At 33.3% G+C, this 258,018-nt stretch overlaps 18 protein-coding genes, 1 long non-coding RNA gene, 2 other non-coding genes and 2 pseudogenes across 41 annotated transcripts; 12 read left to right on the top strand and 11 right to left on the bottom strand.

The window, feature by feature from the left end:
- Positions 1-3,761: 3,761 nt before the first annotated feature.
- Positions 3,762-4,620, bottom strand: LOC129874090 (uncharacterized). The gene is made up of 2 exons (XM_055949314.1): positions 4,202-4,620; positions 3,762-4,123 (listed from the first exon to the last, which is right to left on the bottom strand). Exons 1-2 carry the CDS (start codon positions 4,258-4,260, stop codon positions 3,952-3,954), a joined length of 231 nt encoding a protein of 76 aa, XP_055805289.1. The 5' UTR covers positions 4,261-4,620; the 3' UTR covers positions 3,762-3,951.
- A 2,400-nt stretch (positions 4,621-7,020) lies between these two features.
- On the top strand, positions 7,021-7,458 carry LOC129872732 (extensin-like). The gene has a single exon (XM_055947648.1). It carries the CDS (start codon positions 7,021-7,023, stop codon positions 7,456-7,458), a length of 438 nt encoding a protein of 145 aa, XP_055803623.1.
- An 826-nt stretch (positions 7,459-8,284) lies between these two features.
- Positions 8,285-29,629, bottom strand: LOC129874360 (protease Do-like 7). Of its 2 annotated transcripts, XM_055949632.1 has the most exons (24): positions 29,095-29,628; positions 28,910-28,980; positions 26,634-26,768; positions 26,039-26,097; positions 25,226-25,262; positions 24,430-24,555; positions 23,392-23,481; positions 22,415-22,480; positions 22,279-22,335; positions 22,132-22,197; positions 21,591-21,698; positions 20,335-20,415; positions 18,893-18,942; positions 18,536-18,701; positions 17,201-17,719; positions 15,765-15,947; positions 15,584-15,689; positions 13,650-13,820; positions 13,470-13,549; positions 13,142-13,369; positions 12,234-12,449; positions 11,932-12,089; positions 11,358-11,469; positions 8,285-8,885 (listed from the first exon to the last, which is right to left on the bottom strand). In XM_055949632.1, the coding sequence occupies exons 1-24, from the start codon at positions 29,381-29,383 to the stop codon at positions 8,709-8,711; spliced, it is 3,351 nt and encodes a 1,116-aa protein (XP_055805607.1). In that variant the 5' UTR covers positions 29,384-29,628; the 3' UTR covers positions 8,285-8,708. The 2 variants fall into 2 exon arrangements, with proteins under 2 accessions (XP_055805607.1, XP_055805608.1); XM_055949633.1 differs by lacking the exons at positions 8,285-8,885; positions 11,358-11,469 and having other exon boundaries at positions 11,946-12,108; positions 29,095-29,629.
- Positions 29,630-31,046: 1,417 nt separating this feature from the next.
- Positions 31,047-32,448, bottom strand: LOC129874592 (probable aquaporin NIP-type; annotated as a pseudogene).
- A 2,251-nt stretch (positions 32,449-34,699) lies between these two features.
- On the bottom strand, positions 34,700-38,025 carry LOC129873325 (U-box domain-containing protein 2). 2 transcript variants are annotated; one of them, XM_055948402.1, is made up of 3 exons: positions 37,579-38,025; positions 35,110-35,902; positions 34,700-34,997 (listed from the first exon to the last, which is right to left on the bottom strand). In XM_055948402.1, exons 1-3 carry the CDS (start codon positions 37,893-37,895, stop codon positions 34,986-34,988), a joined length of 1,122 nt encoding a protein of 373 aa, XP_055804377.1. In that variant the 5' UTR covers positions 37,896-38,025; the 3' UTR covers positions 34,700-34,985. The 2 variants fall into 2 exon arrangements, with proteins under 2 accessions (XP_055804377.1, XP_055804376.1); XM_055948401.1 differs by having other exon boundaries at positions 34,700-35,902.
- A 17,034-nt stretch (positions 38,026-55,059) lies between these two features.
- Positions 55,060-56,974, bottom strand: LOC129874767 (transcription factor RHD6). The gene is made up of 5 exons (XM_055950118.1): positions 56,265-56,974; positions 55,745-55,855; positions 55,588-55,653; positions 55,442-55,507; positions 55,060-55,216 (listed from the first exon to the last, which is right to left on the bottom strand). The coding sequence occupies exons 1-5, from the start codon at positions 56,856-56,858 to the stop codon at positions 55,094-55,096; spliced, it is 960 nt and encodes a 319-aa protein (XP_055806093.1). The 5' UTR covers positions 56,859-56,974; the 3' UTR covers positions 55,060-55,093.
- Positions 56,975-65,619: 8,645 nt separating this feature from the next.
- LOC129872096 (uncharacterized) lies at positions 65,620-69,165 on the top strand. 2 transcript variants are annotated; one of them, XR_008762418.1, is made up of 5 exons: positions 65,620-65,787; positions 66,437-67,720; positions 67,811-67,868; positions 67,951-68,008; positions 68,124-69,165. It is a non-coding gene; the product is annotated as an uncharacterized LOC129872096 (long non-coding RNA). The 2 variants fall into 2 exon arrangements; XR_008762417.1 differs by lacking the exon at positions 68,124-69,165 and having other exon boundaries at positions 67,951-68,117.
- Positions 69,166-69,757: 592 nt separating this feature from the next.
- Positions 69,758-109,444, top strand: LOC129872092 (uncharacterized). 7 transcript variants are annotated; one of them, XR_008762408.1, is made up of 34 exons: positions 86,795-87,068; positions 87,616-87,718; positions 88,468-88,519; positions 88,627-88,847; positions 89,137-89,272; positions 89,376-89,433; positions 89,692-89,770; positions 89,846-90,004; positions 90,083-90,370; positions 91,234-91,535; positions 91,625-91,754; positions 91,850-91,954; positions 92,324-92,908; positions 93,830-94,129; positions 94,219-94,347; positions 94,443-94,547; positions 95,448-95,606; positions 95,696-95,767; positions 96,565-96,636; positions 98,480-98,524; positions 98,707-100,327; positions 100,420-100,545; positions 102,912-102,995; positions 103,720-103,771; positions 103,950-104,007; positions 104,125-104,204; positions 104,280-104,474; positions 104,675-104,726; positions 105,289-105,355; positions 105,654-106,132; positions 106,222-106,286; positions 106,386-106,480; positions 107,725-109,272; positions 109,362-109,444. XR_008762408.1 is itself a non-coding variant. In XM_055946962.1 (24 exons), exons 11-21 carry the CDS (start codon positions 77,935-77,937, stop codon positions 85,294-85,296), a joined length of 762 nt encoding a protein of 253 aa, XP_055802937.1. In that variant the 5' UTR covers positions 69,758-70,353; positions 72,068-72,115; positions 72,631-72,784; positions 72,874-72,931; positions 73,013-73,070; positions 73,187-73,228; positions 73,336-73,501; positions 76,079-76,148; positions 76,470-77,612; positions 77,701-77,829; positions 77,922-77,934; the 3' UTR covers positions 85,297-85,325; positions 87,616-87,718; positions 88,468-88,519; positions 88,627-88,806. The 7 variants fall into 7 exon arrangements, 2 of the variants coding, with proteins under 2 accessions (XP_055802937.1, XP_055802938.1); XR_008762407.1 differs by having other exon boundaries at positions 95,448-95,767; XR_008762409.1 differs by lacking the exons at positions 95,448-95,606; positions 95,696-95,767.
- Positions 109,445-112,055: 2,611 nt separating this feature from the next.
- Positions 112,056-112,925, top strand: LOC129872094 (uncharacterized). Its single transcript, XM_055946965.1, has one exon. It carries the CDS (start codon positions 112,361-112,363, stop codon positions 112,721-112,723), a length of 363 nt encoding a protein of 120 aa, XP_055802940.1. The 5' UTR covers positions 112,056-112,360; the 3' UTR covers positions 112,724-112,925.
- Positions 112,926-116,299: 3,374 nt separating this feature from the next.
- LOC129872091 (uncharacterized) lies at positions 116,300-137,257 on the top strand (annotated as a pseudogene).
- A 1,280-nt stretch (positions 137,258-138,537) lies between these two features.
- LOC129872095 (uncharacterized) lies at positions 138,538-143,756 on the top strand. Of its 7 annotated transcripts, XR_008762414.1 has the most exons (8): positions 138,538-138,872; positions 139,699-139,726; positions 140,265-140,312; positions 140,777-141,077; positions 141,167-141,296; positions 141,396-141,490; positions 142,305-142,430; positions 143,381-143,755. XR_008762414.1 is itself a non-coding variant. In XM_055946967.1 (4 exons), exons 2-4 carry the CDS (start codon positions 140,122-140,124, stop codon positions 140,941-140,943), a joined length of 252 nt encoding a protein of 83 aa, XP_055802942.1. In that variant the 5' UTR covers positions 138,538-138,872; positions 140,103-140,121; the 3' UTR covers positions 140,944-141,077. The 7 variants fall into 7 exon arrangements, 2 of the variants coding, with proteins under 2 accessions (XP_055802942.1, XP_055802941.1); XR_008762416.1 differs by lacking the exon at positions 139,699-139,726 and having other exon boundaries at positions 142,366-142,430; positions 143,381-143,756; XR_008762412.1 differs by lacking the exon at positions 139,699-139,726 and having other exon boundaries at positions 143,381-143,754.
- Positions 143,757-143,800: 44 nt separating this feature from the next.
- Positions 143,801-152,690, top strand: LOC129872093 (uncharacterized). Its single transcript, XM_055946964.1, has 8 exons — positions 143,801-143,861; positions 144,043-144,149; positions 144,284-147,412; positions 148,023-148,122; positions 148,869-148,920; positions 150,078-150,116; positions 152,212-152,263; positions 152,370-152,690. The coding sequence occupies exons 3-8, from the start codon at positions 147,382-147,384 to the stop codon at positions 152,477-152,479; spliced, it is 384 nt and encodes a 127-aa protein (XP_055802939.1). The 5' UTR covers positions 143,801-143,861; positions 144,043-144,149; positions 144,284-147,381; the 3' UTR covers positions 152,480-152,690.
- A 591-nt stretch (positions 152,691-153,281) lies between these two features.
- On the bottom strand, positions 153,282-162,585 carry LOC129872958 (double-stranded RNA-binding protein 4-like). Its single transcript, XM_055947916.1, has 5 exons — positions 162,328-162,585; positions 160,632-160,894; positions 156,096-156,306; positions 155,545-155,953; positions 153,282-153,665 (listed from the first exon to the last, which is right to left on the bottom strand). The coding sequence occupies exons 1-5, from the start codon at positions 162,440-162,442 to the stop codon at positions 153,608-153,610; spliced, it is 1,056 nt and encodes a 351-aa protein (XP_055803891.1). The 5' UTR covers positions 162,443-162,585; the 3' UTR covers positions 153,282-153,607.
- Positions 162,586-164,751: 2,166 nt separating this feature from the next.
- TRNAN-GUU (transfer RNA asparagine (anticodon GUU)) lies at positions 164,752-164,825 on the top strand. Its single transcript has one exon. It is a non-coding gene; the product is annotated as a tRNA-Asn (tRNA).
- A 53-nt stretch (positions 164,826-164,878) lies between these two features.
- Positions 164,879-164,960, bottom strand: TRNAS-AGA (transfer RNA serine (anticodon AGA)). Its single transcript has one exon. It is a non-coding gene; the product is annotated as a tRNA-Ser (tRNA).
- An 11,564-nt stretch (positions 164,961-176,524) lies between these two features.
- On the top strand, positions 176,525-179,892 carry LOC129874694 (probable serine/threonine-protein kinase PBL7). The gene is made up of 6 exons (XM_055950017.1): positions 176,525-177,504; positions 177,723-177,980; positions 178,078-178,253; positions 178,343-178,422; positions 178,535-178,682; positions 179,334-179,892. The coding sequence occupies exons 1-6, from the start codon at positions 177,087-177,089 to the stop codon at positions 179,664-179,666; spliced, it is 1,413 nt and encodes a 470-aa protein (XP_055805992.1). The 5' UTR covers positions 176,525-177,086; the 3' UTR covers positions 179,667-179,892.
- Positions 179,893-181,061: 1,169 nt separating this feature from the next.
- LOC129873371 (polcalcin Nic t 1) lies at positions 181,062-182,113 on the bottom strand. Its single transcript, XM_055948455.1, has one exon. It carries the CDS (start codon positions 181,451-181,453, stop codon positions 181,199-181,201), a length of 255 nt encoding a protein of 84 aa, XP_055804430.1. The 5' UTR covers positions 181,454-182,113; the 3' UTR covers positions 181,062-181,198.
- A 92-nt stretch (positions 182,114-182,205) lies between these two features.
- Positions 182,206-187,747, bottom strand: LOC129873370 (probable fructokinase-6, chloroplastic). Its single transcript, XM_055948454.1, has 7 exons — positions 187,215-187,747; positions 186,894-187,105; positions 185,217-185,429; positions 184,488-184,685; positions 184,211-184,348; positions 183,403-183,519; positions 182,206-182,585 (listed from the first exon to the last, which is right to left on the bottom strand). The coding sequence occupies exons 1-7, from the start codon at positions 187,369-187,371 to the stop codon at positions 182,451-182,453; spliced, it is 1,170 nt and encodes a 389-aa protein (XP_055804429.1). The 5' UTR covers positions 187,372-187,747; the 3' UTR covers positions 182,206-182,450.
- A 6,973-nt stretch (positions 187,748-194,720) lies between these two features.
- On the top strand, positions 194,721-195,585 carry LOC129874857 (probable calcium-binding protein CML18). The gene has a single exon (XM_055950233.1). It carries the CDS (start codon positions 194,811-194,813, stop codon positions 195,279-195,281), a length of 471 nt encoding a protein of 156 aa, XP_055806208.1. The 5' UTR covers positions 194,721-194,810; the 3' UTR covers positions 195,282-195,585.
- An 8,234-nt stretch (positions 195,586-203,819) lies between these two features.
- On the bottom strand, positions 203,820-213,090 carry LOC129874859 (GDP-L-galactose phosphorylase 2-like). 2 transcript variants are annotated; one of them, XM_055950235.1, is made up of 5 exons: positions 212,584-213,090; positions 211,217-211,641; positions 210,955-211,140; positions 210,601-210,867; positions 203,820-204,478 (listed from the first exon to the last, which is right to left on the bottom strand). In XM_055950235.1, exons 1-5 carry the CDS (start codon positions 212,642-212,644, stop codon positions 204,149-204,151), a joined length of 1,269 nt encoding a protein of 422 aa, XP_055806210.1. In that variant the 5' UTR covers positions 212,645-213,090; the 3' UTR covers positions 203,820-204,148. The 2 variants fall into 2 exon arrangements, with proteins under 2 accessions (XP_055806210.1, XP_055806209.1); XM_055950234.1 differs by having other exon boundaries at positions 212,533-213,090.
- Positions 213,091-221,215: 8,125 nt separating this feature from the next.
- LOC129875172 (protein C2-DOMAIN ABA-RELATED 3-like) lies at positions 221,216-223,513 on the bottom strand. Its single transcript, XM_055950613.1, has 3 exons — positions 223,314-223,513; positions 222,146-222,241; positions 221,216-221,720 (listed from the first exon to the last, which is right to left on the bottom strand). Exons 1-3 carry the CDS (start codon positions 223,422-223,424, stop codon positions 221,430-221,432), a joined length of 498 nt encoding a protein of 165 aa, XP_055806588.1. The 5' UTR covers positions 223,425-223,513; the 3' UTR covers positions 221,216-221,429.
- A 13,649-nt stretch (positions 223,514-237,162) lies between these two features.
- LOC129873754 (protein PTST, chloroplastic) lies at positions 237,163-241,955 on the top strand. 5 transcript variants are annotated; one of them, XR_008762771.1, is made up of 10 exons: positions 237,163-237,270; positions 237,449-237,508; positions 238,145-238,409; positions 238,588-238,677; positions 239,004-239,072; positions 239,384-239,489; positions 239,643-239,731; positions 241,176-241,288; positions 241,370-241,587; positions 241,775-241,955. XR_008762771.1 is itself a non-coding variant. In XM_055948922.1 (9 exons), exons 2-9 carry the CDS (start codon positions 237,462-237,464, stop codon positions 241,470-241,472), a joined length of 882 nt encoding a protein of 293 aa, XP_055804897.1. In that variant the 5' UTR covers positions 237,163-237,274; positions 237,449-237,461; the 3' UTR covers positions 241,473-241,955. The 5 variants fall into 5 exon arrangements, 3 of the variants coding, with proteins under 3 accessions (XP_055804897.1, XP_055804895.1, XP_055804898.1); XR_008762772.1 differs by having other exon boundaries at positions 241,794-241,955; XM_055948922.1 differs by having other exon boundaries at positions 237,163-237,274; positions 241,370-241,955.
- Positions 241,956-243,115: 1,160 nt separating this feature from the next.
- On the top strand, positions 243,116-244,608 carry LOC129873755 (uncharacterized protein At4g22758-like). The gene is made up of 2 exons (XM_055948924.1): positions 243,116-243,660; positions 244,320-244,608. Exons 1-2 carry the CDS (start codon positions 243,408-243,410, stop codon positions 244,484-244,486), a joined length of 420 nt encoding a protein of 139 aa, XP_055804899.1. The 5' UTR covers positions 243,116-243,407; the 3' UTR covers positions 244,487-244,608.
- The last annotated feature ends 13,410 nt before the right edge of the window (positions 244,609-258,018 follow it).

The following is a 258,018-nucleotide window of genomic DNA, read 5'->3' on the forward strand; positions in this document are numbered from 1 at the left end:
TTTCGCTTTGGAAGTAAAAGAACTTTTTCTTGATTTACAAATGAAAATTAGTTAGCTGCAATGTAGACCCAAGTGTCAAATATAAAAATTAATTCAATAGAACCCACTAACTCAATGCTTGCTATTTAATGAGGAGTGTTAAATGACATAATTACCCTCAGTTTGGATTTTAAAACCATCAATCAAACATTGATTCCAACGTCAATCACACTTTTAGGTGGTGTTTGTTTACATTGTAGAAGTAGTTTTTCAAATTTTCTTTTCAACCAGACACCAGTGGAAAAATAGAGGAGAGTGTTTTAATTGTTTGTAAAAAACTTTGTGCTTTGGGTTATTAGTAAGATCAAAATGAAACTATCAGTGAATTGTGGTGGGATGGTTGGATCCCTTAACTTTTTATCTTTAATAAGATGTTTTGATTTTTTAACCTTGAGAATGAAAAAAATCTTATTGAGAATTGCTCCTAAAATTTGGAATTATTAGGAATCCTATGCGAAGGACACCAAATGTGTAGAATAAAAAAAAATCTAGAAGATTGAAATGAAAGTGAAGGTGAGATAGGAAAGGAAGAGACGAATTAAAAGATAGGATTTAGGTGGGCACACAAAGGTAGTGAGGCACTAAACAAGTTGTTTGCTAGAGTGGCCAAAAAGTTGGCCTATCCCCATCAGATGTAACATGTAGGGATTTTCATATCTCGCGCAGTTATTAATGTTCCATCATTCATGGTAAGATGACGAATATTTTTCAACTTTTCCGTTTCATCCAAGAAAATAATAATGAAACTTTATGTTTGAGGGAAACAGTTGTTGGTTTGTTATATCATATTATAAGTATTAATATTTTTTTACGTGCTAATTTTTGAGATTGAATTAAGGTTCATTTTTGCATATACGAGAGATTATTAAAAAAGAATTCCGTAAAGTTATTCGTACTTACAATAATTTTTTTTTTCAGGAGCAGCACTTTGAAACTCTCTGTAATGTTAAAATATGCACAAGAATCTTTTGTATACAGCAAATGGAACTGAAAATGATCAAAATATATCTGCAAAATGTAAGCTTTAAGAATATATACTGTATCATTCTGTTTCCTCCATTTAACCCTCTGCTCCAATTTGAGTTATTTTTTCCTTTTCCTTCGGTATATATAACTTAATCCCTAACATAATTACAACCATCAAACATAAATAAATTAATTTTTAAAAAAAGAGAAAAGAAACAAAATAAAAAGAAGGCACAAGTAGTGAAGGATTGATCAATCGAGCACGAGATTTCCATTAGCATCATAAGAAATTTTGCCTGAAAATTCCAATGGGCGACACTTTTCTCCTTTAATAATGGTTCTCTTCCACAGCGCATTTTCGTCTTCCCAATTTACTTGATAATCATCGTCATAATCATCATGTTCCACTTTTTTCTTCCAAGATATCATTTTTACCATCAGTAGAGCTTTACTACTTATGCTGCTCTCTAGCCTTTCTACTGGCTTTTTACCCCCTAATTGGGCACCTGCCTCTTCTTTTCTGTCTTGTGAAAGCCAGCTCGACATAAAAAGGCCATCATGGATACTTTAACCAAATTATTGCTAACAAAATGATCAAAAAGAAATTTATGACAAACAAATTGAAGAGAGTTTGCTATGGATGGTTGCTTCCTATGGTTATGGCTTTATACTATTAAGTAGGAGGAGTATAATTACTCGTTTCTACTATTACATAGAAAAGTCAAAGTCAATACATTTACTAGTTGAACATTCAGGGAAATTCCTTCAAGGTGGATATTGGTACCATTTGCCCGGGATTTTATACCTTAGTTGAGTTCTATTATAATTGTGTTTTATTTCAAAATAGTATACACAATGTAACGCTTTCATTTATATTAGTAATATATTCTCATATATATGCTAATTGACTAAATCAAATTAAAATATATTATGCTCTTTGTTGTCTAATTTTTAGTCGTTAAAAGACTTGTAACAATTATTAGCTTGCAAATTACGTCCTATCCCAACTTATATTAAAGGAATTATTACCAATTTGGTCATTGCACGAAGAAGGTGGCTGAATATTGACTATGACTGAGGACTATACTGATCCTCAAAATGAATGGATGTAGGATTGCCGTGAATTTAGTGCTACATGTACTGTTGACTTGACTCATTGACCTGAGTCGTCTCTGAATAAAGACAAACACTAGAAGCATTTTCCTGTGTTCAAACTTCAAAGTAAACTTTTTACCATCCAAAATTTGAATGAAAAATAAAGAATAAACTTTGAATGCCAATGACCAACATACAGCAGTATCAACAAGTTCGAAAATCTAAAGCCAAATTTTTATAGGGATATTTTTTTTTAGTTGTCATTATTGAATAACTATAACATACTCAATGTAATTCTACAAGTGAAGTCTCGAGAAGGTAGAATGTACGTAGATCTTATTTAAGAATGTTAATAATGAAAATATTTAATGAAGAAATATAATATAAAGTTAGAATAATAGAATTTAACTCAAAATTTAAAAAGTTTATATAATGATACTATTATGAATTTATTGCGGTGCTAAAAATTTTAAAAATACATCAAAAAAAAATTTAAGCTTTTTATAAACACAAAACAGTTTTGCATAATGCAAAAGATTTGACCATTTAGTAGACGTTAGAATATTCAATAATAAAAAAATAAAAATTGATTGAGGAATAAAAAAGGTAAAGGTAAGAATTGTAATATGAGTTCATGATAATCATCAAAATATAAATAAGTTAATAAAATAGGTAGCCACGTAAAATAAAATGCTATAATTAATTAAATACTATTTAATTTCTCAAATTATTACAACCACCTCTCCATTAAATAAAATAATATATATATTCTTTAGAAAAAATTAGGGGTAAAAAATTTGAGGCCCAAAATAATTGCTTTAATGGCCTTATAGTCTCGTTGAGACGGACCTGCCAACATATCATGACCAACGTTGAGTTCATTAATATGCCTAACAGAAATTGCATATAACAACAAATCGATCTAGTTTACTAGAGGCTTTTTAAGGTTTCCAATTGAATCGTTAAATTCTTTCTATCACGCTATTATTCTGTTGGCCCGTCCTTTAAGAAGTTTCTCATCTCACTTCTAAGTATACATTTATATGTATGTGAGCTACAAGTCTATCTATGATCAACAGAATTCAGTAACATTAGATCAGATATGTGCATTTGTTGAAGAGTTTGACTTAATAGGAGGTATAAAATAAACGGAGCTACATCTCGCGTAGACTGAATAATTTAACTGTCTAATCAAATCTGAAGATTGTTGCCTCTAAAGATATCTGATTCAATTTTAATTTGTACATTTCATCAAAATCTACATAAGGACTCATCCTTGCCAATTATGCTTTCACACAACAGAATTGAAGAACACTACAATTCCCAATACTGACAATATAGAAGATCCAATTTATTCCGTTTTTAGTTCGACTTCAAGAATTTTTATTTAGGAAATAAAAACTTGGTCTTCTTAAAACGCGGAAAAAAGTAATGCACATATTTACTCAAATGCTTGGGTTAAGTTTTGAAACTATTAAAACTAATTTTCAATCAACAACCACAAAATTGACTATTTGTCAAAATCGTTCCGCTAAAAGTTCATATTAAAGATTTAACCCCAACAAAACTTCACAAAATTGTCTATTTGTCGAAATCGGTCCGGTAAAATTTCATATTGAAAACTTAACCACAACAAAACTTCGCAATGTAAATTCTCACACAAAATAACTTATGCTTATATATCATAGTGCATTACAATAGCATCATACATTATTATCGCGCTACAAAAAAGCACGTTATCTTTTATTTACTAAGTAAGGTAATTAAAACTGACATACATTTAATGTAAGATTTGAAAGCAACATTAATTCTTACATCATTGAAAATTAAAACAAAACAAAACAAAAAAAGTTAAATAGGAATAGAGTTGGTAACTGAAGGATAAATCACGGTGGCTGGATGACCCATGATCCGGCGTCCCTTGGAGTGACGGAACACATAAACGAGTGCACCAACCGGCCATTCTACAATTGCTGCCGCAGCAAATGCCAAGAAACCAAGTGTAGGCCCCACCACCTTGCACCTACACGTATTTAAAATCTAAAGTCAGTGAATTCAGAATAAGCGTTACATAATTATAGTCGAAAGCAATAATACTAACCTACATGGGTTGCTAGGATTGCCACACTGCACACAGATCGGAACCCCAACGAAACCCATTTTTTTGTTCTTTTTACTAATTAAATAGTAGTTGTGGTATTCGCCAAATAAACAGTCAGAGGACCAGCTTGAGCAAAGAGGAAAAAGAACAAGGCTGCAATTTTTGTAATGTTACACACGAATTTAACCAGAAGGAGCATTTGATACAAAAGTAGAAGTAGAAGATCGGGCTATTTGTGAAAAAAAGTATGGAGAATGGCGGTGATGATCGTGATGTTTATTTTAAATAGGGAATTGGACACGTGTTGGTTTCTGAAGGTGGAAACAGAGGACACGTGTTAATCAACTGTACCCTATTGACACGTGTCCAAACTCCAATATAAACAATATTATCATTTTAAAAATCAAAGAGTTGGGAATGAGTTTAATTTTCTTCTTCACTCGTAATTCCCTTCTTCTTCGTTTTAATTTCCCCTTCTTCTTTTTTTCGATTTTTTGCTCAGTGCCTTTGAGGCCCTACTAATTTGAGTCGAAAGAAAAAAGTGTATCTATGCAATCCTCTAGTATGTAATAATTATTTTAAAGTATTGTAAAATTTAATAATTATATTAGAAATGTTTGCTTATTTATGTAGTTCTTCCTATTAAGAAACTAATATAATTAAGAAAAAATTACTTGATTGGGTGTTTTTTAAAAATTAATTACTGATTTTATCGATATTTTTTATTTATTATTATTTATAGCAATACTATGATAAATTTACACTTGTATTAAAAGTGAATTATGCATACAATATAAATGTATTATAAGTGTTTTAAAATATATATTATGTCTGTGTAGTAAGAAACTAACATAATGTATTATAATCTATTAAAGTATGTGATAAATGTATTATCCATCTATAAAACTTGTATTATATATGTTTTATAAATAATTATCTGTAATATGTATTAAAACTGTATTATAAATGTATTACAAGTGTTCAGTGATTTTTTTTTATTGCTATAGATAGTAAATATTTATATTTATGTAAGTTTTCCTATAATTAATTAAGGAAAGGCCCAAATGAAACAAAGGTTCTAATCCAAGAAGTGGACGAACATAAACAAATGGGCCCAAATTCGAACCCGCTTCATAAGCATTTGTACTCAAATTTATGAGAATACATTCAAGTGAAACAATTTTTGAACGGCCCAAGTATAACAAATATACGATTTCTGAACCACCATCTAAGCAATATCTATGGTGGGTAAGAATTTATATATTTATCCACTTCATATGGCTGAAGTTCAAATACATACGATGAACTTCAATCATTTTTACTTGAACTTCATGAAAAAATATTTATATTTCAATCATTCAAAAAAGGCAGACGTGCAAGAACTGGTTACAAATTAAATAGTGATATCCAAATAAATTATCCCGTGAAATTTTTCACTTTTGAACTAAATTGGATATGTAATGTAAAACCTTTTCTCGTTCTTTTTTCCTCTAGTTTATAATACTAGGCAGAATTACATGTACATTAAATTTGATATAGTAGTGTAGAACTATAGAAGTATAATTTCTGGCTACTTTAGACCTGGAAGTTGACCTTTCACCTAAAGCCACATATAAAGCTAGATTCGATTCTCGTGAACTTAGAAGTATAATTATCTCGTGGCAACTTAGATTTTTGTGATTTCAAGTGACAACTAATTGAGTCAATAATTACTTCTTAATTTACTCCCTCCCTCCGTTCTCTTTTACTTGTCAAATTTTGACTTGACATATATATTAAGAAAACAATGATTGGTATAGTGAATTTATCATTTTACCTCTATTAAATGATAGAGTTACAAACATATTTACTCACTACATTTTTCAAAGACATTAACTCAATTGAGGGTATAATAGGAAGAAAAATATTGTCCTTTCTTGATTTGTCAAAATTAACAAGTAAAAAGGAAAATCAAATTAGGAAATATTTGACAAGTAAATTGGAACGGGGGAGTATTCGTCAACAAGATTAATGCATGGAATAAAAACCTATTAACGCTTTAAGAATGTCCTTTCTCAAAATGAACTCTTAAACAATACAATCATTGTAGCCATGGATTCCAAATGCAGAGTGAGGCAACACAAAACACTTTTCAGCCACATGCTCCCAAGTTGCATTGATGCTCATGAACTTTATATATATGTTATTCCTTTCGTTTTTTTTTTTTTTTTAATTATTCTTTTGAAACCACTATTCTATTCGTCTTGATATAAATTTATGATTATAAATGTATAGGTTATTTATATTTCACGGTATTAAGAAGATTTCTGCTACATATTATTTTTCATGGTTCAATATATTATTTAAATGACGATAACGGAATAGAATAGACTCTAAAGTGTTTTCATTTGGATCAATATAATGAATCATACTCTGGGACATACTTACAAGTGATTTGCTAGGGCAACGTTTGCCATTGTATCAAATATTTGGTTACGTTGTTACATTTGTAAGTGCAACTTATAACTACTATTATGATAGAAGCAGAAAAAACCGCTATGGAAAAGATTTAGTAGTGTTATTTAGCCTGTGGTAGCATAAAAGATTAACATTTTTATCAGATTACCTGTTAATACGATATAATTAGTAAAAATAAAATAAAACAAAATTCGCGGACAATGGGTAAAACTTAAAAGTCAAGAGGGAGCCTTTGATTCCAATTTTACTTAATAAATATTCCATTAGAAAGGCAACCATCAACTAGAATGGATCCTTTCTCCTTTATGTATGTAATATGTATCAACCCAAGTGTCTACTATTACTCCACTTCTGAAAACACCATGGTCACAAAATTCTGCCTTCTTCTTCCACTAATCATCCTAACAATATTAACTTTCAACTCTTCTGCAAATGCTCAAGTGTCTGAGGTAACAAGTTCTAATCAAGCTCTTCTCTATGCTTCACCACCACCACCAAATGGATGTCCCTATTCATGCCTTCCTCCACCCACCCCTACCGACTGCCCACCACCTTCAGGGCCAGTCAACTACCCTCCGCCAATGGGCTATTATTTACCACCTGGTGGTGACATTTTACCTCCACCAGTGTATGTGTATGGCCCTCCACCTCCTAATCCAATTTTACCTTACCTCCCATTTTACTACAAGAATCCACCACCGTCTGATTACTCTTCGGCTGCAAGTCATAATGTGACGAGCAAGCGGATGAAGAGCAAGTTGTTCCTACTACTTACACTACTACTTGTCTGGTGTCAGTAATGCAGAAAACGAAGGAGCCACAATTTCATATCAATATTTTTTTAGCATTTGGCTTTCACCAAGGAAGTTCATGCACAGCGCTATCTATTACAAATATGACTCTTTCTGGGTAATCTTCTTTTACCAAGAGTGCTTCTCTGAGGGCAACAGTACAAGTGATTATCAATTACTATCTTCTTTTTTAATTATTTTTGGAAGGAGTAGGTTGAAAGAAAAAGCATCTCCTTTTTTCCAACTGGGTTCTTCCCCTAAAAAATTGTTCCTCTTCTAAATAGTACGTTAGCCATAATGTACTAATAATTTTCTTTCAACTGCAAATAGTGTACCAGTGTAACATGTGGTAATTAATGTAGGCCACAATCAATTAACTAGTTCAACGATTATTTAGCAGCTCCAAATGCCAAGAATAGTAGTAGCCAAATAGGGTAAAACTTTGTAACACCAACAATGTAACTAACATGTTATAGCTAATTCTTCTCATCCATTCCAAGTGCTTATTAACATGAAATTACCTTATGATTAACCTGACGGTGTAGATATTTCTTACACTACAAGTAAATATAACTTCAACTCATCATAAACCAAAAAACCTAAGGAGAGAGGATTTTGTCAAGTATTGGCAGTTTGTTGCCACACCCAACCTCCCACCCCCGCTTTTCGCTCCTTTTCCTTTTTGCCTTCATTTTAAAGTATTTCATGAAGCACTGGCTGCTACATCTATAAATGCATATAAGTTAAGCACGTAAGCATACACAAGCAATAAACATTTATGTCGATGGGGATTCAACTATCTCTTCTCCTACAACTAACCAAAATTCTGGAGATGTCAGAAAGAAACAGTACAGCTCTAAAATATCATTTACTGGCATAAATAAGTAGGATCTAACACGGTAACATTAGAAAAAAAATACTGTAAGCCTATAGGCTAAAATGGGGAATCACCCCAAATCTGGTGGCTAAAAGTCACCCCTAATTCATCGTTTACATCTACAGATACACAATGACATGTATAGCATTAGAACCTATAACTCATGTCTAAAATACTACAACTTATTATTTCATCAGATAAATAGTAATTTACAACAAATAGGCAATGAAGCCAGATACCTGCTCTATGTGATTTTGCATATAATGATGTATTGAGACTTTCAACTCAAATAAGTTGGAGTAACTACATACAAAGCCGGTGTACTTTCAACACGCTCTTCAATTTTGCACTCCCACGGTAAATCCTAATCAGCCAAGTCAATTCACAAAACACCAGAGTCCAAAGCTTTGATTGTTTTGCGACGCCACATAGCAGTTTCCAGATCAAACCTCAGCTCCCATGTTGGCCAGTAGTGTAAATCCTGCTTCAATGTAAGTACTCGAGGTTTCCCATTCAGGTGGACTGTTCGTACCCGGACAAACTCTCCATGCTCTATTGTCTGTGAAAAGTTAATTAGGCATAAGAACAGGATAATAACAAGAATCAAGTCAGAAACCTTAAGATCAGTAAATTGCCTGCCAAAAGCTCAGGCAAGAGTTCATCCAAAATGTACAAGAGCGTTTACAGGGAGTGTAATGAAAGAAGAAAGTCGAGCATGGTTTTCAGGTAGGGGTGATAAATGGGTGGGTTGGGCTGGATTTGGACGGGTCAAAATGGACTGAGCTGATAAATGTTACTTGGGCTGAAATGGGCTAAAAATGGACTGGGTCATAACCCACCCAACTTGACCCAATTTTTTTGAAGGGTTTTTGAACATTAATCAAGAACAATGCGTTAATTAAAAAGAATATTTTTTGCTTCTAGTAGATGTCTTTTTAAGTAATTATCTTACTCAAATTTGTCCGATATCATTTTGAATAAAGCAATACGACAAATATAAATATTTCTTTTTTTTAGCAAGGAAAATATGAATATTTTTATACAAGAAAATGTCCAAATTTACCTGTTTCTATTGGTAACAAATTAAAAATAAACCCCATTTGTATTTTCAGGCCACTAATATTCTGGTTATTAACATATTGTCTCATATTAGTCCTTAATTAAGGCAAAGCTTCAACATGAATTAGGGAGCTATCAGCTTGGTCAAAATGTTAATACAACGAATTTTACAAATTAAAATATTTCAGAAAGAGATATATTTACCCAGCTACTTTGTTTTTTGTATTACACTTATCCTCCATTATATTTCATTCAAAATCTATTTTTAAGGCTTTTGGAAATATTGAAACTTATTATGTAATTAAATTATCGTTAAACCTAATATTGTGAAAATTGTACAACATCAAACTTATAAGATACATAGTGGTGAATGCAGGACACAAATATCGAGATCATCTAAACCCAATACTTTTAATGTGAGAATAAGTTAATGCATAAAAAATGTTTAAAATGCAACAAATAGTAAGTCTGAACCCATAAATTTATAAATGCAATAGTTAAATACTACAAACTTTATAGGTTGAACCCATGAAACTCAAATTCTGGATCTGCCTACTAAGATACATGGTACAAGAGAAGTGAATACATAGAAAAAATCAAAGTAAATCTCACGCAGTAAACTCAAATTAGAGTAGATCTTAAAGATGAGTTAGAATTGGGCTAGTATTGGCGTAAAATGGAGATCACTTTGAAAAAGAGTTATGTTGGGCTAGTTAAAAATCATATCAATACAAAATTATCTTATCCCTAACCCATAACATTTTGGATAGGCCATCAATTTTTGGGCCATATTTACCACCTCTATTTTCAGGCTCTGGAATATTTGTTGTAACCATATTGCATCAAGAACTAAGCAAGAATATAAGATTGTGTTTGAGATTAAGTACATTATTATTCTTCTCTTCAAGAATCCAAGTTCCTATCTTTCCAAATGACCCAACATATGGCAGAAGGAATGGTATAATATGGAGATCAACAATAAGGATCTTATAGTCTGTTTGGTAAAATTTCTAAAATCAGCATTTGGAAAGTGAGAAAGCAGTTTGTGTTTAGCTAATCAAACACTTTTGAGCAGCAACTAGTGTTTGACCAAGCCTTTAAAAAGGGCTTCAAAATGAATTTTCTCAATAGTGCTTTTCAAAAAAGTACATTCAGAGAGAAGTTACTTTTTCAGCTTCTCAAAAACAGTTTCTGCCTCTACTCAAAAACACTTTTTTTGTCCTATAGCTTGACCAAACACCTTAACTTTTGGGGGAAAAAAACACTTTTGGCCTTTGAGGAATTTGGCCAAACAGGCTTTTATTCATGTGAAAATTTCACAAATAGCTATTATAAAAATCTTAATAGACCGAAATAGCTACAGCTTAGGTAATTACATTCTGTAACTATAGCTATAACAGTTGTTTGTATAATTTGCATACCCATTTGTATAATTCGCTGCGAATATACAAACCGTTTGTATAATTCGCTGACAATATACAAACAGGGTAAGTATATACAAATTCTGTATTTATACATTTTAGGAATTTTTCAGAACTTATACAAACCAAATATATCAATATTATAACTATATACATGCTAGGGTAAGCATATACAAATTCTCGATTTATTCAATTAGGAAATTTTGAATTTATATAATTGGAAGCTTAATTATACAAATTCTGAATAACTATAGCTATGTATATTAATTACTGGAAAAGGTTTGCCGCGAGTGGGGATTAACTTAAACTATAGCTATGTATATTAATTACTGAAAAAGGTTTGCTGCGAGTTGGGATTTTAACTTAAACTATAGCTATGTATATTAATTAACTAGTATATGTTTGCTAATTCGTGTCATTTTCCCTTTATTCATTGACAAGCCTTGCACAAACCAGGTTCAAACGAGAAATAAATCTCAGTTTATGCTGACATTCATAGCTCTTTCCATATACATAATGCATACAAAGCATCTCAGAATAACAAGTCATACCTTCGTGACGTCAACAAAAGCATCCAAAGAGGGAGTTGGTTTTCCGTTGACTTCAACTATCCATTGAAGAGCATAAAGACCATATCGATGTACGGGACTTCCATGACACCACCTGAGATTAATTTAGGCGTTAATAATGATGCCATATAGCTAATAGCCAACTCAACAAAAGATACCAACTGCCCTCTCTTTCTTTTACATTAGATGCATTACAAAATGCATCGAAAATGAGAAAGACTCAATCAGCCCTTCATCAGAACAAAAAGTCCCTAAATACCTGCTGATCAGTGAACACACAGGAAAAATTACAGCAAACTTTTTTTCTTTCAGTTAATAAATTATGAGGAAGCAGGTAAAAGATTCCCACAAGAATATTTCTTTCAAATTAAGTCTTGAAAAAGGTGCAGTAAACTAGGAAGAAAAAAATGTGTCTTTAACATTCTTCTTTTTACAACAAATGCATACAGGAAACTTATTTCCTTTTTCCTTTATTTTGCTGCAATTTTCTCAAGAAACATGCTGCCAACTTTCTTGACATCTAAACAAAGCTTTCCACAGTCTAGCAACTACTCACCTTGCTACATATACTCCATGGCCTTCATCAGGAAGAAATCCAAGTGCGCGTACTGCTGGATGAGGATCTTGGACAATACAGCCACACCAACTTATTGCACGACTTGTTCCATTTCCATCCCTCACATCCGTTCCCACAAGTAGTTCAATTTCATGGCCCTGAGAATTCATCAAATAACTTAAAGAATTTAAGAGAGTGAAGAACTCACTCAAGCTGGACGTATGACAGTAGTAAAGTTCTTTTGGTCATATAGGAGGAAAACAGGGAAGGAAATGTAGACGCGAATTGCCCCAGGGGCTCACCTGACGAAAGATTGTCAAGTTCAGTCTTCCATCGCTATCATTAGACCTGTCTAATGATTGGCATGCATCTTCGACGTCACGAAAGCATGTAACTGGCTCTTTATTAATTGCTAAGACCATATCCCCTTGTTCCAATAAATTTTCAGCTTTGGATCCAGCAAAGCAACCTTTAACTCGCAATACTTGGCGTCTCATGGGATCCTTCTTTACGAGGGCCTAGAAGGTACGACAGGTGTTAAGAAAATACTTGCATCAGATACATGGTGCACCCATTTCAAACATTTTCTGCTGATTATCTTATTTGTTTTGTAAGCTGGCTAGGCATAAAACCTAGTATTGATTATAAGACAGGCAGAAACAGGAACATAAATAGTTGATATTTAAGAAACAAGAAACTAGGGGGCAAATAATTCGAGCAATCAGAGATGCGCATGATCAATGATCAAGTGCATACCATGGATCTCCCATCCAACCAAAATCCGAACATATAAGAAACTAGATCATCATACCATTTTGAATGCACAAGTTTTTTCACATTTAACAAGTGTATGCAAACACTACAATTCCAGAACTGCTCAGGATCACGAACATGGGCCACGTCTATATATAAGCATACACATCTAGAATACACCCGTCACCGTCAAATAATTATCGCTAGTTCTCTACTACTTAAGGATTGATACTAAAGCTTCAAAGAGAGTATGAAACCTAATCTGACAAACAAGACTGGGTTCTTAGAAAGAGATTTAAAGGAAATACATCTAGTTTCTACATGTGTTTTGGCCAGAGTTTTTTAAATTAAAGACAATAAAAAGAAAAAAAAACACTCGGGCTAAGATATGGATAGAAGGAAAAGCAAGAACAGGAAATGACAAACCAAACAGATATCTCCAAAACTAGTAGCTTGCCTGGATCCAAGTATCATTTAGTCCAAAACTTCGAGCTTTGGAAAGCAAAGTTGGGTAAAGTTCAATTTCCAATATTCTTAATCGTGGCATAGGTCTTTGCAAACCATTTATAAGACGAGGAGGTCCGTCAGCACCAGAAATAATCTTGCCAAGAACTTGGCTTATGGTATAAATTGGAATACCCCGGACAAATTGGTGATCTTCTGACGAACTACAACCATACTTGAGCTGAAAAAATGGAAGAAGCAAAACCAGTTAATTTATCAAAAAAGTTCTAAAACTAAGTTGCATCCAATTAACAAGAGAAGCATCAGTTGGGAGTACAAACCTGTGTTGAAAAGCTTCCCCATAGAGCTTGAACCCTGCCACGCTCATCTGTCAGCACACCAGAAAACGTACTTCCAAAATCTGAAATGAGGATCATCACGGCATCAAAGAAATGCCCAAAACAAATGTGAAGCTACTATAGGATTAGAGAATCAAGAAGGCATAAGTGGGAGAGTGTTACCCGTGTCAAGCTCAATCACTTCCATGTTTGTCGCTCTGTAACGTGGACAATCAGCAGAACCAATATTCACAGCAGCAGATGGGTTGGTCACAACCGATTTCCTGGAAGTTGCCTGTAGACTTCTGCTCAATCCCACAAGATACACTGAATTTCCACGACGAAGAGCGGGATCTGGCGGCAACAGAATATTTTAAAATTTAAGCAAACATTAGCAAAAATAGTAACGCATAAGACAGCCATTTTCTGGCAGACATGATAACTAGAGCAATTTAATAGGACATACACGGATGTTCCACTTGCCACAATGGTAATTCAAAGATATCCCATTCATTGTAAGACATTACATAGGGTGAAGGGGATTCGTTTTACATTGTATTGTTCATACAGTCCATTAAGATTAAAACAATCCCAGATCCATTTCGGCAAGAGAATAATCCATAAGGAGTGGGAGACCAGTTTTATAAACTCGGTTACAAGACCATTACCACAATATAATAGTAAAAACAACGATATAGTGAATAAGAGGAGAAAACAGATAGTGCTAAGCTGGATTATGTTCTGAAACAACAAAGTATATTATGATCAGAGCTGGATGTTCAAAACGCCATTCAATAACTAGGAGCTTTTCTAAATGCTCCAGCGCAGGCATCTTCTTGACAAAGGAGTACTTCTAACAGCACACGAGAAGCAATTGGAATGGAGACTGACAAAATAATAAATGAATACATGTCAGGATTCATTGTACTAGAACAAGGAAAATCATATTGAGGTTTCGATAAAATACTTGGGATATTATGTCTTTAATTATAGAATATTTATTTAATTTGAATAGAAAATGATTACCTTCAATATTTATATATAGCCTTAAGATTCCGATATACTAGGAGTAATAGGATCAGGAACGAAACTATCATGGACAAGGTGGGAGTGACCTTCGTGATGGACAAGATGAGGGTGCAGAGGCTGAGATGGTTCGAACATGTGAAGAGAAGATGCACAGATGCCCCAATGAGGTGTGAGAGATTGGCTATAGTAGATATAAGAAGAGGTAAAGGTAGGTTGAAGAAATCTTGGGGGAGGTAATTAGACAGAACATGGCTCACTTACAATTTACCGAGGACATGACCCTAGGAGAATAGGAAGGTCGAGGATTAGGGTAAAAGGTTAGTAGGTTGAGGATTGTCTACTTCTCTTTTCTTCAATTTTAGTATTACGTGTTGTTTCCTTTACTTCAGTTTTTGTATTATTTGTCATTGCTACTGTTCTCTTCTTCATTGTTTTTGCTTCTTCGCTGTATTTGTTTCCCATACTTTTTTTATATGCTTAACTTGAGGCAAGGTCCATCGGAAACATCCTCTCTACTCTCACAAGTTAAATGATAAGGCTGCGTACACACACCCTCACCAGACCTTACTTGTGATGCGACAATACTCCTCTCACTAAAAACTGGTGCCCCTATGTCTGAACAATCAATCAGGTGTCATTCCTCTCTTTAGGATCGTTCAAGCATTATTCATATTTCTAGTGGCCATCAATTGACTCCCGACTCCCACCTCTAAACTTTTGATTTGTTGTCATTGTTCTGCCAATTCAAGTTACACTGATAATGTTCTAGAAATCTGCAATACCAAATATCTTTGTGATGATGAAGAACAAATTCCTTTCCATGTATAATGCAAGAAACACTTTCTTTTATTGTGCACCAGCAGCTTCCACCAGAAAGAATTCCAGAACCTCTTTCCTGTTTGGTGATTGTGCACTAGTGAGATTTTGGTGTCAGCTTTCTACGTTTTCAAAATAAACAAACTCAAGTTGGTTTCAGCACTTTGAGTTTTGAGGGAGACATGTTTTAATAGCAAGTGAATATGTCTATTTTTGTGGTGAAGTAAAAGATAGGCAAGCATAAAGGATCAAAAGAGGAAGTTCCCACTTACCAGGAAGAAGTTCAGCAGCACGAACAGAAGCAGCAGCAGCAGCTCCTAGAGCAGAAGGATCATATGCAACCAGAGCAAAATTATGGACGGGGTGGAGGAAAACTACCTGAAAATATTACCGACCTCCTCAATAAAAATTGTTATTGTAGCAGGTAAGAGTATTGACAAAAATAGTTTTTACCTCTCCATGAATCTCAATAGGAAAAGCAGCAAAAGATAGCATTATATCAGAAACTGATACTGCAACAGTGTTTTTGTCAACTGCAACCAGGCCCATGTTGTGGGAATGGTATACAATAACACCAGTTCCAAAAAAATGCTGTGAGTGAACTCCATCAAGCATGCATAATGATGGTACATGGACCTGCAATTTCGAATCATGAGAGGCACATCAAACCTAGATGATGGAGAAAGGAATAACCACAGAACCATACATGTCTAGATGATAGAGATCAAGTCTCAACAGCAACTATTAGTATTGATTTTTCATATTATATATTTACTAGGAAAACATATGACAATCTTAACCAGCGGTTACCAAAACAAAACCAGGAGTTAGTAACATTATTCAGTATTTTCTATGTTCTACAACAGTGTACAAGAAAAAACAAATTGAATGATTAAGATTTGGACCTGCAAAACAGAAAATGATTTAGATTCAAATATTCATTAAGTGCAAAAACATGAGGCCTTCAGCCACAAACAATACAATAGGTTGGCAATCTCTAAGTTAATAAAGTAACTAAATATTCTAGAATATATATATTTGGTATCTAAAATATTCTATAAGATTTTCCTTATTCAAGTGCAATGACACTAGACATGTATGAATCCACATACATGTTATCTTTGATATTTTCACACAACCTATTGAAAAATTTCGTCCAAAGAAGGAGCCCACCAAAAGGAGCCATTCCTTCCCCCCAAAAAAGTGTTCTACCCTATACACACATACATTTCACTTACTATTGTGCTTAGATGATAAAACCTTCTCCTACACTTGTTCTTTTTGATGAAGTAATTGTTATATTGACTGGCATCAAGAAGATGCTGAAAACAGTACCAAAAAATTAGGGAAAGCTACTAGATACAAAAACCTACGGATAGAGCATTGAACCGTCAACCGTCTTCTCTTTTTCTTTGATAAGTGCTTAGATGATAAAATCTACCCCCAATGAACCACGGAGAGAAAAGGAAGGGGATGTTTGGTTTGCAAACAAGTTGTACATACATTACGATATAGAGATTGTTATACGATCTAGTGCACGAGTAAATCTGTATTTGCTTTCAGATGTTTGATTCGTCATTATCAGAATCTGGATGAGTAATTAAAATCTTGGATATTACATGTTTATTGTAATTGCATGTGGATCAGATAACAATAATACACCCTTGCAGCATTACTAAGGCGGAGATTGATGATACAGAAGCAAAAAAAAAGGAGCCAAACATCGGATACTCAAAGCATGGTTTAATGAAAGGGATTATTTCTAAATACTGGTAGCCCAATAACCCCTATAGACCATTGTTTATTATGTGAAACTGCTTAGGAAATAAGTTCCCACTTCGGTAAAACAAGTAACACAATAAACAAGCATAGATGAGAACTAGAGTTACCTCGAACATCACAAGAGCAGGTTCTATTGCACGCTCAGCAACAGAGGCATTGTTAGACACAGGTGCAGCACCTTGATAATTTCTCACAGCTGCATCCTCCACAGCCCCGGAGTCATCAAACCTTTCCTCTCTATGTCCATTCAAAGAGCGGCCAATTATTACATCACCATCTGCAGATAAGTTTTCTTCCACCCTCCGTTTCTTAGTTCCAGCATCAGAATCATCCTGAATGTTTAGTCCCTCTGTAACATTGTCACAACTAGTCTCCGTATTGGTAACTCCATCCATTGATTCTTGGCTGACTTGTTGAGGCCTAAGACCCATTGCACTAACCTCAGTAGCACAAGAAGAAACACTATGATTTGACAAATCTTGTTTGCCTGGATGAATGCCAGAGAATAGAAGTGGGGACTCAGGTGGCAAGGCAAGTTTCACAGTCCATAAACCAGAGCTGTCATCGCGTTTATATATCTGAGGAGGTGCATACCATTCATGGCGGTCAATTGTGACCAGTACAGACTGCAGCAAAAAGAAGTTTCTATGAGAAAGCCTTGGTACAAGGAGATGATAAAAGTAAAAGAGACTATTCTACATCTACCAACAAGCAGAGTTAAATTAATATCCATAATGTCTGCAAAAACCACAGACTCTTCATTCTTTGGGGAATCTTTTTCTGAATATATGTTTCTGACTACTACACCTTCACAACTCATCGTATTGCCAGGCTTGAAGTTCAAATGGTTGACTACACTAGAAGACTACACTAGAAGACTAAACCACAAGACAGACAATGTTTACATGCAGGTGAAATTTGTGATCATCTATATCATCCACCACGACAAACACCTAAACTGTCAAAGAGGACAAAACACCATTCTTCTCATGTCTCCAGGGGTTCAAAAACCATTTGGATAAAATCCTAAAATCGATGCACATATTCACATTTTCTTGCCATGATCCCAGAACTTTGACAGCACAATTTAACATGTTATTAGTTTTCTTTTTCTTCTGATTGACGCTCTCAAAACAAGATAAACTCCTTCTCTGAGACACAGTAGTAGCCGACTGTTGACCCACTAGGATCCATAGTTTTTAACCTTGGTTTACGCAGAAATAGTAAAGACAACCGAGGTCGGTATTTGTGAATCTGCATAGTAATATAGAAGTATATGGAAACAATTTATCATTATTTGCCAACAAACAGAAGGCAATGACAGTTGAGAGCAGGAACTACAGATGCAGGTGGATGAAAAGAGGCAGCCATTGATTTCTGAAAGATATCAAATCACGAACGAGTACAGAAAATCAACATAAGCAAAGAGGCAGTACTAATACCTTTTTCCGGTGACGATCATTGTAGCTTATATACTCCAATGGTACTCTAGCACTCCTAGACAACTTAGATAAAGCAGCAATTAATTCTTCAACCGTCACTATATCTTTTCCTGCAAATTTTTTAATGATGGCATGGCGGGGAACTCCTGCTCTAAATAGCATATATCTACAATAGCAAAGAAGTTTATAACTGTCAAAAAAATGTTTTTCCAGTAAAATACTCCTAAAGATAGCATCAACAGAATTTTAAACCTATACTAGAAACACTTCCGAATACAAAGTGTTAGGCAAAGCAAACTAACAAAAGCCAATGACTGCAGCAAAGAAATAATCTAAAGGAAATAAGAATGTACAGACCCTGTTTCTGCCACGTAGACAAGACCACATTGAAAGCGGAAATTTCGAGCCTGCAATAAAAGAGGAGAGGGAGAGAGAGAGAGAGAATAAAGCAGAAATGTGAGCTTCAATCACACGTAACAGATAAATAAAGAAATATCAATGAGCCTAAAACAGGTCAAATGTTCAAAAGAAAGGGTCTTCCCTTAGAAGTTCAAATACAAACTACATGACTAGAACTGAAGTACAGGGAAAACCTATTTATTTTCTTAAAAAATACAGGAAGACACCGACTTCTATCCTTCATAAAGTATCTGCATTAATATGGAAAGATAGGAAAATAGTATTTCCTCGTTCGCTGGACATGAACAATCGTATGACACCATCCAAAGGGAATTGCAAGTTGAGAAAAAGACATTTATAAAAAGCTAAACTAGGTAAGAAGTAACTAAAAAAGTTCGCTTGCACTCAAGTTCCTTCAAAATCAATGGAGAAGTTTAAGAACTTTTTAAACCAAATTGCCAACAAAAAGAACCTAACAGATTGCAGAAGCCCTGAACCATCAAAGTCAAATGGTATTCTAGGCACGTGTTACTTTTCAACTATCAGGCGTCTGACAACAAGCCCACACACAGCACATCTGCTTAGAAGTGCATCTTTATGTGGCTGACTGGGAACTTCATTGAGTTTAATGGTCTAAGGAGGCTTCACTCAAAATGGACATGAGTCATGTGCAGAGTAAAAGAATAACAAAAAGAACAACAATTGGTGAAATACCTTCAAAAAAATAAAATAGAGAAAGCAAAGGTACATAAGATCTTCTACTTTCAATTTATAAGAACCAAGATTCATGACATGACAGCTTTTCGGACACCTTCTGAAGAAAATTTGTCTTCACTGGAGTTGTAACCAAGATTAAATGCCAATGGACTGGAATATCAAATTGTGGTTCTCAGAAGTCATAGAGTTCTGTCCTTGGTTCACATAGACAATATGAACACTTGCAAGCCTTAGCGTCTTTTTCTCTTAATGTGTCTCTCCTTACACTACACTTGTTAGCCTAAGCAGCCAAGGATAATATGTACATACCAAAAAAATTATTTACTTCTGATGTGCCTATATTCAAACCCTCCTAAGCTTGTTAAGCTCATATAAGCAGCAACACTAAAGACAACCAAAAAGGCATGTATGAAACAGATAAAATCCACTTTCCAGTTCTACACATAAAGTCTCATTGCCTTCCAGAATGAAAACATTTGAGTATGAGCAATTGGCGAGGTCCAGAATATCTCACATGACCATTAGCAAGACAAACAGGGGAAAGTCACAAAATAGAGCATCTTAACACCAATGCTTCCCTAGTGACTGGTTACAAGTTCATTTTACATAGGAATGAGTATAATGATGAGAACTCATTTTAAAAGGATTTATCGATAACCAATGTCATGCAGAATCTCACAAACCTGTTGATAAGAAAGGGGATGAATAACTGCACCACTGACTTCCAAGAAGCGGTCAGGAGTAATTGAATGCAAATCTTGAACCTGAAGGAAACACAAGCAGACGAGTCATATTGACGGCTCTAACCCTTTCTTCGAATAAAATTAATTTACTCCTTGAAAAAAAGGCGTTAGAGCTCCCAAAAAGAAAACCGCTCGGCAAATACACTGAAGGAAAGAATCAGAATTGATCAAGGATTTCTAAAACCAAACGAAAAGGGAACGAAAGATGAAACATAAATCGTGGATCAACTAAGATCTCCACCATAGCTAGAAGATAATATACCACTTTTGCAATTGAATTTTGTGATAAAGCTAAATTGCCACAGGTAGGAGGTTAAGCGGGACCACATCAATTATCCTGTCACCAAAGTGGGCAAATTTTTGTATCTTCTTCATTTACTATTACTATTTACCAGTTCTTTCCTACTGGCAGTATGGACAAATATGACAAAATAACAAAAGAAGAACAATATCAGAAACAATACCTATAAATATTGTTCTTTCTGTTATTGCTATTCTGGGCTATTGGTAATTCATTTGTCCACAAGTGTCTAGAAAAATTGGATTCTAGTATATTTTTAGTGAGATGCGTATGGGAATGCTCATTCACTAGTAGACACATCATTCATCAAACTTTATAATTATCTCGTGTATAATCAACGATTGGAAATACTATTGGCCATTTCGTTACGCAACACATCACAATAATTATGATTCAACGAAATATTCAGAGATTTCCATTTAAATCACAAATTTGTTGACCCAAATCTCTCCTACATTAAGCATCATAAAAGTTTCTTCTTTTTTAAAAAAGGTAACAGGTTTGTATATAAATCTTCAGCACTAAAGGCTGGGATCCCAAATTTACATCATGGGGCTACATACAGTTGAGTATACTCAATCAGTCTTAAAAAAAACTAGATCCTTCTTCATCTTACAAAGAACCTAGTATATCTATGATAAAAGTTTTTTTGATTGACAGAGTACCAAGTGTTACAAAAGACTGCTGAGAATATTCGTGCAGTCAATTATAACATCTCCCAAGCAAGCATCATAGAAGTATATAGGCACCTGAGTGAATTAACAAATGCTAAAATCGAACCCGAAGGTCAATTGAGATGAACCAAAATCCTCATTATTTTGTTAACTATGACGTAACAGAATATAACCTTTTCCTTTAGAAATCATAGAAATTTCAACATTGAATAAACACTCACCAATAGTTCCACTGTCAAAGGAGTTCCACCCCTTTCAATTTGGAGCTCAACTTTCTGCCCAACACTGTCATCAAGTAAAGTCTCCATCTTCAGGAACTGAGTAATCACCTGAATGAAGCTTACAGGAGGAAATCAGTTCTTCAAACCATCAAAAGAATGATTTTCCAATTATCGAAAGAAGCAATTTCCAACAATATAATATTTATGTATTCATCTTGGTCTGAGGAAAAAAAATTGGAGAACTAGAACTATCTTTTGCCCATGTAATACACTGTCAAGGGGAAGGATTGACAAGTGCAGGACTTCGTTAAATTAGGTCCCTCGTTCAACCTGGTCCAACGGTTGGTTCTTGAAAATTAAAGTAGCTTTGCAGAATCTAGATGCAGTAATAGAGGAAAAGAGAGCGGACAACGAGCCCGAGGTATGAGCCAAATCAATGTATTTAATAAAAGTTCTAATGAGTTATGCAGAGAATCAGAGCACAATGAGGACATCAAAACCATCAATATAAGATTCCTTACAACAACAAAGCCAGACTAACCTCCCCATTCATACGAACAAGCACATCACCAGGCTCTAAATGATTGTGAGCTGGGCCACCAGGCACCTGCAACAGTACCAGAGAAAAATTGAACTGTTGATACACAGAACTATATTGTGTCAGGACACTCGAAAGAAGTGCACTTACCACAGAATCAACGACAAGCATTCCAGTCTCACTGGCTGGAGAGGAATTGCGCACCAACTATTCAAGTAAAATTTCAAAAGATTATTGTATCATTATGTTAATAATAGAGCTTGCAACAAAATATTTTGGTGCTTACCTGCTCTGTGGAACTGAGGAGGCCAAGCCGGCGAGTTTCATCATATCCTTTGTGGAGAAAAGTAACCTATATCAAAAACATATAAACCATTAACCAAGTCCACCTATGAAATTATGGTTTCCTCACTTGACCTATACTGTTTTCTCTTTGATTTGAAACGGCATGTTCCTCAATACACGTAATTGATGTCTGTTTTCAGGGTTAAAGAAGCTTGTGCAAAGAAGATATATACAAGATTAGAGAGAAGTTCATCATCTCTCTTAGACCTTCTGTCTCTTAAAACTACTGTAGTTTTATATTCAAGTAAGCTATATGTCACATGGATGCATACGCAGAATAGCGGTCAGCCAAAGAGAAAGACTAAATCAAAAAGGCCTCACAAACCTTTACAGAATAAAACCCATTAAGATCATCTCAGAGGACTCATGTACAGTTTAACATGTAAATGCAATCTAATGGACTACCATCGACTATGGTGGACAATCTGGAAGGAAAGGAATTCTAGATGTTTTGAGAATTTTGAGAATGGAGTGCAGAAGATTGAGTTGAACTTCATCTAGCTTTTGTGTTTTTGGTGTAATCAGATTTACTCAAATGATACTGCTCTGTTGTTGTTTTTTCAGATGACAAGGGAACCCGCAGCCTCTACCCTTTTGGATGCGCACAGGGTAAACCCTCCTCGTATGCAATAGCTCACATCAAATGATATTATTTCTATTATTGATGTGTTAGATTCAATATAGATACAGGACAGTAGAACTAGAGAGTACTTTTGTAAATACGGTTTCAGTACAACCCATGTACTGCTTTGTTCTTTTGATATATAGATACAGTTACCAGTTTCAAAAAAAAAAAAAAACTAGCTAGTGTTACGCAAAAAACAAAATTGAAAGAGCCACCATTCACAGAAGCAATCACTTCACAAGGAAATAAAGTCTAAAAAGGTGCTTTAATGGAGAGTAGCAGAACTAACAAACCTGAAGCGTACCACGAGGGATAGTTACAGCCTCCCATTTATTTGTGGTAAGATCCACTCCTTCCTGTAAGAATTCCAGTGCCCTGACAACCTATAAACACAATAAAAATTATATAAGTTCAGTTAATTAATAATTCATTTACTTATAACAGAGAAAATTCAGACCTTAACCAGCAATACGGGTTTGGGGGCAAAAGATCCCAGGAAACAGAAAATGTTCATGCCAGCAAATGAGGAACCAACATGACTCATCAAGGCAGTCAAGGAATTGAGAAGGAAAGGCACAATTAAACATAAACTCTTCACTAGGAAAATAAGAAAGACGCAAACACACAGAACATGGAAATCTTGTAACCATCTGAACTCCCAGTTTTTGTAAGAAGTTAATCATAAAAGGAAAAAGACTATTGTCACATAGTAATAGCATATAGAGTACGCCATAAAATAGAATGGAAGTCATGTAAAAAGAAACTTTAGATTTCAAATCCCCTCACAGATATCAACCTACTTCAAGGATGACGAATGAGTAATAACAGGAAAGGACCAAAATAGGAAAAAGAAATAAAATTCAGTGATTTCAATGAAATAAAAACTTTGGATCCTATAACCCATAAGAGTACAAAGAGACAATTAAAAATGATGGAGATACATACTTGCCACCCTGCATATCAGAGACAAGTACACATTGACAACAGAAAACCCAGAAATAGAAAAAGGAAAAAAACTGATCAAATGACGGATATAGTTTCCAATATAAAAGATTTAGAAACAGGGCAGAAAAGAAATCAAAATGCAAATAACCAATTCCAGAGATATATAAAATATTAACTGTTTGCCCATTCAAGAAGTCAATAAAGACTTTTGCAATGCTTATAGTGTGGTTGGAAAACAATAGTCTCTGGCAGTACTTCGCACTATTTAAATTAAGAAAATCCAAGTTTATCTAAGAGCCAAATGTCAAAAGCACACTTCCCACAGCTCAGAAATAGAGCATAGACAGGTCTTTAACAAAACAGAAGATCAAAGAACGTGTACAAACTCGTTCTAATGGCAAGAAAAATGCAGAAGCACTTGATGACTTGCTCCCAGCATTCAAAGCGACAGCTCTCCCTTGCCAATTTATTACAGGGGAGCCACTTGAACCACCTTTCGTTCCGGAAGCAGCCTGTTGGCAAAAAACACAAAGGTAATTCAACAACTACAGTCCTGAAAAGTTGGGGTAGAAATATGTTGATGACCTAAAATAATCCCATGGCACACCCAGAATATGGGGCCAAAAATTGTAGAGGAGCAGGATCCGAAGCAGTGGCTGCTCCAGAAATCAGAGGAAGGCATTCTGTCCGGTAATGAAGTTAGATAATCTCCAATTTCCCACTATAACAGCTTTTAACTTATAGATGAGGTGGTTCACAGAGTAAAGGGTATATTTTTATGTATTCCCTATCTAACCCCCCCCCCCCCACCCCAAATGTTTCCCTTCAGCTCTCCTTCTTGTGCGTTTGAGTATAAATTCATTCCCGCTGATCCCCATAACATCCTAGCCATTATACATTGTGTTGCCTACTTACATTGATTCAAGAAGGTTTATCTTCCTATTAGCGACCACTAGTTGATGAATAACTTTTGTATTTGAATCCCCTTCTTTCAACCATAGTATCATAGATTTTTGTCCATGCATGCTCCTTTAGTGTTCTAACTTCTAAGCCATATTTCTTCTTGGCAAGTTACATGTTTGTCATATAGATGATATAGTGCACTCTGAACAAATCAATGGAGCTAATTTATGAATTATGAGGGCTAAAAGCCCAAAAAATTCTATTACAGGCTCCGCTTACTTGCATGTAGAATGTGTTGAAGTCATTGTATCCATCCCTGCACCAAAAATTGGAGTTATCAGAAGGAATACATTGTACTACCAAACATTTGCAATACGAAAAACAAAGTGGATTGCGGCACAAACACCACAGAGATGACTTCATCAGAAAATCATCTAGAGGACATTCACCATAACATTACAAACATGCCTTCCTATACAAATGACAAATGATAAGTTCATAGTTTAGTTATTTTAAATTATCGCAAGATCATTTTAACATCCTAAAGCTTTAATTTGCTCATTGTATTTGAACAGTAAGGAAGTTCCCCACAAGCAACAGTCTTTATTACATTGACGTGAGCAATGCTAATGCGACATAATCATTGCTTCCAAAACCAATCAGAGGAAAAGGAACACCTTAAACAGGAAGTCTACAATTTATGCTTAGTACTCAAATATGTAAGAATCTAATGCTAATAATCAGCTTCATCATATATCAGAACTAAAAAGCTCATCAATAAGCAAAAATTTTCAATTGGCTGCACAAAGCAAAACCACTCTGATGAAAGAGATAGTAGACCACCAACACCACCAAAAAAGCAGCACAGTTTGTATACAGACATGTTTATAAATTCTTTTGGCTGAAACTATATAAAAGAAATTGTGAAAGAATGTCAAACACTTAATGAGATTCTTGTGGCCCATATCATTCAGGGGAATTCATGAAATATACAGGGTGAATGAACATTTTAGGTAGACCGTGACAACAACAGCAATAACAACATTTTAGGTAGACCACGACATACAACATTTTAGGTAGACCACGACATACTTTTTATAATGAGGAGCATCTCTGTCAAGTCGAGCAAGGGTTCCAGCTAAAATAGACACCTGCATAATCCAGATTAAAGCAAAGAGGAATAGGATATGAAAAATTCTTAAGAAAATATAGCCCCTCAAAAACAATCAAAGGGATGCAACGAAAGAAATGACGGAGCCATATGTCAGCATTCAACAATGAAATGCATAGTTTACAAGCAGATTACACATCAAAGAGTTATGCACCCCCTCTACACGTTTTAAGTGATATCAGGCCTCCAAAGTTTTTCTCGAGTCCTAATGCCTCCATCATGGGCATTTTTCGACAGGTATGCCACCTCCATCAAAGTTACAAAGAGTAGGATCACTCATTCCAGAAAGTTCTAACCCATTTACTGATTCTTTGAAGATGCTATAACGAGTAGGCAAAGTTTCATTTCATTCCCTTCTGATCAATTACAGGAAACATAAGTCATAATGTGACTGAATATGACAAGTTTAGTAGAATAATAATGTAAAAAGGTCCTTTCATGTAAAAAAAGTATTCTGTTTGGATACATCATTCATAAAGCAAGGTAAGGTAATAAAATAAAATCTCACCCACATACCTTCTCTCCACTGTCATTACCAACAACCCTGATTTCTAGTCCTACACAAGCATCCTCCGGAGCAAGAGGAATCTCTTCATAGCTCAAAAATTGTATTGCAGCAGGATCATAACGGAAGAATCCGAAGTCATGAACCTAAAAGACGATCAATAAGGTTCGCTCATGACAAAATAAATAAGTGTGGAATATGATTGTCAAGTATTCTTTGGCAATTCTAATGTCCCAATAAACCTATGTATAACATCACATTGAAGTCAACACAGGTACACTTTCCTTTTTAGAGGCCGTTTGGATTGGCTTATAAGCTGTTTTTCAGCTTTTTTGAGTGTTTGGCTGGCTAACTTAAAATCATTTTGTGCTTAAAATAAGTCCCAATAAATAGTTGGGTTTATTTGGATGAACTTATTTTAAGCAGTTTATAAGTTGAAAACAGCTTATAAGTCAAAAAAAAAATTGGCCTGACTTAAAAATAAGTCAATCCAAACAGGCTCTTACTATGTTTCATAAAGAATGACACATTTTTATATTTGGAAACTCTAACTTTTAAACTTTCCATGTTACCCTTAATGACATGTTCTTATAGTCATAAAAATGTCAAGGCATGTTAGTGACTACAAGTTCCAAAAGGTAATTTTGGTATGTGGTAAAAGTTTTTCTTTCTTCTGTGTCCAGTCAAATACTCAAATATAGCCTTATAAAATGAAACGGCGGGATTATCAGTAAGTTTTTCTATTTGTTATGGAGACCCTTAGTATACTAATGGATTTGGTAGTGGAAGGAGGACTTATGACTTATCATTTGTTACACGGATATGGATGTGGGTGTGAGTACCTGAAATAGGCCTGAACAAGTGTCCTACCCATCATTGCTTTCATAAAAATTCAAGGATACGAATAAAAGTAAGGGTGTGAATGCTTGGATCCGACTAAAAATATATACAGACAGTTACTCAGAATTGTTGAAAATTACCTCATTTTCAGTTAACAACGTGACTTAAATCCATCGTTACTTAATTAAGTTAAATGATAGATGATGATTCCATAATTTGAATTGTGGTCTCCTTTTTTTTAATTATTCTACTTCATGAAATAGTTATGAGTCAATAAATCAAAGTGTGCATAAATTCTTTTTTAACAATCAATTATTTAACCATGAAATGGCAACTGAATAATGCGAAGGAAGATACAAATGATAATTAGCCCCAAAACCATTATCCAAAAAAAAAAAGATAATTACCCCAAGAACTTCACATTTCACTTTTTTCCAAACATAAAGCAGACTAATAGCACCGTTTTGAAATTATGCATATGTTTTCTTTCTTCTTTTATTAGACCCTGGTAGGTGGGAGCAACCAGTAAAGAAGGGAGGAGCACAACCTCAGCCCCACTCTGTCAAACTCACATCAATAGAAATGAAGTTGATCAGTGACGCCAACCTGGTACTTACTTTTTCCTTCTGTTAATAGAACATGAAATCTAAACCTTAAAAGTCAAACCAATAGATGAAGTAGCCAAATTTTTATATACCCTTTTGGAATTTGTCAATTCATGATGAAGTGATATCTAGATAGTGGGGAACATGATTTCGTCTTGTTTAGAGAACTTCCATTGTGATTATAAAACTATTACTCATGTATATTTAACTTATTTTTCACTTTTAGTTATATTTGGTATAACGAGGACATGAGTTGAGCTTAAATGGAGAATTGAGGATTCATATAGCCAACCCCAACTTGTTTGAGATTGAGGCATACTTCTTGTTTTGGAAGCCCTTGTATAATCCATGTAGTATAACATTATACAAGATGTCCTGTACATGTAACCCCAATTTGAGAGTCAAGCATGAACTTCAATTTGGGCTTGCTGAGACTGGGCTTACCAAAGATTGAATCTAATACAATGTGAAAAAAAATGAGCAGGAATAGTAAGGTAGCCAAAGACCTTTTATAAAACCCTTTGAGAGCCTGTATATAACAAACAAGTATGGGACCTTTGTTTTCAAAAGCAAAAAATAAAACTTGATAAATAAAAAAACAATAATAAGACTCTTGGGACTTTAAGCAAGAAGGGGGGAATGCATCTTTCTTCTCATTTTATGTGACATTACTTGACTGTTAAAATGTTAAATAAAAAACTTCTCATCAAAGTTCAAATTCTAAGTAATTCAATAACTGGAATATTGAAAAATATGCAAGTTGTACACAATTATTTAGTTAGTGGAATTAAGAAACGGGAGTGCCACGGAGATAGCAAAGGCGAGATTGAAAATGAACTCACAGGGTCTCTATATATGGGATAGATTGGTATCTCTTCGCGGTTCACAAACATAGCTTCAGCCACCACGGGTCCTACAAAGCAAACAACAATCAGCACTTCCATCAAAGAATTGAACTTGAAAAGATATACATATTTAATTTGCCGACTTCTTAAGTTACTAAAAACAGATTAATGCTTGTTATCACCAGGTTTTACAACATGTCGATTTGTAAGTATAATCCCGCGACGCTTATCAACGACGAAGCCTGTAGCATAACTAGCACCAGCAGCCTCAGTGTCAAATGCTCGGCAAGCATTGGTCCGGAGAACGACGACGGCAGGAACCACCTTGTCAAGCGCCTTGCGCCAATCTTCGGCGGTAGCGACGCTCACCTTGAACGGAGGATCTATATCCATACACAATTCCTCCTTCATTTTACTCGATTCTGGTCCCAATGCTTCCTCGGATCCCAGTCTCTCCAGCGAATCCCCCATTTCAAAACCCTAATTTTTTCTGTCGGAGTATCAAAGACACGCAAGGTCGAAGTCCAAAAAATGCTACTTGTGATGCAAAGATATGTTGCCGACTCCGATGGAAGGAGAGACAATATCCCGGCGAGAATGAAGGATGTTGTCTCGACGAGTATAAGAAGATCGGCGGCGAGAACGTAGTTGAATTGGCCCTGACAATCTGAGAATTGCTTTATTCAGTCATTCGTCGCTTTCATTTCTCCAATTCTCCAATGCTTTATTTATATGTATAGACGATCCAATTACGAAAAAAACCCTGTACTTTTGTTTACTTCACGTGGCTAAAAATCAAGAGACGACAAGGGTCTTGTGTCAAGATACCAATATAGTCCTTTAAACTTGTCGACATATCAATAACCCGTTTGGATGGCATTAAAAAAAAATAACTTTTATGTATGAAGTGTTTATAGAATTTTGAAATTGCTGAAAGTTATTTTTATAAATAATCAGTTGAGTGTTTGGATAAAAGTGCTTAAATGAGGAAAATGATGTGAATTTTAGGGTTAAAAGAATAAAAAAGGTAGTTTGAGAATTTAGTTAAAATATAAGGGATATAAAAGCAATTTTCATGGTCAAAGAAAATGACTTTAAGCACTTAGAAAAAAAAAGTTAGAAATCCTAACTTTTCATTTTTGACTGACTTTAAAAACTTTATGGCTTAAAGTTAGTATTAGACAAACACATCCAAAAACTAAAAAGGATTTTAAGTTGATTTTGACCAACTTAAAATCCATCCAAACGGGCTCATAGTCCTTAAACTTCACGAGATTTATCAAGTAGACCTCTTAATTTTGCGAGTGTAGCCATTTAAACATTTTTTGTTTGCTTGTGGTTTCATTATTCAGTGACAGGATAATCAATCCTGTAATGATTAATAGCTATATTCTTATTTATTTTATGTGCAATTATTCGCTTTTTATATTAATTATCGTTTACAAATTGTTAAGTTACATAATAATACAAGGAAGGGATTTGTACGAGATATTAAATATTTTAACTTTATATAATCCAAATAAAAAAATATTTAATGCACATAATTTGGTTTATTTAAAATTCTTAGATATTTGGAGAAAACATATATGTCAATTTTGTTTCATGTTAAATCTATTTTTCTTAAAGTAGAAAAGGTGGACGATATTTGTAATAAAGCATTATATTTTTATATATGTCAGCTATTGGTAGTTGATTGAATTAATTGTTCATGTTTTACTTATTCATATATTAGTCATTCCACATTTTATTATGGATAAAATAATATATAGATTTTCTCATAATTTATACATGTACTATTAATTATGCAGGCTTAGAAATTGTCAACCAAACGCGTATAAGTTATGTGGAAATTAATAGAACACATAATATAAATTAAAGGACCATTGTCCAGTTGAAGCATTAATAAATTGGAAATACCTACATTTATTCTTCTACGACAATTCAAAAAACATCTACATCTGTTTTTCAACAGTCGCCAACCCTAGCAGATTTACTTATCAATCCGATATACTAATCAAGTAAATGTAATATAGCTGATGAAAAAAAAAGGAAATTTGAGAGAGAAGAGGTACAACTTCGAAGAAATTGCAGCAAAAATTTCTCATAAATGCAAAAATACTTTGTATTTGTGACTTAGTAATCAATGAAATGTCTTTTTTGAGTATCTGAAAAAAGTCGGACGCTAAAAAGTATGTTAAATATATGTGATATGCTCTCAGCTTCGAAGAGACGATACACTTTTGGTTAACTCACTAAGTGGTTTATCGGTGGATCGAATCAAATTGTACACGAATGCTCCGACTAGGGTTCCAATGATTGGACCAACAATATATACCCAAAGACCTTTGTAAACATGCCTCATTAATGCTGGATCAATGCTTCTTGCTGGATTCATTGATGCTCCTGAAACTGGACTGCATTTTAATTTAATTTGATTTAGTTTTTGGCAAAGAAAGGTTAATTTTTTCCATTAATTAGTGAAACAATTAATTAGCATATATACCCTGCTACAAAAACGTTCAAGGTTATGGTCATTCCCACAGGCCACAGCTATTCCAGCAACATGTCCAATTTGCAAGAGTAACACAGAGTATGATTAAATAAAATAATCAATGCACTTAGCCCATAAGGGATAGTTTGGTGCATGAAACATCCCAAACTCACATAGAGTTTGGGAGCGGTTATATGCCAAGAGGGTGTAACATAGACAATCTATCTTGATGTGATTTCACAGTTTGAACACGTAACTTATAGATCACACAAAAGATGAATTGTAAATTAAAAATGCATACCGCTCGATCATTTGTACCAACGCTAGAAATGACAAACATGAGAAGGAAAGAAATGATGATTTCGATAGCAAGTGATTGGCCATTAGATCCAGTTGGAACTGTACCAAAATAAGCTTCCGGAGTTGCGTCAAACATTAGAGACAAAGTTCCACTGGCCAGAATCGAACCCATTAGTTGAGCTATTATGTACAAAGGTACATGCAACACGTTCATTTATATTTTGGCAGTAAGGTTTAGTTCGATTATTATATACTGTCGATATACAAAATTAAATTTACGTTACATACTTCTTTCCATGGGAAGTGACCGAAGACGCTGAAAGTAATAGTGACAGGGGGGATTAAAATGTGCTCCTAATATATGTCCGACAGCGTAAGCCATGACCATAACAATTAATCCCATGTCACACATATTCCTGAAAATGTAACGGTCCCACCATAAAGCTTGTTCACTACAATCGATCCACACCCCGCAAATATTATGTTATATGTCCCTATGACCTCCACAATCAACTGCAAAAATTATCCCATTACGATTCAACTCATCAAATAATAATAAAACTTACACCAATATATATTCAATATTGGGTCAATCAGCATTACAAAATAGTCAAAGTACCTTTTGACCGATGACAACGACCGAAGGCAATGAACAAAATGCAACCTTGGTATTGGAGGCTGCTTGAACATTGCCTTCTTCCATATTCTGGGTGATTTCTTCTTCTTTCTTTGATACCATTATTTTTGTAACTTGATTAAAAAGAGTTGAAAGTAGGATATATTATAAGGTAGTTGTAATATACTTATTATATTATAGGATAAGAGACAGCTTGTTTTTCTGTGGTTTGCTAAGCTGATAATTAGGATAATTGATATCAATTGGAGAGTATTGGAGGCTGGAGTTTAACAAATCCAGTAGTAATTATTTAGTGTTTATAATAAAATAGTGCAAATTAAAAAGAGAGAGATACTAGGGGATTGGAGTTTGCAGATTAATACTGAAACTCCATCCAGCACTATTTATCTATCTCCTCCACTCTCTACTCACTCCTCTTTGCAAACCTTGATATATCTAAAATGATAAAAATAAAGCGATAAGATATACTAGCATCGTTATAGTTTGTTAGGATCGTAGAGAGCGTTTGAATCAGTGTTTATCTCATTTTCCGTGAATATCTGAATTAGTTCATGATTGCATTTTCTTTTTCTTATTCACATTTTAAGATAACAAGGAAGTAAATAACATATGTAATTATCTATGGTCAACCTAAAAGAAAGATATTTACCTTCTCAAACTAATAAATGGGGATGATTTGTATCTTTTTTTTTTTTTTTTTTGAATTATTACTCCACATAGGAGTAGTAGCGGGAGGAGATCACAAGGAGTTGGTCATTCAACTTTGAATAGTTAGAAAATCATGTAACTTTATTTTACAATCCAAATGTCACTCAATTATTGATATTTCACTTTTTTTTTTCTTTTTTAGTGTTTTTCTTTTTGTGATTTCTTTTATATTGACAAATTTCTTTTTCTTTTTTGAAATTTGAATTTGAATCTCATACATTTTTTTTTTAGTATATTACAGATTTGATTGGTGGAGTGAAACATGTCAATAAGATAATTAAAATGAATATCTTATTACTTCTTAAAAAATAATTTAAAATAGAATTACATTTCAATAAAATTTCATAGATAAATCATTTAAATACTTTTAAGTTGAGTGCATTTTGGGTTACTTATAAAACAAAGTTAAAGTAAATTTTAATTCAACTATTCAAAGTTGATCGACCATTCCGGTGAAATTCTACATATGGGATATGAAGAAGATAAATTTGAATTTAAAATTTATAATTTTTATTTATTTAGTAATTTTCTACCACATACAGAATATGCGTCGAAATTATTAAGTCCCACCAAACCTATCATTTGACATTAAGTATGCCCCTGCTTTCGTAATACCAAAATGTCAAAGTCCAAATTTTGGGATCATATACACTTTTACAATATCTTTTTGGAGGATCTCACTTAAATTGTACACAGACCACTAATTCGAATTACAAGATTGAAAAATCAAATAATCAGTGAATATTCATTAATAGTCAACAAACAAACAACCTTATGCATAATTTCTCAAAGTTGCAGCATTTTACTTTGCTTATAAAAAGGCACAAGTTTGGAGGAGGTCTCGTTAATTTCCAAATTAAAATAATAAGATATCTCTTCTACATAACTTAGGATTATGATTTTCTTGGTTCTAATTATTTTGTAAAAGAACATGATTTTTACATCACTCTTGACAATAGTTTTTGAGGCTCTCAACGGTTCAACGTTACTGGGCTCTTCCCAAAATGTGTCTGCTTGTGTGAAATATGGTCTGGTTTCAACGAAACGGCAAAAATGAAATATTTTTTCTTATGTGCACGAGTGTGTGAGCAATTTTGTTTGGTAATTGGATCTTGAGGCAAACATAATTGTCATGTCTCTCTCATAGTTGAGGCAAACATATTCTTAAAATTTCATAGATATTGCAAGCAGGCTGTGTTTTTATAAAAAATATACACTTACCTTTGGACTGTGAGCCCCAACTAACTATCTCATTCCCCACTACACAAAGTAGGTAACAAAGTTAGTGTTTGGTAGAATTTAGTTGTCTAATACTCATCAACTCATACTTGTTGGTAAAGAAGCCGGGTTAGTAAAATGTTTATAAACTCCAAACAGATATGGACACAGAGCCAAACAAGCTTCATTTATAATATACTTGATACAAACTGTCACCATCTAATAAAAGCTAACATAGGAGGTTGAAATGAAGAAAGCAACAGAATTTTGAATTCTAAGCACAAGTTACAAACAATTGGATCGTCACTGTGTAAAATTGAATGCAACATTAGAGCCCTGTTGCTTATCTATACATGCTCAACATGTCTTTTTGATCGAATAAGAATCACTTCAAAGTGTATAAATCTGAAAATAGCAAAAGACAACATCTAAATTCACATATAGAAGAGTAAAATGCTGGAACTTCCTGTACACAATTGTGGTTGCACATAATTACAATCATGAAAACCATGGTTCAAGAAGAAGGGAACTCCAACTAGCTGTATAAACTGCATGGTTGTAATTTATGTTACAAAGGCCAAGTTCATAAACTATACTTCTAAGAACTTATATAATTTTCCAAATTATTGACCGCTAAACAGTCACCTGGCACCTATCTAAGAGCCCGGACTGCCAATTTTCAGTATCTATCCAACTTTTCCAAATACAGAGAACCAATCTCACACAAGCCCCTGTTTCAAGAGGAAAAGGGATACAGGAAGAAACAAACAAAGGAAAAATCTATCATTTTGAAGTAATTTTGGAGACACAACTAGGAACAGACAGATCGGCTGGAGTGCATACCAGCGCCCTTTGTTGTAAATGTCTCAAACTTTGTTCCATGCTAACTTGTACCATCTCAGCGAGCATCTCCTTTGCTTTTCCTGATTGCTCCTCACAATCTATCTGAGATATGAGATTGGATACAATGTTCTCTAATGTGTCGGGCTCAAGCTCAGACCTCGGGTAAGGAGTGTCTCTCAGCAACCTCAAAAGTGTTTGTGCTTTAGTCCGAGACTTGGCTGTTCCTTGAACAGTCAGCTCTAGGAGACCAGGAATGACACCTTCTCTGAGAATTGGTTCTCGGTATTTAGAGCGGTCACTCTGACACATTGTCAGGAGAGCTCCTACAGCATGTTCTCGGCTTTGAGCTGATCCACTTTCAAGCACTTCCACCACTGCAAGTACTCCCCCATCCTCAGATATCAATGAATTCCTACCCTCTTCATAACACATCAAAGATTCTATAAGAGCAGTGCATCTTTCAGTAGTTTTTGAAGACTTTTTACAGGATTTAAGCAGAGAAACTGTAGAAGGAATTGGTTGTGTCCGCATAATCAATAATAGATTGTCTTGATAAGTTGACAGGTTGGAAAGAGCCATCACGGCATCGGCTTTGGCTTGTGTACTACCTTGCCTTATGATTTCCACTAGCAGAGGGAAGACACCAGAAGCACTAATTATGGGTTTAGTGGCAGGAGAAGCAGATAATGTGAGCAAAGAGGCAGTAGCATGATCCTGGAGAGTTGCATTCTCTGATTGAAGAAAGCCAATGATGGGTTCCAGAGCACCAGCATCTATGATATTTATCTTGTTTCTGGAGGTGAAAAATGAAATGAAATAGTCAAACAACTAAGTTTGAAGCTCCAAAGATAAATACTTGCACACTACAATACTGTTTGAAGTTGGCAGATTCACATTTCAATATTATTTTAGATTAGATCGCAGAGATGGTAACTATACTTTCCTATCTGATGAAAAACAAGCAGTCCAGCAGTCACATATAGGAAGAAATCTGGCTCTCATTTCATTAGGTTTATATGGTTTTTGTCGAACTGATTTCCTATTTAAATAAAAATGTAGTTTTTTTTTTCTAATTAAAATGATACTATAATGGATTCGAGTAGCCAAATTATTAAAAACAGCAACCAGAATTTAGCTTCCATGTATAGAAGTCCTTACTAACTAGGGTGCTCTATTATTCTGTCAGATAAGTCTATTAATAAGGAATTAATGGAAGCTAGAAGGAGTGCACAGATAGAACTGGGATACGGAGCGGGAAGCAATGTAAAGGAGGAAAAGACTTGAAATTTTATCTCGACATACAAAGAGGAAAGAATCTGAACATGGTCGTGACTAAAGAATTGAAATGTCAAAAGGGTATATTCCCCCAAGAATTGGATCCAGATCATTTGACACTTTGGAACAATGAACAAATAAGAGTAAGAGCGTTAAACAGTACAGAGCAATCACTGAAATCTAACATAGTTTACAGCATACCGAAGTACTAATTAGTCTAATACCATAAGGGTCGTTCCACTTTAAATTTAGAATTTGATATTCCCCATGCAAGGTTATGGAAAAGAGTAATCCCTTTGAGTGATCAGCAAATCTAAATTGATCGATGCATTATTGCTATTAAAGTAGCAACAACCATCGTACAGTAGAATATTTTTATTAAGAGCAGAATTTCTTTATCAGAGAAAGGAATCCAATCCATGTGACAGCTTCACAAACAAGATAAAATGAAAGGTAAAAGGGAGACAAGCAGATGGGGTAAAGAATTTAAAAGAAGAAAAATAAAAGAAAGCATGTGGATAAAAGAACAGCCCCACCTGCAAATTTAAGCAATTTGATTCTTAATGCATCCCGTGTCAAGGGATCGATCAAAAAGCATTTTCAGTAAATATGCCTCTGACTTTTATTAACTTTAATAAATCTTCAAATAGAGGTAACAACAGTAGTATAATCTTTTAATGAACCAATCAGAAGTTGAAACTACTGCAGTAACTCTGTTCAGTTTAACCAAAAAAATGGAAGGCAATTCTTATCCTTGCGTATTTTGATGCTTCAAGAATCAAAAACAAAGGGGAATATCAATGAAGCCCCACCACAAGAAAACTAGCACTTAGAAATTAAAGTTTCAATCTTTATCACTGAAAGTTGAATTCTTTAAATACAATAACCACCAATTCTAAGGTCACAAATATTTCCACAACCTGAAATAAAAAAATAGGACCATCTCTTACTTTTCCGAGAAACCAAACAAAGCGGGGAAAAAGAAAACAGTAAACTAAACGAAAAAAGGCAAAAACAGAAGAAAAGTATCAACTTCCCTCACTAACACACTGATTCCGAGGAAAGGATGTATAAGTAGAAACGAAAAAACCAAGAAAGTGATGGAAAACTGAAAATTCCAAAAATAATATCAAGAAAAAATCGAAAACTCAGAATTGGAATCAGAATTAAGCAAGTAAATAAAATTAAACGTACCCTTCGTCTTTTACAGCGAGATTAAGGAGTGCAAGAAGAGCAGCTTCTTTGGATTCAAAAGATTCAGAACGTAGCATATCGACTAGGGGTTTAACGGCGTTAGAAAAATGACGTCGGTAACGCTGAGAAGTCTTGGTTAGACGACGGATCTCCTTGGCCGCCTGTATTTTCAAAGTGGGGTCATCGGAATGAATAAGAAAAAGGGTTTGTTGGACTGCAGAGGACGTCGCCGTTCGCCGAATATCTCCGTCGGAAAAGCCGTCGGTGGCACTGGACGGGCTGTTCAATTGGACAGAAATCTCGCCCTCCGAGTCCATATTCTTTTTTATGCGTGAATTATTGGGAGCAATAGATAGGTATTAATGGAAAAGAGAAAAATAAATATCTGAGGTGAGCTTATTCAAAGCTCAGAGGACGAGAGGATATAGAAAGAGGTTAAAAGGAAAGGGACAATATAGTTTATTTATGTAATATACAGTAGATGTATGGTAGTTGCAGTAAACATTTCCCTTTTTTTAAAAAAAAAGTTTTTTGAGAAAGAAAAGAGAAAAACGAAACGTAAGGTTGAGATTTTTAGAGGAAGTAAAGAGAGGTGCCGTGGCGTTAAGCAACAGTTACAAGAACCCACCACCAAAGATTATATTAGCTAAATTATATGAATTCATATAGTTAACTGATAAATTGAATTTAAAATATGTATTGTTTTATGATTGAATTGTATTTATTAAACTGATAAATAAATATAAAAAGATTGAAAGCATGTAAGTTTTCATCATAAAGTAATTCATCGTTCTTAAATTAATACTTTTTATCTGTGATTTGAAAATAAAATGAAAAAATTAATATAAATTCTATTTAGCTTATATTCTCACCACGTTTTTCTATTTTTTGAGTGAATATTGAATATCTGATGAGAAATATATTTAAAAAATTCTGGGACTGAGAGGTTTTTTTATAATTATGTCAATGGCTTTTGGTAGTTGTTTGGTCTTTGGGATTCCTTTTACCATAGAAGCACTTAATCTTATCCATACGAAGGAAAAAATTACTTATACGGCTCCACTTTTCCTCGTTCTTCCTTGCAATAATTTGTGCAGGGAGATCTTATTGTTTCAAGTTCCTCTTTGCATCACATATGACCAAAAAAAAAGGTTGTCCACGCTCCTATTAATAAATGGTATATGTTTGAATTTAAATTTTTATTTATCAATTTTAAAATATAATATGTATACATGAATTTCTCAAAACATTTCCTAGAATTATTTTTCTTGACTTATAATTAAAATTTAGTATCCCTCGCAAATTTTCATTCTCTCATATTATTTACATGCCCGCTTTAATAATGAAAGATTTAAACAAAAAAATAATAATATGATTTAGAAGGACTCTTGGACACTTCTAGAAATAAATTTTGAAAACACGAGTTGTATACTCTTCCTAAATCCTAAATGAATATAAAATATAGTTATTTTCAGCTCTTAATTTGCTGATTTAGCTTTAGCAAAGATCAAGATTTTGAAATTTACACAATTCATTTAATTTATTGAATTTAAAAATTATAATTTTTATTTATTTAATGATTTTTTAACACATACAAAATTTAAATCAAAATTATTAAATTCCGACAAACCTATAATTTGACATTAAGTATGCCCCTGCTTTCATAATACCAAAATGTCATAGTCCAAATTTTAGGATCATATACACTTTTACAATATCTTTTTGGAGGATCTCACCTATATAAAAAAAAAACTTGGTCCTTATTTATTCATCACAAGGAAACCGACAAAAATAGACGTAGTAGTCATATGAAAATGATTTTCACTTTTTCAATAGTAGATGTTAGTTTAGTCATATAGAAATGATTATCACTTGTTCTAATTGTTCATGCACCATATGAACTCTCTGATGGACCTCGTTCAAGTCATTATAAAGCTCAAAACAATAAGAAGTAAGCAATTGTGATCGAGTCAAAAATTTTATTAAAAAGGCTCAAAATTTAAAAAGTAAAGATACAAACTAATCAAAGAAGGTTCAACATCTACTATATATACATAAAAAATTATTTTAATTATATATAGATAATATATTTTTTTGTCGAAGGGTGTTCGGCTGAACCCTTTGAATTCAAGATGGCTCCACTACTAATTGTGACATTTATAGTGCGTAACACTTCCAAGATAGCCATTTACGCTCATTTTAATTATTGAGCTTATTAAAATTAATATATTCTGTTAGAATATATGAAAATATATTCTGACAGGTTGTAACAGATTGTATATATTTAGTTCCTAATAATTAGATATTTAGTTTTCTTAATTATAGCCTAATTATACTCTTGTATTTTGTAAATATAAACTGATAAAAAGGGCAGCCCGGTACACTTAAGCTCCCGCTATGCGCAGGGTCCGGGGAAGGGCCCGACCACAAGGGTCTGTTGTACGCAGCCTTACCTTGCAAATGAGGTTAATGAAATAAATTAAGAGATTAATCTCTTTCATGGTATCAACTATCTAGGGCACGATCCAACCTTCTTTATTCTTCTCGGATTTCCGCTGCCTCCGCCCTTCTCCTCTCCCTCTTTCTCTCTTATCAATTCATGCAAGATCCTATCGGATAATTGATCATATTATTCCTCCGGCAGCGGGCACGGAGAAACGGTCTCAACAAGAGAAGGACAAAGAGCTGTGGTCCACCTTTGACGCCACAATTCTCCAATGGCTCTACGCTACTATCTCTCATGATTTTTTGCATACAATTTTTAAACCCGACACCACGGCAATAAAGGCTTGGAATCGCTTGCATGACATATTCCAGGATAACAAACACTCTCGTGCTGTCACCCTCGAGTACAACTTCACTTATGTAGACATAATAGATTTTCCAAATGTCTGTGCCTATTGTCAACATCTCAAACCTCTGGCGGATCAACTCAAGAATGTCGGCTCCCCGGTCACTAACGATCAACTAGTTCTTCAACTAGTCTCTGGCCTTACCGAGCCCTACCAAGATATGGCCACTCTTATTCGCCAACGTGACCCTTTGCCTCAATTTTATTAATCTCGTTCGATGCTCACTCTTGAGGAGGCTGGTCATGCTAAGAAAGCGTCCCAAAGCTCCTCCGCTGCCTTAGTTGCTTGCTCGTCCGAGGGTCCTCCTGATATTTCTGATAATTCCTCTTCCAACCGCAATACTAATAGTGGGAAGAGGAACCACAACCGAAGCAATAATGGCGGAAAGTATTGCGGAAACAGTGGTGGTCGTGGAGGCGGAAAAAGAGCTGTCAGAATCAGCGGTAATGTAGGCCGTGGTGGTCATCTGGAGAGCAGCAACAGCTTCGGCACTAGGCAGCAGTCAGCGGGGCAGAACCCACCGCCTTATTCTCCATGGACTAGCGGGCAGCAGCGGATGTGGATGGTATCATGTGGTCCTTGGTCTATACCACCATGTTCATATCCTTCAACTTCTTGGTCCCAACCCAATTATAGACAGCAGCAGCCACCATGAGTGGGTGTTCATGACCCCCGACCTCAGCAGGCCTACACGGCAGCCCCTACTCCTACGGATATTGAAGCCTCCATGCATACTCTTGGAATTACTCCTCCCGATGCAAATTAGTACATGGACACCGGTGCCACTTCTCATATGAAATCCACATAAGCTAACCTCACGTCTTATTTTAATAAGAGCAATAAACGTGGTATAATAGTTGGTAAAGGCCAATCTATTCCAATTCATGGCTATGGTCACACGACTTTGTCTTCCCCGTGTCCTCCCTTACACTTAAACAATGTTCTCCATGCCCCTCACCTAGTTAAAAATTTGGTTTTCGTCTGTAAATTTACCACTGATAACTCTGTCTCTGTTAATTTTGATCCCTTTGGATTTTCTGTGGAGGATTTTCAGACGGGAAAGCTGGTAATGAGGTGTAACAGTCGGGAAAAGCTTTATCCAATCACTAATTCAGTCACTTTACCATCTACTTTTGCTGCTTTAGCACCATCTCTTTTGCATATTCGTTTGGGTCACCCGGGAACATTTGTGTTGAATTCTCTTAGGAGGAATAAATTGATTGATTGTAATCAAAGAAGAGATGTTCGTATTTGTCATTTTTGTCCTCTTGGAAAATATGTTAAGTTGCCATTTTATGCTTTGAATTATAGCACTCTTATGCCATTTGATATTATACATAGTGATTTTTGGACATCACCCGTTTTGAGTTCTTCAAGTCATCGATATTATATCTTATTTATGAATGATTATTCTAAATTCTTGTGGACATTTTCTTTATCACAAAAATCACAAATCTTTTTCACATTTTTAACATTCAAGACATTTATTCGAACTCACTTTGAGCAGGACATCAAGAATATTTAATATGGTAATGGCACGGAATTTGATAATGACCTCTTTCGAATGTCATGTCCTCACACATCTCCTCAAAATGGAAAAGCCGAAAGACAAATTGATACGATTAATAATATTGTTCGTATCTTTTGGCCCTTGCTTCCCTTCTCCCTTACGTTTTGCATCATGCTTTGCAAATGAAAACTTACCTTCTCAACATCCTTCCTCATAAACTGGTAAAGTATCAATCCCCTCTGCATATTCTTTATCAGAAGGATCCCTTTTATTGCCATCTTCGTATATTTGGGTATTTATGTTATCTTCTTATTTCCTCCACACTCATAAACAAACTTCAACCCTGGTCAACCCCGTGTATTTTTTGGGGATATCCGTCACATCATCGTGGATATAAATGCTTCAAAAAATCATCATTAGCCGTCATTTAATATTTGATGAGACGCACTTTCCTTTTACCAAGTTACATACTCTTCAAAATCACACGTACAAATTTTTAGACGATGGACCCTCTCTCTATGTGGTTCGTCATCTCACTACCTCTATAAACCCACCGGATCGCCACCTTCCTCCCACACCGCTGCCCATCCCGTCGTGCCCAGCCAGCGAATCTGCCTTCTCACTTAGGCAGATTGCTCCTTTGCTGCCTGTTGGGACGACCCCAGTGTCTTCTCTCGCTTTCCCACCTAGCTCTCTTCCTTCACCCACTCCCGTCTCTCCCTCTAGTCTACACACTGGTCCTGTTACTAGGAGTCATCATGGGATCTATAAGCCTAAGAGGTCCTTTTACCTTTCTACATCCATCTCGAAGTCCCCTCTACCCCATAATCTTGTGTTTGCTCTTCGTGACCTGAATTAGAAAATAGCTATGGATGATAAATAGTACTCTTATTCAAAATAAGACTTGAGAGTTGGTGCCCCATCCTCCAAATATTAATGTTATTCAGTGTATGTGGATTTTTGCTCATAAAAAAAATCTGATGGTTTGTTTGAGCGACATAAAGCTCATCTTGTAGGTGATGGTGAAACCCAACAGATTGGCATGGATTGTGGTGAGATATTTAGTCCAGTTGTCAAACTAGCGACTATTCATACGGTTCTTAGTTTGGCTCTCTCCAGGGCGTGGCTTATTCATCAACTTGACGTCAAAAATACTTTCTTACATAGAGAACTCAAGGAGACTGCTTACATGTATCAACCTTTGGTCTCTCGGGATCCTGATAGACCCAATCATATGTGTTTGATGAAGAAATCTCTTTATAGGCTGAAATAAGCTCTGCGGGCTTGGTATAAGCGCTTTACTTATTATGTCCATACCCTTGGGTTTTCTCATAATAAGACCGATCATTCTTTGTTTGTTTATTGTCGAGGTACTTCTATGACTTATCTTTTATTGTATGTCGATGATATTATTTTAACTGCTTCCTTTGATGGTTTCGTCGGTCTATCATATCGTTTATTAGCTTCGAATTTGCTATAAAGAAGTATGCGGTCGAGATCATTGACCGAGCTGGCATGTCATCGTGTAAGCCATCTCCTACTTCGGTTGCTCCAAAACCTAAGCTCGGGGCTACTATGAGCATATCGTTTGAGGACCCATCTCTTTATTGGAGTCTTGCAGGGGCACTACAATACCTCATGTTCACGAGACTGGATATTACTTATGTTCTGCAACAGGTACGTCTATTCATGCATGACCCACAGGATGAGCACATGCACACTCTCAAGCACATCGTGTGCTACCTACATGGTACTTTGGATTATGGTCTTCTCCTGTATCCCTTTTCTATAACCACTTTTGTCTCGTATACTAATGCTGATTGGGGTGGGTGTCCTGATACACGATGTTTGGCGTTGGGTTATTTTGTCTTTATAGGTGATAACTTGATCTCATGGTCCGCCAAACATCAAGCTACTTTGTCCCGCTCGAGTGCAGAAACAGAATACCGAGGGGTTGCTAATGTGGTTTCTGAGTCATGTTGGTTGCGAAACTTGCTTTTGGAACTTCATTATTCTATTCCACATGCTACTTTGATTTACTCTGATAATGTTAGTACCATATATTTGGCTGATAATCTTGTTCAGCATCAACGCACTAAGTACATTGAGATGACTATATATTTTGTACGAGAAAATGTGGCTCATGGCCAGGTTCGAATTTTACATGTCCCCTCTCGTTATCAGATTGCAGATATCTTCACCAAAGGCCTTCCTTTGGTATTATTTGAGGATTTTTGGGACAGTCTTAGCATTCGGCGACCTCCCGCTTCGACTGCAGGTGTGTGTTAGAATATATGAAAATATATTCTAAAAGATTGTATATATTTAGTTCCTAATATATAGATATTTAGTTTTCTTAATTATAGTCTAATTATACTCTTGTATTTTGTGTATATAAACTGATGAAGTTAATGTAATAAATCAAGGAATTACTCTCTTTCAAATTCAAAATAGTTGATATTTAAAAATTAAATTAAATTAAATTATTAATTTTCATCTGTACTTTTAGTACCGAGAGATCAATATGATTAAAAAAAACAACTGAGATAAAAAATAAGTAAGAATAATTTAATCAAATATAATTATTCTTTTTAGTTAATGCTTTTTTTTTTTAGGACTGTACAAAGAAAAATATGACTAGTAAAATAGATTCATGGGAGTATATTTCTCTCTTTCCGAAATCTTGTCATAGGCATATTTATTGTTGGTTAATTTTTTTTTCATTTCTCTTTCTGGTTTTCCCTTTCATTATCAACTTCATTTTGTAATACTTCCATTGCACACAAAATGAAAGTTTAGGGTACGTGGGTAGAATCGGATAATACTACTATTCAGAGTAATGACACTCTTAAGAATGATGATAATTATAATTCAAGACGAGCTTTGATTTAGTAGCTCTGCGCAACCAAGACATGTAAATACGAAACAAAGATATGAAGCAAATGAGAAAAGAGATTGATAATGATAAAGAAGATGAAAAGACATCTGATGACAAAATATGATAAAGGTGAATAATTGTATCGAAAAATTCTTCAAGATGCTTTATATATATATTATATATTATTACCAACTATAGTTCTTACTTTTGATTGGCTGATTGATCGTATGGATAACTTTTCCGACAACTAAAGCCGACTTGGTTTTATTGGCCGGCGGCAATTGCCGATGTAAGGGGCTGAGAGAGGTGGGGTTCCATAATAGCTACTACTAATATATAGACTCGTAGGTCAAAATTAAGATGCCCTTACATAGTGGCAAATACTTTTCGTCGGTTTAACATATTAATTGTGTGCATTATGTGTTGGTGCCGCGGGATTTTTTTATTCCACTTATTAATATTTTTTTAAAACATAGTTTATTTATATATAATTAAATTAATTTTTATAACGAATTACAAAATAATGAAATACTTGTATTATATTATGGAAGAACCCAATGGATCGTTAATAATTCTTCTATTTGGTGAGCATTGTTTAAAATGAAGATGTATCAGGACGTACGTGATGTATTGAGATATTGAGTGATATATTCGAAACATATATATGATGTATTCGGAATAAAGACTCAATATATCGGGGCGTTTGCAGAATGCATCCACATTCCACCAATTTTTTTTTTTTTTTTTAATTTAGAAAAGAATACGAATTTTGTTTAAATTAAATGTTCTTGGCAGCCGTTTGACTAAACTAGGCTCCTAGTACTAACTTTTCTTTGCCTATCCATTCAACAGTTTTAGATTCCCTTTAGTTAGTCATTATATTCTACACTATTTCTCAAATAACAATATTTAATACAAATTCACTTTAAAAAATATTAATGAGTGTCCTTTTCTGAATTCACGTATAAAACGAGATTAAATTTACTGACTTAAAATCTTGACGGCGAGCAGACATAATTTAGTTTTGCTACATTAATGGGCAACTAAAAAGGAAATATTAAGCTTAAACAAACACCGCACAATTGTTCTTGTAATTAATTATTTTTTTCTAAACGACGTGTAGAGTCATAATTAAACTATATTTGCATTGGCCCAATGGTTATGATGTAGTGTGAATTTAGTAGGTTTAAGTATTAGTAGGCCCTTTAATTTGACTATTTTTTATAAGCCATTTAATGGGGTTCAAGTGATTGAACTCATATTGCTATTGGTTCGAATTAGTGGCTACTAATATTAGTAGGCCATTTGTCATGATTATTACACCATCCGCAGAGATGAATATAGTATGGTAGATATTGAATTTTATATCCGAATTGAATTTTTGATATCATAGTTATGATATTATGGTATTTTATATGTATTTTTTTTATATTTGATATAGTATACGATATTTTTAAATTATTCTTATTAAAATATCGAAAATCGTACATATATGTACAATTATATATAATTGTATAAAATAAAATTCTCATATATTATTATAATATAACAAATACATAACTAATATTCGAACAAAACTAATTGAAATATCTTTTTTTGTGTAATAATGATTAACAATAGAAAATTGCTTGTACTTTTTTTGAATATTTTTTCATGTGTAAGATTATGATATTAAAATGTTTCTTAAGAATTTAAAGTCATATTTTTTTATTATGTGAGTATATATAAGTCAAACAAATATGATTAGTGATTTACTACGCTACAAAGTATCAAACCATACTCATCAAATAATATAAAATTAATTTTATATGATAATAATTTAATATTTTTACAAATCAAAATTCTAAATTATGGAATTGAAATTTTCAATAATGTACTATTTCATACCATGCTTACCCCTACTCCATGTCAAATTATGACTTGTAAACGTAGTTATCTCAACCAATTTGTGTCATGGATTAAAGTTTTCAAAAAGTGGATGCGATTTAAGTAATTAAACTCATATTGTTATTGGTGGGATAAGTTGAAAAGTCAATCCAAGTTGCCACGTGTTTCTGGCATATTCGTAGAGTACACGTTTTCTTTTAAGGCATCCAACATAAAAATTATGTACCCCATGAAAAGGCCCAAAAAAAAAAGAGAAAAAATAGTATTATATTCCTTTCTTGGGTTTCAAGTGATTATTCATTAAGCTAAGTTTCTACCTGCTGTATAAAAGTGTGTAAAGCATGATATATATTAATATAATAATAGGACCCCCAAAGCTTTCTCACTTATATATGATGTTTTTTCACGTTCTTTCTATTATTAAGTATAATTGTTAGGTGATCTTAGTTATTGCTGTAATTAATTTATATTTGGGACGGAAAGATAAAGTACTAATAAGAGTATAATCCCTTTCATTATGAGTTTTATTCATCTAAAAGATTTACGACTGATTTCAATTTCAAATAAAATAAAAACAAAATGTTTCTGAAGCAAAGAAATTCTCCAATGACACAGAGATGCAGAAACGATTATTTGATAATTAGCAAATAACACAATAAGAGAGGAAGTCATACCATGTGGAATTAATATTAATTTTAACAAGCTAATAAGATACATTTTATATCTAGTTTTGTGCTTAGTTGATCTATCGTTTAAGAATAAAAAGAATTATAGGGACGTTAACTGGTAAATATATTTTTGGTTATAACTAGAAAAAATTTATTCCCTAGCATTTATCACTTGATCATATATAGTTAAGTGCCGTATATTGGATTGAGTATAATTTTCTTAAATTTTTAACTCATGAATCTTTAAAAAAAAAATACAATTTTAATAATTTTCATGAAATAAAACCACAATCGGGAAAGTACAAAAATCAAAATATATTCCTAAAATTACACATGTATGATTAATATGTAACTCGATTTGAATAAAATCTTGAGAGAATCCAAATATTCTCAAAATCAAATGCAATATATTGGATCAATTTGGTTTTATCTATAAAGTGTAAAATAGAAATGTTCCCACAGTACATACAACTTTAAATGATTGGTGGATAGAAATCAATATCATTCAAACATGCTTGATATATAGTACGTTCATTTTTCAAATGTGGGATCTTAATATTTGACATGGTATTTATTTGAGCAATTAAATCAAAGCGTTGATTAATGGTCGTTATCATCAGATTAAGACTAGACGTATTCCATTATGGAGACCAATTGTCCTACTACACGTTGTAAGACTGCTGCTACTATCAATCAAATTTGAACACAATGTTAATTGTCTCACTTCTTCCAAAAATTCCATTAAGCTTGCTGGTTCATTGCTTTCTTGTCTTCTATCAAAACAAATAAAAATAAAATTTCATGTTATTATAGACCCCCTATTCCGAATTTATGTACTACATATACTATATATTAATATGACGAATTTTGATTTGACAAAAAATTTGAGAAAAAAAGAAAGACAATCATATAAGTTGAAAATGTTTATAATTAACATACAAATTAAAAACACATTTAAACTAGTGGCTTTGAATATTTCATGACATTTTGTGATTATAAGAGTATGTCTTTAATGATAAAATAGTTAATTAAAATTTAATTAATGAATTATCAAATATAAGAATATAGTACGTTTTGGAATAAACTAAACAAAAAAAAAAGTAGTGTCATATTAAATGGAATATAATATTGTACTATATTTTGATGCTTAGTGGTGAAGGCCACTACTTGAAAATTATTTCGGCAAACAAGTGGGTGATACCAAAAATAATAATTAAAAAACTTACCTAAATAGCTTTAGTTATAGGGTTATTGAATTTGAATAGTTATAAGTATATAATTTATCATAAATATGTATAGTTTATATCAGATTTTTACTATATTATAATATAATTTTTCCTTTTTAAATTTATACAGTAATATATTCGTAAATATAGGATAGTAAATGAGGTAAAAATTTGATACAATAAAATTGACATCCCTTTATTCACTCCCCCAAAACTCTCAGCTTTTCATTATTAAATTAATAATTATTAATTACTTATTTAAGAGGCATGTACAAATGGATTGTTAATAGATTAACCAAAAAGATAGGAATACATCTGTTGTTATATTTTGTCTACATTGTTCTTCTTCAGCTGTAGTAATTGTATGCACTGGGAAAAAAATTTCGTTGTATTTGATTTACGTATTATAATACAGTGTAAATATGTATACAATAATTCAGTGTGCATATTAGTGCCTCTGTTATTAAAGAAGAAATTGATGCATTGAACAAACTAAAAACGGTGAGAAAAAATAGAACATAACATAAAATAATATCAAATTGTATTCAAATATGTTAGCATAATAATACTTACATTTCAAATGAATAAATCATTTATACAACTAATGTATTATATTATCAAGGTATATATGTAGTCTTTAATGTATTAATATATCAAAATAAGATAAAAGTATGACATATTTCTCTGTACCTAATACCCCAGTTATTGGGGAATTGTGCACACGTGTCTTGGATAATGTCTGATAATTGATTAGGAGTGCATTTATTGCTTTTGGGTATTAAATATTTGTTTAATTACGTATAATTTTTTTTTAAAATTATTTATGTATAATTAACTTTGCTATTTAATATATAATCATATTCGTATAATATAATAAATATAAATTGTACCTATTTATATTAAATAAATATTGATTTTTATTATATTCCGTAGATTTTCCATAATATCAACAAGTGGGTTTAAATCATGGACGAAATAGAACACATGCTTTAGCAACAATTGTGTGAACATGGACTGTGATACTCCCACAAGCTAAGATGCATTCATAGGCCCAATAACCGTGAGGCCCATCTGGTTTGAAGGAGAAAATGAAATTAGGAAACAATTTTGATTGGAACAAAATACAGTACATTTTAGAGACAATTATTAGTGACAGATCCATTTTAGATTTAATGATAATTAATTAATGCTAGTAAAAACTCTAGCATTCTTTGTGAATTTGCATATTAAGGTACAAAACGAATATGGCATATATATATATATATATAAAGAGGGGGGGGGGGGGGGGGGAGGGCATATGAATATGATGTGGTTGAGAGATTAATTATAAAGAAAAAGAAAAAAAGTCCTTTATGGGTAAGTTCAATCTACGAAGGTCGAGAAATTCACAATTTAGATCATAAGTTGAACTGTGAATACCTAAAACGTTACTATCAAGTTTGATTTTTTTTGAATGAAATGATACCTCAAATGTTACTGCCAATTATGTTCATACTAATTTTGTAAAATTTCAAAAAATATTATTTTACTAAATTAATTTGAGTAATGATTTACTTCGATCAAAAATTCCGTAAAAGCTACACGAGCGTGCCCATCATTCTCGAGTTTCAGAGTTGCCCATCTCGGGATTTGCAATCAGTTTCAAACGGATTCTTGATCATTAAAAAAAAAAGAAGAGAAAACGAGAAAATATTGAGAGAGATTTCCATATGGTTACTTAGTATTTATTAGAATAGAAATTAAAGGGTCAAGTGCAGGAATACTTGAATAAAATATTATTAATAAGAGACCCATTCAGCATTTAGTGATAAGGTAATAACATCTATATGTAAGTGGATGCCAACGCAACTGCATGCCCATCATGACTCACTTGGAAGACAACTTAGCTAACAGGGTGAAGTATGCCTTTTTCAACTTTATTATTTATGTACATATATAAAATCAACCCACACATGCTGTTGTTGCCTGTTAGTGACAGTGCTCAGAATTTATACTAAAACTATTCAAAATATGAACAAACAAGCATACGACGAAGTTATATAAGGAAATTCAACATTTCGTATAATTTAATTTTGGCTAAATTCATTGATAGCTCTTTAAAGTTGGCACCAAATTTCACTTAGATACCTTAAGTGAGTGATGTTAACTTTAAACACCTTATATAGAATTTCGCTGAGTCATTTTGACATTTTTTGCTGACATGGCAGAGCGAGTGTGATACACTCAACTATAGCTCGTGAAAGACTTTATTTAGCCATTTTTATTTTATTTCTCTTCTTCTTTTCCATTTCTCAAGCCACCACCTCCCACCATTTTTTCAAGCTTAAACTACTTCAATGGAGGTCGAATTTTTTATTCAAATTTATTTTTAAGCTATTTTTCTTCTTCTTCATTGTATTGCTTTTCTAAATCTACCATCACCTCCCTCCACTTTTTTCTATACCAACACCCCTATTTTTTATTTCTTCTCTCTTTATTTCTTGTTCTCACCATCACCATTAATTTTATCACTATCGTAAGAATTTTTTAACTTTAATTTTTTTTCCAGATTTGAAAACCGCACCCACCATCATCTTCTTCTCTTTTCTTTTCTTTAGATCCAACAATTATAATTATGAAAAAAAAGTGAAAATCTAAATCTAATGAAAATCATAAAATGAAAAAAAAGTAGAGAATAAATTGGGGGTTCGGGAGGCGTGATAAAGTTTGGGAAGAAAGGAGGAAGGAGGGGTGGGGTAGTTGTGGTGGGGTTTAAAAATAAGTATTTTTTAATAGTTATTTGTGGCTGAAATTTACTTTTTTTCTTATAATGTATTTTTTAAATATTATCTTGCACTCAAATGCCACATGTTATTTTTTAATAAGTCATAGTGTTAGGTCATTCGCGAGTGTGTTATACACTGTGTAATTTTAGCTGATTGTTAAAAAAATATCAAAATGACACAGCGAGACCCTGCACAAGGTGTCTAAAGTGAACATCGCCTAATTAGAATGTCTGAGTGAAATTTGATGCCAATTTTTAAGAATCAACGATGAATTTGGCCTTTAATTTTTCGTCGAAGCGGCTCCGCCCTCGATGGCTATACATGAATGGGTATACGTATGTAATTTCTATCATAATATAAATGACAATTGACTCTGTTATTGAGTACGTGGACATGAGTTTATTCCAAGTTCCTCCAATTACGGGATATGTACTAAAGATCATGCATGCAACCTATTTTGCCTTTAGCTCTTCAACTCTCCCCCTCTCTCTCTCTCTCTCTCGTCCTCCATTTTATTAAAATACTTAATTATAGCTTTACAAGGATAGTGTAAGTTATTTAACATTACCAAATTAGTAATATTAGTAACTTAGAAAAGGTAAGACAATTAAGTAAGAGTAAATATTTGCACAGATATAGTAGAATTTTTTTTAACGCTACAAGACAAGTCAATAACTTTTAACATTTACGTTCTATTTGATAAAAAAACATGTACTTTCAATATATGAAGAAAAGCTGTAAACTCAACCTACATTACGTACTACTATCTGCACGAATTAGTAGTACTGAATTTTAGTCGTTTAATTAGTTGCCCATACAATCTGTTCCCAACTTGAACATATGCATTAATTAATAGATCCCTAATAAGTCCAAAATAATTCCAATTAATTAATAATATTTTTTTTGCCTTCCCATTCTCTTTAATATTATATTTCATCTACAATTAATTTCTCGAATATAATGATTATGAGAACGTACTTACATATGCACGTGTAGATACTAATATATTATTCTTGCTTCCCGGCCTGCTATATAATGATTGTATTAAAAGAAATACTGATATAATATTAGTGAATTATCAACATTATTGAAAATGCCTATTACAAAATCAAAATAAAACGAGTTAACGTTTTTTTCTTGAAAGTAAACAAAGTATTGTTTACACTGAAAAGTTAAGGGTAAATTAGTAAAAAAATAATCTTATTTATAATTTCTTAAAGAATGTACTACTATTAAAATAAAAAAGAATCCCACTCTGGCATTCTCTAATAATGATGATTGATGAGGGACAACGAAAGTACAAACTCACTCATGTGCTTTAACATGCTTAACAGCTACTCTTAATTCCAAATTATCCCTCACAAAGTACCTAGCTATGTGTGGAGGGAATAAGAAGGATTAGTGAATATATTAATTAAGGTTATCATTCTTTTATTAGTTTTCGCTACAAAAGATATTCTCCCTCCGCCACGAAAGTAAATTAATCTCACTCTTGTGCTTTAACTTGCATAAATGTATCAGTAATATAACTCAAGTACATAGCAATAAAATGATTGTGCATGTAAATTTTAAATATTAATTCTGATCACCAGTTGCTTGTTGAATGATGAAGCGGCATGATGCATGACTAATACAGTACCGAATACCGCGTGGAAACCAAAAAAAATAATCAAAGGTATATATAATTGGTGGCTGGCAAGGCAATTATCAACTGATTGCATGCGCCCAGTGACGGATTCAGAATTTCGATTAAAAAGTGTCAAAATTTAAAGAAGTAAAATCACGTAGAAGTCAAGAAGTGTCAAGTGTATGTGGCTCCTCTACTGGAATGTGGTATATAGATCATTTTGATGCTTTTAATTTATGCATGTTTGTAAAAATAATCAAAATTAGAGACTGAGCTAATCCAGTTCTTTTTAATTTGATGAATCTTGATTTCATGAGACAACTAATTAAATCAATTACATAAAAGAAGTCGACTTTTGGTTCATTTGATTTGGAAATCATTCCATCGATCGATATATATCGTTGGGAATGCATTTACCACTTTTTGTGGCATTGACATGTGATGATCAACCGGCCATGTGAACCTTATTTAACACCACACATGACATTTCTTGTCCCACGTACTTTGTTTCCTAATATATATATATATATATTACAATTAATACTAATATATGGAGTAGTAACTAACTAATTTGGATCTATCTTGTTTTATTTTTTGATAATTACATATAAACAATTTTGTTATAATCACATTAGTAACTTAGAAAATTATGTAACTATCCTACTGTTAGTGTAAATAATATTCTTATATTATCTGTCTGAATTTTAATGAATTTTAGGCGAATTAAACAAAATTCTGGAGATATGAAATTATTATAACATTTCCAATTTTATTGCTCTTTATGTTAACTTTTACTTGTTCCGTATATTAAAAATTGATGTTCACTTTCATTTATTCGATTTTAAAAAATCAAAAAATAATGTATTATTTTATACCTATTTTACCCTTATTATTAAGTATTAATTATTTCTAATCCATCTCTCCTCTAATATTCTTGTCTGACCTTTTTCTATGCTTCTATTGAGTCGAGGGTCTTTCGGAAACAACCATCCTACATTGGTAGGAGTCAGGTCTGCGTACACTTTACCCTCCCTAGACCCCACGATGTGGGATTTCACTGGATTGTTGTTGTTGTTGTAATTATGGATGATATAATTAACTTATTATTTTATTGCTTCTTATTAAAATGACGTGTCAAGTAAAACATGTACCAGTAAACGCATGGACGGAGGGATTATACATAAATCCATTACTTTTATGCAGTCAGTATGTCTGTTTTGTATAGGATCGGTTGGGTTGTAGACTAGATACAAAATTTTGGCAGTTTAGATTATTATTGAATAATTTATTTCATGCTTTCCCACAGTTGCTAATTGTCAAAAGTATAGTATACCACACAAGATGTTCCAATCATATTGACATGGAGTTTGAATTTTTTATGGCTTGTTTGCGTCGATATGCAGGCTATGTGCCATTGTTTCAATACTCTCATATTATATCATTTTAGAAAATATTAGTCCCCCATATCTTGAATTTCGAGTCCGCTTCTGCTCACCTCGAGAAAAAAAAGAAAGAAGAATGGAAAATCGCTAACTTGGATTGGACCACTTAATTTGTCTAACTAAGGATGTGTACTTTGGTTGATGATACTTGACTAACTTCTTTGTTGACATGCATTCAAATATATCTTGGATTTAATTTGTTCAAATTAGTCAATTAATTATTTCCTAATTACTCCTAAGAATTTCTTCATTCTCAATATCAGGAACCTTAAAATTGAAAACTGAAAGACTGTAGCAATAATTGAGATAGCTTCTTCCATAAAACTAAATTTCATTCCTATATTACAAAAAATAAAAATAAAATAAATCCCTATATTACACTGAACTGAGAAAGCATGACAAAAAAGACGAACCTAAACAAAGAAGATTTTTTTTTCCAATTTTTGATAAGATGGTTACACAATCTTGACCTATTTATCTTACTTCTAATTAAAGAAAAACTCCGATAAATAGTACTATGTGGCTCCAATTTTCACCACCATATTAATTAATCCTCCAAAGGGAAATATTATTTCCTTTTGAAGCCATCAATACGATACTTCAATTATTTGTGAAACGTCCTTTTTCATCAATAGAATATAATCTAGCTAAATACTATGATCACTTGGAGGTTGAGTTTCTGTCTCGTTGAGTAGCAAGGATGGCATCAATGGCCTCTTTTACTTGTGAAATGTCTGGAGCTTTTCCACCTTGTGTAGGCCAAAATTCATCTGTTGCCAACACCTATATTCATAATGACGTCATGAGTTTAATTTTTATACGTTGACTCATTGTTCTATATTTTTATTATGTCGGTAATTACTCTTATCAAATAATGAAATTTAGTAACCTGAAAAATAAAAATAACTAACTTTGTACAGTAGGATAGCGTAAAATTGGAACTTAATTCAATAGAACAAAATTCAGACAAAAATATATACTCATGAGACTTAATTTATAAATAGTCACCTTCACTTGCAACTGAAGAAACTTGACGTAACCAATTGCTTTCTCCAACATGGTGACCAAATCAACCTGCATTAATTAATATGTACCATAAATGAAACATTAAAAGGATTTAATTAAGTAATTAATTATATTAACCCTGTACGTACCTTGGAACCATTGGGAACAAGTTCTTGTAGTATCTTCAGACGCTCACTAATCCGTTCTCTACGATTCTACAAACAAACATTCCTTTTTCTTCTTAAAAAACACGCAATAATTCAATTTTTTTACAAATTAATTACTTCAAAAAGAAGCAATTCAAACCTTGGCTGCAATACTCTGTGGATCCTTTGTACCAATTGAATTATTATTATTTGGTTTCCCCTTCTTTGAACCCGCTGTACATTGCTTCTTATTTGTTTGCATGCACTCTTCCTGCATTAAATTAAATTAAATCAAATCTTCAATACCTATAGAATTTAGATGTTGTGAATTCTGAATCGAAAAGGTAGTCTTTTAGAGTTAATATATCTAATTCTATATATACTTTATTTTTCGTACATATAAATAGGTTGTAGCCCTAAACTACTGAATTTTACCTAACTATGAAAACCTATGATTGGATTCGCCACCGGATACTTAATTACAAAAAAAAATGGCATCAAATAATGTATCGAGACATAATATAATTGAATACCAATTAAAATCGTATCTCAAACTTTTAGATTAGATAGTCAAATAATTCAATATTGGATTTCAAATCTCATGACCGCTAGCTATAAAAATTAAAATATTTTTTACGTGTTTGACCCATGAAAAATAATGGGACGTGTGAAGAAATTACCGTGGAGGGGCGCTTATTGAAACGTGATTCCTCAACATGAGTAGCGGTGCTTGCATTAACTTCAGAATTTAGCCATCCAAATGGTATTCCATTATTATTGGAATTCTCATTAATCACTCGAGGACTATTGTTACTACTTCCCTTAGGAGTAACAGAATTCTGGCATTGCAAAATATTATCTTCCCAAACAGAGCCTTCCACTTGATTAATACTACTAATCATTCTTGGATTTGGGCAAAATCTTTCACTATGCTCAAAGCTCAACAAAGATCCATTTGCTGAATGTATAAAATTACCATAACCCCCTTTGAAGTTAATAACAGATTGTCCATTGGAATTGGAACTACTGGGGCTAGAAAGGGAAGAATTAGAACTGCTTAAAGCAAAATTCTTGGCTATTTTTGGAGTTGTTTTTTCTGAATTTTCACATTCTTCAAAAATTGACTTTGGAGGTTCTTCATGGATCCCATATAACTCTGGGGATGAATGATCATTCATCCCAAATTCACCTTCATAATATTGATCATAATTGTCAACCATGCCCATTTTTGTGTCACTCATAATAACATGTTCTTTGGCTAGTGCCATAGACATATTTATGAATTAGAGAATTGTGTATAGACCAAAGAAAAGATCTAGAAGAATATAATAAGAAGCTAGCTAGCTCTAAATTTTGTTTTGTTTGTTTGTGGCTTTTCTAGTGAAAAGGTCCAATTGTCTTATTGGAACAAGTGTGAGACTAAGATACTACAGTATATATAGATTGCAATATACTTCCTCCGTTTATTAAAATAAATATTCATTTTTACTTTTCTACTATACTGAAAAGTAGATTCCACTTTTTTATTTGTCCAATTTAAAAAATTAAAAAAATATTATCATTTTATTTCTATTTTATCTTTATGGTTAACTCTCCTAATTATTTCCCATATATAATAACTAAAGGCGATATAGTAAAAATTACTATTTTATTTTTTATAAATATGTAAGTCAAATATGAACAAATAAACATTTACAGGAGTATTGATTAAAATATTTTGAGATTGATAGTAATTAATTAGCTGTCAGAATTGAAAGAGATAAGTGATTAATGTTAAAATAAAAATAGGAGAAATCAGCAAGACCTTCGGCGTTTCTTACGCAAAACGCACGTCTCAGATTCCCAATTAATACATTGTTAATTAAGAGCCCGTTTGGATTGACTTTAAGTTGGTCAAAACCAATTTAAAGCCCATTTTCAGCTTTTGGACGTGTTTGCCTAATGCTAACTTTAAGCCAGAAAATTCTTAAAGTCAGTCAAAAATGAAAAGTTAGGATTCCTAACTTTTTTTTTCTAAGTGCTTAAAGTCATTTTCTTTGACCATGGAAATTACTTTTATATCCCTTATATTTTAACTAAATTCTCAAACTACCCTTTTTATTCTTTTAACTCTAAAATTCACATAATTTTTCTCATTTAAGCACTTTTATCCAAACACTCAACTCCTTATTTATAAAAATAACTTTCAGCACTTTAAAGTTCTAAAAGCACTTCATACATAAAAGTTACTTTTTTAAGCCCATCCAAACGGGCTCTAAGTCTCATTAATTTCTGGAAAATTAAATGGACTTTGCTTTTCTTGAAGAGTTATTTCCTACCAACTTTCCTAATTCAAACTTGAGAAGCCAAGCTTAGGTAGAGCACGTGGATCTTTCAATTTTTAAATTATATATCACATTCCATGGGACTATACTTACATGCTTTTTCCAGCCTAAATTAGTTTGGAAATTCTTCTAAGATTTTTTTTTTTATGTTTGATTGAGATATACTTAACAGGCTGACAGATTCACTTGGAATTTTTTTTTGGTCTGATCAGTGTGTATTCTTTTTAAGTTTATTATTATGGTTTCAGCTTATATATTACTGATAAGAATTACAAAGTAATTTTTACGCTATACACCATTTACTTGATCTTTTGATGAGCTATATATTGGTCATTATTCTTTCACTCTGAGCTCGAAACAATAAATGAAATCTCACCATCTTTTCATGAGTGCATGTTGTTGACGAGTTCCACATCGAATGAAAAAAAAGAGAGGATAGATGCATATGGTCTCTTAATTGTATAGTCTTACGCAATCCTGATCCTTTCCTGAGTTAGTTTTTTTGGAGTTGAATTATATCCAACATTTATTTTTTACACATGACATCTGAGCAGGCCCATTACGATTATTGTTTATCGATATTGAACTCCTTCGGCTATGCGCACCAATTGGCAATATCCTTTGCCCAAATCTACAACGATTTTCTAAACTATATTTCAAATTGATATTAAATTGTTCAGGCAACAAGTATAGATAGACTTGTACAATAATCTTTAAGATTTTAAAATTTATACGTTCGGGATATATGAATATCTGTACAATTTGGGATCAGTCATGTTGTATTATTGTCAATAGCATGCAACACCCCAATAAAGTTGACGATCAATATTCAAATAATCAAGTGGTTTGCATGGAATTTCTTTCCAATTATTGGCCTGCTTGGCTTGGAAGGAAAGGGTACGTTTTGCCTTAATTAATCTTGGGACACAACTTCAATTTTTGTTGACTAACAGTGGCACTGTTGTTTCAGCTACTTCTAAATAACCACTACTATATATAGTATACTTATCGCTTTTATTAAAAATATTTGTCTCAAAATACTTATTATTTTAGAAGTTTATGACTAAATAAATTACTTTTTTCTCATTTTACACTTAATATTTAATTATTTGTGAAGAATATAAACGCTTCAATTATCATATAAATAAAAATAAAATAGTCAAATATATTTATTAATTTATATTTTCTTAAATGACGTATAAATGAAAACATCAATAATAACATATCTAATAGTATTAAGCGGCGCGTAATTCGTAAATGAAAAACACAACTAATTATTTTTAGATATATAGAGGAGTAAATCGCAGATGTAAACCCGATAATTCTTGAGAAATTAACGTGTGTGAACTAAGAGATTGCTGTAGCAATATATAAAATTACTATTAATAAATTAAGCAATTATTTGAAATTAAATTTGTCAAACCCGATGAAGATAGTTATCCACATGTTTGTGTGTTTTGTCACAGACAAGACTAAATGGGGAATGTGAAAATCAAAGCTGGCATTGAGAGATGAACAGAATTCCATGTCTCAAGGAGATTATGTTTTGTGCATTTAATTCAAGCATTATTTCGTGTCCACTTTATTTGTCATGTTTTTTAAAATTTTTCTTATCCTTACTTACTCTTTCATTTTATTTTTCATCATATTAATCTCTTCCCATATGCATTGAGTAAGGATAAAGATAAAAATAAATAATAAGTTATTTAATTTCTTGATTTTGTAAAATGATTATAATTATTTTAGACCAATTATTTTTAAGGGCTCAAATATGTTATCGAACTTTGAGAAAAGGCTCATCTATGCCATCCGTTAAAAATTTGGTTCATTTATGCCATTGCCGTTTGAGAAAAGGCTCATCCATGCCGTTATTTATTAACTGAAATGGTATAGATGAGACAAACTTTTAACGGATGGCATAGATGAGCCTTTTCACAAAGTTTGATGACATATTTGAACCTTTTCCCTTTGAAATAATAATTTAGTTAATGACGTAGTCGAATCATAATTGACCACGTGTATAAAAAAGTTTTGCTAAACGGAAAATATTTTATTTTTATAAATAATGGTATGGATGAGCCTTTTCTCAGATGAAAATGACATAAATAAGCCAAACTTTTAACGAATGACATAAATAAGCCTTTTCTCAAAGTTTGATGGTATATTTGATCATTTTTTCTATTTTTAATATGCACTAACCACGATAACTAAAATGAATCGGAGGGAGAATACTATATATATATATATGTACTTATGCACTATATTTACTAATTACACCATGTAGTGCCACATGTTAGAATAGTTACAATCCATGTTATGGATACACCTTATCTGGGGCAGATAATATGCATGTAAAAATATCCTTAATAGACAGCTAATTAATCCTCAATAAATTACTTAACTGAGATTTATTGAATTTGATTAATTAGTCTGGATCCCTTTAATCCTGCTCTTTTAACATGGGCTGCTGCTACGTGTCAATGTACCAGCACATGGACAGAGACATCATTAGAGTTGAAATTGTTGTTTAATTATTAGTAGAATAAACTTCCAGATATAAATATATATAGATTACAGTACAAAATATGTCAATTCGTTTAACAAATAGTGTTTGAAGATAGATTAATTTAATTTACTTGAACGTATTTTAATTTTCTTCCATAATATATATTCAATTTGTGTCATATCAATTCCCACATGGTGTAGATAAATGGTCACTATATGAAGTAGCGGATTTATGCGGAGCTCGGGTTCCGAACCCCCTCATAAAATTATATAATATGTATAAAAAATCAAATTTCTTTTTTTATGATTATATAAGATTCGCTCCAAAGTTCTGGGTTCGAATCCATGGGCAGTATGTTTTCCTTCTTTTTTATTTTTGGTAAAACTAAGTTCATGCCTATAAAAGCAAAATAATTACAAACAAATATTCTTTTAGAATTCATACCCCCCAAAGTATGAGATTCGCGAGCAAGATACCGTCGCAGTATCACTATACCGACATGATATCATTAAATCTGGTTCAATCCTTAATGATACCACCACAGTATATCTATATACTGTCATGGTATCATTGTTGTCTACTTCAATCCTTCAGCTACATCTCTATGAAACCATCATATACTCGCATGGTATAATTAAGGATCGTTTCATATAATCATTAAGGATCGTTTCATACAAATATTGAATGATACCATCATAGTATATATATGTTGTGATTGTATCATAAAAGTTTTCCTAAGTGATTCAATATTACATGAATAATACTACCACAGTATATTCATATATTATCATGACATTGAAAATCCTTAATGAGACACTTTTAAAATCCTCAATGATACCATAATAATATCTTGATACCTTATCGGTATCATATAGGACTGAGTTCTTTTTTTACAAAATAAAAATAAAATAATTAAGAGAAAATTATTAAAATCACAATCTTATTTATTAAATTAATTAATAAATATATTATTTGTAATACTCCATCGGTATGTTAATACCATATCGGTATCATATCAGACCTATTCGGCGAATCGCCAAATTGGCTGGTGAGCTCGTAGAATATTTCTGTCCGGACATGCTTCAGTAAAAAGATCATAACTTTTTATTTCGAATTACAAAAAATACAATCTTGGTAGTGTTGGAAAAAAGACTCAAAGACCTATAATTTGATAGTTAATGGGACACCCAATTCGTTATATTCTAGTAGATATGATCATTTGAAGTTGACCCTTATACGAACTCATTCGAAGGCTTAGCCGATAGAAATTCTTTGGACTTGGCTTGGTATTAGAGATCCCTTATGATCCTAAACCACATCTAATATTCTTAAAATACTTAGGAATTGATCCTAATTCATGTATACAATTAGAAGTCATTCAATTCGAGTCTACACGCATATGAAGAATGGTTCGAGTCTTGGTGAAAAAAGAAAAAAAATTTGGGGTGTTACAATTATGATATATCTGTCATGTATTAAAAGTGAATTATGTTTGCAATATAAATGTATTAAAATATATTATACTCGTTTGGTAATAAATCGACATAATATATTATAAGTGTATTAAAGTATGTGATAAATATATTATCCATGAATAAAATTTGTATTATATGAGTTTTATAAATTATTCTCGCTAATATGTATTAAAATTTTATTATAAATATATTATAAGATTCTAGGGGAAAAAATATTATTGCTATAAATAATAAATATTTTCTTAATGTAGTATATTTATGTAAGTTTCACTTTTATTTTTATTTTCATTCTTTTTCATCATTCTTCTATTTTATGCTATTTCTCATTCTCAATTTAACTTTGTTGAAATTTTCCAGGTACGCTTTTTCCCCCCTCTTTTTGTATTTTATTCTTGTTATCTTTATTGCTCGTTTTATTTTCATATAACTCTCTTTTAATTTACTAATTCGAAGAAACCCTTTAAATAAATAATGAATTATTTTTAAACTTGAAATTGAGATAGAAAAAGTAGTTTTAATAAATAATTAAGATAAATTAAATTTAATCGAATAAAGAAATTTAAAAGTCGTGAACATCCTTGCAATAATAACTATTTAATTGAATTTTCTTTCCTTGATTTCATGGTATTTCTTTCTTATTTTTTTTCAATTCTATTCTAGATGGATAATTTGATTTATTAATCACTTATTTTTTTTCATAAATAACAAACCTATTATATTGAACCAAAAAATTGGCGATGCCATTTATTTATCTTTTGAATATGCATTATAATATTAGTAACTCAATCCTTAAACATTTTTAAAGAATCTTTGAGATTTTTAAAGTAATATACAATTGAATGGACACTAATTTAGAATTTTAAAATAAAGGTAAACACTATGAAATAAAAGAAAAAAGAAAGCACAATAAAATTTAAAAGACTTAATGGAGTAGCGTAAAAGTAGGAAGAAACGATAAACGTAACATAACAAGACAAGACAAATACTATTAACCATGTAATATATACTATTAATAATGAGTTTGGATATAGTATTTATTATAGAATAATTGTTTATTCAATTTTAATAAAAGTTTTAATAGATCATATATTCGCTTATGTGTCCATTTACTTATATATTAGATGATTTAGTGTATAGAATTTTACCTTATACACAAATGATTAAATCATCGGTTCTTATAAGTATAAAATATTTTTGTTCACAATCTAAGATGGAAATTGGACAAGTCATCGGTATGATTGTAGCACAAGATTATATATAATTTATCTTGATTATAGGAGTAGTTCTAACTTCTTGTGTTAGTGCATTTTGTATGTATTGAACGGGACCGAGTAAAAATAATTATTTTAGACTGATTGTAGCACTAGATTATATATAATTTATCTTGATTATGGGAGTAGTTTCAACTTCTTGTGTTAGTGCATTTTGTATGTATTGAACGAGACCAAGTAGAAATAATTGTTTTAGACTAACTGACAAAAACATATTCTCTAAACTGTTAAATGAACTTATATTCTTAATCTTGATATAACTATTATGATCCGTATATATTAATTATCATTTTGATTTATTAAAAGGTGAGATTCTGAGATGAGTCAATATGCCTGGTAGATTGGATGATAATAATATATATTGGTGAAATAATAAGTTAGTTGATGGAATCCATGTCTCGATATAGAGATTGGGGATATGCCTTTTTGAGAAGCTTATAAGTTTTTATCGTGTCAAACCTTGCAAGTGAATTTATGAATCCGACACATGAAATAAGTTAAGCAGTGCTCTAAAGGAAATTAATCTTTAAGTTAAATTCGTCAGGAATTTAATTTATTGATTAGTATCTGTAATTTTAACATGGAGAATTACATAAGTGTTTAATGAGAAATTTTGAAATATAAATAGAGGAGTGCAATTACGAATTTCTAGTGGAATGATTTATAATTTATTATGGTAAGAATAATTTAAATTAATTATTTGAATTATTTTCATAATAAAGAGAGCCTCAGTAATTAATTATGTGGTCCCTACAATGCCCATATTTAACTAGAACTCAGAATCCAATTTTCTTCTCCATTTTGGACTAGGAAAAGGTCCGGGGTTCTCCTAACCTAAAAAAAAGGGAAGAGAAAGGTAGAATTTTATATACAATACCTGCCCAAAAAAGTATTGAGAGAGTTCAGCTGTGAACTGCTTGAAAGTATCTGTTCACGCTTTAAGAGGTATTTATCGAATTAAATTTCAAAAAGTTTATGTGTACTAACATGATCGTATGTGTTCTAGCATAAATGTATGTGTTATCTATTATTCATGTAAGCAGTATGATTCTGATATGCTTGCGCTGTGCATATAGTTTTCCAACAATATTATTCTGAAAATGCACTGCAAACAAACATGATTCAAGCCTTAGATCCATGGTCTCAGAGTCAGATCCATCTCAATTCTTAGTTTATTCAATGTTGTGTCTGTATATATCTTCAAGGCCTGGGTGTGTAGAGGTGTAAGTCGTCAACCTCTCATTTCTGTTGTGCTTGATCTACTTAAATGGTACTTCTTGGGTAATTCAGACTGCCTCTCAAAATTTGTGATCATGAGACTCACAAATAACATCTTAGGCTTTTGACATTTTTATTTTGATCAATGTTAACGACTTCAATACAATTAGAGGATTCAGTGTTTCTTATCTCTGGTGTGTGTTTGTGATGCCATCAAGCTGCACCATTTTTATGTTTAATTTCAAGTATGTGATTTCATGTTACAGCTGGAGATTATTTTTGATGTATTTTATAATGTATTCATGTATTTTTGCTAAAAAAAAAGATTTCATGATAAAAGGTATTTTGATTCTAATGGTGTTTAAATGTATCACTTGCATTGTATGAATATGCAAATGAAAAGTTAAGTTTCAAACTTCATGTATACATTTTCTTGAACATTCCAGCACATTTCTTTTGTTTCGTTATTTTCTTATTGTACATGTCCTCACGGTCTTATCTACTCTGTGTTTCTCTGAGTATGTTAGCATGCATCATTTGAATCTCCCAATAAAGAAACTATACCAAAAGGGACATATCTTATGCTAGCATACATCAACTACGTCTCTCTGCCAATGAAGTGCACAATGCAATAATTGTCAACTATGAATTTAAAATACAGTTACTCAGGATAAAAAATTAATAGGAAAACTCAGGATAGAGGTCTCTAAACAATCACTTGATAAAAGGAAAGTGATCGAACAATGACAATTAGGAAGCTGCTTTTATGGTTGAATGTTAGTTATAAAAAGATGCTACAAAAGTTGTAAAATTATAAATATTTAAGTTAAATAAAATAATATTAAATATTATAAAAAAATTAAAATGAAATTATAGTCGTTAGAGATAGATGTACAGTTCAACTATGAATTTAAAATACAGTTACTTTGGGCTAAATTAGATATTTAATTTTTAAGAAATCTATATTGTATTTATAAAATATGAATTTATAATCTCATAACTTAGGATTAAGATTTCGAACCATAAATTTCATATTTTGAATCGCCCTATGAAAATTGTACAAATTAAATAATTTAAATTATATAGGATGATAACAAATTTTACATTATCAATATTCAATGGAATAGACTCTTCTTATTAAAAAATAAATAAGTGCTAGAATAAAAACTTATAAAAAATGATATATTTTGTATTAACGTGTTTTTTTTTTCTTTTTCCGCGTGTATTAATTAATTCGAAAACTATAAAGGAGATACCACCTGCGCATATTAGAACTCAACTGCAAAACCGGAACTTCATACGCTACCGGCGCATCTTAGAGTACTCCACCACTGCTACTCTTTACTTTTCCGGTGACGATGTCCGATCAAAACCCTAAACCCTAAATCAACCCGCCGATCTATCTATTGGTATTCTACTGCTCTTCCCATTATCTTGATATTATTCCATCCATTAAAAAGAAGAAGGAAAATTCAAGAACTCGATATTGCATGCTGAAATTTTAAGAAAAGTTGAAGAACTTGTTGGTATTTTAAATGCATATTTAAGTAATTGTTGTTTTTAAGAATTTATTTTCATGGAATTTATCAAGGAAATTCAAGAAGTCTTTTAAAAAGTAAGTTATGTTGTCATCCTCCCTGTGTATGTTAAAGAATTTGTTGTCCCATTGACGATGTCCGAATCAGATTGCTGCTATTAACTGTCCCATTGACGATGTCCGATCAAAACCCTAAACCCTAAATCAATTTCCCCGCCGTTCTATCTTGATTTTCTTCCATCCATTTAAAAAGAAAGAAGGAAAATTCAAGAACTCTATATTGTCATATTATCTTGGAATTCTTGTATACATTCTTACAAAGAAAAAAAAACCAAGAACCTGTTGGCATGCATTCTCTTTAAGAAAAATTCAAGAACTTGTTGGCTTTTTGAAGAAATTGTAGTTTTACAGAATTTATTGTCATGGAATATATCAAGGAAATTCAAGAAGTCTTTAAAAATATGTTGTCATTCTCGCAGCCTATGTTAAGGATGCTCAAGAATTTGATTTTACTTTTTTAGGGAATGGGGAGCATTAAGCGAATACCTGAGTCTATTTGGAGTTCAATTGGATCAGGGGTTATCTTGTTGTTGAGGAGTTGGTTTTCAACAGCCTTGATGCTGGTGCCACCAAGGTGTACCAATTTACCCTTTCAAAGTTTCAATACTCTTTATGACTTTACTAGGTATTGAATGGAAAGATGTGGAGTTGTTCTTGAAGGACCCATTCGCACAACTTTAAAAAAATTAAGTAGTTTAATTATAAGAAGTTGTGTAGTATTATGAATGAAGATACTCAATTGGCAGACTTTTATAAATGCCCTCAGTGGCCATTTTCCTTTACATGCTCTAGACTTTTTGACTTTGATTGTATCTTAAAAATGGAAAATTGTGCCATGTAAGAGAATGGGGAATTATGGTTCATCTTTTCTGATTTTGTTAATGTTTTGAGGATCAGTAAAGATGGGCTGCTGATAACATCATAGTTAAGTGACTAACAATGCCGTGCTTTCATGCAGTTTTAATCGTTTAGACTAATTGCGCCTGCAAATTTGTGTGTTTCTTACACAAAAGGCAGAGACCGGTGAGGCTCTTCCATGAATTCTTATGTTCCTTTGTTTGCTACTTCTGATGACGTGGGTATATGCTTTATATGAAAATTGATGCTATTTTTTCTCCTCTTAACAAGATGCTCCATTCTAGTATCATATTTTTTTTTCCAAATGAATATTCTTATATCAAAACACTTATTTCTTTTTTTCCCATGAGATTTACTTCCTTGTTGGACTGTTCTTTTTGTGTTTGTTGTTCTTATAAGTCGTGTACTCCTTGGTTGAACTTTAACCCAGTTTCCACTTTCTACACCTAGGGAATTAATATCTTTTTACAGATGTTCTTTTATTTATTATTTTGTGGTTCTACTTGTAACTGGGAGAACTGGTATGGCAGTACACAACACAAAATATTGCTTCTTACATTTTGTTTTTGCTTTTCTTGTAAGATGTTATGTACATCTCAATCTTGGTGCTTCATTTGCAATATATATATGTGTGTATCCCCCTCCTCTTTTTTTTTGGTACTTCATCTTCTGTTGTGCTTCCTTTTTCTCTGGACATTTTAACTATGGTTTTATATGCTTGCTTTACACTAGCGACATCAAAATGCAGCCGTTCAGCTGATATGTCTGCTTTCCCAAAAAGCCTTTGGCTTTAAAGGAGAGGCACTGAGCTCTATTTCTAGTGTTTCTTTGTTCGATATTGTTACCAAAACTCATGGGAGGCCAAATGGATATCGTACGGTTTTGAGGTAAAGTTCGTTTGAGTTTTAGTTGGTAGTATCCATTAAGGATAGGTACCAAATTACTAACCTGGTCTTTGTTCATGCCACTGTGTACAGGACGGCAAGTGTTTGTACCTTGGAGTTGATGGTTGTAGACAAGATGTTGGTACAACAGGTAATTATGTATTTGCCTACCTGATACATGAGTTGATTGCTGTTTTCTAATAAGGAAATTTGTTGGGATTTTTCTTTTGCAGTCATTGTTCGTGATGTATTTTACAACCAACCAGTTCGAAGGAAGCAAATGCACTCCAAGTACTTCTAGTTTTCTCAAAATCAAACAAGTAAAAGATATTGATTTTACATACTTTACTTCTAAAGCTGTACTCTGATCTGATTGTTCTTTTGGCTTGTATATATAATCTTGAAGTCCTAAAAGAGTTTTCATTCTCCAAAAGAGTCTCTGCTAAGAATCGCCCTTGCGCATCCCAGTGTCTCCTTCAAAATTGTTTATATCGAAAGGTCTGTCTTTGATACACTAGCTAACTTAAGGATATTTCCTGTCTGGTTTCTTAGATTTTGTTCATTTGCATGCCGTGAGGATGACTTGCTTTGCATACGTCCTTCTCCTTCTCCTTGCCTTTGTTGTCCAGTAGGTTTGGGATTCATTTGAGTTCCTTTAACAAATTTAATGCAAGCATTGGTGCATTCAAGCTTTCAGGATACATCTCAGGTCCTGATGCTTACACAGTGAAGGTATACAGGTCCAAATTGATGGATAAAGAGATGTGATAAGTCATCTTTTCTACACTTTGTTTCCCTAACAACCACTGTTTAATTTTCAGGTCCTTCAGTATTTCTGTATCCACTTATTTCAGTATGTTGTCTTGACAAAAGAAACAAAAAACTAATTTTTGGTTAACATTTACTATATCGGATGCTTGTTTTTTTACCTTGTTTTTGTTTTCCTTGACCTTCGTAATGCAAATATCAATTCAAGATTTGTTTCCAATGGGCCAATACATAAATTACTTGATAACATAGCTATGAGTTTTAGAAGTAATAGGTTAAAACACCTAATCATTTTTTGAAACTTTAATGTGGGTGAAATAAATAGGTTAAAACTGGCTAAACATCATAATTGATTACTAATCGTATAGGCATTTCAATGTATTAAAAAGGACCCCCTAACAGTTATAAGGCCCTTGCATCACAGCTGTTCCCAGAGAACAAAATACTCTCTCCCATTAATTATGCGAGAACAATGCAACCACGTTCTAGCTTCTTTTGGTTGCAAAACTAAACAGACCAATGTTAACATGGACATGTCATACATATATGTTTTACTAATTGTAGTGTTGTATTTCTCATTACAATGTATTTGCTGCTTTCTAAGACTGACAATTCCTCCATTTTGAACTTAGTTTCCTGATTTTTGCTTACCTAATCATTTTTGTTTCCCTTTAAATGGATTTGCAGGTTTTCTCAAAATTTATGTCAATTTTCATAGATCCAGATATTTGCTACATCAATTTCTTGGAGCCTTGCTATCTTTAGGAGATGGTGACATCCAGCTATATATTGATTTTCTTATTTCTGACCAAGTATATTTTGGAATGATAAGGTTCTTTGTTGTTTCTCTCTGATTTTTTGAAATTCCTAATAGAATTTATTGCATACATTGGTAATGCTTGTTAATAAGTTTGTGATGTTTTTGTCACTGCATCACGAGAAGAATATTTGTCATGGGATGTATAAGCTTATGGCGACTAGTTGGTTCTTAATGTTATTTGTATGATTGGGGCCCCATCCTTCTCTTTATTGAGGATACTGTTGCGAATCTCTGGACTGGAAGTAACTCTCGGTGAGAGCAATTGTATTCGACATTTGCAACATCACTTAGGATACATTTTGTTTCATGTGGCTTTGTCCACTCCAGATTCCCTTCCCTGTACGCTGTAAGTCCCCACCTACCTCCCTAAAAGTAGGGGGGGGGGGAGGGACAAATTGTGGAAGGTTTTGTTAGTGGAAGAAAGTTACTTATGCATCAGATGGTGTAAAGAATTTCAGTGTTATGACATTGTGTAGTTTTATCGCTTTCTTTTCTCTTAAGAATAAAGTTGTTGAAGTATCCTCCTCATCTATTGTTATCCCATTCCCTGCTCCTCTTTTCAGATATACCTGTGAATTATGAGATCAAGAAAATGAGGTGCAGGGCCCAGAGTTGCGAAACTACACTTGAGCTTCCTTCCCGCAGCCAAAGAAACTGACTGGAGAGTGCACTGTCAGGAGAGAGATTCGATCTTTGCTGAATATTTGGTACCCACTTAAATAACACCCCTGTTTTAATGTTACTCCCTTCCTCCAATTAACGTCTCCCTTTAATTTATTCCACCCATCTCATTTTCTTGTGATTATTCATCAACAAAAACCGGAGATGAAGCCGAAGGCTGCCAACGAAATTCTGAAAGCTTGTGCTTGTATATGTTACGTTATCTTTAGACAAACTTCTGTTATTCACTGCTTCTATTAGTTCTCCATTTCAATTTCCCCTTACATCAACAGCTTACTCAAAGATGAAGACAAATGTATAGTTGTTTATACTTCAAGTCACTCTATGAGATCATTGCTATGTGGAATCCATTCAGCGCCAAGTTAAGGTAAACTACTTAGGTGACATTTGTTTGCAGTTTAAAAATTGACTTTTCTAACTTAGTGTTCGACTGTTCGCGTAGTCTGAAAAAGTGATTGTTTTACATTACTTTTCTATTTTCTAATTCTGATAACGTAACATAATAGGAAGTTCCTACAATTGTTTTGACCAAAAAGATAAATTCATTCGTTCAAATTGAAGTAATCCTTACAAAAATGTATGTATAAAGATAAAACAAACGAATAGGGTGATTTTTGATGATGTTGAAAGTTGATATATATGTATCTATTTGGTTTAAATTCAAGAGGTTTTGGAAGTTTGCGAGCTTAAATGCTATTTGCTTTATTAAAAGCTAGCAAAATCTAGCAGTTACTATGCTTTTCATTAGGAGCTTAAAAGGATTTTGTTTTTTTCCTGAAAAAGAAACATCGATGGTCTTACCTTTCTTAGTTTTATTCATAAATATTAGTGTTTTGTAGTGATGAATGTTGAGGTTCAAGAAATAATGTTGTTCCTTCTCTGTTTATCCCGTATTTAAATCACTATATTGCATTCATGATCATTATATTCTTCTCTGTTGAAATGAATCTCCCTTTTATTATGTTATTGTTTAAGTTGGTTTGTGCATGGAGAAATCTTCAACACTTTCTAACATTGAATAAAAGGAGTGAAAACGCACTGGATCAGGTGGTGGAATACTTTCTGATTTAGAGGCCGTTTGGATGGGCTTAAAAAAGTAGCTTTTATGTATGAAGTGCTTTTAGAACTTTGAAGTGCTGAAAGTTATTTTTATAAATAAGCAGTTGGGTGTTTGGATAAAAGTGCTTAAATGAGGAAAATGATGTGAATTTTAGGGTTAAAAGAATAAAAATGGTAGTTTGGGAATTTAGTTAAAATATAAGGGATATAAAAGTAATTTCCATGGTCAAAGAAAATGACTTTAAGCACTTAGAAAAAAAAAGTTAGGAATCCTAACTTTTCATTTTTGACTGACTTTAAGAACTTTATGGCTTAAAGTTAGCATTAGGCAAACACGTCCAAAAGCTAAAAAGGGGCTTTTACTGCCCATCTGTAGCTATTTTAGTAGATTAGTGTAGAGATTCCATACATTAGTGCTTTTATGCAGTTTATGTTGCAATCACATTTCTTTTAATTAATGTACTACTGTTAATTGCAAAAGGATATAGACTCACTTAATCCTGAATACAGATCTGTACATGTATCAATTATAATGCTCACATATCTTCTCTGTTCCTCCAGCATATCACTTTATAGAAGCAAGTCTTTGATTGGTATTTCGTGAACACATTGTTTGGATTAGTTTCTATGTTGAAATAGTTGCTTGAAAATCCAAATAAAATGAACAGACACCTTTATTTATCTGGTAACTCTAGTTATCCCCCTCCCAGCAGTAAGGATTTATAACTTCACAAGTTCTGGGGTTTGATTTTCTTGGTTGCCTTCAAAAGTACGTCCTTAATAGGTTAAGTAAATGACACTCTATCTGAATTATTTCCTTATAGGGCTGTTCTTTTTATGTTTGTTATTCGTATAAGTATTGTGAATCTGTTGCTATTGACATTGGAAACTGCTATGTTAAGGTGGATGACAATGGCAAGTTTTAGTTTCTTTGACATTGATCTAATGCATTTTGATGTGCAAAAAGTTCTACTTAATTTATTATTTTGCTTCATCACCTGAAGTTGTACTTTCTTTTAAAGGATCTAGTGTCTCGCGAGATGGACTAGTGTTGATGGGAGAAAGATATGGTAATCTTTTTGCAAAATTTTGGACTGACATTTTAAAGGACAGTTTGTGTTCATTAATATTTTTTTACAGATGTTCTTTTATTTATTATTTTGGGATTTTACTTGTAATTGGGAAAACTTGTATGGCTGTACAAAACACAAAATATTGATGCTTACATTTTGTTTTTGCTTTTATTGTAAGATGTTCTGATGTTCATGTATATCGCATTCCTGGTGCTTCATTTGTTATAAAAAACTTTATTTACTTGTACCGCGTCCCTAAAAAAAGGGGAGGGGATATATATATATATATATATATATAGAGAGAGAGAGATAGAGAGAGATGAAATTTATTTGTTTTTGATCACTACTGTATGTAGAGATATTTTGATTATTTATTTTAGCTGAAGTTGAGTTGGAACATACATATTGGTGCTTATGGAGATAGTATATGTGCCTGTTTCTTTTATCTTCTGTCTTGCTTCCTTTTTGTCCGGCCATTTTAACTATGGTTTCTTATGCTTCCTTTACTCCAGCGACATCAAAATACAGCCATTCAGACAATATGCATGCTTTCCCAGCAAGCTTTGGCTTTAAAGGAGAGGCTCTGAGCTCTATTTCTGACGTTTCTTTGTTGGAAATTGTTACTAAGCTCACGGGAGGCCAAATGGATATCATAAGGTTTTGAAGGTAAAGTTCTTTTGAGATTTAGTTGGTTGTATCCATTTGGATAGGTATAAAACTACTAACATGTTCTTTGCTCTTGCCATTGTTTACAGGACGACACATGTTTGTACCTTGGAGTTGACGATTGTAAACAAGATGTTGGTACAATAGGTAATTCTGTACAAGCCTACCTGATACATGAATTGACTGTTGTTTCCTAATAAGAAATTGTTGGGATTTTTCTTTTTGCAGTCACTTTTCGTGATGTATTTTACAACCAACCAGTTCGAAGGAAGCAAATGCACTCCAAGTACTTACAGTTTTCTCACAATTCAAACAAATGAAAAGTATTGATTTACATACTTTTACTTCTAAAGCTGTATTCTGACCTGATTGATCTTTTGGTTTGCATATATGATCTGGAAGCCCAAAGAAGGTCTTGCATTCTCTGAAAGAGTCTCTGATCTTGTACATCTTCTCCTTCAAATTATTGATTTCGAAACCGACTAGGTTGAATCAGCTAACTTAAGGATATTTTCTGTCTGGTTTCGTATAATTCGTTCATTTGCATGCAGTGAGGATGACCGGCGTTGCACACATGCTTCTCTTTCTCCATTTCCACTATTGTCCAGTGAGTTTGGGATTCATCGAGTTCCCTTAACAAATTGAATGCAAGTGATGGTTTATTCAAGCTCTCAGGATACATTTCAGGTCCTGATGTAAAACAGTGAAGGTATACAGGTACCATATGAATATGCCCGAGAAAACCCCTGTATAGCTTCTTCAATTTCTCGATAAAGAGCAATATGCCCAACAGTGGTTCGAATGTATATAAAAAGAATTTTTTTTAGACTTCTTACTATTAGATAGTGTCCATAAATCTCATAAAAAGTACCCCTGTATAGCTTCTTCAATTTCTCGATAAAGAGCAATATGCCCAACAGTGGTTCAAATGTATATAAAAAGAATTTTTTTTTTTAGACTTCTTACTATTAGATAGTGTCCATAAATCTCATAAAAAGTACCTAAAGATTCATAGTGAACTTCGATGGGAGTTTCTCTTGAAGCAATAACGCGTTGATCTAGTCGCCACCGGAGCCACAAAGGACTATCTAAATTGATTCGTTTCTGTCGATAAGCCCCAATTGCATCATAGGAATTCGAAAAAAGGGTTCTTTCGTATACTTATAGTAACTATTGTCACTTCTTTTTTTATTTTGATAGTTTATGTGATTACATGGATTATATCTATTTACACAAATACCTAGGCCCAAATTAATGGATAAGAGATGCGATAAGTTATCTTTTCTACCCTCTGTTTCCCTAACAACCACTGTTTGATTTGAAGGTCCTTCAATATTTCTGTATCCACTTATTTCAGTATATTTTCCTGACCAAAGAAAAACGGAAAACTAATCTTTGGTTAACATTTTCTATATCGGATGCTTGTTTTTTACAGTGTTTTCGTTTTCCTTGACCTTCGTAATGCAGATATCAATTCTAGATTTGTTTCCAAAGGACAAAACATAAATTACTTGATAACATTGCGATGAGTTTTGGCAGTGCTTCTGACATTGAGCAACGAAGTAGATCTCACATAAACCACTGTTTTTGTTGAACCTAAGCTGCCCAAGATCTTTATATGATTTGACTTTGGAGCTTTCAAAGACTTCTGGGGTTGGGAAATGAATGTGAGTCCTTGTTTTTTTTTTTTTAGAATTGAGTTTGTGTTAGGTTTTGATTTATGAGATTTTGTTTGGGTTTTTTTCTGTAAAAATCTATTTCAAAACACATAATCATTTTCTTGAAATTTCAATATGGGTGAGATTAATAGGTTAAAACTGGCTAAACATCATTATTTATTACTACGTATAGGATTTCAAAGTATTAAAAAGGACCCCCTAACAGTTATAAGGCCCTTGCGTCACAGCTGTTCCAGGAGAACAAAATAATCTCCCTTTTGTTATGGGAAAACTATGCAAAACCACGTTTCTAGCTTCTTTTGGTTGCAAAACCAAACAGGCCAATGTTAACAAGGACATGTCATACATATTTGTTTTACTGATTGGAGTATTGTATTTCGTATAACAATGTGTTTGCTGTTTTCCAAGACTAACAATTCTTCCGGTTTGAACTTAGTCTCCTGGTTTTTGCTTACCCAATCATTTCTGCGTCCCTTCAAATGGATTTTGCGATTTTCTCAAAATTTACGTTAATTTTCATAAATCTAGATATTTGCTACATCAATCTTCTTGGAGCCTTGATATCTTTAGGAGATGGTGACATCCAGCTGTATATTGATTTTTGAGTGGGATCAGGGTAGAGGGGTGGCTCATATTCTCAGGAGTTTTAAACTTGTAGGTCAACCTGGGCCATCTAATGCACAAAAAAAATTCTGTTATTCAGACAGCCCTAACAAAAAATTTAGGTTATTCTTCATTCTTCAGCTGTGGAGGTTGGAAACGCAACTTTGACCTATTAAATATGCTAACACTGTTGATCTATGTCATCATTCTAGAGACTTAAGAGCTTTCGAGTATACTTTTTTATGTATCCTTTGTTTTCAAAAGGTATCAACTTACCTACTTCAGGTTAGAGTTACTGAGTATCTTTTCTCTTCTTTGAAGTAATAAAAGAGAGAAATATATTAATGACTTGGATCTTAGAGGAAGTAACTTCATTTGAACATTTAACACTACCCTATTGTTCTAACAGTCTTAATAAATACTAGAAATAATTAATTAGAATGAGGGGATTATGGAAAAACTAGAATAGGCTTTGAGGAAGTGACAAATATTTCTTTGATGAGCGGACAAAGTGGGAGCACATGTAACCCAGAGGACTGCGTCTGGTTCCTCTTAATTTTTGACTGCAGACGGATCAAACTTGAGAACTGTTGCACTTAGGATTACTGAATTGTGTTTCAACTGATTACATTGTCTGATTCTGTAGACATTTTGCTATGAAATGGATAGGAAGCTATTGACTTCAATGCCATGTTATTTAGTAAAAGTGCTGGTCATCCCCTCCCCAGAATTTCTACTTTGTATACCATATGTAGGTTAAGCGAGGAATGGTTTGACTTATCGCCACAAAAAAGGAAAAAAAAAAGGGGGGGGGGGGGAGGTGTAGTTCTTGTTTGTCAATTAAAACATGTCACTTGTTCATTTTTGTTCCATGTTAGATGTGCAATCAATTTGCAAGAAATGATGTGCAGCATTTTACTCCCTTTGTTTACTGATTGTGTTAATTTGATTTGTCTAGGTGTTTTACAAGAATCTCTTATGGTAACTAATTGGTTCTTATTGTTACTTGTAGGGTTGGCGCCCCGTCCTTCTCTTTATTGAGGATACTGTCACCAAACTCTGGACTGAATGTAACTCTGCCGGTGAGAGCAATTGCACTATCGACATTTTTGCAACATCAGTTAGTATTCATTGTATTTGATGTTATTTGTACAGGTGGCATTGTCCACTCCACATCCCCTTTCCTGTAGGCTGCAGCCTCCCACATGCTTCCCTAAAAGAGGTTGGGGGGGGGGGGGGTTAGTTACTTATGCATCAGATAGTGCAAAGGATTTCAGTGTTATGCTATCGTGTAGTTTTATCACTTTCTTTTCTCTTAAGCTACTTTTGGAAAATCTAGATAAGAATATAGCTGTTGAAGTGTCCTCATGTGTTGCTATCCCATTCCCTTCTCCTCTTTCCAGAAATGTCTATGAATTATGAGATCAGGAACAAGAAGTGCAGGGCTCAGAGTTGCAAATCTACACTTGAAATTCCTTCTCCGCTACCAAAGAAACTGACTGGAGAGTGCACTGTCAAGAGAGATATTCAGTTTTCACAGAATACTCTGGGGGGAAGTGCTTCTGAAAAGCATGATCCTGGGTCCAGATTCGTCTGTCAGATTGAAAGTTCAAGTCGATCAATTGATGGATCTCTTGCTCATTGCACAGCCAGTGTAAACTGGAAATCCAGAAGCTCTGTTCAGCCCTTTTCATCTAATGTTTTACCTACAGAGGATGGTTTCTTGGATAACAAATTCAATGCTTCAGCTAGCTCCAATTATAAATCAGACTGCCTATTAGGTTCAGGATGGGAGGATAGGTCTCAAACAATTGTAGCTGGCAAATCAACAGAGGTTGCCTCATTTAGGGAGTCTCTTGAACTTGATGACAGTTCAAATGTGATGCATGAGAGTAGGAAACCATTTATGCGGAGCTGTTCTTTGCACAGAAGCCTGATTCATGATGAAACATCTTTGATAGTGATGAAGATATTAAGTTTGAAAAAAGTGATTACAGAACTAAACAAGATCGCCTTGAAGATGATTATAGTGTTGAATTTGAAGTAGTTGACGATGTTAACCAGGTCTTAAATCAAAGGTCTCCTAGAAGCAACAAAATATATTTTGAGAACTTCTCCAGGTGCAAAACTCAGAGTAAGGCATTGCAGAGGTCAGAATTTTTTTCAGGAGATTCAGAAAAATCTTCATTAACCAAGGACATTCTAGATGAAAACGATCATCTTATAGACTTTTTTAAACAGACTGAAAATTACGGTTCTGACCTACCATCTGTCAGTCCAGAACTGTCTCCTCTGCCACCAGATCCTTTTCCAAAGGACTAGATTTCAAGATGTTAATCCTTACATCGCTTAAAATGGGATTGTAACTTCTGTTAAACATGAAGCTGGTGTCACATATCATTTTGGAAACATGGAACATAATCTCATGGTTCAGCTCCTCCATTTTTACCAAGCCAAGAAGAAGTTCTTTGCCACGAGTGAGTCTTCAAGAGCGGCAACAGGAAATAGCATTATCGAAACTGTTCATGATGTGCCACTCATTCCAGGTAATTTGTCCTTGAGTGCTTGTTTGTGTTAATAATAATGATGACAGAAAATGTGTGCAACTAAGTAATGTTCTTGTTCATCGTGCAGAAATTAGAGCTGTAAGGAGACTGCAGCATTCTGCAGTAGCTATCTGCTTGAGCTTCCACAGCAGTCATCCCATCAATGTGATCAATCTTCCACCCCAAGTTTTGGTGATGGTGTATTCTCTGATGAAAGGTGCTTATTTTTGGGGAGGGTTAGGTCTCTTTCCGATATTATCTCAATCAAATATGTTAGTAACTCACACAACCTGATGTTACTCTCTTCAGGTGAAGTGTTAAAATGAAGCTTGTTAACATCTGGAATAGCAAATTACAAACTCAAGAGAGTGCACAAGTACACGTGATGGGGAGTCAAAAGAAGGTAAACGATTCCTGCCATTTGTTCCCATAAAGATATGGCTCTTGGGCCTTCTTAACCCCAAAAGTCAGCTCATGAGTGAAAGATTGCCCAAGTCCATATAAACAGACCACCAGTCCATTCTCTCCCAATGTGGGACTCTAACCTACTCTAATCCCCCATTCACACCTATGGCCCAACTAGAGTGTGGACCGGAAGCCCAATTAGGATGAACCTGACTCTGATACCATATAAAGACATGGCCCTTGGACCTGACTTAACCCTAAAAGCTAGCTCATGAGGGAATATTGTCTAAGTCCATATAAATAGACCACCAATCCATTCTCCAACCAATGTGGGACTCCACACTTTTCCTGAATAAGAGCTTAATTTTTCTAGTTTTGTTTAACCCCAAAAGCTAGCTCATGATGGAGAATTGCCTAAGTCCATATAAATAGACCACCAATCCATTTTCCAACCAGTGTGGGACTCCAACCCACTCTAACAGTTCCTGTCCTCAATAAGAGCTTAATTTTTCTAGTTTATATTTCAATTAATTAGCTTGATTTCTTTCACCCAGTTTTCAAGATTATCTTAGACTGCATCCTTATTAATCATGAAAGCATTTGAGATTACAATGTCTCTTTCTTAGTAACCTAGGCTACATAGTCTCTTTCAAATTCCATCTTGCTTATGTTCTGATCTTTTGATAGAATTGTCATGCCTGACATTTTCGTTCAAATTTTCAGAATTTGCATCAACAAAAACTCAAAGTATATTAGTTTTTTTGGACAAATGGAGGGACTTCTGTCCAGAGTTACAGTTGGGTGCCTTAACTATATCTCAGACGTTTTTGTGACTTCTTCTCTGTTTTGTTAAGATGATGGATTTTCTTTTTCAATATGAGATGCAGAGCGGTACTGGAACAGAGAGTCTTAAGAATCAGGTACTATACTCAATGTCACTTTTGGCATCTTGCATTTTGTTGGTGATTCATTGGTTCCTGATACCATTGATAAAAATTGCCTAGAGGGTGCCAAAGTTCTCCAACAAGTTGATAAAAAGTTTATTCCAATTGTGGGCGGCACAACACTTGCTATAATTGATCAGGTCTATTCTGGCCTTTGTATAGTCCATTATGTCCATTCTTGGTTTCTCATGAATTTCCTTATCAGCATTTACTTTAAAAGTTTGTTTATTTTAGGGATCGTTTGGTTGGACTAGTTAGCAAATATAAATCTCAACGTAAACTTCCGAATAAACAGTATAATATTTGTTGGCCGTGTAAGTAAAAGTGATATCTGCTTAACTATGTATCACTAGGTTATCCACAAGAAAAAATAAGCTCGACATAACTAATGTAGTTTTTGGTTGGCGGTATCTAACCGTTTATTATTAATATCCTCATGACTTATGCGAGAATCTATGTATTATTTTATGCGGGATCGAATATGGAGTAAGAAAACACGTGTCAACAATGCACAAATATGAGTATTTACAGGAAAAAAATTCCTTTAAAGTAGAGAGTCCCTGCATAGCATCACTCGTTTATTATTCACCACATTATTATTTACCACATAACAGTTTTTACATTATTATCATAGCATAAACATTCCCTGTATGACTAATACTTTAACCAAATAATGTCTTACTCTTTTGTATTGCAATTTTGTGATATTACTGAAGAAAATGAGAGTGATATAGGGCGCTTTATCTTTTGTTTCATCACTTTGTGACCGTCTGGTGGAGTATGTGTAGAAACTGAGACCCATGTCAAAATAAATGTGCGTCCCTTTTTACATAGTCAAGGATTGTGATCTTTTGTTTGATTCTAGCATTTATCTTTGTTAAGCATTACACTAATTGTCATGTTCTACAACATGCTGCAAATGAGCGAATTTGTTTGGAAGAACAGCGTGAGAAGGTAATGATTGTCTAAAAACTCATTGATGTTTCATTTCAACTTGGAGTATGTAACTTAGTGAACTATCAGGTCCTATCTGGACAAAAGAGGACAACAACCTATCTTGATTCCAAGCAAGAATTGGTGGTACGTTTATGGTCATCTAATGTGAATTAGAGTTTGTCTTTGCCTTGTGCTGCTTGGCTTGTGGGGAAGTCTTGAAACTCTTTATAATAGGTAACATTGATTTTTTCTTTGACCATGCTTTTGCAGGTCATGCCTGAACTAAATTCAGAACTGGGGTTGGATCTGCAACATCCATTCTCAAGCTTCAGGATCATTTACCATGTAAGTTACGATCTTTGTTTAGATTTTCATCACACAACCAGTCTATGGAACTTGATAAAATTGCCATTAACCAGAAATTCCATTGCACTAAATTATGCAACATTCATTAAAGTTAAACCTAATTCTGAGCATGAAGTTTTATGTTTTGGTTAAAATAGGAACTTAATCCGATTCACAAGCAGCCAACATCTGTCACACTTCTTGCGGTAACATTCTCTAATACTTGTCTCTGTCATATTATACATTCAAAAAGTTAAGTACATGTAAACCATTTGCAAATCAGCCTTTTAGAAGGGAAAAGTATTGTAGTTGTTAATTCAGGATTAGTTGCTCACCTACATTCTCAAACCTTTTACTACACTTTATAGCTTATTCTCTTCAACATTCATATTCCTCCCTCTAAAGGATATATATCTCTCTAAATGTGGAAAACAAAGCATGGCAAGCCCTTCTTCTCAGGCTAGTTATTCCATTCTGAGGTATCAATAGCACAGTTTATATCATTCTGTGCTCCATCTTGTTGAAAGCAAGAATTATTTTTGAGGGTTTAAGCCTTTCAAGTGTCATTTGAGCGCATTGTCTTTGAATAGGTTCATTTTATGTTTTAATTGGGTTTATTATAGCAAGTGAATTATGAATTGTAACTTCTAAGGGAAGAGCTCTTTTGTTCTAATACCATCTGTAACAAGACAATGCTATAGAGGTTCTCTTATTTTGATTTATAAGGCCTTGAAGCTTGAATAGCTTCCAACTTTATTTGGAAAACTATTCATGACATCATTCATGTTTTAGAAAATACTCCATTAGCTAACAAGATTCCCTTTCACGTGTTTCATAAGAAAATGATTGTTTTCTTGATAATACAGGTTCCGTGTATTTTGTCCATTAATCTCTAATTGATGTGGATCTATTATAATTTATTCAACAGGTTAGTCCATTGACACTAACTAGCTCTCAGATATTACTCCTTCATTTAACTCTTAATCTTACTCATGGAATCTTGCTTAAATGCCGTGTCATGTTCTGTGATGGATCATCAATGGAGTACCCCCCATCAGTGAATCTGATCCTGAATAACAAGGCTTGCAGGTGTAAGTTCATATTTAATTTATGAATTTGGAACTACCTTGATGCTCTCTCGCCTCCATTACTGATGTCTTTGTTTTTATTTGTGTTGGAACAATGACTCGGATAGAGTGGAACACTTGCTATGATTGATCAGGACTATTCTGGCCTCTGCATAGTCCATTATGGCCATTCTTGGTTTCTAATGAATTCCTTATAATGCATTTATTTTAAACAATTGTTTCTCTTAGGGATGGTTTGGTTGGACGCATTAGCAAATATAAATCAGCATAAACTTCTGCATAAATAGTATAATATTTGTTGGCCACGTAAGAAAAAGTAATTTCCGCATAACTATGTAGCACTCAGTTATCTGCATTATATAGTCAAGGATTATGATCTTTTGTTTGATTCTAGCATTCATCTTCATTGGACATTACGCTAATTTTAATGTTCTAGAGCATGCTGCAGATGAGCGAATTTGTTTTGAAGAATTGCTTGAGAAGGTAATGATTGTCTAAAAACTCATTGATGTGTTATTTCAACTTGTAGTCTGTAACAACAACAACAATATATAACCCAGTGAAATCCCACAAGTACTTGGAGTCTGTAACTTATTGAATTATCAGGTCCTATCTGGACAAATGAGGACAACAATCCATCTTGATTCCGAGCAAGAATTGCTACATTGATTTTGGTAATAGGTAGCATTGAATTTGAGTCACGTGGGGCTCTTTATAATAGGTAACGTTGACTTTGAGTCTTTGACTATGCTTTTGCAGGTCATGCCTGAAATTGGTTACCAATTACTACACAACTATGCTGACCAAATTCAAAACTGGGGTTGGATTTGCAACATTCATTCACAAGCTTCAAGATCATTTACCAGGTAGTAGGGTACTATCTTTGTTTAGATTTTCATTACACAACCAGTCTATGGAACTTAATAAAATTGCCATCTACCAGAATCCATTGCATTAAATTTCGCAACATTCATTAAAGTTGAACCTAACTCTGAGCATGAAGTCATATGTTTTGGTTAAAGCAGGAACTTGAATTTGATTCACAAGCAACCAACATCTGTCACACTTCTTGTGGTAATATTCTCTAATACTTGTCTCTGTCATATTTTTTTTTTGAGATTGGTAACTGTTTCTATTTCTGTAAATCAGCACATGGGTTGTACTGAAATCCATATTTACATAATGAACTCTAATGGCACTGTCCTATCCCTATAATGTGTCTAAAACCTCAATGATAGAGTCAGTGTCATTAGAGTAAATCTGATTACGCCAAAAACACAGTTTAGAATACATTTCAGTTTTACTTGCTGCATATTACTCTCTCTGTTCTCAAAAACTCTAAGATTTCTCTCTTTCCAAATAGTCCACCAAATAGTAGCAGGAATGATTCTCCAGTTGCTTTTGTTCTTTGCTTGTGATCCTGCATCCTCCCAACTGTGTAAGGCCTCTGAAATTCTACCAGGCATGGCCCATGAGATGTTTTTGAGCCTTAGGAATAGACTCAACAATTGGCCAGTGACCTTAAACCGGATGAACAAGTGATTGACTGTCTCTGTTGTTTCCCCACAAAAAAACATCTAGAACATAGTTGAATCCCCCTCTTCATCAAATTCTCCTGTGTCAACACAGCTTCCTTAGCCAGTAACCACACAAAGCAGGCGACTTTGTGTGGGATCTTGGCCTTCCAGATGTGTTTCCAGGGCCATTTAGGTGCCAGCATAATTGGGTGGTTCAACTTCCTATATGCTGCACTTACTTTGAAAGTCCCTTTACAGTTCCCCAACCACTGCAATATGTCCTTTCCTGTCTTCAAGCCATTAAATTCTTCAATGATGCTGAAGAATTCTGCAACTCTTGGAATTTCCCAATCATTGAGGTGCCTTCTAAATACAAAATTCCACCAATGAGGGGTCCATAGTTCAACTATTGTACTCTGCTGCTGAAAAACCATATTGTGTATATCTGGGAAGAGTGTCTCCGTATTTCCCGCCTCATGCCAGTCCTCCTTCAAGAATCTAGTTTTAGTGCCATCTACCACTTTAATCTTGGTGTTTGGTTCGAATTCATTCCAGAGTGATCTGATGGATTTCCACAAACTAACAGCATAGGGAGTGGTACTTCCTTTGCCATCCAATTGTCACTCTCCTCATATTTTACTTTTATGACTGTGCCCCATAAATTCTGATTATCATTGGAGTACCTCCAAAGCCACTTCATTCTCAAAGCTTTGCTTTGATTCTTCAGGTTCTTTATCCCCAAACCCCCAACTCTCTTATCATTAATCACTTTTTCCCATTTGACTAAGTGATACCCCTTCCTTTCCTTGTTGCCTTACCACAAAAACTTTCTCCTGATGCTGTCCAACCTATTAATGACTCCTGGTGGCTTGTCTCTGTCATATTATTCATTCAAATGGTTAAGTACATGTAAACCATTTGCAAATTAGTTTTAGTATTGTAGTATTGATTGTAGTAGTTAATACAGGATTTAGGAAGTCATGTTAACTATTAGGAAATATGAATTGGGATTTGGAATTATTGGGAATAAAGCTACGGTGAGTAGTATAAATACACAAGGGTTGGGAGAGATTGCTCACCTACATTCTCAAACCTTTTACTACACTTTATAGCTTATTCTCTTCCAACATTTATATTCCTCCGTCTGAAGGATATATGCCTGTCTAAATGTGGAAAACAATGACAAGCCCTTCTTCTCAGGTTAGTTATTCCATTCTGAGGTATCAATAGCACAGTTTATGTCAGTTCTGTGCTCCATCTTGATGAAAGCAAGAAGGATTTTTTAGGGTTTAAGCCTTTCAAGTGTCATTGTGTGCATTGTCTCTTAAGAGGTCCATTTTATGTTTTAATTGGGTTTAGTATAACAAGTGAATTATGAATTGTAACTTCTAAGGGAAGAGCTTTTTTGTTCTAATACCATCTGTAACAAGACAATGCTATAAAGGTTCTCTCTTTTTGATTTATAAGGCCTTGAATCTTGAATAGCTTCCAACTTAATTTGGAAAACTATTCATGACATCATTCATGTTTTAGAAAATACTCAATTAGCTAACAAGATTCTCTTGCACGTGTTTCATAAGAAAATGATTGTTTTCTTGATAATACAGGTTGCATGTATTTTGTGAGTTAATCTATAACTGATGTGGATCTGTTAGAATTTATTCAACAGGTTAGTCCATTGACACTAACTAGCTCTCATATATTACTCCTTCATTTAACTCCTAATCTTACTCATGGAATCTTGCTTAAATGTCGTGTAGGGGGGGATAGGTGTTGTTCTTGTCTGTCTACTAGATGATATCACTTGTTTATTTTTGTTCCATGTTTAATGTGCAATCAAATTGCCAGAAATGATGTGCAACATTATATCTCTTTGTTGGCTCCATTGATACTGATTGTCTTAATCTGATAAAGTTATTTTGTTGTGTTTTTCTAGAATCTCTTATGGTGACTGGTTGGTTCTTAAATTGATATACCTTTTCTCCTCTTAGTATGATGCTCCATTCTAGTATCATTAGTATTTTTTTTTTCAAATGAATATTTTTATATCGCAACTCTATTTCTTTTTTCCATGAGATTTACTTCCTTATAGGACTGTACCTTTTATGTTTGTTATTCTTGTAAGTAGTGTAGTCCTAGTTTGAACTTAAACCAGTTTTCACCAGGTATATGTTGCTATAGGCAGTGGGACTTGCTATGTTAAGGTGGATGACCATGGTAAGTATTAGTTCCCTTGACATTGATCTAATGCACTTTGATGTGCAGAAAGTTTTGCTTAATTTATTATTTTACTTCATCATCTGAAGTTGTACTTTCTTTTGAAGGATCTGGTGTTTCGCGCGATGAACTGGTGTCGATTTTCTGGTGCTTCATTTACAATAAAATACTAACTTGGTCTTTTTTTTTGCCATTGTTTACAGGACGGCAAGTGCTTGTACCTTGGATTTGATGATTGTAGTCAAAATGTCGGTACAACAGGTAATTTTGTATAAGCCTATCTGATACTTGAATGGACTGTTGTTTGCTAATAAGGAGATTTGTTGGGATTTTTCTTGTTGCATTCATTGTTCGTGATGTATTTTATAACCAACCAGTTCGAAATAAGCAAATGCACTCCAAGTACTTTCAGTTTGAATGTAAGTGATGTATTTTATAACCAACTAGTTTTTGAATGCAAGTGATGGTTCATTCAAGCTTTCAGGATACATTTCAGGTCTTGATGTGTACACTATGAAGGTATACAACCCCAAATTGATGGATAAGAGACGTGATAAGTTATCAATAGCAAGTTAAATTATTGTCATTTTCAATAAATATTAAAATATAGCTAGAGAGTTCTATTAAATACTAAAATATTGATATTTTGAAAATTTTCTCTAAATATAATACATAACTTTTTTGTGAAATTTATTTTAGGAGATTATAGGATGTTGATTAGAGGTGTTAATGATTTTTTTTTAAAAAAACCGACTTAATTGATCGATTTGAATAGTAACAAATCAATTTTTTGATTTTTAAAAATAAAACAATGTTTTTTATATAAATTTGTAATCATATGAGTAATTGGATAGGTTTTTTATTTTTTAAAAATTAATCGAAAAACTATTGAACCATACCGAATAATGTGTAAAATATATTTTATATATCAAGATTAAAAATAAATAAATAAAAAAATATTTTAGACCTGAAATAATGAAACTGACCACAAGCCACAATATAATTAACATTCAAAGTCCTAAGGTGAAACCAAATTAATTCTAACATCTCAACTTTCGAGTAGTAACTAGTAAACTACAAGGTATTCCAACGAACTTGGATAACAAGCTACAAGTTATTAGATATTTTTTCTCTCTTATGATTTAAATTTCTCTTATTGGATACATAAATTAAGTAAACTCAGATCTTGACTTTCATGTTGATTGATTTTTTTCCGCTCGTGTGACATAAAATATATTTTATGTCTTTGCTTAATTTTATTTTACACTACCATAATATAATGGGATGAATCTCTAGTCTCAATAGCAAGTTAAATTATTGCCATTTTCAATAAATATTAAAATATAGCTAGAGAGTTCTATTAAATACTAAAATATTGATGTTTTGAAAATTTCCTCTAAATATAATACATAACTTTTTTTGTGAAATTTATTTTAGGAGATTATAGGATGTTGATTAGAGGTGTTAATGATTTAAAAAAAAAGACTTAATTGACCAATTTGAATAGTAACAAATCAATTTTTTGATTTTCAAAAATAAAACAATGGTTTTTATATAAATTTGTAATCATAGGAGTAATTGGATAGATTTTTTATTTTTTAAAAAATTATTGAAAAAATATTGAACCATATCAATAATGTCTAGAGATTTTTTGTCAAATTCATACCAATTATACATGGCAGCGTTCATTATAAGAACAAAGAAAACACTCTAAAAACAAATACATCTAGTGTTCTTATCTTATATACTACTTTATTGGCTTGTTTTCTTGAATACAGCTAATATTCAATAATTATATGACCATATATAATCATGGCGTGTATATATATTAACACCACCTGCGCAGTTAGAACTCACCACCACCATCATATTTTCCCCTGCTTTCCCCCGCTTATCATATACGCTACCGGCGCAATCACCGGATTGCTGTGTTAACTGTTCCGGTGACGATGTCCGATCAAAACCCTAAACCCTAAATCAATTTTCCCGTCGATCTATCTATTGGTATTCTACTGCTTTTCCCATTATCTTGATATTCTTCCATCCATGAAAGGGAAAAAGGAAAATTGAAGAACTTGTTGGCTTTTTGAAGTACATTAGTATTCTCAAATGCAGTGTATGTTAAGGATGTTCAAGAATTTGTTTTCCCGAACTTCATATGCTACCGGCGCATCTTAGATTACTCCACCGGATTAACTGTCCCATTGACGATGTCCGATCAAAACCCTAAATACTACTGCTCTTCCCATTATCTTGGTTTTCTTCCTTCCATTAAAAAAGAAAGACAGAAAATTCGACAACTCATTATTGTCAAATTCTCTTGGAATTCTTGTGTAAGAATAAAACCAAGAACTTGTTGGCATGCATGCATTCTCTTTAAGAAAAATTCAAGAACTTGTTGGTTTTTTGAGGAAATTGTAGTTTTTAAGAATTTATATATTGTCATGGAACATATCAAGGAAATTCAAGAAGTCCTTAAAAAGAAGTAAATTATGTTGTCATTCTCGCAGCCTATCTTAAGGATGTTCAAGAATTTGTTTTACTTTTTTAGGGAAATGGGGAGCATTAAGCGAATACCTGAGGCTATTTGGACAAGGGGTTATCTTGTTGTTGAGGAGTTGGTTTTCAACAGCCTCGAAGCTGGTGCCAACAAGGTATACTAATTTACCCTTTCAAAGTTTCAATACTCTTTATGACTTTACTAGGTGTTGAATAGAAAGATGTGGAGTCCTTCTTGAAGGCCCCACTCGCACAACTCTAAAAAAAATTAAGTAGTTTAATTATAAGAAGTTGTGATTTGTACTATCTTGAATGAAGACACTCAATTGGACAGACTTTCGTAAACGCCCTCACTGGCCATTTTCCTTTACATGGTCTAGACTTTTTGACTTTGATTGTATCTTAAAAATGGAAAATTGTGCCATGTAAGAGAATGGGAAATTTTGGTTCATCCTTTCTGATTTTGTTAATGTTTTGAGGATCAGTAAAGATGGGCTGCTGAGAACATCATAGTTAAGTGACTAACGATGGCAAGTCGTGTTTTCATGTGGTTTTAATCGTTTAGACTAATTGCACCTGCAAATTTTTGTGTTGCTTGCACAAAAGGCAGAGACCAGTGAGGCTCTTGAATAAATTCTTATGTTCCTTTGTTTGCTACTTCTGATGACGTGGGCATATGCCTTACATGAAGATTGATACTATTTTTTTCTCCTCTTAGTATGATGCTCCATTCTAGTATCATAATTTTTTTTCCAAATGAATATTCTTATATCACAACAGTTATTTCTTTTTTCCATGAGATTTACTTCCTTATAGGACTGTTCTTTTTCTGTTAGCTATTCTTATAAGTTGTGTACTCCTAGGTTGAACATTAACCCAGTTTCCACTTTCCACTTTCCACCAGGTATCTGTTGCTATAGGCATTGGGACCTGCTATGTTAAGGTGGTTGACAGTGGTAAGTATTAGTATCTTTTACATTGATCTAATGCATTTTGATGCGCAGAAAGTTCTGCTCAAATTATTATTTACTTCATCACCTGAATTCGGTACTTTCTTTTGAAGGATCTGGTGTCTCACGAGATGGACTGGTGCTGGACTGGTGCTGATGGGAGAAAGATATGGTAATCTTATTGCAAAATGTTGGACTGACATCATCTTTTCTATTGTATTGATGCTGCCGTACATAATTTATTATGCCCGACAATTATGATGTTCATAACTTGGAATGATTGTTATTGTCTATAGGATTGCATGCATTACCTCAACTGATAGGCTGTTTGACGGTTTGTGTTCATTAATATCTTTTTACAGATGTTCTTGTTTTTATTATTTTGTGGTTTACTTGTAATTGAGAAAGCTGGTATGGCTATACACAACACAAAATATTGATGCTTACATTTTGTTTATGCTTTTATTGTAATATGTTCATGCACATCTCAATTCTAGTGCTTCATTTGCAATATATTTACATGTATCCCCCTCCCCCTCTCTTTTTTGGTGCTTCATCTTCTGTTGTGCTTCCTTTTTGTCTGGCCATTTTAACTATGGTTTTGTATGCTTGCTTTACACCAGCGACATCAAAATACAGGCATTCAGATGATATGCATGCTTTCCTAGCAAGCTTTGGATTTAAAGGAGGGGCTCTGAGCTTTATTTCTGACGTTTCTTTTTGGAAATTCCAAAACTCATGGGAGGCCAAATAGATATCGTAAGGTTTTGAAGGCAAAGTTCTTTTGAGTTTTAGTTGGTAGTATCCATTAGGATAGGTATAGCACTACTAACCTGGTCTTTGTTCTTGCCACTGTTTACAGGATGGCAAGTGTTTGTCCCTTGGAATTGATGACTGTATAGAAGATGTTGGTACAATAGGTAATTCAAAATAAGCATACCTGATACATGAGTTGACTGCTGTTTGCTAATAAGGAAATTTGTTGATATTTTTCTTTTTGCAGTCAGTTTTTCGTCATGTATTTTACAACCAACCTTTTTCGAAGGAAGCAAATGCATTCCAAGCATTTCTAGTTTTCTCAAAATCAAACAAGTAAAAAAATATTGATTTACATGCTTTACTTTTAAAGCTGTACTCTGATCTGATTGCTCTTTTGGTTTGCATATATAATCTTGAAGTCCAAAGAGAGTTTTCTTTTAAGAGTTTCCCTTGCGCATCCCAGTGTCTCAGACACTCAAAACTGTTTATATTGAAAGGGTATGTCTTTGATACACTAGCTAACTTAAGGATATTTCCTGTCTGGTTTCTTAGATTTTGTTTATTTGCATGCAGTGAGAACGTCCAGCTTTGCGCACGTGCTTCTCCTTCTCCTTGCCGCTGTTGTCTAGTGGGTTTGGTATTCATCCGAGTTCCCTTAACAAATTGAATAAAAACATTGGTGCATTCAAGCTTTAAGGATACATCTCAGGTCCTGATGTTTACACAGTGAAGGTATACTGGCCCAAATTGATGGATAAAGAGATGTGATGTCATCTTTTTTTTCCCTAACAACCACTGTTTAATGTGCAGGTCCTTCAGTATTTCTGTATGACAAAAGAAACAGAAAACTAATCTTTGGTTAACATTTACTATATCGGATGCTTGTTTTTTACGGTGTTTTTGTTTTCTTTGACCTTCGTATCCAATGGACTACTACATAAATTACTTAATAACATAGCGATGAGTTTTGACAGTGCTTCTGACATTGAGCAGCGAAGTAGATCTCAGATATATCCGCTGTTTTTGTTGAACCTAAACTGCCCAAGATCTTTATATGATTTGACTTTGGAGCCTTCAAAGACCTCTGTGGAATTTAAGGTGTGATTTTTTGTTGGCATTTATGATTTAATTTTGTTGGGGGGTTGGGAAACGAATGTTTGGTTTTACTTTTGTAGAATTGAGTTTGTGTTAATAATTGGTTTAGGTTGTTCTCTGTAAAAATATATTTCAAAATACCTAATCCTTTTTTTTGAGGAAGTGACAAATATTTCTTTGATGAGTGGAGAAGGTGGGAGCACATGTAACCCAGAGGGCTGCGTCTGGTTCCTCTTAGTTTTTGACTGCAGACCATAGACTAGATCAAACTTGAGAACTGTTGCACTTAGGATTACTGAATTTGTTTCAACTGATTACATTGTCTGATTCTGCAGACATTTTGCTATGAACTGGATAGGAAGCTATTGACTTCAATGCCATGTTATTTGTTAAAAGTACTGGTCATCACCTGATGGTTTGACTTATTGCCACAAAAAAAGGAAAAAAAAGGTGGTGTGGGTGTGTGGTTTTTCTCTTTATTGAGGATACTGTCGTGAATCTCTGGATTGAAAGTTACTCTGCTGGTGAGAGCAATTGAGATATCAACATTTTTCTGCAACATCACTTAGGATTCATTTTCTTTGATGTTATTTGTACATGTGGTTTTGTCCACTTCACATTCCCTTCCCTGTAGGCTGTAGTTTCCCCACCTACCTCCCTAAAAGAAGGGGTGGGGGGTGGGGGGGAGGAAACAGATTGTGGAGGGTTTCGCTAGTGGAATAGAGTTACTTATGCATTAGATGGTGCAAAGCATTTCAGTGCTATGACATCATGTAGTTTTTTCTCTTTCTTTTCTCTTAAGAATATAGTTGTTGAAGTTTCCTCTCCTCATCTATTGATATCCCATTCCCTGTTCCTCTTTTCAGATGTACCTTTGAATTATGAGATCAAGAAAAATAGGTGCAGGGCCCAGAGTTGCAAAGCTACGCTTGAGCGTCCTTCCCCGCAGCCAAAGAAACTGAATGGAGAGTGCACTGTCCGGGGAGAGAGATTCGATCTTCGCAGAATATTCTGTTGGGAAGTGCTTCTGAAAAGCACGATCCTGAGTCCAGATTCCTCTTGTCAGAAAGTTCACACTGGTCAATTGAGATGGATCTCTTACTCATTGCACAGTTGGTGTAAACTGGAAATCCAGAAGTTCTGTGCAACCCCTTCCATCCAATGCCAGGTAATTTGTCCTTGAGTGCTTGTTTGTGTTAATAATCAACGATGTTAGAAAATATGTGCAACTAATTAATGTTATTTTCCACCATGCAGACACTAGAGCTGTAAGGAGACTGCAACATTATGCAAAAGCTATCTACTCAGAGCTTCCGCAGCAGTCGTCCCATCAGTGTGATCAATCTTCCACCCAAAGTTTTGGTGATGGTGTATTCTCTGATGACAGGTAATGTTATCAAATTTCTTGGGAGGGTTAGGTCTGTTTCTGATATTATCTCAAATATGTTAGTAACTTACACAACCTGATGTTTCTCTCTTTAGGCCAAGTGTGAAAATGAAACTTGTTAACATCTGGAATAGCAAATTACAAACTCAAAGGGGAGTGCTGGGAGTGCACAAGTACACGTGATGGGGAGTCAAAAGAAGGTAAACCATTCCTGCCATTTGTTCCTGACCTGAATAAGAGGTGAATTTTTCTAGTGCATGTTTCAGTTAATTAGCTTTATTTCTTTCACCCACTTTTCAAGGATTTTCTTAGACTGCATTCTTATTATCATGAAAGCTAGAGACTACAATGTCTCTTTCTAAGTCTCCTAGGCCACAGTCTTTTTCTAATTCCATCTTGCTTATGTTCTGATCTCTTAATAGAATTGTCATGCCTTTCAATTTTTATTCAAAATTTAAGAATTTGCACCAACAAAAACTGTTTATAGTGAAAGGGTATGTCTTTGATACACTAGCTAACTTAAGGATATTTCCTGTCTGGTTTCTTAGATTTTGTTTATTTGCATGCAGTGAGAACGTCCAACTTTGCGCACGTGCTTCTCCTTCTCCTTGCCGCTGTTGACCAGTGGGTTTGGGATTCATCCGAGTTCCCTTAACAAATTGAATAAAAACATTGGTGCATTCATGCTTTAAGGATACATCTCAGGTCCTGATGTTTACACAGTGAAGGTATACTGGCCCAAATTGATGGATAAAGAGATGTGATGTCATCTTTTTTTCTCTTTTTTTCCCTAACAACCACTGTTTAATGTGCAGCTCCTTCAGTATTTCTGTATCCACTTATATCAGTATGTTTTCCTGGCAAAAGAAACAGAAAACTAATCTTTGGTTAACATTTACTATATCGGATGCTTGTTTTTTACGGTGTTTTTGTTTTCTTTGACCCTTCGTAATGCAAATATCAGTTCAAGATTTGTTTCCAATGGACCACTACATAAATTACTTAATAACATAGCGATGAGTTTTGACAGTGTTTCTGACATTGAGCAGCGAAGTAGATCTCAGATATATCCGCTGTTTTTGTTGAACCTAAACTGCCCAAGATCTTTATATGATTTGACTTTGGAGCCTTCAAAGACCTCTGTGGAATTTAAGGTGTGATTTTTTGTTGGCATTTATGATTTAATTTTTTTGGGGGGTTGGGAAACGAATGTTTGGTTTTACTTTTGTATAATTGAGTTTGTGTTAGGTTTTGTTTTGTGATAATTGGTTTAGGTTGTTCTCTGTAAAAATATATTTCAAAACACCTGATCATTTTTTTGAGGAAGTGACAAATATTTCTTTGATGAGTGGAGAAGGTGGGAGCACATTTAACCCAGAGGGCTGCGTCTGGTTCCTCTTAGTTTTTGACTGCAGACCATGGACTAGATCAAACTTGAGAACTGTTGCACTTAGGATTACTGAATTTTGTTTAAACTGATTACATTGTCTGATTCTGCAGACATTTTGCTATGAACTGGATAGGAAGCTATTGACTTCAATGCCATGTTATTTGTTAAAAGTGCTGGTCATCACCTGCTCAGAATTTCTACTTTGTGTACCATATGTAGGTTATGAGAGGAGTGGTTTGACTTATTGCCACAAAAAAAGGAAAAAAAAGGTGGTGTGGGTGTGTGGTTTTTCTCTTTATTGAGGATACTGTCGTGAATCTCTGGATTGAAAGTTACTCTGCTGGTGAGAGCAATTGAGATATCAACATTTTTCTGCAACATCACTTAGGATTCATTTTCTTTGATGTTATTTGTACATGTGGTTTTGTCCACTTCACATTCCCTTCCCTGTAGGCTGTAGTTTCCCCACCTACCTCCCTAAAAGAAGGGGTGGGGGGTGGGGGGGAGGAAACAGATTGTGGAGGGTTTCGCTAGTGGAATAGAGTTACTTATGCATTAGATGGTGCAAAGCATTTCAGTGCTATGACATCATGTAGTTTTTTCTCTTTCTTTTCTCTTAAGAATATAGTTGTTGAAGTTTCCTCTCCTCATATATTGATATCCCATTCCCTGCTCCTCTTTTCAGATGTACCTTTGAATTATGAGATCAAGAAAAATAGGTGCAGGGCCCAGAGTTGCAAAGCTACGCTTGAGCGTCCTTCCCCGCAGCCAAAGAAACTGAATGGAGAGTGCACTGTCCGGAGAGAGATTCGATCTTCACAGAATATTCTGTGGGGAAGTGCTTCTGAAAAGCACGATCCTGAGTCCAGATTCCTCTTGTCAGAAAGTTCACACTGGTCAATTGAGATGGATCTCTTGCTCATTGCACAGTTGGTGTAAACTGGAAATCCAAAAGCTCTGTGCAACCCCTTCCATCCAATGCCAGGTAATTTGTCCTTGAGTGCTTGTTTGTGTTAATAATCAACGATGTCAGAAAATATGTGCAACTAATTAATGTTCTTTTCCACCATGCAGATACTAGAGCTGTAAGGAGACTGCAACATTATGCAAAAGCTATCTACTCAGAGCTTCCGCAGCAGTCGTCCATCAGTGTGATCAATCTTCCACCCAAAGTTTTGGTGACGGTGTATTCTCTGATGAAAGGTAATGTTATCAAATTTCTTGGGAGGGTTAGGTCTGTTTCTGATATTATCTCAAATATGTTAGTAACTTACACAACCTGATGTTTCTCTCTTTAGGCCAAGTGTGAAAATGAAACTTGTTAACATCTGGAATAGCAAATTACAAACTCAAAGGGGAGTGCTGGGAGTGCACAAGTACACGTGATGGGGAGTCAAAAGAAGGTAAACCATTCCTGCCATTTGTTCCTGGCCTGAATAAGAGGTGAATTTTTCTAGTGCATGTTTCAGTTAATTAGCTTTATTTCTTTCACCCACTTTTCAAGGATTTTCTTAGACTGCATTCTTATTATCATGAAAGCATTAGAGACTACAATGTCTCTTTCTAAGTCTCCTAGGCCACAGTCTTTTTCTAATTCCATCTTGCTTATGTTCTGATCTCTTAATAGAATTGTCATGCCTTGCAATTTTTATTCAAAATTTAAGAATTTGCACCAACGAAAACTCAAAATTTCTTAGATTCTGCGATAAAATGAAGGGACTTCCGTCCAGAGATTATAGTTGAGTACCTTAGCTATATCTCTGATGTTTTTGTGACTTCTTCTCTATTTTGTTAAGATGATGGACTTTTACCTTTTCTAATATGAGATGCAGAGCGATACTGGAACAGAGTATCTTAAGATTCAGGATATTATTTTCATTATCACTTCTGGCGTCTTGCATTTTATTGGTGATTCATTAGTTCCTGATACCATTAGTAAAAACTGCCTGGAGGGTGCCAAAGCTCTCCAACAGGTTGACAAGAAGTTTATTCCTATTGTGTGAGCACTATTATTGATTAGGTAGGTCTTTTCTGGCGTTTGCATAATTCATTATGGCCATTCATGGTTTCTCATGAATTTCCTTATAATGCATTTACTTTTAACGTTTGTTTCTCTTAGGGATCGTTTGGTTGGACTCATTAGCAAATATAAATCTCAGCATAAACTTCCACATAAATAGTATAACATTTGTTGGCCGCGTAAGAAAAAGTTATATCTGCATAACTATGTGGCACTTAGTTCTCCGCATAAGAAAAAATAAGCTCGACATAACTAATGCAACATTTTGTTCATTTGCATGCAGTGAGGATGACCTTCTTTGAACACGTGCTTCTCCTTCTCTGTTGCTGCTATTGTCCAGTGGGTTTGGGATTCATCTGAATTCCTTTAACAATTTGAATGCAAGCGATGGTTCATTCAAGCTCTCAGATTCATCTCAGGTCCTGATGTTTACACAGTGAAGGTATACAGGCCCAAATTGATGGGTAAGAGATGTGATAAGTTATCTATTCTACTCTTTGTTTCCGTCACAACCATTGTTTTTTTTTGCAGGTCCTTCAATAGTTCTGTATTCACTTTTTCAGTATATTTTCCTGAACAAAGAAAACTGAAAACTAATCTTTGGTTAGCATTTACTATATCAAATGCTTGGTTTTTACAGTGTTTTTGTTTTCCTTGACCTTCGTAATGCAGATATCAATTCAAAATTTGTTTCCAAAGGACCAATACATGAATTACTTAATAATATAGCGATGACTTCTGAAATTGAGAAGTGAAGTAGATCTCATATATATCCATTGTTTTTGTTGAATCTAAATTGCCCAAAATCTTTATTTGATTTGACTTTGGAGCCTTCAAAGACCTATGGAATTTAAGGTGAGATTTATTGTTGGCATTTATTAATTAATTGTTTTGGGGTTGCGAAATGATTGTGAGTCTTTGGATTTATTTTTGTAGAATTGATTTTGTGTTAGGGCTTGTTTTGTGAGAATTGGCTTGGGTTGTTTTCTTTAAAAAATATCTCTAAACACCTAATTGGTTTTTGAAACTTTAATGTGGATGAAATAAATAGGTTAAAACTGGCTAAACGTCATTATATATTACTAATCGTATAGGATTTCAAAGTATTAAAAAGGAACCCCTGACAGACAAGGCCCATGCGTCCCAACTGTTCCTATAGAACAAAATAATCTCCCATTTTTTATGGGAGAACAATACAAAACCACGTTTTTAGCCTCCTTTGGTTGCAAAACCAAACTGGCCAATGTTATCAAGGATAGGTCATGCATATTTGTTTTACTGATTGGATTGTTGTATTTCTTCATTACAATGTGTTACTGCTTCTAAGGCTGACAATTTGTCCAGTCTTCCTGATTTAGTCTTTTGATTTCTGCGAACCCAATCATTCCTGATCGAATAAGAGCATGGGGAGTCAAGAGAAGTACACACGGTGGGAGTCAAAAGAAGTACACGCGATGGGGAGTCAAAAGAAGGTAAACTAAGCCTGCCATTTGTACCTCACCTGAATGACATCTGAATGTTTGTAGTGCAAGTTTCAGTTGATTAATTTCATTTCCTTCACCTACTTTTCAAGACTATCTTAGATTGTTTTCTTATAAATCATGAAAGCATTAGAGATTACAATGTCTCTAAGTGTCCTAGGCCACATAGTCTCTTTCAAATTCCATCGTGCTCATGTTCTGATCTTGTAATAGAATTGTCATGCCTGACATTTTTTATTCAAATCTTCAGAATTTGCTCCAACAAAAACTCAAAGTTTCTTAGATTCTGAAACAAAATGGAGGGACTCATGTCTAGAGATTACAATTTAGTACCTTAGCTATATCTTGAATGTTTCTGCGACTTTTTTTGTTTGTTTAAGATGGTGGAATTTTTTCTTTTCCAATATGAGATGCAAGCTGTACTGGAACAGAGAATCTTAAGAATCAGGGTACTATACTCAATGTCACTTCTGGCGTGTCTTGCATATTGTTGGTGATTCATTGGTTTCTGATACCATCTAAGTTGCTCGGACTCGGGTGCGGGTGTCCGAGACCGATGTGAATCCGAGAGTCGGATTCACCAAAACCTAAATTTTAAGATTCGAGGATACGAATCCGAGTATGGATAATGGTGCGAGGATTTGGCTAAAAATATTCAATATTATCAAAATATAGTTATAAAGATAAAGATATTCTTCCCCTTAGAAAAGAAAAAGAAAGTCATTGAAGACCTTCCACCAATTATCCTTACAGATCATTGCTACTGTTTACAAAAAGTTGGAACACAACACTTGAATATTTAACATCTCTCTATTTGACTTGAAACATGAAGCAACGAATATTGACCAAGAGGATAAGTATCTTGGTCAAAGCATCTGATGTGGGTTGACCGAATCCCACACGCATCCCGCACCCGCACCCACACTGGTGCGGCAGCAAAAATGAAGAGTCCGCACAACTTAGGATACCATCGATAAAAATAAAAATTGCCTGGAGGGTGCCAAAGTTCTCCAACAGGTTGATAAGAAGTTCTTTTACTATTGTGGCGAGCACTGTAATTGATTAGGTCTATTCTGGCGTTTGCATAGTCCATTATGGCCATTATTGGTTTCTGATGGATTTCCTTATAATGCATTTACTTTAAACGATTGTTTCTCTTAGGGATCGTTTGGTTGGACTCATTAGCAAATATAAATCTCAGCATAAACTTCCGCATAAAAAGTATTACATTTGTTGGCCGCGTAAGAGAAAGTTATATCCGCATAACTATGTGGCACTTAGTTATCCGCATAAGAAAAGCTAAGCTCGACATAACTAATGCAACATTTGGTTGGCGGAATTTAACTGTTCATTGTTCATATCCTTATGACTTATGCAAGTATTATTTTATGCGGGATAGGTTATGGAATAAAAATACATTTGTCAACAATGCATGGATATGAGTATCTACAGGCAAAAATTCCTTTTAAGGTAGATAGTCCCTGCATAGCATTACTCATTTGTTATTCACCGCGTAATAATCCCCACATTATTTTTTACCACGTAACAGTTTTTACATTATTATAACCTCATAAATAACACTTTAACAAATAATGTTTACTCTCTTGTATTGCAATTTTGTGATATTACTGAAAGAAAGAAGACTTATATGGGTGCTTTATCTTTTGCTTCATCACTTTTTGACCGTCTGGTGGAGTATATTCTTGTGTAGAAACTTAGGTTCATGTCAACATAAATGTGCATCCCTTTTTACATAGTCAATAATTATGATCTTTTATTTTTTATTCTAGCATTTATCTTCGTCGAACATTACAGTCATTGTCATGTTCTACAGCATGCTGCAGATGAGTGAATTCATTCGGAAGAACTACATGAGAAGGTAATGATCGTCTTAAAATTCATTGAAGTGTCATTCCAACTTGGGTTCTGTAACTTATTGAATTATCAGGTCCTATCTGGAAAAATGCAGACAACAACCTATTATGATTCTGAGCAAGAATTGGTATGTTTATTTTGATAGTAGGTAACATTGATTTTGAGTCTTTGACCATGCTTTTGCAGGTCATGCCTGAAATTGGTTACCACTAACTGGGTTTGGATCTGCAATTATCATTCTCAAGCTTCAAGATCATTTACCAGGTAAGTTACGATTTTTGTTTAGATTTTCATCACACACCCAGTCTATGGAACTTGATAAAATTGCCTTTTACCAGGATTTTTGTTGCACTACTTTTGCAACATTCATTAAACCTCCTAACTCTAAGCATGAAGTTGTATGTTTTGGTTAAAGCAAGAACGTAAATCTGATTCACAAACAGCCAACATCTGTCACACTTCTTGCGGGTAGCATTCTCTACTTGTCTCTGTCATATTATAGATTCAAAAAGTTAAGTTCATGTAAACCATTTGCAAATCAGTCTTAGAAGGGAAAGGTAACAACTAGTATTCTATTCCAAAAAACCAAACCTGCCACAACATGTTACAGGTTTACTAATTACAGATATAGGAGAGTATCAGGAAGATCTTCAACCCTAAAAGCAAAAATTACAAGGTGCCTAAAGCATTCAGTACTGATTCTAGATCTTCATCTTCTGGATGTTGTTACTCTTGTTCTGAAAGCATCTGAGATTCCTCTCTTTCCACACAGACCACTAAACATTCATAGCTTATTATCTTCAACATTCATATTCCTCCCTCTGAAGGATATATGCCTATCTAAATGTGGAAAACAAAGCATGACTAGAACTTCTTCGCAGGCTAGTTATTCCATTCTGAGGTATCAATAACAGTTCATATCAGTTCTGTGTTCCATTTTGTTAAAAACAAGAATGATTTTTGAGGGTTTAAGGTTTTCAAGTGTCATTTGTGCGCATTGTCTCTTAAGGTCCATTTTATGTTTTAATTGGGTTGATTATAGCAAGTGAATTATGATTTGTAACTTATAACTTATAAGGGAAGAGCTTTTTTGTTCTAAGACCTTGAAGCTTGAATAGCTTCCAACTTAATTTGGAAACGATTCATCACATCATTCATGTTTTAGGAAATACTCCACTAGCTAACAAGATTCTCTTGCACTTGTTTCACGAGAAAATAATTGTTTTCTTAATAATACGGGTTTAGCGCATAGCGGGAGCTTAAGTGCACCGGGCTGCCCTATCTTAATAATACGGGTTTCATGTATGTTGTGCGTTAATCCGCGTTAATCCACTTGATGTGGTTCTGTTAGAATTTCTTCAACAGGTCAGTCCATCGACACTAACTAGCTCTCTCATATTTTACTCCTTTATTTAACTCTAATTTTTGTCATGGAATCTTGCTTATGTTCTTGCTTACATGCCGTGTCATGTTCTCTGAATAATGTATTTGCAACCCTCAACTTATTGGTACAGATGGATCTTCAATACTACCCCCATCAGTGAATCGGGTCCTGAATTTAATTTATGAATTCTGAGCTACCTTGATGCCCCTCACATAAGAAAAAGAGAAAGAACAGGGAATTTGAATCAAAAGCGATTTAAGATACTTTTCTTTACTCCTGATGTCTTTGTTTTCATTTGTGTTTGAACTATAACTTCAATGTGGATAGAGTTGCCTTCAGAATGTTGTCTCATTATTGAAGAGTTGAAGCAGACTTCATTGTGTTTCAAGTGAGGAAATATTTGTGTTGGAACTGCATTTGATGGTATGTTTAAAAGAGGAATTCCATATTATGAATGACTGCAATATCTTTTCATTTGTCCCTCTTTTGCCAACTTGGGTGCTCTGCATGAGCAGATTGCTAAGTTAGGTTCGTGCAGTAGTTCCTCCGAGGCATGGCATGTATTACATCGGTATGAAATCAACCTAGAACGTGCAGCGAAGCAACTAAGATCAGCCGTGTTCTAGTGTCTAAAAGCTCTTGTGAGTAAACCTAATTTGGTTCTTCTTGCTACCTACTAATTTTTTTCTGAAGATATCCCATCAAGCGATCATCAGATTGAAGGATAATTTGGATATGGAGCTCAGTACATCTATATAGATTCAACAAATAAATGTTTGTACTAAATGTAACATTAGCTTTTAGTGGCAGCAGCACTCTTCTTTGAACACACGCACACATAGATACATGCACATGAAAAATAGGAAAAGGGAATGGATTGTACAGTTTCCATGTAAAGTCAGAGTAGCTCACTTTTTATAAAGTGTAAAGAAATACAGGTAGTTTGATTGTAACATTATTCATTTGTTGAGATGGTTAAATTTGTATGTCCCACTCTCTAATCCTCTCTTTTTTGATCCATTATGTAACAATAGTCATTTTTGGATTAAATTATTGATGGCTGCGACATTTTTAAATTAAACTACTAATTGAGTCTATTTTTGTTTAATTTTGCATAGTTTGAGGATATTTTTGATCATTTTGTGAATATAAAAAGATATTATTTTATTTGATTGATTTGAAATTTAAGATTGTTAGAGGAGAGTAATAAAAATTCTCACATGAATTGAGAGAAGAGTGCAACAATAAACAATCATGAAACTAAAAAGGAAAAGAAATTCCCAGTTTGAATTCATTTCATGCGCCAAATACCCACATATGATATATTTAAATTATGCATAATACATAAATATGTTTTTTAATTTGGCCTTATTTCACATTTATCCCCTCCAATTTTGGATATACACAAGTAGGCATTTAAACTTGTATAAAATCAACAAGTAGTGGCAAAATACACGCAGGTGCTACGTAGGACATAAAATTGTCATGTAGGATGCCATATATGACGAATGCGTTTATTTGTTCAAGTTTTGCATAGTTAAAGTGCCTACTTGCGCATTAGTAAAATTAGAGGTCATAGTTGTCAGGTGAAGCCAAGTTAAGGATCATATTTATGTGTTGTGCCCTTAAATTATACATTACTTTCTTATTTTGGTAATAAGTTTCATAATTAGCTAATACGATGAAAGAATCATCTAGGATCAAATATAATACTAATTATTTTTTTTTGTGAAATTTATTTCAGTAGATTGTATGATATTGATGACCTAAGCACCCAATAGGTTGGATGACTTCATTGGTAGGAAAGATCAAAATTATATAGGAAAACAATCTACGCTAAGGTCTCTAAGCAATCACTTAGTGAAAAAGAAAGTGATCGAACAATGACAATTAGGAAGTGTGTGCTTTCGTGATTGAATGTTAGTTGAAACGGACGTCATACAAAAGTTGTAAGATTATTAATATTCAAGTTAAATAAATAGTATTAAATATTTTAGAAGTTTAAAATGAGATTATGGTTGTTTTAGATAGATATATAGATCAATTGCGAATTCAAAATAGAGTTAACTTGAGCTAAGTTCTATATTTAATTTTTAAGAAAGCTATTTAATATGTATAAAATATTAATTAATAATCTCATAACTTAGTATTAAAATTTTGAACCTTAATCTGAATCAACCTATGAAAATTGCACAAGTTAAATAATTTGAGTTATATACGATGATATTAAATTTCATTTGACTCCTCTTATTTTGAAAAAATAAATAAGTACTACAATTAAAAAAAAAGGTTTAAAAATAATATACTTTTTATTAACGAGCTTTACTCTCCGCGTGTATTAACTATTCTTTTCCGCCTATATTAACTAGTTCGAAAACTATAAAACAGACACCACCTGCACATTTTAGAACTCGCCACCATCATATTACGGACGCCCGCTTATCATATACGCTACCGCCGCATCTTAGAATACGCCACCGGATTGCTGATCTTAACTGCCCGGTGACCATGTCCGATGAAAACTCTAAACCCTGCTTAAGTCTTCCGCTGATCTGTCTGCATTTTTCCGGAAAAAACTTGTTGGCTCTTTGAGGTTACATATATTGGTATTCTTCCCTAAATCAATTTTCCCGGCGATCAAGTAATGCTACTGTTCTTCCCATCCATATTCAAGAACGCGTTGAAGTTACATGGGTATTCTTGGAACTCGTTGAACCCTAAATCAGATTATCTTGGAACTCGTTGAACCCTAAATCAGATTATCTTGGAATTCGAGACCTTGATATTGTCAGATTAACTTGGAATCCTTGCATGCGTTCTTTTTAAGAAAAAAAACAATCAACAACTTGTATTTATTCTTAAAATTCATATTTTAAAGAAATCAAAGAAATTGTAGTTTTCAAGAATAAATTGGCATTGCACATATCAAGAAATCTTTTAAAGAAAATTATGTTGTTATTCTCGCAGTGTGTTAAGGATGTTCAAGAATTTGTTTTTACTTTTTTAGGGAGATGGGGGTCAATTCGGTGAGAGTATCACAAGGGTTGTTAGTGCGTTGGTTTTCAACAGCCTCAATGCTGATGCCACCAAGGTACTCATTTACCCTTTCAATGTTTCAATACTTTTTATGATTTTACTAGGTAATGAATGGAAATTTGTGGAGTTGTTCTTGAAGGCCCCACTCGCACAACTCTAAAAAAATTAAGCATTGTGATTTGTAGTATTTTGAATGAAGACACTCAATTGGACAGACTTTCGTAAAACGCCTCACTGGCCATTCCCTTTACATGGTCTAGACTTTATTGTTTCTTAAAAATGGAAAACTGTGCCATGTAAGAGAATGGGGAATTATATGGTTCATCTTTTCTGATTTTGTTAATGTTTTCATTTGAGGATCACTAATAGAGGTGGGCTGCTGAAAACATCATAGTTAAGTGACTAACGATGGCAAGTCGTGCTTTCATGCAGTTTTAATCGTTTAGACTGATTGCTCCGGCGAATTTGTGTGTTGCTTGCAGAAAAGGCAGTGACCGGCGAGGCTCTTCAGTGAATTCTTATGTTCCTTTGTTTGCTACTTCTGGTGACGAGGGCATATGATTTATATGAAAATTGATACTATTTTTTCTCCTCTTAGTATGATGCTCCATTCTAGTAGCATTATTATTTTTTTCCAAATGAATATTCTTATATCACAACTCTATTTCTTTTCTCCGTGAGATTTATATAAGTTATTTCCTTATAGGACTCTTCTTTTTATGTTTGTTATTCTTATAAGTAGTGTACTCCTAGTTTGAACTTAATCCAGTTTCCACCAGGTATCTGTTGCTATATGCATTGGAACCTGCTATGTTAAGGTGGATGACAATGGTAAGTTTAGTTTCTTTGACATTGATCTAATGCATTTTGATGATTGTAGACAAGATGTTGGTACAACCGATAATTCTTTATAAGACTCTGTATAAGCCCCTACCTGATACAGGAGTTGATACAGGAGTTGACTGTTGTTTGCTAATAAGGAAATTTCTTGGGATTTTTCTTTTTGCAGTCATTGTTCGTGGTGTATTTTACAACCAACCAGTTCGAAGGAGGCAAATGCACTCCAAGTACTTCTAGTTTTCTCACACTTCAAACAAATGAAAAATACTGATTTACATACTTTACTTCTAAAGCTGTACTCTGACCTGATTGATCTTTTGGTTTGCATATATGATCTGTGGAAGCCCAGAAGAGACTGTCTTGCATTCTCTGAAAGAGTCTCTGCTCTTGTACATCCTCTCCTTCAAATTATTGATATTGAAAGGTCCGTCTTTGTTACACCAGCTAACTTAAGGATATTTTCTGTCTAGTTTCTTAAAATTTGTTTGTCTGCGTGCAGTGAGGATGACCTCTGTTGCACACATGCTTCTCCTTCTCCATTGCCACTATTGTCCAGTGAGTTTGGGATTCATCTGAGTTCCCTTAACAACTTGAATGCAAGTGATGGTTCATTCAAGCTCTCAGGATACATTTTAGGTCCTGATGTTTACACAGTGAAAGGTATACAGGACCAAATTGATGGATAAGAGATGTGGTAAGTTATTTTTCTACACTTTGTTTCCCTTACAGCCACTGGTTAATTTGCAGGTCCTTCAATATTTCGGTATATTTTCCTGACGAAAGAAAATGGAAAACTAATCTTTGGTTAACATTTGCTGTATCGGATTTTGTTTTTCTACAGTGTTTTTGTTTTCCTTTACCCTCCTAGTTTGCACTTAACCCAGTTTCCACCAGGTGTCTGTTGCTATAGGGATTGGAACCTGCTATGTTAAGGTGGATGACAATGGTAAGTTTAGTTTCTTTAACATTGATCTAATGCATTTTGATGTGCAGAAAGTTCTGCTCAATTTATTATTTTACTTCATCACCTGAAGTTGTACTTTCTTTTAAAGGGTTTGGTGTCTCACGAGATGGACTAGTGCTGATGAGAACTGTTGCACTTTTTAGGATTACTGAATTTTCTTTCAACTGATTACATAGTCTAATTATGTAGACATTTTGCTATGCACTGGAAAGGAACTTATTGACTTCAATGCTATGCTATTTGTTAGAAATGCTTCTCTTCACCAGCTCAGAGTTTCCACTTTGTTTGACTTATCACCCCAAAGAAAAATAAAAAAAAAGGGTGGGTGGGGTGTAGTGTGGTTCTTTTTTTTCTATTAGAACATGTTACTTGTTCATTTTTGTTCCATGTTTAATGTGCAATCAAATTGCCAGAAATGATGTGCAGTATTATATCCCTTTGTTGGCTCCATTGATACTGATTGTCTTAATTTGATAAAGTTATTTTGTTGTGTTTTTCTAGAATATCTTATGGTGACTGGTTGGTTCTTTAATGTTACTTGTAGGATTGGCCCGTCCTTCTCTTTATTGAGGATACTGTCGCGAATCTCTGGACTGGAAGTAACTCTGTCGGTGAGAGCAATTGTATTCAACATTTTTATGCAACATCACTTAGGATTGTGGCTTTGTCCACTTCACATTCCCTTCCCCGTAGGCTGTAGCCACCCACCTGCCTCCCTAAAAGAAGGGGGGGGGAGGGAGGGAAACAAATTGTGGAAGGTTGGTTAGTGGAAGAGAGAGTTACTTATGCATCAGATGGTGCAAAGCATTTCACTGTTATGCCATCGTGTAGTTAATCACTTTCTTTTCTCTTAAGCTACTTTTAGAAAACCTAGATAGAATAATGTTTCATCTAATATTTTACCTACAGAGGATGATTTCCTGTTAAACATGAAGCTGTTGTCACGTATAAGGAAACATGGAACATAATGTCTTGGTACCTGCCATAAATAATTTGGAAAAAGAGGACTGCAAAGTTTGATCTCAATTTTTATGCTCTTTCTAGAGAGGATATGGCCAGTGTAGGGGGATTTGTGTTCAGGTCCTTCTGAATTCTACTATGATGGAGATGATTTGACACATGCATTCTCATGGTGAAGAGAATATTAAGAATTATTTGATACCACGAGCTATGCTCTCCTCTAGGGTGGATGGGGACTCACATAAATGGATTGACACTAGAAATTGAGGTAAAACAGATGAGCTTATACGGAAGAAGATGAGTAGAAGAAGTCATTGCTCCTCCATTATACCAAGGCAAGAAGAAGTTCTTTGCCACGAGTGAGTCTTCAAGCAAGGCAGCAGGAAATAGCAATATTAAGACTCTTCATGATCTGCCACTCATGCCAGGTATTTTGTCCTTGAGTGCTTGTTTGTGTTAATAATCAGTGATGACAGAAAATTTGTGCAACTAATTAATGATCTTGTCCATCGTGCAGTCTTACCATCAATGTGATCAATCTTTTATCCCAAGTTGTGGTGATGGTGTATTCTCCGATGAAAGGTTATGTTATCAAATTTCTCGAGAATGTTAGGTCTCTTTCTGTTATTATGTCAATCAAATATGTAATTAACTCACATGACCTGATGTTTCTTGCTTCAGGCAAAGTGTGAAGATGAAACTTGATAACATCTGGAATAACAAATTACAAACTCAAGGGGAGTGCTCTAGGGCACGTGATGGGGAGTGAAAAGAAGGTAAACCATTCCTGCCATTTGTTCCTAACCTGAATAAGAGCTGAATTTTCCCGGTGCATGTTTCAGTTAATTAGCTTCATTTCTTTCACCCACTTTTCAAGATTATCTTACACTGCATTCTTATAAATCATGAAAGCATTAGAGATTACAATGTCTCTTTCTAAGTCTCCTAGGCCACATAGTCTCTTTCAAATCCCATTTTGCTTATGTTTTGATCTTGTAACAAGATTTTCATGCCTCCTGACATTTTTTAATCAAAATTTTCAGAATTTGCACCGTCAAAAACTCAAAATTTCTTATATTCTGGGAGAAAATGGAGGGACTTCTGTCCAGAGATTACAATTGAGTACCTTAGCTATATCCCCGTTGTTTTTGGGACTTCTTCTCTATTTTGTTGAGATGATGAACTTTTACCTTTTCCAATATGAGATGTAGAGTGGTACTGGAACAGAGAATCTTAAGAAGTTTATTCCGATTGTGGCGAACACAACACTTGCTATAATTGATCAGGTCTATTCTGGCATTTGCATAGTCCATTATGGCCATTCTTGGTTTCTCATGAATTTCCTTATAATGCATTTACTTTAAACGATTGTTTCTCTTATGGATCAGTTGGTTGGACTCATTAGCAAATATAAATCTCAGCATAAACTTCCGCATAAATAGCATAACATTTGTTGGTGCATATCAAAAAGTAATATCCGCATAACTATGTAGCACTTAGTTATCCGCTTAAGAAAAAACAAGCTTGACATAACTAATGCAGCATTTGGTTGGTGGTATTTAACTGTTCATTATTAATACCCTCGTGACTTATGCAAGAATCTATGTATTACTTTATGCGGGATAGATTAAGGAATAAAAACATATTTGTCAAAAATGCATGGATATGAGTATTTACAGGCAAAAATTCCATTTAATGTAGATAGTCCCTGCATAGCATAACTCATTTATTATTCACTGCATTAGGATCCCTACATTATTATTTACCCCATAACAGGTTTTACATTATTATCACCACATTAACATTCCCTGCATGACTAACTTTAACCAAATAATGTCTTACTCTTTATCTTTTGTTCCATTACTTTGTGACTATCTAGTGGAGTATATTCTTATGTAGAAACTGAGGCCCATGTCAAAATAAATGTGCGTCCCTTTTTACATAGTCAAGGATTATGATCTTTTGTTTGATTCTAGCATTTATCTTCGTTGATCATTACACTCATTGTCATGTTCTACAGCATGCTGCAGATGAGCGAATTCGTTTAGAAGAACTGCGTGAGAAGGTAATGGTTGTCTAAAACCTCATTGATGTGTCGTTTCAACGTGGAGTTTGTAGCTTAGTGAATTATCAGGTTCTATCTGGACAAAAGAGGACAATAACTTGTCTTGATTCCGAGCGAGAATTGGTACATTTATGGTCATCTAATGTGAAATAGATTTGCCTTGTGCTGCTTGGTTTGTGGGGAAGAGTTGAAACTCTTTATAATAGGAAACATTGATTTTTGAGTCTTTGACCATACTATGCTGACCAAATTCAAAACTGGGGTTGGAACTTGGATCTGCAACATTCATTCTCAAGCTTCAAAATCATTTACCTGGTAAGTTACGGATCTTTGTTTAGATTTTCATCACAACCAGTCTATGGAACTTGGTAAAATTGCCATTTACCTGAATTTCTATTCCACTAATTTTTGCAACATTCATTGAAGTTGAACCTAACTCTAGCATGAAGTTATATGTTTTGGTTAAAGTGGGGACGTAAATCTGATTCACAAGCAGCCAACATCTGTCACACTTGTTGCGGTAACATTCTCTAATACTTGTCTCTGTCATATTATACATTCAAAATGGTAAGTACATGTAAACCATTTTCAAATCAGTCTTATATGGGTAAAGGTAATATAGTACTAATTGTAGTTGGTAATACAGGATTAGAAAGTGACATCAACTAATAGGAAATAAGAGTTGGGATTAGGAATTATTGCGAATAAAGCTACACTGTATAGTAAATACAAAAGGGCTGGGAGAGATTGCTCGCCTACATTCTTGAACCTTTTACTACACTTTAGAGCTTATTCGCTTTAGCGATCCTGTTCCTCCCTCTGAAGGATATATGTATGTCTAAGTGTGGAAAACAAAGCATGACCAGCACTTCTTCTCAGTCTAGTTATTCCATTCTGAGGTATCAATACTGCAGTTTATATCAGTTCTGTGCTCCATTTTGTTGAAAGCAAGAAGGATTTTTGAGGGTTTAAGGCTTTCAAGTGTCATTTGTGAACATTGTCTCTTAAGGTCCATTTTATTTTTATTTGGGTTGATTATAGCGAGTGAATTTTGAATTGTTACTTCTAAGGGAATTTTTTTTGTTCTAACACCATCAATTACAATGGATGGATGGATGGAATATATTTGCTTTTGATCACTACTGTTTGCAGCGGTGTCTTGATTATTTATTCTAGCTGAAGTTGAGTTGGAACATACACATTGGTGCTTAGTTACTTTAAGCCCAACTTATGGATACAGTATATCAGCTTATGGAGACAGTATATGTGTTTGTTTCTTTCATCTTCTGTCGTGCTTCCTTTCTTCTGGCCATTTTAACTTTGGTTTACTATGCTTCCTTTACTGCAGCGACATCAAAATACCGCCATTCAGACGATATGCATGCTCTCCCAGCAAGCTTTGGCTTCAAAGGAGAGGCTCTGAGCTATATTTCTGACGTTTCTTTGTTGGAAAGTGTTACGAAAACTCACTGGAGGCCAAATGAGCATCGTAAGGTTTTGAAGGTAACGTTCTTTTGAGATTCAGTTGGTAGTATCCATTAGGATAGGTATAAAACTACTAACTTGGTCGTTGTTCTTGCCAATGTTTACAGGACGACAAGTGTTTGTACCTTGGAATTGATGATTGTAGACAAGATGTTGGTACAACAGTAATTCTGTATGAGCCTACCTGACACATGTGTTGACACATGTGTTGACTGTTGTTTGCTAATAAGGAAATTTGTTGGGATTTTTCTTTTTTGAATTCACTGTTCGTGAAGTATTTTACAACCAATCTGTTCGAAGGAAGCAAATGCATACCAAGTACTTCTAGTTTTCTCACAATTCAAACAAATGAAAAATATTGATTTATGTACTTTACTTCTAAATCTGTACTCTGTCCTGTTTGATCTTTTGGTTTGCATATATAATCTGGAATCCCAAAGAGGGTCTCGCATTCTCTGAAAGAATCTCTGCTAAGAATCGCCCTAGTGCATCCCAGTGTCTCCTTCAAAATTGTTGATATTGAAAGGTCCGTCTCTGTTATACCAGCTAACTTAGTATATTTCCTTTCTGGTTTCTTAGATTTTGTACATTTTTGCATGCAGTGAGGATGACCTGATTTGCATACGTGCTTCTCCTTCCCTATTGTCGTTATTATCCAGCGGGTTTGGGATCCATTTGAGTTCCCTTAATAAATTGAATGCAATTGATGGTTCATTCAAGCTCTCCTGATACATCTTAGGTCATGATGTTTACACAGTGAAGGTATACAGGCCCATATTGATGGATAAGAGATGTGATAAGTTATCTTTTCTACACTTTGTTTCCTTAAATACCACTGTTTTATTTCCAGGTCCTTCAATAGATCTGTATCTATTTATTTCAATATATTTTCCTGAACAAAGAAAATGGAAACTTAATCTTTGGTTAGCATTTACTATATCGGATGCTTTTTTTACTGTGTTTTTATTTTCCTTGACTTTCATAATGCCTATATCAATTCAAGATTTGCTTCCAAAGGACCAATACATAAATTGCTTAATAACATAACGATGAGTTTTGACAGTCTTCTGACATTGACCAGCGAAGTAGATCTCAGATATATCCGTTGTTTTTGTTTGCCCAAGATCTTCATATGATTTGGCTTTGGATCCTTCAATGACCTCTGTGGAATTTAAGGTGAGACTTTTTGTGGGCATATATTTTTTAATTGTTTTAGGGTTGGGAAACGAGTGTGAGTCTTTGGATTTACTTTTGTAGAATTGAGTTTGTGTTAGGGCTTGTCTCGTGAGAATTGGTTTGGGTTGTTTTCTGAAAATATAATTCACATCTCTTATTTAATGGGTAAGGGACTAACTTTTTATTAACACCTAGCATAATCTAATATTGGACACCAGTCGAGCACAATGTGGGGAAGCCACCTTAGTTTGCTTATAGTGAAATCATAAGAAACTGAATATCACTGGAAGATCTGGCTAGAGAAGTTCCAGTAGATGGAAGTTTACCAGGAAAGTGAATGTTGCTGTTAGAAAAATGACCAGAAAGAGGTGCAAGTACAGGAATAATCACCGATAAGAGGCTCGATGTTATGGGAACGCTCCTCAGAAAGAGGTGCGACACGACCAGACATTCATCTGAAAATAGTCACGACTCTGTCAGAAAGTTATAGGAAAGAGGCAAGACTATATTAGAATGGTTGTCGGAGAGAGGCATGACATTGCTGGAACTATCATAGGAAGGAGGTCTTCTTGACTAGTTGCCAAAAAGAGGCATGTTCACTCCGGAAAGACCACTGGAGAGAGATAAGATACTGAAGAGAGAAGGACCGATTGTAAATGGTGCCGGTCTTTGGCTAAGGCTGCTTGCTAGCCGGTCTAACCTGTATGAGATACAATCGACATCTTAGAGGACCTAGCTTCATTTGAACACTAACGTTCTAACACTTTTAATAAATACTAGAAATTATTGATTAGAATAGGGAATTAAGGAAAAGTTAGAATAGGCTCTGAGAAAGTGACACAATTTTCTTATTTTTCTTTGATGAGTGGAGGAAGTGGGAGCACATGTAATCAAAGGACTGCGTTTGGTTCCTCTTAGTTTTCGATTGCAGACCATGGACTAGATCAAACTTGAGAACTATTGCACTTTTTAGGATTACTGAATTTTCTTTCAACTGATTACATAGTCTGATTATGTAGACATTTTGCTATGAACTAGAAAGGAAGCTATTGACTTCAATGCCATGCTATTTTGTTAGAAATTCTTCTCATCACCAGCTCAGAGTTTCCATTTTGTTTGACTTATCACCACAAAGAAAATAAAAGGGTGGGTGGAGGGTAGGTGTGGTTCTTGTATGTCTATTAGAACATGTCACTTATTCATTTTTGTCCATGTTTAATGTGCAATCAAATTACCAAAAATGATATGCAGCATTATATCCCTTTGTTGGCTCCATTGATACTGATTGTCTTAATCTGATAAAGTTATTTTGTTGTGTTTTTCTAGAATCTCTTGGGGTGACTGGTTGGTTCTTAACGTTACTTTTTGGATTGCCCCGTCCTTCTCTTTGTTGAGGATACTGTCGCAAATCTCTGGACTGGAAGTAACTCTATCAGTGAGAGCAATTGTACTCAACATTTTTATGCAACATCACTTTGGATTCATTGTATTTGATATTATTTTTATATGTGGCTTTGTCCTCTTCACATTCCCTTCCATGTAGGCTGTAGCTACCCTGCCTCCCTAAAAGAAGTGGCGGGTTGGGGGGGGGGGGGAGACAAATTGTGGAAGGTTGATTAGTGGAAGAGAGAGTTACTTATGCATCAGATGGTGCAAAACATTTCACTATTATTCCATTGTGTAGTTGTATCACTTTCATTTCTCTTGAGCTACTTTTGGAAAACGTGATAAGAATATAGCTGTTGAAGTATCCTCCTCATCTATAGCTGTCCCATTCTCTTTTCAGATATACCTGTGTATTATGAGATCTGGAAAAAGAGGTACACGGCCCAGAGTTCACTTGAACTTCCTTCCCCGCAGTCAAAAAAACTAAGTGGAAAGTGCACTGTCAGGAGAGAGACTCGTTCTTCACAGAATATTCTGTGGGGAAATGTTTCTAAAAAGCATGATGCCGAGTCCAGATTCCTCTGTCAGATCGAAAGTTCAAGTCGGTAAATTGATGGCTCTCTTGCTCATTGCACAGTCAGTGTCAATTGGAAATCCAGAAACTCTGCAACCCCTTTCATCTAATGTTTTGCCTATAGAGGATGATTTCCTGGATAACAAATTCAGTGCTTCAGCTAGCTTCAGGTATAAAACAGACTGCCTGTTAGGTTCAGGATGGGAGGATGAGTCTAGTTTAGCTGGCAGATCAACGGAGGATGCCTCATTTAGGGAGTCTCTTGAACTTGATCACAGTGCAAATGTGATGCATGAGAGAAGGAAACCATTTATGCGGAACACAGAAGCCTGATACATGATGGATCATCTTTTGCTAGTGATGAAGATATTAAGTTTGAAAAAAGTAACTACAGAAATAAACGAAATCGCCTTGAAGATGATTATAGTTTTGAAGTAGCTGATGATGTTAACCAGGTCTAAAATCAAAGGTCTGCAAGGCCAAGGAAATATATTTTAAGAACTTCTCCTGGTGCAAAATTCAGAGCAAGGCATTGGGGAGTACAAATTGCCAGAGTCAAAATTTGACTGGGCATATGCTTTATATGAAAATTGATATACCTTTACTCCTCTTACTATGATGCTCCATTCTAGTATCATAAGTATTTTTTTTCCAAATGAGTATTCTTATATCCCAACTCTATTTCGTTTTTCCATGTGATTTACTTCATTATAGGACTGTACTTTTTTATGTTTGTTATTTTTATGAGTAGTGTAGTCCTAATTTGAACTTAAACCAGTTTCCACCAGGTATATGTTTCTATAGGCAGTGGGACCTGCAATGTTAAGGTAGATGACAATGGTAAGTAGTAGTTTCTTTGACATTGATCTAATGCTTTTTGATGTGCAGGAAGTTTTGCTCAATTTATTATTTTACTTCATCATCTGAAGTTGTACTTTCTTTTGAAGGATCTGGTGTTTCACGAGATGGACTGGTGCTGATGGGAGAAATATATGGTAATCTTTTTGCAAAATGTTCTACTGACATCATCTTTTCTGTTGTATTGATGCTGCTGTACATAATTTCTTTTGCTTGACAACTGTGATGTTCATAACGTGGAATGATTGTTGTAGTCTGTAGGATTCATGCATTACTCAACTGATACACTGTTTGATGGTTTGTGTTCATTAGTATATTTTTACAAATGTTCTTTTATTTACGGTTTTGTGGTTTTAATTGTAATTGGGCAAATTTGTATGGCTGTACACATCACAAAACAAAATATTGATGCTTACCTGTTGGTTTTGCTTTTATTGTAATATGTTCAGGTACATCGATTTCCCGGTGCTTCATCTACAAGAAAATACTAAGAGCCCGTTTGGATGGGCTTTAAGTTGGTCAAAACCAACTTAAAGCCCATTTTAGCTTTTGGACGTGTTTGCCTAATGCTAACTTTAAGCCATAAAGTTCTTAAAGTCAGTCAAAAATGAAAAGTTAGGATTCCTAACTTTTTTTTTCTAAGTGCTTAAAGTCATTTTCTTTGACCATGGAAATTACTTTTATATTCTTTATATTTTAACTAAATTCCCAAACTACCCTTTTTATTCTTTTAACCCTAAAATTCACATCATTTTCCTCATTTAAGCACTTTTATCCAAACACTCAACTGCTTATTTATAAAAATAACTTTCAGCACTTCAAAGTTCTAGAAGCACTTCATACATAAAAGTTACTTTTTTTAAGCCCATCCAAACGGGCTCTAACTTGGTCTTTGTGTTTGCCATTGTTTATAGGATGGCAAGTGTTTGTACCTTGGAGTTGATGATTGTTGTCAAGATGTCGGTACAACAGGTAATTCTATGTAAGCCTATCTGATGACTGTTGTTTGCTAATAAGGAAATATTTTTCTTGTTGCTTTCATTGTTCATGATGTATTTTCTAACTAGTTCGAAGGAAGAAAATGCACTCCAAGTACTTTCAGTTTGAATGTAAGTGATGTATTTTATAACCAACCAGTTTGAATGCAAGTGATGGTTCATTCAAGCTCTCAGGATACATTTCAGGTCTTGATGTGTACAATGTGAAGGTATACAGTCCCAAATTGATGGATAAGAAATGTGACAAGTTATCTTTCCTTTCCCTAACAACCATTTTCCTTCCAAATAATTGATATTGAAAGGTCCTTCAATATTTCTGGAGCACGATACATCTGTACAAATTCAATAAATAAATGTATGTACTTAAATGTAACACTAGCTTTCGATGGCAGCAACACACACATTTGTATTCATGTAAAGCCAGAGTAACTCCGTGCGTATAGATAATTTGATTGTAACATCAACAAATGATTAAATTTATATGTCCCACTCTCTAACCCTCTTCATTTTTTATTCATTACATAATTTTAGGGGATTTTTCGAGTAGGAACTAGTAAAAATACAAGGTATTTCAACGATCTTGGATAACAAGCTGAATTCAAGTTATTAGATACTTTTCCTCTCTTATGGTTTAAATTCTCTTATTGGATACAAAAATAAAGTAAACTCGGTTCTTGACTTTCATGTTGATTGATTTTTCGTCAAAGTCATACCAAGTATAATGGTGGCGTGTTCTAATTTTTCATATTTAAAAAAAAAACAAAAATTAATCGAAGCATACCAACAACGAAGAAAAATCGAGATAATGAAACGGTTTTGAAAAGTCTAGTTTTGATTATAAAAAAATAATATGAAATAAATTTTATAGAATAACCGTTCGAAACCATTGACATTCCTAATATTGATGGCCTCAATAGATTGGAATGGCCTCATTTTTCCTTATCAGCTTTAGGAAAACTCTGAATATAGGTCTAGATTATTTGTATTAGACATATCTAATTTGTAGGTGCTAAGTTCAAAAGTCATTGAGAAAAGAATCTAAATCATGTGTAAGTTTTTAAAATATCACTTAATGAAAAAAGAAATAATCGAACAATGACAATTAGGAAATGTCTGCTTTCGTGATTGAACGTTTGTTAAAATGGATGTCTTCCAAAAAAATTGTTAGATTATAAATATTTAAGGTAAATAAAGCAATATTAAATATTTTGAAAGTTTTTAATGATATTATAGTCGTTAGAAGTACATGTATAGTTCAACTACGAATTTGAAATATACTTACTTTGGGCTAAATTAAATATTTAATTTTTAAAAAATCTATTTAATATGTATAAAATATTAATTTATAATCTCATAACTTGGGATTAAGATTTTTAAAAATAAAATCGATGATTTTTATAACCGTAATGAATAATTTGGTAGATATTTTATTTTGTAATAATCGAAAAATATCAAATCCTACCGAATAATATGTCAAAAATATATTTTATATGTCAAGTTTAAAAATAATAAAATTAAGTAAACTATTGGATACATAAATAGATATCATAATTAAGTAAAAGAGGAAAACTCTAAATAGAGGGCTAGATTATTTGTATTAGACATACTTAATTTGTAGGTGCTAAGTTCAAAAGTCAATGGGAAAACAATCTAAATCATATGTAGGTTTCTAAACAACTGCTTAATGAAAAAGGAAGTAATCGAACAATGACAACTTTCATTATTGAACATTTAGTTAAAAAAGACGTCTTGAAAAAAACTGTAAAATTATAAATATTTAAGTTAAATAAAATAATATTAATATATTAAAAGTTTTTAAAATGAGATTACAATTCAACCACAAATTTAAAATACACTTATTTTGAACTAAATTAAATATTTAAATGATATAAAAATTACATAAATTAAATAATTTAAGTTATATAAGATAATAACAAATTTGAGGGGCAGACTCTTCTTATTAACCAGTGTTTGTTTTTCCGCGTGTATTAACAAGTTTTTTAATCCTTTTCCGCGTGTATTTTTAACTATAAAAGAGACACCACCTGCGCATGTTCGAACTCACCACCCCATCATATTTTCCCCTGCTTTCAAATTACGGAAGCCCGCTTATCATATACGCTACCGGCTCATCTTAGATTACTCCACCAGATTGCTGCTGTTAACTGTTCCGGTGAAGATGTCCGATCAATTTTCCCGTCGATCTATCTATTGGTATTCTACTGCTCTTCCCATTATCTTGATATTCTTCCATCCATGACAATTCAAGAACCTGTTGGCTTTTTGAAGTGGCGCATCTTAGATTACTCCTCCGGATTATCTGTCCCATTGACGATGTCCGATCAAAACCCTAAACCCTAAATACTACTGCTCTTCCCATTATCTTGGTTTTCTTCCATCCATTAAAAAAGAAAGACGGAAAATTCGAGAACTCATTATTGTCAAATTCTCTTGGAATTCTTGCATGCATTCTTATAAAGAAAAAAACCAAGAACTTGTTGGCATGCATTCTCTTTAAGAAAAATTCAAGAACTTGTTGGCTTTTTGAAGAAATTGTAGTTTTTAAGAATTTCTTGTCATGGAACATATCAAGGAAATTCAAGAAGTCCTTAAAAATAAATAAATTATGTTGTCATTCTCTAAGTCTATGTTAAGGATGTTCAAGAATTTGTTTTTACTTTTTTAGGGAAATGGGGAGCATTAAGGGAATACCTGAGGCTATTTGGACAAGGGGTTATCTTGTCGAGGAGTTGATTTTTAACAGCCTCGAAGCTGGTGCCAACAAGGTATACTAATTTACCCTTTCAAAGTTTCAATACTCTTTATGACTTTACTAGGTGTTGAATGGAAACGCCCTCACTGGCTATTTTCCTTTACATGGTCTAGACTTTTTGACTTTGATTGTATCTTAAAAATGGAACATTGTGCCATGTAAGAGAATGGGAAATTATGGTTCATCCTTTCTTATTTTGTTAATGTTTTGAGGATCAGTAAAGATGGGCTGCTGAGAACATCATAGTTAAGTGACTAACGATGGTAAGTCGTGTTTTCATGCTGTTTTAATCGTTTAGACTAATTGCACCTGCAAATTTTTGTGTTGCTTGCACAAAAGGTAGAGACCGGTGAGGCTCTTGAATAAATTCTTATGTTCCTTTGTTTGCTACTTCTGATGACGTGGGCATATGCCTTCTAATGACATCAGCATATGCCATCATCTTTTCTATTGTATTGATGCTGCTGTACATAATTTATTATGCCCGACAACTATGATGTTCATAACTTGGAATGATTGTTATTGTCTATAGGACTGCATGCATTACCTCAACTGATAGGCTGTTTCACGGTTTGTGTTCATTAATATCTTTTTAAGATGTTCTTGTTTTTATTATTTTGTGGTTTACTTGTAATTGAGAAAATTGGTATGGCAGTACACAACACAAAATATTGATACTTACATTTCGATTTTGCTTTTATTGTTAGATGTTCATGCACATCTCAATTCTGGTGCTTCATTTGCAATATATTTATATGTATCCCCCTCCACCTCTCTTTATTGGTGCTTCATCTTCTGTTGTGCTTCCTTTTTGTCTGGCCATTTTAACTATGGTTTTGTATGCTTGCTTTACACCAGCGACATCAAAATACAGTCATTCAGATGATATGCATGCTTTCCTAGCAAGCTTTGGCTTTAAAGGAAAGGCTCTGAGCTCTATTTCTAACGTTTCTTTTTGGAAATTCCAAAACTCATGGGAGGCCAAATGGATATCGTAAGGTTTTGAAGGTAAAGTTCTTTTGAGTTTTAGTTGGTAGTATCCATTAGGATAGGTATAGAACTACTAACCTGGTCGTTGTTCTTGACACTGTTTATAGGATGACAAATGTTTGTACCTTGGAATTGATTACTGTAAAGAAGATGTTGGTACAACAAGTAATTCTGTATAAGCATACCTGATATATGAGTTGACTGCTGTTTGCTAAGAAGGAAATTTGTTGGGATTTTTCTTTTTGCAGTCAGTTTTTCGTCATGTATTTTACAACCAACCTTTTTCGAAGGAAACAAATGCATTCCAAGCATTTTTAGTTTTCTCAAAGTCAAACATGTAAAAAATATTGATTTACTTACTTTACTTCTAAAGTTGTACTCTGATCCGGTTGTTCTTTTGGTTTGCATATATAATCTTGCAGAACAGTTTTTACATTATTATCACAACATAAGTATTCCCTGCATGACTAACTTTAATCAAATAATGTCTTACTCTTTTGTATTGCAATTTTGTGATATTACTGAAGAGAAAGAGAGTGATATAGGGTGCTTTATCTTTTGTTCCATCTCTTTGTGACCGTCTGGTGGAGTATATTCTTATGTAGAAACTGAGGCCCATGTCAAAATAAATGTGCGTCCCTTTTTACATAGTCAAGGATTATGATCTTTTGTTTGATTCTAGCATTTATCTTCGTTGAGCATTACACTCATTGTCATGTTCTACAGCATGCTGCAGATGAGCGAATTCGTTTGGAAGAACGGCGTGAGAAGGTAATGGCTGTCTAAAATCTCATTGATGTGTCGTCTCAATGTAGAGTTTCTAACTTAAGTGAATTATCAGGTCCTATCTGGACAAAAGAGGAGAACAACCTATCTTGATTCCAAGCAAGAATTGGTACGTTTATGGTCATCTAATGAGAAATAGATTTGCCTTGTGCTTCTTGTCTTGTGGGGAAGACTTGAAACTCTTTATAATAGGTAACATTGATTTTTGAGTCTTTGACCATACTATGCTGACCAAATTCAAAACTGGGGTTGGAACTTGGATCTGCAACATTCATTCTCAAGCTTCAAAATCATTTACCTGGTAAGTTACGGATCTTTGTTTAGATTTTCATCACAACCAGTCTATGGAACTTGGTAAAATTGCCATTTACCTGAAATTCTATTCCACTAAATTTTGCAACATTCATTGAAGTTGAACCTTACTCTAGCATGAAGTTATATGTTTTGGTTAAAGCGGGAACATAAATCTGATTCACAAGCAGCCAACTTCTGTCACACTTGTTGCGGTAACATTCTCTAATACTTGTCTCTGTCATATTATACATTCAAAAAGGTAAGTACATGTAAACCATTTTCAAATCAGTCTTATAAGGGTAAGGTAATATAGTACTAATTATAGTTGGTAATACAGGATTATGAAGTGACATCAACTAATAGGAAATAAGAATTGAGATTAGGAATTATTGGGAATAAGGCTACACTGTATAGTAAATACACAAGGGCTGGGAGAGATTGCTCGCCTACATTCTTGAACCTTTTATTACACTTTAGAGCTTATTCTCTTTATCGATCATGTTCCTCCCTCTGAAGGATATATGTCTTCCTTAGTCTGGAAAATAAAGCATGACAAGCACTTCTTCTCAGTCTAGTTATTCCATTCTGAGGTGTCAATACCGCAGTTTATATCAGCTCTGTGCTCCATCTTGTTGAAAGCAAGAAGGATTTTTGAGGGTTTAAGGCTTTCAAGTGTCATTTGTGCACATTGTCTCTTAAGGTCCATTTTATTTTTAATTGGGTTGATTATAGCGAGTGAATTTGAATTGTTACTTCTAAGGGAATTTTTTTTGTTCTAATACCATCAATTACAAGACAATGCTAGAGGTTCTCTCCTTTTGAATTTTGAGGCCTGGAAAATCGAATAGCTTCCAACTTATTTCAGAAAACTATTCATGATATCATTCATGTTTATGAAATACTCCACTAGCTAACAAGATTCTTTTGCATGTGTTTCATAAGAAAATGGTTGTTTTCTTAATACTATAGGATCTGTGTATTTTGGGCGTTAATCTAACTGATGTGGATCTGTTAGAATTTCTTCAACAGGTTAGTCCATTGACACTAACTAGCTCTCATATTCATTCCTTCATTTAATTAGCCCTAATCTTTCTTATGTGGAATCTTGTTTATGTTCTTGCTTAAATGTCGTGTCATGTTCTCTGAATAATGTGTTTGAATTGAAACCCACTTAGCTGACTCCCCTGTTTTAACGTTATCACCACAAAGGAAAAAAAAGGGTAGGTGGGGAGTGGTGTGGTTTTTGTTTGTCTATTAGAACATGTCACTTGTTCATTTTGTTCCATGTTTAATGTGCAATCAAATTGCCAGAAATGATGTACAGCATTATATTCCCTTTGTTGGCTCCTTTGATACTTATTGTCTTAATCTGATAAAGTTATTTTGTTGTGTTTTTCTAGAATATCTTATGGTGACTGGTTGGTTCTTTAATGTTACTTGTAGGATTGGCCCGTCCTTCTCTTTATTGAGGATACTGTCGCGAATCTCTGGACTGGAAGTAACTTTGTCGGTGAGAGCAATTGAACTCAACATTTTTATGCAACATCACTTATGTTTCATTGTATTTGATGTTGTATGTACATGTGGCTTTGTCCACTTCACATTCCATTCCCTGTAGGATGATTTCCTGGATAAAAAATTTAGTGCTTCAGCTAGCTTCAGTTGTAAATCACACTGCCTGTTTAGGTTCAGGATGGGAGGATGAGTCTATTGTAGCTGGCAGATCAATGGAGGATGCCTCATTTAGGGAGTCTCTTGAACGTGATGACAGTTCAAATGTGATGCATGAGAGAAGGAAACCATTTATGCGGAGCACAGAAGCCTTATACGTGATGGATCATCTTTTGCTAGTGATGAAGATATTAAGTTTGAAAAAAGTTACTACAGAACTAAACAAAATCGCCTTGAAGATGATTATGATTTTGAATTTGAAGTAGCTGATGATGTCAACCAGGTCTTAAATCAAAGGTCTCCTAGAGGCAAGGCCAAGGAAATATATTTTGAGAACTTCTCCTGGTGCAAAACTCAGAGCAAGGCATTGCGGAGTCATAATTTTACAGGAGATTCAGAAAAATCTTCATTATCCAAGGACATTCTGGATGAAGACGATCATCTTATGGATTTCAATTAACAGACTGAAAATGGTTCTGGCCTGCTATCTTTTAGTCCAGGACTGTCTCCTCTGCCACCAGATCCTTTGCTCGGGACCAGTTTTCAAGAATTTAATCCTATAAAAATGAACTTTGAGCAGCCTCGACTCCAGGCGAATGTATAATTGACCACCTGTCCCTATAGAGACGTCAAAAAACTCACTTTAACATCTAACAACTCGTAAGGCTCAAGTATCAATCTTTTCAACTTCTACCTCGACTTTTTAGTGTATAGTTTGTAAACTTGAGTAATAATTTTAAAATAAGATCTGTTTTCATTTCCTTCATCCAGAGAAATAGAAACTTTGTGCGTGTCAGCTGAAAGGCATGTCTGCTACTTGTTGATTTCCTTCACTTATCTATTTATGATCTAAAATTTGATCCTTTCCTCTTCGGACTCAATTCTTGTCTATCGTCACGTGTATGCTAGTATCCTGTCATGCATGCATGTTGTGTTAGACATATGTTTGACCAAGTTCATCTCAAATTTCTTTTAGGACCCTTGCATATTGTGCTGGGACATTCGGAAGACTGCTGACATTGTTTACAAGGTTGGTTCTCTCTACTGATTGGACACTCAGGGAACTGGTACGTTGGAATGATTGGCTCGATAGTTCTGTTTCTGTTCAGTAAAGAAGCTAATGAGATGCATTCCTCTTCCAAAAAAATTGCATTTTACAAGTTGGATACGTCTCACTCTCCTGCTAGAAACGTAATAATTCTTTAGCAGTTTCCTTGTCCTATAAAATAACACTATGTATGTTCATATGATGTTTTTTCCTGGAGGGGAACTTTCATAATTGAAGTGGTCTATTTTGTTTAATGGCGGAATCACTTGTTTCACCGAAAAAAGAAAGAAAAGGAACTATGATTTTATATGCTTGCTTTACACCAGCGGCATCAAAATACAGCCGTTCAGATGATATGTATGCTTTCCCAGCAAGCTTTGGCTTTAAAGGAGAGGCTTTGAGCTCTATGTCTGACGTTTCTTTATTGGAAATTGTTACCAAAACTCACGGGAGGCCAAATGGATATCGTAAGGTTTTGAAGGTAAAGTTCTTTTGAGATTCAGTTGATAGTATCCATTAGGATAGGTATAAAACTACTGACTTGGTCTTTGTTCTTCCCATTATTTACAGGACGACATGTGGTTGCACCTTCGAATTTGATGATTGTAGACAAGATGTTGGTACAACAGGTAATTCTATATTAGCCTACCTGATACATGAGTTGACTTGACTGTTGTTTGCTAATAAGGGAATTTGTTGGGATTTTTCTTTTTGAAGTCATTGTTCGTGATGTATTTTGCAACCAACCAGTTTGAAGGAAGCAAATGCACTCCAAGTACTTCTAGTTTTCTCTAATATCAAACAAGTAAAAAATATTGATTTACATACTTCACTTCTAAAGTTGTACTCTGATCTCATTGTTCTTTTGGCTTTGCATATATAATCTTGAAGTCCAAAGAGAGTTTTCATTCTTCAAAAGCGCCTCTGCTAAGAATCGCCCTTGCGCATCCCAGTGTCTCCTTCAAAATTGTTTATATCGAAAAGTCTGTATTTGATAACTTAAGGATATTTCCTGTCTGGTTTCTTAGATTTTGTTCATTTGCATGCAGTGAGGATGACCTGCTTTGCACACGTGCTTCTCCTTCTCCCTGGCTTTGTTGTCCAGTGGGTTTGGGATTCAGCTGAGTTCCCTTAACAAATTGAATGCAAGCATTGGTGCATTCAAGCTTTCAGGATACATCTCAGGTCCTGATGCTGTGAAGGTATACAGGTCCAGATTGATGGATAAAGAGATGTGATAAGTCCAAAATACTCTCTCCCATTGATTATTGGAGAACAATGCAAAGCAACATTTCTAGCTTCTTTTGGTTGCAAAACCAAACAGACCAATGTTAGCAAGGACATGTCATACATACTTGTTTTACTGATTGTATTGTTGTATTTCTCATTACAATGTGTTTTCTGCTTCTAAGGCTGACAACTCTTCATGTTTGAACATAGACTCCTGGTTTTTGCTTCTGCTTCCCTTTAAATGGATTTGGCAGTCTTTTTTTTTCTTTCAAATTTACATCAATTTTCATAAATCTAGATTGTATTGTTGTATTTCTCATTACAATGTGTTTTCTGCTTCTAAGGCTGACAACTCTTCATGTTTGAACATAGACTCCTGGTTTTTGCTTCTGCTTCCCTTTAAATGGATTTGGCAGTCTTTTTTTTTCTTTCAAATTTACATCAATTTTCATAAATCTAGATATTTGCTACATCAATCTTCTTGGAGCCTTGCTATCTTTAGGAGATTGTGACATCCAACTGTATTTTGATTTTTGAGTGGGATCAGGGTAGTGGGGTGGCTCATATTCTCAGAAATTTCAAACTTGTAGGTCAATCTGGGCCATCTAATTCACAATAAAATTTTCTGTTATTCAGAAAAAATTGAGCCCTACCAAAAAGTTTAGTTTGATCTTCATTCTTCATCTGTGGAGGTTTGACAAACAACTTTGACCAATTAAATATGCTAACGCTGTTGATCTTTGGCATTATTCTAGAGACTCAAGAGCTTTCGAGGATACTTTTTTATGTATCCTTTGTTTCGAAAGGTGTCAACATACCCCCTTCAGGTTAGAGTCACCGAGTTAGTATATTTTCTCTTCTTTGAAGAAAATAAAGAGAGAAATATATATTAATGACTTGGATCTTAGAGGAAGTAACTTCATTTGAACATTTAACACTACTCTACTGTTCTAACAGTTTTAATAAATACTAAATCATTAACTAGAATGAGGGGATTAAGGAAAAGCTAGAATAGGCTCCGAGGAAGTGACAATCTTATTTTTCTTTGATGAATGGAGGAAATGGGAGCACATGTAACCAGAGCTCTGCATCTGGTTCCTCTTAGTTTTCGGCTGCAGACCATGGACTAGATGAAACTTGAGAATAGACATTTTGCTATGTACTGGATAGGAAGCTATTGACTTCAATGCCATGTTATTTGTTAAAAGTGTTGGTCATCTCCTGCTCAGAATTTCTGTGTACCATATGTAGGTTAAGCGAGGAGTGATTTGACTTATCGTCTCAAAAAGAAAAAAAAAAGATGGGGTGTGTGGGTGTGTGTGGTTCTTCTCTTTATTGAGGATACTGTCACAAATCTTTGGACTGAAAGTAACTCTGCCTGTGAGAGCAATTGAGATATCAACATTTGTGCTCCATCTTGTTGAAAGCAAGAATGATTTTTGAGGGTTTAAGCCTTTCAAGTGTCATTTGTGCGCATTGTCTCTTAAGCGGTCCATTTTATGTTTTAATTGGGTTTATTTTATCAAGTGAATTATGAATTGTAACTTCTAAGGGAAGAGCTTTTTTGTTCTAATACCATCTGTAACAAGACAATGATATAGAGGTTCTCTCTTGTTGATTTATAAGGCCTTGAAGCTTGGATAACTTCCAACTTAATTTGGAAAACTATTCATGACATCATTCAGGTTTTAGGAAATAAGAAGGTAAACCATTCCTGCCATTTGTTCCTGACCTGAACAAGAGGTGGCTTTTCCCAGTACATGTTTCAGTTAATCAGCTTCATTTCTTTCACCCTGTTTTCAAGATTATCTTAGACTACATTCTTATAAATTATGAAAGCATTAGAGCTTACAATGTTCCTTTGTAAGTCTCCTAGGCCACATAGTCTCTTTCAAATTCCATTTTGCTTATGTTTTGATCTTGTAATAAAATTGTCATGCCTCCTGACTTTTTTTGATCAAATTTTCAGAATTTTCACCGACAAAACTCAGTTTCTTATATTCTGGGATAAAATGGAGGGACTTCTGTCCAAAGATTACAATTGAGTACCTTAGCTATATCTTCAATGTTTTTGGGACTTCTTCTCTATTTTGTTAAGACGATGAACTTTTACCTTTTCCAATATGAGATGCAGGGCGGTACTGGAACACAGAATCATAAGCATCGGGATACTTCACTCAATGTCACTTCTGGTGTCTTGCATTTTGTTGGTGATTCCATTGGTTCCTGATACCATAGATTAAAACTGACTGGAGAGTGCCAAAGTTCTCCAACAGGTTGATATGAAGTTTATTCCGATTGTGGCGAACACAACACCTGCTATGATTGGTGAGGACTATTCTGGCCTCTGCATAGTCTATTATGGCCATTCTTGGTTTCTCATGAATTCCTTATAATGCATTTATTTTAAACACTTGTTTCTCTTACGGATGGTTTGGTTGGACGCATTAGCAAATATAAATCAGCATAAACTTCCGCATAAATAGTATAATATTTGTTGGCCACGTAAAAAAAGTAATTTCCGCATAACTATGTAGCACTCAGTTATCTGCATTATATAGTCAAGGATTATGATCTTTTGTTTGATTCTAGCATTTATCTTCATTGGACATTACGCTAATTTTAGTGATCTACAGCATGCTGCAGATGAGCGAATTTGTTTTGAAGAACTGCGTGAGAAGGTAATGATTGTCTAAAAACTCATTGACGTGTTATTTCAACTTGGAGTCCGTAACAACAACAACAATATATAACCCAGTGAAATCCCACAAGTACTTGGAGTCTGTAACTTATTGAATTATCAAGTCCTATCTGGACAAATGAGGACAACAACCCATCTTGATTCCGAGCAAGAATTGCTACATTGATTTTGGTAATAGGTAGCATTGAATTTGAGTCACGTGGGGCTCTTTATAGTAGGTAACGTTGATTTTGAGTCTTTGCCTATGCTTTTGCAGGTCATGCCTGAAATTGGTTACCAATTATTACACAACTATGCTGACCAAATTCAAAACTGGGGTTGGATTTACAACATTCATTCACAAGCTTCAAGATCATTTACCAGGTAGTAGGGTACTATCTTTGTTTAGATTTTCATTACACAACCAGTTTGTGGAACTTAATAAAATTGCCATCTACCAGAATCCATTGCACTAAATTTCGCAACATTCATTAAAGTTGAACCTAACTCTGAGCAAGAAGTTATATGTTTTGGTTAAAGAAGGAACTTCAATCTGATTCACAAGCAACCAACATCTGTCACGCTTCTTGCGGTAATATTCTCTAATACTTGTCTCTGTCATATTATTCATTCAAATGGTTAAGTACATGCAAACCATTTGTAAATCAGTCTTAGTATTATAGTATTGATTATAGTTGTTAATTTAGGATTTAGGAAGTACGTTAACTATTAGGAAATAGGAATTTGGGATTAGGAATTATTGGGAATAAAGCTATGCTGAGTAGTATAAATACACAAGTGTTGGGAGAGATTGCTCACCTACATTCTCAAGCCTTTTACTACACTTTATAGCTTATTCTCTTAAACATTTATATTCCTCCGTCTGAAGGATATATGCCTGTCTAAATGTGGAAAACAAAGCATGACAAGCCCTTCTTCTCAGGCTAGGTATTCCATTCTTAGGTATCAATAGCATAGTTTATTTCAGTTCTGTTTCCATTCTTAGGTATCAATAGCATAGTTTATTTCAGTTCTATGCTCCATCTTGTTGAAAGCAAGAATGATTTTTGAGGGTTTAAGCCTTTCAAGTGTCATTTGTGTGCATTGTCTCTTAATAGGTCCATTTTATGTTTTAATAGGGTTTATTATAGGAAGTGAATTATGAATTGGAACTTCTAAGGGAAGAGATTTTTTGTTCTAATACCATCTGTAACAAATAATGCTATAGAGGTTCTCTCTTTTTGATTTAGAAGGCCTTGAAGCTTGAATAGCTTCCAACTTAATTTGGAAAACTATTCATGACATCATTCATGTTTTAGAAAATACTCCATTGGCTAACAAGATTCTCTTGCACGTGTTTCATAAGAAAATGATTGTTTTCTTGATAATACAGGTTCCATGTATTTTGTGCGTTAATCTCTAACTGATGTGGATCTGTTAGAATTTATTCAACAGGTTAGGCCATTGACACTTAACTAGATCTCATATATTACTCCTCCATTTAACTCTTAATCTTACTCTTGGAGTCTTGCTTAAATGCCGTGTCATGTTCTCTGATGGATCATCAATAGATTAGTACCCCCATCAGTGAATCAGATCCTGAATAACAAGGCTTGCAAGAGTAAGTTCATATTTAATTTATGAATTTGGAACTACTTTGATGCTCTCTCGCCTCCATCACTGATGTCTTTGTTTTTATTTGTGTTGGAACAATAACTCTGATATGGATAGAGTGGAACAGATACAGTGGAATGAGGATCAATATATCAAGTCAACTAGTATTGGGAGTGAAGCATGATTGATGGATTGATTCATGATGTTGCCATTCTATTTATTTATTTATTTTCATAGGTGCAATTATGTTTGGAGATGCATTGTTGCCTTCAGAATGTTCTCTCATTATTGAGGAGTTGAAGCAGACTTCTTTGTGTTTTCAAGTGAGTGGAAAATTGCATTTCAAGAAATATATGTCTACATCCGTGATGAACATTCATTGAAAAAGACGGCATGCAAAAATTGTAAAATTACAAATATTTTGAAATATTAAAATGAGATTATGGTCATTAGAGACAGAAAATGTTGATGCTTACATTTTCTTTTTACTTTTATTGTAAGATGTCCATGTACATCGCATTCCTGGTGCTTCATTTGCAATAAAAAAACTTTATTTACCTGTAAAGCGTCCCTAAAAAAGGGGAGGGGATATATATAGAGAGAGAGAGAAATGAAATATATTTGTATTTGATCACTACTGTATGTAGAGATGTCTTGATTATTTATTCTAGCTGAAGTTGGGTTGGAACATACATATTGGTGCTTAGGTACTTTAAGCCCAGCTTATGGAGAAATATATGTGACTGTTTCTTTCATCTTCTGTCGTGCTTCCTTTTTTTTCAGCCATTTTAACTATGGTTTCTTATGCTTCCTTTACTCTAGCGACATCAAAATACAGCCATTCAGACGATATGCATGCTTTCCCAGCAAGCTTTGCTTAAAGGAGAGGCTCTAAGCTATATTTCTAACGTTTCTTTGTTGGAAATTTTTAGTAAACTCATTGGAGGCCAAATGAATATCGTACGGTTTTGAAGGTAAAGTTCTTTTGAGATTCAGTTGGTAGTATCCATTAGGATAGGTATAAAACTATTAACTTGGTCATTGTTCTTGCCATTGTTTATACGACGGCAAGTGTTTGTACCTTGGAATTGATGATTGTAGACAAGATGTTGGTACAACAGGTAATTCCGTATAAGCCTACCTGACACATGAGTTGATTGTTGTTTGCTTATAAGGAAATTTGTTGGGATTTTTCTTTTTTGCATTCATTGTTCATGATGTATTTTACAACCAACCAGTTCGAAGGAAGCAGATGCATTCCTAGTACTTCTAGTTTTCTCACAATTCAAACAAATGAAAAATATTTATTTACGTACTTTACTTCTAAATCTATACTCTGTCCTGTTTGATCTTTTGGTTTGCATAGGTAATCTGGAAGCCCAAAGAGGGTCTCGCAATCTCTGAAGAATATCTGCTAAGAATCGCCCATATGCATCCCAGTGTCTCCTTCAAAATTGTTTATATTGAAAGGTCCGTCTCTGTTATACCAGCTAACTTAGTATATTTCCTTTCTGGTTTCTTAGATTTTGTTCATTTGCATGCAGTGAGGATGACCTACTTTGCACACGTGTTTCTCCTTCCCCATTGCCGCTATTGTCCAATGGGGTTGGGATCCATCTGGGTTCCCTTAATAAATTGAATACAATCGATGGTTCATTCAAGCTCTCCTGATACATCTCAGGTTGTGATGTTTACACAGTGAACCGCCCAAATTGATGGATAAGAGATGTGATAAGTTATCTTTTCTATACTTTGTTTCCTAAAAACCACTGTTTAATTTGCAGGTCCTTCAATAGATGTGTATCCATTTGTTTCAGTATATTTTCCTGAACAAAGAAAATGGAAACCTAATCTTCGGTTAGCATTTACTATATCGAATGCTTGTTTTTTACGGTGTTTTTGTTTTCCTTAACCTTCATAATGCCAACATCAATTCCAGATTTGCTTCCAAAGGACTAGTACATAAATTACTTAATAACATAACGATGAGTTTTGATAGTCTTGTGACATTGACCAGTGAAGTAGATCTCAGATATATCCACTGTTTTTGTTGAACCTAAACTGCCCAAGATCTTTATATGATTTGACTTTGGAGCCTTCAATGACCTCTGTGGAATTTAAGGTGAGACTTTTTGCGGGCATTTATTTTTTAATTGTTTTGGGATTGGGAAACGAGTGTGAATCTTTGGATTTACTTTTGTAGAATTGAGTTTGTGTTAGGGCTTGTCTCGTGAGAATTGGTTTGGGTTGTTTTCTGAAAATATAATTCACTTCTCTTATTTAATGGGTGAGGGACTAACTTTTTACTAACACCTAGCATAATCTAATATTGGACACCAGTCAAGCACAATGTGGGGAAGCCACCTTAGTTTGCTTATAGTGAAATCATAAGAAACTGAATATCACTGGAAGATCTGGTTAGAGAAGTTCCAGTAGATGGAAGCTTACCAGGAAAGTGGTGAATGTTGCTGTCAGAAAAATGACCAGAAAGAGGTGCAAGTACAGGAATAATCACCGATAAGAGGCTCATGTTGGGGGGAACGCTCCTCAGAAAGAGGTGTGACACGATCAGACATTCATCTGAAAATAGTCATGACTCTGTCAGAAAGTTATAGTAAAAAGGCAAGACTGTATTAGAATGGTTGTCGGAGAGAGGCATGACATCGCTAGAACTATCATTGGAAAGAGGTCTTCTTGCCCAGTTTCCAAAAAGAGGCATGTTCACTCCGGAATGACCACTGGAGAGATATAAGATGCTGAAGAGAGAAGGACCGGTTGTAAATGGTGCCGGTATTTTGTTAAGGCCGCCTGCCAGCAGGTCTAACCTGTATGAGATACAGTCGACATCTTAGAGGAACTAGCTTCATTTGAACACTAATGTTCTAACAGTTTTAATAAATACTAGAAATTATTAATTAGAATAGGGGATTAAGGAAAAGCTAGAATAGGCTCTGAGGAAGTGACACAATTTTCTTATTTTTCTTTGATGAGTGGAGGAAGTGGGAGCACATGTAATCAGAGAACTACGTTTGGTTCCTCTTAGTTTTCGACTGCAGACTATTGACTAGATCAAACTTGAGAATTGTTGCACTTTTTAGGATTACTGAATTTTCTTTCAACTGATTACATAGTCTGATTATGTAGACATTTTGCTATGAACTGGAAAGGAAGCTATTGACTTCAATGCCATGCTATTTGGTTAGAAATTCTTCTCATCACCAGCTCAGAGTTTCCACTTTGTTTGACTTATCACCACAAAGAAAAAAATAAAGGGGTGGGTGGAGGGTAGGTGTGGTTCTTGTATGTATATTAGAACATGTCACTTGTTCATTTTTGTCCATGTTTTATGTGCAATCAAATTGCCAGAAATGATATGCAGCATTATATCCCTTTGTTGGCTCCATTGATACTGATTGTCTTAATCTAATAAAGTTATATTATTGTGTTTTTCTAGAATCTCTTATGGTGACTGGTTGGTTCTTAATGTTACTTGTAGGATTGGCCCTTCCTTCTCTTCATTGAGGATGTTGTCTCAAATCTCTGGACTGGAAGTAACTCTATCGGTGAGAGCAATTGTACTCAACATTTTTATGCAACATCACTTTGGATTCATTGTATTTGATGTTATTTGTACATGTGGCTTTGTTCTCTTCACATTCCCTTTGCTGTAGGCTGTAGCCACCCTGCCTCCCTAAAAGAAGTGGCGGGGTAGGGGGAGAGAGGACAAATTGTGGAAGGTTGGTTAGTGGAATAGAGAAGTTATTTATGCATCAGATGGTGCAAAGCATTTCACTAGTATGCCATTGTGTAGTTGTATCACTTTCTTTTCTCTTGAGCTACTTTTGGAAAACGTTGATATTAGTTGTTGAAGTATCCTCCTCATCTATTGCTATCCCATTCTCTTTTCAGATATACCTGTGAATTACGAGATCCAGAAAAAGAGGTATAGGGCAATAGTTGCAAAGCGACACTTGAACTTCCTTCCCTGCAGCCAAAAAAACTAAGTGGAGTGCACTGTCAGGAGAGAGACTTGATCTTCACAGAATATTCTGTGGGGAAGTGCTTCTGAAAAGCATGATGCCGAGTCCATATTCCTGTCAGATCAAAAGTTCAAGTCAGTAAATTGATGGCTCTCTTGCTATGGAACAGTCAGTGTCAACTGGAAATCCAGAAATTTTGCAACCCCTTTCATCTAATGTTTTGCCTACAGAGGATGATTTCCTGGATAACAAATTCAGTGCTTCAGCTAGCTTCAGGTATAAATTAGACTGCCTGTTAGGTTCAGGATGGGAGGATCAGTCTATTGTAGCTGGCAGATCAACAGAGGATGCCTCATTTAGGGAGGCTCTTGAACTTGATGGCAGTTCAAATGTGATGCATGAGAGTAGGAAACTATTTATGCGGAGCACAGAAGCATGATACATGATGGATCATCTTTTGCTAGTGATGAAGATATTAAGTTTGAAAAAAGTAACTACAGAAATAAACGAAATCGCCTTGAAGATGATTATAGTTTTGAAGTAGCTGATGATGTTAACCAGGTCTAAAATCAAAGGTCTCCTAGAGGCAAGGGCAAGGAAATATATTTTCAGAACTTCTCCTGATGCAAAACTCAGAGCAAGGCATTGCGGAGTCAAAATTTGACAGGGCATAGGCTTTATATGAAAATTTATACACCTTTACTCCTCTTAGTATGATACTCCATTCTAATATCATAAGTGTTTTTTTTTTCAAATGAATATTCTTATATTGCAACTTTATTTCTTTTTTCCATGAGATTTACTTCCTTATAGGACTGTACTTTTTACTTTCGTTATTTTTATCAGTAGTGTAGTCCTAGTTTGAACTTGAACCAGTTTCCACTAGGTATATGTTTCTATAGGCAGTGGGACCTGCTATGTTAAGGTGGATGACACTGGTAAGTATTAGTTTCTTTGACATTGATCTAATGCATTTTCATGTGCAGAAAGTTTTGCTCAATTTATTATTTTACTTCATCATCTGAAGTTGTACTTTCTTTTGAAGGATCTGATGGATCTAGTGTTTCACAAGATGGATTGGTGCTGATGGGAGAAATATATGGTAATCTTTTTGCAAAATGTTGTACTGGCATCATCTTTTCTGTTGTATTGATGCTACTGTACATAATTTCTTTTGCCTGACAACTGTGATGTTCATAACTTAAATGATTGTTGTAGTCTATAGGATTTCATGCATTACTCAACTGATACGTTGTTTGATGGTTTGTGTTCATTAGTATCTTTTTACAAAGGCATAATACATAAATAGGACCTTAAACTTGGCTTCAAATTTTAAGTTGGACCTTGAACTTTCATAGTGAACAAGTAGGCACTTTAACTATCCCACGCTCAAACAAAAAAACACTCGACACTCACAGCCTAAATGCGTGTAAGGCAAATGTTGTGACGTGGATTTATTAGCCATTCAATGGCTACCAACTAATTTACACGTAAATTTTAAAATTTAAAAATAAAATAGCCAACTAATTCACCTTTTCACTCACTATTTTTTCAAAATCGCAAACCCTAGCTATAATTTCCTTGCAAATCAAAGGAAAATTTGTTCAAGATTTGTGCTTTCCGTTGATATTCTTGGATGTTTGCCTTTTCTTCTTCATCAAGTTAGTCCAGGTGATTAATTTTTTTCCTTTTGAAAGTTTATTATTGATAGATTGCATAATCTTTTTGAGACCATGACTATAAATTCTCGTTCCTTTTTACAACTTTGGCCATATGGGTCATCTTCATTATAGCTCTTTTTCCACAATGACAAAAAAAATTCGAAGCCATTTCTATTAAAAAAGATCAGAAATGGTGAAAAAAAGAGCAAAAAAGGCTTGAGTATAGAATTCGAAAGAAGATGAAAAAAATAAGATTTTGATTTGAAATTAACTTCAGTTTAAATAAATTAACTTGAAATATGAGTCTATTAATTAAATCAAACTAATTAACAGAGCTATTTATTTTAAAAATAAAAATCTTTTGAGACAATTTTTTTGAATAAATAATAAAATATATTATATTCAAGAATTATTTTATAAATATATATATATATATATATATATATAGCTATATATAGAGAGATAGAAATTAATTTAAAATGATGATACCATATATGTATATTTCGTTTTATTATTATTATTATTATTATTATTTAATTTTATATATATATTTTATTATTATTGTATTATTATTATTTTTGTAAAAATTACGTTGTTGAGGGTAAAAATTGGGTGTCAACAATATATATAAAAGGGATTCATTAAGGGCGTAAGTGTCATTTCTGTTTTTTTATTGTAGTTGGCCTCGAATTTTACTCGGACGAGCCTGAATTGCGTTCCGATCACGCGTTATGTCAGGTTGGATTCGCGTGTTTTTTTTATTAAGAGTGCCTACTTCTACACTATGAAAGTTGGAGGTCCAACTTAAAATTTGAAGCCAAGTTTAATGTCTTATTTATGTACTATGTCTTTTACAAATGTTCTTATATTTATGGTTTTGTGGTTTAAATTGTAATTGGGCAAATTTGTATGGTTGTACACAACACAATATTGATGCTTACATGTTGGTTTTGCTTTTATTGTAATATGTTCATGTACATCGATTTACTGGTGCTTCATTTATAATAAAATACTAGCTTGGTCTTTGTTTTTGCCATTGTTTACAGGAAGGCAAGTGTTTGTACCTTCGAGTAGATGGTTGTAGATAAAATGTCGGTACAACAGGTAAATCTGTATAAGCCTATTTGATACATGAATGGACTGTTGTTTCCTAATAAGGAGATTTGTTGGGATTTTTCTTATTGCTTTCATTGTTCTTGGTGTATTTTATAACCAACCAATTCGAAGGAAGCAAATGCACTCCAAGTACTTTCAGTTTGAATATAAGTGATGTGTCTTATAACCAACCAGTTTGAATGCAAGTGATGGTTCATTCAAGCTCTCAGGATACATTTTAGGTCTTGATATGTACAATGTGAAGGTATACAGGCCCAAATTGATGAATAAAAGATGTGACGAGTTATCTTTACTTTCCCTAACAATCATTTTCCTTCAAATTATTGATATTAAAAGGTCCTTCAATATTTCTGGAGCACGGTACATCTATACAGATTCAACAAATAAATGTATGTACTTAAATGTAACACTAGTTTTTGGTGGCAGCAACACACACATTTGTATTCATGTAAAGCAGAGTAACTCAGTGCGTATAAATAATGAAATAGGTAATTTGATTGTAAAATCATTCAACTGTTGAGATGATTAAATTTGTATGTCCCACTCTCTAATTCTCTTCATTTTTTATTCGTTAAATAATTTTAGGGGATATTTTGAACAAATTCTTAATTGCGTATATTTTTGTTTAATTTTGTATAATTAAGAGCATTTTTGATATTTTCTTGAATATAAAAAGATATTATTTTACATGACTGATTAGAAATAAAAGATTATCGCATGAAATGAATTAGAGGAGAGTGTAATAGTTGAAACTAAAAAAGAAATAAAAGATTGTCACATGCTGATAGATTTGATAATTAACTAACAAGGAAGAAAGGCCCATCTAGGAATAAATAGATTTCCACAAACTAACAGCATAGGGAGTGGTAACTTCCTTTGCCATCCAATTGTCACTCTCCTCATATTTTATTTTTATGACTATGCCCCATAAATTCTGATTATCATTGGAGTACCTCCAAAGCCACTTCATTCTCAAAGCTTTGCTTTGATTCTTCAAGTTCTTTATCCCCAAACCCCCAACTCTCTTATCATTAATCACTTTTTCCCATTTGACTAAGTGATACCCCTTCCTTTCCTTGTTGCCTTACCACAAAAACCTTCTCCTGATGCTGTCCAACCTATTAATGACTCCTGGTGGCTTGTCTCTGTCATATTATTCATTCAAATGGTTAAGTAAATGTAAATTATTTGCAAATTAGTTTTAGTATTATAGTATTGATTGTAGTAGTTAATACAGGATTTAGGAAGTCATGTTAACTATTAGGAAATATGAATTGGGATTTGAAATTATTGGGAATAAAGCTACGATGAGTAGTATAAATACACAAGAGTTGGGAGAGAATGCTTTGGAATATTCTATTCTTGTAGCAGTCACCGCTTCGGATCCTGCTCCTCTACAATTTTTGGCCCCATATTCTGGGTGTGCCATGGGTAGCCTACTCTTAATGAACTGGGAGTGTCAGGCACAGACGGAAAGCATTTTTTGTCGGCCTATACGCTGACTCTGAATCAAATATTTACTCACTGTCAACTCTCACCTACATTCTCAAACCTTTTACTACACTTTATAGTTTATTCTCTTCCAACATTTATATTCCTCCGTCTGAAGGATATATGCTTGTCTAAATGTGGAAAACAAAGCATGAAAAGCTCTTCTTCTCAGGCTAGTTATTCCATTCTGAGCTATCAATAGCACAGTTTATGTCAGTTTTGTGCTCCATCTTGATGAAATCAAGAAGGATTTTTGAGGGTTTAAGCCTTTCAAGTGTCATTGTGTGCATTCTCTGTTAAGAGGTCCATTTTGTGTTTTAATTGGGTTTAGTATAGCAAGTGAATTATGAATTGTAACTTCTAAGATACCATCTGTAACAAGACAATGCTATAGAGGTTCTCTCTTTTTGATTTATAAGGCCTTGAATCTTGAATAGCTTCCGACTTAATTTGGAAAACTATTCATGACATCATTCATGTTTTAGAAAATACTCAATTAGCTAAATAGATTCTCTTGCATGTGTTTCATAAGAAAATGATTGTTTTCTTGATAATACAGGTTCCATGTATTTTGTGAGTTAATCTATAACTGATGTGGATCTGTTAGAATTTATTCAACAGGTTAGTCCATTGACGCTAACTAGCTCTCATATATTACTCCTTCATTTAACTCCTAATCTTACTCATGGAATCTTGCTTAAATGCCGTGTAGGGGAGGATAGGTGTTGTTCTTGTCTGTCTACTAGATCATGTCACTTGTTTGTTTTTGTTCCATGTTTAATGTGCAATCAAATTGCCAAAAATGATGTGCAACAATATATCTTTGTTGGCTCCATTGATACTGATTGTCTTAATCTGATAAAGTTATTTTGTTGTGTTTTTCTAGAATCTCTTATGGTGACTGGTTGGTTCTTAAATTGATATACCTTTTCTCCTCTTAGTATGATGTTCCATTCTAGTATCATTAGTATATTTTTTTTCCAAATGAATATTCTTATATCGCAACTCTATTTCTTTTTTCATTGAGATTTACTTCCTTAAAGGATTGTACCTTTTATGTTTGTTATTCTTGTAAGTAGTGTAGTCCTAGTTTGAACTTAAACTAGTTTCCACCAGGTATATGTTGCTATAGGCAGTGGGACTTGCTATGTTAAGGTGGATGACCATGGTAAGTATTAGTTCCTTTGACATTGATCTAATGCACATTGATGTGCAGAAAGTTTTGCTTAATTTATTATTTTACTTCATCATCTGAAGTTGTACTTTCTTTTGAAGGATTTGGTATTTCGCGCGATGAACTGGTGTCGATTTTCTGGAGCTTCATTTACAATAAAATACTAACTTGGTCTTTGTTTTTGCCATTGTTTACAGGACGGCAAGTGCTTGTACCTTGGATTTGATGATTGTAGTCAAAATGTCGGTACAACAGATAATTTTGTATAAGCCTATCTGATACTTGAATGGACTGTTGTTCGGTAATAAGGAGATTTGTTGGGATTTTTCTTGTTGCATTCATTGTTCGTGATGTATTTTATAACCAACCAGTTCGAAATAAGCAAATGCACTCCAAGTACTTTCAGTTTGAATGTAAGTGATGTATTTTATAACCAACAACCAGTTTTTGAATGCAAGTGATGGTTCATTCAAGCTCTCTAGATACATTTCAGATCCTGATGTGTACACTATGAAGGTATACAGCCCAAAATTGATTAATAAGAGATGTGATAAGTTATCTTTTTCTTTCCCTAACAACCATTTTCCTTCAAATTATTGATATTGAAAGGTCCTTCAATATTTCAGGAGCATGGTACATCTATACAAATTCAACAAATAAATATATGTACTTAAATGTATCTCTAGTTTTTTGTGGTATTGGACTACAAATTCGAAACACAATAACTTTGGCCTAAATTTTATATCTTATTTTATGAAATCTATTTAGTATGTATAAAATATTAATTTATAATATCATAACTTAGGCCTCATTTTTTCATTAAAATTAAGACGTCTGAATTTAAATGTACATTTGAATGATTAAAATGTTCTCCATAAATCTGAACACTAAATAATTAAAATTGTTTTTTTCTTAACATCTGAATATATCGAATTGAAAAATTATTAAATATAAAAAATACAATAATAATAATAATATATTCAATATAATTCACGACATAAAATGATAAGAATGTAGTAATTAAATATTACATCTTTAATATATTTGAGAAAAATATTAATATAATATAATAAGACCACTAAATTAATAAAATATGAATATCCCATAATATAACATCCAATGTATCAAATTAATCAAATATATTTTAAATCCACAAATTTTAAAAACTATTGACATTTTTTAACTGAACATATAGATTGTACTATTGAAATCCACTACCTATTTGGATAATTACAATAAAATCAATTCGTCCTATTGGATTCGACTTAGCAATTAGTGCATTAATCACCTAACGAAGAGCATTGAATGAGTTTCAGACTCCATTTCAAATCTGATCGATTTATATGTATTAGACCTAATAAGTGGTAGAATTTTAAGTCCTATACCATGTGAAGAATTTTTAAATTGAGATTTTTATTAAGTGTAAATAAATAAGGTTTTAATATATATATTTTTTATTATTTTTGTCAAATTTTGACTTGACATATTTATTAAGAAAATAATATTTGGTATAATGATTTTACTATTTTATTTTTATTAATTGATAAAGTTTTAAACATATTTATTCACTATATTTTCAAAGACATTAACTTAATATTAATCAATTGAGGATATAATATAAAAAATTATTCTTTTTTAATTTATCAAAATTGATAAATTAAAAAAAAATAAAAAAATATTTGACAAGTAAATAAGAACAAATAGAGTATTAATCGGCCTAAATAATATATTTTGTTTTAACTAGTTTTATTTTTCCGCGTGTTTGAAAACTATAAAACTAGCACCCACCCGCTCATTTTAGAACTCATCACCATCATCATACGCCGGCGCAACTTTTAGACTACTCCACTGGATTGCTGTCCCGGTGACGATGTCCGATCAAAACCCAAAATCAATTTTCCCTGCGATCAAGTAATTCTACTGTTCTTCCCAACCATTAAAAAGAAAGAAGGAAAATTGGAGAACTCGTTGAAGTTACATGGGTATTCTTGGAACCCTAAATCAGATATCTTGGAATTCAAGAACTCGTTGAAGTTACATGGGTATTCTTGGAAGTCGTTAAATCCTTAATCAGATTATTCTTGGAATTCGAGAATTTGACATTGTCAGATTGACTTGGTATTCTTGCATTCACTCTTTTTAAGGAAAAAAATCAACAACTTGTAGGTTACATGTTTTAAGGAAATCAAAGAAATTGTAGTTTGCATACGCTACGGGATTGCTGCTCTTAACTGTCCCGTGACGATGTCCGTTCAAAACCCCAATTCAATTATCTTGGTATTCTTCCATCCATAAAAAAGGAAAGAAGGAAAATTCGAGAACTTGGTATTTGATGTTGTCAGATTTTCTTGGAATTCTTGCATGCATTATCTTTAAGAAAAATTCAACATGTTGGCTTTTTGAAAATTACATTGTTGTTCTTAAATGCATATATTAAGGAAAGCAAAGAAATTGTAGTTTTCAAGAATGTTAAGGATGCATTTAGTGTATCAAATGCAGCTTTACAATTTGCGAATGCCTGAGGCTATTAGGAGTTCAATTCAGTGAGGGGTTATCTTGTATGATTTAACAAGGGTTGTTGAGGAGTTGGTTTTCAACAGCCTCGATGTATAATTTACCCTTTTAAAGTATTAATATTCTTTGTCATTTTACTAGGTATTGAATGGAAAGATGATGAGTCTTTCTTGAAGGCCCCACTCGCACAACTCTAAAAAAAATTAAGTAGTTTAATTGTAAGAAGTTGTGATTTGTAGTATTTTGAATGAAGACACTCAATTGGACAGACTTTCGTAAACGCTCTAAGTGGCCATTTTCCTTTACATGGTCTAGACTTTTTGATTTTTGATTGTATCTTAAAAATGGAAAACTGTGCATGCCATGTAAGAGAATGGGGAATTATGGTTCATCTTTTCTGATTTTGTTAATGTTTTCATTTGAGGATCAGTGGAGGTGGGCTGCTGAAAACATCATAGGTAAGTGATTAACGATGGCAAGTCGTGCTTTCATGCAGTTTTAATCGTTTAGACTGATTGCTCCTGCAAATTTGTGTGTTAATTGCACAAAAGGCAGTGACCGGTGAGGCTCTTCAATGAATTCTCATGTTACTTTGTTTGCTACTTCTGATGACATGTGCATATGCTTTATATGAAAATTGATACTATTTTTTCTCCTCTTAGTATGATGCTACATTCTAGTATCATTATTTTTTTTTCCAAATGAATATTCTTATACCACAACTCTATTTCTTTTTTTCCATGAGATTTACTTCCTTATAGGACTCTTCTTTTTATGTTTGTTATTCTTATAAGTAGTGTACTCCAAGTTTGAACTTGACCCAGTTTCCACCAGGTATTTGTTGCTATAGGCAATGGAACCTGCTAAGTTATGGTGGATGACAATGACAAGTTTAGTTTCTTTGACATTGATCTAATGCATTCGTTTTGATGTGCAGAAAGTTATGCTCAATTTATTATTTTACTTCGCCACCTGAAGTTGTACTTTCTTTTGAAGGATCTGGTGTTCCACGAGATGGACTGGTGCTGATGGGAGAAAGATATGGTAATCTTTTGCAAAATGTTGGACTGACATCATCTTTTCTATTGTATTAATGCTGCTGTACATAATTTATTTTGCCCGACAACTATGATGTTCATAACTTGGAATGGTTGTTGTTGTATATAGGATTGCATACATTACCTCAACTGATAGGCTGTTTGACGATTTGTGTTCGTTAATATCTTTTACAGTTGTTCTTTTATTTATTATTAGTACATGTGGCTTTGTCCACTCCACATTCCCTTCCCTGTAGGCTACAGTTCCCCACCTACCTACCTAAAGGAAGGGGGAGGGGACAAACTGTGGAAGGTTTCGCTAGTGGAAGAAAGTTACTTATGCATCAGATAGTGCAAAGCATTTCAGTGTTATGACATCGTGTAGTTTTATCGCTTTCTTTCTCTTTAGAATATAGTTGTTGAAGTATCCTCCTTATCTATTGCTATCCCATTCCCTGCTGCTCTTTTCAGATATACCTGTGAATTATGAGGTCAAGAAAAAGAGGTGCAGGGCCCAGTGTTGCAAAGCTACACTTCAGCTTCCTTCCCCGCAGCCAAAGAAACTAACTGGAGAGTGCACTGTCAGGAGAGAGATTCGATCTCCGCAGAATATTCTGTGGGGAAGTGCTTCCGAATAGCGTGATCCTGAGTCCGGATTCCTTTGTCAGATTGAAAGTTCAAGTCGGTTAATTGATCAATCTCTTGCTGATTGCACAGTTGGGGTAAACTTGAAATCCAGAAGCTCTGCGCAACCCCTTTCATCCGATGCCAGGTAATTTGTCCTTGAGTGCTTGTTTGTATTAATAATCAATGATGTCAGAAAATGTGTGCAATTAATTAATGTTCTTTTCCACCGTGCAGAAACTAGAGTTGTAAGGAGACTGCAGCATTCTGCAAAATCCATCTCCTCAGAGCTTCCATAGCACCCGTCCCATCACTGTTATCAATCTTCCACCCCAAGTTGTGGTGACAGTGTATTCTCTGATGAAAGGTAAAGTTATCAAATTTCTTGGGAGGATTAAGTCACTTTCCGATGTTATCTCAATCAAATATGTTAGTAATTCACACGACCTGATGTTTCTCTCTTCAGGTCAAGTGTGAAAATGAAACTTGTTAACATCTGGAATAGCAAGTTACAAGCTCTAGGGGAGTGCACAAGTATACACGATGGGGAGTCAAAAGAAGGTAAACCATTCCTACCATTTGTTCCTGATGTGAATTAGAGCTGAATTTTTCTACTGCATGTTTCAGTTAATTAGCTTCATTTCTTTCACCCACTTTTCAAGATTATCTTAGACTGCATTCTTATTAATACTGAAAGCATTAGAGATTACAATGTCTCTTTCTAAGTCTCCACATAGTCTTTTTCAAATTCCATCTTGCTTATGTTTTGATCTTGTAATAGAATTGTCATGCCTTACATCTTTTATTCAAATTGTGAGAATTTGCACCAACAAAACTCAAAATTTCTTAGATTCTGTGAGAAAATGGAGGGACTTCCGCCCAGAGATTACAGTTGAGTAGCTTAGCTACATCTCAGATGTTTTTGTGACTTCCTCTGTATTTTGTTAAGATGATGGAAAACCTTTTCCAATATGAGATGTAGAGCAGTACTGGAACAGAGAATCTTAAGAATCAGGAATACTCAATGTCACTTCTGGTATCTTGCATTTTTTTGGTGATTCATTAGTTCCTGATACCATTGATAAAAACTGCCTGGAGGGTGCCAAAGGTCTCCAACAGGTTGATCAAAAGTTTATTCTGATTGTGGCCAACACAATACTTGCTATAATTGATCAGGTCTATTCTGGCCTTTGCGTAGTCCATTATGGCCATTCTTGGTTTCTCATGAATTTCCTTATAATGGATTTATTTTGAACAGTTGTTTCTCTTAGGGATGTTAACAAGGACATGCGATACATATTTGTTTTACTGATTGGAATGTTGTATTTCTTTATTACAATGTGTTTGCTGCTTCTAAGACTGATAATTTTTCCAGTTTGAACTTAGTCTCCTGATTTTTGTTTACCCAATCATTCCTGACCTGAATAAGAGCATAGGGAGTCAAAAAAGTACACACGATGGGGAGTCAAAAGAAGTACACGCGATGGGGAGTCAAAAGAAGGTAAACCATTCCTTCCATTCATTCCTGACTTGAATGACAGCTGAATGTTTCTAGTGCATGTTTCAGTTAATTAGTTTCATTTCCTTCACCCACTTTTCAAGATTATCTTAGATTGCATCCTTATTAATCATGAACGCGTTAGAGATTATAATGTCTCTAAGTGTCCTAGGCCACATAGTCTCTTTCAAATTCCATCTTGCTTATGTTCTGATCTTGTAATAGAATTGTCATGCACATTTTATTCAAATTTTTAGCGTTTGCTAAAACAAAAACTCAAAGTTTGTTAGATTCTGGGACAAAATGGAGGGACTTCCGTCCAGAGATTACAGTTTAGTACCTTAGCTATATGTTGGATGTTTCTGCAACTTACTTATTCTCTATTTTGTTAAGATGATGGAATTTTTTCTGTTCCAATATGAGATGCAGAGTAGTACTGGAACAGAGAATCTTATGAATCAGGATACTATACTCAATAACACTTGTGTCGTCTTGCATTTTGTTGGTGATTCATTGGTTCCTGATACCAATGATAAAAACTACCTTAAGGGTGCCAAAATTCTCCAAAAAGTTGATAAGAAGTTGATTCCGATTGTGGCAAACACAACACTTGCTACAATTGATCAGGTCTATTCAGACCTTTGCATAGTCCATTATGACCATTCTGGGTTTCTCATGAATTTCCTTATAATGCATTTACTTTAAATTATTGTTTCTCTTAGTGACCGTTTGGTTGGACTCATTAGCAAATATAAATATCAACATAAACTTCCGCATAAATAGTATAACATTTGTTGGCCGCATAAGAAAAAGTTATATCCGCGCCTATGTAGCACTCAGTTATCCGCATAAGAAAAAATTAGCTCGACATAACTAATGCAGCATTTGGTTGGCAGTATTTAGTTGTTCACTAGTAATATCTTCGTGACTTATGCAAGTATTATTTTATGCAGGATAGGTTATGGAATCAAGACACATTTGTCAACAATGCAAGGCTATGAGTATTTACAGGCAAAAATTCTCTTTAATGTACCTGCATAGCATTACTCATTTTATTTTTCACCGCGTAATAATCCCCACATTATTATTTACGACATAACAGTTTTTACATTATTATAACCGCACAACTAATACTTTAACAAATAATGTCTTCCTATCATGTATTGCAATTTTGTTATATTACTGAAGAAAAAGAAGAGTGATATAGGGTGCTTTATCTTTTGCTTCATTCTGGTGGAGTATATTCTTGTGTAGAAACTTAGGTCCATGTCATAATAAATGTGCGTCCATTTTTACATAGTCAAGGATTATGAACTTTTTTATTATTATTATAGCATTTATCTTCATTGAACATTACAGTCATTGTCATGTTCTTACAGCATGCTGCAGGTCAGTGGATTCGTTTGGAATCGTTTGGAAGAACTGCGTGAGAAGGTAATGATTGTCTAAAAATTCATTGAAGTGTCATTTCAACCCGGAGTCTGTAATTTATTGCATTATCAGGTCCTATCGGAAAAAATGAGGACAACAACCTATCCTGATTCTTAGCAAGAGTTGGTATGTTTATTTTGATAATAGGTAACATTGATTTGAGTTTTTGACCACGCTTTTGCAGGTCATGCCTGAAATTGGTTACCAATTACTACACAACTATGCTGACCAAATTCAAAATTGGGGTTGGATCTGCAACATTCATTCTCAAGCATCAAGATCATTTACCAGGTAAGTTATGATCTTTGTTTAGATTTTTATAACACAACGAGTCTATGGAACTTGATAAAATTGCCATTTACCAGAAATTCCATTGCACTAAATTTTGCAATTTTGTGATATTACTGAAGAGAAGAATGATATAGGGTACTTTTATCTTTTGTTCCATCACTTTGTGACCGTCTAGTGGAGTATATTCTTATGTAGAAATTGAGGCCCATGTCAAAATAAATGTGCGTCCCTTTTTACATAGTCAAGGATTATGATCTTTTGTTTGATTCTAGCATTTATCTTCGTTGAGCATTACACTCATTGTCATGTTCTACAGCGTGCTACAGATGAGCAAATTTGTTTGGAAGAACTGCTTCAGAAGGTAATGGTTGTTTAAAAACTCATTGATGTGTTATTTCAATGTGGAGTCTGTAACTTAGTGAATTATCAGGTCCTTTCTGGACAAAAGAGAACAACAACCTATCTTGATTCCGAGCAAGAATTGGTACATTTTTGGTCATCTAATGTGAAATAGCTTTGCATTGTGCCGCTTGGTTTGTGGGGAAGACTTGAAACTCTTTATAATAGGTAACTTTGATCTTTGAGTCTTTGACCATACTATTATGCTGACCCAATTTAAAACTGGGGTTGGAACTTGGATCTGCGACATTCATTGTCAAGCTTCAAGATCATTTACCAGGTAAGTTACGGATCTTTGTTTAGATTTTCATCACAACCAGTCTACAGAACTCGATAAAATTGCCATTTACCTGAAATTCCATTCCACTAAATTTTGCAACATTCATTGAAGTTGAACCTAACACTAGCATGAAGTTATATGTTTTGGTTAAAGCAGGAACTTAAATCTGATTCACAAGCAACCAACATCTGTCACACTTCTTGCGTTAACATTCTCTAATACTTGTCTCTGTCATATTATACGTTCAAAAAGTTAAGTACATGTAAACCATTTGCAAATCAGTCGTATATGGGAAAGGTAATTCAGTACTGATTGTAGTTGTTAATACAGGATTAGGAAGTGACATCAACTAATAGGAAATAAGAATTGGGATTGGGAATTATTGGGAATAAAGCTACACTGTATAGTAAATACACAAGGGCTGGGAGAGATTGCTCACCTACATTCTCGAACCTTTTACTACACTTTAGAGCTTATTCTCTTTAGCGATCCTGTTCCTCCCTCTGAAGGAAATATGCCTACCTAAGTATGGAAAACAATGCATGAACAACACTTCTTCTCAGACTAGTTATTCCATTCTGAGGTATCAATACCACAGTTTATATCAGTTCTGTGCTCCATCTTGTTGAAAGCAAGAAGGATTTTTGAGGGTTTAAGGCTTTCAAGTGTCATTTGTGCACATGGTCTCTTAAGGTCCATTTTATGTTTTAATTGGGTTGATTATAGCAAGTGAGTTATGAATTGTTACTTCTAAGGGAATTTTTTTTGTTCTAATACCATCAATAACAAGACAATGCTAGAGATTCTCTTATTGAATTTTGAGGCCTTGAAAATCGAATAGCTTCCAGCTATTCCAACTTATTTTAGAAAACTATTCATGACATCTTTCATGTTTTAGGAAATACTCCACTGGCTAACAAGATTCTTTTGCATGTGTTTGATAAGAAAATGGTTGTTTTCTTGTTACCACAAGATTCGTGTATTTTGGGCATTAGTGTAACTGATGTGGATCTGTAAGAATTTCTTCGACAGATTAGTCCATTGATACTAACTAGCTCTCATATTTCACTCCTTCATTTACTTAACCCTAATCTTCCTCATGTGGAATCTTACTTGTGTTCTTGCGTACATGCTGTGTCATGTTCTTTGAATAATGTATTTGCATTGCAACCCACTTAACTAACTCCCCTGTTTTAACGTTACTCCCTTCCTCCAATTAACGCCTCCCTTTAATTTATTCCACCCCTCTCATTTTTCTTTTGATTATACATCGACAAGAACCGGAGGAGATGAAGCCAAATGCGACCAACGAAATTCTGAAAGATAGTGCTTTTATACGTTTTTCCTTTATACGTTATCCTTAGACAAACTTTTGTTATTCACTTCTTCTATTAGTTTTCTATTTCAATTTCCTCTTACATCAATAGCTTACTCAAAGATGAAGACAAATGTATAGTTGTTTATACTTCAAGCCACTCTATGAGATCATTGCTATGTGGAATCCATTCGGCGCCAAGTTAAGGTAAACTATTTAGGTGAGATTTGTTCACAGTTTTAAAAAATGACTTTTCTAACTTAGAGTTTGACTATTTGCGTTATCCAAAAAGGTGATTGGTTTAGGTTACTTCTCTATTTTTTAATTCTGATAACGTAATAGGAAGCTCCTACAATCGTTTGACCAAAAAAATAACTTCATTCGTTCAAATTGAAGTAATCTTTACAAAAATGTATGTATAAAGATAAAACAGACGAACAAGGTGATTTTTGATGATGTTGAAAGTTGATATATATGTGTCTGTCTGGTTTAAATTCAAGAGGTTTTGGAAGTTTGTGAGTTTAGATGCTATTTGCTTTATTAAAAGCTAGCAAAATCTAGCAGTTACTATGCTTTTCATTAGGAGCTTAAAAGGATTTAGTTTCTTTCTAGAAAAAGAAACATCGATGGTCTTACCGTTCTTAGTTTTATTGATAAATATTAGTGTTTTGTAGTGATGAATGTTGAGGTTCAAGAAATAATGTTGTTCCTTCTCTATTTATCCTGTATTTAAATCACTATATTGCATTCATGATCATTATATTCTTCTCAGTTGAAATGAATCACCCTTCCCTCACTGTATTCATTTATTATGTTATTGTTTAAGTTGGTTTACATAGCATGATTTGTACATGTATGGAGAAATCCTCAGCATTCTCTAACATTGAATGAAAGGAGCAAAAACCGCACTGGATCAGGTGCTGGAATACTTTCTGATTTACTGCCCATCTGTAGCTATTTTAGTAGATTAGTGTAGAGATTCCACACATTAGTGCTTTTATGCAGTTTATATTGCAATCACATTTCTTTTGATTAATTTACTACTGTTAATTGCAAAAGGATATAGACTCACTTAATCCTAAATACAGATTTGTAAATGTATGAATTATAATACTCACATATCTTCTCTGTTCCTCCAGCGTATCTCTTTATAGAAGCAAGTCTCTGGTTGGTATTTCGTGAACACGTCGCTTGGATTAGTTTCTATGTGGAAATAGTTGCTTGAAAATCCAAATAAAATGAACAGGCACCTCTATTTATCTGGTAACGGTAGTATTTCGTGAACGCATCGCTCTGATCTGATTGATCTTTTGGTTTGCATGTATGATCTTGGAAGCCCAAAGAGGGTCTTACATCCTCCGAAAGAGTCTCTACTAAGAATTTCCCTTGTGCATCCTAGTTTTTCCTTCAAAATTGTTGATATTGAAAGGTCCGTCTTTGATACACCAGCTAACTTAAGGAGATTTCATGTACATATTAAGGAAATTCAAGAAATCTTTTAAAGCAAATTATTGTCATTCTCGCAGCATTTGTTAAGAATGTTCAAGAATTATGCGAATGCCCGAGGCTAAACCTTAAATCAATCTTCCGCCTATCTATCTATTGGTATTCTTACATCCATAAAAAAGGAAAGAATGAAAATTCAAGAACTCAATATTGTCAGATTTTCTTGGAATTCTTGCATGCATTCTCTTTAAGAAAAATCCAACAACTTGTTGGCTTTTTGAAAATTACATTGGTATACTTAAGAAATTGTAGTTTTTAAGAATTTATTGTCATGGAACATATAAAAGAAATTCAACAAGTCTTTGAAAATAAATAAATTTTTATGTTGTCATTCTCGCAGCCTATGTTCAAGAATTTGTTTTTACTTTTTTAGGGAGATTTGAAGCTCAATTCGGTGAGGGGTTATCTTGTATGATTTCACAAGGGTTGTTGCGGAGTTGGTTTTCAACAGCCTCGATGTTGGTTTCACCAAGGTAGTCATTTACCCTTTCAAAATTTCAATACTCTGTATGATTTTACTAGGTATTGAATGGAAAGATGTGGAGTTTGTTCTTGAAGGCCCCACTCGCACAACTCTAAAAAAAATTATAGTTTACTTTAAGGATGAGAAGTTGTCATTTGTAGTATTTTGAATGAAGACACTCAATTGGACAGACTTTCGTAAGTGACCTTACTGGCCATTTTCCTTTACATAGTCTAGACTTTTTTACTTTGATTGTTTCTTAAAAATGGAAAATAGTGCCATGTAAGAGAATGGAGAATTTTATGGTTCATCTTTTCTGATTTTGTTAATGTTTTGAGGATCAGTAGAGGTGGGCTGCTGAGAACATCATAGTTAAGTGACTAACAATGGAAAATCGTGCTTTCATGTAGTTTTAATCGTTTAGACTAATCGCACCTGCAAATTTGTGTGTTAATTGCAAAAAAGGCAGTGACCGGTGAGGCTCTTCAATGAATTCTTATGTTCCTTTGTTAGCTACTTGTGATGACGAAGGCATATGTTTTTTATGAAAATTGATACTATTTTTTCTCCTCATTATTATGATGCCCCATTCTAGTATCATAAAAAAAAATTCCAAATGAATATTGTTATAGCACAGCTCTTATTTCTTTTTTCCAACAGATTTACTTCCTTATAAGACTGTTCTTTTTTGTTTGTTATTCTTAAAAGCTGTGTACTCCTAGTTTGAACTTTAACCGAGTTTCCACTTTCCACCAGGTATGTGTTGCTATATGTATTGGGACCTACTATGTTAAGGTGGATGACAATGGTAAGTATTAGTTTCTTTTACATTGATCGTAATGCATTTTGATGTGCAGAAAGTAAGTTCTGCTCAATTTATTATTTTTACTTCTTCATCTGAAGTTGTACGTTCTCTTGAAGTATCTGGTGTTACACGAGATGGACTGGTGCTGATGGTGGGAGAGAGATGGTAATCTTTTTGCAAAATGTTGGACTGACATCATCTTTTCTAATGTATTGATTCTGCTGTACATAATTTCTTTTGCCTGACAAGTGACAACTATGATGTTCATAACTTGGAATAATTGTTGAAGAAATAGAAGAGAAATATATTTAAGACTTGGAATAATCACCGATAAGAGGCACAATAGTGTGGGAACGCTCCTCGGAAAGAGGCACGACCAGAAGATCATCTGAAAAGAGTCATGACTCTTGTCAGAAAGTTATAGGAAAGAGGCGTGACTCTATTGGAATGGTTGTCGGAGAGAGGAAATGACATCGCTAGAACTATCATTGGAAAGAGGTCTTCTTGACCAATTGCCAAAAAGAGGCATGTCTCTCCGGAACGACCACTGGAGAAAGATGTGATATTGAAGAGTGAAGGGCACCGAAAGTAAAGGGTGCCGGTCTTTGATGGGTGAGGGGATGGGTTGTTGCCTGTTGGAGAGCAGTAACACTAGTTGCCGGTATTGGCTAAGGCTGTCAGCCAGTAGGTGTAACCTGTATTAGATACGATCCACGTCTTAAAGGAACTAGCTTCGTTTGAACACTTCAACACTACTCTAACGTTCTAACTGTTTCAATAAATACTAGAAATTTTTAAATAGAATGTTAAAGAGGTCTTAAATCAAAGGTCTCCTAGAGGCAAGGAAATATAATTTGAGAACTTCTCCAGGTGCAAAACTCAGAGCAAGGCATAACAGAGGTCAAATTTGTTGTCAGGAGATTCAGAAAAAACTTCATTAACCAAGGACATTCAAGATGAAGACGATCATCTTATGGACTTCGTTAAACAGACTTAAAATTATGGTTCTGTCCTGCTGTACTTTAGTCCAGAACTGTAGCCTCTATTTCTTTTTTCCATGAGAGATTACTTCCTTATAGGACTGTTCTTTTTATGTTTGTTCTTCTTATTAGTTGTGTACTTTTAGTTTGAACTTTAATCCAGTTTCCACTTTTCACCAGGTATCTGTTGTTATAGGCATTGGGATCTGCTATGTTAAGGTGAATGGCAATGTTAAATATTAGTTTCTGTGACATTGATCTAATGCATTTTGATGTGCAAAAAGTTCTGCTCAATTCATTATTTTACTTCATTTGTTTGGTATTGGAGACGAGTTATGTGGAGAATCTTGTAGCTCAATTGGTTGGCCGGTGGTTGGCTACCTTAACTTTCAACTTGTTGGTGAAGGTTCCATTCTCCACCTTGTAATTCCCTCCCCTATTTTTTTTTATTAAGAGAGCGAAAGAGAGAGAGGGAGACGCCGTTATTTAGGTGCTGCTGAGTATAATTGACAGTTTGAAAGAGAGCAGTGTATTTAGTCAATTTTTATGCCCTTCTGAGCTGATTAATTGGGCATTCGAGGTTATCTGACCTGTATTGACAGGGCATGCCACCAGATTTTCTGGTGGTTTTGCAGCCATGGCGTTGTTTGACTCTCTTTTGCCCGAGCTTAACACAGATCTAAGCCACAATTTTTCTCTATTCACCTTGAATGTTTTGTTATATTTAGGATGTATTTGGTATGAATGAAAGTGTTTTTGAGAGTTGGGAATCAAAAAGCAAAAAGCTCTCAGAAGGGAAGAGCGAGGCAACAGAGAGTTGAGGATTTTTCATTGAAAGGTTGGTTGCCTCTATCTGCATTCAGCCTATGATTTCTCCAGCACAGTAAGAATCCCAACAACCCTTTTATCAATTTTAACGAGGGAGTATATTATTAACAGCTTGCTTGGATTGTTATATATCGCTTCAAAGGGTTTCTATGCCTTTCAACTCTTTTTTTCTTTTCTTTTTTTGATGCTTCTGCCGGAGCATTGAATGTTTCTGGGGGAGCTGAAAGCGGCGTTGGTGAGTATAATCGGTAGCTTTAAAGAGGTGATGCTGATTTTTGCCAATTTTATTCCCTTCTGAGCTGATTCTTCAGGCATTTGAGGTTATCCGACCCGTATCTTGGTGGGGCATGCCACCAGATTTTCTGGTGATTTTTGTAGCCATGGCGTTGCTGGACTCTCTTTTTGCCTGAGGTTAACATAGATCTGAGCCTAACTTTCTCTGTCAGTTTAGGGAAACTTAACGGTTGGAAAATGAACAAAACAAAAGCTCTAAGGGGATAGAGTGAGGCTACAGTGAGTTGATGATTTTTCATTGAATGGGTGCTTGCTTCTCTCTGTATTCGGCCAATGATTTCTGCATTACTGTTAGAATCCCAACTATCCTTCTATCAATTTTATTGGAGGGAGTATATTATTAACAACTTGCTTGGGTGGTTGTTATATATCGTCAAAGGGTTTTCTATGCCCTTCCACTCTTTTTTTTCCTATATTTTAATGCTTCCGCCAGAGCATTGAATGTTGCCGGTGGAAGCGATGAGGGTGAGTATATAATCAGATGGCTTGAAAGAGGCGATGATGATTTATGTCAATTTTTATTCCCTTCTGAGCTGATTAATCGGGCATTTGACGTTATCCGACCCGTATCTTGGCGGGGTATGCCACCCGATTTTTTGGTGGTTTTTGCAGCCATGGCGTGGTTAGACTCGCTTTTTGCCTGAGCTTAAGCACAGATCTGAGCCTCAATTTACTGGACTCCATTACTGTAAGAAACCCTATAACCCTTTTGTCAATTTTAACTGACCAAGTATTCTAACATCGTCAGGGTACTATATAAACAAAAGTTCTGGGAAATGAATAAAGCAAAAGCTCAGCAAGGAAAGAATGAGGCTACAGGGATCTGAGGGTTTTTGTTCCAAGGGTGGTTTCCTCTCACTGAATTAACCAATGATTTCTCCATTACTGTCTCCTTTTTTGTACCTGGATTTGTAATTCCTGCATGCATTCTCTTTAAGAAAAATGCAACAACTCTTTAAGGCAGTGACCGGTGAGGCTCTTCATTGAATTCTTATGTTCCTTTCTTTGCTACTTCTGATGACGAGATCATATGCTTTATATGAAAATTGATATACCTTTTCTCCACTTAGTATGATGTTCCATTCGTATATCACAACTCTATTTCTTTTTTCCTTGAGATTTATAACTCGTTTTTTATGTTATTCTTTTGAGTAGCTTACTCCTAGTTTGAACTTAACCCACTTTCCACCAGTTCTCTGTTGTTATAGGCATTGGGACCTGCTATGTGAAGGTGGATGACAATGGTAAGTTTTAGCTTCTTTGACATTGATCTAATACATTTTGATGTGCAGAAAGTTCTGCTCAATTTATTATTTAATTTATCATCTGAAGTTGTACTTTCTTTTGAAGGATCTGGTGTTTCACGAGATGGACTGGTGCTGATAAGAGAAAACTATGGTTATCTTTTTGCAAAATGTTGGACTGCCATCATCTTTTCTATTGTATTGATGCTGCTGTAAATAATCTCTTTTGCTTGACAAGTGACAACTATGATGTTCATAACTTGGAATGATTGTTGTAGTTTTTAGGATTGCATGCATTACTCAACTGATAAGCTGTTTGACGGTTGTGTTCATTAGTTTTTTATTCTTTGCAGATGTTCTTTTATGTATTTTTTTGTGGTTTTACTTGTAATTGGACAAAACTTGTATGGTTGTACACCACACAAAATATTGATGCTTACATTTTAGTTTTGTAAGATGTTCTTGCACATCTCTTTCCTGGTGCTTCATTTGCAATAAAATACTTTCGTTACCCGCACCGCCTCTCCAAAAGAAAAGGGGTAGCTTCTTGGCCGGTGGGGGGGGGGGGGGAGATGAAATATATATTTTTAATTGATCACTACAGTATGTAGAGATGTTTTGATTATTTATTCTAGCTGAAGTTGATCTGGAACATACTGATTCTTAGGTACTTTTAGCTTGGAGACGGTATATGTGCCTGTTTCTTTCATCTTCAGTTATGCTTCTGTTATGCTTCCCTTTTGTCTGACCATTTTAACTATGGTTTCATATGCTTCCCTTAACACATCAAAATGATATGCATGCTTTCCGCCTTTCCCAGCAAGCTTTGTTTTCAAAGAAGAGGCTCTGAGCTCTATTTCTGACATTTCTTTATTGGAAATTGTTACTAAAACTCACAGAAGGCCAAACATTCTCATCTCAAGGTTCTTGCCTTTGTGAAATCCATTTCACTTATTAGCAATTAGCATTAGAGCCAACAATGCAAGAAAACACCACAAGTAAAAAGTGTGCCAAAAAGTGGAAAGACGCAAGTATTTTATCAAACCATAAAGAAACTATCCACAACTACAGCAAAAGTTGCATGTCTTTGACAAGGCGGACACTGTCTGTACCAAGTTACTACAAGGAGCAACAACTTACAGAAGATTAACATACATTTATGCCTTGTTGAGGTAACAGATATAGGACTCTATTCCTGCAAATGCAACAGAACTTGAAACCTGCAACATATTCCAACGGGTGAACTAATCCCAGTGAACATAATTGGCGTTTCATGGTTTCAACAGAATTAGACAAGGTTCATTAAGTTCCGTTATCTCTGCCAATAATAATCGCCTAAGAAACTCACTGTGCCACCGAGCAAGGGGGAACTTGAGCCAATGGTAACGTAGCAGCAGGCACCCTGCATACATAAGAGGATCTGTTGATTAAGCAATTGAAACCACAGAGAGCTGCCAGAAAAAAACATGTGGTGATTGTGAATACGAAGACAACTTGAAGAATACTTGGGTTGCTAAAATGTCAGCTTCTACGGCATAAGATTTAGATCTATCAACGAATAATAAACTCATAAAATGGTTGCAATCTAGGAGTCAGATTTATATGATTAGGTAGTATAATCAGTGTGTAGTGAGAGATGGAGACAAGGAATTAGTCACAGAAATAAATCAGTTGATAGAGATCTCTCTCAGTTCCAAATATCGTAGTTCCTGCTACAGTTTATATTGCCACTGATCACACTAGGTTCTCTTGAGGACAAAAAAAGTAAAACACTGAAGATATTCCCCTGAAGAAGTCAAAGCGGAAAACCTCATGAAAGCAAAAACTCTCAAATGAGAATGGCTAAGCATCCACAAGTAAATAACATCTCTTGCATCTTCTCGTGCATTTTTCATCCATCTTAAAGTGTGTGGTTCTCATTCAATTAGGTTGTTTCACAAAATAAACTCTTTGCCTTCTCCAAGTTTTTCTTTATCTTAGATTCATAATAAGTTCGTAATTGAGAACTACAAACATGTTTCTTAGTCATACAACTTAACATGTGACCAACTTCTTCCCTTGTCAGGGATTTTCTTCCCTATCTTCACTTCACAAAGTTTATTAGACAAGAATCGCAGTAGCTTTTCAAAGTAACCCTTTGACAAGTGAGTAACCTTAAACTTACAAATGCAATATATCTATCCCAAGACATTGCAAATGAAGTGCCAAGAGTGACTGGATTTTAGTTCCAAGGCAAACGTGATCCGAGCTTTGAGCAAATTAACATTTGTACTAACTACCAACGTTTATCTTTTGTCCAACTTCTTGTTCCCTTCTCGGCTTGGGTATAATTTCAAGCAAGAAGTTAAACTTTTTATTGCATTCAAATATAAGTGGCATGTGGGACTACATTAGGTATGTTGTTGTATTCAAGTATAATTGGTCTAAAATGGATATAACTTTTTTTTTTTAAATGGATATAATCTTTTGAATATTTAAACATAAAAGAGGGTCTTGTGGTAGTTCTTGTATAGGGGAATTTAAAAGTTCTGTTGCTTTCTCAAAAAACAAATAAATTAGACATACTAGAAACCGCAGAAGAGAAACTTCCTTTAGAAAAACAACAATATTATTATAGAAGACACAATTACATCCAAGTACTGGAAATGTGCAGTGCGTACAGCTACATAAACAATACACTGTTTTGATGTGTCACAGCTGACATGGACAACTAATTACGAAGGTTAGGCGACATAGACTACTAACTTGACAAGTTAGTTGATATTAACCATAAATGACTGATGGTGCAGGAGGCACAAGTAAAAAATGCACTACTGCGTTTTTTGTAAAACTTTTGAGGACAAGAGTTTTACTATTGTGTTCATCTCGATAAGATATTTATAATATGGTCTACTAATAGACTTATGAGTTATGACTTGATAAGGTATATTTGACCAGAAACCAATTTGCTAGAGTCGAGAAGAAACTGTAACGACCAATGGATGTGGGAGAATGTAATACTGGGTGGCAAACAGACAGATTTTAGTCACTCATTAAGGGAAAAAGGAGGGACATAGAAGGAAAAGGAAAAAAATGAACAGAGCACTTATTTAATTGGTTGAGAACAACAGAACATAGAACAGACTATACAGGACTTTCAAGTTCCATGAAACAAAAGAGTGTCCTAATTAATAGCAAACCTAATTGTAGCACAACATTTAGCATTCTATGTTTACTTACTATACAATTATCTAGACATGTATAACAAATATAGATACATTCTAACAAGTTAGAAAACTTACTGAGGGTCAACTTGCACATTTTTCTTTGCTTTTTTCTTGTTTCGACGTTTCTTTCTGGAAGTTGAGCAAAGCAAAGATGGATCCAGGACAGGGGGCACAAATACTATGGGAGGGGCCACTTCCGCTGATGAAGATCCTGATTTTGGTCTTTTAAATACATGAAGCTGATCTGGTGCCTGAACATCACTAGGTTGTCCCAAACTATATGCTAAAAGTCCACTATTAGCCTTTTCCCCAGCACCTTCAATAATTTCAACTTCTTTTCTTTTATCCACACGAAGCGGACGACCAAATTCCATTGGCATGAAGCCAGCATTAAAATCACCTGTATCCTGAACTTTATCTAGTGCAGCATAAAGCTTGCGTTTAGACTTGATGATCTCAAACATCACAGTTCCAGCACCAGTTTCTGCAAAATAAGTGATGAAAAGTTAACACTTCATTACAAGGAAGCACTTGAAAGATTAGATATTGAGATCCCCTTCCTTTTTTTTGGATGAATTGAGATTCCCTTCCTTTTCTGGAAGGAGTTTTGGGAGAAGGTGGTTGACCTAAGATGGAAATAACTGCTGCTCGAGCTGCCAGCTGTTCAGCTTCTTTCTTGTTTTTCCCGGTTTCTCCCGTATAATGAATACCATTGAAGACCGAGGTAGACTTAAAAACAGGAAGCACTGCCACAGGTTGAATTGTCTGATAAGTAGGTTTCTCCAGGTTCATTTTAACAGCATACTCATTCAGGATAGACTTGCAAAACACTGTATCCTAGACAAAGTACACAATGGATAATCAATATTAGTAATATGAAAAAGGATATATAATTCAGACCGTCAGAGAACAGCTTCCAGTTCCAGCTTTGGTGTAAATGGATCTAGAAAACTTTTATAGGGTTGATTTGATCAAGAGTTGAAACAGATTTGGATCAACTGATCTTTGGAGCATAAGTTTTAGATATTCAGAAACTATAGAAACAAAGAACCAGTCTGCTAGACGCCTAGACCTAAGATCCAAACACCACACTAGTACTGAAGCCCTTCAATTAGTCTCATTCTCTGGCTCTTTAACACTTAATAAATAAATCAACCTACTTTTTTGAATCACACTGTGGCCATCTAATATCCAAACGCCATACTAATACAACAGCTCTAACTGAAAGCTTTTCCATTAAGCCTCATTCTCTGGCTATTCAACAATTCATAAATAAATAAACAAACTTCTTTAAATCAGAATGTACCCTATACATCCATATATGTAAAAATAAAAGTGAACATAAATGTTCAAAGTCACAATGCTAGAGAAAAATAGTCTATTCCCACCCCACTCTCTCTCTGGGTTTCTTGTGAAAAATCTAGTGTGTTATTTTCTGATGCCACCTATATACTGAAGAACCAGCAACTATAGAAGAGGTAAATGCGGAATTAAAATAATCAACACAAGATTTTTACTGGAAAAAAACCTTTCCCAAGAACAAAAAATCACGACCTACCTTGTAGGATTTCCCTCTCAAATTACTACTAAATTTGAGTCACTGCTTTAGGTTACAACTCTATAACCAAGGGATCTACCACTATAGTACCTTTTCCCCACTACGATTTTTCCTAATTGTATCTCACTTCTTTCAAGACTCTACTCAGTGAAGAAGCCCTTACAACTCAAAACTAGGGGTGGGAATGGTATGGTATATACCGAATTACCATACCATACCGAAATTTTTGATACCATAATTTTGGTATTATGGTATTTGGTATGGTATATGGTATATATTTTGATTTTTTTTTGGTATTCGGTATGGTATTTGGTATTTAGAAATAACATACCGAAATATCGACTACCATACCGAAGTATATAGTTACATAAATAACATATATATATATATATATATATTATGCAACCTAGTATTAGTATAAACTAAATGTTTAGAAGTTGAAATCCCGACTACTCTATTTTGATTGAAATGTATTTTAAATGTAATTGATTAACAAAAGGAGTTGTTTCTACATGTGTAATGTGTTAGTATGATACAATTGAGACCTTTTTTTGAATTGTCGAAGTTATAATACGCGATTATACGAGTATATATTAGTCGAAGTTGAACAAACTATAGTTATCGACTTACCATACCGCAAAATATCGAAATCGAACTTCAAAATACTGAACCATACCTAATTAAATTGGTATAGTAATGGTATAATAGTTTTAAAAACTGAATACCGAAATTACCGTACCATACCATACCAAAATTTCAAATACCATACCATGCCCACCCCTACTCAAAATAACAACTAAGAAAAATCACTACGAATGTAAAGGTTACAAGTTAAGCTCAACAAATCAAACTAGACAACAAGAATTGTTATAATAAATCTGGATAGGAACAGGTTCTTTTGTCGTTGCCAGTTGACTCTCTCAAACTGAAGAAACTTTGTGATAAGACCTTTCTCTTATTCTCTCTTTGTATGATCTTTTCTCTCTACGTGTGGATGTCTTCAACAACATCAATGTAGTTCTTTATATAGGAACGCTTTATATAAGAGTAGATGGTCAATTTTGATCTCCCAATTCAACATGGATTAGTTCAAGAATTCAAGAACCTAATCCAAGTTTGACTTGATTTCCATCTTTCTTTCACGTCGACCTTCTCCTATTTCCAAAGCTTCTTCCTTGTACGCAAATATGGTAATATTTTCATATTACTTCTTGTTCCTTGCTTCACCGGACTACCCGTAATCCTAATTCCTCAAGGAATCCATCAATGCACTTGGAATCTACTTTGCTCTTGATCCACTGTCTTCTTCCAGACTAAGGTGAAGGACCTGGTTTCTTCACTCCTCGCAGTGTACTCTTGATGGCATCTCTTGTAGTAGACATGTTAAGAAATTGGTTCTTCGGGAGTTCTTAGTCATAACTCATAATCACTACGCGTCCTTATTTGAGACATGTATAATATCTGGTTCTTGCATATGATTGTTATGTTTTGCTAATCATCTATTAATCATCAAAACTTCACATTGTTAGCTTAGCACATCCCTAACTCATGGTTCTTGGTTCAACAATTTTCCCCATTTTGATGATGAAAACCCCATAACAAAACATGACTCAATCATTATAGTCGCATGTGCACTCAAATGCAAGCCTCTCCCTAAGAACCAACTTCATGTTAATCATCATGACTACGTAAGATCTGAACTCTTATCTAAGTCTTTCATGGGACTAACCTTCCACTCATCGCAACCTAGTAAGTGGCTAGGTTATGCGAACATGATCAAATCCATATGTTTCTTGCACTAGTATCAAGTTCAATTACAACTCTGCACATGGCCCTGGTTCTTTTAGCAGTTGTCTCCAGTGTAAGTACTCCAAGAACCAGGTTCTTTCTTTATCAATGATCATCAGAGTTGTTCAGACTAAAACAGCTGGGAGGTACTTGGTACCTGTGTTGGTGAAGTAGCAGGTACCCATTGGAATTAGTCAAGACGGGCACAAGTTGACTCGGTTACCACTTACCACGTTTTTCGGAAGAAAAAGGAGTACCCAAATAGCACTTTAAAGTAGACTAATTTACATATGACTGTTTGCAAAGAACATGCTTTTATCAGTTACAACTGGACAATATATGTGATTGAAGTTGATCAAAAATTAGCTATGGTAAGTTAAAAAGGAAAAGGTCTCCAGTTAGCTCATATAATATTACATGGCATTAAGGGGTCGTTTGGTAGCTGGATAAGAAACACGATATCCATGTATTAATTTCCACATAACTTATACGTTGTTTGGTTGACAATTCAGAAACACGCATAACTAATACATATATAAGTTATGAGGGAATCTATGTATTATTTTATGCAGGATAGAAGGTGGAATAACTAATACATGCACAAAATAATACATAGATTCACTCATAACTAATCCCTACATTACTAATACCTGCATAACTCTAACCAGCTACCAAACGACCCCTAAAAGTTAAAGCACAAAGGTAAATGTTTACACATAATTTCGTCCGAAGTACCTACTAGCCCTTCACGTTCTCACTTAATCCTGTTTCACTCACTGAAATGGTAAATAATCTACCAAAACTCTGAATTTTTTAATCCATAATCAGCTAGGTCTTACCATTATGCAGGTATCAAGAAGGCAAAAATAAACCTGCCTGCAGAATTACAGCCATTTCTTAAAAAACCTGTGACATGCCACCATCACATCTTCTTCCCAGGGGCTAAAGTAGAAAGCTATAGGAACCTATCCATCAAGATCAAACTAATTATAGTTACTTACTTCCAATGCTGAAGTTAAATTTGATGGTGCGATGCCAATTAAATTGAACATGAGGATGGGTAATAGAGAGCAAAAGTGAAGATTATTTCCTCGGGAATTAGGCTGACTCAAGTCTTTCGAGGAACTTCCCGGAAAGACTGAGAGTAAACATTTATAGAGGGCGAAAAAAATTTCTTTGGAAGAACTGGTACTTGGTAATTATTAGCCAGTACTTTGGAAACTGTTTATACTCTGAGATAACATTTGGGACAGCAGCCTACATATCATCATACTCTTTTAGATCTTTAAAAAAGAAAAATATTTCAGAATATTACAGACTCAACCGTGTCTTCCTCACTATTCACATGTTAAAAAGATCAAGGATAGATCAAAAATGAATTTCTGATTAGTCATGGAGCTATAAAAAAAATGAATACAACAATGTAATGCCTTAGTCTACACATCCTTATGAAGGGCATGAGTATGCTTTTTTATTCATTTTACAACTTTCATGCTTTTCATCTATTGACCTATTCAGTTGGAGAAAGAAGAGACTTTCATCTCATATTACAACATTATCAGTGCCATAATTCAGGAAAATCATGAATCAACCTTGCTAACGTCAAGATATCCAGTACTCTAACCCTAATGACATCGCCCAAACAAATAATAAAATTCAAGGCCATTTCTAAAAGTGAGCGGCCCTTAAAAATCAGGCATGACTTAAATAAGATGTTCCTTTTGAGAAAATCACCTAGCAACTAAGATATAAGTCATTTAGACTCTTATAAAACTGAATAACCTAAATATATCATTTAGGCAATAATACAACAAACCTCACGAATAAGAGGGCATCCCTCATGTTTCATCTTTTCTTTCAAGCCAATCAAGGCAACTTTGGCAGCGTCCTGCTCTGCAGCCTTTAGATGTGAAAATGTGCTAGGAGAGGTATACCAAAACCCATCAACAAAAACACTGGATCTAAAGAGGGGTGCATGCTGAGAGCCTGCATTGACAGTGTGATAAACTGGACGACCTAGGGACGATCGCTGGGTCAACTCTTGTAGACGATTCTTGTGAATGAATTCCTCATGAATATCTACAACGAGAAATGACAAGTAACAAGTCAGAGTAGAGCTAGTCTCATAAACACATTAGGCTCCAAGAGTTTCAAACATGTTAACCAAAAATATCTGTTGTCAAAGTCGTCTTCTATAAAAAAAAAAAGGGGCTAAACAGCAAAATTTGAATGGTCATTTCCATTCAAAACATATACATAATTATCTTTCCAAAAAAAGAAAACCAATTTAAAAACCAACTACATACTTCATGATATATACACTAGCACACACCTATATACGTGTGTACAACCCAAATAAATAATGTGCTGATTCTTCAGATAAATCTTTAGCCAAAAAACAACAAAAACCTTCCAGGGTGTAGCGGGTATGATGCATCATCCTACCTATTCAGCACCCTCGGCTTCTAAATCAGTCCATGTCCTTTGTAAACCAATCAAGGAAAACCTCCCAGTACCAGCAAGGGATATGGTGTGATGGTTGGAATCCGTCTAACATTAACTAGTGGTTTGGGGTTCAACCCCTAGGAAGGGAGAGCCTAACTGCCCATAGGAAGAGCTCTACCCCCTAAGTGGGCTTACCCCACATGAATTTGGATTAAGTCGCACCAGTGAGTTTTTAATACCAGATTCCCAAATCCAGGGAAAAAATCCCAGTACTCATATAGTTGCTTCTCTATTGCTTACCCAAAGTGTTTTTTTCTCCATAAGGAAAGAATAAGAAACAAAGAAATCTGGTATCCACACTTCACAAATTACAGACAGACAACTGAGGCTTCCCAAGATTAAGGGTGCTTTCGGTATGAACCAATTTTCTCATGTTTGGTTGGTCAAATATTTTGGAAAACATTTTCTCTAGGAAAACAAGCTCTACTTCCCTAATGAAACAAGCTCTACTTCCCTAATGAAAGTAAGGAAAATAAGTCCAACTAGTGACATTCCACATTGATTGTATCGTCCCCACCCCTCCAACATACCTCATCTTCACCACCTCCCACCCCCATAGCCCTCATCCCCACCACCTCACACCCCTACCTTCTAACCTCCACCTCACATAGTATTTGACTGAATTATATACAAATGCTTTTTGGATAAATATAATTTGCCTAAATACCAAACACGAGAATAAGTAATAAACCACTTATTTTCCTAGAAACAATTTATCAAGAAAACATTTTCCTTCGTGCCGACCACACCTTAAAAGAAGAAAAGACAGACCAACTTGCAGCCATACAGAACCCAAATAGAAAAATTAAACTACATGCAACCGGTATAATTGCAAAAAATTAGGTATCACCGCGAAAGCTCATTTTTATCACCTTTCAAGTCAAATAAAACAATTAATGGTTTCTAGGTTGGTGGGTTTTACAGATCCAGAGACCAAACAGCTAAAAAAAAAGAATACCAGTACTTGTCAACAAAACAGAGAATGAGAAACGAGACCAGGAACTTACTCTGACGCTGTCCTTTTTCAGTTTCACTTTCAGAAATTGGGTTTTGATTAGTGACAGCTTCGGCCAATTTATTTTGCTGTTCAGAGCTTTGAGTCACAGAATTCACTTCCGCCATGGTTGAAGAAGAATGATAGACCTTACGCTATTTACCAAGTTGTTTAGAGTTCACTGAAAGAGAAGCCAATTGGTGATTTTGGGTATACACACGACATTTTGCAATAGGCCTAGGTTTATTTCTTGGTCAAACAAAAATTGGGACTTCACTCTTATTTCTGGATGATTGTTACCTACATTATGTAATAAGAAAAATGATACAAATAATTCAAATAATGAAAGTACTATATAATACAATATAACAATCATTCAAATAAGATGTTAGTGAAATTTAATTTGTGATTTGAATTCAAAAATAGTTTATTAGATGCAATTTATAATTCATATTTTTTAAATTGAACAGTGATATTTGTCAAATATAATTTTTATTCGCAATTGATTAATGCAATTTATAAGTTGTATTTGACAAATGATAATAATACGATTAAAAGTTATATAAGTTTATACAGTATATATTAATAGTATACAAGTAGTGTTTTTTTGAATTGAGTAGTGGTATTTGTCAAATAAAATTTTTAGTCGTTTAATGCAATTATAAGTTGCATCTGACGAATGGTGATAAGTGCAGTTGAAAGTTACATAAGTTTATAAATAGTATATATTAATAGTATAAAATATCTAATGTGATAACTTTGAAAAAAAAAGTAAACAGCCTATTTTAATAGGTAAAATATTATACGTCGATACTAGAAGTAATTTTTATTATTAGCATGTAAAATTAAAATTTGAAAGTTGATTTTCACACATAAGTACTTTCAATTTACATACGTCTGATAAACGCTAGTGTCGATTTTATTTATCTTTCACTGAAATCATTCAATACTTATTTTTATCCATTTTAAAAAAATAGTTGGAATATATTCTTCTTCTTGCTTTTGCGCTCATCAAGCGTCCCAACAGGGTATAAAATGGAAAATAAAAAAATCGGGTCTCCTATGCATATATATACAAAATATTTGTTGAGGTAAGTCCGGAATATAAGAGTAATTTTTGTAATTAAAATTTTAAGGCGTAATAAAAAATTTAAAAATATTAAATGAGTAGAGGCGCGAAGGGCACCACACTTTATGATAAAGAGAGCTCTATAATAAAAGTGAAAGAATAGGTAACTACGCCTTATAAGGCGCAAATTAATCCATGCCTCACCATTTGTTTCACTGACACATTAATTCCCCTCACAATTATGGCTCTTCAAAATTAAGGATGCATATTAAGTCGTATTAAGCACGTTTATGATTTGGATAAAAATTAGCTCAAATTAATTAAATAAATGGATTTTTATTTGGTTTTGTTTAATTTTATATTCTTAAAAAATTAATAATATTAAATTTAATTTTGAAATTAATCAAAAACTAAAGAAATAATCAAACCGAACTGATAAATTATATACATATTTATTTATATATATATTATTTTATTTTCCAATGAAAATAATTTAAGAAATCAAAAAAGATCTAAACAAAAAGTTAGCTAATGGACCAACTTTTTTATAATTATATATACATATCCGAATAACTAATTGTTGATAAATAAGTTGGCAAACACAAAAATAATGGTGCTAGCTACTCAAAATGAATGGTGTTTTGCGAAACTAAATAGCACTATAGAGTTAGACATAATTTGAATTATGATATAAGAATTATAAGCTCAAATGACACGAAAGTAATATTTTTTTTTTAATGAATTGTTTTCTTGTTTTCCTTTTTGAATAAATATTTTTTTTTACTTTGGTGTATAGTTAATAACTGAATAATCGAATCAAACTGAACCAAAATCGACTACTAACCAAACTGATTAAATTGGTTCGATTTAAATTTAAATAATTTAACCGAGTAAATTAGTTTAATTTTGAATTTGATCAATAATGAATCTAGATCGACCCTACTCCATACCTTTACCCATTCGTTTTTTTTGAAATTTTTGTTATCCTTTGAAAATTTTGGTTAAAAAAATAGTTCTTTAAGCTTTGGGCTCCGGAAAAGATACTCATGAACATGATATTAATCATTGCAAGATCAAATCTGAACTTTGCCAAGAGGATCATATATCCCCCTATATGGATTTATTTACTAATTAAAAAAAATGAAAATAATTATTTTCACTTCCATTAGATAAAAAGGTTTTATGAGTTACTTTTGTAACAATAAAAATATATGTAAGTCGATTTTATAACGATGAATATATCAGTTCTAAAGGGCAAACTTGAAAGGTAAATCCAGAACCATAAGATGGCCTATGTAACTATCCATGCGAAGTTAGTACAGTAATGAATCTGTTTTATATTGTAATATATAAATTTCTCACGCAGTGGCTGGAATAGCTCAGTTGGTTAGAGCGTGTGGCTGTTAACCACAAGGTCGGAGGTTCAAGCCCTCCTTCTAGCGTTTTATTACCAAAATACATTTTTTATGGAGAGTATCAAAACAAAGAGTCACGTCGTGAGCGGCAGGATTCGAACCTGCGCGGGCAGAGCCCACACGATTTCTAGTCATGCCCGATAACCACTCCGGCACGCCCACTGGAATGATCGGTTATTCGCGAGAAATATATGTTTGTGTAAAATGTCATGCAAAAACCGAACGTCATTGACGGCGATGGAGATATTTTGCTTTCAGCTCAAATTTGGGGAAGTTAACATTTGATTCTCTGAGTGGACTCTGTAAAAAGATATACGCTACACAAAAGTATTGGATGTAGAATGTTATGTTTCTTTTAGAAAGGAAATGGAAATTCAAGAGCGGAAACCAAAACAAAGTGGGCTGGATTCTACATGAGCCATGTGGGCTGGACCATCTGATTCCAAAAGTGTACCAGGTCCAACAAGACAATTACAGGTAAAAGAGAAATACAGAAGACGAGAAAAATCCTGTGTGTTAATATTAGCTATTTGTACTTTTTCAACTGCAGATCAGATCAATATAATGAATTACTGATGAAAGTATTTAAGCTAAATGAATTTAAAAACAGGTTGTGGCATATATATTCCCAGTTCTAATGCAAGCTGACAATTTGCGTCAATATAATGTGCAAGTCTCACGTCAGAAACATTATGGATTAATTAGTCCCAACACTGTGCAATAAAATGATTGGAATAATTTGTGTGATAAAGAATAAATTCACATAATTTTTACTTAGATTATTACTTACATCTAGGAGTGTCAAATAGGCGGATTGGGTTGAAATTGAAAATATTAAAGTAGGTTAAAATAGAAATTGGGTTGAGTCATGACCCGCCTAAATTTACTTTGAGCTCAAATATGATTCGTCCAATTTGACCCGCTTAATCTAAAAAAATTTAGCATATTGTTATTTATCTTTTATAACCACAATTTAAATTTCACCACAAGAAAAAAAGAAGAAGTTATAAATAGATAGATAAATCCTAGAAGATACAAAATAGATAGTAATCCATACATTCAATATGGGAACCTACATTACACCAATGCAAATAAAGAGTATTAAAATGGGTTGAAATTGGAGATTAAATTGAATTCAATTGAAGATTCTTTTAAAATGAATTAATGTTTGAATGAGTTGAGATTGACCCGATTCAAATTATTTTAATTTCAACCCTTAAAATTCTAAAAAAAAAAAAAGAATAAATTACTTATATTTTAGCTCATTTTGACGCATCACTTAGTTTGAAAGGGTTCCTAAAAGTCAATACTTATCGTACTTAGGGAGGCACCTTGTTTCTCTACTTGTACCACTTGCTCTGGGACTGGGAGCAAAACGAATATTTATCAATTGTTTTATTTTATGGAGAAACGAAATCATCCGGCAAGTCCCTCTCTCCATTTGTTAATTAAATAAATATGTTTACCTTATCTGGAAACTTAAAAATTAATTTGCATATATTACTCTCTTTAATTATTAGAGTTTGATGAATGAAAGTACCATTAAGTTAAATCTCCTCATCTGAAACTAGAATAAAATTTATGACTATAAAGTCATTGCACAAACAAGCATTCATCCACTAAAGGGGAATTATGTAAATGCATGTACAACATGATGAGACTAATAACAAGTTACAATTAGTCAGATCAATTAACCATTATCAATCACAAATTAATTGAAATATAAAAATCATCTTTATCTATTTTTACTTTGTTCAGGTCCATTTCACTCTTATAGTACTAATTGAAGGAGATTATAAAACAATATTTAGTGTAAAACTACTGACTGTTTATGTTTTTCTTCTTATACCTCTCTACATGAGGCAATGACTTCATTATATCGTCCTGTCTTTTCTATTTAGATTGAAATTGTAATATTGGACTATATAGTCATGTCAACATTTAATTACTAATCCAAAGCAGAGACGAATCTAACATTTTTAAAATATGAGTACACCACTAAAATAAAAAAAATTAAAAAATATCATTAAGTGGAAATTATCCCTAGTCCACTAGGTAAATAGTTCAACATTGAACCAAGTGCACCATTTAGTACCAATTTTAAAAAGTATATACAGGTAAAATATCTAGGAGAGATCACGGATCCACTTGCGCTCATTTTTAATACGTAAATTTGACACTAATCCTAAGCTAATTAGGCTCTACTACACGTTGTGTCTATCACTAATTAATTAAAGATTCTAACATGAGATAATCTATTGCATCTCATGACAAACGTACCATCTAGTAATTATTTTTTCTTTTTGCATGTGGTGGACGTGCTTCATTTATACATTTTTTTTGCCACACACATGGGGTGAGATTTATGTTGTCATATCATATGGTCTATCTAGTGGGATTGAAATCAAATTATTGGATCAAAATTGCGTAATTCCAGAGGTCAAGTTGTATATTAAGAGAGTTTTATGTCAAAAAGGGAATTTTTAAAGATATAAACGAAACTAAATTCATATTTATCGTAACTATTTTATACTATCCCATTTTCAAAAGGCAGCAATAAAATATCTGCAAAACATACATATATAAATACAACCTAGCTCTAAGAAATCCCCCCAAAAAAACATAGTATAAAATTCTCAAAAGAAATAGGGGAGAAGGATCATATTGATTTTTCTTATTGTCATTTATCCGTTTCGTTTTTAATAAATTAATGAAATAATTGTACGTAATTGGTAGTTTTATGTGTGGAATCGAATAAAACAAAAAAAAGAATGTCAACTTAAGAGAATTTTGGAGATGAAGGGCAATGGGGGACTCATTGAAGAAGAGTAGATGTTACAACAACTGTAATGTCATTAGGTGAGCCAACACTTCATGAAACAAAGACTGTCCTAAATTAAACTAATAAAATCCATAACATGTATTAATATTTTTATGGAACCCAGGATAATTCGCAGTCGCTATAATCTCTGTCATAGCTTTTGTTTTTCGGGTGAATACTTTATGCGCACGGGGTAAACCACCCCTATTTAATAACATATATTATTATTATTATTATTATTATTATTATTATAATAATAATAATATCCTTCTAATCTATCTAATTTTAAAATAATTAATAGAGTTATACTTCGATTTGGCAACTCTTGCAAATCTTAACCCATAATTAACCAATGGTTGCATGAAGGGTATTTCACATATACGTATATATAGTTTATAAGTTTATTAGGATGGCCATATTTGATGACATATATATAGCTTGTCATTATTCTTTTTTTTATTTGAGATAGATAAATCAACATGTATTAATTTAATAATTAAATTTATATACACTGAGGGCTTCATATTTGGTTAGCAATTTTTTTAAAATAAAAAAATCAATTTCTTATAAAACAGACAGACCAATGTATATACAATTAACGAGTTCTTGTTACAACTTGTTTTTATTTTTATATCATGACACTATTGTTACTATTTAAGAAAGTCAATTGATACATTTTAATTTATTACTTATAACAAAATGAGTTTGGTACGGAGAAACATATTTTAGTGGAAAATAAATACTATAATTTTCTTAAAGTTATTTTTTAAAGTGAAATATGTTCCAAGAATATTTATATATAATTTAAGCAAACACGATGAGGTGAATGTTGGGGGTATGGAGGAGATCAACAATGAGCGTGAAATATCACTTATGAAATTTATTTTTCTTTTTATCATTTATGGTATTTATTTTCTTAACAAACATATTTTGACCAATAAAATATGAAAAAAAAATAGAATACAAAACATACTCTTCTTAAATCGATATAGGAAATAGTATAAATCTAAAATAAAACTTTAGATGTTTTGAAATAAAGAAACACCTCATCGCTAATGAGAGGACAACTTAACAACTGGGCCAGAAAATTAGTAATATTTAATTAATTTATAACGAAACTAATAATAGCATAGGTTGAGAGTTCCATACCTAATTAATTCGTCCCATACAGAAGAAAAATGCAATATTTATGTGTTCCATTATTTGCCAAAAATAAATAAAATAAATATTCAATGAAAGATCTGATGTGATATTCTGCCGGTACCTAATTTGATTAACGAATTTGTTACACGTGCAATGACCAAATTCATCATTTATTAACATACACCCCTTCCAACCTATGAAATATTTTAAATTTAATTTAACAATAGGACATAATGTCCAATGTAAGGTGTACAAGGACCACTTATAATTATCTTAAGATTTTGAGATGATTTTTTAGATTTTTTATTCAAAAAAAAGTCTAAAATGTCCTTAAATTATTGAAAAATGTATAAAAATATTTCTTATTTATCTATTGGGTCTAAAATGTTTTTGACATCCATTTTAGGTCCAAAATTGATTCTTTCTTTAACAGAAAAGGGCATTTTAGGCTCAATAGATGGATGAGTGACATTTTTATACCATTTTTAATAGTTCAAGGGCATTTTAGGCCCTTTTAACCGAATTTTAATTAAATAATTTGAATAATTTTTTTAAACACGTGACGGTCATCTATTGGTTATAATTTAATTATTTAAAATTAATTATAAATCAAAATTTATGTAACGACCCATTAGGTCATTTTGAGAACTAGAGCTTTTTATTTCATAAAAGACTCATTCCGTAAATTTTTAATGGGTATTTTGGATTATTCAATAAGTATGATTATTTAGTTGAGGGGTGAATTTAAATAACTAATTAAATTAATGGGTTAAAGTGTTAATTTAATTAATACTATATACCAATTATTAAAGGAAAATGATAGGGTTTATAAATTTTTTATACATAATTAGTTTGAGAAAAAAAAAAGAAAAAAAAAAGAAGAAGAGGAGAACAGCGACGAACAGAAGCAGAAACTGGAAAAAACAATACGGAGGAAGAGAGAAAAGAAAGGGGAAAAGAAAAATAAAGGAGAAGAGAAAAATAGGAATTTTCATTCTAAAGCATCAAGGTAATTATTCTCATCCTTTTTATTAAATTTTTATGTGATTATGAACATATTTTTAAGGTATATTGGTGGAGAAATAATGCTAAAATAAGGAAATATGACCCTAGGGTTCTTCGCATAAAATCTTGATTTGGGAGTCGAATAACGATCCGTTTTAGCTGAAATTTGACATGTGAGTTTATTTTATCATGAGCGAACATAATCGGAAAGAAAATTTCAGATTTGACTTCAATGACTCGGGATGACTTTTTGACCCAATTTTTTTTTATTCGAAAATAAATATAGCTATATGAGTGTCATTGGATTCGTATTCTTATGAAGATTATGTATTTGAACATATTTTGATCATTCGGAAGCGTTACGAGAGGCTCAAGTTTTAAAGTGATTATTTAATTTAATTGAGGTTTAACGCTAGTTTTGAAATTCATAAAATATGGGAGTTGACATGTTAAGTGGCGTCAAGATTAGGAACGTGTTTATAGAATTGGGTGAGTTATTGGGGCTAGGTTAAACATATATACAATATTGGTGTTTACAGATTAGTTTACTTATAAATATCATATATTTGATAGATTGAGATTGGTCTGAGGCATTGAAGAAGGGAAAAGACATTGGTGGATTAACTTGCTTTACTTCGGTTCTTCGGTTGAGGTAGGTTATGGTTTTTATTCTATATTATAGATAGACTCTTAATAGTGATTGATATTCATTGAGTAATGTGTGAAGTTTACTACGCATTTAATTGTTGTGATTTGGATGGTTGATATGTTGTTGTGATTGGTCTGAAATCCCGAGGCCATGAAATCCATAATCTTGAATTTGCCCTATAAAAAAATGGTGCCTTGAATAAAGAAGGTTTGATGAAATATTGTTAATGAAGTGGAATGTAATCATGAAGAATGATAAATTAATTATATTTGGATCGGGTGTCACGTTCCGACACGGTATATTTGGATCGGGTGTCACGTTCCAACACAGTATATTTGGATTGGGTGTCACGTTCCGACTGGATATATTTGGATCGGGTGTCACGCTCCGACACGGTATATTTGAATCGGGTGTCACGTTCCAGCACGGTAATATTAAAGGAAAATAAATTAAAATGACTTAATACTACTCAATCTCCAATAACTCATTTTCCAAAAGAGTGTGATATGGAGGCTTGAGTCCTTAGGTGTGATCTTGATATTGTTGATTGGTTATGAAATTGTTCATTGTGTTGTCACTTGATCTTGTTGGTTGCCACCTGTTAAGTGCTATGGTTGATTTTCCGCTATTATTTATTGCATATTGATTCCTATTTTGAATCGGCCGATGATACCTACTCAGTACATGTTGTCTTGTACTGACCCCTACTTGTATCTTTTCTTGTTTTATTTTGTGGGGTGCAGCGAGTGTTCCACCGACTTCGACTCGACCTCAGATCTAGTCAGTCTCCAGTTCATAAGATTTCAGGGTGAGCTATCCTTCTAGATGACGATGGAATCTCTTGTCATGGCATGGTGTCCTTAAGTTTTGGATACATTATGTTATGTTATTTATTTGGTGTTTGATAATTCGAGACTTAGTTTTAGAATTCAGATGTCCTTCATGTGATGACTTTCAGGTTTTGGGGAAAATGTATTTATTTGAGCTTCCGCGTTATTGTTATTAGTTGAGGTTTATATTGTTGGTTCTCCCACCTAGGAGGTTAAGTGTGGGTGCCACTCATGACCCATTTTGGGTCGTGACAATTTATTTAAAATAATTTTAATTAAATAATTTGAATAAGTTTTTTAAACACGTGGCTACCATGGTTACAATTTAATTATTTAAAATTAATTATAAATTAAAATTTATTTAACAGAATTTTAATTAATTAATTTGAATAATTTTCTTAAACACGTGACTGTCATCTATTGGTTACAATTTAATTATTTAAAAATCAAAATTTATTTAATAGAATTTTAATTAAATAAATTGAATAGTTTTTTTAAATACTTGGCGGTCATCTATTGGTTACAATTTAATTATTTAAAATTAATTATAAATAAAAATTTATTTAAAAGAATTTTAATTAAATAATTTTTTTAAACACATGGTGGCCATCTATTGGTTATAATTTAATTATTTAAAATTAATTATAAATCAAAATTTATTTAAATAATTTGAATATTTTTTTTAAACACGTGTCGGCCATTTATTGGTTACGATTTAATTATTTAAAATTAATTATAAATCAAAATTTATTTAACAGAATTTTAATTACCAAAAAGGGCCTAAAATGCCCTCGAGCTATTGAAAATGGTACAAAAATGTCCCTCATTCATTTATTGGGCCTAAAATGCTCTTTTTCGTCAAAGAAAATGTCATTTTTGGACCTAAAGGTGGTTGCCAAGGAAATTTTATGCCCAATAGATGGATGAACAACATTTTTGTACCATTTTCAATAGTTCAAGACATTTTAGGCCCTCTTTCGTTTTTTATTTCATTAAGCAGAGGCAGATTTAAAATTTGAAAACTTTGAGTATCATACTATTTTAACAGTAATATATACAGTATTTTGTGAATGGGGTGTCAATATTCATGGAGGAATCCTATAATTAATATTTGTCACTAGGTTTCTACGTAAGATAAAGACTTGTCTACTTGGTGTAGTTAAGTTTTTAGTTAGAGGAGGTCACTTTTAACCGCTGGCACCATAACCAAAGAGTGTTTTTCAACCAAGACCTCTGCATACCATCTACATATATACAAATATATAAACATTTGTAAGTTTAACTGCCTTGATCCACATTAATTAGGTAACTAGCTTACTCTTCTCTGTACGGCTTCTTCATTTGTTCAATTCCTTTCTTTTTTCATTTTCGAAGAAGTAGACATATGCTTTCCTAACTCCCTTTATTTATTTATTTATATTTTTAAAATAATATAATATTTATTCTTTTGAAAGTCATCTTTTCATATTCAGTAAATCCTTAATATGTTTATTTCTTCTTGGTGCTAAGTGATATAATTTGATAAAAGTACTAGTTGAGAAAGGATCCAAGTAGTCAATTATTTTGGAGAATAATCAATAAGGTTAGTGAAAATCATAAGAAATTAATGTTCAAATTCAGCATAAATTAAGAAAAATGACGTAGTTGATTTTTCTTCTTCAACTGCCTAAGTTTTGGTGAGTGTTATATTTGTTTGATATTTGTATTAGTGAAAGATAATAAATATACTCGATAAAATAATTGACATGCCAAGTTGATCTATAAACCACCGTTATAAATAATAAGAATTGATTAATTATTACTAACATGACCACCATCGCATGATTCCATAATTCATTACTTAATAATTTATTTGACATTGAGGAGCATATATCATTAAAACTGTGATTATGGCATTATGCCACTGAACGGTGTAATGATATTATTCGAAATAAAGGGACAAATTATTAGCAATGTTCAAGAACATGATGTTTTAATTGATCATCCTGCTCTCATTCCCTTGTTTGCCCCTTGTTCTTTAATTTGCCTAAGAATTCAATCAATTCATAGATATAACTTTTATACGGATTGCCAGAAAGAGTTGAATCCAAGAATTTTTTGATTCACTTGGAATGAATTTGTTATACCCCGGAAATTACCAAAATACTCCTGGAAGATAGCGGGTTTGCATAACGTACCATTCTTAACTTTTTTGCCCAATTTGAGGCCGGAATATCTGTCAGGGGGAAAAATCGTGTGAAAAAAGTGATCTCGATTGAATTTTAGGCCAATCGTATCAAAATATAATTCTTCAGGGCAAAAGCAACCTAACCAGAAGAGTGCGCGATAGGTCCGTGTCGTGTACCTGCTCCCACCTAGTTCATTTTCTCACTTTGTTCATAAAACGCATTTGGCAAGTGCGTTTTATGTGTTGCGCGACTTTTGTACATAAATCGCATTTGACAAATGCGATTTTTGTGTGTTTTTTCGTATGTTTTTCAGTTTCAGTGAGGGGTATTTCAATTTTTTTCCACCCCTCCTATACTTAACGTATGACTGATATAGGTCGTTTTCGACCTTATAAGGGTTTCTAAATCAATTCCTTAGACTTTTTACGCATTCAATCAAAAGAAACTAAGGCTAAGGAGAGGAGAAAGGGCTAGGGTTCAAAGATTTCAAGCCAGAATCTTGCCAGTTTGATTGTCTGTCTTCATCCCAAGTATGTAGGGATAAACTAAAGCATGAACCTTGTTCTTCCATGTGCCCCATGATTGTGATAGGTTGATTTGTGAATGAATTGAGTCTCCATAATTGTATTTCTTGAGAATTTCCTTAAATTTTAATAAATTTTACATAATATTGCGTAATTGATGTTTTCTATGAACTTGTTTCTTGAACAAATGATTTAAACTACTTATTTCATAGATCATAATAGTATTTTTACTAATATTGATGTATATGCCTAAGGATTGAGTCTAGAGATTTGAACTTGTGAATACATGATTGTGAATGAGATGTGAGTATGATGATAGTCTTGATGGAACTTGATAGTCCTTTGTATCTTCATAATTGAACCCAATTGAATGGTATCAACTGAATGTTGTCATAAATGATTGTCCCAACTACTCTTAAATGATTGGGAATGATTAGATAATTGATTTGTTGAAATGATTGATTGGATAAAACTGATGAACTGATAAAAAGTCCATATGAGACTTGTTGATTGGTTTGATAGAGATTGATTGTTTTATGAGCATTAAGTCTTGGGAGAAGTATCGAGCACCGAATTGGGTAAGAGTAAGTAATAACTCGAACACAATAACTACGTCGCCAAACATATGAGAGAATTGAAATGTTAAGTCAGATATTTTCCTATTTTATTATCCTGACATGATAAGACTTGATTGATTGTTGGATCCATGATTGGTTGATTCGTCCTTTACCCTGGCAAAGTATTGGACGGTTGTGGCAACAACAACGAGCTTGTTGTACGATCATTAGCTCATAAGTGATTATTGTCGGATAGGAGAAACTCCCTATAGATCTTGACAGTACTTTGATTGGACTGGATTGAGTTGGATTATATATGATTCGTTTCTGTCTAAACCTTACTCTTGCTTTAGACTTATGACATCTTGATTGAGTTTCTTACTCTTGATTGAGTTACTTAAGTTGATGTTATTCTATCTTATGCATGCTTCACTCTGCTATATTACATACTCGTACATTCCACGTACTGACGTCCACTTGAGCCTGCATCCTTTAATGATACATGGACATGTATTAGTGATCATCAACATGCGCACCGTTGAAGATCTTTTCCACATTCCAGCTGATTGGTGAGTCCTTCCTACTTTCAGAAGATACCCTCTTTTATCATCTAACTTTAGAGTTTAGACTTTTACTTTTATTTTGATTAAGGTAGCCAGAACCTGTCATTGGCATAACTTGGACATTTGATAGAGGCTTCTTAGACTAGATTGCTGATGTGTTCATTGGATATTGCCTTTTGGCTAATTTCATTCATACTAGCTTGTTGATTGGATTAGATAGATTGTTGGCCTTTGGCCTTACTCTATAAGTTATCTATTTGATTATCATGTTGAGTTATTTTCTTGATGAGTTAAGTCTTTCGCTGGTAGAGTATTGATTGAATAAATGTGTGAACAAGCCAAGTGGTTCGTTTGGAGACTAGCAATAGTCTTTGAGTATCGACCACACCTAGGGTACCCTTCCGGGGAGTGACAAAATTCTTAAAGAATATCGAGAATAGCTAGGTTTAATCCAAGACTCTTTTGCAATCATATCTTTGAACCCAAAAGTAACACTAGTTAAAGAGTGGTAACACAAGCAGACATTTTGAGAGTTGATTTCTCGTATGGTCACTCAACCCATTCAAATGTAGCAGACAATAGCGGGGCTCGAAAATTAATGTGTTTTCGAATATAGGAGTTAGCAATCGTTGATATGCTCATATCGGTGACATTATTGTTACTGTGATCAAAGAAGCAATACCAAATATGTCTTTAGAAAGATCTAAAGTAGTCAAAGCTATAATTGCGCGTATCTATAAAAAACTCAAACGTGACAACGAAATGATAATACGATACAATGATAAATTGATAATGTAATAATTACTGTTGATCAAGAATAAATAATTGAGTGACTATTTGAAAAATCAAGCCGACATTTTGATCATGATCCATTTATCTAGGTTGAAAGAAATACTTATATATTCTCTTGACAGGATCATTATTCTATACAATTTCCACAGCTATCACTGCCAAGCCAAGCTAAAGTGTCACCAAAAAGGATGTTAAGTGGAATGACAAGAGAGGGCAGCTCTGCTGTCAAGAAAGGTGAAAGTTGTTGGGGGATGAGAAGGTCACCAAACTACTAATACATCCCATCATCTTATCTCATTTTCCTACTTAATTGTTGCACTATTAATTAACATTCCAATTACCAACACCATATTAACCCTCAACTCGCCCTTTTCTCTCACATATTTACACCTTATTATATCCCTCTAAAACTACCTAATATATCTGTTCCTACTTTTGTCTTTAAACTTATCCAAAATCCCCAACAAAAGATAAGATCCTTCCTAAATCCTACCCAGAAAGAAGCATCTTTTCGTGGTTTCTGCTTTTTTTTTTATTTAGTAATCCAATTCGATTTTATGTATTCTCATTGAAATTCAATTAATTTGAATTTACACTGCATAAGACCGTTAGAGGGGAATTTTTTCATATTCAAAATTCAAACATAAAAAATTTGATTAAGAAAAAAACTTTCTCTATCCGCGCACCACATCTTTGATCGTTGGTTTCTGTTTGTCTTGTTAATCCTTAACACCAAGAATCTTGCATTTATCTCAATTCACATTTTTCTCATTCTTGGTATAATAATGCCATTAACTCCATCTACTAAACAATTAAACTGGGTCAGTCTTTTTTTAGTTGAAGGGACCATCTTTCTCTTTCTCTCTGTCTCCATTTCCAGCATATAATCAAAATCCCTTCACACTTTTCCACATTTCTCATTACATATTCGATTCTTTATTCGCCAATACTCACTCTCTTTTTTTCTATAAACTGAGAGTATAAGTAACTCTATCCTTCCCTACAAGCAAAGTTGTTCACTTTTCTTGATTCTTTCCTTTTCTTGATTTTTGGGTTTGTGGGTTTCTGTGTTGCATTTCGAGATCCGCTCTCAAATTGGGGTTTCTTCCAAGTAGTTATACTAACTCTGTGGAGCCTCTTCACAGTTCATACCCTTTAAAGACTCAAGCTTTAGCCACTGATACTGATAACCATTGTGGCAATGAAGAGTTAAAAATCAAGTCTTTAATTCACAGAATGATTTGGGATTTCGGGTTGGCTTGTTTTATCCCGACCCGCCGCCGGCGAGCTTCCGGCGAGGATAACGGTGAGAAGGACAAAGGTGTCAGCAGTTTGGAGCATAACAAGGCTTGGTTGCTTGCTGAGTCAGGAGCATGTGGTACTGAGTTGATTAATGCTGAGCCACATTCGGTTCATTCCTCTTTTAGGTTCAGCTTTTGCTCTCAGGTTGAGCTTGAGTCTATGAATGTCAACAGATGTTCTTCTGCTACTGTTTTAATGGTGAATTTGGATAATGGGTTAACTGATCCCCTGTCTAGAGAGCTAAAATGGAGGAAAATTCAATCACTTGAGAGGAGTATTTCTCCTGTGACTCATTCTTTAATTAGGTTTACCTATGCTGAGATTGCTTCTGCTACTCGTAATTTTTCTAAAGGTATTCAATTGTTTATGTTTAATTTCTTAAACTTTTTTACTTTCCCCTGTTTGAAAGAGAAATTCATATCCGAGGACTATAGAAAACAATCTCTCTACCTCCAAAAGGTAGGGGTAAGGTGCTTACTCTCTACCCTCCCAGACCCGTGCGATTACACTAGATATGTTGTTGTTGAAAGAGAAATTCGTGTGATGATTTGCTTTTCTTGAATTGGGTAGGTAGAGTTTTGGGAAGAGGAGCATTGAGCTATGTTTTCAGAGGAAGAGTGGGATTTATGAGGACTACTGTTGCGATTAAGCGGTTAGACAGGGAAGACAAGGAGTCTCCAAAGGCATTTTGTAGGGAATTGATGATTGCTAGTTCTCTTCATAACCCATACATTGTTCCTCTGGTGGGTTTTTGTATTGATCCAGAGGAGGGATTCTTTTTGGTATACAAGTATGTATCTGGTGGAAGTTTAGAGCGGTATTTACATGGTGAGCTACTTGGTTTGCTTTTGTTCTCAATAAGGTCATTATTATTTTAGTTTACACAATTTCTTTGGGACTAATTTATATAGAATTTCGTTCTTAGATAAGAAGAAGAGGGGGGTGAAAGGTGGTCCAGCACTTCCATGGTCTACACGGTATAAGGTGGCTGTAGGCATTGCAGATTCAATCGGGTACTTGCATTATGGCACTGAGAGGTGTGTTGTTCACAGGGACATCAAACCCTCCAACATTCTTCTCTCATCCAAGAAGACACCCAAGGTAATGGAAGGAACATTCATATTTAACAGCACAAGTTGGTTAGTGTTATTTTGGCCAATTCTGTAGTTCAATCCTTATGTCTTATGCAGTTGTGTGACTTTGGTTTAGCTACATGGACTCCTGCACCTTCTGTACCTTTCCTTTGTAAAACAGTTAAAGGAACATTTGGGTATAGTTTCTATCTTGTCAACTCTTAAATAGGCTGATTATGAATGAGATCCTCACGATGCTTGGCCGTAAAAAACATCCCTGTATTTAAGTTCTTTGAATTACATCTGCAGGTATTTAGCTCCTGAATATTTTCAGCATGGTAAAGTGTCGGACAAAACTGATGTTTATGCCTTTGGAGTTGTCCTCCTGGAGTTGCTTACAGGAAGGAAGCCAATTGAAGCAAAAAGAGGACCAGGAGAAGAGAACTTGGTGTTATGGGTAGGTTCTTGCTTTAATGTATTCTGAGATGTCTTTTCTTATCTTATTTTGTATATTTAAATCATTCTGGCGAAAGTGATTGGTAATTATTAATGCAAGAATACGTATTATCCAGCTTGACTTCTACCAAAGTTGCTGCATAATTATAAATTTTACTATTGAGAAATTTTTTGGTATGCCAATGGTTTGTGTGCAACCTATTCAGACCAGTCCATTTTCTTGCTTCTATTTGGTTTTAAGTAGTATCTTTCAGACTTGCTGATGTTTAGATCTTTATGTTCTAAATGGTCACTGCTACAGAGGATCTTTGTTCCTTGTTTGTTGACTGTTTAAGGCTTTAAGCTCTCGGATGCACAATTACGACGTAGAATTATGCTTGTAAAAGATCATACTGATAGTTGACACCACTACACATATATTAGACAATGACATTCAATTTGACCCGTTCATGCATGAGTGATATACATGTGAAGTAATCAGATTCAACTCAATGATGATGGTAGGACTCTCAGTATCAAAATTTGGCAAGATTGGGACCATTTGCTGTCCTTATGTGCTATTACCGTGATGGACTGCTTAATAAATTAGATCATTTATTTTTCTTTTTGACCAAGACTTGGAAATTATAGTCATCTTCTCTGTTCTTTTCAGGCAAAGCCACTGCTGCAACAAGGAGCTCTTGAAAAGCTTCTTGATCCGAAACTCAAATTCCCTCAAAAGAACCTACAACATATAGCTCGGATGACTCAAGCAGCAGCTGCATGTATACACAGTGAAGAGTCTCGAAGGTCCAACATGGATGAGATCATTGCTATATTGAGAGGCACAAAAGTTCATTCCTTGACCAGGAAGAAGTCTATTTCCAGTAATAATTGTGTGATTGATCCCCAATTGCAGCGGACAAAAAGTGAAATGAATAGTCACTTAGCATTGGCAATGTTAGGAGTACCTGACTTTGAGGATGGTGATTTTTATTGTCGTTGATATGAAAACGATTAATTTGATTAGCTTCATATTTTTTCTCTACTTGTTCTTTCTTCCCTCACTCCATTCTAAGATTTTAGGGTGACAACTGATAAGCTCTTTAACATGTAGATAGAGAAGTGGTGGTCTGATTGAAGAATAGGCTGTTTGCATATATTTGTCCCTGATTTTGGTGGGGAAATATGGAAGGTTCTATTTTGTAAGATAACATAAAGAAGTTTGTGAATTGTTTTCTGGCTTGATCTTATTTCTTTCCTTCATTGTGAGTTCAAACTTTCTCTGGTTATCTAAATGCACTTTGTTTAGTTCTTTTTCTTCCCTTTTATTTTTTATTTTATTGGATAACCGTGGTGGTTGCGCCAGTTACCTCAACCTGGTACTTTATATCTCTCACCGGTGTAGGACACTGTTTTAGCTTACCTTATGCAGGCTAAAGATTATTTTCTTTTGGTCTATCACCCGGTGTCCAGTATCCCATCGGAGCTCGACTAAATCTGAATATGTCCCGAGAAGTCCGGTCAACTTGCTACTTCACTACAACCCTCGCAGACTAACATTGCTTGTTTTGGCTTGTAGTTTGGTGAGAAAAAAAGTAAACAGAAAGGCCTTTTTGTGTCATTTGCTTTGAGATTTTTCACTTCTTTACTTTTACTCCAAATTAATAACTAGTAGTTACTCAAACCTCTCTCTTTCCTGTAACTAACTAATAACAGTTACCATATTTCTCTATGCTAAATTAATGTGAGCAGTTGATGAAAATCTACAGTAGGCCACCAAATTTAGAACTTTTTAATAGTAAATTCTGTTTGTTTAAAATATATGGGACCTTCATAAACTTTCTTGTATAAACTCTTCCTTGATTTCTAAATTTATAGGAAATTGACAACGTGCTCTCTTTGTGCCAATCCCCCTCTATTGATGGTACGTTTAACCTTTATTTATAAAACTAAAGTAAATCAATCTGTTTCAGGTTAGGTATTTAAGAATAGATAGGTTCAGAAATCTGTACAACCATTAGCAAAAATTAGGTCACCTTGACATTATTTGAGATTGCTGAGATAATGACAGCCAAAACACTCACATAGGACCCCAAATAATGAAAATATAATACAAGGCAAACAAACTTATAGTTCAATGTTGTTGAACCTAGTTGCCTACATAAATTTATGAATTTTATTTAAATCAAACAACTTCGAACCAACCAAATAATTTATAAACCAAAAGAAAAGATATACATACAATCCACCTCAACAATAATGTAAGGAATAAGACGTTACAGTTTAACTAAGTTTTAACGATTTTTTTGCAACGAAAGAAAAGCCAAGACGTATTTGAAAGTGATACATATCAAACTAGATGCTAGAGTCAGTGAATTCAGAATGAGTATGATTTTATTATATGTATACATTTTAAACATTTTTTGCATACGTATACATAGTTCGAGTTGAAAGCTGAAAGCAATGAATTTAGTTGAACCCGCAAAACCCACCCTAAATCCACTTCTAATGGTAAAGTTTGTGCATCAAAGAAAGCTAGAATACTTTAGCAACATCCTTGATCAAACCTCTATTGGCTCGAGCAAATTCTTCGAATTCTTCAAAAGAAATGAAGCCATCCCCATCAGTGTCAAGTTCAGCCATCATATGCTGGACTTCTTCAGAGGTTACAGAGCCTAGCATCTTCAAGGCCTCTCCAAGTTCTGCTGAAGAAATTTTTCCATCACCATTTAAATCAAAACGCTTGAAGACTAGTTCGCGATCGGCTACGTCTTGTGGATCTTCAGCCATTCTTTGGTTTCTTCTTTGCCTTTTTTTGTTTTGTTTGTGATGGTTATGATAATGTAGGCAAAGTTGGTCTTCTTTGTGAGTTTTGTTTTTGGCAACTCAATTAGATCCGCAAAATGAGTTAGCATTTGGGTTATAAAGAGGTATTTCTATTAGTTTGTATGGCCACCCTTAGCCTTAGGACTCGGTCTTTGTGAAAAAACTTCTTGAGGTTTCATGGTCTTGATAAAATTTTGCAACAACCAATCTGTTTACACTTTGTGGAAGGGAATAACTGTTTACTCCCAAAATAGACATTGACAACATTTGGACAGCTCAAAATTGCGTGCAGTTGGGAAAAGGGAAAAATACTCGAAAATTTTACCAAATATGAAAGTTATCCCCATATATTAGTAACAATTTAATGTGATCCGTATTTTATTATTCAATACTAGTAAATATGATAAGCTAGTAGCGTTCACTCATTTCTAAACAACAGCAAACAAAGGGTAAAACCTAGATTTACAAATCTGTGTTTAGTTTTATGTCTATCTTCCAAGAGACGTTTACTTTTACAAACAAGATAGCTGGAAAGACAAACGAGAAAACTTAGCAGGTTCATAAATGACTATATTCACCCATTTCCTCCACTAGATCTGTCTGATGTACTTGGAATTGGTAGTCAAATCGACGATTCATTTTCATATTCAAACTGTCAATGCTAATCAAACGCTGTTGACCGACATGAACATTTAAAATTGAGAATGAAATGAATGTTAACTGAATCAGCAACCCATGCATTAGCCACAAGAATTGAACATTGATATTGAATAAATACATGTGCTTAATAATGTGGGTTATGAACTTCCACATATTTATCAGAAATTATTACCGATTATTTGGCTAATGTGGATATACACGTGCTTAATATTCTTTTCCTACAAGAATTTATGCAAGAGAACACATGGGAAAACTGTTGCAAGCGCATTTTAATGACAACAGATTAATAGGTCGGATGATATTATGCAACTGACTTGAGCAAGGTGTTCAACACTACTTCTCTTGTTGGCAAAGCTGGAATTGCTCCTCTCTCCATCACAGTCAATGCACCGCAAGCATTAGCAAAACTAAGGGCATCTCGAAGTTTGCCCTCATCCTAAAGAATTCAGATTCATAATTAGCGTTAAAGAGGTCTGTGCTTCGAGTTGAAGTACAAAAGAAAGCTCAACAACAAATGGAAGACAGGTTGAAGTTTGAGTGTAAAGAAATGGATCTTGGACCTAACTCAACCCCAAAAGCTAGCTCATGAGAGGAGGATTGTCCAAGACCATATAAGGAGACCACACATCTCATTAACCACCGACGTGAGACTTTTTCATTCTTCAACATTGAGAATAAAATTAATTAGTTCAGTACTATCAGTTTTTGTTTCAGAAGTAGCTACAGCAAGAACAAGGATGTTACATAGTTTTAGTAGTGGACTTAGCTTTCATCAAAGAAGACAGTTGTTCAAATTGTGATTTTTCAGCTGCCTTATATCACTGGGTTGCATATGTGAGTTTAATCATGTGGGGTAATAACTATAAGAGGTTTTAATGAAAACAACAACATATCCAGTAAAATCCCACTAAGTGGGGTCTGGGGAGGGCAGAGTGTACGCAGACCTTACCACTACCTCGAGGAGGTAGAGAGGCTGTTTCCAAAAGATTCTTAGAATAAGAGGTTTTAATGACACAGTAAAATACCCACACTACAAGTAAATCATATAGGTCCTTTAATGTACTTATACTGAAGATACATACCTAGTGCACAAACAAGAAACAGTATTAATTTTCCTTTTTTTGCTCATTAGCTAACATGACATCAGAAACCATACATACAATGAAAAATGTAAAGTAGTAGCCAACAGAATGCCAGGATAATGGAACATTACAACTACTGAACATAATTCGATCCAATACAAAAGGCGATACCTGAAGCAGGGAGACATCAGATGCTAGCTGTGACAATATTCCAGCTACAAAAGCATCTCCAGCGCCAGTGGTGTCCACAGCATCCACCTTTATACCCTTAACTCGTCCACTGAAATCCTGTTTTTCATGATTCAAGCAACTTCAGAAAACTTTTTCCTTTCATATATAGTGGATAACTGGCATATCATGGTATGCGCATATCAGCTTGGTGATTGATCTAGAAGTTTGACCTAAAGATGCACAGAATTCTAATATTTTTAAACTTCTTCCATTGCTATTTATAGGCTACTCGAGCAGGAACAAGCTTGCAGGAGACAGATAAGACTCAGACAACCTTTAATGAGCTTTTCAAAATAGAAGAAACAGTAGTCATACTGTTTCCTGATCATTATTCACGAAAGGAAACAGAACAAAGAATCTTTAAACTTCAGAGAGCAAGGATTATTAATAGTATTATTTTGACGAGTATAACAGAGCAATTCATCAAGGCCCTCTTTGATGAGTCTATATTGATTCCAGATTAAACTATCAAGCAACAACCAATCAACTCTAATATAGATAATCATATACTTGTTCAGCTAGGGATTGACTGGTTAAAAAGGCACAGCAGCCATTTGCTTAAGCAAATTAATTTGATTGACTGGGATGCAGTTGCAATTATGCTTAAACATCATTTACTTTAACACATTAATTTGTGTAGAGTGGGATGCAGTTGCAATTATGCAATTTGCGTAAGAGGAACAAACAGGCATGCAGCAGAGTTGAATAATTTTTATAACACGAGTTTTACCACATCTTAGAAGCTCACCTTGGTGTAATATCGGCAACCTTCTGGACCTTCTGTGACGAGGAGTAATTTGAGGTTTGGATGGTACAACTTCCGAACAACATTATCATCATAAGGATCTTCTCCTTGTGTCAAAAATGAAATCTCTTCTTCACTTATCTGGTGATAACAACCAGCTGAAACATCAGAGGTAACATTTCAAATGAAAGTGCAGACTTTCCAGTCCGACTGTCTTGCAAGATTAACAATATTGTCATTAACAAGTGGGATTTTACTTTGGACATTTGCAAACAAGTACCTTAATTATATCAGCAGTTTCCCATATGCTAAGGATTCCTTCTCTAGCACTTTCTGCGGATGGCCACAATGGAAGCCTCAAATTGGGATCATAGGATAAGATCACACCAGCATCCTTCGCAGCTCTTGCAGCTGCAATATGGGCTGATTTGCATGGCTCTGTAATCAGACTTATGGAACCGTAATGAAAAACTTTTGCCTGTCATAAGGTAGAGGAATCATTGGGTATCACAATCAAGTGGACTATCTAAATATAACTTATTAGTAAGAGTCTACACCAGAAATAGCAGAAGAAATGTAAAGTATCCATGATTAAACTGTTCCAATAAGGAAAGCAACATTGTATAACAATATTGTTAAAGTTTGGCGGACTTCTAGAGTAACATGCTTTCCAGAAAGCATACAAAATGCTCACACATCCTCAAACAAGATGGTCTTCAAAAATCTAAAGATCTGGATTGCAAGGTACTCTTAGAACCAAATCATGAACTGCATAAGGATTTTAATATATTCAATAGTCATATAAATAAGATAGCTTACTCGTAGTGGAAGTAACTAAGAGGATGAACAAATAAGGTCTTATGACTGGAGGCATCTCATGTAAGAACCAAAACCAATTTCAGTTTTCATATTATGGTCCTATTTTTAGCTCTTCTTGTCCAACATTATTTGTTTGCTCTAATGAAACTTTGAAATACTTATATCTCGAGGATAAAAGAACCTTATGTACCTTCCTGATCAACTCTAAATCAAGTTCATCCTCTTGAAGCAACATATCAGCACTCGGGTTACGATAGAACATAAATTCACGTTCTCCATCCTTTCTCAGTGTTACAAATGCTAAAGCAGTACGAGCACCTGGATCAAAGCGCATACCATCACTGTTGACGTTGTTCTCCTTCAAAATATCAGCAAGCATGTAACCAAATTCGTCTTCACCAACCTGCTTGTGATCAAAAGTTATAAGTACATACCATAAAATGCTAAATAAATTTGAAAAGGCCTTTGTTTTTCTAATTTATATAATCTTCACATATTTTTTTTGATTACCCATCTTCACATATTCTTTTTGATAGGTTGTTTTCATTTTCACATGTTTTTTCTAATTAGTTTTCACAACTCAGCAAAGGAAATATTTGAACGAGTCAACTTTGTGGGTTATATGATTCTTCAACAGTCAATCAAATTATCAAAAAACCTAAGGGCAGAAGGAGGATGGACGACAGGGGAGAGGCTGTGCTTGACAGATGAGGACGGTGTGTTCCCTCAGAGGCAGGATGCGAAGGGGAATGATATTGACCCGCAACGAGGTAGAGATGACTAAGTGACATATGGAATATGGCGACGACAACAGCATGTCGTAGAAGGAGATAACAGGTGGAGCCGCTCTATCTATAAAGTCGAGCATCATACGTTCACTTCGTTTTTTGAAATCTGAGAATCACTTCGGAACTCTAGGGGAATGAAAGAAAAATCCCGAAAAATCCGTCAATAAACGACGAACTCCATTATACAGATGATAGGACAGGGTTCGGGTACCCCATTTCTTAGGTCTCCGACCGTATTCTTAATATGCGCTCTACTGTACTTCACTTTTGGTAAGCCTCATCGGTCTTCTGGCAATATCAGGCATATAATAGAGTCTTTGACCGGCTTTGGTCGAGCAACCGCTGACAATTAGTTCTAAGGATCGGGGTTAGAAGGATCATTTTGCGTAAGCGTACGTTGACGGTCCTTCTAGAGGGGATTTCAGGCCCTTTTGATGAGGGTATCTTGTGTTTTCATTAGACTAAGGATAAAATTCTCCGAGGGTCTGCATATTAAGATGAGTTTCCTAATTTGAATGCATTAGTTTGGAATAGTGAGTCTCGGATGAGAGCAAAACTATTCTTCGTCAACGCTATAGACTAAGGAATATGATATCAGCATTGTAATTACTAATTAGTATGCCAAAGAAAAAGGTATTTGACAAGCGCATCGCATTAGATGCCGGATCACCATGGTACAAGGGATACTTTAGAGCAATTAATGTTTCTGCAGCAAGTGGCAGATTTCTATTCAGATATAACAAAATTTCAACCATGCATAAAAGATTGATAGTTCTAACGATGTGAATAGTCTTGGAGTTTCTAATGTCACTTGAAGACTTGAAACAAGTTCAGGGAACCAGACACTGCCATATATTTTGAATAGAGGCAACTAAATAATAACTAAGAGTTACCTCCTCCAACAGCCTGGAATTGGTCCTAATAGTCAAGGATAAGTAGCCCAACTTGAAGATCATACATACTTGATTGAGAAGCTAACTGCCTATACACTTGTTGAATTGTGTAAACTTATCTACTGTTATAGTTATTCAAACCTACATTAAGCACATTGAGTTCAGAAAGAATATGTTCTATTATACCTTCCCAATGAAAGCTGATGAACCACCAAGACGGGAAATGCCAACAGCAACATTAGCTGGTGCACCACCAGGAGCCTTTTTAAATGCAGGTGCCTCAGCCAATGACAACCCACTTGTAGTCGGAACAAAATCAATGAGCATTTCTCCAAAGCACACAACAAGGGAAGATTCATCCTTCTCCAGTGGCCCATTATCACTTGACAATGCTCTTCCTTAAGTAAATATAGTTGAAGAAAGTATAAATACAAAAAAGTATGAAGCAAATTCACTAAATTATCTAGAAACATATATAAATCCAGTCTAAACTTAAAAGATGAACACCTTGAAGTTTGCATCGAGGAAAGATTGGCGGATACTGGGAAGCTGCTTTCACAGTGCATCTTGTAGGAGCAGGAAAAACTGAAAGCAAATATCTTCTGGAAGATTGACAAGAAGTAGAAACTCCACTGAAGGAGAAAGCAGTAGCATGAAGAGCCATTTATGAGGTTTTTAAAGGATACTAGAAAAACAGAGGGACTGATCTGTGAATTTCAAAATTGAGACCTAATACAGTTACATCCGGCGTTAGATTTCAGCAACCAAAACGGAAATTACGAGGTGAGGCGTTGGAGCAGTCGTTAGAAACTTGTAATTTTGAGACAATAAACCCTAATTTTCGGAAGAATTGAAGCAGTTCTTCAAATAGTGGCAGCGGAGAAAGCAATGAGTGGAAATTGGCTAAAGCAGAAGCTGGCAATGGCCCAAAGACTAGCCGACGACGACCTCTAGTTATCATTGTCACTTGTCAGTTGTCAGACAAAATTTATGATTTACCCACTCGTTTATTAGTGACATGGATTTATTTCATGCCAATTGTTTTTTCCAATTAGCATAATACATAAATATGACTCTTAACTAAGTTTCACTTGGTATGACCTTTGACTTTATTAGTGCACAAGTAGACATTTTAATTGTCCAAAACTTGAATAAATAGACACATTTGTCCTACATGACAATTTTGTGTCCTACGTGTATTGTGTTACGTAGGACATGTATAGCTACTTATTCAATTTTATACAAACTTAAGTTCTTACTTGTGCTTACCCAAAATTGAAGGGAATAAATATGAAATGAGACCAAATTAAATGGCATATTTATGTATTATGCCTTCCAATTAATCATGATTTGGTTGAAACTAATAAGTAATAACCACGGAACATAAAATCAATTAATGTAACATAGGTATATAAGTTTTTATCTGTGAGATATAATAGCATAGGACAGAATGGATGATACACATGAGGTATAAATATATGGCGTTAGGTCTTTTGAAATAAAAAAATGTGCAATTTTGGTGTAATAGAAATATTATTAACATGTCAAGAGTGTCTCTAAATTGGTTTAGCTCAATAATTGATATCATTAGACTATCAATGTCAATGATTCAACGAGACGAATCATCAAGATGACAAAGTGATGATGTAAGACTTGATTTACTATTTTTACCATGTTAAAGATAACTTAAAAATGCACATGCATAAAAAGAAGCTATCTTTCAATTTTGAAGGTCATAAATGTTCGACCATAAGAATGACAATAAGGAGTGAATTTCAAAAATTGACCAGTGAACTATGGTTATAGACCACGTAACATATAATTAGCGTGAAGAAAGTCTATATTGATAGCCTAAAAATACAGAGAAGTGGTACATGCTTAATTTTCCGACTCCAGTAAGAGCCATCCCGCCCACCCTATGCCCCATTGCCACCCCTAATTACATATTTAGCGGCTGAAGTTTTGTTTCAATCGAAGATTTAAGGCTTGACATTTGGAACTTAATATTTCTTACAATAAGTTCACGCACGTTAATTTCTCCTTGTGAATATCATGGTAGTTTGAAATTTCTTTTCAAGTTGTAATAAAATCAACCACCCAACGAGAGTTACGGCACAAGATGCTATAATCAAGTACACGTTTTCCACCACTCTTTTAAGTACTATGTCCAGCTTGGTGCTTTGAAAATGTATGCAATGAATCAGTTTAGAAAAAATAGATCAGCACAAAGTGATGAATATAGATGGATCAATTATTTGATGGAGCATAAGAAACACAATAAAGTTTGAATTTGTTGATACCCTTTTCTGAGACATCTGGACCAACGACCACAACAGGCTAAGCACCGCCAAAAGTAGATGCCAACTACTGGACAAGATAGAATTTCAAATACTAATGAATTATATTTTCACAAAACAAATAGAACGGTTGCTTAGGTTCACTCATAATTTTGAAAAATAAAAATGAATCCATCATGGCCCACAGAGTTTTCAGTTAACTAGAATAAAGGAATAATATCATTGATATTTACACGAAATCAATAAATGCATATCAGCTATATGAATATAAAATAACATTACTTAATCATGGTTACTTAATGTATATATTCACTCTATTAAATTACTCATCAATTTGATGTGAACACTCTGTGCATATGAATATTTACCCCTTTCCAGCTTATATTCCTTCACTCCTGTTTAACAATTTGCTTGTGTCTCTGCTGGCCAATGCAAACTTCTTTCATACCATCTTAGTTAGCATGTTAAGCCTAAATAATTAATGCTATTGAAAAAATAATTCTGACAATTATTTGTTAGATTTCCCACATCGACTACTGATGAATATTCGGTCTCTTAATAGAATTTTGGATAATCTTAACCTAATACTCAGCTTTTTTTTTTTTAATTGTCAAAAAATTTCTAATTTGATTTTCCTTTTTACTTGTCAAATTTGACAAATCAAGAAAGTTCAACCTTTTTTTTTACCTATTATACCCTCAATTTATTGAGAGAGTTAATATTTTTGGTAGCAAAATGTTTTGGAATTTGAATTATGGCTTTAATGATTAATAAGGGTAAAATGACAAACTCACCATATCAATAATTGATTTTTTAATAGGTGTGTCAAGTCAAAAATTAAAAAGTAAAAAGGAACGGAGGGAGTAAGTTAATTTTTTAAATGGAGTCAGATTCAAGATTTATTTTTCTTATCATACTATTAGAACTAGACCATCTCAGTTCTTGTTTTTGATTAATACGACGTTGGGTGTTTTATTGTTCTTGTTCACACTGAGTCATTGTAGTATTACGGTCTGTTGTGATATGGATATTGGTCTTTCTTACATGATTTTAGTCGTTCCTTGCCGTATGACCTATCTTTTGGGATATATTAGGCAGAAAATTCATTTCCTTTTCATAATTATTTTACATTATATATATAAAAAAATGAAACTGGATTAAGTGTGGATTAATATCTCAAGGTCCTTTTGATGGGCATGAAGGGAGTAATGTGGAAAAGCAAACACAACTCATATCAATTATATATGTACGTGTTATTTTTTAGCATCACATGTATTGTATATGAAATAGAGTGACCTGGATCTAATGGAAAGTAACAGATACCTACTTCACAGATTCAAGGAACCTTGAGTAGGAGAAGTAGCTTCTTTTCCTGGCATTTTTTTTCTACGTTGTAATAAATTAACAACATACTTATCAATTGGTACCTTCGTATGTTATCTATGATTATATAACTGCCATTTAAAAGGAAAAGTAGATATATAGTGAGAAAGTAGATTGGAAAAATACTGAAACGAATTGTGGGTTCGTTTTATTTGTAATTTATTGGTTTTCAATATAACACTCCAATTTTCTTAAAATTCATATGTAAATGAAATGTTGTATTAATGCTATAATTGAGGATCATGAATAAATCGGGATATTAAACTCTGGATTTTTTTAGTTTACCAGGATCATTTGCATTGCATATTCCTGTTTACGAACGAATGTTAATAGATAGGTGAATATATAATTTATAAAGAGAGAGAGAGAGGAGACATTCATTTCTTAGTTGTTAGATCAAAGTTTTAACTTGTTCACTCAATAAGTATTATACACTCAACGCTTTTACTATATATGGGTTAGTGTTAGGGATGTACAGGGTAAACCGATAAACCGCACCAAACCGACAAATTGAACCAAATCGGAAAAAAAAACCGACTAGTGGTTTGGTTTGACTTGGTTTCGTGTTTGAAAAAAAAAACCCGACCATTATAGGGTTGGTTTGGTTTTAACTAAAAAAAGTCAAACCGAACCCAAACCGATCCGATTATAGATATACTACTTTTAAATTATATTATACATAAAAATATTTATTAAAATATAATTTATAAATATTTTTTAAATTTTTTTCATAATTTTTGCTTTCTTTCTTACATTTAGATTTGGACTTGAGAAGCACATCTAAATAATATACAAAAAAAGTCCATCTTATAAAGTTATATTATAAAGTTAAAACTTCAAACAGTGTTGTGCCTCCATCTTATATGTTGATATTTTGTACTAGAACTCTTTTTAAGAAGCACTGCTCTGTGCTTTTTATTAGATACTATGAAAAATCCGAGAAATCCGAAAAAACCCAAAAAACCCGAGAAATCCGAAAAACCCGAGAAAAATTGATATCGAAAAACCCGACTTTTATTGGTTTGGTTTGGTTTATATATTTAATAACCAGATACAAATGGTTTGGTTTGGTTTGTAAAAAATCCGAACCAACCCGGTCCATGTACACCCCTAGTTAGTGTCATGATATAAATTATATCCAAGACCGAATTACAATTAAAAAACAAACACAATAGTTAAAGACGTGACTCATGGTGAAAACGAAACTAAATAAATAAAAGCGTGTTATGTTTAATAGCTTAATGTTTTAGATGAAAACGTTACACTCTTCAACATGATAAGAGCAAACGTACAAAGGTTTTGAGTTCGAGTTACTACCTGTCCATCCATTATCCAAAATAAAAATCACGTATGCATGATCGATGACACATATTGTAGACATAATTAAGTAAATAAAAATATGATATTACTAATAATTCAAATTACCTTAAAACAAAATGAAAAATTTATAAAATGCCATGTCATGTCATTTTGTAATACTTCCCATTAATTCCAAAGTTATAGTAAGTAGTTAACGGAAATAGGAATTTAAATACCGAACTGGGACAAGAAATTGAATTACAATAAACGTGTTTTAATGGAGTCAATTATTCGACAAAATATATCTATACTTGTATGGAATTTATTAATTCAACATGACTTTGATGTAATCGGACGAACGGACGTAGGAACGAACATCTCCAAATACATAATACAGTTACTGAAAATTATAATTAATCCAGGTTGACTTGCATAATATAATCATACAAATTGAGACGGAATTTGCTAACGTTAAGTGAAAGATAAGAATCCTTCATTGTCAAGATCGTCAGCATGTGATGTCCTATTATTGAGATGACCCTGGGTGATTCGGCAGGATGGAATTTTTTTTTCAAATATGGTTTGGGAAACGAGTTTCTTAAAAAATAATTTATTTTAAATAAAAATAGAAAAAAATGATTTTAACATATAGCATTTCATGTTGATTGTATTCTCCCCACCTCATTTTGACCTTCACCCTCTAGTCTTATCACCACCACCCCACACCTCTACCATAACCACCATCTCACATACTTGTTTTTGTGTAGAATATACACAAATAATTTTAGGATAATATTTTTCCCTCTCATAACGAATACAAAAAAATAAGTAAGCAATTGACTTATTCCTAAAAAATATTTTCCATGAAACATGTTTTCTTGAAAAATATATTTTAGAAATAAGTGGGTCTTTTAGTTATTTTCTTGTTTGATAGGTAATTAAAATATATTATTCTAAATTCTTTTTTATTGTATATATTTTAGACAAATACTACGGAGTTGGGGTAAGGTGGGGAGGGGGAGGTAGGGTTGTGACATGGTGGGTTTAGGGCAATGAGGTGGTGAGGGTGAAGTCGTGAAGATGAGGTATGTTGAAGGTTGGGAAGAAAATAATCAATACGAAATATCATCCGTAGAACTTTTTTTTCTAATTTTATTAGGGAAGTCATTTTTCTTATTTTTAATAAATATGTTTTTAGAGAAAATATTTTTAAAAATATTTTATCAATAGAACATGTTCTAAGATATCTTCGTACCAAACACGCCCTTAGTCACTCTTTTCCTTTTTCTTTTTTGGTTTCAAATTGAGCTAACTGCTTTTAATTAACTGAACTGACGTCGTGACAGGTACTTGTCGTCTTTCAAGCATTTACTATTAGATGCTTTCCTAACTGCCTGAATTGTTAATCATCCGTGACAATCACCTACGTTTTTTGTTTTGAAAATCGAATAGGAAATATCATGATTCTCACATTTTATTAACTAAATCATATTTTTGAGTTTGTTAGCATTATTGATATCGACTTTATCCCACCTTGTATTATAATTTTATAATGATAATATATGAATCAGCTTATGTTGCTTTCCCACCTTATGCTTATTAGCCATTGATCCAAATTTCAAATACACTCTCTTTTCTCTATTTAATTATTTATTTTTTAAAATTTAATGACTCGATTAATTCAGATCCTACCCCAATTTAATTTGTTAAAGTAAATAAAGTATTTTTAACATTCAAACATAAAATATTTGCTCAATGATAATAAGATTATACTTATCTCATCGAATTTGAGCAGTATATCAGACATTTTCTAGCTAAACAAATGGGAAATATTAGTCTATTATCCTGTGTTGGTAGATTTTTCTACACCCTAATCATGTCAACTGCTTATTCGCTAAATGGAAGGATTTTTTTAATAATATACTTTTACACTTATATAATACGTAATATTTGCGTAGCCTCAACACAATTTTCTCTAAACAAATGGCACAATTGATTTATATATTCTTGTCTGCGACTGACTTTTTAAAAGCTTTTGAATTTTATTTTATTTTTTTACATAGTTAACAAAGGAAAACAGAACTTATTTTTATAAATACTTATCTAAAGGTTATTAAATTGGAGCGTGTAATAGCAAATCAAGAATCTCCTATATAACATCTCATTCACGTTTTCACATCAACTAATTAATACAAATTAGTCTATTCATTTTGGCAGGATATAAATTTTACTAGAATAGATTGATTACAAAAGATTCATATAGTTAATTCTAAGTTTCTAATTAAGTGTAGTTTTGAGTCGTATATATGCCACATCTTTAATCTTCAACTAAGTATATATATATTATTTGACAGCTCGTTTATGTTTTTGCACAAATTACTCACAATCTTGTTATGTCAAATCGGCCTAGATACTACATATTTATCTAGGGGCTAGTATGTAAATTTTAATTGTTACATAAATTTTTCAATAATTATAAATAAATTCCTCTCTAGAATTTTCTTCAAAATTTTAAGTACTTTTCTAGAAAATCCACTTGAATCTAGAAATTTTCATATATTCCTAAAAATTCCACAAGAATAGTCTCCTTTTCGTGTAAGCATTCCATAAGGGCAAAAGTTTTTTTGACATGATGTCATGATGAGTCATCACACATGGCAATAAATAAATATAAGTTTTAATTACTAATAATTACTTTAAAAGCTGTCATTTTAAAACAAAACCTACATTCTTTCGAAAATATTTGTTCTAATCCAATTTATGAACACTTTTGTTTTTTGACGAAGCTTCAATGCTTCATTACAATACCACATCTCAACTTAATATTTTTACCTCTTAATTAAAAAATTAAGATACCTTAAATTGAATTTTAAAAAAAAGATTTGATTTTTACCATAATTTGGAAGTCCACTATTGTGACCCATGCGAGCGTTCGTACTGGATCCTGCCTCACCAAATAAAATTGGTGCGACATCCCGCGTGACAGACAATTATATCCCACTCTTGCGTGTTAAACCGCGTGATCCTGCCATATAAATACCCAGTAACCAACTCACAACTGAAAAAAACTCTTGCCCTCCCCTTCCGTTTCCTCGTCTTTTCCCTTCAAAAATTGTCTCCGCGAATGGCCAAAACTCCCAGCGATTCCAAACAGCCGACAGTTTCAGCGGCGGAGATGGACGAAGTTGAGAAGGTGTTCCGGAAGTTCGACGCCAATGGCGACGGAAAAATCTCTCTATCGGAGCTTGGCGCGATTCTGAATGCGCTTGGCAGTAAGACATCGCCGGATGAGGTAAAGCGAATAATGTTGGAAGTTGATACCGATGGTGATGGTTTTATTGATTTGAAAGAGTTTGCTGCTTTTTACTGTCCGGGAGGAGCGGACAGTGATAGTAAAGAGCTTCGGGAGGCTTTCGACTTGTACGATAAGGACAAAAACGGCAAAATCACGGCGGCTGAATTGCATTCTGTTATGAAGAGCCTTGGAGAGAAGTGCTCGCTCAAGGATTGCCGTCGTATGATCAGCAAGGTCGACGTCGACGGCGATGGATGTGTTAACTTCGACGAGTTTAAGAAGATGATGAGTAGGACCTGACTTTTCAGATTTTAACTTAATGGAATCAACGGTAGGTTTTAATTGGAACCGATTTCGGAACTTTGTAGATACTGTCTGCCTCTGTTTCTCTTGTTTGACAGATTTCTGCCATGCTTTTTTGCTGTCAATCCACTCTAACTGTAGTTAGGCCTGAAGAATTCCGAATCAACAAAAACTTTTACTACTACTCCTATATGATTTGGATTTATCAGTACTATATCGAATTTGATTATGATAATTCCAAAAAGGAATGAATAGTATTTTGCAAAAATGAAAATTCGTACTTCCTATTGTGTCTTGTTGACATTTTCCTATTGAGTCACGCGCAATCCATCTCTGTTACTGCTCGTTTCATCTATTTTTTTATTTGCTCTATTGTGATTGGTTGATACTTTGGAGTGTTGTTGAAGAAATTTGTGGCTTACGAATTTTCAAAGTGGCTGATAGTGCGAAGACCACACGGAATCGTAATCGTGTTAATAGGGCAACGCGCTTGTAGCTTTCTTATTGCTAGTGGTAAATATGTACTCCGCCTATGTCAGTTTTTTTCCCTATCAGAAACGCCGTTTCTCCATTTATTAAAGGCGTTTGGCATTTAATACCATTTCTACCTGTTTTTACACTTCTGTCATTTTCATAGTCGGTTTCAAAGAAAAAATTAAGTACTGCTTTTTATTGTGGTTAGTCAACTAAACATAAAAAACAAATACAGTACTTCTTTCTATTGACTTTTATTTGTTTGTTTTAGTTTTTGAATGTCCATTAAAAACAAACAAGTACTTTACTGCTACTGGCAAATAGATGAAAGAGGCCCTTATGTACGAGTTAGGCAAGAAGATCATAGGCAAGGGGGATTCTCTGAGGCTAGTTTGGTACTCTTCTCTTTCAACCCTTGCTTTTGCCTCGGCTTCGCCAGCAAAGCTGCGTCACGTGAAAGTTAAAAACAGTCTACTAAATAAGCCAAGTAAAGCAGTGCCAGAGAGAATTAGTGGTTGTCCACTTTATACTATTGGGATTTTTTTGAATGGGGCCCACTTAAAGGGCAAGTTGCCCACTATATTTTTTGAAAAAATTATCAAATTACACGCCTTATATTTTTATATTTTTAATTATTTTCTACCATTTGTAAAAATTTCAAAAATTCCTTTTTTGATATATAGGAATGATGCTGATACATCGTGATTTGATACATAAGTTCTTTTCATGATACATCACTAATTGATACAAACCAAACACAAATGAATCAGTAAAACATAAGTTTTATTACTATTTTTGTTGTGTTCATGATATATTAGATGTTATAAGTTGATTCATAAATTTTATTGATATTACAATGTTTGGTTTGTATCAATTAGCGATGTATCATGAAAAATATTTATGCATCAAATCGCGATTTATCAGTGTCATTCGTATGTATCAGAAATCTGGAAAATAGAGAGAATTCGGCTAATTACCAAAAAGTCAGGATAAATTGTAATAGGCTTTTTTACTATGAGATTTAAGTAAAATACCCATATTTTTTCTCTCTCTAGCTATAAATTGTCAGATTTTAGCAATAAAATGGGACCATGTGACCAGGAGGTCACAGGTTCAAGCCTTGGAAACAACCTCTGACAAAAATAAAGGTAAGACTGCGTACAATAAACTCTTGTGGTCAGGCCCTTCCCCGGACCCCGCGCATTAAGAGAGCTTTAGTGCACCGGGCTGCCTTTTATACATAAAATTATCTTCTTTCTCTTTTCTCTTATGATTTCTATCTCTTATTAAATTGTGACGTTAGTTCATAACACGTTATCAGCACGAGCCTCCATCACTTTGAGCTATTTTTAAGAAGGTAACAAAAAAGGATAAGAATTTTATTTTTTTAAAATGTCTAATATCTCAAAACTTGAATTTGTTGCTCTTGATAATTCTAGAAAAGACTACTCATCATGGGCACTACTTGTCGAAATACATCTAGAAGCGATAGTTCTGGCAAACACCAACAAAGTGACAATACGACATCTAGTCAAGACCGTGTCAAAGACATGATATTTCTTTGCCACCATTTTGACAAGAGACTAAAATTATAATATCTCACATTAAAAGACTTTCTTAAACTGTAGAAGAATTTTAAAGAAATATATGACCACCTGAAGTTGGTCATCCTTCCACAAGCACGTCATGATTGGCTAAATCTGAGATTAATGGATTTTAAAAATATAATTGAATATAATTCTGTCTTGTTTACAATTATAGCTCAGTTAAATTTATGCGTAGAAGAAATCACTAAGCAAGATAAACTTGATAAAACGTACTTCACATTTCCACCCATGAATATGCTTCTGCAGTAATATCGCGAAAAGAGGTTTAAAAAATATTCTGAAGTATTTTCTCACTTTTTAATTGTTGAACGTCACAACAAACTGCTAATGAAAAATCATGATAGTCGGCCTGTTGGTTCTTTGCCACTTCCTGAAGTGAATCAGACAAATTATAACCAACGAGAAAGAGGTCATGGCCCAGTCGTGGTCGTGGTCGAAGAAGAAATTATAATCATGATGCTAGACTGGCACTGAAAATGATCAGCAATATAAAAATAAGAGTGAAAAGCCAGAAGTTTTACCAAAGAAAAATTTAGAAAGTATATGTCATAAATGTGGACGTATGGGCATTGATCGCGGACTTGTCGGTAATCAAAACGTCTGGTTCTGCTATATGAGGCATCCTTGAAGAGAGTAGAAAATAATCGAGAGACAAACTTTATCTGTAAAGATAATATTAAGCCTATGCATCTGGATGTGGCTGATTTCTTTAATTTTCCAGAAGACAATATGAATATTGATAAGCCTAATAATATTTAAATAATTTCTTTTTTTTATTTGTCTATACTAAATGATATGTTTGTATTTTTCTAATCTATGTAAATAAATAAAATTTGTGTAATGAGCCTTGTTTTAATTATAATATTTACTTTCTTTCTTTTTCAAGAAAAAATATGGATATGCCTCAAAAAAAATTGAATCAATGATCAATCACGAGGATATTTGTGTAATTGATAGTGGAACAACTCATGCTATTTTTAAAGATGAGAAATATTTTTCCAACTTACTTAGAAGAAAAGTAAATGTTACTACAATTTCTAGTAATTCAAAAATAATTGAAGGCTCCAGAAGAGCTACTATATTTTTATCTAAGGGGACAAAGATTGTTATAGACGATGCACTATTTTTTTCTAAATCTCAAGAAACTTGTTAAGTTTTAAAGATATCCGCAGAAATGGATATCATGTTGAGACACTAAATGAAATGAATACTGAATATCTTGGTATAACCAAGAATGTCTCAGGCCAGAAATATATTTTGGAAAAATTACTAACTTTGTCGTCTGGCCTATATTATGTAAAAATTAGTGTAATTAAAGCACATTTGATTGTAAACCAAAAGTTTACCGATCTAAATAAATTTATGGTATGGCATGATCGAATAGGTGATTCTGGATCAATAATGATGAGACGAATTCTTGAAAATTCAACTGAACATCCGTTAAAGAACTAGAAGATTCTTACGAATGATGAATTTTCATGTGTTGTTTGTTATCAAGACAAATTAATTGCCAGACCATCGATCTTGAAAGTTGGCATCAAATCTCCTGGCTTTTTAGAGTGTATACATGGAGATATATGTGGACCTATTCATCCACCTAATGGATTGTTTAGATATTTTATGGCCTTAATAGATCATCATCTAGATGGTCTCATGTGTGCCTCTTATCATCTTGCAACCTGGTGTTTGCGAAATTGTTAACACAAATAATAAGATTAAGAGCGCAATTCTCAGATTATCCAATTAAGGCCATTCGCCTTGATAATGATGGAGAATCCTGTTGCTCATGTTCATACTCAAAATGGCCTTGCATATTTCTTTATTAAGCACATACAATTGATAGCAAGACCTCTATTAATGAAAATAAAATTGTCAATCACTATTTGGGATCATGCTATCTTACATGCAGCAACACTTATACGTCTCAAATCGACATATTATAATAAATACCCTTCGTCATAATTAGTATTTGGTCATGAGCCAAATATAGCCCATCTACGAATTTTTGGTTGTGCAGTATATGAGCCTGTAACACCACCACAACGTACAAAAATGGGCCCTCAACGAAGGTTGGGCATCTATGTTGGGTTTGACTCACCCTCCATAATTCGATACCTTGAATCGTTGACTGGAGACTTATTCACTGCTCGATTTGCAGATTGTCGGTTTGATGAAATAATTTTTCCGCCATTAGGGGGAGAGAAAAAGGAACCCGCAAGAGAAATTGCGTGAAAAATTTCATCACTATTTTATTTTGATCCACGTAACCGCACATGTGGGCAGGAAGTCCAGAAGATCAATCACTTACTGAAAATAGCAAATCAAATGTCATGCATTTACTGATTGAAATGGATAACTAAGTCACATATTTCTGCAGTAAATGTGCCTATCCGAATTAATATCCCAAAAGGACAATCTACTAGTATCATAGCTTCTGAATCCTAAACTCGCCTAAAGCGTGGTAGACCATTAGGTTTAAAGGATAAAAATCCTAGAAAGAGAAGCGTGAGGAATAATAAAGATGATACTACACAAGAACCTCCTGAAGAAGGTCAGAATTTGAGTAATTCTGATATTCCTAAAGAAATCAATGAACCCGAGACTTAAGTGAATGAAGAACTTTTAAAAGTTCTGCCGGTGATAAGATAAATTTAGATCGATCAAAAATTATGGTGGATAATATTTTTGCATATAATGTTGCACTTAACCTTATGCAAGATAGTGAAAGTCTTGAGCCTAAATCTGTCGAAGAATGTCGACGTAGATGTGATTAGCCAAAATGGCAAAAGGCAATTCAATCAGAATTAGACTCACTTGCTAAACGTGAGGTTTTTGGATTTGTAGTCCAAATCCTTGAAGGTGTAAAATCAGTTGGCTATAAATGGGTTTTTGTGCAAAAACGAAATGAGAGAAATGAAATTGTAAGATACAAGGCACGCCTTGTTGCACAAGAATTCTCTAAAAGACTCGGGGTCAAATATGAAGAAACATATTCACTTGTTATGGATGGAATAACTTTTCGATATCTCATTAGTTTAGTTGTACATAAAAATCTTGAAATACATCTAATTGATGTAGTTACAGCCTACCTTTATGGTTCACTTGTTAATAAAATTTACATGAAAATCCCAAAAGGATTAAAATTGCCTAAAGCATGTAATAAGTCTCGGAATATGTACTCAATAAAATTGCAAAGATCATTATATGGTCTAAAACAATCAGAGCGTATGTGGTATAATCGTCTTAGTCAGTACTTAATAAATGATGTCATTTGTCCATGTATTTTTATTAAGAAAACGTTATCAGAGTTTGTTATACTCGCCGTTTATGTTGATGATTTAAATCTCATTGGAAATCCTGACGAGGTCCAAAAGGCGATTGAATATCTAAAAAAAGAATTTGAGATGAAAGACCTTGGAAAGACAAAACTTTGTCTAGGTCTGCAAATTGAACATTTAACAATCGGGGTTTTTGTCCAACAATCCGCCTACACTGAGAAAATCTTAAAATGATTTTATATGGACAAAGCACATCCATTAAGTACTATAATGGTTGTTCGATCACTTGAAATGGAAAAAGATCTATTTCGACCTCCAGAAGAGGATGAAGAACTTCTTGGTCCTAAAGTATCATATGTCAGTGTTAATGGTGCACTTACGTACCTTACTAACGCAACCAGGCCTGTTTATAACATTTTCTGTTAATTTGTTGACAAGGTATAATTCATCCCCAACGCGAAAGCATTAGAACGGTATCAAGCATATTTTGCGATACCTAAAGGGTACCATTGATATGATTTTGTTTTATATTAACAAAGGTTGTACATACCTTATTGGTTAGTTGAAAATAAGCATAGATCCGGAGATTCCCGAATAGGGCAACCTTTCGAACTGCTGCTGAATTCATGGGCTGGCCTTCCCGAACTCCTACACGGGGGGGGGGGGGGGTCAGATCTTGGAGTAAGCTCCTTTCCATGGGCAATCTACTCAAGCAGATGCGGGTTATTTATCAGACCCACATAAAGTTCGATCTCGAACAGGCTATCTATTTACACACGGAGGAACTGCTATATAATGACGATCTACAAAACAATCTATTGTTACTACTTCTTCAAATCATGCAGAAATAATAGCAATTCATGAAACAAATAGAGAATGTGTATGGTTGAGATCAATGATACAGTTCATTAAAGAAAGATACGGCCTGAAAAATGATGTCAAAGTACCCACAGTTATATTCGAAGACAATGCTGCATGTATAGCTCAATTCAAAGGTGGCTTCATAAAAGGAGACAGAACGAAACATATTTCACCAAAATTATTCTTCACACATGATCTTCAGAAGAATGGTGATATTGATGTACAATAAGTTCGTTCAAATGATAATCCTGCAGATTTATTCACAAAGGCATTACCAACATCAACTTTTGAGAAGCTAAGATATAAGATTTGAATGCGTCGTCTCCAAAATATCAAATGAAGTTTTCATCAGGGGGAGTAAAATACGTGTTGTACTCTTTTTGCCTTAACCATAGTTTTTTTTCCACTGGGTTTTCCTGGTAAGGTTTTTAATGAGCAGCACTCAAGACGTATTACCAGATGTGTGTATTTTTTTTTCTTCACTAGGCTTTTTCACACTGGATTTTTTCCAGTAAGGTTTTAACGAGGCACAATATTTATGGATATTTTCGATAATTATGTATATTATTTCTTGTAAAGTTTTTTGAGTCACATTTCACATGGACATCCAAGGAGTGTTAGAGAATTAGTGGTTGTCCACTTTATACTAGTGGAGGGCCCACTTAAAGTGGGCAAGTTGCCCACTATATTTTTTCTCTCCCTCCGGCTATAAATTGCCCGATTTTGGCAATAAAATGGGACATACACAGAATTATCTTCTTTCTCTTTTCTCTTATAATTTCTATCTCTTATTAAATTGTGACGTTAGTTCATAACATTTACTATAATATCATAACTGAAATTTAGTGTTAAATCTTGAAAAAAATTGAGAATTAAGTAATTAATGCTAAAAATAAATTATAATAAACAACAATTGTCTTTTTTGTTGATAGGTTAAAAATGAAAAAAGGAAGTAGTTTACTAGCAGAGTACTTCTATTGTTTTTTGTATACTTGTACTAATTTTGTATATTTAGTTTATGTGCAGAAGTCTTTTCGTTGTGAGCCCAAATAAATTTAAGGTATCGGGTATGCATTTCTGAGAACCTATTATTGAGAAATTCATTAGATATATAAAAAAAACTCTTTGTTGGAATTCAGTACAAAGTAAGTTCTTGATCTAGCGCCTAGCGGCTGAAATAGGACTTGTTTAAGCTTGTTGCCTTCCTCTGGTTTCAATTCCCCTCACATGTACACTTATAATAAAGTTTTAAGTAGAATATCACTAGTTTTGCTTCGCCTTTCTTCCGTTGTGAAGTTGGACATTTCGAAGGTTAAAGATTAAAGAGTTTTTCCAGAGGCATGACCTCTGATGTAATCTTCTCTTTCTCACTATACATAATTCAAAACTTCTTCCTATATGAGAGATCATGAGTTAGTTTAAGTCGGTTTTTCTCATCCTTATTAGTTTTTTCTTCATATTGAAACAAAATCTTAGGTGAGGGGGAGAGCATAAGGAAACGTGAAAAATAACTCAATTTTGTTGGGTTTAATTTTCAGATGTTTCGTGTTACACGTACTGTCTCTTTCTTATATATCACTCTTTACATTTTGCAGCGTTTTAAAGTGAGTAACACACTATCATTTAATATATAGCTTTAAAAATGTTCCCAACTTGAACAAAGAAAACCATTTCATAATGTTTTTGAATTCTTAGGAAAGTTGAATAGTAGAACGTTTACGAGATCTTTTAGATTAATGAAAACGAATGCACCACTTGGTAGCTAGTTATGCGGGAAAAGACATTTTCTTTGATCTAAAACCTCTGTTTAATTCTGCGCCACAAGGAGGTAATATGCAAGTGTCACTTATTTTCTTCATTTTTAAGGAACTTGTTTTCATAGAGAAAATGTTTTGCAAAATATTTTGACCAACCAAACATGAAAAAATTGAAAAATATTTTCTGAAAAATATATTCCTTTCATACGGAACACACACATAGTTATTCTCTTTCTACCTTAAGAGTTCACTGTCATTTTTCAGCCAAGCAAGCATTGTTTGGTAAATTGACATTCTATTTCAGACATCCATAGGTAGAATGATCAGTTTGGTTTGGATGATTTGGTCTGATATGAATCAGCTATGTTTTTAAAAAAAAACGGTTTCACTATACGTATGGTGATTAGCAGAAAGTTTAATTTCTTGTTCCATTCCCATATGAAACAATAGAGCATATTGTTTATGGGAAGGCAGGGTGAAACTTCTGAAAGAAAAAGGAGGAAATATATTGTTTAAGAGATTATAAAGTTGTCAACAAGCTGAAGAAGAGTGTAGTCATTCATGGTAGAAAATACATCCCCGGGAGACTCGAGGATTGTTACGATATCTTTGAAGATAATGCCAAAAAAAGGAGTCTCACCTGCACAAAGAACTGCGCAAGTTCTACACTGGTGTTATTATTAGGAACATTTGCTAATTTTATTAAACAATCCTCCCAAAGGCCACAGCTAGCAGCCATTAAAAGAGATTATTTGGGGATTACCAACTCCAACTAATACAACAATATGCATCAAACAAGACGCTGCAAAAACAAAACACAAAATATCAACCATACACTAGACACTTCAAGCTTTTATTAGATCCTGCAAGAGCAAGCCACAAATTCTTCAGTGCAACACCAAACAATCTGGAGGCACATGTGAGGCCACTTGCGGACCAGGAGAATCTGGAATTTCCTTCTCTGGGTTGATGCTTTTATCCTCCACTGTTTCTTGCAAGTCAGCTGCTTCAGAAACATACCCCTTCACTTCCTCAAATCTCTCCTCTGATAAGGAAACCTCAGAAAGAAGCTTCCATGCATATTCCTCTGATGCATCATTGTAATCCTTTGTTCGCTTAAGCACTATATGTCCACTAATTTCCCACACAGCAGGGTTCATCTGAGTGTCGAGGAGGCCTTGGTCTACAACTCCAAGTGCTTGCTTCTCTGCATAACACTAAACAATCATCCCAGAAAAAGGATGATGTAAGCTCCTTCACCATCAGAAGGAATTGTAAGCACAAGCCACGAAATATTCTATTTTCAACATGAAAATCATGTCACATACCATGCTATTCTACTATAACAGATACTCGGTTGAAACAAGTTTAAATTTGAATGTTTTGAGCTTCCTCCGCTACAAAACTAAGTAAGGCTAAAATATCAAAAGGTGAACTAATTACTTTACTTAGCTGAGGGTCCATCGGAAACAACCAACCTCTCTACCTTCTCAAGGTAGGGGTAAGGCTGCATACACATCACCCTCCCTAGACCCCACTTGTGTGACTACACTAGGTATGTTGTTCTTCCTAGCTATAATATAGGTGAAGACCCTTTCTCTGTTGCAGTCAATGACAGACACTGAGCATCATGGGAAAACCAATCTTATAAGCACAGGACAAGACTTCCTAATTTGGAGGGGTACTAATGAAGGTGCTTACAAAGTGGGAACTGCATGCAGAAGGTTAAATCAACCCAGTCAAATGCCAAGGATTTGGCCTTGGAAGAATATCTGGAAAGCTAAGACACCTCTCAAGTTGCTTGTTTTGTGTGGTTGTTGGCTAGAGAAGCAGTTCTTACAAAGACAATTTAATGAAGAGGGGAGTTCAGCTATGCCCCAGGTGCTTCTTTTGTGGTGAAGCTGTTGAGACAGTTAACCATCTCTTCCTGCACTGCAAGTTTACATTACAAATCAGCTTTGGAGATTGTTCCTGAGTCTCAAGGACTATGCCTGGGAGAATCACAGAAGCTCTCCTGAGCTGGGAAGAAACAGGTACCTTAGATGCTATGAAAATATAGTGAATAATTGGAAGGAGAGGAACCTAAGATGCTATGAAAGTATAGTGAATAGTATGGAGAAAGTCAAATTGAATTGTATTTTGACCTTATGATTTTGGTGTAACCAGTTGTATTCCCATGATACTGTCTCTATAATTGATGTTTTAGATTCTCTGTAGTCACAAGATAGTAGATCATAGAATACTCTTGTAAATATGGTTTCACTGCAATGTGTAAACCTTGTTTCATAAGGTGCTTGTCTTTTGCACCTTTAGGCTTAGCTGAGGTTTATGCCGCCTTGTGCTTCTAGATGTGTGGCTTTTGGGACTTTTCACCAAAAGAAAAGAGCAAACTAATCAGCAAGCCCTAGTCTGCAAACCCTCTATCTATACTAGTATATGTACCCGCACAACTAGTTACACCAAAAGAAAAGAGCAAACTAATCAGCAAGCCCTAGTCTGCAAACCCTCTATCTATAACTAGTATATGTACCAGCGCGTTGCACGGTTAATTGATGAAAATAAATCAATATATAAGCTTAGTTTATTGTCTAAATTTGACAATAATAAATTTTAGCATAATTTTTTTGAGAAATTATTTAAAATCATAAATACACTCACACAATCCATATTATCCTCTTGTTAGAATAATGAAGATATAGAAAAAGTTAATCGTTAGATTGAAAAATAAAATGTAGCTAAAAAAGGTCCTATGATAATGATAATGCTAAGCATAAATCACTTGAATATCAAATTGTAGGCATGCTATTCAAATTTTCAAAGTTTGTCTTTCAATTTTTCTAAAAATCATACATCAATTGTATGATATTTTTTTAAAAAAAAATCATACAATTATATGGTATTTTAGTACTATATAATTGTTACATTTGAACAATATTTTTATAAATTTATTTTCAAATCTATTTCAGATAACACATTGAACAGATAATGATATATTAAAAAGATAATATTATAACGTTTAATTTTTATTGCAATAAAAAATTATTAAGAAAATAGTCAAAATTAGTGAGAAAAAACTTATTGCATATGCACAAGTTATCAAAATTTTAGGAAATATATTTTTATAATTATTGTTATCATTGGGAGGAAATAACAAATTTCAAAGTAAAATTTTTTCTCCAAATTCATCATCACTGTATAATAATATTTTTGCTTAATGTGAGTACTAAGTAGATAACCTTTGTTCAGTAGAAATATTCAACTCACATTTATTTTATATGAGATTCAAAAATTTATGCTTCTATCTTACATACCCTATTAGATATAACTATATTTGAGTCTTGAAAAATAATTGATATGCAAAAAAACATACAATAGTACTTTCATCAATTATGCTAAAATCGCAAGTGGTATTTTCTCATGAATAATGCTATAGAAGATAATCTTTTTGATAGTGTCATTAGATTATTCCGATTATTCTATTACTTTTAACATCAGTAATGATATTTCTTCGAATGTAAATACTACCTTAATAAAGTAATATTTGAAGCTCTAAATAATATAAAATTTGAATTATTCTAGTCCAAGAATCCTCCAACACATGTGATACTTGGGCAGAGATTGTACCCCTATGTAATACTCTTTCCCGTATCTAATATAGCAATTTGGCAATATATACTATCGAATAAAAATCACAAACAAAGCAAAAATAGATGTTAGGAATGAAGATTTCCTTTAACTTTTTCACTGCCGGTGAATCGAGAGTGTGCAGATATTTTTTTACTCTCTATTGCTCAGTTGGTTAAGCACCTCCACCCACGACCGGTAGGTCCTGGGTTCGAGTCACACTGGAGGAGAAGTGTGGAAACACTATAAATCCTCCAAAATGGGGGGTAAAAAAAAAAAAAAAAAACTGTGTGGATAGTTTGTGGAAAGTGATTATGTGATGAGGGAAATGAGGAATGGGAAGTTACGCACATATAGTTGAGAATTTGTGGGTGGTTAATTTTTGTGGGGTCTTTTTCTTATTTTATCTTCTTTTTTTAATCTTTTTAAAAAAAATAACAGATCTCTTTTAGTAGAAAAAAGAGGGGGGAAAATATACTGAAAACACTTCCCCATCCCATGTATTGTGCAGTTAGTGTGCATTATTTTTGGTTAATTTGTTTTTCTATTAAAATATTTTTTAAAAACTGAAAAGTTAAGTAAGTTCGTGGTACTGCCATGAGGTAATTAATTTTTTTAATCAGTTTTTTTTCTAGTATTTGCAATTTTTATATTTATTTTTAGATTTTAAATTAATTTTAATAATTCATAAATTATGTTTTTTGTAGTGATAACACGTAGGCGTTTTAACCTCTCCTATATATATATATAGATAGATTTTGCTAATCATAAATTCTATTTTTTGTGTTTTTGTTGTCGTAGTTTTTTTTATGTTTGCAATTTATAATTTTATTTTCAAATTTTAAATTAATTTGATAATTATAAATTTTACTTTTTGTGGAGTTGACAAGTGACAATTTTTCCTATCTTATTATATATACATTTTTTATATTTAAAAAAATAAAAAGAAAAAAAACTAACCTACACAACACTTATCCCATGTAGAACAGTTATTTTTAAAAAAAAATATAAAAGAATAGGGAAGTGTTATATTAAATGTGGTAACTTTCTAATTTTAAAAAGAATAAGTTTAAAATATATATTGATTTTTTAATATTTTTAAGTTGAAAATTACTAACTTATACAGATTTAAATTATTTTAAAATTTAATTTTTAAAAATCAAAAATTAAAACTGCCTAGTGGCAGATGCACACAATAAAAGTAAAAAAATGAGTGGTTTTTTTCTTGCACCCACGTTCATTTTTATTTTTATTTTTAAACTAATTTTCTTCATATATATTAGAAACAAATAGCTAATTAAAAAAAAGTAAATATTAAAGCCACATTAATCGGAAATTTGTCCGTAGTTGGATCGGCAAATCGATAAATCCCTTCGCTACACTCGACTTAAAGGCACATACGAACTCAAACAATTTAGAGAGAAATTTTTGGAAAAGGTCCAAATTATGCAATTTTGAAATAATTACATATTTTTAAATAATTAATCAATAAAGATAAGTACTTTACTTTTAACTTTGGTAACTTTTTTTTTAGTGTTTGTAATTTTTATTTTTATTTTTAGATTTTTAATTAATTTTAAATATTTAAAAAATCTATTTTTTGAGGTGCTGACATGTACGCGTTTTCACCTCTCCTATTATATATAGATAGATTCGATTGCAGGTTGATTAAGTCAACGTTAATCTAACAATGTCCTACTCAGAAAAACCAAGTTCTTGAAAAATCTCATCTGGGATCTATATTTTGCCAACTAGTAGCAACCAGAGAGGAAACACACAGGGTTTAAATATAAAATGGTCAAGATACACTTTCTTCAAAGAATAGGGTAACAAATGTGAGTCATTGTTCGTGTTGCAGGCAAGTTGCTTTGGTGCTTGTAGAAAAAACTTCCTCTCTGGAGAACCTAAGTTAGTTTTAACAGGAATACGATAAATTGCCATGGACTATCTGACGTGACTCACTTAATTAGATGCTCATATTTAAGAGAGCAAAAAACTTACGCATCTGAAGCCTTTATCTATTTCCTCTCCCTCTTATCTATCTCTTTCAACTGTAGCTGCTGCATTGGCAACACCAATAGCTGGTGCCCAAATGCGTTGTCTATTTATTCTCTTCTTTTCACTGTTATGTTTCCCCTCTATCTATGTAATTTTTCCTGTTCCTCCTTTTTCCCAATTTAAAATCATTTATTCTGTTAATTTCTTGGGAAAAATGAGTCCTAAAAAGGCATTTGCATTGCACCATGAAGCATGCAACTTGCCCAGCCACCCTTGCAGTTTTAGCTTTCAACCATTGACTTTACCTATGTACCACTGTTTCCCATCGCCACTGTGTTCCATCCTAGAGCTGGCAATGAGTTGGATCATTTATATTTCAGTGGTAAATATGGATTTCAGTCTATTTTTAACCAAATAAAATATGGGTATCCATATACGAACTCACTTTTGTAATACCATAGGAAGGTGCGAACCCCCAAGGGTTTTACGGCCGGGAAACGCTTCAATCGTAGATCTACCACATATCCATTTGTTTGGCGTTTTATATTTTTGTTAGACTTCTTTTCTTTTCGTAATTCGTTTTCTCTTGAAATCCATTTTTTGTTACTTTGGAGGCTTAGAGGATGCTTAGAATGAAGAGTTGTAGCGCAAGAACATGTTAAAATGAAAGTAGAAGACTCCATGTGGAAGACTACTTGGAGTAGGGAGAAAGAGGATATGCTATACAAAGAGGCTATTCTTAAAATACAAGCCCTTGTGCCTAAGAAGACTAAGAAGGTCATTATTTCATTAAGGGTATTTTTTATCTAGCTTAGACTATACAAAGTTGAGGTTGCTTGCTTGAGGTTTCCTCTTGAGGGTCATCTTAAAGATAGATTTCGTGTTTGAGGAACCGTTCCTCTTGTGTGCATCTTCATATATTTGGTGCTTTTTTGGTTTATTAATTGAAGGTTTTAGTTTTCTATAGCTTTAATTTTCAATTAATTCCTTTACTTGTGTCTTCCTTCTGTCTTTATTTCTTGTTCTTAGATTTAGGGTTTCTTCTGCCATATCGATATAGCATCACGTGTGGACCTCCTTTATGACTTGTTTTTATTTTCTCCTTTTGTGTTTGCATTAATTTGTTGTTTTCTCCCGTGATTTTCACAAATTATTAAATCTACAATTTTTTGGTAGAAAAGATAATTGTATTAATATACTACTAAAATTATTAGTAAATCCATTGTTCAATGTCTCTGGGATATACAATTTCACTTACAACCATTGACAAAAAATTGTAGTCATAAAAGGTTTCAAATTTTTGACTTTAGGAGATTAATTTTCAACCAAATCACCACCCTAACTACAAATGCACAAGTAATTGACGAACCAACAGGCAATGAAGTTACATCAATCCTATTACCACCTTGTCAAGTATCACTCTAACAATTTCCTCATTATAACCCCTTCCAACATTCATTATAATTTCATCTATATTTTTTTCCAACTTTATCCTATTTCCAATCCCTAGCCCATAGAAATCCATCAAGTAAAATTCACTTCCTACAAATGTGCATAGATTTGCAATCAGCAGGTATTAGCTATTAACTAGAGATGCTCCAGTTGCATCTTAAAGATATTTATGCATTTCTCAAAGAACCTAACAAGTATTCATTAAAGCTTCTCAATAGCAGAGATGACAAATTCCATGACTGCACGAATTTAGACAACTATTTACCTGGGGAAACAGAAAAATCTTCTTTCCACACTGAGCAATGAGAATGTTGAAAGGGATGTTTTTATTCTGAAGGGAGATGCAGGAATTGACAACAGCATCAGACAAATCACGGACGGTACTTCCATTTCCTCCCTCAAAAGCAAAACCTCGTACGGGATAGTTTAATAACTTAGAAACAATCACTAAAGCACCACCCAGCCCCTTCCTTGCCAGTATCTTCCTTATTGGTGCTTTCTCAACTGGAAATGGCACTGACAAGTAATATGCCTGTCAGGAATGTCAACAGGAGAACATCATATAGATAGTTAAGTCATGCTAATCAAATAATTAGAAATTATTTGCTTAACCCATTACCTGGAAGTGGAGGTGGTTAATGGTAGCAAAAGCGCCCAAACTGTTATAACCTACCCTAAAGAAGGGATCTGCCACTTCTCGGGCAAAATGGAGAGCAATTGCAAAACTATGATGATCAATTCTCTGAGGTAAGCAATCAAGAACTCGAGGTATCAAAAGCACGTGTCCATACTCAATTGGGCTCACCTAAAAAACAAGATTCATAAGCCATAATGCATCTGATAATAACTATAAGAAGAGCACCAGAGCACAATTTCCTTACGTTGATAGCAACAATACTAGGTGAAATACCACTGTCTACTCTCATGCCCGAAAAGTAATGGGGCTTGTAGTCGGTGCTTGGTTCAAACCTGAAAAGCACTTCTTCCTGGCCCACTTTGGTAAAGTTGAATTTGTTCTCATCAAAAAGCTGAAGAACCTTATCAATGCAAAATTCTGTTGGGCGCTTCTTTAGGTGGCGCCCCTCATTCAGCTGCGCAATAAAACCATATTTCCCCGGAATAACCTTCGACTCACAGGTTGTCACATCATATCGAAATAGTCCCTGGCTCATCCGCTCCTCCCATAGGCCCAACAGCAAATTGTTCAAGAATGATATCTGACACTCCTCCTCAGGCAAGGTATGACTATCATTTTCAATTGGCTCATTGTCATCATTCTTGAATGCATATAGCGGAAGCATAGAAACTGAAATCAAGCAAGAATAATGGATATAAATAAAAATTGAAGTAACTACAATCCAAACCTTACTTTTAACACGTCTGACTTACCGAGATGTATCTACTAAGAAACAAAAGTGGGGTATATCTAATAGATGAGCAAAATCACTAAAGGTGCGCGACATGCTCTTGGCTTCATCATAAAATACATGCAATTTGCTTATTTCTGCATTAAGGTACATGAAACGTGGATATTTTTGCCTCATACTTTCAACAAATCTAAGATGCACCACGAGGTTACATCAATTCTAAGCAACACTAACACCACTAGACTACAAGTTTACCATTTTAAAAAAGCAATCAATATAGGGCTCTCAGAGTGTACATTCATCTATAGCTATACACATTCATGCTTTCAGATGCGTATCTACCATTACACCCATGGGTTCAATTGAACTCATATCTTTCGACGTGGAACATAATTTTATTGTCAAAAACTATTAAAATTGTAAAAAAATAGTAGACATGAACCCATAACATTAAAATACAATGGGTTTAACCCTAAAAATCTTGAAATTGAACCCACAGAGTTTAAATCCTGGATATGCCTATGCACATTTTTCCATGTATGAATTTACCACACATTAAAAACTGGCAAAAGCTGAATTTACAGAACTCTTTCCTTATATTGCCTGCTCAACTCTTACCAAGTGCTACAATAATTTGTTAACAATTATCACTCCTAATAACACCCCACCCCACCCCCCCAATTAAAGAAACTAAATCAATTACAAGGATAGCAAAATCAGACATATAGAAACAGGCCTCCACAGAGGGAAAAAACTTTCAGAAAATTCGATTTGATTCACAGAAAAACATATGTTCCCAAAGATAAAGATTTGAAGGATCGAACACAAACCAGGAATGCAGCATTTTCCAAGGCACTTGCGGCCACAACCTATGACGTTACCTTCGAGAACATCCTCTTGGTAGTTGGAAAGCAGTGTCGGCACCCTCTTTATAGTCAACATCGCTCCTGTTCTTGGATGTATAATCAAAAATACAATTCTTACAAGAAAAATTAGGAGGAGGGGAAAGAGAGAGGAAGAAGTAGACCGCCGCCGGCGAGGAAGAGGAGATCGGAGGGGCAACCGCCTTCAGCGGGTGAGGCACCCCTACCGCCGTGAGGGGAAGGGGTCCGGTGCTTATCGTCCACCAGAAGAGTTGGATTAAGGGTCAACACTTTGCGTTGATGATGAATTGTTAGAATACAAACGAAAGATCCAAGAAGAGCCGTGATTGAATTTGTAGGATCAACGAAGAACTACTTGGGAAAGATCCTTCATCGATGATTTTGAGGAAGATGTTTTTTTTTCTGGAATTTTCCAAGAATTTAATGGGTGGTGGTTGGGTGGCGTTTGGTGCTCCGGTGGTCTCTCCTGAAGAAGTCTTTGGTCAATCAGTTCCTCTGATTGGCAGCCTCCCCAACTTCATATAACAATCCCTTACACCTTGTTTGGATTATTTTTTATATTTTTTTGGGGTAAATGAAGATCATATTATATTAAATACTCCTTATTATATAGAGAAAAATAAAACTATAAAAAGGGAGCAAGTGTATGAGACATCATATTACTACGTACATTTATTAAGTTAAAAATTGCACCAATATTTATATATAACTGTTATCATCCAAGCTTAGGGTCTAGACATGACATAGCGAATGAGGAATCCGAAAGTATCTCAAACAAGCCTCTTAGCATTTTTTTAGCTTTTCATAGGTAATGACAATAAATAAACAAGCGAAAAATCATAATAGTAAATATTCAACTTACATATGTCCAATAATACCTCTAATTTTTAAATTTAACGGGGCTAAGACAATTCTCTAGCTCACCCTCAATCAAAATAGAAAGAAATGTTATAGTAAGTTTCTAAAGATCTCAATATATCATAAGCTAGAAAGATAAAAGAGTATTATTCCCGGAACATGGGAACTTACCAAAAGTAGCCTTCAAACGAAATCTCAACTACCCACGTGGAGGAGAACGAGGAAGAGCACTGGTCCCTATATGGTGATATCATGTAGTCAAAAGAGTATGCATTAGTACTTTGAATGTATTAAGTATGTAGGCATGCATTACCAAGTAAAACATTTATGACATGTATAAGGTAAAGTACATAAATGAGTGCATGCATGAGTAATCAAGTAGATATCATTTAAATCATACATGTGTGGATATATATATGCATGAGTAATCATGTAAATAGCATTTGAAACGTTCATTTGTGAGAAAATGACTATAACCGACATTAAGAACATGTGAGCTATTACATTGAATCCAACATAACCCCCTACGTTGGCCGGGGAGTCTACTTGCCTAGGGTAGAACTCCGTCAACTTTACATTCGTTCTTTTACTTTAACTTTAAGGGCTTTCATGGATCCATTTGCCTAAGCCTACAAGGGCTCCTATATTGGTACATAGTTAATGAGACAAGGGGTTGCTACTAGGATTCCCTTACCGAATCCTACCTCAAAGCCTCATTCGGTGTTAAATCAATCTCATGAAATAATTTAATGCTTCAAAATAGTCATAAAATATAGCTTGAGAATTCAAAACATCACATTCGATGGAATAACTCATTAAAACATTTAGTGATTCAAATATGCAAGAATTGTCCTTATAGCATAAAGAATCCATCATTCATAGCATTTCATCATTCTTTTATTTTATAAAACTCTTTTTTATCATATACATTGCTTTCATAAATATTTATTTAGAGTCAAAGCTTTCACGTCAAACTTCATTGAAAATATAGTAAAAGTAGGTGGGTTTAAATCACTTCAACTTTCAAACATGTGTGTAAATGAAATTATGCATAAATACTTTGAAATCCATTAATTAAAAATCATACTTTAAACAACCCACCATGAATTTCAAGAACCTTTAAAGAGATAAATAGAGAAATTACTTACAAACCATCAATTCATACATATGAAAATCTTTTTGCATCAAAATAGATCAATAATCATTAGTTTAACCATAATTCATGCTATTAAGTATAAATAAGAATTACCCATAAGAAAATCTTACTTGAAATCAAGAGATTTAGTTGAAAGAGTTTTGAACTACATAGGTGGAAAAAACTCATGGATAAACACTCATATAACTTAGAGTAAAGCTTAAAAAGAATTGGAAAAAAATAAACACAATTTATCATATAATCAAAATATTTTAGGTATGAGAGTGGAAGGAATACTCTCATTGAAGCCTTACATACCTGAAATTCGAAGCTTTACTCAGAATCGAAAGACTTAATGAACACTCTCGAATCCTAGCCTTTTCTCCTCACCGGAGCGTTTTGTGTACTACCCAAAGTATATGAATCACCGAAATAATATTTCTACACTATTAAAAACTAAAACTATATTTTGAGAATGAGTAAAGAAGTGTATAGAGAGAAGAGTTGTTTGAAAAAGCTTGATGAACAAAATGATGAAATAAGGTGGATATTTATAGGTATGAAGGAGGAACCTAACAATAATTAAAATAATTATAAAGAAAAATCTAAAAAATTAATAGAGGATTTTGATGTCATGGATGATGTCAAATGGATCTAGATCTTCTATAGTTGATGAGATGAATCTTCTTTTTATGGAATACCCTTTTTCGGAGCTATATTTGAATAAGATAACTTCCTAATTAGGATTTGATGTCTGCATATGAATTGTAGCTCTAGAAGTATTCTTTCATGTCGTTCAAGAATCAACTGATTTGGAGCATCCTAGAGTGAGATATGATTTTTCTTCTACAAATACTCCATTTCATCAAAGCACCAGGTCTTGCAAAGATTAATTTATTTGACTTACTTAGCCTCCGAATCTTAAGTTTTGGTCTTCACAAAAGTTGTAAGTAATGATTGGGGTTATTCAGAAATTTGAATCACCTAATTTAAATCATCCTATGAAAAGTTTTTCCCAAAATACAGAAGCAGTATCATTTTCGTCGAAAATTGAAACACCATATACAACGTTTTTAAGGGGTGTTACAATAACTCAGATAACTCCTTATCTGACATATTACATGCAGATACTATTGTGAAAGCTAAGACTAGTGGTTGATGAGTCCATTCATGTAAATTATGTTATTGAGTTGAACGCATTGTTCGTGAAGGCTATCATTTAGCTCTATCTATTTTATAGCATATATTTTTTATCAAGATTTGCATGTGAGACAATTGAACTCTAATAAATGTTCTATGATTTTATTATGGGATATAGCCTAGAAAAATAGTATTTGAGTGATCGTTGAATTAATGGATTGATTATGGATTCCGTTGCGTTATTATCTCCATTTATCGATTGTTATTAATGCATTAAGACTTGCAAGTGATAATTAGGCAAGTGAATGAATAATTGATTCGTCCGACAAGTGGTGTTAGCGGGTATTAGTCACGAATCACATTTGAAATATTTTGAGATGTGATGTATAAATAGTTACTATTTTTAGTTTTAACAGAGTTTTTCTACTCGAAGCAAGTGAGAAGATATTTTGCTTGATTATTATCGAGGTTTTACCGTCCTGACAGAACGACCTTCCTCTGTGGCAGGTAATATTTCTTGCTTGAATCTTTTCCACACTATATATCACCATACAAAATATTCAAAATATGAGATAGAAGATCCCAAAACGTAGTGGTTGTCTTGTCAATATTCTTTAGAGCTGCTAATTTATCTGTTAACTGATTTTGATCCCTATAAGAAATTATCGGATTACCTAGTTATTGAATTACATGCAGTCAATAATTATATGTAAATTGTGGCATCCAGATTTTAAAAACGTCAACAACCGCTTTTACATTCAATAATTATCTGCATAGGTTGAAGATTGTGTGTTAATGTTCAAAATAAGCCATGTAATAGAACGACCTTCCTTTTGTGTCTAGGAATATCTCTTTCTCCACACTATCGGCATACAAAACGTTAAATAAGTGATGGAAGATCTTAAAAACGTAGTGGTTGTCCGGACAATATTTTTTTGATTTGCTAATTGATTTTGATCTCTATGAAAAATTGTTAGATTATCTATTTATTAAAGTAGGTACCTGCAATTAATAATTATATGTAAATTGTGGCATTCAAATTTTAAAAAGGTCAACAACCGCTTTTACATCAATATTAATCTGTAGAGGTTGAAGACTGTGTGTTAATGCTCAAAATAAGCCACGCAATAGAATGACCTTCCTTTGCAATGGCGGATGCAGAATTTTAATTTAGGGGGTTCAACATATAAAAAAAGGAAATAAGCAAAGAAAAATTAAAGCAGACGTTTGCTAAATTTTAACTCGCCTTATTTGTTCTTTTAACATTTCTTTCCATTTTTCTCTACACCGTCGAGCCTTTTTTAAAAAATATCATTTTTTTAACTTTCACTTTGCACTGTCCTACTTTATTTTAAACTTTCTATTTTTTCTTTTAAATTAATGCCCCACAAAAGATAAGTTTCTTTAAAAAGTGTGTATTGAATTATTAATATCATAATATATTTTTTTGAAATTGATAAAGAAAATAAAAAATATTATGATATTAATAATTCAATATTTACACTTTTTTAAAAATAATATATTTTTAGTACTCAATAATAATAGTAATAATAACAAAAGATGTTGAACAACATCAATATATTAATATGTAGAATGATAAAAATATAGTTGAAAAGAACTCACTATGTAACTCGATAAATAATATATAAAATTTAACAAAACGAGATATGCATAGTGTGTTATTTCTTTTCTTTTGGTGGAAAAGTGTGTTAATATTGAAAATCAGATAGAAATTATAGAAATCTAGTTAGGGCTTATATGTGAGTATGAAAAAGAGAGAATAGGAATATTTTTCATTCCAATTACATAAAAAAAAATATAAAATATAATATTTAAACTTAAGAAAAAAAAAAACAATTAAGTAAATAACAAATATACACAAATGGGCTAACTACTTTTTGTCTACCCAGCCACAATTGCTCATTTGAGAGTGAGAAAGGCTCAAGCCCAACAACATATCCAAAGCCCAAAATGCACATTAATTAGAAAAGGGAGTGAGAAACTTTTAAAAACTTTTAAGAAAAGACTTGAGCGAGAATTGAACTCACGACCTTAGTTATAAATTGAACCCCCTTGACCACTGAGCCATTCTTTTCAATTGTACTAAGGGGGTTCATTAAAAGGGATATATCCATAATATTCAAATTTAACCTTCTATATATAACGTAATTTTTCGACTGAGGGGGTTCGGGTGAACCCCCTCACTCCCATGTAGATCCGCCCCTGTTCCTTTGTGTCTGGTAATATTTCTTGCTTGCGTTAGCATGCACTTTCTCCACACTATCATCATACAAAATATTCAAAATATGTGATTGAAAATCTCATAAAATAATGATTATCCTATCAAATATCTTTTTGAGTTGCTAATTGATTTTGATTCCTATAAAAAATTATCGAATTACCTAGTTATTGAATTAGGCACCTATAGTTAATATATATGTAAATTATGGTATCCAAATTTTAAAAAGATTTTTTCATTACTTCAACTAGTATCGATTGATGGGAGAGAGACATATGTGGATTAGTACAATTCATTATTTATTGGCATATTCAGGATTCCAATCGGCTTTGCCTCGCTGCATACTTTCGTTTAGTATTCCTTACAGCTATTCTCCAATCACCCGAAAGCAGTGGCGAGGCGGACATTGAGCTTTTCAACGAAAGATGGATTTGAAAACAGGTACCAAATTGTTTTTGAGCAGCAAGCTACGGTCTAACGAACCCCTAACCTAGGTTGGCAACAACCATTTTTACATCATTATTAATCTGCAGAAGTTGAAGATTGTGTGTTTATGCCCACAATAAGCCACACAATAAAAGCATAAATTTCAGTTATAACACCTTTTTTGAATGGTTATTTGCGTATTGCATTTTATAAAATTATACTTTAAATATAATATTTATGTTGATCATTACTAAAATTTGTTATATTAAATTATACGAAAATGAAAATGTATTTTTTTCTATAACAATTGATTTGGTGTGTTGCTATCTTATTCTTTTTTATTTTATGCTAATTATTATTTTATTTAATAATTTTATTTTATTTTTTTATCTTACTTTTCTAATAATTCTACTTTGTGTCCTATTTATTTTTATTTTTATCATATTAATCAAATTGATAGTGCGTGAAACAATATATATCATGCATCCAAACAAGCTGCTTTTGTGGATACACCGTGTACTTTACACCCTCTATCACACACATATATTAAATTGAATAGTTTATTTTATTTTATTCAAGTGTTAAGTGTTTACTTTTTTAAAATATGAACTATATTTGTAACTAACTATAATAAAATAAGTAAAACTACGAAAAAAAACTTCATATGCATTTAATTTTACAGATCTAAGAAAGAAAATGAATGTTTTCAGTAATTTTGTTTTACTATTTTTGGTTAATTTTATAGGCGTTTTAAAATAAAATCAATATCTATGAATTTACAAATAACTAGTTACAAAAAAGATGTACCGTTGGATAATACTCCCTCCGTTCCTTTTTAGTTGTTATAATTTTCTTTTTGAGAGTTAAAAATTATGAACTTTGACTAATATTTTAAGATATTTTTTTATCATATTAATATGAAAAAAATTATAATTTATAGTACTCTGGGTATAGTTTATGAATATCCAAAGTTTTATCTTAAAATATTGAATTAATGTAATCTAATTTAGTTTTGAAAATTAGTCAAATTGACTCTCAAAAAACGTAACGTGACAATTAGAAAGAAAAAAAATTATTTTAAAATATCGATTAATATAATCTAATTTAGTTTTGACAATTAGTCAAATTAATTCTAAAAAAACGTAAGTGTCAACTAAAAAGAAAAGAAAAGAGTATTTTGCATGTATCTTTTCTTTTAAACGTGCATCTTCAAACTACTTAATAATTAGAAAATGATCACAAATTACACAACAAGATATACTAATTATTAATAATAAATCTTTAGTATTTTAAGCATGTAAGTTGTTTATTAATATATACTATATAGATAAATTTCTCAATGTTATGTTGGCTTGCTTATTTGTTGTTTCACTTCAAATTACACCAGAATTATTTAGTTAGACGAACATGAATTTAGATATTATTTTACGAAATATGAATAATAATATTAATTTTATAAAACATTCATGTAAGTGTTAATTTTAAAATAAAGGAAATTTTGTTCCTTATGCAAAAAGTCAATCATTTACTTAATTCTAATATTTATGAATTAGAACATAGGAATTGAACCCTTTTGGGCCATGGGTCTGCTAGCCCGCTCAATCTAGCAAGTGGAGATAGACAGATGGTGAATACTTTATAGCTTAAATATGAAGTTACCAAAACAAATATAAATTAGGAAATTTTAATGTTCTTTTTTCCCACTTTTTATCCAAGAAAATTAATACATCCAGTTGAAGTGAAAAATACAACCCCCTTGAAGTCAAATGTTTGTAGTGCCTATACTCAATGTATTTCGAAACTTAGATTATCAAGGAATTGTTGGTCTGTTATGAACGCGGATAGCCCAGAGACTGGCCAAGCTGTTGGGCGTAGAGCTAAACCACGAAGAAGCCCCAAAATAAGACAACCCATCAATAAATTTGCTTGAGATCCAGATTGAGCAGAGATAAAAGGATTGTCACTGCGATTTTGGGGATTCATGTATATCAAAGAAAATGTTTGCTCCTCTCATCTCATTCTAGAGTCTAAGATTTGATCCTCATTGTTATCTCTATCCTTAGTTGTTATTGTCTTATTTTCTTCTCTAGTTCAATAGTTCAAGTGTTGTGGTGGATCAATAATTATATAATACTTGAATATTTGTGTTGAAAATTCAGATTTGTTACATGGTCCTTTTGCAGGGGCAGGACAGATCTAAGAAGGGGGGTGCTCACCTGAACCCCTGACAAAGATTTTCTTTTTCCTGTATAGATATGGATTTTGAAATTATTGAACACATGACTAGATGTTGTTAAGTGGTTTAGGGGGTTCAACATCACCTTGAGGTTACAGTAAATTTGGATTATTTTTCTATAACAAATATGGACATATCAAAATATTTTATCTATTTTCGATCCGCTCACATCCGATTGGGACCTACCCTTTTGCCAGCACTAGTTAGGAGCTCTGGAGGTTAAGATGCAGATCAGAGATACTAATTTCTTTTGCCTAAGCATAGATAGTTGGCCAAAAATTTGGAAAGCTAAAAGCTGCAGACAACCTGAGAGCACCTGCAAATTAAACTATCATTGATTAACCATATGGTGCATTAATCCTTTAGGGTGGTCAAATGGAGCAAACCACCACTACTTTCTTTAAGCTCAAAAGTGATGGAAGTTGTCAAGAAGAAAACTGTGGTGCTGGGGCATTATCGAACACAACAATGACAAATTCATCTTACTTAGATTATTCTCTGTTTGTTGCCAAACTTTGGGTTCAAGATCATAAAAATCAGCTATTCAAAAGAAGCTGTCTTAGACAAAATAGTAGTATCACATTGTGAAGGTCAATGATGATAAACTGGGTAGTTCATATGGTAACTTCAATATTCATAGAAACATAAAATTTAACCAAAAAAAAAAGGAAAGACCACAAACATCTCGCCATAACTTACAGATTAAAGAAGGGAGACGAGCTAATAAACATGAAGCTAATCGGACACCAAGAGAGGATACTCACTGTACATGATGGACAGAATAACAGGGAGATATAAGTAGCTACAACCTACACACCCTTAGAACCAGGAACGTCAATCCACTGCAATTGTAGCTCAATTTCGCCACGCTCAACATTTCGCAATCTGATAAACACATTTTGAACAACCTGATCATTTTCCCAGACAATGGAGCTCTCTTCAGAGAAGCAATTTTGCCTGTTTGGCTTTATTTTTGTGATTATGGTTCCACTCGGGATGTTCTTGAAGCGTTTTCTCACCGCATCTATAAATGGGTATATATCAACTTCTGCATCACCCATCTTATCGTCGAGAGAAAATGTATCCTTGTCGTAGACATGCTGCAATGGCAGGAAAACTTCAATTAGGATCACTCTTAGGATTGCATAAATTACAAATCCATGTGATGTTGTTAGAAGATATCACATTTTCTGCTAAAATAAGTCCATTTGTTAAGCATGTCCTATTCCTCAAGTTTCTTTTGAAAAAAGTTGAAAGCAGACCCAGAATGGGTCGAGATTCTAGTCTTTCTAAGATAAGAGTTCTAAGTTCATAATTTGTGCATATTCAATAAATTTCTTTAGACAAATATAAGATTTGGACAAAAGCTATTAGGTTCTACTGAATCCATAACCGGTATTCTAGCTCCACAAACTAGTATAAACTAAGAGTCTAAACCTCCATTTATCCTTCTTGCGATAACAAGGTTATGTGCTGTTTAATTCCTTGATGTAATAAAAATACATTAAAAAATGAAGGTAATTACCAGTTTGATTGGGAGAATTGGTTCAGTAATAGATAGTGTTAATTCTTCATTCCATTCTGGATTGAGATTCTTCTTCACCACTCGAGTCTTCAATTTCTGCTTCCAAAAAATTAATAATGATTAACCTAACAAGAAAGTATATTTGTATCAAAATCTGAAATAGGCATACAGAAGCCATGTCAACAGGGCAATGAAAAACATATTGGTCCAAATATTTGAAATAACATACTCCATCCGTTTCAATTTGTTTGTTTTAGTTACTATTTGGATGATCAAATGATATTTTCTTTGACCATAATCTCGTCACATACTTTTTAAATATTTTGAATTGTTAACTATAGTAACTTATAGTACTTTTTATGTAATTTTTAAATATATAAATTTTATTTTTAAAAAATTGAAGATTTTATGTCCGAATTCACACCAAATATTGGTTAGCTCGTACTCCAAATCAAGCCAAACAAATTGAAACAGAGTTAGTATCTTTATTGAGGTTCATGGCAGTCAACAATTAAGCCCAAATTAGTTTCAAATCTATAACTGCAATTCATTACTCAAAAGTCTTCTTCTTTCTTTTTTTTTTCTTCCTTTTAATTAGCCTCTAGCAGGTACCCAGTGGAAAAATAGAGGAGCCCACAAGTTCACCAAATTATCACCCTTACAAAAAGGAAACAAAAACCAGAGATTAAGACGGAAACAGGGTATGGTTTCAATATATCGTCTATTGAAAATGATTTTTTTATTTTAAGATAGGGTTAAGATGAATTCAAGATTTTTACTAACGAGTTTGAAAAATAAAAATATAATACCTGTGATTTGAACTTCAAAACTACCCCTAGCTAACTTTTATAAATTAAAAATTAAAAAAATACCATATATATAATCGGGTGAACACCATCACCATTCACCCCCACTTATAAGATTACATGAAATATGTCTTAATTACAAAAAATTGTGGTGATTCCCTCGAAGGAAACTATCAAAAACTATAAAAAGTCGGAAATTTTCTACAGAGAATACTACTACTATAGATGGGTGCAGATTGACGACAAAGGACAGACAATTTTCATTAGAATTTCAATTTCCAGGAAATCAAGAATGCAAAAAAAAAAGAAGTAACAGCTGTAAAAAAATATGCGAAAGTAAACAAAAACAAGAAAGGCGTTACCTGTTTGCCCATCCTAACAACAACGTAAGGATCGCTGGTAGTTACATCTCTAATAGCCAAATTAATACCTCTATGGATACGAATTCTCATAAGACCCAACAAATTCTCCATTGAAAACTTGAATGAAGTTGAGAAAAGGTGTGTGTGTTTGGGGGGGGGGGGGAGGGGTTGCAAGATAAAGAATTAAGACAAAGAAAGAGAGATATGGAATGATAATTAGTACACAATTGGCTAACGTCTTATTTATACTGATAAAAAGCAAGAATTGAAGGGCTGACTGTAACTGAGAATATTAAAGGTAAAAGTCTTTTTCTGTATTTATTTCTCTTTTGTTCTGAAAAAAATAAAATATTTGATACGTTCTATATACTTTTAGTTTGAAAATATTTTTATTTTTTTAAAATTAGACAATCAATATTTTATATCAAGACAAAAATTAAAATTTAATCTAGTACTAATAGCTAGAACTGAATTGACGAGTTAAATACGTATTGATAATTTTTAATTATATTGGTTAATTGAATTTTGACGGAGAAAGCAACTGTTAACGTTGCTTTGTCGCGGAGTTATCGGGAGTTAGTGCAGTTGGTAGAACCAGACGACTGCAGGTAATCGTCCGGCTAATCAATAATTATGAGACATTTTTGGATCATAAAAGTTTGGTGACACTACGTGCCAACTTGTCATTTCTTTATAAAGCAAATTATCTACTTTTTGGATACATGTAGTACACATGCGTGACCCTACATCATGTTTAGGTTTTAACTCCGATAAAACTTTACTAAATTAATAATTTTATTAATATAATATTTTTCTCTAATTTTAATTTGGATCAATACAAAAAATTACTCATTTTGATAAGATAAAAGTAAATTAAATAAATGACATATTACTAATCCTAACAAGACTTTTTAGATTTCAATATCTAGCAGTAGAATTCTAACAATACCTAGCAACTTATTAAATATTCGTATTAAAATTTTAAAAAAAGGGAAAATAAGAATTGATTAAATAATGGCCATATTAATTCAAGAAATATACATTCCATAAATAAAGGGATTGTGTAACTGTCATAATATATGGATTCCTTGAGTATCTCTCACTCTATTTAATTGTTTGTTATCACAATTATCAGAATTCTCTCTACCTTCTTCATCATTTTTTTGCTATTTTCATCTCTTTTTTTTTTTGTTAATTTAATTATGGAAAGTAATAGCTTGTGCTGGATATTGATTCAACACAGAGGTTAATGGGATGCTGCAGTTTTGTTTTTATTTTTAATTATTTTTCTCTTATTGTGGTTTGTTATATTTGTTTGATGTCGTTTTTATTCATTTTTTATATCGATTTTGATTTTGTTGCAGTAATGTGACTACTAAAATTGGATACTAAAGCTTCGTTTGTGTTGTTTTTAAAGTTATTTCTTTGCTAATGGTTTCTGATTTTTTTTTCTTTTTCCCGTATCGATTTGATTTTCTTGTAGTAATTTGACTAATGAAATTGAATACTCCATGTTCATTTGCCTGATTGTGTAATTCTTTTGTAATGGATTCTTATTTTTTGTATGAATTGTTGTTTCAAAATATATTCAAAAAGGTTATTGCATATCATTAATAAATAATGTGAACTGTATGAATAATGATTTAAATTATATGTTTTCTATTATCCAAAATTATATATATTGGTATGATTTTGATATGAATTATAATTTTAAAATTAAATGGACCTATTGTATGATTTTGATATGAATTTTGATTTCAAATTAATTTTTATAAATAAATGGTTCATATTTATTATTTTTTTGTAGTTCAAAATTTGAGAACCTCAGAATTATATGCAATTGATATGAATTTAGGTTGTAAGGAGTGTATATAAACTGATTTGGTTTAACTTTGTTATTTCAAAATAGTATATTCAAAAAGCTTATTTCATACCATTAATATAACAATGTGAACTATATAAATTCTTGTATGAATTGTGATTTCAAAAATAAATGGACCTGTTGTATAATTTTGATATGAATTTTGGTTTCTAACTGATCTTTATAAATAAACGGTTCATATTGATTATTTTTTGTAGTTCAAAATTTGAGAATTTGAGGATTGTATGAAATTGATATGTATTTAGGTTTTAAGGAGTGTATATAAATTGATTTGATTTAACTTTGTTATTTCAAAATAGTATATTCAAAAAGCTTACTGCATACCATTAATAAACAATGTGAACTGTATAAATTCTTGTATGAATAATGATTTAAACTATATATTTTCTATTATCTAAAATTATATATATATATATATATATATATATATATATATATATATATATATTTAATTGTATGATTTTAGTATGAATTAAAAAAAAAAAGGGCAGCCCGGTGCACTTAAGCTCCCTCTCTGCGCAGGGTTCGGGGAAGGGTCCGACCACAAGGGTCTATTGTACGCAGCCTTACCTCCTGATTTTAGTATGAATTATGATTTCAAAAATAAATGGACCTACTGTATAATTTTGTTATGAATTTCGGTATCAAACTGATCTCTACAAATAAATGGTTCATATTGATTGTTTTTTGTAGTTCAAAATTTGAGAACTTAAGAATTGTATGAAATTGATATGGATTTAGGTTTTAAGGAGTGTATATAAACTGATATGGTTTAACTCTGCCTTTCTGACTGTATTAATGAAAACAAATTCTTGTTTCTTTTTGTTTGGTCAATATCGATCTCTGAAATATATATATTATTATTATTATTATTATTATTATTATTATTATTTATGGTGCACTGCTTTGGGAGTACGCAAATTTTAAAACAAAGTTTATATCAAATTTTAACATTATTATTATTATCTAAAAATACAAAAAAAAGTACTTCTTCCATCCCAATTTGATGGGCACTATCAACTTTACACGGTAATTAAGAAATCATTAATACATTAGAAAACTTTACCATTTTGCCCTTTATTTGTATCAATATAATATATATAGAGTATGGAAATAGCTAGTATTAAAAATTGTTTATATTCAAAAGGTTATATTAATTGTAGGGTAAAATAAAAAAAAATTAATTCTATCTTAATTTATTAAGTGATCAAGTAATATGAGACAAATATTTTTAATAAAATATCCATCTAATATGGAACGGAGAGAGTACTATATTGTTAGTCTTTGCTTTCTTCCCTCAATACACAAGAGACAGTCAAAGACTCTATAGGTGGTAGAGTGACTTAGTGAAAGAAAATTATATACAATTATTTTTTTGGCAAAATCGAAGCTAATATTTAGGTAATAATAGTAAATTTTAAGTTTTGATCATGAAAACTGACTAATTATATCTATTCAACAACATGTATATTAACTATTGGCATTTGAGTTCATGAGAATATGAACTATAACCCAACCTTTGATAATTTATTGTTAATTTAAAGTCAAGTCTTAAATAAAGTCATTCAACAGGCACTAGTGGGAGAGTTTGAAGAAGTAAATTAAATTAAAATCAATGATATTCTTTTTTTTTTTTTCACACATCAAAGAAAGTCAATGATCACAATTGTTCTTGAATAGTTCATGGAGTATTTCTCCATTGGTATGTTTTGCTAGTTGACTAATTAACTCCTATGTTATATGAAAAATAATAATTGAGGAATATCAAAAATTAATTGACTGAAAATTTAGAATGACTTTTGGGGCTCGCATGGTTTAGTTGAGTTGCATTTATAAATACGTAGTTAAAGTTGTTTATGTGTTCAGTAAAATGTGTTGATAAGCATTTTTTCGTTGTTAAAATGATGAAAATGTTCTTAAAGCAAATTATTATTAAAAAAATATATTTAAAGGTATTTATTTTAATATAAAATAGGACAAATCAAAATTATTAGAGTATGTTTTAAGAAGAATATTTTGAAAACTACAAAAGATATTAGAGATAAAATCGTAAAATATTTGGTTAAATCAAAATTATTTATAAGCTATAAAATCATACATTAAGAGTGGATTAACTTGTGATTTTTGATTGATTTTGATTTATAAGTATTTTTAACATTATCAAACTGGTGGATAAATAAAAATAATAATTATAGTGCAGCCAAACACCATCTACACTAAACTACCAGAGAAAGGAAGAGAATCATTTAATTGGTTAGACAAACTTAAAAAATAAAAAAGGATTTCGAGAGAAAAATTTACCTTCTTGTCGAGTAAAATTAAGTGCTTTTTAATGCTATAGTTATCTTCTTTTTCACTTAATTAGAATTTCTTCTTGTCAAAGTATGCAAATCATGTGCCCGTAAATAACAAACATGTCATAATTTGGAGTGGAGAAAAAGATTTAATTTTATGTCATTAATGGGACCAGAAAACAAAATAAAAGTCTTCAATGTTAGCTATTGCGGGAATCATATGCCAAATATTATTGGGTGCTCATAAAATATTTTTTTTTAAATCTAACATGCAGGATATTTAATTAAGGAAAGATCGAATTGTAGTTTGGAATTCTATGTTTGCCTTTAATTTCCTTCATTGTTTATTTTCTTAAATATAAAATGTCCAAATCCTTTAAAGGTCAAAAATTTAATAGTATTAGTATGTTGCCTAAAGCACCCCAAGAATCAAGATGGTAGTTAAAGAATGAATTAACTCTCTATATAAATAAATATTAATGTGAATGTGAACTTAAAGATAGAATATGAAATAAGAATTGCCTCAAATTTTTCCTTCTTTTTATTAGTAGGTACACAAAAAGGGAAATGAAGTTGTGAACAATTAATTTTTCAACCATACTAAAGTATAAAGGGATTAGGGACCATATACTAGCAACTAGACATGTGAAAGGAAATGTTTTGGGCTCCATTGTCATTTATTCCCTTCATTCATATTAGTTCTTCACGCTATTAAAATAATTATTTTAAATTACTTGTTAAATTATAAAATTAAAATAAAATTAATTACATTCTACGCATTTTATCTTTACATTTTTTTAAAAGTGTAAAAAAATTTATATAAAACTGTCATTCTTATTTATAATTTCTTCTGAAAGTGGATAACTAATATAGAACGGAAAGAATAATTAAAAAATGGTACTGTAATAGATAACGACGGTTGCTTTGAAAGTCAAGAGTGAGGTCGTTTTTGCACAGGGGAACACTCCCCCAGCAAAAGATTAGGAAAATATATATCCAAACTTTGTGCCTTCAAATGACATAAGTTTCTATTCTCAACAAATTTTGCTGACAAATATTCTGTTGATTTGATAGCGAATAGACACTACTGACTACACTAATAGTATATAATTGTCAAAATAATAATTCAGGTGGCTAACCTAGATCTAATAACTTTTTGCACAAATTCTATATTTGATCATAAAAAGTTATTTCGATATACCAAATTCATGTACTTAACACGCAATCATGATTCTTCATCTTCAAACTGTGGATCATTTTCGTAGTCCACTCCCTTTTTTTTTGGGTTACAAAATATGGAAGAGTTTTTTCATTCGTTAACATTTTCTTGAGATAGTTTTTTTTCATCTAATGTCTGATACTCACATTAGAATTTGATTATATCCGGATTCATGCTGTGTAAGACCTCATTCAAAAAGAAGAGCTCTCTGTAAAGAATTTTTTAATATTCAAAGTTCAAATCCGAGACTTTTTATTCCAGAGATGGTTTAATTGTTGTATCCTGAAACAATTATGCAGTGTTTGAAAACATAACCTAAATCACATTCGGGTCCCAATTTCATATGCATGCAAGAGCTATGGACCGCCTGTAAATTAGCCCAATTATTAGAGTGGTCTTGGACGCATTCCTTGAAATTAGGGTCCACTGGCGTTTCACGGCCTTGTTTTTGTATTTTAAAAAATAATTAATGAGATAAAAAGTTTTAAATTTTTATTTATGATATTATTCTAGAGTTTTAATAGTTGAATTGGAAATTTCAAGTACAATTTTTAGATACAGATGCAACTTGAGAGAATTACATCCTAAAGCTAACTGTTAAAGTGACATAACCCAAAACTATATAAATATCATATCACATTTATTATAGAAATATTTACTTAAATAATATAATATATAACATTAATTACGAATTTTAGTGTATATTTTAATTTTACCAAAAATAAAAATATATATTTTTATCCAGAATAATAAAAAAAACAAAGAAACATTTTTTCTATTTCTCCCAATCTCTCCTTTCTCTTTCTTTTTTCCGTTTTCTCTCTCTCCTTTCTCTTTCTTCCCTCCTCTCTTTCCTTCTTCTCTTTTTTCTATTTTGATCCCTTTTTTTTTCCCTCTCTCCTCCTCTTTTTCTTTGTCCCTCTTTTTAAAAATAACTAGTAAAGTGTACGTGTTTTGTATGTACGTGTCACGTTAATTTATTATAAATGTATATAAAAAAATATATTATTGTATGTTTATATTATGAAGTATAAAACTTGAATAAAAATAACATAAAATTTTTAAGATAAAAATTATTTTTAACATAAGCATTTTTATCCAAACACTCAATTGCTTATTTATATAAATAACTTTCAGCACTTCAAAGTTCTAAAAACACTTCATACATAAAAGTTACTTTTTAAGCTCATCCAAACGAGGTCGAAAAGGAAAAAAAGAAGAGAAAGAACGCAGATAAAGAGAGAAAATGAGGGTAATAAAATAATTTTAGTTATTAATTAAGATAAATATGTTATAAATCATAATAAAAAAAATATTTTAAAAAAATAATTATTAATAAAAATAGTTCATTTATGTCAAAAGGCCTTTATTATCCTTGGATCCGCACTAACCCCAATAGATCTATGTTAAGATCCTTTATTTACAAATGAATGTTAAAATTAACAAATTTACTCTACCATAAATAGGCAACTCTTTTCCAAGTTACCATTTTCAAGTGAGTTGCCTAGACACCCATAATTATCGGTGCACTAAACACTGCTTCGGATGAACGCTATAACATCATTGTTATCATTTATGGGACTATGAACATGGAGGGTGATGGGTGACTCTGATGCTGTTAATACAATTCAATAATTTTCGGTGCACTAAACACTGCTAATCTGGATGAATGCTACAACGTCGTTGTTATTATTTACGGGACCATGGACATGGAGGGCGATGGGTGACTCTGATGTTGTTAATACAATCCAATAAGAATCACACTGCAAAAAGTTAGTTCTTTTAATTCATATTAATTGAATTTGTGAGGCAGTGTATATCTATTTGAGGAAAAAAATTATGATATAAATTGAATATTACTTCATTTTCGTTCTTTTAGTTATTCTCAAATTATTTTTTTAAATAGAAATAATTGAAAGTAAAAATCATAATTATAGGCAATTAACTCTCTTTAATATATCACATGGAAAATTTAAATGAAGAAAAAAAACAGAAAAAATTGAACAATTAACTTATTTTGGATATTTAAAGAAACTTAAAAATCAAATTATTATGAACTAGAGAAGAATGTAGTTATTAAGATGGAAAAAACCAAGATTATATAAATTCCACATCATTAATATAACTCAGAAAAAATCACACCCTGAAAATTAGCTATTAAGATGAAAGAACAGAAGATTAAACATTCAAACTCCCCGCGACAAAAAACTACATGTTTATATATAATTAAAAATACTTTTATTTATAAAAATAAATATTAAACACTCTTAAGGACCGTTTGGTTACTGGTTAGAGTTAGTTATGTAGATATTAATTAATGCAGATTGCAGGATTTAGTTATGTAGAATTTTAAAAAAATTAGTTAGCTAATTTTTATTTCTTAATTTTAAAATATTCAGTGAGCTACTATTTCTTATACTCATTAAAATAAATAATTACTTAAATAACACGTTAAAATTTAAATAAATATCAATAGCTAAAATAATAAAGTAAATAACAAATAACCGAAAGCAATTAAATAATGCATATTAAATATGATTAAGCAATCAAGACAAAAAAGGGGTAAATGTGTAATTTATTATTTTAAAATTTTAATACATGTATAGCTAATACCACATAACTTATTTCATCTTCTATCCCACATAACTTATACATAGATTCCCTAATAAGTTATGTAAGTATCAATTATGTAGAATTACAAAAAATGTAACCAAATATTGTACTAAAGTAATACGTGAATAACTTTTATCTTATTTATAAATCAAATATGATATAAAATTAATATATGAATAACTAAAATTATTTATGTATTAGCTTTATATTTATTTTAGGCGAAATTCATCGATGACCCCCTAAAGTTGGCACTAGGGGTGTACATATATCGGGTTGGTTCGGATTTGTTACAAACCAAACCAAACCATTTGTGTCGGGTTATTAAATCTATAAACCAAACTAAACCAATACAAGTCGGGTTTTTCAATATTAATTTTTCTCGGATTTTTCGGGTTTTTCGGGTTTTTCGGGTTTTTTATAGACGGAGGCAAAACAAAGTTTTAACTTTATAATAAAACTAAAATGTCAAATAGCCATAATGAACCCAAATGTTCACCACTTCTGCCAATTAACTTAATCACACATAAATAAAAACTAATATAGTTTCTTCCATAAAATTAAGCAACTACAGCTTTAGACAAAATGATATGTTAGATGTCACAAAAACAAAAATTCACCTTAGAGTTTGAGTATACTCTAAATCATCTAGACTATTACAACTGAAGTTGCTTAATCTCTCAATTAAACTCAATAAACATAATATTGGAAGCAATCTGCATATCTGGTTCTATTTTCTTATCTGCAAAATAAAAAGTTAAGTCAAATATAGCTCTAGAGGAGATATAAAGGTTTTCAAAGGTGCATCATGAATAAATGCCAGCCAATTCATAACTATAAAAAAATGAGCTTTACAAAACAACTTTTTGTAGAAGAAGTCTTTAACTTTTGTAAAAGAATAGTGTAATCAATTAACATACCAATTCTCACACAGATGGTGCATCGTGAATGAAATTGGCTAATTAATTTTCAAAGGTGAGTCTCGATACTCTGCAAGAAAAATGAATAAATTAATAACAAAAATAAGAAAAAAAAACAAATCTGTAACACTTTAATAACACATTAAGGTCTAAAGTACAAGGCAAACCGATAAACCGAAAATTCTTATTAGTTAATTGATTGACTAGGTACAGGAATATATTGCAGACAGTGCAATATTTTGTCAAAGTTTCTCAAGTTTAAAAGGACCAACTTATGGGGAAAAAGCAATTTACTTACCAAAAACTGTATGATGCCTGCAGGCTGCAGCATGTAGGAGCCTATTTAATAATCTGCTGATTATTTGATGAATTTAGCTTCAGAATAATAACAAGGTTTGGTCATTGTGAAGAAAAACAAGAGTCTAATATCATGAAGTAGTGCTTATAAGTTAGAACACAGTGTCTGCAGTAGCACTTTAATACAAGTCCCCTGTAAGTAGCACTTTAATAATAAAAACAAGAAGAAAAAAAAACAAATCTGCAGTAGCACTAAGGCAGTAGCAAAGTTATACCAGTATGGAACTATTTGTCTGCTTTCCTTATGATGCATCTATGTACAAGAGATGCAAATAAACTATGATTAGAATAAATCAATAAACCAATTAACAATGTACTAAGCAATGCCAAAGTTATAGAATAAACAATAAACCAATTAACAATACCTTCATCAACTTGCTCGATGTTCTGGACTTCTTCTAAACTGTCGTGAAAATTGTATTCTTTAGAAGGTGATCGTAGCCATTGTTGAGTACAAATTAGAGCTTCTACTGTTTTTGGCAGTAAAGAACTCCGGTAAGAATCAAGAATTCGACCACTTGTGCTAAATGCCGACTCAGATGCAACAGTAGAAACAGGAATAGCAAGAACATCTCTCGCAATTTTTGAAACAACTGGATATTTACTAGACGAAACTTTCCACCAAGACAAGATATCAAAATCTTTATTCTTCACCACATCATCCATCAAGTATATCTGAAGATCAGATTTGTTGGAAATATTTCCCTCGTTTGCCAAATGTTTCTCCCACTCAGATTCCAATAAATCATCGGTTTCATGCATGCTAGTATCACCTCCAATATTGTCATTAAAAAAAGCATCAACGGTAGAGTTTTTGTAAGAATCATACAAACGTGTTAAAACACTTGCCACATCTTCCGACTTTAATCTTCCTAACAAAGGACCATATGCTTTGGAAAGAGTGAAGTTTACATACTTCATCTTAAATCTGGGGTCTAACACAACAACAACAAGCAATAACATATTCATATTCTCAAAATTTCCCCAATACTTCTCAAATTTACTTTTCATCCTGTCGGCCATATCAACCAAAATAAGATCTTCACATTTAGAATACTTTTTAATAGAACTTCGAAGACTAAAAAATTCACGAAAGAAACAGTTGGAAGTAACATACGAAGTCCTTGAAAATTTTAAAGTGGTTTGGTAGAAAAGATCAAGAAACTTGACAAAAACTCTCACATTATTCCAGTCAGTTGCTGATGGATTTCCTCTTAATGCACTTATTTCCCGACAATACTTTTGGTATTTATGGTCATCCAGATACATTCTTGTAAAGGCTTTTTCAAATTTTAAAGCTGTATCTAACATTGTATATGTCGAGTTCCATCTAATTTCAATATCAAGACTCACAAGACCATGAGTATCTATCTTAGTTTTTTCAACAAATGACTTAAAAGAAGCAAACCTTGAAGGAGAAGATCTAACATATTTTACCGCATTTCTTACACGAGAAATGGGTTCAATTTGTTCATCTAACCCTTCTTTTACAATCAAGTTCAATATGTGAGCACTACACCTAACATGTAAAAATTCATTTCCAAGTATTACCCCATTCCAATCATCCATTAGCACCTTCAAATGCTTAATGGCAGCATCATTGGCAGTCGCATTGTCTAAGGTTACTGTAAACAAGTTATCAATGCCCCAACCCAATAAGCATTCCTCAATTCCCTTAGCAATAGTCTCCCCTTTGTGATCTGGTGTTGTAAAAAAATTCAAAATTTTCTTTTGTAAATTCCATTGGTCATCAATCCAATGTGCAGTGACAACCATATAACTCAAATTTTGGAGTGATGTCCACGTGTCACTAGTAAGGCAAATACGTTGGTCCTTGATAAGATATTTAAGCTTATCTTTTTCTTCTTGATAAATCCTCAAGCAATGTCTTGCAACAGTAACACGAGAAGGTAGTTCAAAATTTGGTAAGGCTTTAGTCATTAATTTCCTAAAGCCTTCTCCCTCTACAACTCTAAATGGCTGCTCATCAATAATTACAAATTCAGCAATGGCCCTTCTAATTTCATCCACATTATACACTACCCTTTTATTAGAATCCAAAAGACCTTCTGTCCACCCTTCTTTAATAGGTTTTAACATTGTTTGTCTCTTATCAATGATTCTAAAGGGAGATTTGTTACATTTAACTGTTAGATGTGACCATAATGTAGTAGTCCCATTCTTGCTTTCGGCAGCAAACGTTTTTGGACAGTAATTGCATTTTGCCCTAATTTTACCTCCTTTAGCTTTAAACTTGGAAAAGTGATCCCAAATCTCGGAAGTCTCTCTACCACTATTCCCAGATTTAGAAGGTTCTTCAGGAGTGATTCTTTTTTGCTTTTTAGGAGTGCGTAGATGAGGATTGTTCTTACCTTCTTGCTGTTGAGATTTTGTTGGCACAATCGGATGGTGGTTGTCAATCCCTACTGATTTAGTTCCAGAAGTTGTACCTTCCATCGAGAAAGACAATTTCTGTATATAACAAAAAAAGGTTATAATTTGTAATAGATGTTTAAGATATAACTAAGAACTAACATAGATGAATGGAACTATTTCTAAGATATTACAACAGATAATATGTCAGCACAGCAAATAGAGTAACAGCACAATAACAACTTAGTATATAAGGAATGCTGTAGGTTTCATCATGTCAGATTTCAAACAAGGCATCCAAACTTACTGCAGACTATGACCAAACTACAACAGGGTCAAAGATGCAGGGTGTTTTGCAACCTGAGGACCTACACCAAGGCATCCAAACTTTGCAGGATTGCAGTATATATTATTTTGACAATGCCCAAGAAGTTTCAGCTCAAACGGATAATTGGAGACGTTAGGCGAGCGATCTTGAAACAATCAGCTGTCTTAAGCCTAAAGAGAGAGAAATTTGCTATTTGGAACCTCAAACTTGGGAAAAAAGCCTTCAAATCTTGCAAGGCTAAAGAAAAGGATATATATGCAAACCTCATGAAGTTTCAACTCAAACGGGTAATTGGAGACGTTAGTCGAGCGACTTGGAAAAAACTAGCTGGACAACTTCCCTTTTGAAATAAACATTTCGGACAATTAACAGAAAACAGCTTCTAGAATTCATCAGATGAAAACCTCAAATGCAGACATAGAAGTCAGTCAAAGAAGAAATTTACAGAGGATTTTCATATATATCCCTACCGATTCTTAACCCCTTAGAAGGATAGGATCCAGTGAAAAAAGAAGAAACATACTAGTTGAAAGCAATTCATGAACTGAAAAAGTACAAATCAGCAAAATGCAGGTTAATCAGGGTACTTGCAATTGTTGGGATATATCAAGCGGAATCGAACTCGGCAAATTGTTGGTATTAAAGTACTCCCTACTCATCAAAGACTACAATGGTTTGGTTAGACATTAACATTATCTATTTTCTTGAACAAATATATAGCTCTTACATTTTTCTTATCAAAACAACAGCCCTGCATCTATGTAAATTGAGAGGTCCTAACTCAAGGCAAGAGCTTAGAAGTTGGTCACCAACAGAAGCAAAGTAAACAACAATTTTGCCAGACAATCTGAACATGTAGTGCAAGAGCAAAAGTTCTGGGGGACTGCTCAGGGGACATTCTGTTGCCACATTCTATAAATCTGATTCCTCACTAACAAGTCCACTTGAGTTGGTCAGGCATCAAAAACATCAAGATTGCAATTTTTCTTTGTCTCTGTCGACTTATCCGATCATTTCAGAAGATGAAGGATATGAAAACATACAGAAGATGCACAAAAAAAGAAATGAATTCGACCGATTAAACGAAGAACCAAAAGAACTGAGCAGACAAAAGATGAAGGAGATATATACCTACATAAACATTCATAAAAGAGACAACAAGAGGAACTGATTGTTGCTAATTTGAGAGGAAAGCAACAGAGGGTCGGCGAATATTGTTGAGAGAGGGAAGAAAAATGGAAAGGAAGCTAGGGTTGTGAAAGAGGAGCATTTCTTCGCCTCTCTTATCTGATTGTTGATATTTTGGACCTTTTGGTCTTTTGAAAAGATTTTGGGCTTCATCTTCATTTTTTTGGGCCTATTTTACATATTAATTGGTTGGGCTTAAGTCCAAATCTAGACAGAAATTATGAAAGAAACTTAAAAATAATATTTATAAATTATATTTTAATAAATATTTTTATGTATAATATAATTTAAAAATAATATATCTATACTCGGGTCGGTTTGAGTTCGGTTTGACTTTTTTTAGTTAAAACCAAACCAACCCTATAATGGTCGGGTTTTTTTTCCGAACACCAAACCAAATCAAACCAAACCACTAGTCGGGTTTTTTTTTCCGGTTTGGTTCGGTTTGTCGGTTTGGTGCGGTTTATCGGTTTGCCCTGTACAGCCCTAGTTGGCACCAACTTTCAAAATGACACATTCGGCCCTTACATAAGGTGTCTAAAATGAACATCTCATGATTTAAATGTCTAAGTGAAAATTAGTGCCAACTTTAGGAGCCACCGATGGATTTCGCCTTTATTTTATGATTAAATGCTCCTTATTTATTAATTTATTTACTTTTTCATATTGAGCACGTGCAGTGTACTACAAAATTGCCGTGCTACTCTCCCATAGAGGAGCTGCCCTCTCCTGCACTTGCTCTTTCGAGTTTCATCAGTCTTTTTTCTCCGATTTCTTACTAAGAAAGTAGGTTGAAATCTATTACCCCATCCAGTCTTGTTATAGTTGTTTGTACTTTGTACCATTTGTTAAACTACATTTTTCCTAATTATGTTTGCCTTTTTGTTCTCATTACCCTTTTGATTTTATAGATAATTTTTTACTCGGAATCTTCTAAATTATTGCTTTTGGTGTTGGCCTACAGGAAATCTTTAATTATGGACTGTAACCTGCTTAATTCAGTCGGGCAAAACAATTTTCCTAGGTGATTTCTTCAACCCTGGAAGTTTTGATTTTAGGGTTTTCTTTTTTTGATTTATCACACTCCTCTAGCAAAAAACTATTAAGGGCGAGAGGTATGAGGTGTGGGGCCATGGGTGAGATGGTCAATCTGTAGGGGTCCGGGGGCGTTGGGTAGGTGAGAGGATACAATAAACGCAGAACGTCACTTGTTTTTCCTATTTTTCCTCATTTTTAAGCAACTTGAAAATTGATTTTTTGTCCAACCAAGCATGTCAAAATAAGAAAACATTTCTGGTTTTCCTCCATACTAAACACACCCTGAATCTTTTTAGATTTTAAGTTTTATGCACCAACCGTATAAAGAATATTTGCACAATCCGTCACTTATAAGGTGATCACAGGTACATCTTTATGATAAGAGTTATTTAGTACTTGGTAAAAATGGTAACTAATCTATTATTAGTATAGGTTCAACTAGACTGAGTTTTTGCTGCCAATGGATGCAAACTTGAATCCATCTTTTTTTGTTTATGTTATTTTATTACCATTTTGTGTTTCCTTTTATCCTTTAATCTCAGTTTGCTTTATTCTGATCATACAATCTTGATCACGAAAATGCTGACATATTCTGAATTGGACTTTTAATGGCAATGATAAGGTTCAAGGTGGAAAATATCGATGGAGTTAGAGGAAATATGGCTTCATACAATTCAAGAGTAGGTTTTCATAGGATGCATAAATCATTTTCAGTCCCTAACTGGAAATACAGTATCCCATGTACCTCTTGGAAAATATTTTGTGCCCCTGAAAATTTGGAGGAGCGATTTTCAGTGGTAGTATCGGAGAAAATAGCTGACGCTGGTCTTTCTGATTCTGAAGCTTTACCTGAAGAAGTTCCTGAGCAACCTTTGAGAAGCGAAGAGGTAGGATTTTCTATAACCCTGTTGTAGACCTTTATTAGAAAACAAAACCTCGTACAAGAGCCAAATAAATTTTTTCTTATTCCTCCTTTTGGGGTAATGCTTCCTTTCTTGGTTGAGAATTATCTTTATTGTTGCTGCAAGTATATTGAGCTATACTGACTCTCTGCTATCTTTATAGTTGAAGTTGTTGCTTGCTGATGCTGAAAGATCGAAGCTTCTCAAAAAATTGAGTGAAGCCAATCGCTATAATCGGTTGCTTAAGCGAGAGGTATATATTTTATTGGTTTCCTATTCAATCTCATAAATTCTTCCAGGTTTTGTATTTCATGTGGCTTCACCAAGTGGATTGTAGTTCCACTTTTGGCTTGTTAGATTATAGTAGTAGTCTACCCCTGATTTGCATGTTTATGGTTGAGGTACAGTTCTAGTGACATCTGTTTCTAAGATTTCTTGATGCAATAGGTGAACTAAGCTCATAGATAGGTGGGTAAAGTTAAGGTTTATGGCTACAGAAAATGATGGAAAAGTGCTTTGCATGGAACCTCTATTTTTTTTTCTTCTTCCGATGAGAACTAATATGCCGTATCACTGCAGTTGCAAGCTAAAGAGGATGCACTGGTTAATTTCAAAAGTGAACTTTCAGTCACCGAACGTGAGATTCAGGTTTACTTCTTTTACGTCTGGTGTTATTGTAATTTTATTGCTTTAGATTTAGTTGCGAGTATTTGGAGCATTTGCGTACAGGTTATAACAAACCCATGGTTCCTTGTGATGTGAGGATTTGCGCCGTAATTAACCAATCGGATTTAGGCTAAATGAAATTTTCCATACTTTGAAGATGAAACTTACCTGGAACCAGAAGAGAAAAGTTAAACAGTTGATAGTCCAACATTTGTGTGGGACTTCAACTCTAGCAACTGGCATTTGCAGCTTATGGAGTATAAAGATAGCTTATTATTTCATTTGACTTGCAGGTTTTGGCTAGATTGGCTGAAGAAATTGCTAAATCTGATATCCCAGCTGGTTCAAGAAAAATTAATGGGAGATATATCCAGTCACACCTATTTTCACGTTTGGAAGGTATTATTACCTTACTGTATGCTTCCTTAAACTGAACACCGGACTCTTTTCAATGCCAGACACTGCCAACCTTGTTAGATTGTAAATAAATGTTTATGGATGAGTTTAATCTGACATTTCTATGATTGCTGTCTTGATACTTCCGTTCTTAAGCCATACGTGAAAAATTGAAGGAGCAAATAAAGGGCGTGGAAGCTGTACAAGCCAAAGAGGTAGCTTTATCCTGGGTTGGGGTAGCAGAGGTGAGTTATTGATAAGTTTCTTCTGTATCTGCTAACCATTTTGGAATTGTGGAATTCCTTGCCTTTTGTCTAGGTTTGTTATGCATTTGGTGACTGATACCTGACAATTAAAAGCTGTACAATTGGAATGACCGGCAACTCTCTACCAGCTTAAAATTCTTTTGTGCATTGTGAAAATGGAAAACTTTAAAGCTGTTTCAGTTAGTCTGGTGTTACTATCTTTTCTTTTCAGCCTATTGAGATTAAACTGGAAAGAGTACTTTATCATTTCCCCTGGTTTTTCATCACCTCTTTCTATAATTCTATTTATTGGAACCTGAAACAGATTAGTGTCTCCAAATAAAGTAAAAAAAACCAAGCCTTTCATTCCACTTTTCCCTTAAAAGTTTTCCGCCTTGGTTAAATTGGAAAGCTCTGTTGAATGTTGATTGCTTACTCGTCTTGAGAACAGTCTTATCTTGGAGTTTCATATAGCTGTAAGTGGCATCCGGAGTTTCTTGCTTATTCATTATGTAAGCATTTTTTATGAAAGAATCTACACGATCCAATCAGATGATAAGATAGAGAAAAAGGTTTAATTCTTTTCTTTTTTGCTGGGGATTCAAATGTTGTTTCATAATCAATATATTAAATTTGCCCCAGCTTGATGAAATTTCCTTGACTAAGAAAATCAAAAAATTTAAGTCACTAGTGAGAATCAACTCTACTAAGAGTGTTGATTCCTCTATTATTTTTCCTTCACTTTAACAAGTTAGATTTTTCTCATAGCAAATGAGTATATGTGTACCATGTGTGCTAGCATATATATATTTACTTTCCCATTATTGGCATATCCTGTGAGATCAACTTTAAGGTAATGCCTATGTAATAATATAGGAGCAGACAAAATTTAGTTTAATTTGTGATGTATGACCTCAGTTCTCGTATAAACTTCGTCGAGCACTAGGTGAAAGGGATGGAGGTCCGCACAAGGCTTTTGCCTATTTAGACTCAACCCAGTGAGTTGTTGGCTAGGGATACTATTCCTATTGGGCAAGTTCACACTAGATGTTGTACTAGTCTATTAGGGCACGGCCGTGTACACGATGTTTCTTTTACGCGTCTAAGGAGGATGAGATGAATTGTGAACCCTCCCTCCCTCCTTCATTTGACATTTTAGACGACTGTATGGTTTATGTTTTGATTAGCAACGACCAACACAATGGAGATAATGCTTGAAACTGATGTCCATAGAGTCCTAAATCATCTGGCTGGAGTAGTATTAAAGTTCTATTTGGTCTAGTTCTTAGTTCCTGCCCAATTCCTTTGATGTACAAGAACTTTCGATCCAGAAGTTGGCACCGAGTTTCCTACTATTACTTAAAATGTTTTTCATTGGATACACGCTTTGGCAGTCAATTACAGAAGGCATTAAATATGACCTTGAATTTTTGATCATCTCTAGAGTGTGCAAGTAATGGGCTCCTTTGATGGTTGGAGTCAAGGAGAGCACTTATCTCCAGAATACACCGGCTCTTATATTAACTTTTCAGCTACATTGTTCCTAAGACCTGGAAGGTACGTTTCTCTTCTGCCACAGAGTAAATCTGTAATTGCACTCTCCCTGAACTCTTAGGTGATTTTTTTTTGTGTTGTTAGGTACGAAATTAAGTTTTTGGTAGATGGCGAGTGGAAACTATCCCCAGAATTATCAACTACCGGAGAGGGGTTAACTAAGAACAATTTATTGGTCGTGGAATAGCTCATTTAGCTAGGACGAGATGTATATCTGCTGAAAGTCTGTACTCTAGGTGGAAAAAACAACTATTAATCATCGAACAGTTCCTGTTCAGCATGCCATGTCTATCTGCTGGAAGGTTAGTGCTCTAGGAGTGAAATGCCGTCTCTTTGAGAATGTGGATCTCAGGCCTCTAAGCGGTGTTGTCATTGTATATATGATTATATGTTACTTAACTATCAGCTAGCTTTTAAGTCATACTATTGTATAAGCTTCAGCCATATATGTGTTTATTCATGTCATTCGTTTTCTTGAATTTTTTTAAGGGAGGATTTGATTCAACAGCTAGCTCATTAGGCGGGATTGCTGAAGACACAAATTGTTTCTCATGCAAAGGTCTTTTTTGAAAAAACACTCTTCAATAAGTTGGTTTTTCATGCTTGGTCAAATAGGCTATTATTCTGTATAAATATAATGATAAATCTTAATTTTCCTTTTCCATGCCAACTCTTTATTTTAAGTATTATTTAGCCATCCATAGTTGATGCATTGATGGTACTTATTGTAAGTGAAAGGATTCTTTTCTATTTCTCAGAGGAATCTGAAAACAAAAGAATTGTTTTACCCACGCCAATTAATGTCAAATTTTTTAATTTATGATTCACATCTAACCCACTTCCACTCTTAGTAGTTAGTACTACGTACGTTAAACTTTGATAATTGAAAAAATGAAAAAAATCAGAGCTGCGACTCCCCAATATTATTAATTATAGTAGTAGGCTAGTAGCTATATGATCTCAAATGGGTTGGTGGCTTTGTCCTAAACAACAAACGAAAGGCCATTTCTCATCAGGAATTTTAGTTTACTTCATACCTGCTCTGTTAAACTTTATAAAATTCTTTCGGGACGTTTTGTCACCTTGGTATATTTTTTTTTAATAGAATAATTATGTGACATCTAAACGGTTAATATATACTTATTCCAATAAAAAGAAAAAAAACATTTAATATGTTCTTGTTTCAACTTATCTTTTTAATATTATTTATCTCTTCATTATTTGTCCAGATAGTGGTGAAGCTAGGGATTTTAAGTGGATTAAAAATGTAAAAATGTATGATTTAAACATACCACAAAGTTTCAATGTATGATTTTAGTCTTTTGAGTTAGACCCGTGTCCATTTTGTTTTAATAGCAATAAAGCAACTCTTGAACCACTTTTTCAGGTCATTTGAAGTCTTATGTCAAGAAAATTCAAACAATCAGGTCATTTGAATTCTTATGTCAAGAAAATTCAAGCAATTTCTATATATGCCAAAAGGAAAGAAAGAAAAATATTTTTTACCTTAATCAAAATAGGCAAGGATTCATCCGAACTTCTTTTATCAAAAAATTGTATTAAATATATAAGGTCAATATACGTAGATGTTAAATCCACTTAGCTTCTTGGTGAATTTATTTTTTTATATTTTGAATTCCACAACGGAACATGATGGTTCCGTCCCTGCCCATCATGAGTCCACACTAATTGTCCGTGTATCTATTCCTTGTGTATATATACAATATGCTGTTTTTCTTTATTCTTTAATTGTAAACATTAATTTGGTTTGGAATACGTAGAAGTTGTCATATGCTGTCTAGTTACGTACATATAATAGAAGAAGAGGCTTAGCATTTGCCAAGAAAAGATAGAAAGGAATCAATCCACTGTCCATTCTCTCCCAAAAGTCCTCTACTTCCCAAGTTAACCTTCCTTTCTTTCATTCATTCATTTGGAGAAGCCTTTGTAAGATCACCTCAAGGCTTGAATGGTTCATCCCATCAAAAATTGGATGCCCTCTCTTCTTTTTCTCTCCTTTGGCTCTGCCTGGTACTATCGTTGCATCGGCCTTGACCCTTAATTTGTTACACACACACATATATATACCTTTTCCTTGTACCAATAGAAGTATAGAAAGTTGATGAAATCATATAACTCTGAGAAAATGTCCATATTTCAGACGCCAATAAAGAAGGTTAAGGGTACTAGGTTGTTAATCACGGTTAATGTCCTAGGAAGTGCTGGACCGTTAAGGTTTGTTGTGAATGAGAATGATAAGGTTGCTAAGGTTGTTGAAACCGCTCTGAAACAATATAGTCGCGAGGGACGACTTCCACTTCTGACTTCTAACGTCAATGATTTCTTTTTGTACTCAACCACTGCTGGAATTGATGGTACGTATCTTATTTTAATAACTCCGACAGAAGAGGAGGATCAATAGTATTTACACTTTATCGCTCGCCCAATGTTTTCTTCAAAATAGGTTGGGTCAAGATAGGTCAAATAATGGATTATAACTGGACTCTCCTAAATCATAATTGCCTTTTCTCTTTTACATTTAATTAGCTTGCTGATTTTCTTATTAAAGGTTAGATTTTTTATTTTTGTATTTGAGTTGCACTATTTTGACCAGTGTTGCTCATATCCTCGAAAAGTTATGCATGTTTGGAGGATCTGACATATGTGCAACGACATAGTATTTTTAAGGATTTGAGTAAAAATAGAGTTTAACCTAGTAGTTTGATGGATTAATTCGAATTCAATCTATTTGGTCAAGTCAATAAACACGTATAAACTTGCTTTACATACACAAAGGTTCTCCCCGAAATACGTTGAGGCACAACAGTTGCTCCGGCAGAAAGGGAAGGCCTGCCAGGCCGTATGCCCATGGGTGCAGGATTCTTCGAAAAAGCGGACTGGACACAACTTGTTAAGTCGAAGAATGCACATGATCCCCTGAAGCCTCACTTGTTCGAGTTAATTTTATCGCCACGTTCAGTGCTTTTGATATATTTCTGGGAAATGACAAGCCATTTTTTGAACTGATTTTCAGCTCTGGAAGCATCAGACTCGATAGGGTCACTAGGAGTGAGGAATTTTATCCTCTGTAAGAAGCAGAAAGAGCCACTGATGACAGAAAGAAGGACACATGGAAATGGAAAAAGGGGATGGAAAGCTTGGCTGACTAAGTCCTTTAACTTCAAGATTCATTCCCATTGAATCACACTCTTGATGTGTCTTTGCTAAATGTGGTAATTTCATCAAGCATTTGCAGTTGTAATAGATATGATATTTACATTAATAAATGATGTATACATATGGGTGCATCAGTTCCTAAGTTACTCAAATGAGCTAATTCAATAAGCTTGAATTCTACACAAAAAATCCTTTACTACTCATTCTACCAAATGACTCTGTTTGGGGCTTCATGCTCATATGAGCTAGAGGCGGAAACAAGATGTAATATATATTAGTTAAGCTGGGGTCGGTAAATCACAAGGGTCTATTATATGCAATATTATTTTGTATTTCTGCAAAAAATTATTTTCACAACTTGAACCCGTGACTTTGTAATCACTTGGCATCAACATTCAGATTTTAAAAAGAATATTCGAATGTTTTTAATGTTGACACGTTCCATATAATGAGAAATTTTCTTTTCTTTTCTATGCTAACCACTAATTTTTAAAGCGCAATCAATATCATCTAATGTTAAGGTGACGAAATAAAATAAATTTAAATAGCATTACAATTATTCCCATTATTTAAGTTGTCATTGACTTGAACAGTATTCATGATTGTTATAAGGATTCTTTTCAATTTTAAAGAGGAATCTATTTTTGGAAAATATGATTAGTTTTTCTTAAGTTGTTATTCAACACCAGTGCCTACACATGCATTCCTGCAACTCTACTAGATATTTTTAAAAAGCAATCAACTTTGCTTATGTAACTTAATTTGGTTTCAATAATCCATTATGGGTTAAATTAATATATATAAATAAATCATAGTTTAATTAATTTCCTTTTGATTATTCTCATCTATTCTCCCAAGACATTAAACTTTGAGAATTATTGAAGAATCAAATTAAGGCCACAACTTTAATATTACTATATCAAAGGAGGAAGGTGTGAGTCGTCCTAAACAGCACTCATCATGTGTAGTGTGTACTAAAACTTATTTCAGCCTGGGTAGTTGTTAACTGAGGCGAGAGACGTATCTAAAATTTTTAAAATATTTATTTAAAAAAAAAAGAAGAAAAATGCATTAAATGAAAATTGATCCCTAGTTTTTTAGGTTATTAATAACTCAACGTCCAATCAAGTGTATTATTTAACTTCGTGTAGCATGGGTGTCAAAAAATAATATTATACCAATTTTAAAATATATAGACATAAAATATCTAGTTTTACAGAGAGTATAAATTCACGTGCCCCATTTTTAATATATATATTTGCCCCTGGTTTGTATATAATATTGTACCAATTCTATGTTTGCATAGAATAAATTCAGTAACATCTAGGGATTTATATAAGATTCCTTTGGGGGAAAATGAACATTTTATAATTCTTATTGTTAGGATCAAAGACTTATCATTATGCCAAAAGCTATAGCTGATAAAGCAAAGACGCAACTTTATTTCTTAACTAAATCCATCATGCAAGCGTCATATTCGATTGTGACTCCGACCCGAGCCACCCTAGTCCCTGATGGGCCTTCCCATAGGTAGAATGTTAGCATTACCCAACACTTATCTATCTTAATTTTATTTGATCGTTTTGTCATTTGCCTCTCGCAAATTTGTCGACGTAATTGACAGTCCTGATCTAGATTTCTCCACATATCTTTATTCTTTGTGTTCGAGTAACTGAATTTTTGGGACTTTTTTTATAGTTCAAAATAAGTAAATTGTTCAAATTTCAAAATAAATATTTGAACTTTTTACCATTCTTGCCTTTCATTTATATTTTCTAGGTGATAAGTTCAAGAGAGTTAATTGCTTATATTTATGATTTTACTTTAAATTATTTCTATTTTCAAGAATAGTTTGACAATTACTAAAAGAGTAAAAGTGGAAAGTAATATTTAATTTATGTCCTAATTTTTTTTCTTAATAAGTGTACATTGTCTGGCAGATTCAGTTAATATGGAATAGAGGGAGTAATACTTTTTTCTCTTTTATTCTTCCTCATTTCTCTTTTTTTTAGGCTAACTGGGGCATATTTTATTGATGATAGAAAGGAACGCTATTACATAATACATGAACTAAGTAAAAGGACTGGAAAGGAAATTAATTAATATATTAAGGAACTGAACGTGTGGTTAAGTCTAGTCTAATTGCAATTTGCATCACATGACAAATAGGTGGTTTAAACATCAATTTGGTTGGAATACATACATGAACTTGTCATATGCTGTCTAGTGCTATTTATGTAATGCCAATGGGTTTATAAGTTGTATATATGGATAATGTTATGAACTATCGTCACAATTTAATAAGAGATAGAAATCATAAGAGAAAAGAGAAAGAAGATAATTCTATGTATCTCACATTTTATTGTTAAAATCTGGCAATTTATAGCCTGAGGGAGAGAAAAAATATAGTGGACAACTTGCCCATTTTAAGTGGGCCCCACACAAAAAGCATCCACTAGTATAAAGTGGACAACCACTAATTCTCTAAAACTCCCTTTTGTATGTTCACGTGAAATGTGACTCAAAAAACTTTACAAGAAATAATATACATAGTTATCGGGAACATCCATAAATATTGTGTCTCGTTAAAACCTTACTAGAAAAAAATTGGTGTGAAAAATTGTATCTTACAATTTCATTTCTCTCATTTCATTTTCGCACAAAAACTCATTTATAGCCAATTGGTTTTATACCTTCACGGGTTTGGACTACATGTCCAAAAACTTCACGTTTAGCAAGTGAATCTAATACTGATTGAATTGCCTTTTTTCATTCTGGCCAATTACATCTACGTCAACATTCTTCGATGGATTTAGGCTCAAAACTTTCACTATCATGCATGAGGTTAGTGCAATATTATATGTAAAAATATTATCCACCGTAATTTTTAGTCCATCTAAATTTATCTCATTATCGGTAGAACTTATTGAAAGTTCTTAATTCACTTGAGTTTCGAGTTCACTGATTTCTTCATGAATATCACGATTACTCAAATCTTGACCTTCTTCAAGAGGTTCTTGTGTAGTATCATCTTTATTATTCCTCGCGCTTCTTTTTCTATGATTTTTATCCTTTGAACCCAATGATCTACCACACTTCAGGCATGTTTGGGATTCAGAAGCTATGATAATAGTAGATGGTCCTTTTGGAACATCAATTCAGATAGACACATTCACTATAGAGTTATGTGACTTAGTTATCCATTTTAAATCAGTAAATGCATTTGACATTTAATTTGCTATTTTCTGTAAGTGGATGATCTTTTGGAGCTCTTGCTCGCATGTGCGATTACGTGGATCAAAATGAGACAGTGATAAAACTTTCCACACAATTTCTCTTGCGGGTTCCTTTTTCTCCCTCCCTAATGGCGGGAAACTTGTTTCATCAAATTTACAATCTGCAAATCGAGTAGTGAATAAGTCTCTAGTCAATGGTTCAAGGTATTGATTAAAAGAGGGTGAGTCAAACCCAACATAGATGCCCAACCTTCGTTGAGGGCCAATTTATGTACGTTGTGGTGGTGCTACAGCCACACATACTGCACAACCAAAAATTCGTAGATGAACTATATTTAACTCATGACCAAATACTAATTGTGATGGAAAATATTTATTATAATGTGTCGGTCTAAGACGTACACGTGCTACTGCATGTAAGATAGCACGACATCAAACAGTAATTGACAATTTTGTTTTCATTAGTAGAGGTCTTGCTATCAATTATAAGCCCTTAATAAATGACTCTATAAGGCCATTTTGAATATGAACATGAGCCACATGATGTTCAATTTTTAATCCAATTGATAAGCAATAATCATTCAACGCTTGAGATGTAAATTCTTCACCATTATCAAGGCGAATGATCTTAATTGGATAATCTGGGAATTGCGCCCTTAATCTTATTATTTGTGCTAACAACTTCGCAAATGCTAGGTTGCAAAATGATAAGAGGCACACATGAGACCATCTAAATGATGCATCTATTAGGGCCATAAAATATCTAAACAATCCACTAGGTGGATAAATAAGTGCACATATATCTCCATATATACTCTCTAAAAAGCCAGGAGATTCTATGCCAACATTTAGGATCGATGGTCTGACAATTAATTTGCCTTGATAACAAGCAACACATAAAAATTCATCATTCGTAAGAATCTTTCGATTCTTTAACGGATGTCCAGTTGAATTTTCAAGAATTCGTATTATTGATTCAAGATGACCTATTCGATCATGCCATAACACAAATGTATTTAGATCGATAAACTTCTGATTTACGATCAAATGTGCTTCAATTGCACTAATTTTTGCATAATATAGGCCAGACGACAAAGTTGATAATTTTTTCTAAAATATATTTCTGGGCTTGAGACATTTTGGTTATACCAAGATATTTAGTATTCATTTCATTTAGTGTCTCAATATGATATCTATTTCTGCAGATATCTTTAAAACTTAACAAGTTTCTTGGAAATTTAGAAGAGAATAGTGCATCGTCTATAACAATCTTTGTCTCCTTAGGTAGAAATATAGTAACTCTTCCGGAGCCTTAATCATTTTAGAATTATCAGAAATTGTAGTAACATTTGCTTTTCTTCTAAACAAGCTGAAAAAATATTTCTCGTCTTTTAAAATAACATGAGTTGTTTCACTATCAATTACACAAATATCCTCGTGATAGATCATTGATCCAAACAAAATTTGAGGCATATCCATATTTTTCTTCAAAAAGAAATAAGGTAAATATTATAATTAAAATATGACTCATTACACAAATTTTATTTATTTATTTGGGTTAGAAAAATACAAATATAATATTTAGTACAGACAAATAAAAAAAAGGAAATTATTTAAATATTATCTAAGTTATCGATATTCATATTTTTTTCTTTTAGAAAATTAAAAAAATCAGCTACATTCAAGTAAATAGGCTCAACATTATCTTTAGAGATAGAATTTATCTTTAGATTATTTTCATCCCTCATCAAGGATGCCTGATATAGCTGAAGCAGACGTTTTGATGACCGACAAATACGCGACAAGTTCTCCATACCTCCACATCTATGATATATACTTTCTGAATTTTTCTTTGGTAAAGCTTCTTGCTTTTTACTCTTCTCTTTTTATATTGCTGATCATTTCTCGGTGTCAGCCGAGCATCATGATTATAATTTCTTCTTCGACCACGATCACGATTGGGTCCATGACCTCTTTCTCATTGGTTATAGTTTGCCTAATTCACTTCAGGGAGTGGCAAAGAACCAACATGCCGACTATCATGATTTTTTATTAATAATTCATTGTGATGTTCAGCAATCAGAAGGTGAGAAAGTAATTTAGAATATTTCTTAAATTTTTTTCGCGATATTACTGCTGTAGGAGCATATTCGCGGGTGAAAATGTGGAGTATATTTTTTCAAATTTATCTTGCTCAGTGATTTCTTCTCCGCATAAATTCAACTAAGCTATAATTCCAAACAAGACAGAATTATATTCAATTATATTTTTAAAATCCATTAATCTCAGATTTAGCTAATCATGACGTGCCTATGGAAGGATGACCAACTTCAGGTGGTCATATCTTTCTTTAAGATTCTTCCACAGTTTAAGGGATTTTTTTAATGTGAGGTATTGTAATTTTAGCCCTCGTCAAGATGGTGGCGGAGAAATATCATGGCTTTGGCACGGTTTTGACTAGATGTCGTATTGTCATCTTTGATGGTGTCTGTGAAACTCATCGATTCTAGATGTATTTCGGCATCTGGTGCTCATGATGAGTAGCCTTTTTCAGATATGTCAAGAGCAACAAATTCAAGTTTTGAGATATTAGACATTTCAAGAAAATAAATTTCTTACCCTTTTTTGTTACCTTCTTAAAAATAGCTCAAAGTGATGGAGGCTCGTGCTGATAATGTGTTATGAACTAACGTCACAATTTAATAAGAGATTGAAATCATAAGAGAAAAGAGAAAAAAGATAATTCTGTGTATCTCACATTTTATTGCTAAAATATGGCAATTTATAGCCAGAGGGAGAGAAAAAATATAGTGGGCAACTTGCCCTCTTTAAATGGGCCCCACACAAAAAGCATCTACTAGTATAAAATAGACAACCACTAATTCTCTAGCAGATAAAGAATTTTTACATTATCGACGTAATTTAATTCATTGTATATAGTTGGTTTTGTATTCTATATATTCAGATTATCGGTTCATGTTTTGTTTTGAGAAGAAAGTGATATTATTTTCACTATTAGTGTATTTTAACCTATTATCAGGTTACCAATTAATATATATCATAAAGATTACTTATAAATTATCTAAGAAGTGATCAAATTGTTTAAATAGTTTTACATCATCAGTAGATATAACTCTTAAAAAAAATTTATCTACACAATCAGGTCATTTAAAAAGTATTTACAGATGTACTAATTAATGATGTAAAAAATTTATTATATTATCAATATATAAAAATTAATTCAAACATCTTAGGTGCATAAAACTTAGTGTTGTATATAATGAGAAGAGGCCCAAAAACCAGAGCAAGAATCCAGAGTTACATTTCAATAAGGACAGCCTTTCCTATTGAGTTGTGCACCAAAAGTTACATTCAACTTTTCCCAATTTCACACATTGTTCGAAAGTTATTGAGTTTTAAAATAATGTTTTGTGCATATTTAATAGGATTTTTATAGATAAATATAAAGTTTGGATCCTAGTTACTGAATTTCACCGAATCCATAAGCTATACTTTACCTTTGCCTATAATTAACAATAATTCTCACTTATCATTCACATAAGTCAAATTTTTAATCCGAAATCCCTAGATATGTATTCAACATTTAAGGTTGTTAATACTCATCTAGAGTACCACGTTGTCCCTAGCAGATTAGTATTTTTTTTTCTATGCTTACTCATGACATGATGTTCACGTTGAAGATATAATTAAGTAAATAAAATTAGTATATCCTTAATTACAAGTTCAACTTTTTAGATGATTAGGTAGTCATAATTTAACAAGGTATTATAAAAGACTACATACTCATCGTCACTCATTATCAAAGCCAATTTCTGCATGCTTGACATCAGTGGCGGACCCAGGATTTTTAATAAGGGGGTTCAAAATCTGAAAAAGTAGACACACGAACTAGCCGAAGGGGGTTCGACATCTACTATTTATACATAAAAAAATATTTTAACCATGTATAAATAGTATAATTTTTCGCCGAAGGGGGTTCGGATGACCCCCTAATTACATGCTAGATCCGCCCCTGCTTGACATGTAATTAAGTAACAAAGACTCTTGCACATGAGAGGACGTGTTTGGGGATATAATAAAACGAATTTGTCAGAATTCAAAAGTTCAATTTAATGATTTTTATACATTTTTGGGCATGCATCAATAACCATATATCATTTTCAGCTCTGGGACTATCAGTTTTGATAGGATCATTAGGAGTGAGGAATTTCATCCTCTGTATGAAGCAAAAACAATCATGGATGACAGAAGGAAGGGCACATGGGAATGGCAAAATTGGGATGGAAGGCTTGGCTGACTAAGTCCTTTAGCTTCAACATCATTCATTCCCATTGGATCACTTTCTTGTGTCTTTGTAAATTGGGGTCCCATCAACCCTATAATAATTTTTTTGTTGTGCTTTAGAGTGCCCATCCGAATTTAATTGGGGTTACAATATATAGCTAGAATTGAAAATAGCTCGTTTAGTTGAACCCTCAAACACCTCTAGATAAACTTGTGGTTTGTGGGAACAAAGCCTGAATAACAGAAGCTCATGCCTTAGATCCAACGTTTTTGCTCGTGGCCGAATAAAGGTTTAATTAAATCTTTGTAAAAAGCAGAGGCTCTAAAAGGACAAGCGTGATTTTGGACGTGATGATTTATTCGAAATGGATTATGATTAGACTTTAACATCATTTTAATTAGTTACTGGTTTGTTAAGCATTTGAATAGATCAGAATCTTTAAAATGTAGATATTACTACTTTATTTTGTGTATTAATTTTAAAAAAAGAAGCCATCACTCAATGAAATAGTTTTTCTTGTTTTCACCTGTATAAAGTTAGAATATACTTTTATAATCTGCGCTTCTTAATTTTCTTCTCTAACGTTTGGCTACGCAAATAGTCTTTGAAAAAGTAGTCTCAACTGTCTTCTTTGCGGCGATAATATCAAATTATATCAAGTGCGCAATTGTCTTTACCTTTATTTTGATACTTATGGGCATGGCCAATTCTGGGACAATTTCAAATATATATAATAAATTAATTAGTTTACAATAAATATAGTCATATTTTAGTTGTATTATTTATAATGAGCTATACACTGAATATACTTTATAATACACTCAAAAATTGAATATAGCTTGACGATACATGAAATATACATTGACTATACAACGAATGATCATTTTTTTGATAATTATTTTTGCTGAATGGCCATGTGGCATAATTATCCCATTCACTTTTTTCCAATTTCTTTCTAGAATTTGTTTTTGTGGAATATGGTTTTTATTATTTGTTTTCCTTAATATCAATTGGAATTCTTTTGTTAAGATGAATCGATTAAAAACCTTAATTTCATATTAGAACTATGATGATTCAATAAAAAACACTAACCTAAATTAAATAAAGAATTTAAGAATTCTCGGATGATCACTTATTTCTGAATAATTAGAATTAGTGATGAACAAAATTGAATCGAAAATTGAGTCGAATTGAAAAAATAATAATCGACTAGTGGTTTGGTTTGACTTGATTTGGTATTGGAGGAAAAAACTCAACATATACTTGGGTTGGTTTGATTTTAACTAAAAAAAAAAGTCAAACCGAGACCAAACCAACCCGATATGATATATATAATTTTTAAAATTTATTTTATGCATAAAAGTATTTACTTTGATATAATTTATAAATATTTCTTATACTTTTTCATAGTTTTATCCTTTAACATATTATTTCAAGCTTGAAACTTAGATTTTTGAGTGATTCAATGAAGTTTATAGCCCATAAATATTATTAACTCTAATAAAGCTCAAATCAAAATCAAATCAATGCTACTGTTAATTAAAAAGAATATTCAACACTAAGAATGCCAATAATGTTGAATATAATGTTTAGACAATTAAAATATTTAACCTAATTTTTTTTTTAATATTTAGTCGTGTAATTAATAATTATTAGACTTATTTTAGCATGATTTAGTACTTTTAAATTATGATCATTTTCATTATGATATATTAATTCACAATATTTATTTTATGCGATTTCATTGTTATTTTTTGTTGAATATTTTAGTGACATCATTCATTTCATATATTATGTTATTTTCTTAAGAAACACCTTAGATAATTGTATTTTGGTAGGACTAAAGAAATATTTAAAGCACAAGTTAATTATATATTGATATGAATACTTTACCAAAAACCCCCTAAAAATTCTAAAAAATCTGAGGTTGAAAAATCACAAATTTTATTAGTATTATTTTACTTATAAATTTAAAAATTCAATACAAATAATTAATTTGGTATTTTAAAAAGGGAAACTTACATAAATATACAATATTAAGAAAATATTTACCATCTATAGCAATAGAAAAAAAATTTCACTGAACACTTATAATACATTTATAATACAGTTTTAATACATATTGCAGAGAACTATTTATAAAACATATATAATATAAGTTTTATAGATAGATAATACATTTATCACATACTTTAATATATTTATAATACATTATGTCAATTTCTTACTATACAAACATAACATATATTTTAAAACACTTATAATACATTTATATTGTATGCATAATTCACTTTTAATACAAGTGTAGATTTATCATAATATTGCTATGTATTGCTATAAATTGTAATAAATAAAAAATATCGCTAAAATCAGTAATAAATTTTTAAAAAAACTCAATTAAGTAATTTTTCCTTTTAAAAATTCGAATCAACCCGATCATATATACTCCTCCCTAACTATAATAATTTAGAATTCAAATAAAGGTTTTAATTGTAAAATTGTAAGAGCCCACCCAGGTAGCCCCTTTGAGATTCGGGCAAGCCCAAATTAGCCAAATGACTGGGTCTAGGTCCAAAATATGAGATTAGAATAAGGTCTAATGATTGCAAAGCAGGCCGATCTTCTTTTTATTTTTAATTTAGCCGTTGACATATTATTAAGGAAAAATTAGTAGGAAAATACTTTTTAATAAATAATTACTGATTTTAGCGATACTTTTTATTTATTATCATTTATAGCAATATTATGATATATCTATTATGTATTAAAAGTGAATTATGCATGCAATATAAATGTATTATAAGTGTTTTAAAATATATTATACTTATTTGGTAAGAAATTGACACAATGTATTATAAGTGTGTTAAAGTATGTGATAAATAAATTATCCATGAATAAAACTTGTATTATATGAGTTTTATAAATTATTCTCGCTAATATGTATTAAAATTGTATTATAAGTGTTCAGTGAAAAAAAATATTATTGCTATAAATGTTAAATATTTTCTTAATGTAGTACATATATGTAAATTTTCCAATTATTAATTTCATCCTCGAACATTAGACAATCTTAAAAGTATCACTTTATTTGACTAATTGAATTTAAATACACTTTCGATCTTGCAAAATGAGTGAAATATACCCTTAAATTCTTGTCAAGAATGTTTTCAACACTGAGAGACTTTTTATTAAGACTCTTATGCTCTTACAAGAGCTTGCGATCACTTGCTATGTTGTGTTGCACTTTGGGGGTGTACCTAATTTCAATTAATTAATTAGAAGAATATTTTTAAGACTGTCAATAGTTCAAAAATGAAACTAATAATTTACTTTAAGTAATTCAGGGTGTTTTCAACTGTCTTTTCTATAATCTTTGATGTCGGGAGATTTGACTTGACCCGTACCATGTATATTCTTAAAGGAGATTCATCTTAACAAGAGAATTCCAATTGGTAATAAGGAAAGTAATTCAACAGTATTATATACTCCACTATATAAATTGGTGGTTGGATCAAAATGAAATGGAAGAATAATGTGAATTAATTAGTAGTCCTATGTGATAAACCACCTGAACCTTCTTTTGTAAAACCAAAACTGTCTCCTACATGACATCATCAAACAGAAGCTGGAACTAACTAAAAATAAAAATAAAAATCGAACACATATATAGGCCTTTAACTTAGTTGATTTTTCCTCTCAAATACTTCGATGCTGCTTTTCTATTAAACCCTTGAATCATACATAATTTGTGCCTTTTAAATATTCATTGCTAACATTGCATAAAACGTTTAATCATATTTGAAAAAAAAAGCGCGTGAAAAGAATTTAAAGGGGCCGATATGGAATCCATTTTGGGATGTAACGGTCTTCCTTTTCACGTGCTCTTTAAATGTGATAACACGTTTAATGAATTCCACATCAGCCCCTTACATCCCAAAATGGACCACGTCAGCCTCTTTAAATTCTTTTCACGCGTTCTTCTAACGTGATAACACGTTTTATGCAATGTCAGCAGTGAATGTTTAAAATATACAAATTATGTATGCTTCAGAAGTTCAATAGGAAGATAAAATAGTTGAAGTGCCTGAGAGGAAAAACCAACCAAATTCAAGAGCCTATCTATGTGTTCAACCAAAAATAAATTTGGATAAACCATCTAATGTGAGTTCCAAAAAAGCATATCTTCTTTATACCCTTTAAATTTCATGTGCCTTGTTCCGCTATACATCACTCTTCACATCACAAGATTGAGAAACTTGCTAATACCAGTAATTTCATAATACACTCGTGATAAAATTAATTTATAAAAATATAAATTTTTTCTATTCGTTTGAGTTTGGACAAATTAATTGACTGGCCATTAATTTATTAATTCAATTTATCTTGATTCGCTTAATTTATTTAAATTTTTTTGTACATATGTAACTCAAATTAATCCATGAAGAACCTTCTCAAATATTTCTAAGAAATTTGTTTTTATTTATTTAATTTGTTAGGGTATATAGTTATAATAAAGAACAAAAACCTTCTTAGATTTGTTAAACAAATTTTAAGAAAACAAACAAACAAATCTATTAAAACATATATAGCTAGTTGGAGTTGGACAGGTTGACTATGATCCATTGTTTAGTCCATTTTGATCCAGGTCAAGCAATTTATGGGCGGATTTAAAGTGTCACAAGAATGAATTCATTTGGTCAAAACATTACACAATATACATAAGATCTCTATTACTTTTTATGCATATGTAGTAAAATTAAGTAAAATTTTTAAGAATCACATAGTCTAAGGAACTGATTACTATTTGTCCCTATCCTTTTTAATATTACATAATTCCCTTAAAAAATAGTCCATTCGGATACATAATGTGGTATCCGGATATATTAATTAACAAATCAGTTGAACTAACATAGGAATTATGTATCCGGTGGTATCCGGATACATTAATTAACAAATCAGTTGAGCTAAAAAGGAAAAGAGGATAATAATTATCCGGATACATTAATTTAGAAAAAATAGTCCATTCGGATACATCATGTGGTATTCGGATACATTAATAAACAAGCAATTATTTGTTCGAAAAAAATAGATTTTGGATGTAAAAAAAAGGATTTTTAAAATGGTAGGAATTATTTGAAGATATAATCAATAAAATAGTGTATATAGATAGTTTTTTCTAAAATTAATACAGCCATCTCAATTTATTTTGACCTATTTAAATTTATAACGTGAATTATTTGACAACCCTAACACACAAGTACACCCTGGGTTTGTTGAGCCAGAAGACAAGGGGAGATTTTTATAATGAAAAGTAAAAGGAAGTTGGGGATCTCATAATTAAGAGTACTAGTAACTTTCTTCTTGGTCTTTGAAGATCTATCATTTGCTGATGATTGACACCTGTCTTATTGGTCGTTAGAAGCATAAAATTATTCAAACCTAAAATACTCTCTTTCACCTTTAATCATCTTTAATTTAATTAACTATTATTGTTCCCAATGGAACGAATCTCATTGGTTTGATCACAATAAGAATGTTCACGTGGTCTTCTTCCAATACTTATCCGACAAATCAGCCTTATGATACTCGTGAGTCGTGACTCGTCTTCAAATATCTCTAAAATAAAAGAGTTAATTAATTACAATGGTAATCCCTAAGGATGTGCACAAGTATTCAAATCAACCGGTAAATATGGTAAATCAGCACCCAAAGGCACTGAAAAATGGTTCAGTGACTATTTCCTTATTGAATCAGTGAAAAAAGAAAAAATACTAGTGTTTTTATTGAAGAATTAGAAAATTTTTTAGTATTTCGAGGAGAATCTGTTTTCTAACATGCGTTTTTTTTGATGAGCTAGTTTGGTGAAAAATAGTTGAGAAAATTATGTTTTATAACATAAAATTCTCATTAATTTTAAGTGAATTTTGTTTTTGTTTCCAATAGTAGTCAAATCATTGACTTTGATTTTCATTGTTGGGGGAAAATAATTCTAAAATACTCTTCATATGTGATAT

The sequence above is a fragment of the Solanum dulcamara genome, chromosome 11, assembly GCF_947179165.1.
Source record: "Solanum dulcamara chromosome 11, daSolDulc1.2, whole genome shotgun sequence".
Taxonomy (NCBI): Eukaryota; Viridiplantae; Streptophyta; class Magnoliopsida; order Solanales; family Solanaceae; genus Solanum; species Solanum dulcamara.

Coding starts and splice junctions, on each gene's coding strand:
- LOC129874090 (XM_055949314.1), bottom strand. CDS start 4,260: ATGGGTTTCGTTGGGGTTCCGATCTGTGTGCAGTGTGGCAATCCTAGC. Junction 4,124..4,201: donor AATCCTAGCAACCCATGTAG/GTTAGTATTATT, acceptor AAATACGTGTAG/GTGCAAGGTGGTGGGGCCTA.
- LOC129872732 (XM_055947648.1), top strand. CDS start 7,021: ATGGTCACAAAATTCTGCCTTCTTCTTCCACTAATCATCCTAACAATA.
- LOC129874360 (XM_055949632.1), bottom strand. CDS start 29,383: ATGGGGGATTCGCTGGAGAGACTGGGATCCGAGGAAGCATTGGGACCA. Junction 22,481..23,391: donor TCCCTCGTGGTACGCTTCAG/GTTTGTTAGTTC, acceptor TTTTTGATATAG/GTTACTTTTCTCCACAAAGG. Junction 22,336..22,414: donor TCCTCAGTTCCACAGAGCAG/GTAAGCACCAAA, acceptor TTACTTGAATAG/TTGGTGCGCAATTCCTCTCC.
- LOC129873325 (XM_055948401.1), bottom strand. CDS start 37,895: ATGGACTCGGAGGGCGAGATTTCTGTCCAATTGAACAGCCCGTCCAGT. Junction 35,903..37,578: donor CTCGCTGTAAAAGACGAAGG/GTACGTTTAATT, acceptor TTTCACCTCCAG/AAACAAGATAAATATCATAG.
- LOC129874767 (XM_055950118.1), bottom strand. CDS start 56,858: ATGTCTATGGCACTAGCCAAAGAACATGTTATTATGAGTGACACAAAA. Junction 55,508..55,587: donor TTGTTCCCAATGGTTCCAAG/GTACGTACAGGG, acceptor TAATTAATGCAG/GTTGATTTGGTCACCATGTT. Junction 55,217..55,441: donor TTCTTCAGTTGCAAGTGAAG/GTGACTATTTAT, acceptor TTATGAATATAG/GTGTTGGCAACAGATGAATT.
- LOC129872092 (XM_055946962.1), top strand. CDS start 77,935: ATGAAGCTTGTTAACATCTGGAATAGCAAATTACAAACTCAAGAGAGT. Junction 78,016..78,871: donor TGATGGGGAGTCAAAAGAAG/GTAAACGATTCC, acceptor TGTTTTGTTAAG/ATGATGGATTTTCTTTTTCA. Junction 81,814..82,089: donor TTGAAGAATTGCTTGAGAAG/GTAATGATTGTC, acceptor ATGCTTTTGCAG/GTCATGCCTGAAATTGGTTA.
- LOC129872094 (XM_055946965.1), top strand. CDS start 112,361: ATGTTTCTAAAAAGCATGATGCCGAGTCCAGATTCCTCTGTCAGATCG.
- LOC129872095 (XM_055946966.1), top strand. CDS start 139,627: ATGCCATGTAAGAGAATGGGGAATTATGGTTCATCTTTTCTGATTTTG. Junction 139,727..140,264: donor GGCTGCTGAAAACATCATAG/GTAAGTGATTAA, acceptor TTTCTTTTGAAG/GATCTGGTGTTCCACGAGAT. Junction 140,313..140,776: donor GCTGATGGGAGAAAGATATG/GTAATCTTTTGC, acceptor TGCTCTTTTCAG/ATATACCTGTGAATTATGAG.
- LOC129872093 (XM_055946964.1), top strand. CDS start 147,382: ATGAACAGGCACCTCTATTTATCTGGTAACG. Junction 147,413..148,022: donor CCTCTATTTATCTGGTAACG/GTAGTATTTCGT, acceptor TTACTTTTTTAG/GGAGATTTGAAGCTCAATTC. Junction 150,117..152,211: donor TTGGGATCTGCTATGTTAAG/GTGAATGGCAAT, acceptor ACTTTCCACCAG/TTCTCTGTTGTTATAGGCAT.
- LOC129872958 (XM_055947916.1), bottom strand. CDS start 162,442: ATGGCGGAAGTGAATTCTGTGACTCAAAGCTCTGAACAGCAAAATAAA. Junction 160,895..162,327: donor TGAAAAAGGACAGCGTCAGA/GTAAGTTCCTGG, acceptor TTCTCGTTGTAG/ATATTCATGAGGAATTCATT. Junction 156,307..160,631: donor GATGCCCTCTTATTCGTGAG/GTTTGTTGTATT, acceptor TACTTTGTCTAG/GATACAGTGTTTTGCAAGTC.
- LOC129874694 (XM_055950017.1), top strand. CDS start 177,087: ATGATTTGGGATTTCGGGTTGGCTTGTTTTATCCCGACCCGCCGCCGG. Junction 177,505..177,722: donor TACTCGTAATTTTTCTAAAG/GTATTCAATTGT, acceptor TGAATTGGGTAG/GTAGAGTTTTGGGAAGAGGA. Junction 178,423..178,534: donor ACAGTTAAAGGAACATTTGG/GTATAGTTTCTA, acceptor TTACATCTGCAG/GTATTTAGCTCCTGAATATT.
- LOC129873371 (XM_055948455.1), bottom strand. CDS start 181,453: ATGGCTGAAGATCCACAAGACGTAGCCGATCGCGAACTAGTCTTCAAG.
- LOC129873370 (XM_055948454.1), bottom strand. CDS start 187,371: ATGGCTCTTCATGCTACTGCTTTCTCCTTCAGTGGAGTTTCTACTTCT. Junction 183,520..184,210: donor GTTGCCGATATTACACCAAG/GTGAGCTTCTAA, acceptor CATGAAAAACAG/GATTTCAGTGGACGAGTTAA. Junction 182,586..183,402: donor CTGATGTCTCCCTGCTTCAG/GTATCGCCTTTT, acceptor TGAATTCTTTAG/GATGAGGGCAAACTTCGAGA.
- LOC129874857 (XM_055950233.1), top strand. CDS start 194,811: ATGGCCAAAACTCCCAGCGATTCCAAACAGCCGACAGTTTCAGCGGCG.
- LOC129874859 (XM_055950234.1), bottom strand. CDS start 212,644: ATGTTGACTATAAAGAGGGTGCCGACACTGCTTTCCAACTACCAAGAG. Junction 211,642..212,532: donor TGGAAAATGCTGCATTCCTG/GTTTGTGTTCGA, acceptor GCTTGATTTCAG/TTTCTATGCTTCCGCTATAT. Junction 211,141..211,216: donor CTAGTATTGTTGCTATCAAC/GTAAGGAAATTG, acceptor CTTGTTTTTTAG/GTGAGCCCAATTGAGTATGG.
- LOC129875172 (XM_055950613.1), bottom strand. CDS start 223,424: ATGGAGAATTTGTTGGGTCTTATGAGAATTCGTATCCATAGAGGTATT. Junction 222,242..223,313: donor TTGTTAGGATGGGCAAACAG/GTAACGCCTTTC, acceptor TTTTGGAAGCAG/AAATTGAAGACTCGAGTGGT. Junction 221,721..222,145: donor CAATTCTCCCAATCAAACTG/GTAATTACCTTC, acceptor CTGCCATTGCAG/CATGTCTACGACAAGGATAC.
- LOC129873754 (XM_055948922.1), top strand. CDS start 237,462: ATGGACTGTAACCTGCTTAATTCAGTCGGGCAAAACAATTTTCCTAG. Junction 237,509..238,144: donor GGGCAAAACAATTTTCCTAG/GTGATTTCTTCA, acceptor GGCAATGATAAG/GTTCAAGGTGGAAAATATCG. Junction 239,490..239,642: donor CCTATTTTCACGTTTGGAAG/GTATTATTACCT, acceptor TCCGTTCTTAAG/CCATACGTGAAAAATTGAAG.
- LOC129873755 (XM_055948924.1), top strand. CDS start 243,408: ATGAAATCATATAACTCTGAGAAAATGTCCATATTTCAGACGCCAATA. Junction 243,661..244,319: donor AACCACTGCTGGAATTGATG/GTACGTATCTTA, acceptor ACTGATTTTCAG/CTCTGGAAGCATCAGACTCG.